Genomic DNA, 288358 nt, shown 5'->3' on the forward strand with positions numbered 1-288358 from the left:
TGGCACGCATGGTGTCCTTCCATGTATCGCATTAATGAAGCCAGCATTCCTTGTGCTTAGTACTGTGCACTTCATTGTCAAAATGATATCATGAAGGTAGATGAAATTTAGAGTCAGAAGGTTGGGTAAATACATTTGCTCAATGTAGAGCTATGTATAACAAGGATGCGTTTCAAAAAGAGCTCTACCTGGGAAATTTCTGCAGAACTCCTGTGGGCTTGGGTTTCCTCCTTGCTCTGCAAGATATGTCCTGCATGACTGTGGGTAAATCACTTGGGCGGTTTCTTTCTAGACAGCGCTGTTCTGAAGATAACCTCATCAGTATTTGTGAGGCACTTCACTTCTGCGCTGATGCTCTCTGTATGGGAGTACTGTACTGCAGAATTTAAAGGATGTAAATAACCAGGGGTGAAATGAGTTGCATGGAATATGAAGAGGGATGAAAACTAGAAAATAGCAAGCTGAAGCTTTTTGGCCTTTTTTTTAAAGATTGGGGAATCTTAAACTCTGGAACATGTAATTTATATTTCATGACTGATTTATAGAAACTGATTTTTAAGAAAAATATCTAGCATATTCTATTCAGGTAACTACCTACACTAGGAATATGTTGTTTTCTTTTTTCGTCAATGTCTGAAAATCTTTGTCACTCAGACAAAGGCTTACAACAAATGATCCCTTTTAACTCTACTTAAAACTTAATCTCTCCATAGCAGAGACATTACTACCATCAAGCCTTCTAATTAGGAAGTACTATGTAAAATGACTGCTCTACCTTATGAGGAAGAGGCGCTGGACATCCTTTGGAAAGAGGGAAGCGAGCATAAGGGATTTAAATATCACACACTGCCTAAATTGTCTGTTTCGACTGGAAGGGAAATTGCCAAGGCATTATTATAACTAAATGTAATTCATCTAAGCTAACTTTAAAGTTTATATGCAAGGGAAGAATGAAACCTGGAATGCAGCTGTGGTGATCAAAGCTGACAGCATGATCATGCTTAATTGTGGGAACTGAAGCAGCTAGAGCAAGTACTGCGGGTGAACAAAAATACTGCAGATGAACAAAAGTGCCACAGCTTCTTCAAGGGGTGATAAATTTTACCTAGGGCAATTAGTTGGTATGGATTTAATGTATGAAGTAGAATGTACTTCTTGCCTAGCACCTTAATTGAGAAGACTAAAATTTAAAATTGCCTTTGGAGGAATGCAGGAAAAAGGTAGCTAATAAAAAAGATTAGTGGTTTTCCTCTTCAAAACCAATTCTTGAACCCTATGAGGATGCTGAGCAGAATCATAGAAGTGATTGCACAATCACTTGTAGGACTGATACATAGTTATAAAGTCTTAACACAAACAAACATATTTGAATCAATTTTGTGGGCAGTTGTGGTGTTTCAAAACCTGAATCAGAGAAGTCCCAAAGAATCTGCCATCAACAGGATTCCTGGACAAATTGTAAGATCAACAAATGCAGTATCAGGCAACAGAGTGTATGGACATCACAGAGATTCAGCATGAAAGGAGGGATGAATCTGTGAAGTTGTGTTCCTCCTTAGAGGAGAGCGTCTGAACGCTGGTCCTGAAAAGTTAGCTTGGGCACTGGAGGATGGTCACCTCTGAGTGGCTAAGGAGGCCTATCCCAGCCAGTACTGCAGCTCCTACCTTCTACTTTAAGATGTTTCATCAGTATTTGGCTACTCTTCAATCTTCATACAACCCTGTGGCTGTTCTTGTTATTAGGGCCTCATTAATACAGAACATTGAAACAGATGAAAAAAGATGGATTCCAGTTTTACATAAAATCCATCTCTAGTTTCTTTAGATACCAGACTTTGTCACAGACTAGGCATCAAGCTCAGGATGAGTAAATAGATACTTCTGAAATTACCTAATTTAATCACGTGTGTTCCCCAAAGATGTGTGAGAAATATGTATTTCCCTCTCAAGACACTGTGGATTGCCAGTTACTGCCTGCTCCGTTCCCTTTGCCCTTTCCATAAGGATATCTCTCTTATCTCAGTAACGTGTTTCTCAGAACTGACCTAGAGAGGATTTGAGAAAGGAGTTTGGGGGCCTTTATAGTCCAATGGCAAGGAATTCATTGTATGTTTTTAAAGATGTCCCCTCTCACTTACACAATTTCGTCAAAAGCTACTTGTTGTTGTCTTGTTTAAGTATCTACTGATGAAAACTGACAGTCAGGTCCTCTTAATCATTTAATGTCACATCAAATATCTGTAATTAAGGGAGAAGAAACCCTTATGAGTGATTCATGTTTGGGGCTGTTTTTCCTTGTGTGACTTTTAATTGGTTACAGTATATGCTGTGTTTTCTGATAGGCAGTTCCCTCGCTGTCTTTAGGAGTGAGCAGTACAATAACAACATAAATTTATAGTGGGAATAAGTTTCTTTTGCATTCTGTTTTTGCCTCTCCCTTATATTTTCCCTTTCTATTTCCAGGCTGAAAATGTCGTAAATTACATTATGTGTTTCTGTATGCTTAATATAGATTTTTCTCTTCTATTTTTCAAAAAAATTAATGCAACTTCATGAATTTTAATGGAGTAACTGCCAATATTTTGAATGTCTGAGGTGACATACTATTATTTGCTTTCATATTGAATTAATGCAGCAAAATATAATGTTTGTATGTGTCTACAATCATTTAAGTGTCTAAAATCGTTTTTTTTTCTTTTTTCTCCACTTCCTAAAAATTGCGGGTGGACTACTCACCTTACTTAACAGTTTATTTTAGAGTATACAGAGGTCTTAACAAGTTAGGCCTCCATCAGTGAAACAGCAGTGTATTCACTATTACAAAAATTAGGGTATAATTTTGCATAAATTGTATGCATAATACAAAACCAAACAGTAATAGGGAATACATAAACATAACTTGCTCCTGTCTTTAATTTGCTTGACAAACTCTGTTTTCTGTTACCTTTATAAATGAGTACTACCTTTCTTTCAGAGATTTGTATATGATTTTTCTTAATCTCCCCAAACCTTTTGGGGACCTATTTTTTTTTCTTTTTTACATTAAATATTAGCTCTTACATGGTCGCCTTCATCATCTGTTATTGCTTTTATTTTCCTTGCCGTAGCAAAGTTCATGAGAAAATTGTTTTTGTGTCTATGGTAGATAAACTTCACCTCACATCTTCTCTAAAAGGTGATGACTCCAAGAAGTTGTTTTAGTGTTAAAAGAAAATAACATTACAGACCAGAGTCAACAACAAAACTCTTCTTATTTCAGATGGCTATTCCAACTTTTTTAGTAGGGCTTCTGGGCTCTCAGATAAGTCAAATCTAGGAGATGTAATCTTAGAATACTAGCAGCCAGTGAAGTATTGGGAGGTGCGGAGAAAAAAGCTTTGTCTGGATAGAAATTAGAAAAAGGATAGAATTTGAGCTGAACAACAACTTCCTCTTATTTCTCTTTTCAGAAAAGGTTATTTAGTGGGAATAAGAATTTTTAAGCAAAATATATGCAAAGAAAGTGTGGAGTCATCACCAAACATAAATTGTTTTACTACATAGATTTTTAGTTTTAGAACTAATGATTTATTTAAAGATTATTTGGAAATGTTAAAGCTGGAAATTGGGTACAGATTTAAATTCCAGTATTAGTAACAGTGGATCTTTTTAGCACAGGAGAAAGTGGGAATATAATTAAGAGTACATGGTAGCATTAGAGGAGGAAAAATCTAGGCTGAGCATTAGGAAATCTTTCTATTGCCAAAATTTGCAGACAGGTAGTAATCTAGTATAGGAAGTGGCTGAAATGCCTTTTGTTTTTCTGTCTGAGGAAAGAGGAAATCCGTGCTAAGGAGAAACCTGAATCAGAACTGAAGTTTGTTCAAGGTAGGACACATCTAACTGATTGTCTCAGAGTTAGGTGCATGCTCTGAGATGGTCTAGCTTTGCTCTGTCATCAGGAACGGGGAGAGCTCAGTAACCCTAGAAAGCCGTTCGGCATCAGCTGGCTGCCTTAGAAGGCCATAACACCCCCTGAAAGAGTTGTGCACTCACAGGGGACTGGTACAGCAGCTACCCTGAGTGCTTAGCACTCACAGACCTTTCTTCTTTTTGATTTTTTCTGAGATCACAAGGCAGCAGGAAATTAACAGAAATATCCGCATTACTTGCAGAAGTAAATTTGCAATACCAACTATGTTGCTGAAAGGAAAAAAAAATACGTAAAACTTACATGACTTCATGACTTCAAAGATTCAAGCTGCTTATATCCACTTTGAGGATCACAGCTCTGACTCATGAGCAGGGACAGTTTTTAAGAAGTTTGATTAAATAACTTTCCTGAGCAACCTGCCCTACTCACGCTGTGTAAACTACTGAGCTTTGTGTTAAGCATCTCCTGCTGCAGTTTACAGCCTAGCATCAATTTTGCTTTGCCTGTAAACATCAGGCTGTTAACTGTGATAGTTTCAGGATATGCTTCATATGGGGTTTGCCCATCCATGCAGTGTAGATGGTAATCTGTTGGGAGAGAAGTAGAGCAAACAGATGAGGATGGCGACTGCTCTCTGCCACCTGAGTTTAGTTCACCTGTCCTTCCGAGGCACCTGGTCCGGTATATTAGAGCACACACGTGGAAGAGATACAAAGCTGAGGACTGCAAATTTGCACAGGCAGATCGAGCGGTTTGGGGCATTGCTGTGTCTCTGAGCATACAGTGTGTGCAGTAGTCTCATGCCCATCATGCTGGAAAGACTTTCAGCTGCGCACAGGCTTTTGACCTACAGTTGAGGCCATCAGTAAAAATCTGTCTTATTCCCGTCAAGTAACACCATAAGTTTAATAGTGGTATTAAAATGTACTATGCTGTAGACTACTTACATAACACTGAGGAGTGAGAAAAGGAGAGAATGAGAAAGGGATGTTACTTTTGATTTTTTTGTCCTGCAGAGTGGGACTATGAGCTTCCTTTCATTGCTGCAAGGTCTCACCTTGACTGATTTTCATTTGGTTTGTACTGTATGTCTTCGTTACAAGTAACTAATGCACAGAAGCTCAATGTGACTTTGTTTCTGTTTAGAAGTGTTCTGAACAAAGAGGAAAAATCTAATTGTCACTAAACCCTGCAGAGAGAATCATCTCAGCCCATTTTCTGCATTTTTAGAATATTTAAGATGAAAGATGTAGAATTACTTTGTAGTCATAACAAAGCAATCTATCTAAAGCCTATTTTCTGTTTCTATGTACCTTGCTTCTAGTTCTTCTGCATAAAAAATGGTCAATTTAAAGTAATTATGTATAAGCTAAGAACTGTGGCAATGGTTTGCAGCTTTTGGTTGTTACTGCTGCAATTTTTGATGCTTGCTTCTTATTTAAAATGCGCTGTAGTTTGTTGGGAAGTCCTTTTGCACTAATGTGTGTTTCTGCACACAATGCAAAAAATAGTCGTATGCAATTCAAACTAAAGAGGCTAAAAAGTTGCAAAGGCAACTGTGCCCAGGCTTCTGACCTACAGCTGAGGCAGGTTTCATAAACATGAACGTTTGTAATCCATTCTGAGTTTTGGCTTTGAAACCTAGAACTTGTGGCCCCCTCCCCTTTCTTTATAGATTTCTCATTTTCCTCCTGCCCTTTTCTGTTCTTCTTCGCCTTGCAGCTGAGCTTAATCCCTTCATAACAAGATAGAGCTTAGATAGTTAAACTTTACTTAATAGTACTCAGATCATTCCCCAGCTATTGCTGTGGCCATTCACCTCTTTAAACACTTTATTTAGCACATGGTGCTGTCAGTAGAGCAGGAAGAGGTTTGCTAGGTGGGTGGATAAAAGTTTGGCTCAGGTATGATTTATGAAGATGTAGCTGTTTTTTCTTTCAGAGGGCCTCCTTGAAGCCTCTTGGTGAGGAAAGGCATGGTCTGTGCTTGAAAGGAAGTGTTCATGCTCCATGAGCAATATGGATAATCTTTGTAAAAACATGAGACTTCTGTTTGAATCACACATATCGGCAAGAATGAGAGACATGAAGTGAGTTATGCTGTTTATTTTCCCAATGAACAGATGGCACCTGCGTCTTTTCATAACAGATTTTGGCCTCTACCTTCTTGGTAAAGCAGTTGTGTTCTGTACAAAGCTTTTCAATTTGTGACTATCCATTGGTCTGAAGTAAAATCATTTTTAGCTATTGCACTATATTCACTCCTTTTTTGCACGTACAGAGGAGAGCAGAATGGAAGAAGCGTGTTACAAAGCACCTTCCTTACAGTAATTAATTCCTGAGCGGCAGCACAGGGGAGAGCAGGAAGTTGTTTGTCCACTTGTTCTTTCCTTTCATGAGCTCCAAGCTTTGAGGAGTCATTTACATCTTAGGAAAGGACAGAAGAGCAACTGTAAGCTAAGCCCAAAATTCAGAAGTTCACAGACCTGTCTTTGAGATAGAAATCAGTAGGAACTGTGGATGCTCATTTACTTTGAAAAGTCTCTCTCAGACTGAGTGAATTCCAACTGGGGAGGGGCAGAGGGAGAATTTCTAACTTTGGTTTTGCCTGGTTTACTGGACAGATTTCACAGGATTGTGGCCCTGCAGAAGAGAATGGATCACTTTAAAATTTAGATGCCATCAGGAAGGTTTGTGTACTTAATCATATGTCACCTCAAGCCACAAACTGTGTTGCACTGAGGAGGAAATGAAGCAATCAGTAACCTAAGGTCATTTGAAATGGGAGCTGGAGGCCTGGTTGGTAACTGATGGTAGAAAAGGTTTATCAGTGGTCATTCAGAAATGCCACAAAGTATTTCTAATTTCTGGGATATTTTTCTATTGGCAATCATTATGAATGTAGGATTAAAATGGATTTGGGGAGTTACTGAGTCAAGTCCTTTACTACTGCAGGCAAACATGTCCCACATAATTCTGTCTTCAAAACTAGGAAGCACCATTTCAGAACTGATTTTGATAATGTAAACAAAGGAGTTGAACACTGGGCATCCAAAGCCATTAGTAAGTCATACGTAACTCATACCTCCTATCTCTATTGAACGTTTGTTAAAGAAAGTAGAAGTATGGCAAATATCACTTGTAAAGCCCTCTACCAGTTAGCCTATCAGCAAATGATTTTATAGTTATCTTTCAGCAGAGGCTTCTGCTGTAATTACGTTGTAGTATATTGTGACTGGTTAATTGTCTAAATATACCTCTCAGTTTTAGGAGTTGTGAACGGGAAGGAATGTGCATATTATTCTTCCTAGAGAAAACCAGGTCAGAATGTTTCTAACCAAGTACAATAGCCCTCTCTCTCTTACCTCTGGCAGTATTCTGTGAAAAACAGAGTTTCTCAGGAAAAATAGTAGGTATTCTTTTTTTTTTTTTTTTTTTTTTTGTCTGAGCATCTTCTCCTTGTTTTTTTTTTTTATTTGAAGTTTAATCTGAGTTGAGATTTTATCAAAAAATGTACTTTGAATAGGAGTTTCAAATGTTGGTTTCTTGGATCCTGTGGCTCTGACTTTCTCAGCTCCTCTAGCAACTGATTTTCCTTGATTGCCTAAGGACACAGAGATGATGACAATCTCTTTAAAAACCTGTCCCAGTAAAACTTTGCAAAAGCATTCCCGAAGCCTAGTGACCTTAAAAGGTGAACCCATGTGGTGCTTATCCTAGCATCACACAGGATCAGATGGCTTTTTTTTTTTTTTTTTTTTTTAACACTGTAGGTCAGGGATTGTTTCAGCAATTTGGTTTTAGTGTGGCCCTGTGCTGTTGTTCTGGTTTATTGAGAAGTTAAAAAATTTCTGTTTAGAAGATAGGGCATTATGCTAAAACTTCAGGCTTATTTTCTGTCACCAACAATTATGCTAGTAAAAAATCTAAGATTTGAGTGGTGGAGAGGTGGATGTGAGTTTCCGGGAAAGTGTGCATACTTTGTTTTTTGCCTACGTTTCTTTGGCTGTCTGAATGACGTGAATCAAGAGTTTTCTTCAAGAAAACACAAACAGCCACCCCTGTTAATGCCTATTAATCTGACTCTTTAGATGTTAGTACTATTCAACAATTCCATGAGACAAAGCAAAGTTAGTGTTATTAAATTAGTGGAAAACAGTGGTGGTCTAAAAGCTGTATCATTTCATATATTTAACAAAGATGCTGTAGTATTTGTTTGGTTTTCTGTATTCAGGCCCACTGTCTACTGCAATACAGATGAACATACCTCTCCCAGTCCATAGATACTAAGTTGCATGTGGGCCTGGAAGAAAAATGACCTCTGTTGTTTGCTACTGCGGAAATAACAAGTTTTTGCCATTTCATCATTTTAGGAAAGTTCCTGCACTTCATTCTTGTGCCTGTTGCAGTGTGCTCATTTAACTGTATGATTTAAAATGGAGAGCATTTGGCTAATTAGCAGGCAGCTGTTCACTTAAGTAAATGACTCATAGAGTGATATTTATGGTGCATAACTATTTTTCAAGCCTGGAGAAACTTAAAAAAAAAAAAAAGAAAAAGACACAAAAGCAGATGTTTATGCTTCTACATCCATGAAAGATGCTGTGATAACTCACTGCTGCTTTCATTTCATGACATTCTTTAAAACTTAGTGATAAACTGGTAACACCAGCTTTTAACTAATACCTTTTAAAATTAATGAGATAGCACTGTAATGTAAATATCTCTTTGAACCTACTTTATTCCACTGTTTGTGTAAGCTGAATATGTAAAATGAATGATCAAACACAGGATGAAGTTGCCTCAAAGTTTATAATATGCATAGGCTCAATTAGCATCTAGAGCACTGGAGTTGCCTATTTGCTTTTTTTGCTTTGTATTACAAAGCAATTAAGTATAAAATGGTTCAACCACAAGTTGGAATATACCAATTTCCTTAAATGTCATACAGATTCTAGTTTAAAATAACACTACTACCATTAAATAGTTACGACCTTTCCTTTAGTCTGCTGTGGATGCTAACAGAGTGTTAGCATCTGGAGCTGAATGCTTATAGGAAGGCTGCCATGCGCCCACGCTTTTCCACGTGAGCTGGTTATCTCCGAACTGAAGACCTCATCTTGCTCTTCTGGGGGTGGCTGGGTTTTTCTTCCCCCTCCTTTACCTTTCCTGGCGTTGCTCAGCTGTGCCACTGGGCAGCTGCATCTCTGCTGCAGTCAAGTACTCTCCATTAGTGCCTCTCGCCCGCCTACATTAGAGCAAGCTCTTTTAGGAGCTGAGCACTGAACCGAAGCTCAAATACTGTATGGAAGCTATTCTGATGGGAAAAAAAGGCAAAATGTAAAATAGAATATGCTTGTGTTCTCCTGCTGTCTTTTAAAACTATGTAATGCCAACTCCACTAGCTAATGAAAGATTTCAGAGACTTTCAGTACACTTTTCCATAGCTTCACTGCAGTGGATTAGATAGCTGAGTAGTTTCATTCCATTCAATTTTGTTGTATGTATTCCTGCATCCTGCCTTCAAATTCTTCTAAGATTATTTTGAAAAAGCTGTTGGTTAAGGTAGTAACCTTAAGCAATTCAAACTCTAAAACAGCAGCTCCTAGTTAGCTTGAAAGGGCTTAGTCGTCTTTCTCATGTAAATGAGGGGGATCTGGTACTCTCATTCTACCACAAACACTGGTTTTATCTTTTTTTCTTCTCTTTGCTGGGGCAAAGAGTAAACAAGGACTTTTCCACTAAATAATCAGATTGCAATTAAAAATGTTAGAAATACTCTTTAAGAAGGAATACAGGAGTAGAGCAGTACATTTGTACAAGATATAGTTACTCTGTTAAATAGTGATCAAAGAGGAAGTTGCAATGAATTTTGTGACTGTGGATTAATGGATAGTAGCATTCATCTGTAGTTAATTTTATTCATTAAGAATGATTTTTAGCTAGATATACTTCAGATTTGATAGTGAGTAGGAACCATCAAGGAATTGTAACCAGTCTGTCCAATCCTATATAAATTGGAACTGCTTTAATGAGCTTTGACATTATATTCTCTGTAGTGAACTGGAAAAACGTATTTCAATAGACTTTTGAAAAAGGCTGTTTACCAAGATGGCATGGAAAAACATGTAAAACCTAGATTATGCAGTAGATTTGGAGGTTTATTAATCTTTTATTATGTATTTTATATATTCATCAATCATGGTTCACTGTGTCACATTTAATTACCTGAGACTGTAAAATAAGTATCCCAATTTCCTAAATAAAAGAAAAAACATTAGCAAAAGGTTTGAGAAGCACATGTAATTCTCAAGTTAAAACCTCAAGCTATACTACTGGTTATCAGAAGCAAAATGACCTCCCTAGCTTGAGAATATTTTAAGATATCACTTTTCAACACTCTTTACCTCTCAGCAGCTTTGGAACAATTCCCCAAGTGAGACTTGACAGCTGTTATAATGGTTATTCTGCAATATATTTGAAATATAAAAATGTATTCTATATAGAGCAAGATTTCAGCAACCTTAAAAGAGAGAAGGAAAAGAGACTTTGGTATAAAACCACTGAAACCTCTTGTAAAATGCAAAATTGAACTTGTCTGGCACTCAGTTGATGTCTTATTCCTCTTGGAGCAATCTTCTAATTAACATTTAAGCAGTACTCAAACTGAAAAAAACAAAATAAATTCTATTAGAAGAGTAGTTAGGTGATTTGCTATAGCTAAACAATTTTTTGGGGAGGGGAGAGGGTCCTTAGCAGATAAAAGAAGGTGGTTACAAAGTATTCCAAGCTTTTGTAAACAAGGAGTCTAGATATCAGTGATTTAAATGGTCAGCAGAAAAGGCTTTGTGGTATTGCTGGAACTGTAATGTAAATAACTAACTCAGTCACTCTTTTAAAGCTCTATCAATGTACCTTAGATGAGGAGTTAACAGCTCATTCCAATTTAGATTATTTTCACAGTACTTAATGTAAATGTTGCAGTGACTTAGCTTAGTCGCTCAGTGTGTTTGTAATAGTGACCAATCTGTCTTAGGAGTCCCAGCAAACTCTTGAAATGTTCAGCAGTAAACTTTGCCATCCTAGCTTGCATATTTTTGGTAACAGAAACATTTAAATCTCTAGAATTCAGCATGGAATGCTACCTCTCCTTTAGAACACAAATATATGATCTTTACTTAATAATTTCTTTTAAAGGGGATTAGTTAATCTTTCCAGTAGAGGGGTAAAAGATGAAGCTTCCAGAAAAAGGGGAATATTATTTTTCCATCTTTTTTGAAATTTACTGTCCTATCCAGTCCAGTCATTCGTTCTGTGAGTTGGCAGTATGCAGAGTGCTTAGGAACAGCTTTCTCAGATGACTTTGCATTTTTAATGAAACTAGACTGAGTTTTGGAAGGAGTGCACTTTCAGCCATTAAGACCTGTTGCATTGTCATCATATACCTAATAATAGCAATGTAAGAGTTTGTTTACCACCAAAAAATTGTATTTTAAAGAGAGAAAAAATCTTCTATTATTTTTTTGTGGCAGCTATAATGTATTGATCAACTTTGCAACTGACGTTATTGCTGCTTTTTTTTACTGGAAAGCAACTTCTTGCTTATCCAAACAAAACAAAAAAGACCCAGACAATAAATAAGGTATGTTTGAGCTGATGAGTTTAAGTTCAAACATCTTATGATATAAATCACTGCACTTTATCAAAATGATTTTGAATTCACAGAGATAGCATGTAAAGGTTGGTATGCAAAAGTAGAAAACTACAAACGTGGTAGACTAGAAGGGGAAAAAAAGAATTTTAGTTAAACTGATCGTGTATTGAATAAGTGAACTGAAAGCATCTGTTCATCAAGTAAACCCTAGAATTTTTTGAAAGTAAATAACTGCTTTGCTTGGATGTCAATATGATTATGTATAGCTCTGCTAACAAAGGACATAGATTCTGGTATTTTAGGCTTACGGAGATGATGAGAATGACAGGAGGAATGAGAGAGAGGGCAAAAAATAGTCCTGATATGTAGGACTCAAATACATCAGAGTTAAACAGATAGAGCCTAAAACCTGAAACAGTTTCTAGGCAAAATGAAGACGGTGGCCAGGTTGAATATATCGAGAGCATATGAAAAGCCTAACACGTTTCTTTTTTCCTGCTGAGGTTTTAATGACTCTGATAAAAGTAAACAAAAGCCCAATTGGAAGCATTTGGAGTGTATTTTTTAACCTGTCATTCCATTATTCTCAGCTTTTATTCCAAAAATCCATATATTTACCTATTGCTAGGGAAGCTTCTTAATTGTAAAGCAATGCAGCGAAAGCTCAGCGGCTTCCTGTCAGACCAAAGAGATCTTTGTTTCAAGAAACGTGTTCTTCCACTAGATTAGATGAATGAGTATCTTTTCTAGGTGTGGTGACATGAAGGGTTTTTTTTTTATTATGTAGTTATTTAATAAGGTTAATTAAATATTAATTAGTTCAGTAGTGGCTGGTATAATAGGTTTGTTAAATGTATTGTTGCTGGTATGCATCAATGTAAACCAGGGAGGTAGAAGGTAATCAAGTAACAAAGGATCAACAATAATTCATGAACCACAGTGCATTGTTTCAGTGCACAAATGTCCTTGAATTTGATTCCCAATATAATGAACTGAACGAAGTTTTTCTTAATGCACATGCATCCAGTGCGCATGGGGCAGCCTCAAAACCAGGAAAAGCCTGCTGGCGGGCAGCGTGCCCCTCGTGTCTCGGTATTCAAAGTAGAGCTACAACACGTCCGATCTGTGGAGGAGGCGTTGCAAGTTTCTGCTCATAAGTGGTAGGATTTCTCATAGGAGAACAGGCTTCTCTGAAAAGCAGTTTGAGCAGTGCTAATTACCAACAGCAATTCCTCCCTCTAGATAGACCATTAGTGCTACATTTAGCTAGATAACTGATACATGGGTTTAAGGGGTTGGCAGCAGAGAGGCTTTACTCTTGTGGTTGTTTGCAATGGAAAACAGCTGCAAATTCACTTCTCTGAAAGAGAGACACTCTGGAGAGACTCATCTTATGCTGCTGAGAAACTGCTATATTGCTAGAAATCATTGGGGCTGGGGCTGCCATTCAGTGTTTCCTTTCAGTACCTTTGCCACATGAGGCAACTTGGAAAGCTTGTGATTACCTAAAATGGCTCTTCCCAGAGGAAAACTTCAAGAGAAATAAGTGGCAATATCGCCTCTTAGTGTTTACTTGGAAAAACTGAGTGAAACACATGAGCAGGGCAGTTTCTGTTGCTTTTCCCTGACTGACCTGCAAAGTAATGCTAAGAAATAAATGGTTTAACACAACTTTTGAGCTATGACCCAAAGTTCCAGCAAAAAACAGTTATAGACTGCATGGTTACTTTAGCCTAAAGGCATGATGATAGTTTTCCTTGTTAAATATCCATAAAAATATTTTTGGTGAGATGTTAAGAATGCTGCAGGGATACATGTGTCTTATCCCCCTTGCTCGAATGGCAACTGAGTGGATTCTTTTTTCCCTTTAGACTCTGCTCCCCATTCCTCAAATAGAAAATTGACTTCCAGGGCTTTCTGTAGCATCCTGCTTTTACCTTTGTGATAGGAAAAGCAGGTGAGTCCTGTGAAACTTAGCTGGTGGTGTTGCTGCAAAGCCTACACCTCGTGTGCTTCTGCATGTCATGACTAACCCATTTTCTTCTTTTTAAAATAGACACACTTCTTGCAGATTCTTGCTGAATAAACCTCAATTTTATGCAGTCTTTAAATACTTTCTCCCTGTTTTCCTTTGGACTCCTAGAGCAACTGAACTGTCAGCCTGAAAAGCTAAATGATTATTCAGACTGTCAGCAATAGGTAATACCTCCCCAGTCATGCATACAGGATTGCACAGGAGAATTGCTTCAACAAGCATTAGACCTGGCAAAGCAAGTAATTCCTTTTTAGTCAAGGGCAGACAGTGGGAAGTGAAGTTTAAAAGAATCGTGTACCCAAGCTTTGAGCATGAGAAATGAGCTGCTCCAAGATCCACAGCTTGCATTCGTGGATGACTTACTTACTGTATTGAGGTCTGCTAAGGGATGGGAGGATTTTGGTTGCAGGCTGACCTTTCTGCTGAACAGGATGAATTCTCACTGAGCCAGGACCTACCAGCCCGAAAGGTCATCAGTATTTGCAGCTAGATAGGAGCCCTTAAGACATGGATACACTTAGATTTCGTTTGTCACGTTCTGCGAGTATATATTATTATATGTTTAACCATTACCAGTACTGCTTCACAAAAACAAAAATATACTTCATGTGGGAAGGAATGAAAGCCTATGGGTAAGTATCTGTGTGTTGTTTAAAATTCAAAGACTGCCTGGAGAAAAGTGTTTCTTTTGATGACTAAACTGCCATTTCACTCTAAAAATAATAAATGGATGCATTTAGGAAATTATGTTACAGCCCAAGTGCTTGATAGGCTATTTTTTCATGGGCACTCTGGTGCTTCAGAATTTTGTGACCACAATCTGTTTTAATGATTCCATGTTTATAGTTGTATGCTTAAGCCCAGATCCCCAGAGTTTACTGATGTGCTTAGTCTCTATTTTAGAATTTAAATTCCCTCAGGAAAAAAGTACTGACATTCAGTTATTTCCCAGGAAGGTGGATAACTAATTATGCTGATGGTTCTGAAACATCCTTCCAAGATATTCTAGGGCATTCGGGATTGCAGCAGTCCCCACACCTTCACCAAAGATGCCATTCTCAGAACATGTGGTTCCCACAGAGGGAGGATTAAATGTGAGATTTGTAGCACGCTCACTAGGAGTCTACATGGAGAACTAACTTGGCATGTATTTTGCATGAGGACCGTGTATATGCATGCACATCTTGGCAATTTTGGCAATGATTGGAGGCATTTCTGAACGTAACACGTGCCATGCATGTTTAACACATTGCTTTTACCGCTTCTAAAGCGCAACTGCTTGTAGCATGCCCTCGTTCTTGTGCAGGATATCTGACAGATGTAAGGAAAAAAAAGATCACATCTCTGAGACTGTGTTCATGTCAAATGAATCTGTTGGTAATTTTCTAACTAACTTTAGAAGTGTTGCCTTCTAGCCTCCAAAAGAGGAATATTCAAGGAGCTAATATAAAATATTTCAAGAACGATCAGAAAATATATTGCTGAATTCAGCTGTTGTTGGGCTAGGCCCTTCCAAACAGAGATACTTTCTCAGATATCTGTTTTTTGTGTAGTGAATATTGTTGGAACAAACTTATAGATTCATTTGGGATTCATCTAACTCCATATGGCATACAGAGAATCCTTAATTTGTTGAAAATTTAGATCTTTGTCAGAAAACAATTTGTGTACTTACTCAATCATCATATTCCATTTTAACTCTAATAAGTTATTTTATCACTGTAGTGATCATTGAGAAGTGTTATAGACACATATTGTAAACCTGCACATATCCCCATATTTTTCTCAGAAATTCTGAATTAATAGGCAAAATACCAGTCAGAAGTTCTGTCTTCCATCAGAGATTTAATGGTGTCAAATTAGCGGCTATTATATCTGAGAGTGTTTTTCTTCCCATCAGTCTCACCAAAGTTATGGGATAAAGTCACATACTTACTGCAGAAGAAATCAGCAGATTCTTTATCACTAAAATCAAAGCTGTAGTTTATTTTCGTTTGTGCTAGCAGGAAGTGAATGGCATGGCACTGGGTTACAAAGGAAAAACGCTGAGAACACATCCTTAAAGCCTACTCTAAATGCAAGTTGTCTAAGGTTATTTGGTGTTGGCTACTTGGCTGAGTGATTTGGGTACCGCTGTTGCCAGTTATTCTTTTGTCAGCATAGGTCAACATTTAATACATGTCAGAAAGGTTAGCTGTTGTTTTTAAAGGGAGAATGCGAGTTTCCCATAGCCAAGATGCACAGTTTTCTAGAGTGTGATAACTGGTAAACCTTTTTTAATAGCCACTTGTTTTCCCACAATAAGATCAGCATTACCTGAGAATTTCAATTTTCCTTTTAAGGAAAGAGTTTTTCATGTGAAGGGATCAAAACTTTTGCTCCATTTTTGTCAGAACCCTCTTAGGAGTGTACACAAGAATAGCCCAAGTGCTCCTGAGTAAAGCCCATCTTACACAACTGGAGCAAAGCACAATTTATATGAATCCATAACGCAAACAGAGTTTAAGAGGTTGTGTTAGGTAACTCCCTGTACTCTTGACTCGGAAGAGTGGCGAGCTGAGTGCAGTTCCTAGTCTAGCACAGTATGATCTCTTTATCTAAACCCAGAAGAGTTTCAACCTCAGAAAGGAAAAAAAAAAAAAAAAAAAAAAAAAAAAAAAAAAACACTTCCCAGCCCAGTCTTGTTCTTGAAAAGCTTACATTTTATACCTAGGAGACCACAGTTGTGATTAAAAAAAAGTCTTTTCTAGCTGCTGAGGCACAGCTGGTGGACTAGGCAACATGCAAGAACTCACTCATGGGTGAAGACTTAAGAAACCTGGATGGAATAAACACAAGCAGTGGTGTCCAAGCTTTCTCATGCCTTCCACTCAGAAGCAAATTCTGAATATTCCCACCAGTTCTGGTGGAAAGGGACAACCATCAGCAAATCTGGTGCTCAATCTCCTCAGTCTGGCCAGGGTGTATTTTGTGTCTTCCTCGTTGCTGCGCTCCTTGTCTCTTCAGCAAGCCAAATTTCTTTCAGTAAGCTGCAAAAATGGCTGGTCTAATGCATGGATAATCATTTGACCTTTTAAAAGGGAGTCTCTGATCAGTTCTGCTGCTTTTTTTTTTTCTCTTGTAGTGCTGCTTTCTGCATGTAAGTGTTTTCATTTACAAAGATGAGATTAACAAACTAACTGGAGTCAAATTCAGATTAGATATTTGTTTCTTCAAAAGACTTTTTTTTGTAATCAGTTCTCTGTGGTTCTTTGAGCCAGAGTGGTTAAGACCAAAGTGACGTCTGTTTTGAAACCATTTTGATTTTTTTTAACAGCAAATATCTCAGTGGATTTTGCAAGAGTATTAGTAATAGCTCTGATGACTCAGTCAGATTCAGTCTGGGTGAACGTATTTTGTCCAGTTAAATTCTTCCAGTGGACATTTTTTCTCTTGTTCAAATAACAGTTACCTATTTTTAGAACTGCTATGTATCAGTGTGTTCAAAAAAACAGAGAAGAAAACCAAGTATTTTGAAGTCTCAGATTTGTGTCTCATATTTTTGTGAATTTTCATGATATTTGTCATTCCTCCCTGCCAGCTCATCCTTTTCTAAGACAGATGTATAGACCTTATCTAGGGTCAGCTCAGGAACCTCATAAAAGATTTGGTTGATTCTTTGTCCCAGTTCCTCATCTGCTTCCTAAAAACTTTGTTAGAAGTATTACTGAGTAGGGCTTATTTTCTATATTTTATTCTAGATGGCTGTTTTAAAGACATTTGATCGGTGACCATTTTTAAGTTACTCCTATTTATATTGAGCATTACTTTTGTGCCACATAGGTTACAGAGGGCAAATATGTGGTTTCAAGCCATAGCTAGCAGTAAGATAAGCTTATAAGTATATAATTATATAAAAATATACATATATATATATGATATAGATGTATAATATATATATATATATATATATATATATATATCCATGAGCTTAATGTCCCAGAATGCCACAGGAAGTGTTACAAAAATGCAATTAGACACAATCTCCTTTTATTCATGTACGAAATGTACAAAAGGGGAAGAAAGACTTTAACTTCCACTTTTGCTGTTCATAATGGACTGGCACAGCCTGGCTACAAGAAGGACTTTAACTCTCTTATCTGTGTCTGGCCTAAATAATAGTTTACCATAAAAAAGTGTCCTTCCCCACTAATGACTAATTTTAATTTTACAATGTTTTTAAACTTCAGATTCCAGTAAACTGTATATCTTGGGGAAAAACAGTAGGCTTTGAATCATTTTGGCTCTGCACAAAACTTCAGATGATATAGTCAGAAGTTCATGCCTAGGAAGGAAAGAGATTTTTTCCAAATAAAATAATATTGATATAAATCTGCCATTTTTCTTAGTGCAAAGAGAGATAAACTGCTTTAGTCCTAGCATCTTGATTTTTCCTGAATGCTTAGCAAAATCCTAAATATGCAAACAGTACATTTCTTTTTGGTTTTTGAATTCAGAGAACAGTGTTAAAAACATTATTCAAACTGTTTTTCTAAGTGGTCACTTGTTATGCAAAGAAATACGAATTTAGATTACAAGATGTTTATCTTCCTGCAGATATTTCTACTTAAATTATTTATGAAATCTCTTCTGCTAGGATAAGAAAATTGCACTTTTGGAATCAACACAGTGTTGCTGTTTTATTCCTTAAGGTGTCTTGCATCTCTTAAGCATTAATGAGTGTCTCTTTCCAGCTCCACTCAGGAATATTTTCAAATCCAGTTTTAGTCACGCAAAATATCATCAAACTAAACACTTGATAGAGTCAGGCCCCATCAAAGTTGCTAGCAAAATGTCCTTGGGTTTTAAAGGACAAAGCAACAGAATAAATCTGACAATTTTTCAAGTATAGCTTCAGTTACATCAGTAAAACAGCGTGGGTCCAAGCTGTCTCTCTCTCTCTTCTATTATGACAATTGGTTCAGCTGGAAGCTTTTCATGCTCACATGGAGCTTACCGTAAGGCCAGATCTTGGTCTTTTGTATGCACCACCAGAAAGGATTAGTTTCAAATGAAAATTGAAACGTCCATCTCTGTTTCAGTCTAAGCAGAATTGTTCTTTTCTGAATACAGTACATACAGAGGTAAAACAAGATCCAGGATCTTTCAAAGTCGTAAGTTGACATACTTGTAAATTTAGGTCTTTCTTACATTCTATAAGTAAATAATTTCTGTAGACTCAAAGGATATGCAATACTGACATTTGTTGGATTCATAACAGCAACTGACTTTTCAGAATACTATGTTTTTCCCCTATCTCATCAAAAGTATAGTCCTTGCAGAAGTATAATGAATAGTTACAAAAAGGAGCAATAAAGAGGAATACTGAGGATTCATACCAGAAGTGTAACATTTTTTGCCTGCATTTATTTCATTTAGATTCAAGTGAATGACCACTTTCCTGTAGAGGTTAAAATAATACTCATCTTTTGAAGACAGATGTCTTTCTTTGAGTCCCTCTGTAGTGGGAACTGAAGGGAACTCCATGGAGAAACCTGTGCAGTGGATAGGGGACCTGGTCTGATCACAACAGGAGCAGAGTGGGTTAGGCCATTTCCACAGTTCTTGCCTTAATGGAAGTAGTGAAACTGCTCCCTTTGGAGCTGTTTGCTCCCTTGTAGCATGAAGACAGTCCGGCTTGTCTTACTTGCACCCACACCGAGTGGACTTCCAAACTCTTCGGCAAGTCATTTCTCACGTTGCTGTTAATGAACTGACACAAGTAACATCGCTCAAGCTTCTTTGCTATACTAGTGCTTTCATTTCTAGCCCTTAATAGACTGCAATGTTTTCCTGTACATACCTTATTAGAGTTCAGAGGTATAAATAACAAAGTCTGATTTGAGAAGTAATTCAACTGCAAGCATTGAGCCGAAAGTGTAATTGTATGTGCTAGACAGTAAATATTTATATACTTGCTTTCAAGCAAAAGCCTTGGCTAGTTATGTCTCTATTTTACAGAGAATGTAACATTTTAGTGGCTTATAGGCAACCAGAAAATGACAGCAAGATTTCTCTCTGCATAAAGAAGTATTTCATCATTGAAATTTGTGTTGGACAGAAACATACCTGGACTATTAAGGTCACAAATGCCCCACACTCTGTGGTAACAGGATTCTTCTGGTTTAGTTGCTCTGACACTTCAAAGATATGTTCTCTCTATCCTGTGCTGTGTTTCAACTTTTAAAACAACACTGTCAGTGTTAGATGGGTTTCCAAGAAGGTCCTAGCAATACAAGGATGAAAGTTAGGTCAGCCTTTGGAAGAAGTGAAAACCTAAATTCTCGATGATTTTTGCCATTATACTCCACAGCATCTTAACTCCACCACTGAACTTTTTGTCATTGTAATGAACAACATAATCTGATCCCAGAGTAGACAATTTTACAACCTATGGCTTTTCACATGCCTGGGGAAGAGGACTATTGAAAATTAAAGAGCTGGTGTGTTTTTAAGAATAGATCTTCTGCTTTAAAAATATCCTTAATAAACACAAAATGAGAAAGATAGGGATTTCAGACTGAAATGGCAATTTTTAATCTTTCCAGCACTGATTATTTTCCTGATTGCACATTAAAATGTATCTGATTCACTAGCATATAGATTTAATTATGATTTAATTCTTTGATGAGGTTAAGAACTTGTCTTACTCTTTTTGGAATATACTTTGTAGTCCATAGTCTTATTATAGCAGTATTTCAGCATGAAGTTATTTGAGGGTTTGGTCAAAATACTTTTTCACCAAAAGGCTTGTATTTTTAGTAGAAAGTTTAGTAGTTTAGTTAGTAATTTGATGCAGCTGAAATTGCCCAAGGGGTAAGTCCAATTTTCTATCCATGTCTTTTCACTCTTTAATTCAGCATCCAGGCACAAGATTGTATTTTTCAGTTTTTTAGAAGTAAAAGTGTAAGTACCTGGCAAACAACAAAGTGGATAAAATCTAAGGTTTACATGTCATTACCATTTTCCTGTCTGCTGTGAATTATAGCTGTACCTTTATTGCTGATTACAGAATGAAAAATGAGTGTCTGTGGCAATAATTTTTGGAAATCCTGTCTATGCATACACATTTAAATATGTAGCTGAACTTAAAATGTTTTCTATTTTCAGATAAACTCATATCTTGAGTTGATTTTACTTCTTTCCAATGGTTCACACATTTTCACTTGTGAAAACAGTAGTGAACATCCAGAGCTCATTTAAATTGATGGTAATGATGTGAAAATGAGCAGTGCCTGTTACTTCCAGTATTTCTTTAAGGTTAAGACAGTATCTTGAAATTCTGTAATCTATTTTCTGCTGTCAGCAAGGAGGCTGGATACACAGAGTTATTTTGTTTTGTGTTATAAGTATGATTCTAGACAGAAAATAAGATGCGAAATAGTTCTTAGGCTCGTGAAAGGCAACCAAAGCAAAATTACTTTGTTACTGCATGTTTTTACGACATCGATGTCTTGGCTGGACTAATGGTGGGATCCACCAACTAGGTATCTTCTGAAGGTCCTGACTTGCTAGATAGACTCAAAGCCTGCTTGGAATATGCTGAGCTAAGATAAAATACAAGAGTTATCCCTGGAGAAGGACATAAAGATGCTTGTTCAGTTTTTGCATAGTAGCCTCATCAGAGTACTCCCTGAGGAGGTACAACACCTGGAGTCTGCAGTGCCCTCGGCTCCACTATGTTAGGTGAGTGCTCCAACTGCAGAGCACTTCCCAGGCCTTTCATTGGTCTTAAAGGATTACTGTGCAATCAAGAACACAAAATTGCAGGAAGAGAGCAGAAAGGAGGAAGCCTGGGACTTTTAGGAAACAGTTAGGATATCTGATGGGAAAGGAAGAGATAGGTTTTGGTTTTTACATCCCTGATTGTTTCTATTTTGCGTAATGTTAACATACAGATTTTAAAACTTCCCAGAGCTGCACCTTATGGGCTCATGCTGAGCTAAGATGCTTGAGAGTTTTTTTATCATCTCAGTGTTGCTATGAATGAATTCTCTTGGAATACTTGGAAATACAGTGTCATTTTGATTATTCAAACCACAGTTATCTGTGGTATACTGTTAGATGCTGAAATAGTTTCCAATGAGAAGCAGAAGATGATAGTTAATTAAGTGTTGAAAGTGAATAAAGCATATGGTAAGAACAGAAATATTGGCCCAGATGAACACTTTTGAGTTAAACTATATGATGTACTCCACAGATACATGGTGTTGCTTCACAGAGAAGTGTGACTGTAATATATCATGGTCACAGTCCAGGTGGACTCTGACAAATTTGAACTGTTAAACCTGTTCAAATCCCCTAAAAGAAAGTACATTCTAGAAGAGACAACAAAGGCCATTTGATAGGAATAGGAGTGGGATTTGAGTATGTGCAGAATAGGTCTCAGGAAATTGTTTGTTATTCCTCTTCTGTCTCACACACATGTCCTGATGGAACATATCAACATAAAGCATGTGTATGAGTGTGTCTGTATGTGTGCAATCATGCAGTTACTCATGGGGATCTAATAAGTCTACACTAATCTGCCCTTTGATGTGTCCCTAAGCTACTTCTATAAGTCAAAATTTGTAAGAGAAATCTCAGACTGAGCTGGAAGTCCCCCTCCAGACCACAGAGGATGCAGTGCGATCCGGACAGATGCACTCCCTGAAGGTGGACCTCAAGCTGCTTGTTTGGAAGCTATCTGAGATGGAATTGGAAAAGATCTGCCCATGACTGTTTCTGGATATTGGTCTGTCAGGGTGGTTCGGATGTGTTTGCACATCTGAAGTCAGTAATAGTAGAGTTCCCTCTCAGCTCAGTTTTATCTTTCCTGGTGACAAGATAGCATCCTCTACTCTCGGAGGGACCTCTAATTTCTGTGAGAAAAAAGGATTTCTTACAAAATGGTCCTTACCCACCTACAGAGTTCTTCTGCAACATGCTGACTTGGGCCTTCTCACAGCAGTGTTATGTGGAAACCAAAACAGCCTTCCAGCTCCTGCTCCAGGAGGAGCTAAGTAATTGGAATTCTTTGTCATTCCTTTCTTGACTAAAGCATATATGTCTTCATTTTTTTTAAAAAAAAAAGTCATAATTCAAAAAACTAAGCTAGAAAGCAATAGAAGAAACAGAAAGGTACTATTTTACTGTTATTCATGAAACGTGTTTTTCAGGGCCTCATTTATGGCCTTGCTAGGCTGGCTATGATACAATTTTCTCCTTCTCACGTTTAGAAAAGAAATCTTTGTCCGGACTCGAGAGAATAGTCATTGCCTTTTCTGACTTTATCTAAAAATGGACCAGAAAATAAAATGTTTTTCTATGTATTGCAGTAAAATCTCATCTGTTAATGTATTAAGTTACCATGTCTCTTACAATTTCAAATGTGCAGAGACTTTCTGCTTATTGTAATGCTAGAGAAAGTGATTAGGTTTTTTATATTAAAGACTTGCTTTCTTTTTCCTCTATTCTCTTTGATGTAGTTTGACTAGCACTTTAAAATGTGTCAAAAGTTACTCTTACTCAGGAGTGGTCACTGACCCAGAAATCCCAGTGATCATTTACAAATTTAAACAGAATAGCACTTTCTTTTCATGTGAAATTCTAGCTCCGTTCAACTTCTTAGCACTGATTTTCTTCATTTTGCTGTGCTTTTAAAGCACTTACTGCCTTTCCATTGGGAAGAGCATCTATTATTTATCTATAGCTTCAAGCAGCTCCTTTGCATGCTTCTTTCAAATGTGGAGCAGCCTGCACTATTTAAGCAGGAGAACAAGTTTTACAGAACATAAGACTTCATTAAAAATTTTTCAGTTGAACTCTATGTCTTTGTACAGACTTACGCCTGATACTTGATTTTCATTTTGCTTTGCGTAAGGAAAACCTCTGTGCATCATTTTAGGAATGTAAATATGCAAGTGTCTTATTCTGCTTTGATTAAATTACCTGTTTCCTTCCCTGTAGTAGTGAAATGGCATATGTACCATTTCATGATTTGAAACACAGGCCATTCCTTCTCACTCATAGGCATTTAACACACAGCATAAAAAATAAAAACACATAGCGGTACTGTACTCTGCTTGTAATAGCATGGGAGAATTGCATTTAACATTTCAGTCTGTTAGTGGGTATTGATCTTCAAAGGAAAAAATAGATTTGTTCCATTGACCTGATCAGACAGGAACTTATTATGCTGCTCAGATAGAAAGGAGGTATTGTCTGGAGAAGAATCTAGGCTGTAGCCAAAGCTGTGCTAATTTAAGCATACTAGAAAAGATAATCTTGGAAAAAGATAAGCTGAAGTGCTGAGTAGGTCAGTTAACTTTGCTCATGATACCGTATTTCCCAAGTGAGGATATTTTAATATAGAAAATGGTATTCTTCATAAAACGCATTAATGTCTGCTGCAACAACATATAAAGGAAACCACTTTATCCTGTGTTGCTACCTTACTACAGCTGTTTATAACTTTCAGAGATTCTGAAAGCATTCAGATTGAGGTTATTCCTCATTTTCAGTTCCTAGAGATATGACTTTGCTTCATTTGTTTTCTACATCCGCTGCAACCTTGATTCCAAATGGTTAATATTCAGTCCTAGTATGACAGAGAGCATCTTTCAGTTTATCAATCTTTGCTGCTACACGGATGACAATTACAGTTTCGGAAGCATTTGCATTACTGCTTGGAAGTACTTGATATGTCACTTTAGATTATGATGGGGTTAGACTGTTTTCTAAATTATATTTTCTGACTTTACCCTCTGTCTCATTTCTGCAATTTATAGCAGAATTCTGCAGTTTGTAATATGGTACAGAGCCTACAAATGAACATAAAGGAATAGTCCAGTAAGGTTGTTCTGAGTTAGAAAACATCATAAATGTATCATTTTTCCCCCCTTTCAATGTAAATATTATGCCAAGCTTGAGTATTTGGTAAATTAATTGGGGGATTTTGTCAACACTTGCTCAGTAAGTAAATTTCTGATACAGAGTAATTAAATCATACCTATCAATTGTATCTTTGTAATCTTTGTATCATTCTCCTACTTTATTTACAATATAGAATCACAGAAAAGCCTCGGTTTGGGAGGAGCCTCTGGAGATCACCTTCTGTTGAAAGCAGGGCCTTAGATTAGGTTATGCAGGGCCCTGTCAAGCAGAGTCTTGAATACTTCTGGCAAGGGAGATTCTACCACTTCTCTGGGCACCTATTCCAGTGTTTAATTGCTCTCACAGTAAAGACTTTTTTTTCCCCCTCCGGTGGAATTTTCTGCTTGTGCCCAATGCCTCTTGTCCTGTTGTGGAGCCCCCTTTTGAAGAGCCTGCCTCCGTCTTCTCCGTAGCTACCCTTTAGCTATTGCAAAAAGACTGCAGTTGGATCACCCTGAGCCTTCTCTTCTCAGGGCTGAACAAACCCAATTCTAGCAGCCTGTGTTGACTTCTCCAACACTCTGATCATTTTGGTGGTCCTCCACAGGACTCCCTCCAGTTTTCCATGTCTCTCGTGAGCTGGGGAGACCAGAACTGGATACAGTGTTCCAGGTTCAGCCTAACAAGAGCTGGGTATATGGGAGTAATCACATCCCTTGGTCTGCTGGCTGTACTCCTGCTGATACAGCCCAGGACACATTTGCCTGCATTGCTGGCTCAATTTAGCTTGCTGTGCACGAGGACTCCGGTTGCCCCATTCAGACCCCAGCCCTTACTGGTGTGTGGGATTGTTCCATCCTAGGTGCAGGACTTCACTTTTGCCTTTGTTAAACCTCGTGCAAATGTTGTTGGGCCGATCTTCCAGCCTGTTGAGGTGGCTTTAATGGCGCTTCCTTCTGGTCTGTCTACCTCTCCTCCCAGTTCTATGTCATCAACAAAGCGAGTGAGGGCATAGTCACTCTTGTCACCTAGATCATTTCTGAAGTTACTGAATATTATCAGACCCAGTATCAACCCCTGGAGAACTCCACTCATGACTGGCTACCCATTCAACTTGAAGCTGTTAACCACCACCGTTTGAGCTCAGTAGGTTAGACAGTTTTCCTTCCACCTTGTGGGCTGTCTGTCAAGTTCATATCTTACCAGCTTGTCAACAATGACATATGCCTGAGGCATCATGCCGGAGGCACTGCATGCACACAGCTACGTATACATAGGCATCCATAAAGAGAGAGTGCAAACCTCTTTAAAATGTTCTGTTTTATCAGTACTCTGTATCAGTACAGTTCTTTGGTACAGGTGGCAGGCTCTTGAATAAACTGTATCAACAAATACTGTCAGTATAGTAAAATTTTGAAGATATTTCAATAATAATATTGCTGCCTTAAAACTGCCTTAAAAACTCTTCATAAATGTATTAAGATAATGCTGTAATTTTGGTCCCTTGATATTTTGAGCATTGTGCTTCCTTCATTTTAGGAGTCTGATGTTATAATTTCCTTTTAAGAAAAAGTTAAATGATAATAATTTTAAGCAGCTAAATCATCTGTCTGGAACGAGTCTGTTTGATTTATTGATGCCTTAATTAAGAGCCATACTGCCAAAAGCATTTCAGTCTTTGTGACAGATTCTAGTAGATTCATTATTCTGGACAAAACTATCCTTTGTTAAAGTGCGTAGTAATGTCAGACCGAAAGTTCTTTTTTTGCAGTTCCATTATAATTGACTTTCCATTTTATGAAATGGCATGCACTCTATTACATTCTTTTGTATGAAGCACTATCAGTCTGCTTTTTAAAGATAGATTGTCAATCCAATCAGTTGTTTTGTGATTAATGACCTCAGATGTCATCCAGTCAAGTGCATAGTATTTTTGTTTGCCAAGATGACTGAAGTGCAAGATAAGGGACCGAGGTGCTGTGGTATCAGAGATTTTCAGCAATAAGACTCTCCTGACAAAGATACTGTTATCAAACAAGAAAATACATATTGGTGTTACCTCAGAGAAGGTAATATTTTCTCATGCAGATGCTAATGAGAGCAGTTCTGTCTGCAGATTTTCTTCAATCTGACAGGAAGAAAAGCTGTAGCTTCAGAACCCTGAAGCTGGAGAGAAATACTGACTACAGCCAGCCTTTGTGGCCAAAACAGAAGGAGCTCTAGCATTGACATACCACATCTCACTGCTCATATAATACACTGAGTCTTATCCTGCCTTGATAGCACAAGGAAATGTTGCAGCTCCAAAGGATTTGTAAGTGATAGATGTTACGGTGAAGTTACCTCATACTAGGAAGTTACTTTCAACTCCCTTGGCTCAGAGATATTAGAGGGTATAGTATTAACTCCAGTGCACTAGATACTGTAAATGAATGCTTCAAAAGAATCTTCAAAATTAACACTCTCCTAGTTAAAACAAAACCTCACAACTGCTCTCAATTAGTTGGTCAATGTTCCCTCCAGTTTTCCGGTAAAAGTTGTGGAGAGATAAAAATTCTGTATTAAATACTTTGTTAAGTTTTCATTCAGAATTGAATAGAGATTATTTGCAAAATTTGTGCTTAATTGATTGAGATTTGGTGCCTGTGAAAGTAAGACAAAATACATTATACCATGTGTCTGCTAGACATTCCGTATATAAATAGGTTATCCTGATGAAACACCCATTTTTATAACCTGTTTTCATTCTTCCAGAAACAAACTGTCAAGGCTATGAATATCTAATAGATCTGATCAGAGCATATATTGACAGTGATATCCAGCAAATCTGCACTCACTAAGGCTTCATTCTAACATGTTTGCACAGTGAATCTGCTGCCAGAGTGGCATAAAGAAGCTTTTGAGTGAATGAAAATTGTGTTCTGTATCATGCATGTCCATTTTTTTAATTAAGAATTGCATATTACTTCTGTTAAGCAGTGGTTTGCAAGCTAATTGTCCTCAGCAGTGAGAATATTTTGGTGATTTATATGATTTCAGTGGCTAGATTCCATCATGTTCTCTGTGTGGTTTCCAGCTTTTTCTTTTTCTTTCATATTCAAAATGATTTTGCATGTTATTATTCTGACCAGCCCCTAGAATAATCAGATTGCCTCAGAATCTATTAACCAAAAACTTGACACGTCTGCAGCTTATTATGATGTTCTTACTCTGCTGATGCGATAAGAAACAAATTTTGCACTCTCTGCAAATTTTACCAGGACAGATCTTGCAAGAGGGAAACTTTATATACATATATATATAAACATATATATATATATATGATAGGAAAACAAATACAAAATTTTCTAATAGACTAGCTAGTCTTCCAGACTAGCTACTTCCACAGGCTGTATTGTCACTGACATGCAGCCAGGATGCCTCTGCAAAACACTGATCTTGCCCAAAGGATGGCGACAGAAAAGCTGGTCTATTCAGAGGCTGTTACACTGTTGGTTTTTTACTAGAAAACTTCCCTGCATGACAGCAGATGTCTGTCCTTGTCTTTATGCTGTTTGTACTCTCTGACTATGGGATAAGGAGAGGTCTCCTCTTCTAGAGGAACAGCAATGCTGTTTGGTGTCTGACCTCCTCTCTAAGCAGAGGTGAGATTCCCGTGGGAGATGTTCCCCTTCTCAGGGGAAATGATCAAGTACGTCCCCAACATTACTTAAATTGTAATTCTTTGAAAAATAATCCTCTTTAGGAGAGGGTTATTTTGAGAGAGTTATTTTGGTAACTAGACCATAAAATTCATAGGCTGTTCACATTCCTTATTTTAACTTCCCAGTTAAGTTGCAGATTTAGATAAATGTGTTTGACTTTGGCCAGATTGATATCGGACTGAGATAACTTGTATGCTTCTGGTCTGCTATCTAGGAGTGTCTTCAGTCAAGTCCCTCTCTTCCTAAGCTCCTGAGTAGAGCAAGACTCTTAATTCATAAGAAATCTTTATGCTTTTTCTGGTTTTATGGGCTTTCCACAAAAATATCTCTCCAAGACAGTGAATTTCTAAAATTATTTTTTATTAAGTAATTCTATGACTAACTCTTGTTTTTACTTTTATTTGTAGATATCCCACTTATGGCCAAGTGAGGATGCCAACATTTCAATTTAAACTGAGGTTGAGACTTAAAGGACAGTGGTGGCTAAAAAATAGAATCCATTATCTCTTCTTAAACAATTATGTGGATGCTTACTCCACATAACCTGCAAAAGTAAAGGAAATTCAATAATTTTCTCCTGATCCATTTTAAACTAGTGTGAATAAATACTATGTAGACACAGGCATTATTTTCACAATCATTTATAATAAAATAATGAAGATGCGTGAAAAGAGTATACATACGAAATAGTTTATAATAACATAAAAGAAAGCCTTATTTCTAACATTCAGGATTAGAATTGCTACTCCAACTAAATTCCAGACTGCATTAAAGACAGCTTTTGGAAAAGAGCACCATTGACAAAGACAGAGGAAATTTTTCCTTCTTCCATTCAGAGCTCAGATCACTTCAAAACCCTCTGCAGTAAAATCTTGTATTGGTTTTTTTCTAGCAGCTGCCATCTGTGTTTTGGATTTTATTAAGTGAATTTGTTTCCCTGAACAAAACCAAACATCATTCAGGCTACAAAAATGAGTAGACAGGTGGTCTTCATAAAAGATATTTTTCCCATTGTGTTCTATACCACCATTTAGTCTAATTATCCCTATCATCTCACCCCTCATATTGTGATTTTTTCCCCCAGAGGAAAGAAAATAAGAGCATTTCTTTTTGAGAACAAAAAATTAACTAGAAAATCATGCAAAAAAGCAGCACTGCCCATTGGTAGCCTTACAAAAATGTATTGGCAACAAAATAAAGGATTTAAAAGGACATTAAAAATTCGGAAAAAAAATAGCTAAATTATTTTCAGGTCCTATGCTTGTCCTTGAGTTTCTCTGCCAGTTCACATTAGGTTTTTATGAGTGTTTGTGTTAGAAGATTGAATGCAAGAGACTCAAATTCAGTTGTGGGGAAAAAACAGTAATGTAGTGTGTAAGCTGAAGGGGAGGGTGGTATGCGTTTGGAAAAGAGAAACAAAAGTTCTTTTTCTAACTTCCAGGAAAAGGAAGATATTATTGTGTTGTAAAATTATACCTTAGCTTTTAATATTTCTTAAATTCCCTCTCCTTTCTTCTCTCCATCCTCCTCGCTGAGATTCCCACAATAATGTGTTTAGTGCTATCAGTGCCTGACCAAATTAGGAGTCATCAGATCCAACGGTGTAATTCTGTTAAACATATCCATTGCCATACATAGCCAAAGAAAATTTTGCAGCCCATTACAGCTCTCTGCCTTGCATGAAATGGTGAGAGTGCCAAGAGCAACCACTGAGACAAGTTGTTATAAAGTGTTTTGTTTGTCTTTTAAGGAAAAGAGAAAAGGAAGCTTGGATCATGTTCTTGGACAGTTGATATCTTTGTCGACTTTCTGTAAAAATAAATTGAGGCTTCAGGTGCATCTGTCTCTGAAACACCAAACAAAATACGCAAGTTTCAGGGCATGTTCCGATATGTTCAACTTCTACAAATGTGCTTCCTTGGAAGTATTCATGCTTAAATTTCTGTAATGACTGTTAGAAGTCACAGAAGAAAATTTCTGTTGATTAAAGTGTGCAAAAAGTGAAAACTCTAAGCATCTAAGCACAATTAGAGTGAACTGAAATAAATATGAGCATAAATGCTGCTGTTGTAAATATCCGTGTCCAGTAGGTCATTTCCACGGCTAGAAAGTAGAGTGCTCTCTCAACTCAGCACATTGGTAGAATGGCTAAGAAATGAGAAGATCAACATTTCTAACAGAGAGTAGTGTGTTGTCACATGGGAAATGATGAGAAACAAGCCAGGATTGAAAAGAGAACAATTGCAATGGGGGTTCAATTCCCTTTTTAATGAATTGATCAGCTTTACAATCTATTTGATTATACAAATGAAGGAAGAGAGCACTGCACAGCTCTTCTGCTCACAGTACAGTCAGCTCTGCTGCAGCAGAGGGCAGGCATTTATTGGCAGTTTTTTTATTAAAACGTCACAATCCTGTTGGAAAGAAGGGGAGGGACAGACTAAAATCCTTCCAGTATTAAGTAATTTCAAGTTCTTGTGATATATGATTTAAAAAATCTACAGGTACATTATGAACCCTCCTCTTCACAGGAAATTACAGTGACTGAATACAGTAAAGCTCTGCTTCCAGCTTAGCCTGAATTACTCCTCAGTTTAGACACCATTGCCAGCACAAGTAAAGGTGAATTTGAAGTTGTAACTTTAATGTAGAAAATGGATCAGAGAATCTGGCTGCAAGGGTCATTGCATTAGGCATTGAGGCACTGGGGAAGCGGATTCTCAACATCTAACATGAAAAATGAGGTGATGTCACAGGATTTGTCTAATTTCATTTAGTCTTCATGACTCAACAAATTGGCAAATGTGAAAGTGTCTATCTGGGTATTTGTGGGAGTGAAAACAGTGTCCTGGTAAGCATATGTAAAATGAAATTAGTGAAGTGTATAGGAGAGCAAACTAGGGAAAAGTCAAGTTTTGCACATGCACTTCAGTTCTTCGGTTCAGCAAATATTCACAGAATAGAAAAAAATATCTGGCAAATTTTTTATCTCTGTTGTAAGGTACAAAGGAGCTAACATATATAATTTTCAAACATCACCACATTTTTTTAATGGGTAAAATGGCATATTTTCCCTAGCTTTGTTTGCAGAAATAGCTGAACCTTTCAGCTGAAATTTTCTAAGAACATTCGGAATTAAAAACACGCAAAAGCAGAAGATGTCAACCCAGCTGCACAAAAGCATGTCAGAGTTATTAGCAACCAAAAGGAAGTGTAAGGTATTTGGCAGTCTTTGTATTAAGTGGTGCCACTAGTCTGGTTTATGAGAAGCACAACTGTGGCGCAAGCACTTTTAGGAGCACTTATTTGACATGATAGCATACTTGATCAAGTCAAGTATATTTCATACTGCATTTTTTTCCACTATTTCCAAATAATTTCTATAGCAGTGTGCAAGCCAGAGCCACTGTTTGCGGTCTTGTCTTTGACTCTCTATTCAAATTTAACTGCCTCAAGTTCAGTAGTTCTCTTAGCTTAATGCCTGCCTGGTCAGACCCAAATAGGACTAGTCCTATAATAACGGGAAAAAAAAATGAGCCCTCTGTTTGCAGGTATCTTTCATTTATCTGCAGGTCTATATGTATTGTGCAAATATTTGCTTATTTATCTCATACCATATTAAATTATTATTTCCCTCATATTACTTTCTCATGGTTGTGGGTCCTGTTAAAAATAACAGGATGTGAAGCGTGGACTTGAATCTGCATCTTTACACCCGTAGATACAGGAGTGTCTCTTGGAAGGCACCTTGGTGCAAATGAGGCAGAGCTGAGAGCACATTGCCTCAAACTCTTCCCACTGCTTAGTCTGCAAGTCAGGGAAAAAATCAGCAACCGGTTGTTATCCTCTGTCACAGTTTGGTTCTCTTTTCCTTTTCGATTTCTTCCTTGGTTGCAGCTGATAATTGTATCTTTTCCTGTAGTATTGCTGGTGCTAATGGCAATCCACCGGTGGTTGTGTGGTCCCTGTGAACCCGGCCTTAATCTACTTAGCTGCTTTTTAAATTCTAATTTGTGCTCTCGTTCATGTTTTAGGGATTTTTAAAAAGAAATTATCATCTTTTTGGAAAGGGAGCTTGTTGATGGCTATGCTTGTAGGAGAAGGTAAAAAAGGAAGTTTGATGCATCCAAAGACCAGACATTAATGTTGCTGATCTGAATATAAAACTCGAAAGGCAGCAGAGGCTTGCAGGAGCTGTTCTCTAGAGCTCACGTTGATTTGGCCAAAATGAACAGAGCTTGGAGCTGCAGTGCGAGATGGAAAAACGGAGATTTGGGGCCTACTGGCCCCTTCAATTTAAATACATGGAATCCGCTGAAGCACTGCAAACCCAGAAGTTTATGTGCCAAGTATCTGGCGCTTGGTGTTGTATAAAACCTGGTTAAAGTCATTACACACTCCTATGTATTTTTCTGTGGGGTAAAAGCATAAGGCAATTTGGGTGCTGCAGTAATTTACATGCTAATACAGTTTTCTACAGATTCTGCCGTATTATAAGATGATGAATAGATTTATTTTTAGTCTAATCACATAATAGTGATACAAATATTTTAGTGACATAAATATTTTGCAGTAAAAATGTTTTGCTGCCTCCCTAGATAGGAAGTATGGTCTTCTTTTCTTTGCATACACAAGGAATTTATTCAATGAACTCCTTCCCAAAACCACATTAAATGTAGTCTCCAGAAGTGGTAAAAGGCTGAAAGCAGTTCTTCTTCCCCTTTTTATTTTATATCTGACATTGTATTGCAAATTTGCTGTTATTGCACATTCTAGCTATTGAAATGCCATAGTAAATTACAGACAATGGCACATTTCACTGAACAACTAGTCATAGTCCAACAAGGTATATCTTTTAGGAATTTTTTTTCCTTACTGTGCAAGGAATGGGGACTTTAAAACAACCTTTGGAAATAGTACTTGCCAGTTGCTCTCAGCCTCCTACTAAAAAGAGCTGTTTCCCTGTGTCGGGGTTTCGTTCACAAAAGGCTCGTGGAATTCCTCAGAGCTGCGTTGCACCACAACAGTAGTTTGGAAGCTGCTATGTCAAGGTTAGGAAGGGGACAGATGGGCAGGGGGGAATGTGAGGAACGGTGTGTGAGAAACTGAGAGTCATCATTTTTGGTCTGCAACCTACCCTTAAATGCCTAGGAATCCCTTTGATATCTGTTAAGCTGGTGAAGGGAGCTGGTACTGTGTAGACAGTTCTGGAATCAAGACAGAAATTAATTAAGGAATAAGTTGTTACTAAAAAAATTTTAAACAAAAAAAATTATTAAAATATTTAATGAACAAAGAATAGCAATAAGAGGATGTTGAGTTAATTCTTTTTATGAGTACGTGGTGGTGGTCTTGAATGAAGGATGAAGTCGCAAGTCGCATCATAATTCTAGTTACTGAGGACTGATTGGAGGGTAGAAGGAAATTTCAGAACATAAAACTCCCCTCAGGACTAGCTAATATTTAAAGACCAGCATTTCCAAACTTGTTGTGTAATGAATACTCATGAAGGCAATGAGTAGGAACATGTGTGTGAGTATGTTTACCTTGTCACAAATACAGCAAGATAATGTAATGCCTAAACCACATGTACCTGCCTCATGGGAATACACTATAGATTCTTAAACTATTAATTGTTAAGGCATTAATGATGCTTAGTAATATTTTCATAGGTCCTAGAAATTGCAAAATCTGTAAAACTTCCTGTATTTTGCAGTTGCTCTTGCAGGATGCAACCCTCACGAAGTTCGCTACAGCTTTCTGAGGTTCATCTGACAAAGAGTGTAAATGAACCTTAAGGAAGCTGGCAGTATAATTTATTTTCATTCCAAAGTCTCGTTGCAGTAGCAAAGTAACATAGACATATCGTTGTTATAAATGAGATTATGATGTAGCTAAGTGTAGCTAAGATCTGTTAGGTAAATGTATGTGTACAAAGTTTTTTAAACTTTGTATACTGAGCTTTTTCAAGTGATTGCTTATCTTCTACCAACAGAGTTTTGGTATGGCCTACTTAAGCACACCAGTTTTTGTGCACCCAGTTTGGATTACTGTTCATTCCAGTGCTTCCTTGTGCAAATAGCAACCATCTTTTCTGTGTAGGAACAAACAAGGGGGACATGAAGACTTGCCAGAACAGTTAGGTTCCTATATTTAATATGCTAAATCCTGAGTGTTTGTTTTCTGATTAGTAGATATTAAAGAGAATGTTTCCTGATTTATATTTTAAAGATATTTTACTTAGAATAATTTGTTATATAAAATTACTTATAGTTGTCAGAGTAGAACATTGATTTTAGCATAGAATGTGATCACTTTTGCTGAACACTGTATATGGCAGTTTTTGCTTATGAGCAAGCCTGTATAATGAGGTGCAGTTTCTTTTTCTACTCTTGCCTGAAGTTATACTTAAGATAAGTAAGCAAGAACAGATAGTTAGAAGTACTCCTTTTTTGAAGTTATACATAGCTAATTGATTATTTAGAGTTTTACAAGACATTTAATACTACCAAACAATAAAAAAATGCGGGTACCTGTGTATCTATACTAATTGAAAAGACAGTCAATTAAAATGTGCTTTTTCGTTTTCGTTTATAAGGTTTTTGTTTATAAGATAGCCCACAACAGCAGTATGCCAGAAATAAACATTGCATATGGATGCATTCACATTGCAGCTAGCAAGATTCTTTCCTCTGAGACACATCTGGCTCACTGTTAATATTTAAAAGGTTCTTGATCAAATCCTTCTTGTATGCTATCAGTGCAAAGGAAAACTCAATTAACATGCCAAGAAATGAAAGGGGGACACTGAAAGAATGATTTCAGCACAGTATTTAACTGTGAAGTTGGCATGAACTTTTTGTTTTCTATTTCACAAATATTTAATATTATATATTTATTTCTGCAAATAGATTCATTTTCATAAGATTATTCAAGTTTGTGAAGTTATTCGTGAATGTGTGCAAAATGATGGATATGTATATTAACTGGTATGTAATTTAGTATTTAACTTTTGTCCTATTTCATATTCTGTGTTTCTTGGAGAATCTGAAATAAGTGTACAGGTACATATCTCCACTGTTATATCCATAACGTATTAGCTGGAGACCTTCCTAAAACTCCAAGTTATAGTATGGGTTATGTACTGAGATATAAATAACCACGTTGTCTTCAAAAGTAGGAACATTGTTACATAACCATGGTTTTAGTTCATTTTAGTTCATTCAGGCCTGATAAAAGTTAGCAACCTCTTCACTTTATGCTGTTTTTTATAGCTTTGCCAATATACCATAAACCTGGACAAAATGTCTGCTGAAATAATATTCCATAAAAAAATATGTGAAAGTGTACTAAAAAGCTTGGTTTTGGTTTTGGCTTTTGTATGGGATTAGGCGTAATTTTTTTGCCTAAAGAAAATGAAATTTTAAATAACCAATTCACTCATAGTTGAAGATTTCTCTTCCAAAAATACATGCTATTTTTTTCACAAAAATGTTCTAAGCAGCCTGTACCATTTACTCTCACATGGAAAGGTTGTGGAAAGCACACTTTGCATAAATTGCCTCCTTATAGCTTGTGTGAACTGTGACAGAATTAAAGTCCTCAGTAGTGTCATCTGTTGGAGAGATTTTGCAGAAGAGTTGGGCGGAGAGAAACCTCATGAAGTTCAACAAAGGCAGGTGCAAGGTCCTGCACCTAGGAAGGAATAACCCCATGCACCACTACAAGCTGGGGTCTGACCTTCTGGAAAGCAGCTCTGCAGAGAAGGACCTGGGAGTGCTGGTGGATGACAAGTTGACTGTGAGCCAGCAAAGTGGCCTTGTGGCCAAGAAGGCCAATGGTATCCTGGGGTGCATTAGGAAGAGTGTTGCCAGCAGGTCGAGGGAGGTGATCCTGCCCGTCTGCTCAGCCCTGGGGAGGCCTCATCTTGAGTACTGTGTCCAGTTCTGGGCTCCCCAGGACAAGAGAGACATGGAGCTACTGGAGAGAGTCCAGCATAGGGCTGCTAGAATGACTAAAGTGCAGGAGCATCTCCCCTATGAAGAAAGACTGGGAGAGCTGGGCCTCTTTAGCCTGGAGAAGAGAAGATTGAGAAGGGATCTTACCAATGTCTACAAATATCTAAAGGATGGTGTCAAGAGAATGGGGCCAGACTCTTTTCAGTGGCGCCATGTGACAGGACAAGAGGCAATGGACACAAACTGAACCACAGGAAGTTCCACTTTAATATAAGGGAAACTTCTTCACTGTGAGAGTGATGGAGCACTGGACCAGGTTGCCCAGAGAGGTTGTGGAGTCTCCTTCTCTGGAGATCTTCAAGGCCCGCCTGGATGCAACCCTGTGCAGTGTGCTGTAGGTGACCCTACTTGAGCAGGGGAGTTGGACTGGATGATCTCCAGAGGTCTTTTCCAATCTTAACCATTCTGTGGTTCTGTGAACTGCCAGTGACAGCCTTTCCACAGAAGGCAAGAGTATTTTGCTTCACACGTCGTTTCATAGCCTCATATGTGCAATCGCAAATCATGTGAGCAGCGGTTTTTCTAGAAAGGCAGTGATAAACTTCATGGATGCCCAACACTGCAGGACACTTTTTAACTTGAGAGCTAGCCCTTCGTACCTAAGTTCAGTGGACTATTAGTAATGGAAGTATTTTCTCCACTCACACAAGTCCAGACCAGATATGCATGAACCATGTACTTCCCTAATCTAGTCTAGTGGCAGAAAGCCTAAACTATCCATATGCTCGTTTGTACTCTGGAATTGCCGAGGCATGCTGACAATTTGGCGGTTGTGACTGTTCCTGTGGGCGTCACTGAGACATTCCTGTTTCACTTCAGCGCTTTAGTATCATATGATGTTCTGGGAAGCCGTGTACATTCTGTTTCTTCATGCTGTACAGAGACCTTCCTTACGTATCCTGAACTCAAAGAAGTTAAGAAATATGTACCAGGAGATGGAATTTATCGAGAGGTGAAAGAGAAAAGGTTTTCTCAGGCTGGTATTTTAATACTGCCAGCCAATTTCTTTGCTTATTGTTGTCTTCTCTACCTCTAAAGTAGCCAAGCTATCTTAGCCATGAGAATGTTTCATATGCCTCTCATTCCTCTTCATGTTTTTTATCATACTTTTTTACTTCTCTTTCAACGAGAACATTACTCTTTAGAATCATAAGATTGCTTCTATGTCCCTGAACATATGTTTCTAAGGACAAATCTCCTTTAAAACAAAAGGAAATTAACTGCGGGCTAAAGTTCTCAACAGAAGTAGAGGGAAGAAAATACCTCATGCATTATAAAGGTAAAAATTACTGTCTTTGGGGTTCAATTAGGACTGAAACTAGTTTTAAAGGAAATCATATACTAAGCATTTAAAAAAATATATTTAGTGGCTGACAAGTAGAAGTTCATATACCAATTATTTAGCTTTGCAGAGGTTTCTAATTGGTCATTACAAGAGTTTGAAACAGATAACCAAGGTTAAATTGGTCCCTGAATGCTCCTACAGTGTTGCTACAGTCCCCATGAATTTAGTCCGTTCCACAGTTTTAGCCATACTATTCAAGAGTTCGTTCTAGCATGAAAATTGACAGCTTAGGGAAATAAATCTAACTTTGGTTGTCAGTGCAATTTTAACAAAACTGCTTTGTGTTAGCACCCACATCTGCCTTTCTGATCACATCAAGTGTTGAGGAAGAACCACTTTTTGCTAGAGACACCAGGCCATGGGAGAAAACTGACCGCTTAGTCTGTAAAACAGCAGAGTGGCTTGTACCACAGAGTAACTGGCTGTGAAGAGGAACAGGTAGAAGCCTGTGGTAATTTAGTCAAACTTTTCCACAGGTTTCCACTCCTATTGAGAGTGAGCACACCCCCACCTAGCTAGCCAGAGTAGGACATCTTCAGGACACCTGCCCTCTTGCCCAGGGCATGGCATGTCCTCAAAGAGGAGGACTGGGGTTGTGCTGTGAAACAGGTGCATCACCCGGGACACAGTCCCAGCCTGAGTCTGATTCCAGCTATATCCTCGGCAGAAGAGTATTGCAACCTTCAGAGCTTGTCATTTTTGCTAAGGTTTAAAAGCCGTGCAAAGAAGATTGATACATTTTGATGTTTCATTTTTCTAGACATGAAGGTTTATTTTAGCTAGCTAAGAGAATATGAGCAAACTGGAATTGAAACCGCAAAGGATTGTAGTATCTTGTTACCTTCTTGACTGTGGGAAAATAGACTTGCTACAATCATTAAGGTTTTTTCATGTAAATAATTGTGTTTCTATGGATATAACTGTGGGTTTGAAGCATCCCTAAAAAAATCTTTACTGCCAAATTCCAATCTAAAAGCCTAGTAAAGCACGTTCCAGTTTCGTAAGCTTCTGTTAATGAAAGAAAGAGCCCTGAAGAGCAAGGGACAGGCTTACTACATTTACAGTTCTCATAATTAAACTCAATTCTTTTTTCTATTTATCATTTTATCTAACTACTTTCATAAGAGTGCGCTATGTGTCCGAGTTAGATTTAGAGAAGCAGAACAATTTCTGATTCATGTCCTTTGGACTGGTAGATACTGGAATCCTTGCATGACATTGTCAATACGTGTCAAAAAAGTTAAGCCACACTTTATTTTGATTAATTTTCCCAATCCAAGCTGTAAGATAGTGTTAAAAATATCTGTGGCACTTATATTTTTTCACAAAGTTTCTTGACCTGTTTGGAAATTGTACTTTTTTTTTTTCTTAACTTGCTACCTCTAGATTTTAAGCCTTTCAAACATATAGAATATGAAAACATTAAAGCTGCTAATACTATTATGTTCATTACCACAACATAAAGCGGGTAGCTTCCTGAATAAAGCATGGGTATCCTAGTTGTGTGTCTCAACTGACTGCATAGTTAATTGAATCATGATTCTGGGTTTTTTTACTCCACATGTATCTTCAATCTCTCCCCATAGAATTGTTTTAGCAACAGCAGTCAGGCTGTTTTCTTCAACTGGAGTAATCAGACATGGGAATAAAAAGTTATGGGAAGTGAATTTTTGACTGTTCAGACCTGATGTGATAGTCTACATTTTATGAGACCTATAAGAGTGTAATCATCTTTACAGCCTCTACTGTTGCCTCAGTCAGACTTGAGTTCAAAAGTTTCTGGGAAAATATAACTGTATATTCAGTCCAAATGGTTGCACAACCCTTCAAAAGTAAGAGGAAAAATGCTCTTTTGTATCATTCCCAAGAATGTGAGAATTAACTGAGGACAAGTAAACCTGCACACGCAGAAGTTGCAGGTACAGTAGCATACTTCCCAAGTATGCTAGAAGAGGAAGCAGTCCAGTGGAGATGCTCAGGCAGATGAGAGGAGAAAAACTGTAGGACAAAAGAAAATGAATTAGCTGGTCCCATGTGAGCCTAAGTGCAATTTTTGCTGCTGACGGGTCTGTGGAGGTTGATTCTGCCAAGCTCGTGGAGGGATCTCTGGGGCTCTTGGGAAATCAGCGCTTTCTGAAGGAAAAAGAAGGGAGAGTTGGGAGGATTCATAATGTCCTTTGTGCCTTCTGCTCTTATTGTTTGATATTCAGATGGTGTCATTTCCCACTCTATAAATCTCAAAAAGGTCTTGTCTCCAGGTAGGTTCACTGGTGCCGTGTATCATCAGAGCCCAGGCCCACAAACAACAAGTTCTTTCATCTCCAGGAAGTTTCAGCCTCCTGTTATCCTTCTTCACACTGTGGAGAAATAAGTGGAATTTGCCTCTCTCTATCCAGCTGGCTGTTCTACAAAACTTTCAGGGAGCTGACAAATCTTGTACTTCAGTCTATGTCAGGGTTAAGCTGAAGTTGGCTGCTGCAGGAGGCAGAGCCATGGACACAAGCACCACAGATACAGAGGACTGTATAAACTTTATTACCACAGGAAACCTGGCAAATAATACTTAACAGATCATTTTTACTGCTGTCCCACATCTCTCTCGTAGACTTCAAAGATGTACTGTAATTGTCCAAGATCACGCTCTTGACTGTTGTATTAAGACTATAAAAGCTTCCCTCTAGATCAGACTGATGGAACTGAACCAACATTAAGAGCCTTAGCAGGCTTGGCATTTTTTTCCTATTTATTTACTGCAGGAGAGATCAGAGACCTCCTCATGTTACCACAACTCTTTCCAACATTTTACTCCAAACTTCCTCTACAGATGTCCTTGACCCAACAGTCTCCTTTAATCTAGGAAAAGAAAAAAATGATTTTTTTTAAAGTATTTAACGCCCTTCTGAACACAGTTTTATAGGAAAAAAAAAAAAGATTAGGATCATCACTTCTTAACATTGTATATATTCATTCTTGTGTGCTCCTATTTGACGCATTTTCACTGAGTGTGTGGAGGATGTGTATTTTTTGTTTTGTTTTGTTTTGTTTTACATTCTATTTCATAGTGCTCTGCAAAAACCTGTTTTGGGGTATGGTGAAATATGATGATGGGCCTTCCTCTCACCTTAACTGGGGTTTTCTTGAACCCAAAATAAAAAGGAAAAAGAGACTGGATAAAGGAAATGTGTATGCCAGTATTGCTGGAGCCCTCCTTCCTTCCTCCATATAGCCATCCTGAGCTAGAAACACAGAAAGTCAATGTGCAAATGGCCAAGTTCTCTGTGACTGTACATCCTGTCGCAGCCCCAGGGCTCTGCCAGTTTACAAGAGAGCTGGGATTCAACTCATGTCTTCATTCACTTGCATTCTGTAGCTCTTTTACCATCACTAATTCAGATAGTAGCTAGGGATTTTGTAATCACTTGCAGAATTAACTCTACCCCAAGTACTCCTTGGCTAGCAGTTCTTTAAATAGATACAGAATACTGATGCAGGAATATTATAATTGGAATTCTTCCTGAGACACAGTTGAGATGAAATGAATGCAAACAATCAAATTACTAATATCCTAAGCAGTGCTACCTTTGCGCTAAAAAGTATTTTACTTACCTGTTTTAAAAAGTCTTTACTTTTAAATGAGTTACGTGATGATATAATTTCAAAATTGATAGTCATGGAAACCAGCACCCCTCATTTATCTTCCAAAAAGAGATACTACAGAAATAATATATTCCTGACAAGAACCACTTCATGTTATCCAGAATTCCTTCATTAGATCTTCTCTGCAGCGTCAGTGTCTTAAATAGTGCAGTCTGAAAACATGCTGGATATTATAGTTGCAGTAGTTCAAGTTTTGCAACAACAGTGCATCCCATTCGTTTCGTAGTGCTGACTTGCACTGCTGTTTCCGCAGTGGTTAGCCTGATGTATTGACTGTCAGTCGATAACGGTTGCTAGATCTGGCTGTACAGTGAACTCCAGAGAAAGATGACAAATGTGAAATTTTTCATCAGCTATGGATTTGGGGGTTTTATGCCTGTTTGCTTTTCTCCATGAAGTGCAGATTTACTGGTAAACAGTAGTGACTGAAATTTTGAATGAAAAATAAGACTAGCTTTCTGGGGCATTGGCTACGATTCTGAGCTGCAGTTGTGAAAAAACAGACCAGTGTGACTAATCCCAGGAGACTACTTTAGATTTGTCTACTTACTGGTAAAATGAGATTCTGGCTTTCTGTGTGAGGCTGAATTCAAGACATGAAAATTGTTGTTTTAAATTAACACTCAGAATCTAAAACAAATAAATATATTTCTTGTTCTGTTAAGTGAACTGAATACAGCTGTGAATAAGTATCTTGTATTTTGTATTGTAGTTTGTTAATGTTCCAATCCAGGATCTTCATGGAGAAAAGTAAGGGAATACCCAAGCAGTCTCTAACCACTGTTCTGGACATTTTCAGTCAAGTTCTTTGTAGCCAGAGGAATTCCTAAGAACATAACTGTATTTACTGATACATCGTAATAACATTTTTGTACATCTGATAACAACTATATTTTATAAAGTAGCCAAAAGCTGGATGGAAGGCAGCTTCAGGCATGAATAACCTACCTTATAACATGATTTAAGAAACCATATCAGTTTGGTTTGTGGAAGAGAAAGGTACGAAATAATTCTGCTTTGTACCAGCATGAGGGAAAATGTCTTATGGCAAGGTCTTCTAAAAAGGTCTTTTCAAAAACTGCAAAGCTATTAGCTGGAAGTGCAAACAAGACTCATTTACATGCAGCTCTGTTTCAGTGGTTAATTACCAGAACAATCTACCTAGAAACGTGGCAGATTCTGTTATTTCATATCTTTAAACCAGGATGAATGCCCTTCTAAAAGGTGTGCTGAATGGCAGCAAGAAGGTGTGGCTCTACTGCAGCAATACTGGATGATTTCTATAACCCATTTTATGCATGAGGGCAAGCAGTCTAACAGTCCTGACCCCTTCTGAGCTTAAATGCTAATGGTGACATTTAATGTACTATGAATTTCATATTTTGAAAGGAAAGATGAGATTTCTCTTGAATAGCTAAGTTGTAATAAAATGAAAATGCTATATATTTTTCATTCAGGTTTAAGGGATTGCAGCTTTTCAGTACACAGTATGAAACAGATTGTACAAATCCACTCTCCCTTCCCCCTGAAATAAAATGAAATGAGGAGGAGGAAGTAATAAAGAATTTTCGTAATGTTCTGTGTGTATCACCAGTTTGAAATATGTAGTAATCTGGTTACTATGTTTCTTTTTAAAGAACTATTTTCCTGAAGCATTTTGAATGCTACAGAAATATTCAATGCACACTTACATATTACTCTGCAGGCAGTTTTTACAGAATAACGGAACTTGATTATGTTAAAAATAAATTAAATGTGCTACTAAAATGGTAATTTAAAATATTCATGACAAAATACTCTGAAGTAGAACTTAGAAATAAAGCATTTCACCTTAAAGAATACATTAGCCCAGTGTATGTGTACTTCATGATTTGTCATTAGTTGCAAATAAATTCATGAGCTCCTCACAATATATTTCTTTTATGGCAGTTCTATGTGATAAAGTGATGAGTTATTAATACCATTCTCTTTTAAAGAGTATTATCAATGGTTTTGAAATTGTACCTATCACATATTATGGAAAATATGTATTCTTTATTATTGCTTTAAGCTGGAACTATTAAAAGTAGAGGGCCTCTGATTAAATTAATTCAATGCACTTTCAATCTCGTGATACTCAGGCTGCTCTCAGTGAGGAGTAATTCCACTGAGATCTGTGAAGATATATGAATTGAGATATTGCTAGGAATAGTTAAAAACAGAATTAAGTTGACACCTTGTTTCCTGCTTTTCATTCAATGCTTTCTTTTCTACTGTTGCCCTCACTTCAATTTTCCAGTTTTCATGAATGCCTCTTAATGCAGAGTTCAAGTGAAGTGGAAACATTCTTGACTATATTTAAATACATATATATACAATTGTTGATATATATATAAAAAATTGTATTCCTATTTTTTTTTACTATGTTTAACGTCTGAGGTTCTATCAAGACTAATTGTCTGTCATAATAAAGTCTGTCAAGACTAATATAACAAACACAGTCTGGTGCTTTGGTATCCCCTCTGCAGCCCAAAAAGTGAGACATATGATCTATAAATGCCTAATGTGTTGATAAAATCCAACATCCTTCAACAATAAGATGTTCATTTATTATTATCCTGTGTATCTCGGCACAAAGATTTGTGATGAGTTTCTGGATAGAGTGCCTACAGCAAATAAGAACTCGCCTTCAGATCTATGCTTATTTCAAACAGGGATGTGAAGTACTTGCACAGGCGTAACTTGAGGGTGCCACCATTTCCTCCCCTGTGTCAAAGTTTCAGCGTGAGTCCTGTGTGACCTCTCTAAATTGATAAAAGATCTGTCCTAAATCATGCAAATAAAGATCAGTCAGTCAGTTAAGTACACATCACAGCCTGATTCCATGACATTACAGAAGTGACCTGTTCAATCCAAGCTATTGGCACGTTTATTCATTGCTCGTTTTCAGCTATACAATCTCCAAGGGATTCTTAGTCATAATGACTAATTTCATCAAATAATTTGGTTGGTTTTGCCTCTTCTTGTTTTACAAGTTATTCTGGAAAGAATTTCTGAAATATTTCAAGGTATGTTCATTGCCAAACTTAGGGCTGGTCTGAGTCCTGTGCATCGCTACTCAAGGCTTACAAAGCCACAACAGTAGTGCTGTCACTGCTGTCACAAAAATAATGCTCCACATCCTCTGCAGTGGTATGCCTGGCATGGACTGTAATGCACAGAACTAAGAAAAGCCAGTCGCCTGGCTTGACAGTGAATATCATGATTTCAAGAGACATGTAGAAAAGCTTTTGAGATGATGAAAACCTGGATCTCCGGCAGTAATTAACTGTGATTCCTGTTGCAAATGTGCCATGCTGCAGAACTGCAGAGCTGTTAAAAAGTTCGTATAACATGGGTTAGTGACAGCGCAGCTGGATCTTGAAATGCTGGTGCAAGTTCTGACTTTGATTAGCAGCTTTCATTGGACTGCTGTAAAATAGCCTGAAGACTACAGTGACCGTTCTTTGCTTGGTCATGATGGAGTCCTTGCCATGAGGATCAAGTGCTTCTTTTAGTACAAGGATGTTTCTTTTTGCTATTTGACCGCATTGCAGAACATGAAAATACCTCACTTTCACAGGGAAAGTGTGGCACACTGCACACGTTGAATGTAGGTCTTATCTGCTGAGCATCCCATTCCAACTAGAAAAGTGATCCTTCAACATTCATCAGTAATCAGTTTGCAGAAAATTATGTTCTTCAAATCTCCGTATCTGTGTTACTCATTTAACATTGTATGTTTTTTGGTACTGTGATAACCCTTTATTTTTATGGGACCACAGTACCGTTGGGATGTCTGGTCTAACCATGATATTTACCTCCTTTTGTAATCCTCAGATAATATATAGTGTCTCAGTTACATGGATTCTCCGTGATTAATAGAAAGTAATGAAGGTACTGCTCATACTTTAAGAAATCTTTTCTGTGGGAAGTGAAAGATCTGTAGAGCTGTATACTTAGGTCTGATGGTAGGATACCCAAAATAGAACAAACCAAATGGAGTATTTTCCCTTTCATCCCCTTTCTCCCTTCACCCACCTGAAACAGCATTCTGGAAACTCCATGTAAATGCTGTTAACAAAATACTGAGGTCATACAGTCCAGCATCCAACAAATGGAGAAGGGAAAAATAAAACATCTAAGCTTGTGTATAAGGCATACTCTTCAGTACTGCTTATAAGCCATTTGTCATTCAGTTTAGTATATTGTCTTGCATGCATGCTATCAAAAATGTCTGCATGCAGACAAAATCTCTTGGTGGCTTTTCTTTTCAATATTATTTAGCAGTTGTGAGCTTGTGATGGAACTCACCAGAGTTTCCAAGCACTTTGCTGTACCTTAGCTGGTCACGGACAGTCTGTATTCTATACCACAGAAAACGCATGAGCAATCTAATTACACAGTATATTATTACTCATTCAGCGAATCGGATATTAAAAACATTAACTATTAATTGTGTGTATAAATGAGGTAAGTGGAAGAGCAAATGGTCACAGTTTACTATTTCTATTTGTAGAGACAAGTTTTTTGCATGCAATCCTGCCTATTGCCAGTTGTACTCCTGACACGGCAGAAGAAAATCGGGCTCTGTATGTCAAAACGCTGCAGACATATTACTGCTGAAGACCTTGTGATGTATTTAGGTATGACTCAGAGATTAATTATGTGTTAGGTTCCTTTAGTGACTATAGTCTTAGTAACACTCTTGACGAACATCTTGATGAAGAATCAACTTACTATTAGCTGCAGAGATGAAGAAAAGAAACTCAAACCTAAACCTTCGAGGCACATATTACCCTGGGATTCACCACCACAGCTGCTCACTGGAAGTGCTCAGATGAAAATAACCCTCAAATGTAAATGTGAAACTTATTCACCACGAGTATATGCAAACTTAAGAATGTTGGGTGCAGACAGGAAAAAAAAAGCGTCTATTTTTATTGTATCATCCTGGGGTATTTTCCTCTCTCATTAGCTTTTATCTGTACATACCATTCTCAAGGCACTCCTCAGAGATCAGCTAACAGTTTAATTACATTTTTTCCCCAGTTACTCCCACTCATTGATCTGCCTGTAATGTTGGAATGAGTTTATGTTGCTGCCCAAAACATTTCTCTTGATGATTCCCGGTCTCCTGTTCAAAGTTGAATTAAGTTTTAAATATTGCTTACCTGCTGTGACTGCTGACAGGGAAGCAAAATCTAGGCATTCTCCTGCGAGTTTTACCCAAGGCTCAATATCTTTCATATTAGATGACAAATTAATAACTGAGGAAATCAATATGAGTCCTCATTTTCTTTTGAACACCTTTACTAAAATATGTGGATGCATTTTAAATTATGTATCTTTTACTAACGTATAGATTTTCATTTGCATAATGTAAAATAGCAGGAGGCCACACAGAATGGCTACAAAATACCAAGACCCCTGGGATAGAATGATGGGCTTTTATGAGGAGCTTGTGGAAGTTTGATTCTCAGCATAAAGTTATCTTTCCATTTGTACACAGGACTTATCCTCCTATTTGTATAGGAAAATCAGGGAAAGGAATTTCCCTGGGAACATCCCATGGTAGGAGTATAAATAAATAAACAAATAGTAGGAATCTTTAGTCTTCAATATGGAAATGAAAACCTCTCTCTGTTTGTCTCAAAATGTTTTATTTGCATTGTGCTCTCCATTTATGCACCGGGGCAAACAGGGAGAGGTTATGCAGAATTACTTTGGAAAGACTGCTGTGATGTGAGTAAAACACATACAAATACGTGTTTTAATTTGCATGAGCTCTTGTTTCCATGCCCTCCTGACTCTGAGCTAGACAGACATGACATTACTGTGTTTACTTGGCCTTCCTACTTTGGTTTTCTGGACCTGGCACAAAGCTGTGAAATCAGAAGCATGGTCTAACTCGCTGAACGATATCTTACCTGAACAAAAGAATCCAATATCTCTCACTCCTTAGTTTCTGAACAGACAAGGATATTAGGCTTAAAGTGCTGTGGTCTCGACGATGCTTGGTTAGGGCATCTCTGTTCGCATGTTGCACATCCTGTTGCCTTCCTCCTGTATATTGCGAACATGCTTTGCAGGAGTCTGTTTGTCTGCTTCCCATGCGTGTATATATCACTTACGCGTTTTTATGCTTAAACTTCACATTTTGGCATAGATATGACTGCCATTCTCACAATTATCCTTGTAAGTTATTGACCCTAAACTTTATACTGTGCATTATATTTTGTACTGCAGTGTTTGCCTTACTCTGAATAATCTGTAACATAATCAGATTATTAACAGGAGAAAAAATTAATCGATGCCAACTTTTCATACTGATCTTATCAAAGAAATTTCTCATTATGGGGTTTTACAAGTCACTAATAGCCATAACGTGCTTTTGATTATATTAGTCATTTTTTAAATTATCCATTACATACTACCTGCTACATTTTCCTGTATTATCTACTTTCTATATAATTATGTATCCATTATTTTAGTGAGAGCCTTTGCTACCTGTTTTGTTTTTTACAGCTTCTTGTAGAAATGTAAGAAAAGTAACTCTGCAGTCTTGTGTGATAAAATAGGAGTGAAATAGGAGTCAGGAAATCTTTTCGTAAAAGAGCAGTTTTCACATATATCTAAAAGAAAGAATACACTTCTTGAAGCTATTTGGTGAATAAGTTTAGAATAAATGATTAGACAATATAATTAAATAAAATATGTAAAAGCTTATATAATTTATTGAGGCAAGTTTTGGTATTTTGCATTCATTTTCACTTTAATTAAATAAGAATTAATTATGCATTGTTATAGCCACTAAGTTATTCCAACAAATTGTTGTGCATTAGAGATAAATGTTTTCAACATTGTTGCATAGAAAAATTCTCATAATGTATACACCATGTTAGCAGCAGGATGAATAGATTTGGATCCTTCTTTTTCACAGCATCCTCAAGAAAACGGAAGCAAATGTAATGTGAATGCTGAAAGAAATAAGCATTCTTCAGCCTTACAACGTTGTATCTATTTAACATCTCATTTATTACCAGGACACCAAGTGTTTATGGTCTGCTGTCCATTGAGTTTCTATTTCCATTGTTTATTAATATGTAATATATTCAGCAATTATCCTGCCTTATTTCATGAGTAATTAAATGTTCCTTGTTTGGCCAAGAAATAACAATACAGTAAAAATCTCAATTTGCTTCCTCTCAGCTATTCATGACAGATACCCCTGTCTCCAGCTGTTAATTGCACTAGATATTCATTGATAATTTCAATGGACACAATTATAGGAAATTATGCATACTTTTTGAAAAATTCTGATGGGATGAGAGGTTGTAGTTTTTACTTGCTACAAGTGTCTTCTGGATGAAGTAAACATATTAAAGCAGGGTTGATGTGTGAAAGTGATTTTCGTTCTGGTTTTGGTTTCGCTGTGCATGAACTGTCCACTAAATATTTAAGAAAAGCACCACTGTTTTCTTCGATATATCATCCTTCTTGTTTAGTTACTGGAAGGTGCACTACTGCACATTCAGGGTTCATCTATTACACTTTCAGTCCTTCAACAGTAATAGTTAAAGTAAAATGAGGCTGCATGCTAGCTAATCTGATGGTCTTCTGTCATGACTGACAGATGATAAAAAAAGATCATAGTTGTGTCTGGATAAACGTTTTCAACATTGTTGCACAGAAAAATTCTCATAATGTATACACAAGTCTAAGAGTGAGGAATAAATGATTTTCTCTGCCTTTCAATTTCTGCCAGGTTTTGAAGCCTTTATCAACATGCCTTTTTGTTACGCAGGTTGGTTGCTCCCTTTTCCTTCAAGTTGGGTTTTTCCATCACTCTAAGGTCTTCACTACTTCTTTTTTTCCTCCACTTTTCAAAGTGCTGTTTCTGCAAACTTTATCTTTTATTCTTTTTATTGTAGCTGTATGATCTTTCACATTCACAAGCATATCTGTGTATTTCTCTCTATCTGATCCCTTTTGGGTAGATCCTCCTACCTATTTTCTGCTTTTTTTTTTCTAGTACTTCCTCAGGGAATATTCACTGACAGCTCAGACTCAAAATGGATATAGAACTGAATGTTATCTTTTCTCTTCAACATTTCCACCATCCTACTTGCCATCCAAGCTCATATGGCTGTGCTTAGCCGAGCTTGTTACATCTTCCTCCACAGTTTATAGAAAGTCTGGCCCTTTCTTGCTCCACAGACAGCTGTCACTTTTCACAGACTTCTTGCCCATCCTCCTTAACATCCATATTGCTATTTCCTCCAGTCCATCCAAGACACAGCTAGTAACATTGTGCTCTTGTCAGTAAAACCACATCCACACTTTTAAGCTCTTCACCTTTATATTCAAGATTCTCCACATGGTTCTGTTCCAGCCTATAAAACAGATCAAGTCTTGTGTTTCCTCATCCCAGCTGCTCTGTGACATCAAAATATTAAGACCATATATTCTTAATTATTCTATGCCACCCCCTGTACCTGTCATCACTTCACCATCTGCAAACTGTCAGTCTCTCTGATTCTTTGTCTATGTATCCTCTTTTTCTGCAGTAAACAAAGGTGAAAAATTCTTAGCCATACGGCTAAGGAAAAACTGAACCTGGCACTGGCACTGGGGATGTCCCACTTAACGCTGCCTTCTCTGTGTCTTTCTCATATCTTTGGGGCAAAGTTTTACTATTTTATGTGGCACACTAGTCTATTGTTAGCCCTAAGGTAACTTGACTAATCATCTTGAGGACTGCTGCATGGCTGTAAATGGATTTAAACAAAAATTAGCTGGTTGAAGCCTTGTTTTCATAAGCCATTAAGTGTAGAAAATATTCATAGATAGCAGAGACTGGAGATAGTTATTTGATCATTATATCCTTTAGTGGAATTACTCTTGACAGGATATTCTTAGTCAAGTCACGTTTTCAATGACTCAAGTAATGGATCTACTACTGCATCCTTTGGGATGCTTCTTTATTGCACAGTCTAATAGATCATATTTAGAAAGCAGCTGATACAGATGAAACACTTATTTAGGACTGCCAGAGACTGTCACTACGATATAGTTGACAAGGCCTGCCCTCTGAATATAATATTTTTGTGTGCTTTTAAAAGTGCTTTAGGCCATACTTCTCCTCAAGTAATGCAGTGAATTCTTCTGATTTGAATATTTCAAGTGCCTTTTGTCTTATTTTTGAAAACTCTTTTTTTCTGGAACTCAGGGTCTCTTAAGAATGAATATTTTCTGCTTTGCAGGGATCCATTGAGGGGGAGTGAAATGCAGGACATCCACAGGAGCTTTGAAACATACTGAAAAAAACTCCTTAGCTCACCAGAGATTCAGAGGAATATATAAAATACGTTCTGATGAAATGCAGAGCAAGTTTTTCCAGACTGGCATCAACTAGATGCTATTTCAGCAGACCATTCATTGTTGCCAATTTGCCAGTAGGTACAGTTGTCTACAACCTGTTAAAACATGAACTTCATCTGAGAGAATATTGGAGGAATATAGTAGAAAACTAGTTGCTGTGAATGTCTATCCATATTCCAAGAAAAATCTCAGAGATGACATTTCAGGAAATGTCTCCTACAGTAGGAGATTAACCATGCTGGGAGCAAGTAAAGTCACTGAGTGACTCCCATTTCAGCTGACTGCAGAACAGGACTCCCTCTGCAGAGCCCACTGCTTCATCACCCTCTGCCCATCACGAGCTGAGATGTCACCATCATAACATTTTGCAACATTTGGAGCCCTGTAATTTATGCATTAGTAGCTCAACGATTACAATAACAATTGTGTCCAACCCTTTGCTAGTGGTGAGAGCTGAAAGGAGGGCATCTAGTATCAAACAGAGTGGTTATTATATCACTTGTGATGAAGGAAAATTTCCATCTCAAATTGTTGTAATCAGTAGCCTATAACATTGTGAGTCACTCCAGAGCCAAATAACTGCAATCAGGTAGTAAGTGTGGAAATGCCTTACACTCTTAAAGCAATGTACAAGTTTTCTCTATACCAATTCTTCAAACAGTAGAGAGAGTAGGAATACTCAAACACTGCTTTGTGCTCTGAAAATTTATGGAAAATAAAACCAAGTCATGCATTATCAATCAGGTTTTTTTATGAGTAGAAGCAAGTAAAAAGTAAATACAACCTCAAATATATGGATTTTTAAACAGTTAGTTTGACTTCATTTTGATAGCATCAGTGAAAGATACTGTTTTATTTTTAAATTGAAAAAGCTTACAAAAAGTAGTGTCTCAGTATTGTCTTGAGATACTTACTAGGCAGACAAAATACAGCTGAAGTAAAACTGCACTTGAATCATGAGCAAATGTGCATTAACGCCAGAGAAAATTTTCCCATTGATTACACCATGCTTTGTGTTTGGCCAAAACTAACCCAGAAAGCACTTCATTAAGGACATGATATTTTTCAACACGTTTATTTGGTCCTGAAAATGTGCAGATGAGCAAATCAGGCCCCCTGGGAGGCCTCTGTCCATGAATGTTTTCAGGACTGAGGTTTTAGAGTTAGGTAGTGATATTTATATTGCTGTGGAGTAGTGAACAGTGCTAAGTTTCGTTTCAAAAAAATTTCTCATATCTGTTTTTCAGCTGTTGGAAGAAGTTCATTTGTCTTGTATCTTGTTTACATGTCCCCAAATATTGCTATGTATGGCCATGGGAAATACTAAGTAATAAAAAGAATCAGGAAAGTTTTATTCTGATTATTTTTATAATAAAAGGCAATGAAAGCTAAAAATGCACATGATGATTCTTCTTGTAGCTCAAATACCTTATGGCTTCTGTTGTATTTCATCCTTTTAGGCCTTTCTCTGAGATCTGCCCGTTGCATAGCCATATGTATTAGATGACTTTGGGACTTGCTTTCCATCGACCATGAAGGGATTATCTAGCAGCCGTAGTCATCATCATGGGGTTGCCTGTGACCCTCCGTGTGACAGTGTGCCACATCACCCAGACAGGAAGCCATATTTGTTAAATCCAGTGGACCCTCACCCGGCAGATCACCCTTACTACACTCAAAGGAACTCTTTTCAGGCAGAATGCATGGTGCCCTACAGCGATCAGATTGCCAGCAGCACTTTTCCTCGGAGACATTACAATTCTCACCATGAACTTAAAGACGAGTGTGCTCTTGTTCCCCATGGAACTGCCAATAAAACTAACCGCATTCCTGCCAACCTTTTGGACCAGTTTGAACGACAGCTGCCTCTGAATCGCGATGGCTACCATACGCTGCAGTACAAGCGGACTGCCATGGAGCACCGCAGTGACAGCCCAGGGAGGATCCGACATTTGGTTCATTCTGTCCAAAAGCTCTTTACCAAGTCCCATTCCCTTGAGGGACCCTCCAAGGGGAGTGTCAACGGGGGCAAAGCGAGCCCAGAGGAGTCACAGACGATGAGGTATGGGAAGCGTAGCAAGAGTAAAGAGAGGCGATCAGAAGGTAAGCCCAAATCCAATGCCTCAGGATGGTGGAGTTCAGATGACAACTTGGACAATGATGTTTGCATTTATCATGGCCCCAGTGGGGTTATGACCATGGGAAGATGCCCTGATCGTTCTTCTTCCCAGTACTTTATGGAAGCCTATAACACTATTAGTGAACATACTGTGAAGTCATCCAGAAGCAATAATGATGTCAAATGCTCTACCTGTGCAAACCTGCCTGTGAATTTGGACTCCCAGTTAATGAAGAAAAGCTCTTGGTCCTCTACACTAACTGTGAGCAGAGCCCGTGAAGTTTACCAGAAAGCATCAGTTAACATGGACCAGACAGTGGTGAAGGCAGAGACGTGTCAACAGGAGCGGTCGTGTCAGTACCTTCAGGTACAGTGTGGAGAACTGATTGCTGTTAACTGTGCTCTGCCTTGTTGCAGGTGTTTGTGGGGGATGGAGGTTTGCTCTGATGTTTCATTTTTCCTGAGAGGTCACTGAGCATACAATAAGGGATAATGCAGCTGAAATTAAAAATAAATCTGCCTTTTTTTTTTTTTTTTTTTTTTTTTGCCAGCATTCAGTATTTCAAACAAACAGTTTGTATTGGAACAGGCTTCATTTTTTCATGTGGGAAAAATAAGACCTCTCTATGTATTTTTTGAATTTATAAGGCATTCACAGTAGGGGTATAGAGAATTTGATGTTGTAGTGTTTGTAGTTAGCATTACAATGTCAATTAACAAGATGTTACCAGGATACAAATTCTTTGATTTCTGTAATTTCAGGATTTGCCTTCATTTATTGCTTATTTTATTATGAAAGCCTTTGAGACCTTTTTGAGAAACTTTGAGGTACCCTGGTACTTTCTGCAGTAGGAAAGCAATCTACTTTCCTTTTTGCCATAGAATATAAATTCTCATAAAATAGTTATTGTAAAGTGTCCAGATTTGTTTATCTGGCTATTTCTCTTTCTCATGGCTTTGATTCAAAAATATAAAATCAAAAGGTTGAAATTATTGCTTGTTCTGATTGTACATTTTAGGAGTACATCACCTACTCCCTCACAAGCTGTTTGCAGTTAATACAGCGTCACTATTTTTCACCAGTATTGTATCTTTAAATGTCAAGAATCAGATGTCTGCTCTTGGAGCTATCATACTGCCAGTGAATGTTTGTGGCAGGAACATGGATCAGAAAATATTAAAACTGTTTCATTCTTAGGAGAGCTGTGGATAGCTTTTATGCACTTTAAACGAAGCTCTTATGGCACATCTAAGTGTATGTGTAAGATGGGACAACGTTGCACAGAGAAGAGAGAAGACCATGAGGAAAAAAGAGGTTTGCTAAGACAATTTGGTTTCATTTTAATATAGTGGGACTCTTGTCTATTCATATAGATATTGTAACAAGTTTTCTCCTGGGGTACTTTAATGAGACATTCAGCTTCCACATTCTGTTGTTTAAGTCAGAATTCAGGGAAAGTATAGGACTGAGGTATCCACATTTAAAATTTGATCTTAAAAGGAATTATTGAATGGCATGCAAAATAATTTTGAGTGCCAGCCTCTGGGATTCTGAGTATTAAATGTAAAAGATGGATGTGTGTATTTTCTAGTAATTGTTAGGAGAATGTGGTAGAGGGGGAAAGGAGACAGTTTGAAAGCTCAGTGTGTGTTTACAGCTGTGCATATGGACTGGGGAGGGACAGAGGCTTCGGAATAGCCTAAGGTTACAACCTTCTGAGATCGGTTGCATTAAGTTGCTTTGATCTGAATTTTGTGAGTCAGAAGAAATTGTAATTTTGGACTTGAGTGTTGTGGTTACTTTGGACCTTGAGATTTCTTCTGTTTATGTTTTTGTTTACTCCTTCAATCTTCCACCCAGGTTTCAGTAAAATAGCTAACAATTCAGTATGAGACCAGATGGCTAGAAAAGAGTGAAAAACTGTGCCAGCATCAGCTTTAAACGAACACCTCCATGGGGACTTTTAGATAATATTTAACTGACGGGAATAGACTCTTGAAGTGGAATTAGAGGACATTATCTGTGTCTTTATGAAAATATGTGCAACAATTGTCAAGGGCAGAATTAGAGTAACTAAATTCAGGCTGTATTTCCCATCCTGTTTGTGTCCTCAGTAGTAGTTTTAGTTTGTTTTCCATTTCATTTCATTTTTTCTAATTCTGTGCCTGTTTGTAAAAGTCGGGAAATAAAACTTCTGGCTTGAAATTGTTAAAATACAGAAGAAATGTTGATCAGGCTTTGATTAACACTGCAAAGACTATTCAGAAACCTAAAAAAAAGGTGTGCAGATTTAAGAGAGCAGAATGGGATTACTCTTCACAGCTTAGAAAGATAACAAATAGATACAGATATTAAAAAGTCACTCTTTATTTTGAATGCATCACACTGGCTTTCCCTTCACTGTACCACTCTTCTTTTTACACTGAAAGCCCTTTGGGGCTGGGACTTTGTTTCCTTTTGTGTTTCTACAATGCCCAGCACAATGGGGACCAGAATGTAATTGAGGCCTTTTGGCCGTCCCGCAGTATAAATATATATTAGCAAGAGCACAGTATCACTCTAGTAGTGGGCTGTAGAAGTAGTCCAAACATCTGCTATTTTTCCGATGACCTTTTGATGATTTTGCCAAAGGGCTGGTGTCCTGTATTCTTAGGAGAAGTAGAAATGCACTAAATGAGATAAAAGCTACTTAGCCACAAATTTATGACAGTACTGGATAACTCTAATAATGACTTTATCAGAGTTAAATTTTCTTCTTTGATGTATTTTTCTCATTAAATGTGGTATAGGTGTTCTTACCAACTCACTTGCACTTTATGGCCCGGGACATAAACCCTGTGATCCTTGAAAGAGTGAGCTATTTTGTTCATGCAAACTGTTCTTGTTATAATATCTGAATATAATGAATTAATGACTTTTTTTCAACTCAGTATACACAAAAATTTTCTTTATCCTGGCAGCTCTGAGTATATCAGAGATCACAGATGAAATTCAGTTCATATTTTCTTCTAACGGCTTTTATCACACAAGTATCTGGATGAATTCTCAGTGTAAAGACATGGAAATAACAAACAATTATCTCACTTGGTGTGATATTTTCCACATAATCATTCTGTGGAAGGAGTTGGCAGCAGTTCATGTTACAGATGGGCTAATTTCTCATAATTTGGAGTTTGGATCATGTGCAGAGTCCTCCTGCATTGTGCAATCTTTTCTTATCCCAGTGGACTCCATTTCCATCCTGTGTACAGAAGTGCAGTGTCCCTCTTTGGAGTTTCAAGAGAAGGCATAGCTAGGAAGACTTGACTAAACTTCATATGTCTTTTGAAGTAGATATAAGCTCCTGGAATAGTTAAAAGATTGTCAGACAAAGCCTTTCCTCTCATCTGCATTTCTGGAACAGAATTGTTTTGCTCTTTTCTCTCTATTTTCTTTCTGTCAAGAACAAGGGGCTGGATAATATTTATCAATAAAGCTTTGTATTGTTTTATATATTTTAGAATGGAGGGAAGGAAGCATTGATGTTAAGAAGTAAAGTAAGGTGCTTTTTTGAACTAATTCTTGCTACAGGATAATACTTTCATTTGATCAAAGTTTATTGTTGGACTAATTTGAAAGAAGATGGGAGGGAACTGTTCCTGTTTTCTCTAAAATTTTCTTTAAAAATAGCTTTCCATTTCTTGAGAGAATGGTCTGTAAAGCAGTGAACAGCCTTCACTTCTCTGGCACCTTCTTCTTCAGAATATTTAAAATTAAGCAAAACAATCAAAGATGAAATGTAAGCAGCAGTATTTTTTCTGAGAACAATATGGTCTAAATACACAGGTAGATACTTTTGCCACCCTTGTTTTCTATGAATTCCTGACTGTTGAAGCTAATAGAGTATCTAAGACACTGCACAGTTCGTCTCTAATTATAGCTTTGGCATTCAATATTCCCTGTAATTACTATTCCCATAGGGCTTGGTCCCTTTGTTAAGAGAGAGAGAAAGATACAGGGATCATATTTTTCATATTATTCCTCTTTTCTTTTAATATGGGTCGGTCGGATGTTTTTTTCTGACCTCGCTGTATGAGACTGAAATCAGTTGTGTCAGATGCTCACGGCTGAGGAAGGAAGTTCACTTCTGGAAAGTGAGGTGCCGTGGGTGAGGAAGCCTGGGCAGCCGCCAGGGTTCTGGGCTAGAGTCAATAGTCCTTTGGTGGGAGACCAAGGGATACACTATGAAAGCTGTGAGCAAAGTTTCTGCATGTGATCAACATTTTCGTGTTTATCACAGCCTGAATCTGCTAGCAGAGGGTTCTGGTTGTGCTCAGTGTCCTATGTGAAGGTTGTCCATAATGTGCAGTAAGTCTTCTAGTGTTAAGAAACTCAAGTTAGTGACTTGCTTCCCAGCCTTAGAACAAGGCATTTCCCTAGTTTCCTAGGAGTCAGCACTTATTCCAAGCCTCTTTCTGTTGCCTATGTCTATGGATGGACAAATAAAAAGCATGACTTCACCCTAAATAATCCCGGTGATCGTAATCGGTCATTTGATTTGTTAACTCCATATATTAAACTGAGTATACCAGGTAAATTGCTTATCCTTATGACACAGTAATTTATCCTAGGTCTGTTGTGCTGGACTTATGTGTGCAGGTCTATCTGCATTTTCAGTTATTTTCTAATTTTTTTCTCATTAGTATTGTTTGCATTTCTGTCAAAATAACCATATTCAAATTATTTTTTCAATATGTCCTCATATATATGTGGAAGTTGTGTTTTAATCACCACTATTATTGAGCTATTTTCAGTTGTAACAATTGCTGTGGGATGGGGAACATGAATAATTAGTAAAGTCATGGGATTATAAATAAAGCAAAAATAGCTAATTTACAAAAAACATATTCATAACAAATAATTCAACTGAGTCTACATCTTGATTATTTAGCCTACCTGCGAACCTATTCAAGCTGCCTTTGTTGTATTAGGAGAAAAAGTAGGAGAACACATAGCATAGCCCTCCCTCTCCCCCTTGGAATCCTTTAATTTACCTAAAAAATATTTTGTTAGAAGAATTATTAATGTTGGTGAGAATGATCTTGCTACCTATCTCACCTTAGCAACTGCTATGCTGTCATTCATTTTATTAAAGCCTTGACCAACCTTTGGTGTTGGAGTAATATAGTAATGGAGACCACCTAAGTACTAAGAGAGCTGGTTTATGGCAATGACAGTACTTTAGATACAGCTGAATTTTATCTGCTCCTGTAGCTTAGCTTGTCATTTTCTATTCTTTGGTTTTACCAGCTTTCTGTAACTTCTTAGTACTGAATGTACCAGCACTAATGTAATTTTTTATAGATTAGCTTGCAGAATTACTTTTGGTTCATCTTGTTAGCATCCCTACATTCTAATAGCACATCCAGTAATGAACATAATTCTGTCAGCTCAATTCCTGTCTTGTGTTGCTAGCATACAGAATATAGGATCTAACAACATACTTGGGTGATTCTATATTACATATGCTGTTGTGTCAGAAATATTTATGCAAATTATGGCTGCACATAATAGCTAGTGTTTGATATTCCAGTTCCTTTTGATACAAACAAGGATAAGATTTGATTCAGTGCTGGATCTGACTCCTTTCTGCAGCTTTAAATATCTGCCATGTTCTAATCTGATTGTTTTCAGTAATTTCACTGTAAAGAAACCCAACTGAAATCTTGAAGACAAATCCAGTCCACCAAAGAGGATTATTTCAAGCTGAATCTGAGTTTGTAATCCTTGATATTTCTCGTGGAGACATGCACAGCAGTTGGGAAATAAACACTGAGTGGTGATATATCTTCTTTATTAGGAGGAAAATAATAAGGAATATTTGCCCTCCTTCCAGTTATACTTTTTATTTGAAGAATGGAATTTGTACAAGGAATTCTGCAGTGCCAGAAAAATAATTTGAGCTGGGGGCAGGTGGCCACAATGTCTGTTCTGCCCTACATATGCTCTTCTGTTGTGCGTGTTGCATTGCTGAGCTTCTCTCACTAATGAATTAAGCAACATAAACATGAATCTGTTGTATTTCTTTTGTCCTTTCATCCTCTTATGTGAAGTCCATCCTCTTACTTGGTTGAGCACAGGGTGAAGAGATTATATGACTTCTGATAGATATACCATTATGCATTTGTCTTACCAAAGGCTAAGAAATGTGCTGTGCAGTTGGATAGGGCATAATGACAGTTGTGATGGGCCAGGGCTTCCAGAGATTATCTTGGAATTGTTCCTAAGAAAGTGTCTTCTGTGCAAATACGTTTCTGTCTAATTTTGCTTTACTGACATAACTCCATTCTGCTACTCAGTTTGTTAGGAAATCTTCTAGATTTCCTGGACTCTAGCCATTCAGTTCCCAGAAGATGAGAGTCGAGACTATAGTCTTAATTTAGTATCCAGTGAGACAGTACTATAGAGCACAGGTGGCATCTTGGGGTTCCTGAGAAAACACACCATGATATTCTGAACTGGGAAAAGTTTCTGTAGAGCTGAATGAAGGCTTCTTACACAGGTATATCTCATTGCTGTAATCCAAAGAAAGCATTGTGCAAGAGTCATTGAAGTCTGGCCACTGTGTGGTAGAAGGTCTCAGAAGCTAATAGCCATTTGGAGTTGGTAGGTAACTGCATTACTTCGAGCTGCTGTTTGTGGGAGTGCAGCATTAGCAAAGCATCAGAGATTATCCAGAGATTATTTGTTTCTCTCAAATACTCTCTTACTGCTCCCACCACATCTCTTTCACTTACAAGGATTCAGATTCGGCTACATGTTCTTCATCCATGTGCCAATTCCTGTCAGCTTGATGCTGGACTTGTGGTCATGTGTAAAAGAAAGGTAAAATGACATCTTATTTAACAGTATTAGCATTTGACTCCAACTGATCACTGTGTGCAGGTACTGAAGTGACTAGGGACAGAACTGATTCACCCTAAAGAAGGTATCTAGTAGTGAAAGGTCATTTTTCCTTTACTATTCACTGAAAGTGCCCTTTCAAGGATTGATGTTCATGTTAATGACAGGCTGTAGGTCTTTGTCATGCTTCTTGAACCAGAAAGCTTTAAAGGCATTGAAAAAGATGCCCGTACCACTGAGAGAATATCATTGACAAGTATCATCAAAATTATTTTAGTTTAAGGTCCTGGCCTTAAGTCACACTCTGTGGCCTTCAATTATGTTTCTTTCAGTTAGTTGAGGTGGTCGTGGCTGTTTGGCTTCTTTTCTGCAGAACATGTGGTCCTCTTCACTCTTGGTTGGATTTTTGTATGTAAACCAGCAGGGGAAAATTCATTTTGGAATCAAATTGAGGCTGTTTTGTGTAGGAGATACACCATTATCATTCCCTATCAGACAGGATGTGAATCAGATTCACGAGTCAGTGGTCAAGGCACCTTTTGATGAATGAAAACACTAAGCTGTGGCAATGCTCAAGGAATTTTGTCTATTGACTCACTCCTTGAGGATTCATACTGTTTTAGAAGGTTTTCTAAACTATTGCTGAGTGAAGGAATATGGTAATCCTTCACTGCTTGTTCAGTTTTGATGGAAGTTGTGGGCATATAGGATTCAAGAAGCAGTTTGCTGTCTTAGGCAAGTCCTTTTTCTTGACTGTTAATATTCTTCATGTAAAAATATATGGAGAAAAGTAATCCAAATAAAGTGGGTTTAAAATAGTATCTGGTTGCAGAAATTGCACAAGCTAAAGCAAGTGTTGCTGCAGATACTGAAAATTCTAAGTTTGTACTAAATGAGAGTAGCCTCCTTATCTGCCTTTATGAAAATTCTTGAAGCCTATTAAACCTATGTTTATTCTCTAAAGGTTAAGACTTTCTTTTTTGCACAATTTAATGACTCTTCACACATGCAAGTTGACACAGTGGAATGCTGCTCATCTTTACTGGTCCGATTAATTCAAAATTCATGAGTGCCAGGAATAGGCTTAGCAAGTGGAAGATGGCAATTGAAACTTCCTTAACAACATGCAAAGGAGGCATAATAACTGCTAAGAAAACCAAATTGCATGGGTTTGAAAATCTGCACTGAGCAGTCATTAAGCATTGTTCTTCAGTTGTGTGATTTCATTTCATTAAGTATTTGCATACTAATAGAAAGCTAAAGTTACAAGTCTACTGCTGTGAGCGATGGCTAGCCACTCCCTTCCAGTCCTTGTGTTTACTTCTGTAGTCATCCACACTGCTTTGGCAAAGCACAGGGAGAAGCTTTAATGCTCTCAGCTGAAATAAACCAAATCAAACTAGAGATCAATAATGAACTTAATTTGCTATAGAGACAGTCTGTTTGGTATTTCATCCAATAAGGTAAGTTAATAACAATTCTGGGCAAAAAGAAGGAAATTTGATATTGTAGTTTTTAATATTTAAAGCCTGAATAAAAATTGTTTTCTGTACTTCTGTCCTTAAATGCTGTTTTTTTCACGTTGGTATGTGAAATAATGTACTCACTATGTGTGAGTTTTTGAAATGGATGGCTGAAAACTAGAGGCCAGTATACCTGTTTGTTTTGGGGACCTAGGCTATCTGTTAGAAAAATCAAGTTCCTTTATATCAAAAGAAGGCTTAAAGGAACTGACCACGCATTTCAGGCTGGCTAATATCAAAGTGTGAACACTTGCAGAGCAACATAAATTCAGATAATGATCTGGACTGGTAGCTCATTCAGTGTCAGTGAATGAAGCTGAATCCAGGTAAGAGGCTGTGGTAATATGTATATGATCTGTTCTGTTTACGGTAAATTTTGTATCTGTCATTCGCTCAGAAGAAAGAAAGTACAGTCAGTGTTAGTTTTCACACTTGTAATAAACATTCTATTTTTAGGTGTATGTTGAAGGATTGAACTTGAAAGTTTCTATAATTTGCCCAGTTCTGAGGCCTTTGCTAAGTATTTTAAATAATTTTTTTCAACTAATGGTGGTTTCTTATTTCACTAGGCTTTTTGTATAATTAAAGTACATACACTTTTGATTATTAGGCTTGTAAAGAAAGAATGATCTTAAAGATCGTTTGCAAAATGAAAGGTTCTCCAGGCTGTCCATCATATCAAGTGTGAATAATAATAGCTCTATTTCAGTAAAAACAATGATGCTCATTGTTAGATCTGAGTTTTCTTTTTAACTACTGAGTTCTCTCGTCTTCTTCATGAGAGTAAAAATAATTATGCAAGTGATGTTTCTGCTTGATATTCTGCTACTGAAAAAAAAGGATATTGCCAAGGTAATTGGATAATATGATTTCCTTGAAAACATTAAACAGCTTTATCACAAGTATGTCAATCTTAATGCTATAAATCCTCCAAGGCAGCAGTTACTGTGCATATGTGCTTGCATGCAGCATAGTAGGTGACCTTGCAAGGTATAGTATCAGCCATTTAAACATAGCAAGAGCCTGTAGGAAAATTTGTACAGACCTCCTGACTAAAAAAAAAATTTAAAGGGCTAGAAATTCACATAGGCACTTTTCCCAGCATTTTTCCAGACCAATAGAAAGCAAGGCATTACAGTATGTTTAGTACCATATGCGTAGAAACACAATTGCAGGAAACAGTGTGATCAATTTTATTTTCCTAATTTGTAGTTTTGAGAGGGCTTGGTGTGTTGTTTCTTTCCCATGATATGAAACCCTTCAATGTGACAGTAAATTGTATTCTCTACTATGAGCTGCTACAGCCATTCCTATTAGGCACCAAACAAAGAAGCTCTGAAAATCAAGTCACTTGTTTTAGTTTGTATTGCTTTAGGCATTTACCTTAGACACAGAAGTATTAAAATGTTGATATTATATTAGCTACCTCTTTTCTCTAAACAGCTAAATAGATATAAAAATAATAATACTGAGTTTGAAGGGTTGTGTATCTTACTCAAGTAATGCACAGATAATGCTCTGAGATCCTTTCATAGGAAGTATCATAATGACTATGCATAAAGAAAACAAACGTCTAATACTTCTAAAGCTTATCTTTACCTTGGAAGTGCTCTCTACCAGTTTCATCATATCTTACTGTTTTCTTTTGTGCTATCTTCTGAAATCAGGATTTCCAACTCTTGTGAAACTGAAGGAAGATAGCAGGGAGTTGTACCCAAATTTCTTTTCCTAATATTCTCTTACATATTGAAACCTTTCTGACAAAAACAGAAATCACTCAAATATCTGCAAGAAAACTAAGCAGACTAACAAAAGAGAAAATACTACCTACCACTCCTTTTTAATCAAAAATCCGTAACATTCTCTTACTGCAGCTTCGTCTATGCAAGTAGGACAGTTTGTGCAACCCTCAGACTTCCTCAATGCCTAAACTGAAGTCAGAAGTATATCTAGGTTGGTATTTTAGGCTGCTCTCCGAATCTGGGTGTTTTTCCTAGCTGCAGCTGTGCTTTTCTCTTTGGCACATAAAGGTTTTACCCTTAAAACCATAACATGGTGGTGGAACTTGGCTTGCATTTCTGTCATTCTCATCGTTTTTGCACATGCAAGTTGCAGTCCCCAAAACAAGAACAGGTCTGCAGCACTCCCTGAGACTGCTCTGTCCCTGGTCTCTACATGAACAGCTCAGCTTTTTTTCCCACAACTATAGTGTATAAAGGCAGAAGAGGTATTAATAAGAGTGTGTTGTGTGTCATAAATTACCCTACCTCACTGAGCAAGCAGAGCTGAAGCGGGGGCTTCCTTGTGATCCCCTCACACAAACTGTGCAGCCAGAGCAGTGCTCTCAAAGCTCATCACGGAGCTTCCATCTGCAGGATTTGCATCTGTAAATAGTAAGTTTTGTGGCACATTCATCACAACCAGCTTTCAAAGTTTGGACTATCATATTTAAATCATTCTGAGAAGCTTTGGGATGAAAGGCATTGTACTTACATATGGTACTATTGACAACACAACTCGAGAATTTCAGATTTATGATGCCCACTGCAGCTGTAGCTCATCTATATTGCAGCTATGGACTACAGCATTAAATTTAATAGTACGTCTATTATTTGATAAAACTATAAGTGTTCAGCATGCCTGAATTATAAGTACTGTTTGAGCATTATAACTTAAAATCCTCTGACTTTTCCTTAGTTAAAGACTCCAACCTGAATATTACCATATTTTATTTAGTGTATTAAAGGATTCATTTTCTTTTTTATTTTAATAAGAAAAACATAGATCCTTAACTAAAGCATGGTCAGTAAAATATTAAACAGATAGAAGAGTATGTCCTCTGAGGTTTCACATATATTTTACATATCTTACTTAGATATTTAATATCTGCCTTAAAAGTGACTGGAAATACACTTTTAATGATTTAAAGTTCTGGCTGAAATCCTAGCATTTCATCAAGTTTGATTTCACTAACCCCGTGTCAACTTCTTTCTTGAACATGAGTGATTTGAAAAATCAAGGTTTGCCAGTATTCCAGACAAAAGGGAGCTGTAGGTTCCTAGGTGTGTATGAGGGATGTTGTGAAAACAGACTGCATTTTCTTTTCTTTTTTCTTTTTTCTTTTTCCCTTTTTTTTCTTTTTTTTTTTTCTTTTTTCTTTTTTCTTTTTTTTTTTTGCTGATCCTGTAGCTGTAGAACTAATCAGGGCTGCAAAAAGTTTTATTCCCTCTCTTTCATAAGCATCCTGGAACAGAAGTTCAAAATGATCCATATTCCTGTATGTCACAAATGAAAATTCAAAACCACTACCAAGTATTACATTCATCTGCACCTTACATACATACACACACTATGAATGGGCCTCAGCAACTTCCCACTCTAATTTCCCGTATTTGGGGTCTAGGCATAAATTTAAAAGCCACAGAATTCAAACATTGCTTATGGGCTTTTTTCTTTTGAGATGGAAACTTATCAGGGCCTTATGTTCAATTCTGTTCCTCCACTGGGATTTCTTGATGTTTAGTACTCTCTGTCTGTACTACTAAAGTCCTGAATTAGAGTCTTCCCCTTTATTAGACTGTATTTAAGTGTATTTATTGAATTACTTCCTATGGGTATGCAATTCTGCATGCCATTGTTCAGTAAGAAAACTGGAGTAGAAATATTTCCCTGCCTTAAGAAACTTACAATCTTGAACCTAGAGGAAATACAAAGTGTGGGGGGGGGGGGGGAGGGAGAAAGAAGGGAAAAAGGAAGAAAAGCAACAAACTTTGCACACTGAAGTGGAGTCAGGATCATTAACCAGGATCATTAACCAAAAAGTATTTGAAAAAACATAGGGTGATGGTTAAAAAAGGCACAAGGAAGGAATTGGATAAAGAAAACAAGGAGCAGCCAGGAAGGAAGTCTGAGTGCTAAGAAGGAAAACAAAATAATTAAAAGAAACGTTGATAGAGCTACAAGCTGTAAGTATACTTCTAAGATTAAATCTTGACTTCACTGAGGAAAATGTCAGCAGTCCCAGTGAGTCTGTCAGGGCCAGCCTTGACCAAGGGAGATTTGAGGGAAGAAAGAGAGCTTAGATTTAGCACAGGAGAAAACAAGTACTTTCTGGAGTCTGGAAGTTCAAAGAAGGCCATAAATCACGATGTCAGCAGCAGGAAATAAAGAGTCAATGAGGAAGAAAGTTGGTGATGTCTTGGGCTTGAAATCAGAATGAAACAAAGCAATGGCTTGGCTTATGAATGCTTTAGTTGATTAATTATAAGCAGCAATAGTTCCATGAATGCTTTGGACCATTAAATACCTTTGTTCCTTTGTTTAGCACAGTGGTTTTTTGATTGCAGTTTGCAGTAACATAGTCTGATTTTATGCCATAAAATTTGACCTACATTGACAGTAACATTTGTGGACTCAGGCTTATGTTTGTAGTGGGAGTCAAGAGCGAGGCTGTTAGCAAACAGTCCAGTATTTCTGTTTTGATTGTCTAAGCAAACTGGCATGTAAGCGCTTCTCGTTGAAGTTTAAAAGCAATAGATACACAAAATACTTTGCAGAAGTTAAATAATGTAATAGAACAAACTCCTCATAGAAAAGTAACTGATTTTCCTGGCAGAAGTGAGCATTCGTAAGCTCTTGGACAAATTTTAGCACCCTAGATTTGATATTGTCTGTTTAATACAGCCTGTAATGGTTTGGGGTTTGGGGCCACTGCCTCTATAGTTTGTTGTATCTAATTGATTCAGTAAGGATAATTAGAAAAATAGGAAACCAAAGAGGAACTACTTTTATTTAAAAACTTGCATACAATATTTTTTAACTAAAAACTACATATGCAGTTTCACCTTTACTATAAAAATGAGGAATCTGCAAAATTCAGTGGAGTTCAAGACAACAACTTCAAGAATTCAGCTCTGCTGCGTATTGTTTCACCTATTACAGGAACAGGTGTTGTTTTATGATAGGTGGAAAAAAAATGATCAGAAGCCCCAAGAACAGGGGAAGGGAGGGAATGGATGGGCAAGAGGACCATCTCTGCTGTGTCCCCAAATCTTGTGAACACGCATTGGCAGTGTTCCCTACTTCAACAGCAAAGATTGGGTGACTTTTACATCAGATTAAGAGAAATAATGAACATGAAGAAGAAGATGAAAGGAAAGAAGACAAGGAAGGGAATAGAAGAGGTCTATGACTCAGACATGCAGACTAGCATAATTCAAAAGAAGGATTCCTACAAGCTAATGGGTGTCCACTAGCACTAAGCATGTTACAGAAGCATTAGTGTTGTAATTTCACAGTTATAAGCCTACTTTTGTGACACTTAGTAAGCAGCTAAACTACTTAGGAATATGTCTTGAACCAAAGTCATTCTGGTAAGTGCAGGCCCATGCATGCACAGTCTGAATACATTTTGATTAGAGATCCATATTTTATCCTTTGTATCTTGTTGAATGTACTGGATATGGTGAGATGAACCAAGAATACCATGATCTGGTTCATAAGTCCTTTTAATGGCAGCAGTAGTCAACAGAAACAGATTTATCTAACCTATATAGACCTAATTGAGGCTCCTGTGTTAGTATCATACTTGTTATACACTTCCTAGGTAACTAGTGGAAAATAAGAGATAACTCCAGAGGTGCTTGTGACTCCACAGGGAGATGAGTGAGCCCACGCTACAAACCGCAACTGCAACTGGGGCTGGGCCCTCGTCCATTTGAATTTCTGTTCTGGCTCTGTTGTGGTTTAGTGCACGCAGATCTCACTGCGCAGCTACGTCAGGGCAAAGCGTGCTAATAAGGGAATTGTATTTACAACTGCAGGTTCCTCAAGATGAATGGACTGGGTACACGCCGCGAGGGAAAGACGATGAGATTCCCTGCCGGCGAATGCGTAGCGGCAGTTACATTAAAGCCATGGGGGACGATGACAGTGGAGACTCAGACACAAGTCCGAAGCCATCCCCAAAGATTGCGGCACGAAGAGAGAGCTATCTCAAGGCCACCCAGCCATCCCTTACAGAGCTCACCACCCTCAAGTGAGTCAGTGTTTTATTGCATCGTTTAGCAGTCATAGATTTTCTATTCCTATTTGTTTCTGTCTTTCTTCATTTCTACATACCAAACAACTGTATTCAATCACACTTATTTTTAGTATGGGGTTTTCTGAATGGTAGATTTGGGCATATGTTTCAATGTTATCCTGAAAAGGGAAGCTTCTACCTGTACTTTGAATTTGCTAGTGTTTCAACCTGTTAATGTTAAGTGAAACTGTACAGGTATATAGAATAGGCCTGTTCTTTAAATAGTTTGCAGAATTGTAGCTTAGGACTGCATAAGCTTTATATAATTGTGTATTTATTTTGAGTGTAAACTCAACATGAATAGTACATGTGAAATTAGCCTAAAGCTAATCTTTGCAACTCATCAGAGAGAATCTGACATTTAATTAAAAAGAACAATGACTCTCTGAAAACAGACAAATCCATGGAATCCATGGAACAGACATCCACTCTTCCATTCACTCCGAATTACACTGGGTTTTTTTGTGGAAAATTATAACCAAAAAAGAAATTTTAAAGATTGTTTATGAGAGCTTTGGTCAACAGGAATGATGAATTTAGGGGATTTTATGACATTTTGTATTTTGTATTACTAAAGGTTTTTAAAAGAGCCTAGATTCCTAAGAAAATTGCAAGAATTGACAACTTTGGAATTAGCATTTTTAAATGATTCTAAAATGGAGAGCTCCCCTAAAACAATAGAATCAATTTTATCCATAAAAGAAAAATGTGGATTTAATTCAACAATTGTTTCTGTGCATCTCCTGCAAAATATCATAGTGAATCATAATTTACTGAACCAAAAATAACCTAATTTTAGTATAACTTGCCTAAGGCTGTAGCTTTAAAATGGAAAAAAATAATCTATATCTCCTCTAGTATCCATGATTAGTGACAAGAGAATCCGTCATTTCTTCATTAATTTCCTCTCCTTCCATGTCCTCCTCTCTTCCATATTTTCCCAGAGACCTTATCTGAGAAATAGATTGTAGAGAAAAGTGTTTGATCCTTGTTAAGAATGTCATGCTCTTGACATCATGATGAATAGCACAGAAGACAATAACATGCTTATCACAACTCCCCATAGCCGCCTGTCTGACTGTCTCAAGAGAGGCCAGGAATTTCTTCTGCTCTGTCCTTTCATAAGTTTCCAAAGGAGAAAGCAGTCTCATTTTCTGGCAGGGAATTTCATAATCTGCTGGAGGTTGCTCAACAGATCCAGTGATTCCTCTCATCAACCCACAGTCTTTACCACATCCTTTCCTGAGCCAAAACTCCTGATCTGAGAATAGTTATGGCAACTTATGCAGAATCATCTGGAAAGGTGAACATGAATGTTATGCACCACCACAGACTCCACAAAGCCATCAGATGTGGAGCTTGTTCTTGTTAAAACTTAAGAAGTATCTGTTTCATAGTTCTATAATATATATGTGAAGCAAAATACTTCACAGTGAGTATATTTGCTTTTGGTCATACCTTCATTTTTGTTCTCTTCTCTATAGACATGAGATTTGAAAAAGAGTATGGAATTATTAAGAATAAAAAGTCCTGTATATCACTGCTCATCCACAGAAGATACTAGATCAGAGGGGCTGGGCAGCAGAAGCTTTGGGGCTTAGCTTTAAAGTTGTCATAATTCAGCAAAGTACTTGTGTGAGTACCTTCATTTTACATATGTTTCTTAAATCCTTTCCTATTCAGGAAAGCTTTTAGGAATATACTTAACTTTAAGCTTCACTTGGTAAAATTTATATAAGCTTAGGAGCTGTACGGAAGTAGGATGTAAAGCATAGAGCTGTAGAAGGAAGGGGAAAATAGTAAAACAAAAGAGAGGGCAAAATATAAAATTGCTTTTCTTTATCACTGTCTTTTCAGCATGAATTGGCATGAATTAAAATTATTTCTTACAGTGTAAGATGATACTTTGAATACTCTTGCTGGGACACCTTTCCTCTTTCAGAGCTGATTTGTATGAAACATAATTATGCATTGCTTTTATTCCTTTCTGCTGAACATGATGATGCTTTTTTGTGAGAAATAGCCAAAGATTGAAGTCCTCTGTTAAGCTTCTGCTAAGTGCAGCTTAGGCCTGTCAAGAGGCTACGCAGACTTCTTCATACCTTCCTAGGAGCATGACTTGACCTTGACCTAGAGAGGATTGCTTATTCCTCCCACAGCCACCCTGATTCCTCCAAGAGCTGTGACTAGAGTTCTCCTGGCATGTTGGCCAGACTAAGGTAGGGCCCCTAACTCACTGAATATAGGTCATCGAGCAATTGTGTAATGTGTGATAACAAGTTATTTCCTTGATTTACTGTTGACTTGAGCTCAGTTTGCACCTGAATAAGGGCTTAATGGAAATGAGCCAAAAGTCATTTTAGTAAGCAGAGAACCTTTTGCTGACACCAGTGGACTTTCTATCTGACCTTCTAGGACATTATTAACACCTTAAAGCTGAGTGATATTCACTTCTTTAATTATGGGGGGTGGGAGGGGGTGTCAGTGAAGCATAAGGTTCCTTGTTCAGTATTTCCAGAAAAAGAAATTGGTGTTTCTGAAGAAACAGCAATGGTTACTGTCAGAGACTTTCTGCATTTCTTTCTGCTACTCTCTTTCTCTGTTTTCTATATGCAACTCCAGTGTGCCAGGTAGAAAGTGGCTTCGCTTTCATCTTTGATAGGAAAACAGCTTAAAATGTGTCTGCTTTTGCTTTCACTGTTGTTTTTGAAGGGGTTTTTCATCTTGTAGGATTTTTCCTCTCTAAATACTTTAAGTCTAATATTGGTCTCACAACCCACATTCTCTCTCCCACCTACCTAACTACATTGCTCATGCACCTACTCTTCTCAGAGAGTTTTTCATTATTACCAATGTTTCTTTTTATATAAGGAATAACTTTTGAGCAGCACAACTGTGTCATATCCCCTTTACGTAATGCAAATTTATTTTCCTGTTTTTGCTGATTTTTTTTCTTGCTATACCTCACAATCTACCTCCTACAGAATTCCTACCATGCCATGGTTTCCATGTGATTGCAGAACATGTTTCAAATGTGGTGGGTACCATTCTGAGTAAAGCACAGCTTGCTGTGATCTTGAAATCCACACCTCCGCTGCTGCACTCTCATTATCCTACCAGGAAGTGAGCAGCTTTCTCTCTCTCTCTCTCTCTGCTGGCAGTGTCCTCTTGGTGTTTAATTTTTCACAGTCTAGATAAACTGATCCAGGTGAAAGAAGTGGTATTTTCTTGCCCGTTCCTAGAAAGTGGCAAAAGTATATGTTGTATTCTTAAGCAGATGGAAACGGGACTGGTTAATTCACTTCTGAAGAAGGTGCAGGCAACACAAAACTGACATTTCTAGTATAGCTGGGATTGACTGAGGATGTCTTCCTTCATCTTCCTTCATTATCTGTACGTACTTTTGGTATGTTTATCCTGATTTTCATAGGAGGTGAAGGTATGCAATTGCATTATCTGTCCACATGCCAGTCTGTCACTTCTACCTCCTAATAACTTTTGAATCTGTTGATCAACTTTAGCCAGTTTTGCCAGCAAGGTTAAGCCTGAAAGATATAAAGTGCCAAGTTTTACAAAGATCTGTAGCTTGATAAGGCAGAAAAAGATCTGAACTAGCCCCTTAGGATTACTTGAAGGATTATATGTATGGTAGCTGACAAGTCAGCACAAGGTATAGCTTGAAACCCCAGATGGCAGCACTTTCCCAGCCTGAAAGATGAGGAATGTGGAAGGGAATGGAAAACTCTGTTGAGGACAAGAGGTCTAAACGAGGTATCCCACTACCATAGCTTCTGTATTTCTCTTCATTCTGCACCTCTCCTCCACTGCACACACACATTCACTTTTTAAAGTATGGGTTCAGATTCTGCTTCCTAGCTTAAAATATTTGCTACATTGGGAACTTTGGGCCACTTCAGTCTTTATGTTTTTAGTTTTGCTTTATTTTAAATTTTCTAAAACAGTAGAGTTACTCAATCTATGGTAATCCATTTGTGGGCATTTTGCATAGATTTTGGATAATGCTGAAGAATTGTTGCTTTGGACTCGTATTTGATCACACGCTTTTTTCTAAGAGAAGTAGACTGTCGGACTACTGATCAGTAGTGTATTGACCATTTCAGTGATCTGAATACATGGAGATACATTCATAGAAGTCATGCAGAGCGTAGAAAGAGAAGACCAAAATGAGTTTTTTCTTAACAAATCTTCATATTGAAGGTATTTTAATAGGCATATCATGTTTTTCTATTCAACTGTGGACTGGAGAAATAGTTTTAAATACTGTAAAAACCACTTCATAGGCATGAAGTTACAGCACTGATGATTAAAAAAGTAATCAGGTATGAGTAAAAAGCATTAGACAGAGTTTCTACATTACAGAATTCATCAATGTAACTTTTGTCATTGCTGTGTCTCTTCCTGCGGCTTATCGCAGATGAATGATACTTACAAATAGAGTAAGACAACCATTTTCCCACTTTAAAGCTAATCAGTCCAAAACCAGTATTTCAAAATGTGTATATGTGTGTGTGTGTGTGTATATATATATATGTATGTATATATATGTGTGTGTATCAGGCTTCTATTTTTGCATATAATAATGCAAAAACTGTAAGCACTTTCTACCTGTATGTGCATAGGATTTAGGGCATAATCTCAAAACAGGATGAAATTGTTTTGAAAACCTCTGCTATTTTTCTTAATGTCCTATAAAATCACTGTAAATGGTCGTGCTAAATTGAGAGGGAGAATCTAGTAGTAAACTTAATGACAGTGACAAAAAGCAAGAAGAAGAGGTAAATCTGTGGTACACATCATGAATTCAAACTTGTCAGCAACTATCTGAGAACTATAGGCTTGTCCTGGAGAACAAGCCTGCAAGCTAGGATCAATCTACATTACTAATCAAACCATGAAAGAGTTGCAGGACCAGTGCTGCTGGGAAGATAAGCAGAAAAACTCCTGCCGCCTTAGTGTTACATTTTTAAAAGATGTTCCACATAGAAAATACCACAATTCTAGTAAAAATTAAAGAAATTAAAATCAAAGAAGTTCTGTAATCTACAAAACTTCCAAATAATTTTGTCTGGTCAGTAACTTGTGGAGGTCAGGAAGGAGGCACTATGCCCACATGGGCATAGTCATTTAGACTGTTTGGTTGGAAGGTAGAGTGCTTCATCTACACTCAAAAATGAATGATGGAACTGCATAAAGTCTGTATTCAATCATGAAAAACATGAGAAAACGCACTGATGCTAAGAATGATGTGAATGAAAGGATGCAAAACGGTCAAAAATCTTTATAAAGACACAGCAAGTGACATGTCTCGCGGCCAGGATGTTGTTAAATGTTATGCACAAGGCTAGAAGTCATTTTAGCTTTGATTTTCCTGCAGTGATGCAACACATACATTTGTACACATAGATGTCTTCACAGCTTCACAAACAGATACAGTTAGCTCCTAGAAAACTGTGGAACAAGGTAAATTCCAGAGGTGGTTCTCCTATGTTGTCAGCTATTCTAAATCAGTATTCTTGGGAAGTATCTACAGTGGGGAGAATGATATGGAAGACAGGGATAAATATAGCCTGGTGCTGTACTTAGGCTAGACTGGGCTGCTTCTGGCATTGGGGCAAATTGAAGCTGGGCCTGAGGTCCTTACATTACACTTCAATGTATAGCATTATATAAATCCTTAGATATGGAAAACATCTTTGTCTTAGGAATTATGTCCCATATGTTTAAATATGCTTCTGTATTACTATGACATGCTCAAAAATATCCCCAGGAAAGGGTGTCGCATAAACAAAAAAAATATTTTTTTTAAATGGAGGTGCTGTCCTCCTTCTGCTAAAATTAATGAAAATGTCCCTGACCCAGATCACACCTGGGGGAGGGGAGAGGCAAAATTTAAGGTGATGCAAATGTCTCTGTCTTCCTTTTCATGAATATTTTTAGACACATGCAGGGAAGCTTGTTAATTTTCTTTCTTGTTGAGTGACTTCCAATTAGGGAACAATAAGTTTCCTAATTAGTACAAGAGGAATAAGTCTGATGAGTCTTTGATTAGTAGTGTTTTACAGTATGTTTCCAGTGCAATGTGCTTCGTTGTTTCATGTTACAGTCTGTTTCATTTTCATCAAATCTCCAACTAATGAAAGAATTGTTCGCTGTTTCCTTGAGGTGTTTTTTGCTTGTTTATTTGAAGGATTTTTTTTCTTCTGGATTTTATGTGAAAGAGACTGGAGCATCTCAGTGAATTTTGGATATGCAGCTGAAGGAATAGTATTCTGGAGATATTGTTGGTTGATACAATAACTTTTCCAGCCTGCAGTCACTAACACATGATCTATTACTTAGCTTTTTATTCTTCTTATTATGATCTCTTCTCTCTGAAAGCTGGAGAGAGACTGTCGGACATGTTTCTCACTTTTCAGGCTCATGTGTCTAGTATGATTAAGGTCAGTGGATAATTTATAAGTCAGAAGAAAATTTGAAGGCAAGGCACTAAAAATATTTCAAAGTAGTGGGTGGGCACAGCTCTGGAGCCAGTGGTTTTCTCATGGCAGCTCTCATCAGTTTTGTATATGAGATATTTAAGGAGCAGAGGATATTGATTTATTACAGGAACTCAGAGCAAGACAGCTTTGGCAATAGGAAACTAACAACTGCAGGTTCCCACTGATGGATCTATAAAGCACATTTGGTCAGTTAATTTGCCGTATCACTGATGGGTATGTGGAGAGCCGCGTGCCCCATGCCTGGGCTTTATGTCCCCTCACACACAGATATATGCCTCTACAGGACAGCAATGAACCCACTTACCTCACTGTAAAATCCTCCCTGAAGGCAGGTCATTCCCCAGTGCACTGCTTAGTGCATAGGGGGGATCAACGCTTCTCCTCCTCTCTGCTTCCCCAGTAATCCTCACCAGTTCATCTTGCAATGAAACTGAAGTGCCCCAGCACCAGTATCTACCTTTATAATATCTACCTTTGTGTCACTCTATTTGCTTGTGTCCCTTGTTAAGTCAGTATTGTCACATTTGTGAAAATATTTTGATTTTTTTTTATTTTTCTAAGATGAGGCATGAGAATTTTGTAGTGGTTTATTAATTGCCCTATAGTTGTTGTCTCACCTTTAGTTTTTACTTATTGAAATTTCAGGTACTAGAACAGTTCCAACTAACTTACGTAAGAATACACATTAAAAAAATAAATTACGTGTGCTAGTTGTCATAAGTTACTCTCTTGAAGGTTAATTCATACAGAGAGTTTGTTAAATCATGTGAACAATTTATCTAATTAAGTAAGCAGCCACAAGCAAAACAGCGCTGGGCGGCCGGGGAGTCTCAGCTCCGCCAACGGCGCGCGCCTCCCTCACACACAGTCCCCCCCCTTATAGTCTGCGTTGTAATCTCCCGGTGCGTCCCGCGCATGTGCGAGTTGCTGGGGGGGGTCGTCTGAAGCTCTCTGGTGGTCGTGGAGAGGAAGGCCGTGGTCGTCTTCTGTCTCTTTACTTTGGTTTGTCTCCTTGTGAGTGATCACAGGGGTTTGCTTATCTGTTGTGTTGACTCCCTTTTTGGGATGCTGTTCTGTGAGAAAGTTACAGGCGCCTGCTTATCTTTTCTTTGTCCTTTTACCTTCAAAACCTCTGAGCAGCTTGTTGCTTACTTCAGCTCTTCATAGTCCTGCAAGATAGCTAGGGCCCCGACACTAGTTCCACAAGGGGTCATATAAGCTTTTGTGCTTACCATAATTTATTTGTCTGACACCATGTCTCAACCCTGATTGTTGTAAAACCTCCTTCTAAACAATGAACAAATAGTTACAATTTATTACACTAGTCATCTTTTAATGTTTGTGAAAGTTATAGGCCAGCGGTGCTGGAATCTGAAGTCATTCGTTCACCTTCAGAGCAGGTAGCTCACAGGCAAAAGTGCTTCCTCATGGCATAAAGTAGGACTTGCAGAGATGCAGCTTTGTAAGTTGCCGTGGCCAATCATTTACACTTACTGAATCTGCCAGATGGGAAGTTGATGATGATGGCATTTCTGAGGTAGAGCAACATCTCCTCTAGACTAAAGAGATGTAAACAGTTTATTTAACTAGTGTCTCAAGGAAGGTATTTCCTGTCTGGAGGCTGATGTAGTGTAGTTTACTGTCATCATCACTCTTAAGGCTGGAGGTAAGAATGCTGTCACATCATTTACATGAATATCAGGTAGACTTTTTTAATGAATAAACTTCATCTTTCTCTTCATAGCTTTGAATTTCCTTTCAGGTAATAGCTGAACAAGCTTCCAGAAAATTTAGATTGCATATTTGTGCATGCATATGAAACATTTTTCTACAACTATTTATGATGTGAGCATTCAGTTACATTAGAGGACATAACCAGCAAGTTATCTGAAAAAATAATGCAAAGCACTTTAGTTCCAATGTTAATATCTAATATTTCAGTTTTCAGCAAAAGCTTTGAGATTAATCCAATGAATTTGAATAATGATTACCTTAAAATAAATCCTAGTAAAAAATTGGATAACCATCCTTATGTCATTCCTTTAGTTGTAGAGAAATGGCACGCACAACTTCTTGGAAGCAATGTTTTCTGTTAAGTATTTCAGTTTAAGTTTGATCATCAGGTAACATTCCTATATGCCTGAAGAGCAGTTGAAATACGACTGCAGTGGTCTCAAATGCTAACTCAAGTCCAGCTTCCCGTTTAAGTTTTGCTGCCTACGTTTCTAAGCTAAGTGCTAGGAGAAAATGTTATGAATATTTCACAATAATAGTAATGAATATGAACTATGTCTCCTGCTTCAGAAGTTCATAATGAGATACTCCTACCAGAGTGGTATCATTGGATTTCCCATTCAGCCTGATTCATGTGAACGATTTGTCAAACTTGAGAGTCCTTCATCTTTTCTTCTTTCTCCTTCTGAATCTAATTCTTGCATTCTTTCTTTAAGAGCTGTTTGATTTATCCCAATCATAAAGTTACAAAATAGTGGTTATTTGGGAAATTATATTAGGAACTTAGAATGAACAGTGGTTGCAGTAAAACTAGTTTAAAACATAAGCAGAGATATTTGATTTAAAAATCCACACAATTTCAAAAATCCTTCTTTAAAGAGTTCAGAAACAGACCTGCTTTTCCTTTTTATAAAGGGAGTTTTGGATTTCAAAATAATTTTTTCAAAAGTTTTATTGATGTTGACAAAAATACTATTAAAAAGACTCACCTATTCCTTCTGAGCAAAAGATGTTATGAAGAAAATCAAAATGCAGTTATACTTTGTAGAATTTCAACGTGGACTTGTTTTTTTGCTGTATGTCTCAATCTCAGTAGGAGAGTAAAGGTGTGAAGTTGAGGGACTTTCAATCTTACAACATCTACCAAATATATGCTGTTGTTTTGTGGTGGTTCTTACATCTACCAAATATATGCTGTTGTTTTGTGATGGTTCTCCCCAGATTCCTCAATTTGTGCAGAATAATCTCCTTATCTGAGATGTTTGTTTTTCTGGTTACTGATATTCTTTGTATGATACTACAAAAATTTTGATCCCTGTTCCAGCCATGTAGAGTGGACCATGGCTCTTTGGGTTCCTAACAATGCTCTTTTCTTTTGGAGACCTTTAAACACCATTGATGATGTGACCTTCTGGGGTCCTTGGCCCAGCTACTACACAAAATTTTCAGTATTCTGTGATGCCTTTCACATTTTCCTTTGGAATTTATCGTCCTTTCAACCCCAGCTCAAAGAGGTTGCCAGAAGTAATTTTACAGAAGTGTATCAGGAAATGTATTCTGTTTCAGTCTCTTCCAAAATTAGAGGAGTTAAAGGTCTTGGTCCTGTAGAGAGTCATATATACGCTTGTATTGTTCTTCCTGGACTTCAGATGTTCAGATGAGTTGAGCATATAAGGAAGCATTGGCAAGGGCGAGGTTTAAGACCGAGTGTCCCCACCTCTTTCAGGGCTCCTATGACTGACACCTGCTCCTTCTGATCATTCACCAGAAAACTTTTCTAGTTGTTGCCAGTCTTTGGAAAATACTTCTTCTTCTCAGACCCCTGCACCGCAGCTGGGAAATAGGCCCAAGGAGTTAAGCAAAGTGGAGTAGTGTTTCGGAAAGCGCTAATTTGTTAAAGAATACCTGTAACCTTGCTTGGATGATCACTTTACTCGCAGAAATGAAAACCCTTGGGTATCCAGTCATCTGACTCAGCTTTACACCAGATTTAGCTTTATGTTGGTCAAGGTTGTAGGTGAAACTGAGGACTTGCAGCTTCAGTTTCTCTCAGTTAAATCCTGTAAACATTTATTCATCTCAGAGCAAATGATAAAAAAAATTGTTCAGCCATATCTTTCAGGTTATAGCTTTTACACACCCAACCTGCATGTATGTGTGCAGAACTGACTAAACTGTTTTTTATTTAGCCCTTCTTGTGCCCACCTACTTTAAAGGCTGAAAGAAAGTTAATGATGTCCAGTGGGGACAAGAAAACAAATGCTGTTTTGGACTGCAAGGTTTGCACAAGCTAGATGTTAGGAAAATTTTTCTAATGATAATGATAGTTAAGCACTGCAGTAGATTGCCAAAAGAAATCACTTCGCTGCATGTTTTCATGAACAGGGTAGAAAATGTGTGTCAGGAATAATTTAAGTATTGCTGATCTTGCTTTAGGGTAGGAGAAGGGACCGCATGACCGCATGAACCCAGCCCTCCAGCCCTATTTTATAGGATTCTCAGTGTTTCTCAGGCTATTGAATATAACCTTATTCTTACTTCCTTTTTAACTTCTTTTAAAAATAAAACTCTCATCAAGACCACATTATTGCTGAAGGCCTGCTGTTGAATTGTAAATATAGGTATGCCACCCACAGCAACCCTGCAAAATTCTTTCCTGTGCTTTAAATGTTATTTCATTGCTAGCATTTTGAAATTCTGCATGCTGGCAGCCATACCATGCTTGAATCTCTCTGTGTGATCTTGTACTATCTGGCTTAGTTTGCTAAAGGGAGCTCAGCTGATATATTAAACCTGCCATGCAGAAAATTCACAGGCATAAAAAGAGATGGGCTCTCACACAAAATTCAGTGTGGAGTCCTTAATGTCCAATATAACAAGACAAGCAAACAAACAACAATAATAAAGTTAATTATTCATTATAATTTTCTGTTCTGATCAGGTACAGTACAATATTTTTGCACTGTGAAATGCTAGAGCCCTTTTACACTAAAATGGAGCAAGCTAGGATAGTGTGTTTTGTTTTTGTTTTAATGTAAAATTCCAAGATAAATAGTGGTATATGTCTTCCACAGACACGCTTCAGGTATCTTCTGTTAACTTGCATCATGTTAGGATGAGAGTGAGAGAGAAGAAAGTGAAAAATTGTTCTGCCCTTTCAAATAAAACAAACTATCTGTGTCTAAGTCATGTTGGTGCCAGTCACTTGTTTCTTGTACTTTATTATGTTTATTTTACTGCTAAGCTGAAGTACCTTTCAAATTATTTTTAGTCATCCTCGCCTAGTTTGGGTGAGGTGTTGGGTGAAGTTTAGAAGCAGGGGGCAACAGCAAAGAAGGTGTGACTGGTGGTAGCCCAGTGCTGAAGCTGGGCAGCATGAACTACCACTCTGCTCCCAGTGAGATGTGTGAATGAACTTTTACCTGATCAGATTTGAGTTTTTAAAATCCCATCTCCTCTTAACTAGTTTATATATCTTTTCTGAGGAAGAGAAATTAAGGAAAGCCTTTAAAGATTTTCTTACATTGTGCTTGCTTTCTCATTCGTTGTGTGCTGCAAAGATACAGCACCATCGTATGATTGCCGCTCGCATTATTATTTTTTCGCCTGTGTGAAAAAAAGGTCTCTATTGAAAACAGCTTCGTAGCAGCTGGTGATTTCCTTCAAGAGCTCTCCATAGCTGTACCTGCAGTGGCGTTGGAGGGCAATCCCGTTCCGTCTCAGGAGAGCTGTGATTGCTGCTGCCCCGCAGCTTGGCCGAGGGCAAGCCCGTGGACTCCTGGCAGCACTAACTGGCTTTGTCATCGCCGAAAGCCGGCGGCCACATCCCAAGCACCCAAATCCCTCCCTGCATTTCGGCGATGCGGGGATGGCAGCCATGCTTGGGTTTCGTCTGCGCGGCTCTGCACAGCGACAGTGATGTGTCGTGCTGAAGGCATGCTCAGGAGCTTTCAGGGCTAGTGCATAAATCTCCCTGGTTTTATAACTGACAACTGCTATTGCAAATCTGCACTAAGCCTTCATTACTGTACACTTGAAAGGAAACCTTGAAAAAAAAATCCCTTGAGAGATACCCTTCATCCCAGAAATGTTCTTGGTACTTACTTGCGATTTCATTGCACCAAAATAGGCATAATGTGGTAAGATAAATAATGAGAAGTTGATTAAAACTCTCTTTAGTCAGTGTCTGTTATTTTCTGTGTAACAAGAACTGAGAAATGTAACAGAATGCGAAATAATGAGGTTCTCACTTCACCTATTACTCTTACTCTTTGTTTTTCAAAACTTAAAACTGCCACTTTTATCAAATTTAGAGAAATAATTTATTTCTAAACTTTGCATAAATCCCCAAATCAATGATGTGCATCTAAAGCACAAAGATTACAACCGTACTGGCTGAAATGCTGTCAGTGACGACATCAACGGAGCCAAGATTTCATCTCATAACATTTATGTTCATAGTGGCGACAAAAAGTATGTGTATACATGGTGGACTCTGATGAAGGGTCAGTTTCTAACTGTGTGAAGATCTGTTCTCTGATTCTAGCAGGAACGGTGCCAACATATCATTCAGCCATCCATATGACGTTGCAGTCAAGGATGTAGAAATACCAGTGGCAGTATCTAGCAAAAAATATCCAATCTGAATGTCTCTGGCTATAGATTTCAGTCTGATGCAGGATCTCTAGGACTCATCTCAATCATGCAGCTCTAAGAGCTGTGAGACAACAGCTCTTTGGCAGAGATTTGTTGTTCTGACCTGTTTGAAATTCTGGTGAGTCCGGCTGTGCCGTTGCAGTTGGCCTGTCATTTACCATTGGGCAGAATGCGATTTGTGGCATGGCAGTAATTCTATCTCTGCTACTTTGGCCCCCCCCCCCCCCCCCCCGGAGGCCATTTGGTTTTGGGCACAAATTAATTGCTGTTTACCTGCAATTAGCAAAGGAGTTTGAACAGAGAAAGACTGGATGGTGCCATATTCAAATCACATGTTACACTAATAGTGCTTAGAATTAATTTTAGCCCTGTATCGCTATTTCTACTTTCCCTTTCCTTTCTGTTTTCTTTTTCCCTCTTTTTATTTTTTATATAATTCCTTACCAAGCCTAAGTAATAATCCTTAGTACTTAGCTAAGCATTCTTTTTCCATTAAAAGAGCCAAGACTGGCATGAGAAATGCCAGTATCTAGCCTCACCATCCCTTTATACAGTGGCAGAACGACCTTCTGACTGTCAACTGCTTCTATATTCAGCCATGCCACTTCCTATTTTCTCTCCTGTTCTAATGAATTTCACACCTTTGCAAATAATGTGCGTAATAGTCTATTCTGTTTTTCAATTATTAGTACCCTGATCCTGATAACTCTCCTGCTGAGACTTTCTTCACCGGTGATTTAATTATTAACCTTTGTCACGACTCCTCTTACTCTTATCATCATTGAGAGTCCTTCACATTTCTTTTATTCCACAGTTTCCAGCCCTGACTAGATTGGGCTGTTCCCAATGCTCCTGCATCCTTCACTTTGCATGCTTTTCTCACCCAAGGGCATGCAATTTGAATTGAGAAGAAGTCTGTGCCTTCCCTTTGGTGCTCCGTTGCTGCTTTGACACACACTCGCAGGAGCAGCTGGTCAGTCGCACTCGGTCGGTCGTGCTTTGAGGTGGCTTTGGAGTGATTTGGGCTCGCTCCCCGCCCGGTTCTCCCTGCGGCAGTTGCTGCAGCGTGGCGCGACGTTGCCCTCGCCGCGGGGCTGCCGCAGCAGTGCCGGGACGGCCAGGCGGTCCTCGTGCGCTGCGCTGTGTCAGAACACGTGCAAAGCCCGGAGTGGCTTCGTCCTATCAACTCTAATTGTCCCTTCTGCGGAGAAGTTAATCAGATTCGTTCCATCTCCGTGATGGCTGTGGTATTCGACCTGGCTGTTTTGCCTCTGGCAGACGATTGGCAAGCCCTAATTTTCTGTTGAAATTACATATTATGACTATATTTCTTTCTCCTGTTCGCCGAATCAGGTATGTCCACATAACAGTAGTTTGTTATTTGACGTGAGTGGTTCACTTTCGGGCAGCAGCTCAAAGCACCACAAAATAAGCAATTTCAAATTCCTACAAACAGTCCATCACCTGAAACAGTCCGTCTCTTTAATAACAGACTGTGGGCTGATGTAGACATTGCAGGGACTGTTTGTCATTTGCATACGTTCTCAGGCTATGTTTTACTCCCTGTACCTCCTTTAAAAAATATGCATAACAGACACTAATTTCATAACAAGTAAATGATATAAATAATGCGCAAAAGAAGACCTCCAGTTTATACAGACATTTTTACTTTTAAGGAGTATTTTAAATGAGTAAGATGAAATAAAACTGACATGTAAAGCAATACTTAACCCGCTGATTTCAGAGCTTCTTGATGCTTATTTGCAAGACAATTTAAACATATTTTCAATTACCAATATAAACAACATTATCGCTTGCTGTAAATAAACTACATAGATTGCAGGAGAAGAAATACAAAACCAGTCTTTTCTGTAACCAAGAACAGAGGAAGATTTGTCTCTGAGTTCAGTGTTACAGTTTTTACTGGACTATCTTAAATTTCCTGATTTACTCCCTCGTTGTTTCTATCCTGGGCAGTACAGAAACCAGAATGGGAAGATAAATTGCCCTCCAGGTCAGATTTGATTTGAATGCAAAACCTCTACCCTGGTCCATAGTCTAGCCCCTGCTCCCAGGCCAGGCCTGAGATGCCTTTTAGGCTGACTTCTTTCTCCATGCACTACACTCAAAATCATCACTGAGCTGCTTCTACAGCACAGGAATTAATAGGAATAAGGCATAAAAAGGGATTGTCAGGCTGTTTCTCTTAAAGTCCTTGGGAGAACTGTGCAGCTGGGAGCTGGGTCTTTGGTCCCCTATTCTGCAATGTGTTGTTTACAAGTCTCAAGTGTAGTTTTAAACTCTGAGCGATAGGTTGTATTTTTCTCCCAACAAAAATGTGAAGTTTTAAATGTCAGCCTCCTACCCAACACGACTGGATGATAACCTCTGCCATGAATGAATAAAGCTGCTTGTTAAAAACATTATCTTGCCACTGTTCTTCCAACTTCTTTTCAATTCAGACAAATTTAACAGCTTCCTCTTCCATAAAATGATACAGCAAGGTTAATTATAGTCCAAAAACACTCTAAGGTATGATTTGGCTGCTCAGTGTTTCTTGGGTCCAAAAAGAGCCAAGTGCACCTGGAACGAGTGCTTGGCTTGTATTGTTAACGCAGGGAAGGGGAAGAACGGCTGAGCGATTAAAGTGAAGAAATGAAACTGCAAAATTCTCAGGTCGGGTCCCCCTCATTCCAGCGGAGGAAAACGGGGGCTGTGGGCGTCCGGCCCCACCACGGGTACGTGCTGTGTCCCCGCGGCAGGCAGGCTTGGGGCAGCAGCAGAACAGGGAGCCGTCGGCTCCCCGGCTACTGCGGTTCTCTGCCTGGCCTGGTACCAAAACCTGCTTTTGATGTGCCTCTGGCTCTCAGTAAAAGGCGCTAATAATACTCACCTACTGCACGTCAGGATGGCACAAGAACTGGTTCATTAAAGTTCGTGCAGCAATTACAGATCCGTCTAAAGAAGAGGCTACAGAAAAGATTAGTATTATTAGTCATTGCCCTATGTATGCTCTTCGCTCCTGCTTTGTACTGCGGCAGTAACGCTTGCAGCAGCGTTTCCCTGTGTTTGCCAGGGTGTGCGGGAAGATATTGCAGGGGCAGATGAGGCACGGCCCAGGGAAGGAGTTACACCCGCCACGTCCTTCCCTGCTAGAGGAAGAGCTGCGGAGGCTGAGGAGCGCTCAGTGAGCGAGCTTTTCTGAGCCCACGGCGGCAGATCCCTGGGGTGAAGGAGCCGGTCCTCGCCGGTCCTTCTGAGCTGCTTCCCACGTGCATCCTGGTGCCTGGCTGCTGGCTCCTGTCTTTCCACCTGCTGCATGTGTTTGCTGTCCCCGCGATGGGTGAAAGCCCGTAGGGGAGCACACCGCTTGCTGGAGCAGCAGGAGCTTATGTCACATTTTGCAGCGGCTGTTGAAATCCCTAAGTATAATCTCCTCGTAACTTGACACGTCTCCCCCTCTCTTACCACCACGCAGCCCCCACCCGTTGCTAACATATGTCCCAGAGGTGGTTCAGATACTTTCGCAGGGGGGCAATGATAGATAGGCATGCTTCCCTTCAGCTAAACCTGCCTCTCCTCTTCCTCCACGCCCCAGCTCCGCACGCTAACGCACTGCTTCCCACTCAGCTCGCTCTAAATTTTCTTTGTATTTGTTAGCCTTCACGCTAGAGCAGAAGGGAATCTTAAAATGTTGTTTCTTTTTTTTTTTTTTCTTCGAGGAAGACCTTCAGAGCTAGGATAAGATATTATAAAATCTCTCAGGGACTGAGCTGCCATGGTGTGTGCTGCACAGAGAGGCAGGCATATCCCCCGCACGGAAAATCGCAGTCTGGCTGAGCAGAGGGCGTTCCCATTGGGTGCTCTGCGCATGCCTGTTCCTGGAAAACCTGTGAATTTTCTGATGAAAGCTGTTCGGAAGGCTTCAAGAAACATTTCTCTCTTATTTCTCCTCTTTGGGGAGGGTAGAAGGCAGCGCTGATGGCCCAGTAACCACCCACTGAGAGGGTGGTGCTGGCAGGAAAAGTAAAACCCCTAAGAGCTTGTGGAGGAGCAGGTTTCTCCTCGCATGCCAAGATCTTCGTGAACTCACAACAGGACTGATTATCCATGGGGTTGCCACAGTCTTCTTATGATGAGTATTGATCTGTTTTCTCCTGGTGAGGTTAAGTTTGTTCTTTCCTGTTTAGGACAGGATTAGATCCATTACTTTTAGCATAGTTTTTATAAGTTGAGGAAAAAATGGGGTTCAGAGTTTTCCATTGATACACCTTCAGTTAACTTCACTGTTTTGATCTGCTGAACATCTAGCAGTTATCCATCTAAATAATTCATGCATATCTTCAGATAAAAACAGCTTTTAAACTTTACTTATTAGTTTCCTGTTACTAAATAGCTTCTGATGAATGGTGAGTAGCTGTACATACAAAGACTTGCCTTCACATATCCAAGTTGCTTCCTCAATACTATAAATGGCTATTTAGCCATTACCTATAGCAAAACAAGTAAGACTGGTAATGCAGGTAGTGTAAGTAACTAACTGTAAGTAAGTAAGTATGTAACTGTAAGTAGTGTAAGGGCTTATCTTCTGCTTTCTATTTTCAAATACCTTTACTCTTATGTAAAAAGCAAGCAACTTTTTAGCAAATTGCCAATTGCAATACAGAAGGAAAATGGCTTTTTCAATGACAGTGATGACCTACCCTTTCTAGTCCCCAAGGAAAATATTTTCCTTCATGAAAAGCCCATAAAAAGGTATAAATCCTAAAAATTTTGTAACAGCATGATGAATGCTACCAAGGAATTTGTCCTACTGATCTTGATTAATTGGAAATCAAGTCTACAATTCATCTGGACTGTAAAAATCAGAATATATTGTAAGATACAGCAGAGGTACAGCACTTTTTTATATGCTTTCTCTTTCTTGAGCGCTTTCTCTTTCTTGAGCCCTTGAACTTTGTTTGTTTTCCTCATCAACTGTAAAAACTAGAGTTTTTTTCTTCTGACTGAAAACTAAGACTTTAAATCTCATGAAAACAGCTTTAAGAAAAACATACTGCATTGCAAAAGGCATAATAATTTACAAGCATTGGCAGCTCTAGATTATTCCCCCCTCTAGTGGCTAGCTGGCTCCAGTGAGAATAAATGGAGCTCTTTATTAGTATTGCATGGAATTATTCCATTAGCTTAGCCACTGGGGACTTATGTTTTTCAGGCTAGCGTCCTCTAGCTCCATGCATGCTTGGTAATTTGTGGTGCCTGTGTGTGCACGGCCATGGCTATGTTATGTGACTAGCCTTTCCATTTTGTAAGGCCACCTACCTACAGTGTTTTCATGCTTTGCCAGTCCCTTCTGTACATTATGTTATGTGACTTTCAGTATCAGTCGTGGAAAAAAAAGTCCCCCCACTTCTATTGCATTTCTAAGGCTCCACAGGGTGCATTATACCAAATCCAGGTCGTTCAACACAGCTGATCTCTGATAGATGTTAAACTGAAAAAATGATGAATCTGAATCAACTGAATTGTCTAGTCATGGTGCAATACTGTGTTTGGACAGCAATTAGTGCTTTCTGCATCTACCTAGCTGCATCAGTGCATGTCTATGTACCACTGGGCAGCTCGAGCCTGTTCGTGTTGTTAAGAGAGATCAAACACATCCCATCATGGATAGGTCAGGAAAATTTTAAAGTTTTGCAGAGACAGAAACTTAATATTGCTTAGTAGCAACCACTATGTAGTTGGTTTGAGGGATAAAATTTGATGGCTTGACACAGGGGCCACAAAGTGGCCCTCGCCTGACATATCACAAGACTTTGAGGCAGGATTCTTGGGGCGCTGGTAGCTCTGAGTCCCACCAGCACACGCAGAAATGCTGGTGTTCAAACATGGTCAGACCAGCTTCTGTGCTGTTGCTCCTGCTGGAAAGAAGTGGATTAATAATATTGCTGTTTTCCTAATTAAGGTGACAAAAATCTGTACAGTAAAAAATAGTTGATGAATGTAGAACAGCCATTTAAGGAAGAGGTCATCTAAGGAAGAGAGTTATTTATTCATGTGGCTCAATTAAATAGTGTAACTGCAGAGCAAAGTTGAAGCCACCCTTGTAAGAACTGTGAGGCATGAAAAAGCAAGGCAGGAGGCTTCGTTATGTTTTGCTTGAAATAGTTTAGGCATTAAAGTTTTCCATAGCTTACTACAATTTTATTAAGTTTTTCATAGAGTGCTGCCTTACCTCACCACATCCATAGTCAAGAATGGTTTTAATCTAAAAATGCATTTCCTCTAAAGCATCTTTTGACCATCACACCAAACATTCTTTACTCTTTATTAGCCAACCGGCTCCCTTTATGAACTACGTCTGCCTCTGAAGTTGAATTTTATTAGTTCAATCATCCTGCCACCTTTGCCTCCAGTAATGTAATAAAAATACTACACTGTTATCCTCTTGCATCCAAGAATCTCAATCATGTTTACTAACTTTAATTCACTATCACAAACCCACCTGAGAGGTGGTAGGGATGGCTGTAGGGAAGTATTAGCATACCTGTTTGCAGAATTTGAAAGGTTATATGACTTCTCCCCCAGGTCACACAACAAATTTCTGTCAACATTGAAATCTGAATCTATGAGTCATAGTCCATTGCCCATGCTTTTAAATAGCGTGTAGCATTTCGTTATTCTGGATGTTTAGAGAATTTTTTTCCTTTTTTTTTTTTTCCCTTTAATGGTGTTTTAAACAGAAGCATAAATATCCTGGAATTGTCATCTTCTACGTAGGACAGAGGGCCATATTCAGCTTTGCCACATACCCTATCATCAACAAGGGGTTGTGTGATTTCTTATTTATACAGGACTGAGTGCACACTGTAAAGAACTAGTTTTATTCTTTTCACTGTGTTAACAGAAGTTTGGATACTTTTCTTCTTTTCTTTTTCATCTGTTTTTGCTGGATTTTGCTTTAATTTTTCATTTAGAAAAGACCAGCATTCCAGTTCAGTAAAGCACATATTTTAATTCTAAGTATGATAATTAAATTCAAATGAGTATTTGGAAATATTTAAGAAAGCCTACTGTTACAAGTCAAAAAGCCATCTGACTTTTTCAGGAGCTAAAGGCTTTCTTCTTTTGAAATGAGGTGTACAACCCCATTTAGAAATCCTCAGGCAGGCCTGAAAGGCATCCACTCTTTGGAAGTATTTTTTAGGTTCTCTTTGTCCCCAGCGGAATTGATACACTTGACCCTAACAGCATGGTAACTAATTCTCCATTCCTTTACTACCAGACCCAAGTAAATGATTTAGGATATTTCTTTTTCATAGGATTAAAAGGTACCTATTTTAAATAATTGCGAAAAAATTCACTGTCAGTCCCCAGGTGGATTTGGCATTCTTATGCAGGCTTGTCAAGACATTTTTTTTCCTTTGTTCATTCATACCCCAAAGTTTCTTCTTCATCATAATTCATTCTGTACATCTTTGACCCACAGTTAGCTTGTAGCATAGATGACATCCGTATTAAAAAAGGGTGAAAAAATCTTGAAAACTTTTGTAAGCATAATTTTTTATCTTTTGAAGAAACTTTTGTTTTTGAGAAAAAATTCAGAACAGTGTGAGGTTCCAGTGTGAGGTTTTTGGTGGTTTGGCCTTGTTTATAAAAGCATCAACAGGCAGAATTACCCACCATGCAATACCTTTCACGCAGATCTGAAATCACAGGTTACCACTTCGTGTGATATCTCGGTACAGCAGACGTTGCTGTAATTGCTACAAAACAAAGCTGGAAAGACCTTGGCACAGGAGGAGAGAATTATAGAACATACACAGACAACTGGGTTTTTTGGAATTATCTAGGTTTCTTTCAAGGATTTTCTTTTGATGTATAAGTAGCTGAAGGGAAAATAGTCAAAGCTCTTTTTTCTGAGGAATGGCTCTGGTAAAATTACATGGAGAGTGAGTCTCCCTGCTCCAGGGGTATTGCTTTTGACTGTGCAAAATCTCTGACAAAAGGCAAAGTCTCCCAGAGCAGGAGAGACTGCATCTTAGAGACTCATCAGGGAATTTGCCAGAAACCCTGCTATACACTATAATTTTAAAATTTACTTGTATTCTGGGTTTTATTTTAAATAAAAATATAGAAGTAAAGTTAGTAGTTCTAGATTTTGAGGTATGGCAGGAGAGGTTGTGAGGTTTTATCTTAATGAAAACTCCTATGTGAACAGTTGCCCCCAAAATCTTTATTTCCAGGGAAGAGGCAGGTACAAGTCCCAGTTGAGCTCCAAGCTGTAGTTACCCAGGCACAGCCCGAGAAACCAGTTGTGAGGCTCTCCAGGAGGTCACTGCTGTGTGTCCACATCAGCCTCCCAACCTGGCTGCTCTCAGGAAGAGCTGGATCCCACTTCAGGTCAATGCCTCACAGTTTTTTGCAGAGAAACAAAGCGTAGTAAATCAAAGCTACTTGCTTACAAAATAAGAGAAAGCAGTCTTCCCTTCGGGCACTTCAAACTGCTTCTTGTTCTTCAGATACGAACCAGCTAAAACAAAGGATACTGAAATAGCCACTTAGTGGTAAGTGCACATACGATCGCTCAGAATGAACCTGTCAGGAGAAAAGAGGAAAATCCACAGTCAGCATCAGCACATGCTTCAGTCCAGTTCAGCGGTTGGCAGGTGCTAACAAGAAATAATGTCTGCTCACAGCCGGGGAGCTCGACTAAGCGTTTGTGGTGGAGCCTGCTTGGCCCTCAGCTGAGTCTTGCTCTCTCCGACATTTGCTTGGAGGTGGTGACATTACTCAGAGGTGGAAGAAGGTGAGCTCAGCTCCTCAGATGACTTTGCATTGTTTTTGTTTTTTCCCCTTCTCCCTTGGAGAGTTATTAACCAATCCTCCTGACTGCATTGAAATACACGTTTGCCAGAATTTCTCTTGTAGTCTGATTGATGGTTTGTGTTGCACATCTGTTCAGCTGGTGCTGAATCTGCTTTTTTTACTAGATACCTGAAACTTTTGAAATGGAGGAAGAGTGAATAGGAAATGAAGAAAAATGTGTATTTAAAATGCTTTTTTGGAAAATGCAGATGGCTGTTTATTTATATAAAGTTTGGGGTAGTGACAGTGACTTGCAAAACTAAGACGCATTCCCAATCTCATCAGCAGATGTTTATGCAGCTCTAGCCTGGATATGTAAAAATTTCTTTCTGGAATAGGTGACTCAGAAGCAGACATGTGGCAGGGCCTGCAGACCTGGTTATGGCCATGCAGTGTGTGGCTCACCATTACCTGATTTCAGGCCCGCACAGGGCTGAGAATGCTGAATAGAAATGTATGTACAGTTAGTCAGAAAATTTGCTTTTAAATAACAACTGCATTGACATTCGACGGCGAATACTGTTTTACTGTTTACCCAGAAAACATTATTTGTGGATAAATACTGACCAATACCATAACTTGGTGTAGCACAGGAGGGCCTTCAGGGACGGGAAGTCTGCCCAGAAGATGCTTTCTAGCTGAGTGGGAGCGCTGTCCTCCCACTCCCAGCAGCAAGCCAGTGTTCTTGCATAAATTGTGGTGCTAAGCGGAGAGGGCTGCTTGTGCAGCTAGCTCAACACCAGGCTTGGGAGACATTCCTGAAAAGTAACAGCTTTCCTGTTGTGGTGTGGCAGAGATCTATAACTCTTGGGGTTTTTTTTCCACTGGCATGATTAATCAAATTTTAATGTGTGAATGAGGGAGACCTGAAAATTAAACTAAGGAGGTGGGATCTGAGCTTGTGGAGGTTGTGATTTTTCTAAAATAGCACAAGGATTGAATTGGGGACTACCATGATCCCAAATACACAGAGATTAAAAAGCTGACTAGACAAAGTTTAATGTTAATCCAAATTAAGGGATTCAATCCCTCCTTTTGCCCCAAATGTGTCAGAAAATGCAAATTTGCATATAGGCAAGGGTATGTCCTGAGTGTGTTACCAGACACATGAGAGGAGGAAAGAAATGATGGTATGATTTGCCTCCCTTACATTAATAGCAATAGTTACAGAAGTAATGGTGAAGTGGTCCATGTCCCATGCTAAAGCTGTGCCTGAGCAGGGCTGGAGGCACCACCTTTCGTATTTCTCAGAGGCTTGCCCTGAAATGCATGCATGTAGGTGGCTGGATAGCAGACCGAAATGCTGAATTACTAAAATGAGTGTACTAAAATGAGTAATTTGAATTACTAAAGTGAACAGATTGCTAACGACTTTTGTGTTCCAGTCGAGGGAACAGGTGGTTACTGAAGTAACCAAGAATATATAGTGATATGGGATTACTTGGGTGAGTTTGAGTCTTGCCGAGGGGAGCTAGAGGAGTGACTTCTGCAGGAAGGAGAGTGTAGTTAATTTGTTTTTCTTTATTTTCTTTTTTCTTTATTGTTGAGGGGTTTTTTTTCCTTCCTTCCTCATTCCTCCTTCCTCCTTCCTCCTTTCTTTTTTTTTTCTTTTGTTTTCTTTTTTTTCTTTCTTTTTTCTTTTTACCAGCAAGGAGAGAGAGTTCATCAAAGCAGGATTAGAGGGTTTGACGGGAGGAGTGGCTAGACTGAAGCAGGAGATTCAGGAGAGCAGCCTGGGTGATGCAGATGAAGCATCCATGCTGCCAGCGAGCGATCTCTCAGAAATCCACAGTAAACCAGACTATCCATTACAGCAGCAAAGGGTTCACCCATACCTCAGCAAGGGCCAAAGTGGTCCAGGCAAGGCTAAAGGAATTATTAATACGCTCAGGCTTTCATGTAGAGTTCATTCTTAGTGTTATTCCCGATACAAGCCAAGAGCTTTTCCGACTTAGGTAACTCTCACTCCACTGGTGAGCAGCGCTTGTTCCTGAGATTGTTCCTGCTAGCCCAAAGGAGACTTCTGCTGATAAAAAGCAAGATATTCAGAGATGTCTTCCTCCAACAAGCAGCTCCAAAACCATATTTGGGCATGTACTTGGTAAAACTGGTAAGAGCAGACATGAAATCCTGGAAGCTCACAGCTTTCCTCAGTGGAGGAGAGGAAAACAGCTATTCTCAAATTGGTCATCCTAGAAGATGTTATATTACCATACAAAGTGTGACAAGAGAGGATGGATTTCTCTTTCAGTCAGTGTAAATAAGAATTGTACATTATTATATACTAACAGCTTTCTTCCTGGCATCACTGGGTAGAGCTGGTGCATCTGAGTTGAACTGTTTCTGTGCTTCAGTGTCTCTTCTCACTCTCCGGGGTGGAATAGAAGAGCACTCTCACAACTGTGCTCCCCACACACACCCCCACATAGGAATCAACACCAGCATGTAGACCAGATTTCTGATTAAAGAGAATTGTATAATGTCTGTCTGCATCATCTTCCATCTGCTTCTCTTTCCAGCTCAATTATGTGTCACTTCCTTGCTCTGCTCTGTTCTTTCACCATAGCTAGAAAGCACTGAGAAGACATGGCACAGCAGTGGCAGGGGAAAGGTTCCTTAAATTCATTAGCCTATTCTTTTGATTGTATGCAGTACCTGAAAGGATTTTGAGATGAAAGAGGAGCTTTGTTTTATTTTAAGCATTAATTTTTATGCAGTAGTCAGCTTTGTTTGCTAATGTTCTGGCACTTAAAAGGGGATAAAGATGTTCCTGAAATATGATCAAGACCTCCATCCTCAAAAAAAAAAAAAAAAAAAAAAAAACAACTTTTGTGACTTTTGAGAGGGAAACAAGTTTGTAGTAAATTGCAAGAGAGTGGCTTCGAGGCTGGTTCTGAAGCTAGCAGGACTATACATGGAGATTTCTAAAGGGTATTGTGCTTTTGGAAGCATTTGCAACCTTAAAGTGTTGATCAAGGTCCTCCTACCCTCTATAAAACAAACAGGAGTTCTCTGGCAGGACACCATGTGCTTAATCAATAAAAAAAAATGAAAAAAAAACCAGCAACTGAGGATAGACATGTTAGAGAGCTGTATGCCATTAAACTGTGCAGAGTTCTGGATTTTTTTTTTTCTTTTTTTAAATGCTTTCTTCTTCAGCCCAACCAGAATCTATAAAATATGGCAAAGAGACAAATACACAGTATCACAGTTTCTGCCTCTTCTCATGCTGTGACTAACATATAAGCCTTCTCAAAGGGCTTCCAAGAGATTATTAATGCAGGCATGTCCCACGTGGTTCTGTGGTGCATTGGCCAGTGCATGCAGCTAGGATGATTTGTAATCTGAGTAATGGAGTCTTTTAAAACACAGAAGGAAGGGGATGCCAAATTTGTGCTGATGACATTGAATTTTTCCTCATCAAATGAGCTTTTCTGGTTATCTTCAAGTTTTAGATTTTTCTTTCTCACATTTGGCTCTTTAGTAACTCACTAAGGACTTGAACAGAGATTTTTCCCTTCAAGGTAGGAATTCCCTGTGAAGAGGTTCACTTGATTCTTAAAAAAAAAAAAAAAAAAAAAAAAAGAGAGAGAGAAATTGAGATCCTGAGTGTGTAGGGGGGAGAGATGCTCAAAACTGTTTGTGTGTTGCCCTTGTCTTTATCATTGGGATGACAGCTTTGTGTTTGCAGCATTGAAAGAAGCAACATGTTGCCAGCATGATCAAATTACCCCAGTTAGATGACCCATATCATGGCTGGAATCGAGAGATGCGCTGAATGACGCTGCTCTGTTCATGTTCTTCACTGATGTCCTTCAGGGTTTGCTTTGTGTCAGATTGTTCCTTCTGCCTTCTAGCAAAGCTAAAATGCAAATAAAATTAAACATAGAAATGTATGCTGAAAGCACCCACTAACCGGGATGCTGATGGGACATTTGACCTGGAATAATTAATCCCCAGGAAGATATGGTCTCCACTGCAGCCAAGAAACATAAATGCTGGGATATTACCTGTGGTAGTTTGGGGTGGTTGTTGGGTTTTGTGTGTGATGTGTGTGATGTGTTTTTGGAGGGTGGGGGTTTAAGATAAGTTTTAACAATCTCCTTTACTGGCTTCTAAAAGTATTCAGAGCATGATTCTGGACTTCCTCTTTTTTTTCTGCTATGTCATTTTCTATTGGCATCGCACTGTACCCATCTGGCACAACACTGTGCTTTGTGGTAGGAATCTGAATGCTGAACTTGCAAAAGACAGCACAGTTTTAGAAATATTTTTCATTGTAACATTTTTGTTTTCTATTTATCTGGCTGTAGGGGGAAAAAAGGCAGGCACTGTCAGTCCAGTTCCTCCCTTTTTTCCATTCTGAAATGGCACATAATAAATAAAAATCCACTTCATAAAGAGCACACATACAGCAGCATGCATTGTGGCTTCCTAAAGAAAGAGGAAAGACAAAAAGACAAAGACAAAATAAAACTTGCCTGTTCCTGTAAGTAGGTATATCCTTCTTGTTTATCATCTCTTTGGCATTTCAGAGCCATTTTGAAGGTGCAAAATTTCTTCCAGGAAACTTTTCAAGGCCATTTCACATTTAATCTGTTAACATGCATTGTAAGCCCTTAAATATATATACATTTTTTTGAATGAACCATGTTATGGCCAGAATACATGAGTGAGACGTGATCAGGTAGTATGTAAATCTAGTTAATAGCTTTTCTTCCTCCCTTCATTTATCCTAGAGGAGCATCTGAGTGATTAGGCTAAGATGCACTCCTGCTTCTGTCTCTGACTTCCCTATACAAATCAGAGAAAATCACATTTTCCTAGGTTCTCCTATACCTGCATTGACTAACTCTTTGTAATGAATTTTAAACAGGAAAATATGTATTCAAATAATGAATTGAGCAAATCAGGAAGCAAAACATGTTTCCATCTGAATTTGGAGGGTGTAAATAAGAACACAATTGTAACCTGAAGTTAAAAATATTTCTTAAAACACATGTTGCAGCAGTGTGGAGGTGATTAGATGTGGGCATTTAAAACCCTTTCATTTCTATATTTGAAAGAAAACAGAGAATCAGCCTCAGTATGCCCAAGACATATATAGCAGAAATGAAACATAGCTTAAAAATCATGATCCTGTTTTAGCTGCTTTGCTAGGATTTACTTTCTGCCTAAATGAATATTACTCTCCTTGTAAGAGCCCCTCATGGTCAGCGTGCTTGAAGCATCCCTGAGGTGAGGTGTTGATCTGAGGCATTTGCCTCTCTTTACCCAGGAGAGCCCTTGTTTCTCTCCAGGGACTCTGCAAACTTCATTTCCACCCATCTCAGCTCAGGGCTGGGACCTTTTCCAGAGATGACCTTTTCTGGACGATCACATTGGGGCAGCAGGGAGCAGCCAGCAGTGCAGCAGAAACCAAAAGCCATCGTCTTCTCCTTACGCCTTGTCCCATAAGTGCCAGGACCCACAGTTCAGGGCGGCCCTTGAGTGCTTGCAGCATGCCACAGAGGCAAGCACTGCAGCACAGAAATGGTGCAGTGCACCTGGAGAGCAGGTTCAAGATGTTTAATAATTCACATCTTCCTTCCCCCAGTCAATCTATCCAATGCAGCGAGTGGACTAGTAGCTAGACCATCTTTTACCAGCACTCAAGCTGTCCCAGAATCTCAGTCCTCTGTGTATGGTATTTAGTTGTTGTGAAAATGAGGGTGTCACAAACAAAATACTAAGGAATGCAGACTAAGCAGATAGAGTTGAGCCCTTAAGGAAGAAAAGATTATTTTCATTTACAGGTTACCAGTAGTAATTCTGAAAAGACAAATTAGACTTTCAGATATTCCCCTCTCATGTATAGCTAGATTTATTCCTGAACAGAATGTTTTTCAGAATTTCTAGTGGCATATCAGCTGTTCTTTGAAGGGTACTGTAGAATACAATGATAATTTATGAAAGTAGTAGTAATCATTATAAATGCAAATCTTCAGATGTTTCCTTGTCTATGCTTTAATTTTTTTTCATCACTACATTTAGTAAAACAGTGATTGTAGCAATCAGTAAGGAAGAGGCAACCTCCTCCAAAGCCTGCCAATACCCGAGTTCGCACATACCTCCCATCCATTGAATAAACCACACTGTAAGTAGTGGCCACCTGTAAATCTGGTTCTAGATGTGTGCCAAACTGGCCTGTCATACAGTCAGGAACAAAATTAGACACAAAAAGAAGGCATCTGTGCCAACCACCTACATCTGAAACAATAGGAAAACGTTTACTCTAATGGATGGATGCCTTTATTTTATGCAGACTTGGGGAAACATTGTTACGCGGTGCTAATGCATATGGAAAATGAATTTGTGTATTTGGGGGTTGATTTCCATGACTTTTGGTGCATCTATTCTGATCTCTGGAAGCTGGCTACAACTACAAAATCTTGCTGTGGTGTGTACGTGCATGTTGGTATAGTGGTCCCAATCTTTAACGGGTACCTGCCCCAGCACTTGCAAATATTTCACTGACAATATCTGTGTGCTGAACTTTGTGATGAGCTGTAGTCTGTGCTGCGGGCTCAGCTAATCAGCAAAGAGCAGCACTGTATAGAGCACCAGGTAACGTATTTGACTAATTGGCACTTGATTAAGTGTGTTTGAATTTTGCTTGTCAAATATTGGCAACAAACTGTTCACAACAAATTCATAAAATAAAATATGTTTTGAATTGATGCATTTCAAGCAGTGCTGATCAGTTTACAGACCTGCAAAGAGCGGTGAAGTAGCTTGCATGAATATGGGTGTGGCTGGTGTGAGTAATGCACTATACACTCAGTGAAAATGGCAAGAAAAAGTTCCATCTTCATCTTGTGACAAAACTGTCTAGTAATTAGTATTACTAATAAGTTTACCTATTTTTATTAGGCAGGTACCAGTAATTAGCAGCCAGGGGATGCAGTATTATGGATACAACCTAGATTTTATTACAGTATTGTAACATTCAGCAATAGACTCAATTGCTGAACTACTTAGGTGTAGGGTAACACAGTGCAATTGTCCTCCTAAAACACATTGACAGTTACTGGAGTTGTGTATGCCACTGGGAAATCGCTCATACTGATTATCATCATTAACTACCTGAACACAAAATATCTGAAGAGGCTTGAGGAATTAGAACGGATTCTGTTGGTTCAGGTCAGTTGTGTATGTATTTCTATATATTAAGGGACCAAGATTAGATCTGTAATTAGGTTACAGATTTTTATGTTTCATATACATGCAAACATCCATGTGAGATTTACATTTCAAAACGAGAATTTAGTCAATGTTGTAATTGGTTGGCTTTTGTAATACTTGGAGAACACTGAAGATATTTCAGTATAAATACTGAAGAAGCACCCTTTGAATACTTATGTATTCATTAATTATTCTGAAAAAACTCCCCCAAACAAATCATGTAGTGAAAGAAGCATGGTGTGAATCACTTTTTCTGACTCAAATGGGTCAGACTGACCTTTCTAGGTCATCCTTTCCAGGATAATTAGTTTGTGGAGACAACACTTTGCCAACACTTTCAGAGGAGAAAACATCTCACAGTAAAGTGGAGGGCTGTATCTAGGTATTGTAGTCTTTGCTAGCTGACTGTAAGCACATTTGGCAAGAGAACAGTCTGTACAAATTATATATTTCTTTGTTTGGTTTTAACTGCTTGCCAGTCTTATCTGCCATTGGTTTGGGAAAGGTCAGGAATGTTATCACTACAGAAACACAACTGGATTTTCAAACTTCTATTTGACATCAAGTTGTGTAATGCTACTTAGCATATTTCTCGCAAATACCAGAAAAGCTCTTTGGCAATGATTGCCTGCATTTTATCAACTTGCAGCTTCTGTCAGTATTCAAATTAAAAAATTAAAGCATATCAAACCTAACCAGGTACTCCAAGCTCTTGGAATGTTTTCCAGGGTTAAGTTGTGCTATGAGTGCATTTTACATGTTATGTATGATCTACCTACCCTTCTTTGCCCATACATCCTTGAAAGCTCTGTAAGAAGCAGCCCAGTTACAGGTGTAGCAGGGTATCAGATTCATTGTACTGCAGTGATCAGCATCATGTTTACTCGGAGGAAAGCACCTCCAGAGGAACAGAGCCCCTGCGACTCTGAGGAATTGTATTGCAAGAAGTGGATGTTCAGTGGATGCATTTAGGGTAACCAAGTCAATCTACTGTCAGGGCTCTCCTTTTTTTATCCCACTCCCTAACTTGTTTTCATGCCTGCTATGTTCAACTCCATGAGGACATAGCGCTTTCTTCAATTGCCCTCACCTCAGTGGCTCCCCTTGGTCTTTTAAAACTCACACGTTTCCGTGTAACACCTTCAAAAACAGCACATAGCACACTGGTTGCTGGTGCTGGAAACTGTCATTGTAAGTACATTGTAAAAATTTGCTATGCTGATGCCACAAATAAATATGATGGAAGCAATTTGCCATTCTGCTTAGGTACAATTTACAGTTAATAAATAAATAAATAAATAAATCCTTCCCTCTAGCCTCTCATCCCACCAAATAAAAAGGTGGAATAATCCAAATAAAAGAACTGGACTGGCCGTATCCTTAATTTATAAATATACAGGGATTGTTTCGTTTCATCATGGGTTCAAGTCTTTTCCCACAGAAAAACATCTGGTTATGCTTAAAAACATCTGGTTATAGCTAAACCATTTGGGTTTGATTAACCTTTTTTTTTTTTTTTTTTTTGTACCCCCAGGATATCCAGTGAACACTCACCAAAGCTTCAGATCCGGAGCCACAGCTACCTGCGGGCAGTGAGTGAAGTCTCCATCAACAGGAGTCTAGACAGTCTGGATCCCACTGGGCTGCTGACATCCCCCAAATTTCGCTCCCGGAATGAGAGCTACATGAGAGCCATGAGCACCATTAGTCAGGTGGGTGACGCATGCACGGCCGGGAGAGCAAGGGCCAAACCAGACCAGATGTATTTGTGACATACAGCAGAAGAAGCTTGTTTTTTGCTTAAAATGGAATTGGGCCATTACATACTACACATTTTCAAAACATTTTAGGAAGCAGAAATGTTTTCATGTAACTTTGTGAAAATATGAGATTTGATAATGCTGTAGCCTGCCCTTTGCAAATGGATGAGTAGCATAACATGCAATGTCTGATGTTTTTCAAAGACAGGTGCTCAGCAATATCTTTTAAAAAGATTCCCTTAAGTTCATAAGCAGAGTGTGATGCTAAGGGAAAGTGAATGAAGTCTGTGGTATTTTGTATTTCACTATTTTATTAGCATTTTATAAGAATTTTTATATATCTCTGTATCCTACTGCATATATTCTTAAGTCTATGCGCTTATGAACTTTTTATCTACATAATGCAAATATTGCAGTATATATATTAAGTGCAAAGATCTATGTTATTTATCAGCACTCTGTAAAACTTCAAGAAAAATAAAGCCCACTTCGACGCATTCAGATTAAGAGTTTTAGCATCATAAAATAAAAAAGCATTAACGAGGGAGAGATTTATTTGGAGATATGGCTATCCTCTGCCACTGCGGGATTGCTCTTTATTGATACATTATCCACTGCTTTTCCATGCTGCTTTGAGCAGTTTCTTCTCTTTTAGATTTTCAGATATGCATCCAAGCACACGGTGTAGTGTTTTCCTTATTGAAATCCAACCTGGAATAGATATTTTAATGTCACCTTCTACCATCGTAACACTGTCTTATCTTTTCCTGGTAAATCAGCCTTTTTCATACCAGAAAAACAACAAAGCTCTCCTACGATAGTTTCTGTATGCACGTTTCCCACAGTAATAATTATTATTCTTTAATGCCAAGCTCAGGGCTCAAGTCAGAGGTCAGAACCGTGGGCATCCATCGCCATATAAGCAGAGGCGAATGGTTTCCATGTTTGTAAGATCTGCAGCAAAGCCAGATGCTTTTGAATGTTCTTTAACCTGGGTGGCTGCAAGTCTTTGTCACCACCTAGTGTCTGCTCATCAAAGGGTCTAAGGATTCCTACATCTCTCAGCCGAAGGAGTTAGCCAGGAGATGTAGTTACACGAGCATTTTCCTCCTGTATTAGATAGAGCTGGTTCAGTTAGGGAACCCTTTCAAATGCGGGTTACCACTTCCACACTTGAGCTTCCCAGCCCCATAGTTTTATCACCATGATTGCCTGTGGGTTGCATTGTGTACCCCGGGGTTAAGGCAAACCCCCCCTCTTTTTTTTTTCTTCTAAAAAAAATACGTGATTTTGTTTTTCAGCATAGTGTACATAGTGGCCTGGGGTTCAACTCCAGGCTGTTGCTTTTGGGTGCTAATACAGGAGAGACTGCTGTACGGGATGTACTGAACCTGCCCGATCTTTGCCTGCAGGTGAGTGAGATGGAGGTGAACGGTCAGTTTGAGTCCGTCTGCGAGTCGGTGTTCAGTGAACTCGAGTCTCAGGCCGTGGAGGCCCTGGATCTGCCGATGCCCGGCTGTTTCCGCATGAGGAGCCACAGCTATGTGAGAGCCATTGAGAAGGGCTGTTCCCAGGACGACGAGTGCATATCGCTCCGGTCCTCGTCTCCCCCACGTACAACCACGACGGTGAGGACTATCCAGAGCAGTACCGGTGAGTAACGAGGGGAGCCCGGGGGGTGCCGGTAAGAGGTTGCCTTTCTGCACAGCTCCGTCAGCTCAGCTGTGAGCTCCTCTATATCACGCACCAGGTCTGTAAGAGAGTCCGTGTCTCTTTAACATATCAGGAGCCAACTTGGTGAGGCTCAGACCTGCTTGGGGATGTGATAGCCAACAGCAGAAAAATATGTTCAGACCCAGGATGTACCTGTATCACTGCTGGAGACCCCTAGGTTGCTTCCAAAGAAGCTGCTCTGTCTACTTAGCAGCAGTGCCACCTTAGGCACTGGGAGAAGGAGGCTAGCTCATTTAGGACCAGGAGCACATGGAAGAGAAGCCAGAGGTCATTTCACCTCTCACTGCCGTTCCCAGAGGAGCAGCCACAGTTTAGCAAGGCTGGAAGTGAAGGCTGTGGCCTGGGAGATCTGCTAACTCTTAGCAGCTGAAGAGGGGCCCTCTGCAGGATTTTCCTCTGTGAACTGCTCCACTCTGTCCTTTTGAAAAGTTGGAAGATGTTGAATGTGCCGATGGATGGCTCAGAGAGATTGCTGCAGCACGCCAGGGTGTATCTCAGAGAGGGGAGGGAAAGAGGGAGAAGGTCTGCAGGTCAAAACATGCGTGTTCATGTCCTGCTGTTGCTCCTCCTGCGATTCAGACTATTCAAGCCTTGCAAGAGAGAGAGGTTTGAGTCTAAATATACAAGACTTACAAACCATCCTTTGAATCTCTTCTTTTAATTTATGAGGTTGCATTAAACAAAAAATACTTTTGGAAATAAACATAATGAATTTTAGATACAGTGACCCAAATTAAGACTTAAGGGGAAGAACATGCAAGTCAGAAACCAAAATCCAAATCTGTTTTTTCATATATTCATTCAGGAAAGCGTATCACATGTGCATAATGTTTTCTGTGGAAATGAGAGAGAGCCTCTTCTTTTGACTTCTCTGCATCCCTTCCACTGCTGTACACAAGCTTCATTTACTGTTCAGGCTATTACAAGTATTACACTATACCTACCATCTCTCTTCCAGATTCTCTAGTTTCTATTTTCTGTGGTCTAAATTTTTGCCTCTAAATACTGTGTGTGTTTGTTATCTCAGAGATGCAGTTGTTTGTACATTGTAAGCTCCCTATGTCTCACTCCAGTCTTTCTGTAAAGCATCTTGTCAATAGGCTTATTTCATCAAAAGACACTTTCAGCCCTTTTATCCAAAAAGTTCTGCTTAATTCATGATTTTTTTCTAAAAGCAACGAGTGTAAATACTGATGGTTGGAAATACGTGGGCAGTTCATCACAAACATCACAGCATCTTTAACAAATGCCATGGTGAAATTCTCATTAAATCACTAACCATTAAGAAACAGTAGTCATGTGACAAAATTTCTACTGTAAAAGCAGCAGTTCTATGCAAACAGGATTTGTAACATACCACAAAGACAGGATTTACATAAAGTGCTTATTAGTTCATCATATGGTATTAGTTTTTGTCAAATATGCTGTAAGGGAAATTCTGAAGAATGTTTTCCAGGGAGTTTTCAGTCTGCGTTTGGCTTTGCTAGATCACCTTGGACATCTGAGTGGGTTTTCAGTTCTTTTAATAATGGTTTTGTTCATACTTTTCCTTCATAAAAATAACTGTAGTCATTAATCCAGAGGAGAATGTCTATTTTTTAATTATCTTTATATAAAAGGATGTTTCTGTCACTTAGAAAAATGGAGCATGTTTGGGGGATGATGGTGTGTAAGTGGAGAAGGGTGACTGTATATATCAGCCCAAAACACTTACAAGTCTGTAAGAAAAAAAATCTTTTATGGCAGATTGCCCCTTGTTCATGCTCCCTTTATTGTAGTACAATAACAAACAGAGTCCTGATCCCTTCTCTGGGTAGCTGGCTTTATTAAAAAATCATATGAACAAGGCCATGTTATTGAAAATGCAATCCAGTGGGTCTACCTCACACTACTGCTTCTGTAGTCAGCCCTTGAAAATCCTGAGAGAGGAATGATTTGCAGTCCTTTTTCTGGACACCTGTAGAAGCATTCAAAGACTCCTGTAGGTATCTATTTTCTCTTCTGTTACAGGAATTTTAATGAGTTACATTTCTCACTTTTTTCTAATTCTTGGATTCCTGAGGGTCTATCCCTTGCATTGGTAGCATTTGAGACAACTTGTCCCTCTTACTACCTGATTTACATAATACTATCTATTTAATGGGCCTTAGAGCTGAATTAATTCCATCCAAAAGCGTCTATATTGACTTCCCTGTGGTTGCCTGTGGCTGGCTTGTGGAAGAGAAGCAATAACACAAAAGGCATCTTTGAGGGTTTCTAGTATAGGCCTCTATAAAATGGGGAATGGGGCAATAACAAGACAGGTATGAAGAAAGCAGAAAGGTACCTCAGACTTATCTCCAATTAAGTGATGTTTCAAATGTTTTGTGGCCGACCTAAGGTGCAGTTATGATCTAAACTGCGTAGGTTAACATCCCCAAACTAGAGCGCTATCCTCCTGTTCCCCCAAACCTTTGCCTGTTAAGCCAAGGAAAATTCCTTTCTTCAATAACATTAGCTCTTTCCTCGGTGACCTGGCTTCTTATTCACTGATACACCAAAGTGTGATCATACATTAGTAGTGGGAATTTCTTTGATTACTGGAAGCCCAGGAAAACGCCTGCTTCATGATGACTGAAAAGCAAAGAAAAGAAAGAGAGAGTTACCTATCCCCTGGATCAAAATTATTTTTCTAGAGCCATGATTCACAGCTTTCCAGGGAGTCTAGCTAAAAATATTAAGCAAGTATGATGGAGAGAATCACACTTACCTCTAGCTATTAGCCTGTGGTTGCAGCTTCAGGTTTTAATTTCTTCTTGCCATGTAGTGTTGGAGGTGTACTTTTAAAATTAGGAATGCATCTCTACCAAAGTAGCTGTTAGTTCCTGAGGATGAACTAAATCTCATTGGGAGTGCAGTACTAATGCGGTAGTTGTAGCACCGAGCTCCACAGGGGTAATGACCCAGCTGATGCCATTGCATCTGGTGGTGGTTTTAGGGCTATTGTGGTGACACTGTGAGGTGCGCTGCACCTGGCTAAAACCAAGCTGGAGTATAAAAATGGCAGTGTAGACACAAACCTGTTGTCATCAAAAAGATTAAATGCTAAACTGCAAGTGAAAAAGAAAATCACTGAAGTGAAGGAGTCTCTGCACATTTTCTGGGAGGAGGATTCTTTGTTCAGGAGATGATTTTGTACAACAAATGATGTTTTATCTATGTTTTTAAACAAATAATTTTAAAGTGAAGAAGAGGTAACATGATGTTACCATTTTAAATGGAAATAGAAGCATTAGGGAAATAAATGCCCCATTGTAACTTTGTCGTGCCTGGAAAGCTAAGAAATATTGTAAAACCAAAAGCCTATCAAACAAACCAGTGTTCCCCTTACACTGTACTTTCTACTTCCCAAATAAATAGTATGTAGCTATGAATAAGAACAGAGCTGGTAGAGGTAAATATTATCATTAGTGATTGAAATTGTGCTTTTTCCAGATAACACTGTATTACACATCACATAAATAGATATAATCGTGATCATCTATAAATTGTTAAACTATGAATTGTGATATGTATAACGGTGGTATAAGTGTTGCAGTTATGTCAATGAAGTTAAGTTAGAATATAATGATATTAGATTAGTAACATTTCCTGTGTGATTGTACTGATATAACTTAATAGATGGATTTGAGGAGAGCAGACATGAGACGCAGAGAACAGGATGTGTCAGAAATAGTTTTGCTGTGCATCAGATATTTTAGACCCAAATCATAGAGGGAAAAATCAAAATCTCAGAAACACTCATGAATTAGTCATCTTTTGGTTGTGTTTAATAGAAATGTTTCACTGATTTTGGAATGTCTTGTTTAGGTGTTTGTCATGTTTTTTCTTTAACTGATTTTAATCGTTTACATAAGTTTTTTTTTAATAGCAAATATAATTTCAAGGAAATAAACTGAACTTTCATTTTGAGATGGTCTGTTTCACTGAACCTTCTCATTCTGCTGTTTTTGTTGTTACTAGTTGATTATTTTCTGGTGAAGAATGAGAATCCACGAAGTCATAAGCTTTTGGAGGAGGCTAAGCCAAGCATAGAATATTTTTATATTTTTAGGATTTTTTTTCACTAAAGTCTTTTCTTTTTTCTAAATAAATCACACTTGAAGTTAAAAAGATGGCAAAAAATCTGCATTTGCTCATGAAGGGAAGAAGCAGCCTGGGTTCCAGTGTGGATCAGAGCCACGGAGGCAGGTGGACGCCCACCCTGCGGGGCCTTTTGCAGCGGCAGTCGAGCAGCCTGCAGCGACTTGTCCGTGGGAGCGAGGGAGGCAGGGAGAGTAGCAAGGCCGGGCGTGCGGCAGCTCTGAAGTGCTGCCATATGCTGCACACCGTTGTGTGCATTAAAAATCACCATCGGTGTCATTCAGCCTCTTCAGAGGAATTTAATGAGGTGCGAGCTCTTACAGTTTGGTCCCAAGTTATTTGCATGTGCAGTCATTGTAACTGAAACTCTTAAGCCAATAGATTCAAATATTCACTAAATAAGTTATCTTTTTAAGGAGTTAAAATCTTTAAATCACTTTACAGTGAAATTCTGAAGTACTATAAACACCATCTTCATCCCCCATTGCTTGTGGCTGACCAGTACAAGTAGGAAAACTTTGCAGGTCACATTGCTAAACCTTCCCTGTGCAGCCTTCCACCTTCCTTTGCAGTAACACAAACAAATTTAACAACATTTAGGGCACAAACGTTACTACATGTGGATGCAAAGATATAGTTGAGATTGCATATGTTTAATTTGAAAATCTTGCCTCTGTAGCTGAGCTCAAGCAGTAAAATCAGCACTTTAAGAAAAACTCTGTACTAGTTTGTAGTAAGTATTTTCTCAAGATATAATTCCTGTGTAGTCACGTAAACAGAAATATCAAAATTGTCTGCAGCAATGCCATCTGGTGATTCTCGGTAATATTACACTTCTGATTAAAAGCAAACCAAAGGAAAAAAACAAGCAAACCATTCTGTGTAGCCAGCAGGTTAGAAAGGACTGGAAGTTATCATAGTATATACTAATTATGGTACTTCAGCTGAGTAAGCTGCTTTTCTTCCGCTCTTTGGAACATCTGACAAAGACGGGTGAGGTGTTTTATGGGAAATCTCTAAGGGGCTGCCTAGCCAGTAAAAAAATTGCAAACGACATTAAAAATAGACTTTTGCCAGGCAGAATTCAAAAATAAAATCAAAGCATGCAAAGAAGGAACCTGGAACTGACTGAATGCCAGCTGTTTCCAAGCTCTCTTGGATCCCTCGGAGCTGTCCTTTCAAAGACCATTGTGTCCATAAAGAAACAAGGATTTAGGATTTGAAGTTAAATTTCCAGTGAAAGCCAGGATTCACTCTTGGAGAGGTTTCTGCATCTGGACTGAAAGTAAAATATTGCTACAAAAGGCCTGGAGAAAGATAACTAAGTTAAGGCTTTCATGCAAATGTTCAATGTTGATGCAGATGTTGAGTCTTAAAATAGATGTGAAGAGTGTAGAAAACTATTTGACAGAGAATTTACATGGTTCATTTCCTCTGTTTCCTTGAGTAATCCTGAAATACATTCTGCTTTTGGACCTACTATCAAACAGCTTAAACTAGCACTTTAAAGTGTTTTTCTTTACTAATGAGAAGCTGACCTTGAAGGAGAACACTGTTTCTAATTTCAGAAGCATTTGACTGTAGCTAGAGCAAGTTTCATCTTCTCCGCCCCAGAAGTCAGTTTTATGAATTTTAAGCTCTGTATCACAAAAAAACACATCTAGCACACTTGTGGAGGTTTTTAATGAGAGAAACAGAACAGAGCTCTTGCTGGGACATTTCTAACTGACTTAAAGCATGATGCAGGCACTCATGGACATTGCTCTGATAGAGTTGCTTGAGATGGAACATAAGTGAGATGTGAGAAGAGTCAGCCAGAATAAGGCCAGTTACACCCAAACCTTTGACAGAGGGCACTGAGTCCGTTTATATGTAGTGCAATTTTATGCCAGTTGAAAATAGGAATTTAAATAAGCCTTTTTTAGGCTTACTTTTAAGGAATTTATCTATCTAACGGCAGCGCAGATGAAGAGGTTGCTGTGATTCTTTACTTATGAAAGTTTTCATATTTTGTTATTTGCTACAGCATTTTATTAGCTTTTTATGAAGGAAAGTAATATGGGCGCCTTTTGTATATGTCTGCATAGAATGTGCTTAAATACATTCTGCCATAAATTCCTTTCCTTTGATTTATTGCATGCACTGAAGTGACCATCATTAAAGGTGACCATATTCACATAATTCTCTCTCGCTGAAAGAATACAGATCATGTTTTGCTTCGGACTAGGCATGTGCATTCTCAGATGCACCAGTGTTTGGAGATTGTTTTTGGCGTGTGCAGAGCCCAGTCAGGCGGAGACTGCCTGTGCTGCATGCTGCGTGAACACAGTGGGGCAACTCTGGTCCCCTAGTCTTGCACGCCACCCATACCAGTGTGTGTGTACTCTGTGTCACTGCTGCAGCCATGAAACCAGCTAGAATACAGGGAAGCGTCTGGATGTTCAAAGCCTGATTGAGACAAAATACCGCTTGATTTACCGTAGCAAACAAACAGAAAGGTATAACAAGCAAAATAGTAATTCAATGTTTGCTATGTTGGCTGAGTACTCTTGCATACCTGAAGTTTCATTATCTGAGAATTACTGTTTTTTAAACTTATAAACAAACATGAAACCTCAGCAATTTTTTCCACAAACCAAGAAGCTGTGGCTAAAGTATCTGTCCTTTCTACTCGTTGCTACAAGGCATATATCTCCTCTATGCTTGCAGCTCAGGCTGGCTGGTAGGTCTACCCCACGTAGCACAGTGATACTAACTCTGGTCTGAGAGCAGCTTAGCCTGTACCCTGACAAATTAGCTTAGGTGCAGGGCCCTGCTGATGTGACTTTGCAGCTTGTGGTTCCAGCAACAGCTCTGACTTTCCTGGCTCATGTATCTGCTTTTATGGGGACAATGTTTTCTGACTTGCCTGACGAAAGCAGAAGTAGGCAACACCTTTGAAATCAGAGTGAAATTGCATCACAAGGATTTCCCACAGTAATGTTGACTTATAATTACACACTAATGTGTACAGTGTGGAGCAGAATATGAAATAAATGGTCCATTTCCACTTACCATGTGAACTGTGGGAGGACAGGATAGCCATTACCCAAGATGTTCTTTTCAGGGGTGGAGGATTGCTCTAAAACAACAGTGTTAGGTATACATTCTCCCTTAGATGGGATACCAATGACAAATGAAGGGCAAATTATTCAGTATTCACTTTACAGAGAAATCCACCTGAATCTTTTCTCTATTCTGTCTTATTTCCAGTGCAATGTTTCAGAGGTGGTGGTGGTGACAGAAATGAACTGAATCTGCAAGCTAAAGATATGCTGAGGCATATCTTTATATAACACGATCACATATTTTCAATAATAATTCCCATCATTTTCCTAAATAGCCTAATGTTGTGGTCACTTTAATTGCTATTGCCTTTTGCAAAGCCAGCCCTAGGCTTCTTTCCTGAGTGGCTATGAGTGGCTTAATTTGGAATCCATGAGTGCATAAAATTAATTCAGGTCTTTCTTTTCTAGTATGTGCTGCTGTTCAGTCTTCAGCATCATGTTGCCACTCAATTGCAGTAAGTTTCACATAATTCTTTTAGGACAAAAGGGCAATATGTCCTTTAGGACATATTTTTGTTGTCCTCGATAATAATTACAGAGCTCTCTTGAGCCATAGTATGTTCTAACTTACATCTTACAGATGAGCTGTTTGGCCATGGTGGGCTTTTTTAAATAAAAGAGTAATTTTGTTTTTTAAGAAAAAATATAAGAATTCTTAATAAGTGGATTTAATGAGTACAACTCTGCAGGGCCCCTCTTGTGTTACAGCAACTCATTTGGAGCCATTATGCTTCATCATGTCAGTAATTCCCATTTCAGAGCTCAGCTATGATGTATTAGGTACGGGATCCAGTGAATAATTACACATTTTATGCTTGCTAAATAAGTGTTTATGCAACACACGAACCATAATTGGCTCTTTGAAGCTACAGTGGACTATGGGGTGCATATATTATTAGCAACCTTTTGAAACACAGACTGCCTTTTTTCTTTAATAGTACCATAGATAAATCCAAAGGAAATGTGGCAGAAAAGAAATCTGTACATTAAAAAAAATTGCAGAAGGTCCAAAGTTTACACAGAAATGTACTTTACTCTTTATTTCTTGTGATTACATAGATCCTATTGCAGTGCTTCTTACAAAGCTCAATAACAAAGCACAATACAACTCAAATACAGGGATCTGGGGGAAAACAACATTATTTTGCAAAGAGGAAAAGTCTAGCTGCTCTTACACTCTAATAGTACCTTTCTATCAAAGGCACACTGGAGACAGATGCTGGTAATCAGTTCTAATGCTGCAACCTTTATCTGGTCTCAGGAGGGAGGAACGGATGTTTTGATCTTTGGAAATTGCTTTCTCTTACTGAAGTTGGCTTTGGTCAGATGGGAGAGTACTAAATTGCATCCCATTTAAAATGCAGTAAGCCATCTAGGCAGGACAATTCCTACTTGCTCTGATCAAGGATTTGAGCTAAGCTATCAGAAGAGAAAAAATAAATAATGTCTCCAAACCTTCTAGTCTTGACAGATCCCTTGTTTGTTCTGTTGCAAAATACATCTACTTTTTATATCAGAATAATCAAGAAAATGGTGGCCTGAGAATGATTCCTTTTGCCATAGCATTTTTTCAAATAAAATCTATGTTTAGCTAAAGTGAAATGTAGATCTCTATCCCTCTGGGAAGGTTTAGATGAAAGTCAGAATGTTATAATAGTATAACAGAAAAAATGCTGGCAGACTTCTTGTTTAAACAAGTCGGGATATTTTTGTTTTGAAATTCCTTGCTCTCTCAATTTCTTTAAAGTCTGTTAGCATAGTGTATTACCCGTAATTCTGAACTTTGGTAAGGGTCAGATAAAATGATGTACATCTAGGGAGAATGAGGGGGAAATCATGGTCATAGTAGATAAAAAAACAAGCTATGTATAATATCAAACTCATCCAGAAATTATCAGCATTAATCTGACTGCCTCAAAAATCTTGAGAAAATCTGCGGCTTTCCACTTTACGTGAAGTGTGATTTTCCACCAAAGTGATAGAGTTAGCTGATTCCTGGTGCAGCAGCCTTACACCGTGTTATCTCACACAGCCCCATGGGCTCTTACGTGATGTTTTACCATTTGTCACTTAAAAAGAAAAGGAGAAGGTATTTACAGAGAGAGGAGGGCTGAAGTGACGGAGGTGTGCGCTTGGTGTGTGAGGGAGGCTGTGGTACCTGTGCGGGAAGCTCTGGTACCGTGGTAGGCAAGTTAGCATATTCTGGTGTGGGTGAAGTCACTGGCTGTCTTGTTATTTACTTCCGTGGGAGCTGGCTTTGATCATGCGAATAGCTCTTTACAGCAACATCCCCCTCTTTGGGATGTTGCTGTGGGGAAGCTAGGTCATGTTAAACATGATGTTAATCCACAGCTAAGGCCGAAACGTTCACTCTCTTTTCAGGAAAAGGGAGGCAAAGAAGGGCAGGAAGATCTTAGTTAAGGGTTCAAATACCAACATTTGCCCTCCCCAGACCTTCCTCTTAGACTTTATCTGCAGCTGATGAGCTGCATCAGGTTAGGACAAAGCGTGGTGATACTCAGTGTAAATGGACGTCAGCTCACATGAGCTACCTGTGGGATTAAGGCAGTTATCGTCTATGCTGACTCTCCAGCGCAGTCTAAATTGACATCTGCTCTAATGCAATGTACTTCCCTGGATTAGACTTGGCATTATAAACCAGAACACCCTCCCGTAATCTGATTTATCTTCTCAGTACTCCCCCTTTCTAGACTTCAAATCCATGCTGCAGTCCTGAGAGCCTTTTCTGATTTTTTCAGAACTTGCAGAGAATGTAAGTATGTATTCCCCTTAGAGAGACTATGTACAGTGTAGGTAGCTGAGAAGGCTCACACTGAGTACAGAGATGGGTCTTACGTCCTGTGAGCTCTGGTTGAGTAATGACTGTAGGATGATGCGGTACTAATCCTGAAAGCACAAGACGGGCGGGGGGTTTTTTGGTTTCATAAAAAATACCAACCCTCCTTACAGATCTCAGGGGCTCGCACCAAGGGAGAAGTCATGTGTCTGGAAGTCAATAGGAGTCAAAGTCATTTTTACTTTTAATTTTCTATTTTTCCTAGATCAACAGGCCTTTCATTGGAGGGTGACAAGTTTGATCATTAAGAAAAGTTGTGTGGGAGGAAGGACAAAAAAGAAACTAATTCTGAGTAGCAACATGGATCTGGACTAGTTCTGTAAAAAAAAAGTGTGCCCTGCACTTCAAAAATTACTCATTTCAATAAAATGTAGAATCAGTAATGCCCTTCCACGTGTGAATAGTTGGTGAAGAGTAGATGCACAAAAGATTTTACTTAACTTTTTCCGAGATGCTTTGTCTTCTTTTTATTCCTTCAACATGAATGATGCAGTGAGGAGACTAGATGGAGACGGTATGCTATCTGGCATGTTTTATTGATGCTGTTTTAATCCACTAGTGTAGCTAGGTTTTAACACTTATTTTAGAACATGTTTGCTGGTTGTGATGAGTCTCCAGTTTCTCTGTGGTTATAGTTTCCCAGTGGATATAGTTTCTCAGAGGAATGTGAGATGGTCATCAAAGTAATGCCTTCCAAAATCCCTTTATTGCTTTCAAAAGGTTGGCATAACTAGTGAATGGAAAGTAATAAAAGTTACAGATAAGAGTAGGTATAGGATAGAAAGCTTTAACGTCTTTTAGAATGTGTGAGACTGAAGCAGCAGTGTTAGAATTTCTGCAAGTTAAGTGAAGAGTGACTTGCTCACTCACTCATTTTCTCTTTCCCTAGTCTGATTTATAAATACATTTTTTAAAATGTTTTAAAAGTACAATATTGCAGATCAGAGCAGTCTGTTAAGCTGCAGAAGTAAGGCAGATTTTTTAAAAAATTTGTTGCAAACTTTGATAATTGAGGGTCTATTTGTAAAAGATGTTGAGTGTCAGCTGCCAGCATTGTAGAATCAGCTCATAATTTCCCTGCACCTCATGTCACAGAACCATCTGACTCCTCTATTTCACTGCAGGTGCTTTTACTACAAGAAGAGTCTGGGTCAGGGGTAGGAATCTGTTAGAATCCAGTTTATGATATCTGTAGAGGATACAAATGTAAGCAATTATAGTCCTTTTTGTGATGAGAACTTTAATCTCAAAACCAGATTCTAGGGAATAATATAAAAATGGCTTGTAAAACATAATTTCTGGACTACCTCTTCAAATGATGGTGCTGTTTGTTATCCATTATGCAGCTAGAAAAGAAGTAATCCTGGGAAATCGCTGTGAGGTTAATATTGACACTTCCTCTAAGCTGTGGGAGCAGAAAATTCTGTGCCACAGGAAAAAGTGATTTTTAACCAATGCCTAGATTTTTTCTTTTTTGTTCGTGAATGGAAGAGACGGGAGGGACAGCTCTACCTTCTCTGTGCGCCCCACCACTAATGAGGAGATCATGTGCAATGGGATGAAATGGAGCAATTGCGGGTGCCTTGTGTCTGTTGCTGTCCGTAACATCATGTTGCCTCTCAGCTCATGCCTCACTGAACTGACCACTGCCAATGTATTTCATATACATGTGCTGATGACACCCAGTTGTAAAACTAACATGGCTTCATTAAAAGGATTATTTCTATTTCTACTCTAGCCATGTGCACTTCCCTCCAGCCACCTATCCTTTCTCTTCCTCCTCCCTTGAAGTCTCGTACGTGTATGTCCTTAGCATCACCTTTGAAAAGCTTTCAAGAAATAACTTTTCTAGCTACTGCTGAAAATAAAAGGAAATATTATTCCAGCTTCAGCCAGCTGCCTCTCTAGCATGCATCAGTGGGAATTAGGTGGCCTTCTGGCCAATGCTTATATGCAGAAGTATGAGAAAGCCTTTTTATCCCAAGCCAGAACCTTTGTAATTGCAAAGTATTGCTAATTACTATCACTAATCTCTAAAAATATACAGTGTGGTTATTGGGCAATATCAGTGTAGTGATTCTGGACATGTGACATAAATTATGAGTGTGAGATTAGACATACTCGCCTGACCTAGACATCCAATTTCAAAACCACTTTTCCTTTTCTTACTTTCAGCATGCTATTTACTTCTTTGGGGCTTGAGGCATTTGTCAGCTTCTGATACTGAAGTGCACTGGCTGCACTGACATCATCTGGCATCATCTTTTACATCTAAATTTTCCACCTGAAAAATCTATTATTGTTATTGAAGCATGACATACTCCTTCTTAGGGGAGAGAAAGTCAAGAGAAATTATTAATTCAAGTTGTCAGCAGCATCTAGCTCATTCATATTGTTATGAAAAACATTTTACTTGTAAAATAAAACTGGTGTATATTTGCTTTTTGATAATGTAGCAGGAAGAAGTGTGTAAGAAAGGTTACATCTTTTTACCAAGGTTGTTTGTAGAGATTTTGAAAGATCCAAATTAGCATACAACTTCCTCAAAGTGCAGAAAATCACAAAGTGATAGTTTTTCACAAGGTGGGGGAAAATGTTGCATTTCTCAAATTTGCTTAAATAGAAAGAGGCTTAATCTTGCAAAAATGGCAATGTCAATTAAATCATTGTGTAGAATGAGGCCAGGAAATGTTTCGTATGCTGCTGGTGCGCCAGTCAACCACCAATCACCTTTCCATTATTGACTTTAGCTGTTTTGCTGGTTCATCTCTGTGTGCTTCAAACATGTCTCTGTAAAGAGCTTTGAATTTCTTTCACTTTGATTCATCTTTACTCTCACTGCAGATTGCTGATTCTCTCTCTGCTGAATCCATATTTTAATGCTTGGCTGATGTTGCTGAAGGCAACTGGCATGTCTTCTCCTGGACTTGTGTTTACACTGTGGTTTCCCTGGCTCACTCCCTGATGACTCCCCACAATAATAAAGCCCGAGCTGTTAGCCACGTTTGCCAGAATGGTTATCTAATGAAGATTTGTTTGAGGACAAGCAGAAGCTAACGGGATAGCTCATTTCCTTAATAAAATCTGCTGTTTACTAAATTATATCTGATGACCTCTATTCGTGTCAGTCACCTCATTTTTCTAGGCCATTTATTCTGCTTTTTACAAGTAATGGCTCTCCAAGCATGCTGTAATACTCTTTTTGAGGAAAATCACTGATATAGCCATGCATATTTTCATCACATAGGTTTTTATATTTCACCTTTTCCTGCCTATGAAAAGTTCAGATGTTTTTTAGTTTGTCAATCAATCAGCAACGTGTCCAGCAAACAGTCTGACAGCAGGCTTTGCCTTGTACTAGCTCTGAGATCGTCATTCTCACAGAAGCTGAGGGACTACCATCCTGTAATGCATAGCTAGAATTTGAGAAAAAAATCTGAAATAAGTGGTGCTAATCTGCCTGCATCTTAACGACGTAAATTAGAATAGAAAAATTAAGTGGCATAAAAGTGTCTGATGCTTCTACGTCTGTGGCATGTACAGAGGGAAGACGGGCTTCTCGAAGGAAGATCTCCCAGACTACGTCCCTGATGTCCTTTGCCCATCACTTATGGTGTACAGATAGAGTTGTCATTGTCTCAGGGCCTTTAACTGAATTTCCCTCTCTCTACAGCTGCCTTCTCTGGAATCATATCTGTTAAATTTAGGTCAGAGTTTATGTCTGCTAAATGCGTTTTTATACAAAGTAACTCATCTTCATCTGTGAACAAATATTTTAATCATTCAAGGCTACAGCTGTCATTGTTTCCTTGAAATTTTGCCTATACGTTAGTTTTCTAGTTTCTTACAGTTGCACCCTTCTGATGAGCGTGGAGGGTAACTCTGTGCATATGCAGTCAGATTTGCCATTGGACAGACTGGGTAACACCAGACAAGTGTCATTTCTAGCTGAAAAAGTGGATGTGTTACTTCCGCGACTGCAGGAAGTGAAAGAGAAAAGGAGAAGACAGTGTTACAGCTCTGCCAACTTGAATATATTCTCTGGGCTGCTAATAATCAATGAGATCTTTTTTTTTTTTTTTCCATTCTTTTCTTTTTTTCTGCTTTAATTAGTGATTATTTTAGAGTTTTGAATTACAGTGAGGCCATCTCGGCATATTAGATATTCTAGGGATGTATAGTATTACAGTGAAGATCAGTCATGAACTGTAAGATCATGTTTGCAACACCTATAATAAAAGAAATGGGGAGATTAGCAGAGCAGACTGCATTTAAGGACAGAACATTGCTAATCTAGAGGCATACTAAATGCAGTGATTTTCTTCTTTTTTTTTTTTAATAATGTATAATTATCTTTCAGACAAGCCATTCCCCTTCATAATTTCTTCTTTCATTTCCCCTTCCTTTGGTTCTATTCCACTTTGCTAATTTGAATAATTATGTAGCAGTTGTTGAACTTTGAAAACAAGTGCCCTCCACTGAGAAGCTCATATGTGCTCTGGGTTCCTCTGTTGCCTAACTCAGCCACTAACCCATGGGCCAGCAGTCTGGACCCATCACTGTTTCATTGGTGCTGAGTGTTTTGCTGCACTTAATAGCACCGAGGGTAATCCCTCCATTCTCCTGAGGCTTCATAGCCTGTTTCTGAGTTGTATTAATGCGTCACTCGTATCTTCTCAGGATTGTTATTTCAGCTTATTTATTGCTGTCTCCAGTTTTGATAAGTAATCTTGACATAGGTAGCACCAAAAAGGCTGTATTCTAAGTCATGGGTTTCTTGCATAAATAGAGACGCACAAGCAGAGATGAACTGTTTTATGATAAAAACTTCAGGAATCTGATCCACAATGATGTGATTGCTATTGCTCATGGGCAGGAGTGCAGGGTTTTGAGTCATGCTAGATGCAAACCATTGCAGAGAATCTGGCTTGCAAATACATTGCTTGAGATTTAGAGGCCTTTGCATTGCACTTGCCAGAGGCAGAATGCACATGTGAAATTCAATAATTTTACTTTTTGAAAATGAGAAGTTCTGTTAAAATGGGTAGTGAGCTTTTGGAGAAATGCTGGCTAGGGGATCCCAGTTCATTCATCTCCTAGGGAGAAAAACTGCAAGGTTTATCCTGCCTGAACGTCCAGATCTACATTTTTCTTAGCATAGGAACTTCATTTTGCATAGATCAGATGAAACAAGCAGATTATGCGAGTGTATTGCCTCTTACTGCTTAAGAAATTTAACAGTGGAAAAATAGCTAATTCTTCATCCTGGATATAAATATGGCAAATTCTGCTGAGGGGATCAATTTTCTCTGGTCTCTGTTTTCTCTTTATCTATTCATATTCAGCAGGAATCTTTGCCAGTAATCTGACTGGCTCAATTCCACGTAATAATTGTTCTTTTACAAAAATCTCTTTTTGAACAAGTTGTTACAAATAGAGTAAAATTACATTATACTGTGTTCTTTCAACTTGCAGATTAAAAGAATGTTAAGAAATTTATTGAGGGAAAGTAAGGCCAGCTTTTCATTCAGATTCATGGACTGTGTGGCATAGGGTCAAGTTTTTTAATAACTGCATATGAATATGCTGATTTATCTCATTTGATTGCCTTCAGGGAGCCCTCATTTCATTAATGGGCCAGGAATATCCATAAGAATCTAATCCAGCACAAATACAAAACTGTTTTAACTAGGTTGAAACTAAAGACAATTACCTTTAAAAAAATATATAAATTGATATTAACAGCAGTAGTATGAATTAAGACTAGTTCTGATGATCTGAAAAGTTACGGGCTAATGCCTTTTTCTCGGTTTATATATTCTGACTGAAATGTTAAAATTTCTTACTGAACACTGAGGGCAGTACTGTTCCAGCAGCGTGAGTGAATTTTGCCCTGAAATAAAGACATGCTAGATTATCGTCTGTAGATATCAGGTGGAACGCTATTATTTCCTATCTTTTGAATTTAAGCAACTGAGGATATCTGTGAAATCACAACAAAATCATCCACATGTATTTAGTGCTCATTCCTTTACAGTCTGAGCGCTTCACAGGCTGTGATGTGTGGTTGTGCGGTCTGTAGCCAGCAGCAACTAAGACACAGCTGCAGCAAGTGTTGAGGATAGATAGTTCCAATGAGTGAAGCTGATCTGAGTGTAAACTGCAAAACAGCATGAAGCTCGTTGCTGTGTCCTTTATCTTTCAATTTCTGGAAGTCACGAAACTGCCGTGATACCATCATGCCCTTCATTTGCAAAAATGAGAATTTTATTTGCAACATTTAGAAAAACAGAAAGACATGCTTGGAAAATAACGGGTAGCATGCACCGTTGAAAACATAATGGAGGTTGTTATCTGCTGCACCTCCTACTTCCAAAAAGACTGACATCTGATCCTGGAAATTATATAAAATGATGAGTTTGTTTTAGAAATACTAAATTTAGATAAAATATTTCAGCAGGTGCTTTACTTTATTTGAAAATTCCCATTCCATTGCAGAGGTTGAAAAGTTGTTACTAAACAACTTGAATCTTGAATGCTGTTGTTGTGCCTCAGATTTGTTAATTTTTGTTTTGTCAGTTTTATTCAATCTTGAAAGATTTTTTCATGGACTTTCCTCTTCACATTACTTGCATCAACTGATGCAGTTGTTTCTCTCCCTAATTTAGGGTACAAATTGGTTCTATGCCGAAAGTTCCAGTCTGAATTCACATTTCCCTAAAATATACATACTTGTGGTTTTGTCAAAGGATTCTGCCAGAGAACTGAGTTTTCCTGTGGCTGCAGGGACATTCTCAGGTCTAAGCTTTCCTCTGTGGTTTCGATATGGATAGTGAATACTCAGGATAAATGAAAGTACCAGAAGAGAGAGCATGGGCCTATGTCTCCTCTTTTCTTAGCACCCAGCTGCTGACAGTGCAGGAGTCAAGAATAAAGGGACCCGGATTCAAATTAATATGACGCAATCCCTGAATACAGCAAGAAAGTAGATGAGTTGAGGAGTAGACAAGTTTGACTGGAATAGGAATATATGAGGTTTGTAATGGGAGGATGGACAAGGAGACAGAACAGCACTGTAGTAAGCCTGGGACTGGACCCTTAGGAGGACAGCGACAGGCAAATCAAAAAAAATAAGGTGGGAAGCCACAGGGGGAGGGGTGTTAAACTGGTGTTTCTTAGAAGATCCACTATAGTCAGAGAGAGATCCTGCTGGGACCTTGAGGCAGAGAACAGGGATATATGACAGGACCTCAAGTCTGTTTTGAGGTAGCAACCTCAACCTTTTCCTTATTGTGAGCTTCTCAAAAAGACCCAGAGAAGTTTTTAAACTCAAAAAGATAATTTTACCAGACTGTAGCCTGAGGTAGTTAATTTTTAAAATGTGGAAAACTCAAAGCAGACAGGCAAAGCAGCATAGAAATAAAGGCTAATGAACATATACCCGTTTGCCCAATGTGTCCTTGCTTCCAGGCTTGGCTTCATTCAGCCCAGTGGTTTTCCGAACTGCATGAAACACTGCTCAATCTCTTCTGCTTCCTAAGACACTTTGCTTGTAGCTACCTTTGGACCTGGCAGTGTCTTCTCCCCACTCTTCTCAGCAGCTTGTATGTGCTGCAGGCTCCACAAGCTCCCATGTCTTGACCTTTCTCTTGCTAACCAGCCTCAGTACTCCTCGTGAAGAAGCATCCAGGTTCTCCGGCGATGTCCACTGTTATAGTCACACTCTGATGAGAGGAACATAGCACACAGACCAGGGACAAGCACGTGAAGTGTGTACTGTGCCTGTCAAGAGAAAAGGTGTGAATGTGGTTAGTTCCAACAGAGTTAGGATATGAGGGGGACAGTGAGGGTGAAAAGGCCTTTGGTAGTCAAGGGGAAGAGTATGCTAAGGAGAGGCAGGGCTGGGTGAGAAGCTGAAGTAGGAACTGGGACTGAGTAAGGACCCTGAAACCAGAAGCAGAGGGTGATGGCTGGGGTTGTGGGAGGGAAGACCGAGGCGTGAATGGCCAGAGAGTGTCAGGTTAGGGGGACGACACCTGAGGAATGACTGTTGGAACAGGAGAGTGTGCCTAGGATTGCCTGGAAGGACTGGAGAAGGATAGAAATGGGAACAAATTGGAAGAAGTGGAAGCAAAAGGTGCATGCTTGGTGAGGAGCAATAGCAAGTATGTTCCCGCATAGCACACTTCCCTTCAGGGCCTGGTACAGGTTCCTGAGGTTTCTCGTTCTTCTTCATCAGTAAATACCCTCAGGAACATATGTTGCTCCTCATGCCACAGCTGCACCCAGAGCATGACAGCATGCTCCTGCTGTTACTGTGTTGCTTCAAACAGCAGAGCGAGGTGAACTTCTGTCTCATTAATGAAATTTGTGATTTCCAACATAAAATTTTACAATGGAAATTTCTCTTTTATTTTGTTTTCCCATATTGCTTTTTTATAAACACAAGAAATAATACACCCAAAATTACTTTAAAAGAGCATGATTAAAGTTCTCAAGTCAAGCATTCATTAAGTAGAAAACACCAGATTTAAAATTACATGCATGGTCTTATTTTGGCTCCACTGTGCACATATTCTATGTCACAGTCCTTAATTATGAGATTTCATACTATATTTTCCAGAGGATGTCTGCCTACCTTATTTAGCGAACAGAGTGAAATGTGCTCAGGAGATAATTGGGGTTGTCTAGGGATAAGAACTAAAGGAAGCTGTTATCTGAGGAACCCAAGACTTATTTGTTGCAGAAGTCAGAAGGTGTATATAGCAAATGTGGCTGCGGAATTGCAGTGATAAAAAGGATGCATGGGATGCTGCCTGAAGATCTGGGTTCTCTCCTTGTTTCCAATACACAGCTAATATGTGTGATGCTTTTTCCCCCCCTCAGATGTCTGCTTAGCTTGCATACCTCATTTTATGGATTTCTGGTCTGAGACTCAGACTTGATTTGTGGAAATACTAAGGTAGAACTGAAGTCAGTGAGAGCTCTCCCTTGAATATAGGAGGTGATGTACTCTGAAAAATTAGATAATATCGCAGATTGGGCACTTAAACTGTAGGTCATCCTAACTTTGACTCTTCTGCATCTCATTTCCACACTTGTGGAATGAGATTAATTAACCTCCCTTTTTCTCAGAGTGGTGTATTTAAAATACAGTTATTTTTCTAAAAGGAAACCACCGAGGAAAACAGTAATTCTGTCTACTGGATGTGGTGTGAACTGTGCTTAGTAAATCTGTGATGGGACTGCATGTTGAACAAGAGGAGAACCCAGTGTACAACAGAGTTGCTAATTGGATGAGCAGTGCTTATTTTCTGTACTGAATTAGTAGGCATTTTGTGGGGGCATTTAGCCATTTAGGCATTTAGCCCCCCTATCAAAGGGGGCTAAATTAAGGTTTATTTACATTTTGAGTACAGAGCATTTATTATTTTTTAAGATCCTCTAGGAAACATATGTATTTTGTACAAATCTATGGCTATATAGACTATATAGAAAAGTTTATAATATACATTTATAGCTAATCTTCTGTTCTCTGATTTCTCTCCTACTCAAATTTAGTTTAAATTGTAGCTTAGGCCACTGTGTGCATTTTTCCCTGGGATTTCTTGTACATCTTTTTTGTAATCAGTCTCATTCATAATGAGAGCTGTTCTTTTCATTCATAGTCATTTTAGCAATTATGTGGAATTCTTTTATAGATATAAAATGCAAATAGAGCTAAGCACTGCTGGGGGTGCTATAGTACCTGATGAGCTTTGAAAGAGTTTTATCCACTATTTGAACACTTGCAGAATTCAATGTCTGTATTTGTAGAACACTTTCGTATGCTATCTGTACAGTACTCAAGAGTCTGCAGATGAATCACAATAATAAAATTACAAACATAAAAACAAACTATTATTAAAAACAAATTGGTGGAGACTGAAAAACGCTGGAGCAAACTAGTTCTCTAAGCTGCTCTCATTTTTGCCTTTGGGTTTTAAGTTATCTCACATGAATGCACTAGAGTACATCGTAAACAGGGCTAAAAATCAAATGCTTTAGAAATGGTAAATGTATTGATCATTAGTGTTTAAAAGCAAGAGTTCTACTGTAATGTTGCCAAACATCTTTGCTCTTTCAAAGCGATTACAGCTTTAGCCTTAATACATCACCGGAATGTTTCCTCCTTAACCTTGCTTTTACCCCTAGAAATATTTCCTCTTCTTGAAACCCAAAACAGCAGTGACAATTCTTCTGCATGTTAAAACGTCATTGCTTAAAATCTGATATCTCATATCCCTGCAGGCTTAGAAACTGGAGCTTTATATCACTGCAGAGAGTTGATCTCCAGCTGCCTAATTTTTCTGAGCAGCTGCTTCTTTCAAATCCTGTAAGGATCTAATGTATCAAAGTTGAAGTTGTCAATTCCTGGCATGAAAAGCTTTTATATATATATATATTTAGATATGTATATATGTTAGTTTTAATGTTCTCAAAGCTTGAGCCATACAGAGCTGAGCATACAGCAAGTATACAAGAAATATGCTTGCATACAAGAAATGATTCTATGAAAGCTGAAACTCTGAAATACTTTTCAGGTGTTCTCATAATATGTCTTCATTCAGGAAAGATGCAGCTACAGAAGACTTGGGCTAGTGAAAACTTACATCCCCCTAACATTCGTTGAGTACTTTTAGTGGTAGAACATAATACAATACAGTGTTAACTACAAAATATGCTGCTTGCACAGTTGCCCTTAGCATTAAATTACTTGATTTCGATAACACTGACAAATAACCCTGTCCAAAATTGCATTTCGTAGCACACTATAAACAATGCAATTTAATCTCAGCAGCATTAAGATGGTCAATTAAACAGAAAGTCAACCAGCCAGTCACCTGTTAAATCCCTTTGCTGTCCCTCTGTAAGTAGGATGCTCTGAGACTTGCCCAAGATGCCTGCTTTTTGCAGGAGATAAAAGCCCAAGACATGCCCCAAGAGGTGCCAGGTGGTGGTCAGCCCTCTGGGAACCTGCTCAAGCCCACCAGCTGCCAGCAACTGAGGCTGTGCTACTGGGCTTAGTATCTACCATGCTTGTCGAGCTTTGACAGATAGTCTCACAACACTAATGATGTGTTTGGTGTTAAAAGCTTGGAATTTGACATACTGATAGCCCTGTATGTCTTAAATGAAGTTTCTGAAGCTACCTGGAAATGGCAAAGGATGACATCTTCGTAGATTTTATGACAGCCAAATGATATCATGCACTCTTTCTTGGTTTTTGTGCAAACTGAATATCTAGACCAATGTCTATCATCAAACCATTTTTCTGCAGATAACTGTCATATTAACTGTGAATGCAATCAATTTTCTACAGAAAAACAAAATGCACTTAGGCTATCACAGTGTTGCAGTTTTTATGTCATCTGGGGTCATTTTAATATTACTCTAGATTTAAATCAGTCAGGACGGTTAAGTGTATCACTATGAAATATCTGATGGTTTTATTGTCACTTTTAAAATTCTGTTGTTTTGGTTACATCCTCCTCCATATTGCACAGTAAATAGATGGTTTCTGGGTTCGGTCATTGTAGGCATCGATGTATCTCCATGGCAAAGAACAGTGTGCAAAATTAGACCTTGGTGTACATCTTTGCCAAAGGTTATCCATGTTGTATCCCTGATTCACTTAATTGTTCTGGAGTTTTTTTATGAAGTAGTATAAGATGAGTTTAAACTTGCCTTTAAAGGAATAACTACATCAGTCCTGCAGCCTAAATAAACATATTTATTTCAAGGTTCACACTAGCACTTAAGCCTTCATATTCATTTAGAAAGGAATAGACATGTCAAGTGGGTTGGAATTCTTGTATTTCTCTTAGTCATAACAGATAGATAATCTCAGTAAATGCTACACTTCGGCTTCAGCTGTCTTTCTGAGAGGCACCTGCTAGTTTCCACTAAGAAACATTGTTTTGAATGATAAGCAGATACCTCATTAACATGAAGTTTTGCTGAGATTAGAAATAATAAAAGTTCAAATTTTCCAAATCATTTCACTTCTTCTTTATAAGTGGAATGAGTCCTGAAAATCCACAGTGGAGAAGAGGTAACCAAATAAGTGATGTCCATGATGTGAAAAAAGGAAACAGGTTGCTAGCTGATGTATAGCACCATAGACTTTTTTAAGGCAATACAGCTAAAACAATTTACAAGCAACTGATAAATTGCTGAAATTTGTAAGGTTTGTCATTCATTTTGTTATAGTGACTCCTTGGGAAAACAATAGCAAGCAGACTGTATGTGTCCTGCGTTGCCCTGAAGTCTGACAGATGACTTCTGCTGGCATTAATTGTAATATTTTCAGATTTTTATTCTTCTGTAATTATTTATGCCATTTATCTTCTCACTGAAGTCTCTAAGCAGGAGGGTTTAGTTTGCTTTTTAATATATAACTAAGTAAATAGGACTTTGTAGTTTCTTTTTATGCATTATTAGGTTTGTGGAAACATGTGTTTAGCTACAACATTTTTATTAGTTCTGTACTCCTGTTCTTTATCTATACAGCCACTCTTCTCTAAAGTGAAAATCTTAGACTCTTCTTGTCCATTCATCCCAAAATAGTTGCACTTGTGTTAGGTAACTCTCAAAAATTGCTCCATAAACCATTTTCAGACTGGACCTCTCCAATGAAAAATACATGAAAAATGCCATATGGCTGTTTCTGAAAGTTTTGTGCTCTTCCCACTGAAGAAAAAGATGTATTTCTTTTCCTTATCAGAACTTTATTATTTCCAGATGAATTCAGTGTTCAATATTTATTGTTTAAAATGCCTTATTTCTTTATATTTGTAATAAATCTCTGTGATTTCCTTCACATTTTTAAAACTAATTACGGTAATAGCCAACATTGACATTGTATTTTTCACACTTGAAACAATTGCATAAATGAGAAAAATAAGGATTATTAGCCCCATATCACTGATGAGAAAGCTGAGATAAAGGGGGAATGAGTGCCTGAATTTTAATGTGGACATTCTGCTTCCAGTCTTTTAAGTGTTGATAACATTAAGCTTCTCATTTCAGTATAAAGTTTTCTTCTTCTTAGAGTAATGACATATATGCAGTGAGTTTACATGAGCTTCTATTTATTTCCTATTCATTTAATTTCATTTCACTTAAGAATTATGGTGAAACAAAAAGTAGCATTAATTACAACTATTCGCTCTTATCTCAAAAAACATTTTTCAATCAACAGACCTTAAAGCAATGATTTACTTATGATTACACTGATACTAAAAGTTGAGAAAATGTGTACAGCATACATCATAATTAAAAGTTTTTTACTTCTTTTTTTTTTAACCAATGCATTGCTAGCAAAGTGTGGCAAACTGATTATTCAGTTAAGTTTTAGCAAACGAGTTCCTGCTCATTACCCAGACCAAGACTAAAGAAAGAGCACGTGTACTTCCCATGGCAGTTCGTGGGCTTCTAAACCTCTTTAGAGAGAAAAGTGCAAGAACTGAGGTTACTTCATTTTTATATGCATTGAGGCATCTGCATGAGAAATTTTGTACAATGTCTTCCTATGAGTCTTGCTTGTAACTTTGGTATTTTACCACCCCTTTTTTCTATTCACTAATTTAAAAGGGGCCTATTTTAACAGGTGTTTGCCTTTGATGTGTAGAATCTAAAACTTCAAAAACTTCAGGGAAACAGCCAAGATACTCCAAATGTTTTATGTTGATCTGGACATTCTGGACTGCCATGTGAGAAGGGAAGATTAGCTCTTACAGTTGATAAATTATCTTTATTTCCTAAAAACAGATGAAATCCTTGACTTTATTTTTGGAACACAAATGTTTGCACTCATGAGAAAATTTGGCTGACTTAATTTTGGCAAATCAAGGAAATAAACAGCTAAAGCAGCTGTGAGGAAGTTAATATTTGGCTAGTGTGCTTGGAGTACAGTGGATTTCTCAGTGAAAGTAGTTTCTGTCTGCTAGAACCATTAATTTTACTGATTTACTGTAAGCATTTGGAATTATATGAGAGAGCCTAATTTCCTGCCTTTCTTTTAGAAGGAGTGCCGCCCTGTCCCCATGTGCAGTGCTCTTCAGCGTGGAGGGTTTATCAGTGCTATTTGTTGTGCATGTTACACCTGGGCTGCCGTCATGGCGCAATGATGCATGTGCTACTGCTGTCCACTGCAAAGAGGGACCTCCAGGTCTTCTGGGGTTCCCTAACTCTAAAACAAAGGTCAGATCTGGCTAGGCTGAGAGACCACCAAGATGCCTCCCCTCAAACTCTCAAATCTGGGAAGTCTACATTCAGATTTGTGGCTCAGGAGACCTAGATTATAATCTGGCCTTCAGATTTTAAGGCAGGCATGCTCTGATTGCAGATGGCAATCCAAATGAAGTCAATGCAAGGAAATTTGGATTTCATATGGAGATGGCAGTTTCACAGAACTTCAAGAGAAGCTATAAGTCTCTCATATTTAAATGATGCATGTGGCAAAACGTGCACATGCATCATTTAAATGGATACAGGAGAGTGGTGCTGTTCACCTCAGGCAGGTTTCTCCATCAGCCTCAGAGCAGTTGCCATGAGTCCAGAGCCAGCTCAGAGCCCGCAGTTGGCTTCCTCGCTCTAGCGGATGGCCCAGGCCAGGCAGGCGAGGGGAAGGTAACGCAGCTGGTGCTGCACAAGGCAGAGCAATGAGAAGGTGTTGCGAATGGGTCATCCCCATCCCCAACCCCAAGGACCATGGGGAGCAGGAGAAGGCCAACTCTCACATCCCAACATGCGCAAAAGGAACAAAAGACCCCTAGAGCACAGCAGGATAAACAATATCCAGCCTTGCTGGTGGTAGATCCTGCCCTCAGCAAAAAAAAACGGCCAACCTAGACAAGTGTCCGTGCTTGGTCTTTCATGAAGCAAGCGACACAAGCTGACTAGGCTTAGACAGTCAGGATTAAATGGTCTAATCAGCAGGCTTTACCGTTATATCATTGGCACCGGTACTCAGCAGTCCATCTAGCTTACTAGAAGTTGCATGTGGCAATATGCACGCTTGCCAGCAAGGAAAATGTTTTATGAACTGTTAGACTAATGTTGTGTCCTGCAGTTAATGCAATTTGTGTTGTTCAGTATCTGGCATTTAACCTGATGAGACCCATGACATAACCATCACCTACTTTCATAATTAGATCATTCAAATAAACGAGCTGATCTCCTGAAGTAGTAGTATTCTAAACCTTTACCTCCAACTTAAGGTGGCAACATCTGAAAATGTTTAATGCTGCAGTAATGAAACTTAGAGTAGCCAGTAAATGTCCAGTTGTCAGTTCTAGGGGGCTTGACTACTGCTGTTCACATGGTACTTTTACTGGCCTGTTTTAGTAGTTCAGGAGGGAAGATCATTTTAAGTCTTTCTAGACAACTAAATCTTTCTTTTCCCAATTTGCTGTTCTACACCTCAAATAGAAACTGTAATTTCATTCGTTTCCTGTTAGCTCTCTCAGAAACATCCTGCCTCTGTCTTGACCAAATGAAAAGGAGTCATGCTACTGTGCTCTGGGGCAACGGGGAATCGTTGACTCGTTTTGTTGACTCAGTTGCAGCCAAGCAGCAGATCGAGGATATAAAGAATTCTGACCATCTGGTCAAAGAAAGGATGAATTTTTCTATAGCATTCAGTTGCTGGCGCCCAGAAAAAGAATATGGATAACTTCCAAACACGAAGCTTTAAAGAACAATATCCATTTTGAGGATTATCATGTGCAAGAGGATTATTATCTCAGACAAAGAGAGTAACAGATTACAGCACATTAAAGGGGAGCTGCTTTACATCAGAGGTGTGGTATGGGTACACTGGCTTTGGCCAGGGAACTGGTCTGCCTTCTTGTTTGTGAGGTAGATCAGTACACCAGACAACCAAGATTTAGTGTGAGCTTTCAAAAGATGGACTGTTTTAACTTTTCTGATTTTCACTCTATACTTCACTGGTTGATATATGCAAAGATGTTTGCATTCAGAAGTGAATTAACAGCAAAATTAATCAGCTTACGGATTCCCATTCTGTGGTATGTTGAAAAAAAAAAATCCAGACATTTAGGTCAAACATTAAAAGCCTGGCTGGAGAGAATATCCAGTTGAAAAAACTACTTGCATGATTTTTTGGAGTGAATATCTATTGGATTGCTCTGCAAAATAGCCTCTTCATTTTGGCAGAGATCGTGTCTCAAACGTTTAATTCCCTTCTTCCTGTCTTACAGATTTGTTTTCATCAATTGATTACTGCAAAAAAATGAAAAAAATATTAGGTGTTTACTTATAAATTATTGTAGAATATTTATATTTATTATGTATTTAACATAAATTTTTCTTGTAAATTTGTCAACCAGCATTACTATAATAACTGGGTAGGTATGGTCTAGCCCTAAAGGCTGTCACAGGAGCTTAATTCTGTTACATCTCATTTTGCTTCCTCTAACTGCAGATATAGCTTGAACCAACTTGTAGGTCAGAGTTGAGCCTTGCAGCTGTGAAAGCATTCCTGGAAATAAATTTGCAGCTGAATGATGGTTCCACACAGTCTGTCCCAAGAGCAGGGCAGAGCAGTTCATTAACTCTCTGAGCTATCCTCCAGCCACTTGACGTATCCCTATATGTATACTGCTCCTCCTGGGACTGTGCTCGTAATTCCACTCGTCATCAAAGACAGGGCATCCAGACATGTGGCAATAAGACTACTGTTGCTGTAATTAAATAAATTTAAGGAGCACATTAATGAGTCTTTGGCAAAGTGAGCTGTTCAGCAGCCGGGAACTTTAGCAGTCTATTTTTAGTTATCAAGTGATGTGCACCTGCAAGTGCGAGCGCCTCCGGGCCTGACGCGTGTGCCTTGGGCGCGCACGCTGTCCGTTCGGCGCCCAGCACCATCGACCAAGGAAGCAGTGTTTTTAGGGCAGACACGGTCTAACAGGGTTTCCCGGTGGAAGAAGCGCTGTGTCCCAGTGCCGTGGCGTGGAAGTAACAAGAGCAGGCAAACACCAGAGGGAGGTGTTGTTCTGCTGGAGAGCTGTCGAAGGAAAGCCTCGGGGTACGAGGCTTTTACATCGTGTGACTGAGTCTTCTAATCAAAGGGGGGGGATTCAAATGACATAACTCTACAAAAATGTAAACGGCGAAACCGTTCAGTCTAGTGATGATTGAAAGCGTCTGCGTGCTTCATCGTTTTTCAGTGTTGATGCTAATGTACCAGTTGATTCTTTGTACCAAAGGGTTGGTACGTAAGACAAACCTATGCTGTGATAACTCTTTAAGATACATTTGCAATACTAAAGTGCTGATACTTAAGTGTTTCGAGCCAGATGAGCAGGACATAAGAAAGAACCCTTTTCGCTTATATATTAAAAGGAGGCTTTTCTCTTGATTTACCCACACATGCCGTGCCTCTGCCACAGTACCTGTCCAAACTGGTGTGGCCCTCAGTGCCCTCCACATCCAGGTCCCAATGTATGCTGGCTGCCTGCATGCTGGAAAGGGATTAAGATGCAACCATTTCCCCAGGTACCCTGGATTTCTTTAGAAGAAAATCTGGGTACACAGATAAGAAAGGAGCCAGGACATTGACTATTCTCTGGAAATTTAAGGAGTTTTGGACTATCACAGTATCATGTATTTATATCCAGAAAATCTTCTATGGGAAAAAGTAGTTGTTGTATGCAACAACAGATCGCAGGTCTAAATGTCATAGATAAATCTCATAGGGCTGAGGAGAATCACGGTTCTGCTTCTGTGACTTCGTTCCCCAAGCGAAAAGGACCCTCCCTTCCACCACATGCGCTTGAGCCAAAAGGTGCAGATCCAGCAAATGCTGTTCTGTGATCCTCTAAGTGACGGTCAAAGTGCCCTGTACTTCAACCCACCACGGCTCTGCCCCTGCCCTTTAGCAGCTCTGCCTGTATTTTGCCTCTGTGCCTGCCGAAAGGCAAGTCCCTCATCTGCCCAGGACATCGCAGCTAGCTGGCGCCTGGAAAGCCGAACCCCCAGGCCCTTCGTGCAGAGCCTCTTGCAATTAATTTGGAGCTTATCAGTAACTGGTGAAAAGTAACTGGGAAAACCCAAGGGTGAATCTCTGCCAGCGTTTTTTGGAAAGACATTTCACTGGAGAAACTGGCTCAGCTCCATTATCGCTCACGCAGTATGGGGGAAGCTGCTGCAGTTTTCAGCTGAACTTCCCGGACCAGAGACTAAAACTGAGACTCACTCTCTGCTTTTTCCCCACGTGTAATTAATGCTTCTGCACTCACTGCTTTTAGTTTCTATTATTTACAAGGTGTTTTACTTTCCACAGCCGTTACACTGAGTTTCACCTGTAGAATATGAAGCAAGAGTGAGCTCATTACGCAATCTGGCTGGTTTTTTTTAAAGGAAAAGACTTCAGCGTTCAGTTCTGGTCTGGAAGGGGCGTTCTGTAAAAAGCACCTTGAGTCAGAAATTAACTTCATTTACAAATAGCAAAACAAATCCAGGCTGAGCTTTAGGTTAAGTTGCATAGCTCTGGCTCTCACAATGCTGCCAGGATTAAGAATTGTGCGGCGAAGCTTAGGTTTTTTAACAATTTATTGCAGGTGTATAAGATTTAATGAAGCCTAGGCTGTTTTCTTTTAGGTGTATCAGTTTACAGAGCCCACAGTGATTAAAAGAGGATCTTGGTGTTGTTATAATAGCTTAGAATACGCTTAATATATTCAGGTTGATGACTTGCACTGTGGAGATTTTTTTAAAAAATTCTGTCTGGGCATTAGTAGAGGTGGGTGTTAAATTGTTGATTCATTAAATCAGAGCTGTACATAAATTATTCAAGTAATGAATCTTTTCCTTCCAATAGGTTAAAAAATGCACATTTATCTTGGCATAATTACAATTCAGTGTAGAGAAGGGGAAATATATTTACGTTTTTAACAGAGTAGATAGCTGCCTGGTAAAATTCACAGAAAGCCCTGCGTAGGCCTTATGTTTAAGCAGTTGTATTTTTGTAAATCTGTCTAAAACTCAGTATGTCTGTGAGTTCAGTTCTGATTCCTTAGTTACAAGGTGATGCGTCACTCCTAATTTTGAAGGTACAAATCAGCATCCAGATTTCAGTCTTTTTAGCGGTGTGGAGAGAAGTAAGGGGTATATATGAAGGCCAGCTTCAGCTCAGGAAAATAAATTTCCCTAGGCTCCTTCTACAGTCAATGGAAAGACAAGTAAAAACTTTAATGCAGATCACGTACCTGACCAGGTTGTCAGCGTCATGCCACTAATGTGTTTTGGTATGGGTAGGGCAGTAGCATGCTGAACTGCAGAAGTGGCAGGATGTGGCTGAGGTATCTGCATTTGGGGCTACCACTGAAGACAGCGAATCCTCAAGCTGTGACCTTAGCATGTACTCTGAATCTATTTCTTGAGCACAATCTATTTCTTCTCTCTCCATGGGAACTGAATTGAGCCTTCGTGAATAATCAATTAATTGGGAGTGTTTTAGATTAAAACATTTCTATGTATGTGACTTGTCCACAACTGAATAGTGCAAAGTGCAATTGCAGCAGTGATGAAGAGAAATCATTTTTTTTTAATTAGCTTTTATGATGAATCCTGCTGGTTAGCCTGGAGTATACTGGCTTGCTGGAGAATGGGGCAAATCTTCACAGGAGCTCCTGGGATCTATCCACTGTTCTGCATTGAGTATAGAAATCCTCAAGGTGTTTCACAGAGCTGAAGCAATCAGTTGCTATCACTCAAAATGTAAAAACACAGTGAATATCTGTTGAGACCAGAGTGCAATAGCAAATACAAGAGCTGGGGCATTGATTTGTTGAGCTATATCTATCAGTGCATGACAGGAATAATAGAAACTCATCAAGGTACATCAGAAAAGCTATATATAGCCTGAAAAGTCTCACGGTATGACACTAAGGGGAAGAAATATAGAGTGACTATTTCTGGTTAAAGTGTGGGCTGGTAGCAGCTTAGATAGGTAGGACAGAAATCTTTTTTCTCCTGCTTTATTGTTTCAGGGTTCAGAGTAGTCAGACAACCTCTATTCTTTGTTAATAAATATTCAAACATGGCTTATTCCATCAAGTAGTCAACATCTATCTAATCCAAAACTGAATAGCATCTCAAGTACGAAGGGAATATCAGCATGATACAACTGAATGAGACAGGCATGAAGGAAGGTCAGATGCTTAGGAATGTTGAATTTATTTACTTATCAGGTAGGCATGCCTGTGGAAAGGACAAGCGCTCTTAACTGTTAGAGATACCGTCTACCACAGTAAGCCAGGGCATTACAAACAGTTAAAATCTGCAATGCCAAGAATGATTTAAATTCAAAACTAAGCACTGTGATGTTACCTTAACGCTCAGAAGGCTTTGCCAGGCAGCATGTACAGACAGCATACAAGGCATTCCTAACGTGAAGAATCGTTTCTCTCTAGGATCCTTCAGGATCTGTGGCTGTGAAAAGAAATCCCACACCTCAGGGATGAGAACAAGGGAAAAGAGGTTGACTTGCCTTTGAGAAAATATGGCTTACAAAGTTCATATAGTTTCTCTTTAATGACACATTTTTAGAGAACCATGCTTCTGAATGCCTACTTTGAACAACAACTACCTTTTAGGGCCCTTTGAAGAGGTTTTATCTCCTATTATAAAATGAATCTCAGTCACAGTAACATGTGCCTGCATATGTGAGGCTGCAAACAGGGAAGAGAAGCACCAGACAACAGGCCCTATGGCCATGCGGACATTGATTTTCAGGGGTGAAACTGAAGGAAAGTTATGAGTGTCACTATAAGCAACTTTTTCATTTCTTTCATTTCTATCTTAAATTTTTACAGCAAGGTATTAGGACACTTCATTTTGTGTTTAGGCTCTTTTGAAATTGTAACCCTTCCAAAAAATGTACCTCATCTACCTGAAATACAGTGTTTCCTACACCACGTTTTCCCTAACTCATCTAGATCCAAACCTATTTACTAATGTAGCATAACATCCTATTCTAAAGCCAGTATATTGTCGTTACATGAGGAATACTGGGAGGATGAATTTACCTATTAATAAAAAACTCAGCAGTCCTTTCCCAAAACCACCACCAGTTTATTTATTTCAGAAAAGGATGCTTGGTTGGAGAGTTTACCTGATGTCTGCCATACTTGATACAATTTCAGCACTGGTAGCCCATCAGAGTTAGTCAGTGAAGTATTGTCCTCAGTTGCATTTATGCAGCAGAATTTGGTGTGGAAAAATTGCCCAGGAATCAGCCCAGGATTTGCCCAAGGCAGACAAGTTCAGAGGCTGTGAGCTGCCTATGTGTCCGGGCTAGTTGGGAGCAGCCCCAGAGGCAGCTCTGGTTTCTCTCCGCTGTCCAGTCTAATCTCGGATCCAGGCAGGGTCATTTTGAGGGCCCAAAATATGTTTAGCCTCTTGCCAGACTGAACAAACCACCGTCTAACTGGTCTGTCTTGAATCCAGTTGTTCTCTGCCTTTCTGGGGTCACTGGGGAGTTTCTTTCGCACCCCCGGCTCTGGTGTGGGCTAGAGGAGAGGAGGCAGGCAAGCAGAACGCACAGCCGCACCTACATTTGCAGGACCTTTTTGCAGTAGCGTAGCAGCCTAATGCAGTAAAGGTCTCAGTTTCATTCAGTCTGTTTCCCTTTATCCCCAAAATGATATACAAAACACCCACGCTCGAGAAAGTAGCATGATTCACATTAAAGCCTGTCCTCAGCCAAGCCTGTGCTTGACGGCTCTTGCGTTTCGCAGCGGATTGTTGCAGGGGGCAGCAGGGGAGAGAACAACCGGCGTCCGAGGCTATTTGTACGCGCAGATGTGTGTTTCTGGGCTGGCGTTCCCCTGCGTGACTTCGGGAAGACGTGATGAAACACAGCACTAGCAGCTGAGCCAGTGAGGCTCTTTGAACTGATAACCGTGGGGTGCTCTGTGTTGTGGTTTGCCTAGAAACCTATTTGTTTCTTCTGAAAATCCAAAATACCAAAATGACATCGGTTGCAGTGTGCACTGAAAAGCCTAGGCTGGGATGGCAGACTGCTTTATTCCTTAAAATGATTGCAGATGTTTGGGTGAAGGTTACAAAACATGAAGCTTTTCAAAGGTTTACATGTTGGGAATGAAACTAGGGACATATATAAACATGAACATATTTATTATATATTACAGCCAGTCAGCTGCTCACATTTCAGATTGGCAATTACTTAAGATGTGCAAAAATAAGCAGAAAATACAATAGCTGCAATACATCTGGTTTAGTGAGTGGGTTTTATTCGTGATTATATAGGTTTACCTCCCTTTGTCCGATGCCAGTTCCATACTAGACATACAGAACTGTCAGCAGTCTGAACAAGAGGCTTAGAAGATACACTGCTGTTTTTTATTACCACCAGATTGCTAAAGCATATATCCTGAGCTGGTTTTCCAACAGACTGGGTGCCTGCTCTACATCCCAGGAGCCTGCTATGCTAAGTAAGAACTGGCTGGTACCGTTTTAAGAACGTCTTTAACTATGTGATGCTCTGTAAGTCATCAAGTTGTTTGCCAGTCATGGGCATAGGGAAAGGACAGGAAGAAGAGCTACTACTTGAAAAGTTAGAGGCATTAAGTCTCCCTCCTGAGCTCCAAATTTGTGCTGCTCTACTTTGAATGCCCAAGTCAAAGTCCGGATAGTTTTGGCTCATCAGGAGTTTCAGTGACCTCTTAGAGGCCGTGGCCACCTGCTTCCTGGCCATAGGAAAGGCCAAGTCACTGTATGTCTTCAGCTTCAGAAAGGCAAAATCTGTCATGGCAAAATTGTTTTTTGTGTCATCTGTCTGGGCCAAATTCCAGCTTATTAATACCTTGTTATTATCTTAGGTCTCACAAGTCCTTCATATGACTTGTCACAACTTAGCCCTCTCTGCCTCTGTGGACGAAGGGTTAAGAGGGGGGGTTACTACTGTATTTTCCCACTTGTTCTGCAGATATGTCTCTTGTTGTGTGAGTGATAAGTTCCTATAAACCTGACTGACATTTCTATAGCTTGTGTTTTTATTACTGACAACAAATTAAAAAAGAAGCTTCAAACATTTATGAAAGAGAAAATCTCATCTTTCACTTATCTTAAAAATTAAGGTGTCAAGTACATTTTCAAAGCTGTCCCTCTTTAACATCCTTTGCATCTTTTGCAATATACACAATTAAAACATGGAAAATCTAATTTCTTTCCTGGTCAGCGCTGTCATTTTCCCATTTGACAAACATTTTATTTTAAAGTGTGTCTGCATCTGCAGGTGTTTCCTTTCTGTTTACGTCTCAGTCTTTGCATCAGTCAGTGAGGTCACCAAAAAGATGAACATTTACAGGCACAAAAAAGCAACTAGGTGATAAGACACATGGTTATTGATCTGAGTGTGCCAAAATAATTAAAACTGAATTGCACATTGGCAGGGAAGAAGATTCACTGTGTTTATGAAACATGCAAAATTATTTAGATGTTTTGATGTTCCTATATGGGTTAAAGAAGCAACTGTACAACCTTGCAAAAGAAAAGTCCAATAAAAACCTTTAAACGTGAAGGATACAAGGGTGGACTCAGTAAATTGTTAAACTGCAAATCACTGGAGGCTGGGAGGGTACTCAGGGTTAGCTTGCCTTGTTGTTGTATTGAACAGTCTGTCGTTAGCCACGCTTAGAGATGGCAATAGTGAGGTGGGGCTTTGGCTGCTCTTGTGGTGTTGCAGCAAGCAAAACGGCTTCTTAAAATGGATAGAAATTATTACTATCAGCATGGATTCACTCCAGCTAAGAGTTCCACCAAAGTGCATTTTCTTATTTTCAAGTAATTGCACACAATTATGACAGTGTCTCAAGTGAAAAAATTCAGAGTATGTAATGTCTACATATGATATATGATACTTAAGATCATCTGGACTAGACTTTTTGAGTCACATTTTGATTTCAGGTGCATTAATTCATAAAGAACTTTGTAAAGCTGATCATGCTAGAAGGCAAAATTTAGCCTATGGTTTCAAAACTATTGTAGCTCTGTTTCTGTGGCTGGTTCTTCTCTCAGTACTTCTACTGTCAACAAGATCTTAAGCTGATTGTATTGTCCTGGTGCAAACAGCAGCTTTGAAGGCATAGAAGAGTTAACTTAATAGAAAATGCTATTTTACACAGGTGAATTTCTGATGGATTTTAGCAGATTTTTCTACAGATTTATATTGGTTTTTGAGCATACTTAGAGCTGCTTACTCTGCCCCAAGTTCCATAGATGACTAATTATTTTGTTTTAAAATGTCTTCTCATGTATAGCAGTATCTGGTAGGTTTAGTAAAGCCTCGCAATGGGAGAAAAAAAAGAGTACAAAATCATTGCACAATCTGTCCATATGAAAAGCAGTAGGCAGCATCACAGGTTGTAAGCAGTGCTTCAGGTGACACTGGGGATAGAGGGTTTCATCCAGAGCACACAGAAGTCAGTGTGATGCTGGCTGAGAACCTAACCCTAATATAAAGACTCCAGCTGAGTTCACTGGAACTGAATATGGTGAAAAGAGCACACCCAGTGGGATGGTTATTGTGTCTTGTTAAGCTACCACCTGGGAAAGAGAAGTAATACAGAGGAGAAGCATGTGTCTTCCAGCGAGCCCCACTTGAGAAAAGTTGCCACTACTGTGCAAGTAATATTAATACCGAACAGCAAGTACCTGATGGCAGGATGGAAGGGTTATCAAGAGAATAACAGTGAAGTGCTTGGTTGAATTAACTTTATAGGATCTTCCAAACTCCAGAGCCAGTACAGAAAAAACATCTTGCAAAGTCACATTCTCCGTGTTGATGGTGAGCATCAAAAGGAGCGGGAGATGACAGTGCAAATGCTGTTATGTGGCAGAGAACATAGAGTGCATTTTTGGTTAGGCAATGGGTTGTGATAAGCAGCACTGGATGGTTGTGCTGCCGTTCAGGGGGACATCGACAAGCTGGAGAAATGGGCAGAGAGGAACCTCATGAAGTTCAATGAAGGGAAGTGCCAGGTCCTGCACTTGGGGAGGAATGACCCCTTGTACCAGTACACACTGGGGATTGACCAGCTGGAGAGCTGTTTTGCAAAGAAAGACCTAGGGTCTTGGTTGACAAGGAGTTGACCATGAGCCAGCAATGCACACTCCTGGCAAAGAAGGCCAACAACATCCTGAGCTGCATTAGCAAAAGTGTTACCAGTAGGTTGAGGAAAGTGATTCTTCTCCTCTACTCAGCTCTAGTGAGGCCACATCTGGAGTGCTGGGTCTGGTGCTGGGCTCCCCAGGACAAAAAAGACATAGACCTACTGGAGCAAGTCCAGCAAAGATGATTAAGGACTGAAGCATCTCCCATATGAGGAGGGGCTGAGAGCTGGAACTGTCTAGCCTGGAAAAGAGAAGACTCAGGGCACCTACTGGGACGAGTAAAGAAGACGGAGCCAGGCTCTTCTCAGTGCTGCCCAGTGACAGGACAAGAGGTAATGGGCACAAAGTGAAATACAAGAAAACACTCCTTCACTATGACGGTAGTTGAACACTGGAACTGGCTGCCCAGAGATGTTGTGGAGTCTCCATCCTTGGAGAAGTTCAAAACCCAGCAGGACACAATCCTGGGCAATCTGCTGTGGTGGACCTTGCTTGGGCAGGGAGCCTAGATCAAATAATCTGCAGAGGTACCTTCCAGTCCTAACTATTCTGTGATTCTATAGTGCAAAAATGTATGATTCGGAATCAGTAGAACATAGAATGTTTCTGTGCTTAAATCAATGACACTTTCAAAGTCCTGGCTGATTCCAGGCTAAGATTAAATCCTCATATGTAAGCCCAGACCATGTTCAAGCAGAATTTACCTGCAGTGATGGTATTAGGCTGCTGAGGACTAAAGACATGCTGGAGATGGAGGAAATTTTGTACACTCCAGTTCTGGCCTGAGAACTGCCAGATAAGCTGCTTTCATAATCGCTTTTCTTGGGCAACGCCACAGATCAAGCAGGCTGGTCTTCGCATCACTCTATACTGAAAAGAGCTGACAAGATTATTTTGAAACATCTTATTCTTTAAGAAATACTATGCTGAAGACATCATTTAGGGATAGGTCTAGAAACCATATTCTTATTCGAATCTCGCAATAAAAACAGATAAGGTCACCTGAAAATTTGGGCAGAGGAGTAGTTGCTTGGCCAAGGTGCTATACAGATATCGTCATGCAGCTGTAGAATCAGTGGGTTGGTTTTATTCACTAATACACTAAAGGGGGTTTTGTGAGGCTTTGCAAGATGTAAGCCAGAGGACTTCATGGTTTTTTTTTTTTTTTTTTTTTTTTTTTGTTCTGTTTTGTTTCGGGGGGTTCTATGCCTTGAACAAGAAGAGTATTTCAGACTGAGGCATTTGTAGCATATGTTTTCTGCAGAGGTGGTGATAATAGAAACATTACAGCGAAGTCCCTCTATGGCTTACGTCACTTGTTTTTTGCCAAGGCAATAGGAGAGGAACTAGTGAGGAAGCCTGCTGTCACTTCTGGAGAAAGGATATAGGTCCTGGCCACAAGCCCAGGCCAGCTCAGTAGATCAAAGGCTCTTCTCTTGGCTCCCAGAACAACCGGAAAAGCAGCTGCCCAGTACCCTTTTAGTATCCTTCGTTCCCTTCCCCTCTGCCAGCAAATAACAACTTTTTTTTGCCCCCCAGCTCAGCAATGCTCTCTTTTTTTCCCCCTCAGTATGCTGCCAAGCAAGGCCCTTTTAGGGAGAGTGTTTGTGTTTACTACCTGCAGATCCCTGGATTAGCCAGTGAAAACATGCTGTAAAGGCTGTGTTTCTTACGTGCTCCTCCCTCCGCTAAGAGATGCTCACAACCGCTGGCTTTAACCTAGGAGAGGAGGCAAAGCCGAAGGGAACAAGCCGGGGTTATAAACCACATTCCGCCTTCTAAACCCACCCAATGGAAGATTTCAATTTGGAAAAGTAGTTTCTGTGCCAAAATAGCATAACAGCCACGCTTTGAAAGTCTTCCCACTCACCTCCCAGAAAAATAAATAGTGTGGCTTCTTCTGTGGCTTCTTCTTGGTGGTTTTTCTTTTTTAAATACACGAATGCCTCGCTCCAGAGATGCTGCTTGTCAGTTCTGCGGGCCAAGTTGCCTCTTACAGCTCCTCTGAACTGATTCCTGCCAGAAGGTTTGTCCTGTGCGGCAAGAGAGTTGAGAGACACATCTGAGAACTGCAGACTCTGCAATAAGAATATTATGGCTGTTATTACAGTGCAGTTTGCTTCTTAAGTTACACATCGGGATGGTTGATGGGAGCTTTTAAAAATATCTTGCACTGTGCTTCAAAGGCACACGCAGCAGTTAGGTACCAAATTAGTGCTAAAAGGGGGCAAACGCTTGACCCTTGCCTGCCCTGCAGGCAGCATCTGTGTCACCCTCAGCTTTCTCCTCCCTGGTTTTGTGAGCTGATCCAACCAGCAGTGGTAGGTGGATAAACAGTCTTTCCTGGGTCTGCTAAGGGTCTTGAAAGTATTCCTGTAATTGCTTTTGTTAGCACTGTGGGATGCTCCAGCTTGGATTCGCAGCTGCAGCTGTGGGTACTGGGTTTTCATTGCTCAATAAGCGGTCCCAGAACATTGGTTTACTGACTAATGATCTGCCATAATGAAAATTACTGTGGGAGCAATGTTTTAAAGATCTTTGTTCCCAATGTGAGCTTCTATGGGCTATTAAAGCTGCAAGCCTTTGGGGATTTCCTTTGAGGAACTGATGCTCTTCTTGTGGTCTTATTTGCGTGGTGCAAATAAGGCCTAATAAGTATGGGTTTATCTACTACAAATTGCAAATAATTAATAATATTCTTTACAGAAGCATCAGATACAATTAAAGCATGTGGCTGGGGGCTTACCCAATGCCTAACTCAGCTGTTGTGTCTGCAGAAATGTTAACTCTGTGCCTCAGTTTCACCTTCTGTAAAATGAGGAGTATATGAGACTTAGCTGATGCATGTAAAATGTGTAATGTCTGTGGATGTGTGGTGGACACTGTGGAGAACACTGAAAATGATAGGTATTGAAGCAGTAGAGGAAGACAAAGCTTATTTTCCGTAGCTTTCTTATAAGTGATGCTGTTATAATAGGATCTAATTTTCTAACTCATCTTTCACATAAATATCTCATATCAGACAGCAGTGGCACAGCAGGGGGAACTAGAATAAGTGGGGTGAGTGAACTGCAGGATCATTATCACCAAGAGTCCCTATCATTGTTTATTAGCATAAAGTACCTCTAACGAGGTGCAATTACGCCTGTGATCTTTTTTTCTCTTTGCTGTTCCTAATTGTTCTTCTCCATATTTAGAACTGCGTGGGTCTCCTGTCAGCATTTCTTTATTTTTGTGTGGTGAAGCTACCTTAGGGGTCTCAAACCAGAACCACAGAATGGCAAGAGAGTCCCCAGAGCACCCATGGTCATTTCTTTCTCTTTGTCTTATCTCCTTTCTCTGCCTGAAACAAATCTTTTTGACAAAATGAGTCTACAAAAGAGAGCAAAACACTCCCTTGTGTTTTGTTTAGTAGAAAAATGTATTGCATTATAAAATGCTGTAATCATAATGACTCTATAAGAAAATTCAGGTAAGGAGCAAACAAATGGAGACCAAAACCAAATGTGTACGTGCGCTGGACTGGATTCAATCTAAGACCATCCAACATCTTTATCCTAGGAGACGCATACAGTAGTTACTAGGCTTGATCTTAAGCAGATTTTAGAATTCTGGAAAATTAATCATTGCAAGAAGTTTTTAAAGGTTTTCAAGGAGTGGGTGAAGAAAGTGATTTGTCTTGAGAAGCCAGTTCAGCCCCTTTTTGATCTTTTTGTTGTCCTGGTAAATCATTTACGGGGGCAACCTGTTAGAAATGCCCACACAAACTCTGCTGGCAAAAGTCATCCCAAAAGTAATACTAGTTTATGTTTATGCTTTCTGGACCTAACCAAGAGGTTGTAATATCAGGGTGATGTGGGCTACTGCTTAATAGTGTGGGTGTTTGAAAACTTCTCTTTTCTGAAAAAATACTTAGTGATTTATTTGGACATGTGAGGCTCTTTATTCCCCCATTTAACTTTGCTTTTATGTGTGTATTTCTGTGACATTTGATACAAATTTCCAAATATTATCACAGTGCAAGTTCATGAAGTGTCACATTTTTCTCTTTTGAATGAGAAAGAAGAAATACGAGACTTCTTGGAAATTGTTCTAGTTGGCTTTGCTGGCTTAGAATAGAGATATGTTTGGAAAGCCTCGGATTCTAAAATATTAACAAAAAGAAAGAGAGAAAAGGAGAGCTTGTTTAAGTTCTCTTCTCCCTGCCCATAAGAAATTCCCAGAAAATCTGAAAATGCCATACCTGACTTCTGGAAGGTTGTATTGTAACTTCTGTTCATCGGTTTTGAGGTTTTCCTTTGACTAAAATATCCCAAACTGTCAAATTTCCTCTGTCAGTTGTATGTAACACCAACTCCACATCCTGCAGCATGGTAAGTGTCTAAAAATAATGTGATTAAAAAATTGAAGGACTTAATTGAAGAACTAGAGCTTTGAGAAAAGTATTTTATCAAAGTATCTTTTGAGAAGATTTCAGGATTCCAAGTACAGTACTGTACTACACATAGGACTACTATGAAACATGGATAATTTCTATTATTGCTTTTTCTGAGGCTATGATCATTTTCCCATCATTTACCTTAGCAAATGGGGAAAGAAAATAGTATAAACTGAAGCAAGGAAGAGGAATAATTCTCTTCTATTTTTCATAGAGAAAAATAAAAACAGGTGCTGAGAAAGGTTTGTGTAAGTGGAAAGTATATGCATAGAGAAACTAGATATACATGCAAGTAGAATATACCTATCTGCACAGAGCATGAACTGATGGATTTTAATACAGCTCCTACATCCCATACATACAATTAGCCACACTTTGCTGTAAGATCCAAACAGCAGCAAATGGGGATATGAAAGCAAATTGCCATGGTAGTCTACAGAGAACTAGAAAATACTGCAATATGTGTTTGCAAATGTTTGTTAAAGTGCAAACTTCATGTGGCAGATGTAGTTCCTCAGTTAACACTGAGTTTTGCAGTAAAAGCAAGACTATATCCTCTCCATGAATGAAAAAGCTCGTGTCCTGACTTCCATAATGAAAGTTACTGCTCAGGTAGGGAATGAATTTCTGACTCTGTACAAGTAAAGACACTTAGGGAGGGTAGGGGCTACAGTTAATTCAAGAACAGGTACTGCCCAAACTGTCAATGTTGGACATTTCCACCATGAACAGTGTTAATGTCAGACTGGTACAGGTGTTTCAGGCTTTCTACTGTTGTGTACTTACAGCAAAACTGGGAATAGGCTACGTCTTTTTTTTAAGAACAACCATGATTTTAGCTTGGTTTCCTAAGGAATGACTCCTGTACTCTCCCACTGCTGCCTTGAAGCCATGCTGCCTTGAATAATTTTTGAACCCATGGATCCATTTCAACCAAATCTAAGAGAAGAAAAGCTTCCAGGAGTGCACAGCATTCCTTGGGGTTTTGTGAAAATCTGTGGCAGGGTAGGAAAGAGCAACTCAAATTTGTGCCCTTGCTGCCAGAAACTGCTCACCCCACCAGGCCTTTGGGAGGGCTGGCAGGGAGACGGGAAGGTCTGGGGAGGTGATGGAGAGGAGAGGTGGGACTGCGGGCCAGGAGCGAGGCCAGCGATACCGCAAAGGGATGAAGCAGAGGGGATTTGATAAATGCATTAACTGGGGTTAATGCAGACAGGAGGGCACAAAAGTGAGAAAGAAATAATCCAGGGAGAACCAGGCTTCATTCGCTCTGTTCCTCGTGGAAATCTTTTTCCCACAACCTCCAGACCTGAAAGTTGTGAGTTTGGCCTCAAAATGAGTCCGTGTTTTTTTCACTCAGACAAGCTCCCCCTACCTGGCCACACTATCTGTGGAGCGCTGGTCGTGTTTTAAGCATTCCCAGACTTAGTTTTAGGGCTCATCTTCTGGCAAATCTAAATGAAATCAAGTGATAATGACCTACATTAAACTCTACCTTATACAGAACTTCACAAGTGTAAAATATTGTATTAAAATATCCCCCTGTATCTATCCATCCTCCAATTCATCAGAAATATGTGGTTGCACTAGTCCTGCGTGGTAGTTACCTACTACATCCATCCACTTCCTGTGCACTTCTTCATCTCTGCTTCTGCTGCCGCCCTCCTCCTCTTTTACCTCCTTGTCTCTTGGGAACGGTGGCAGCTGTTGCCAGTCTTAAAGCAAACGTGGCTTCCCGGGCAGGGCGAGAGCCAGGTTTGCGCCCCGCAGCAGCCTCGCTGGGGGGGTTTCTCCTGAGCGATGAAATGAAGGGGAAGGGAAGGTGAGCGCGATCCTTCTCTGCCGAAGGGAGCGAAAGCTGGGACTGGCCTCAGCGCGAGGTCGGCTGCAGCTGGCACTTCGCGCCTGGGAGTTTTTTCTTTCCAAACCAGACTGACACTGCGCAGAATAGATCGCAACTACTGCTCTCTTTTAAAACATGACTGAGCCAAGTAATCTTCTTCAGAAAGGCAAGTGTCCCGGCTTGCCTTCGTGGGGCTGGAGGGAAGGGCAGGTGGGCTGCAGTCGGTTGAAGGATGGACCACAGCGTGCAGTCCCAGCTCCTCCAAAAGCATTTGCATGCAGCAGCTGTTTTGAACAAGCTGCTGTGAAGGAGTTTCTGCTAAAAGCAAAAAAGGAAAAAAGAATTAACTGGTATCTCAGATTAGAGAGATTATTTTACTCGCTGCGGTGTTCAGCCAAGGAGGAAGGTGAGAAGAGAACAGCACAAAGGTGCTCAGAGGTAACGTGGGCGTAAGAGGAAGAGGGCAGAAGACACTGGCATTTTTTCATAAAGGAGTGAATGCAGCTACTGGAAGCACAAAGAAGAGGAGAAGCTAATGTGCCTTTAAAGTAAGCTTAACGTGGGATTGCTGACGTGTCCTCACAAGCACCAGCATAGAGCTATTACATGGGTCACTGGAGGGACAGGGTTACGGTGCCCTTCTGTGAGCCCACTGGATTTATTTTAAGTTTAACTTTGCCTTTGAAATCTACCTTTTATAATGGTTACTTTAGAAATAACTACTACAAAACTCCATTTTTTTTTCCAATCCGGCAATAGGGATTCTTGGCCTCAACTCCCCTACATAGACTTTTGTCTGAAAAGTAACACCAGGTCTCTTCAGTCTTCTTGACTCTTCCCTGATATTTTTCATGAGAGTTTGAAAGGGCAATTTTAGTTCTCAGATAGTTGGATAGTTGGTTTTGCACACATTTTGAAACTTCCAATCTTTCTGCCCTTATAAAAATTTCTATTAATAAACAAGGAACAGTAACTGTCTGGTGTGATGAAAATGATCAGTCACACACTGCAAACACTGAATATTCCAAGATATAGTTGAAGTGAGCATTTTATAAACAAGTGCTCATACCTGACCTAGATCCATACAATGTGTTTTAGAATGATGTTGAATAACAAAAAATATTGCAGTATCAAAGAACTTCCTCCATGCTTGTAAACAGAAAAAGGGATGACTAAAAATGCTACTTGTTATAAACACTTTTTCCCAGGTTTCCTCTTGGTGTGGTTTCACTGACACAATCGCAGCCTTCCACGTTCCAAAATACAGAGCAATCCTTATTTTTCATTACTCCAAAAATGTATTTGTAAAAGTAAGCAAAGAAAATTTAAAAAACAGCAGCACATCAACCACGTCTGAAAACATGTGGCAAAAAATTACTGCATCTTTAAACTGCAAATTATCGTAGTTGGTTTCTGAGGAGTTTTTGAGACAGAGCAGGAGTCTAAATTGTATATGCTCTGAGCATAGGAATAGAAATTGGTGGGCCCCAGTGGGTCCTGGGAAGCGAGGCTTGTTGAGGGCACTTTGCATCTGTTGTGTCCCCTTTGGTAGTAGTAGGAACAACAAATCTATGCCTGAGCTCTCTGCCTGCTCTTTCTCAGTCCCTCATGCTTGAGGTCACAATATTCAGTGTGGAGGTTGCTGCTGAAAAAACTCTTATCAGTACTACATAAACCCTGTCTGAGTTTCATAAACTGCACTTGTCAAACACAGAGGTGATCCTGAACAGTTCATGTATTTAATAGCTGTGACCTTAATAACTCCTTGCATTGACTCAGAGCTTATATACATCCTTGGAAATGCTTACTTTTTGATTTTGAAATATGCAATAATTAGAGGATATTGCTTACTTCCGATACATACCAAAAGTTATGGACAACATTCAGACAGAATGCATACAGTGGTTTGGGGCAGAAGCCATTACATTTACAGCAGTCCTTGGTGCTGTTCCTCTGGAACAGAAATAGCTTGCTATTTTTCTTTTTTGTTTTGAAAGCGTGAAAGCAGAGATTTATTTGCGAACCTATTTGGACAAAGAGCTCAAATGACAAAAGGTAATTGCCCAATGCTGACCATTGTGGTAGCAAAAAAATATTTAATTTTTAATGGGAAGACTTCATCATTGCCATTTTTGCGGACTGTTATGCCTTGTGGGATAGGGAATGTGCTTCATTAGGGATTTCTCTTAAAAAAGAAAAAACATAAACCACATGCACATACAGCTCAAGGTCTTTACCTCAGAAGTAATTATATCCATAGCTACACGCTGCCTATTAGCTAATGTGATTCAAGGTCTTCCTTGAAATATTAGAAGCATAAGTAATACCAGATTAACAGAGTTCCTGAAGAGTATTTTGAGGGTTATTCTTTAAAGCGAATGGGGTTGTGTGACATAGCTCAGGGCAGAGAGAGAAGACATGGGAAAACTAGAGGGATAAAGCAGTCCCCTCTTCACACTTACCACAGGATTGTCTGCATGTTGCACAGTCACGTGTTGGATCATCCAATGTGCAGGGCAACACTTTCTCGAGGCTTAGCAGTTTGTTGATTATGCGATGTATATTGGATTATCATTTTCCTAGAGCTCTGGCATTCTTTGGGCCGGCTTGCTTGATTGATTGAAAAATCTCTGAGTTATCCTCTGTAAAGCTATGTGTGTTTTCTGGCGTGGGCTGCCACTAACTCACAAAAGTCTCACCACAAAGAGCTGTCATTCCCCAGAGAGCACCTGCGCACGTCACTTGAGCGCAGCAACCCTTGTTTTAGAAGTGAAAATTTTACTTTTCTACAGATGGAAGCTCTTGGACATGCTGAGTTTTATTACAAAAACACTAATGCATTCTCACTGCATGCTATCCTTGCAGATCCACAAAGCCAGATCTGGATTGATTTCTTCTCAATTCATACCCGGGGAGTTCTTTTGTGGCTAAATGCTTGGTGGGTTTATCCAGGTGTGTGTCACACCAGAATCAAAGCCTCTGCTCTTGCAGGGAAATGGGAGGCAGGAGTTGGGCTGGTGCGCTAAACAAAGCACATGATTACCAGGAGAAATGACTTGGCAGAAGTTGAAGCACCAGACACACAGAAATGTTTGCTTTGAAATTCCAGAGACTTGACTGTCCCTTTGGTTTTTTGGAATGCTTTGATTTAGTCATGTGGGGTGGAAGTAGTCTGTAACCTCACAAGGGCACTGGGAATATTACCTCTGGTGCAGTTACAGGATACGTGAAGCGAATTAACTGTCAGCAAGCTTCAGGGAGACAGCAGATGTATACATGGCTGTGAGATGTTTGGCTGTCTTATAAAACGTATTTCCATAGGACCAAAGCAATTGTGTGTATAAAATATGTAACACTTGGGTATGTAATGTGTAACAGGGAGTAGCAATCTAAGTGAGGGAACAGTGAATTCATTGCATGCAAATATCTGAATACTTTCGCTTTTAATGGCTTGAAAGCAGAAGAAAAGTAGGCTCCTGCAGTTTCTTTGAATGCAAATTAGACATGCCCATAAGGAAATCCAGATTTGGTGCATCTAAAATAATCCATGTTATGATTAATTTTTAGAAATAAACACTCAAATCCAATGTTCCTTCCTTTTGGATGCAGCTTTACAGGACAACCTTTGTATCAACAGAATGAACTGTTGGCGCAAATCTGATTGCTGTAGTTGGATATCTGTCTGATTTGCTCATGCAGTCAGCAGCTAGAGGTAGGTTGCTTATATCTTCTGCCTCTAGTTATGCTGAGTGTAATTTGTACCCAGAAAAAAAGTCTCTCAGTTTCTGAAAAATAGCAGTAGGGCTGGATGCAGTTCCCATGTTGTTGGGAGTTTTCTACTCTATTACACATCCAGGAACATGTGGTCCACACTGTACCTTGTTAATGGAGTTTGCAAGAAAGGAGAGGAAAAAAACACGTAGTTGGAATTTCCCAATAAAAGCATGTAATTTAATCCTGTTATATGGCTTTTATATATTGCTAGTAGGTGTTTCCATTTATTTTTCATTGTTATCCTGGCATTTGGTTTCTAGGATGATACAGAAAGAAAATCAGATGAGGGAGAAAATGATTAGAAGCTTTAAAACGGAATATTGTAAAAGGAAGGAAAACTGAATAATGCCATAAAAATGTGCTTGTGTCCCAACTTCATAATAACCTGGCTGTGGAGAAATGTTCTAGATTTTTTAAAACATGTCTCCTTGCTGAGAAATCATCTGATTCTTTCTGATTTGTTAGTGGGTTTCAAAACATCTTAAGCTATATTAAGATAGCTAAGATTACACCTTAAGCCTTAGGACTAGTCACATGGATAAACATCTCAGAAGATCTCAGATGATGAATCAGAGATCACAAGAAACATGCTGAGCAGGGAACTAGCAGAAGCCAGGCTACAGGTTAAAGTTAGATTTTTTTTCAGTGTGGTACCTGTTATCTAAGATTACTCATTTGATGCAATATAGGAGATCTTTACTAAAATAAGGCTTACTGAGTGGAAAAAAGAAAAGATGGACTGTAATCTTTGTTGATTTGTTGATTCTAAGCTTGCTAGTGAGACATCTCCCCATATTTTTGAATCTCACTTGGTTTTTACTTAGCATTGCACTTAACCTTTAAGTACATGTTGAACCCTTGGGATAATATAAAACATGCACTTTTAAAAGATTTTAAAGTGTAATAGGAGGTGGGACAGGAGCTATCATAAGATGTTTGCCTGGAGGATTTCAAGAAATGAGAAAGGATTTTTTTTAAATTGAAAATGAACAGTTTGGTTTTGGTGAGTTGGGTCACCTCAGCAGTGTCTCTGAGAATACTGTGAGCGCTCTGACTACGGATGCTGCAACCAGCCCACTAGGACTTGCCCGTAGTGGACAGGGCAATTGCATTTCGTGCATAATTCACAATGTGCTGCAGTGATTCCGTGAGGTCAATGTCTGTTGTTAACTCAAAGGAAATCAGAAAGGAAATAAAGGCGTGTTTGTTCTTGCTGATCTTAGAAAGAGCTGTCTACAAACTGCTGATTTCAATTCCACAGTACTGTACAAACAGCAAAGTTGAGCCCTTTTGCCCATTTACAAGCCCTGCATCTGAGATGGATAAACTTTGCAGCTAGAATAGTAGCTCTTTGTCTCCAGATTTTCATCTCAATGCTGTGCAAAAAAACGTACAAAAGAAGCAAAACACAAATAGGGACAATTTTGTGCAGGAATGAACTGGAGTCACTTAGCACTGGGATTCCTCTTGCCTAATTGGCCATCCAAAATTAGTCTTCTGAGCCTGCTCTCTAGTCCAGGGAGGGAGACACTGCCAAAAGGAAGTTCATGCCCTCTGAATATAGCTGTCTTAAGAAGGCTGGGCTAAGTTATCTGCTCTGGCTGCCTGTGTTTTCTAGCCATATGTACATTTTTTTCCGGATTTTTTTCCTCCTTTTCTTCTCTGGAAATATTTTTGAAGTGGATTCTGATTTTTTTTTTTTTTTTTTTTTTTTGTTAATCTGCTTCACATTTCCTTTCACAGCAATGAACTGAAATCGGCCAGGTTACTAAGCCCAACCAGCAGGCAGGAATCACCATCGTAACAGGGATTTTCAGAAACATAGTACCACAACAAGGGGTACCCACCATACTGGGAAATCTCAGGTATTTTGTGCATATACTGTGCAGTGAACAGATACTACATGGTGGTTTTATACCTCTGGATGAAGCACGTGAAATTTACTGTGCTTCTATAGGAAGCAAAACAGCCCATGTGCCAGAGGCCTGCAGTATTAGTGCATGGTGCATGGTACTACCCAGCAGAAATATGGCCAGGAAAGAGCAATTCACCTGTAATCATACCAGGTTGTGAGAAGCAGTGGGAATCAGGAGGAGGCATCAGGAAGAAAGCATGGACCATGGTACAGGACTCAGGTGCAAGCAGAAAGTTTGGAGAAGAAAACGTAGTGAATGTTTGCCCTACAGAGAGAAAGACATGGACACTCAGAAGTAAAGGAGTTTTTTTTTTCCTATAGCCAGGTGTTTGTGTTTGCCAACATCCTAATTTGACTGGAAAACTGCTTGGGAACAGTCAGGACAAAGTCAGGAGAAAGGTGTGTGCGTGGCTGAGAGGGGAAGAAGGGAGAAGCGTTTCTGTTAGGAGGGCCCACATGGGTACATGCAGATACTTCGGAGGGTGGCAAATCTTTCTAGATGTAATTAGCAAACGATTATTAATTTAATAGTGCTCTCCTTTTCTCAGATTGGTTCAAACTGTAATGGAGTAAAATCTGTTGAATTATAAATATCCTTGTGTTTCACTGAATATTCTTTTACTATATAGTGGCGCACGTCAAGAAGAAATCTGTGGTTCTCCTTGAACATCTACAAAGTTACTTAGATTTGCGTTTTTAACATACTTTTAATGTAGTAACTACAGAGGAGTATTATTAGGAAGTGTTTCCCAAACTGTGTCGGCTGCCAGGCCCTGTAGCATGTTTGTAGATGGTCTGGAGACCATATTAAAATAAGAAAATCATAAACTGAAGAGATAAACCATGAGTGATAAGGGTGCAGAGTGGGCCGCAAACGTTCGGTAGGGATTTCATTTACAAGCATAAGCCGTAAACCAGAAAGAGTTCTTACAGATGGAAAGACCCGTGAGTTTTTATTGACCTCTCTAGTGGGTCACCCTTTGCATCCGCTGAAAACTTTCTGCAAGATGAAATCCCCTGGGAAGGCAATGTGTGGGGCAGGCTGCTTTATGCCATTAAGTAGGACAAGGATTTGAACGCGTTTGAGCAAAAACAGCTTTCCATCAGCGGTACACAACTGAAATCTGTAAGCCACAGAGGCTGCTTCCAACTTGCATTGCCACATGTGACATATCAGATTCCACATAAAACAGCCAAGCATGTTGCATATGATCTATTATCTATACGTACATTAAATATACAGTAGAGTGGATTCACCTCGGTGCAGCATCTGCTTTGTGTACAGTTCTGGCAGTACAAGAGAGCTGCAAATCTGATATGCACTGCCAGTTAAACTGGGGTTGAGGCTGCTTTGTGTTACTGGAATGAGTGTTACAGGAATACTGGTGATGTGGCTCTTAATATTTCTTAACATTCACCATTAATTCATTTTCACACTATATTAAAAAAAAAAAAAAAAAAAAAAAAAAAAAAGACTAGCATGCGCCTGGTTTGACACTGCAAATAACAAATATCCCCAAATTCTCGTTCGTTTTTCAAATTCAAAACTGCTGTGTTTTTCTGAAATTCAGATTTACTCTGTGCAAATTACATTTTTCACCCGTAAATGCCTAAATTAATATTTATAATCTTTATATTCTTTTCAGTAGCATATCCAAAATGACAAGAATGTACGTTTTTTCCTCTCCAACATCATGCACTACAATGAACACAAAATGGCTACTTTTCTTTACGCTCTGTCCTCCTTAGTGACTAACGCAGTCAGTCGACAACAGAAAACAGGTCTGTATCTGCATTCGGTGAATAACAACCCTCTTTTGAGCAGCCAAACAAAACCCCCAAATCTGCATGTCCTCAACTCCTGGGATATAAGAAGTGGGGCTTTAATTTTATTTTCTAAAGGAAACTAACCTGCAAAGAAATTCTGTTCTTTTACCCTGTGTTAGACACAGATGACTAGCCTGAAAGGTAAAGCAAATTCTCTTCAAGTAAATGAATCTATTCATACTTAGATGAGCCATTCTTCTCCTTTGGCAACCTATGGAAATGGTAATCTAATCATGCCACTGTACTAGTATCCAATATGCTGAAAGCTTGTAATTCACAGCTCAAGGGGGATGTGGGGATAGTTGAGAATGCAGTAATTACAGGGTTGATGCTAGAATGAGCAGTGAAATAATGTGTATTATTTTGTTCATAAGCAGAATTTTTTTAGCCCATAGCAGGCAGGTTATGTGAGCAACCAGGGTGCAGGTTTTTTTTCTCTGAGTCAAAGCCATAGGACATCTGGTGCTATTAACTGTAATTCCCTCCCTGTCTCAGTAACACCTTTAGAAAAATATGTATACATACATGTAGATTTACCTTAAAGCTGAAGAAAACTATCATCATTTCTTCACTGAAAAAAGAGTTCTGAATATCTCTTCACAGGCTGTTCTGTAAAGTAGAGAACTTGCAAGGAGCTAACTTCTCTTTGGATTCAAACTAGCTAATGCAAGGTACAGATCCATTCACTCCAATCTATCATGTAAAATAAACTAGGTTACCTGTAGGAAAGGATCACCTGGGCAGCCTCACTCTCACCATGAAACTAGCTGAGCCCTTGGAAACCTTCTACTCTCTTCTTGTAATATTTCATTTTTGAGGTCTTTTTTTACAAAACGATTTATGTTTTTCATACTCTTGGGGTGTTTTTATGGTTTGTGGCAGAATGATTACTGTCATGAGATACTTTGGAACTTACTGCTATTGCATAGAAGCTATAAAACAGACCAAAAAGTCTTCTCCAGTGTCATATGCCTAGGATGCTGAGAAGGCTTATGCCTTCTCCATGCCCCCACCAAAAAGGACCATACAGTAAGAAGCCCAAGATGCAAGTCAAAGCTGAGGCAAAAGGCATATCTTGAGATTTGTCGCATTGCATAGTATTAGAACAAAAGCAGAACTCAAAGGGAGATTCAAAATACACGTAGATTTGGAGAGAAGCTATATTTTTGTGGCACTGTATGTTCAGACAAGCAGATGCACACAACTATTTATTGTACCTGTGGACTCCTCTTTCTTACTCCACATACACTTCTGGTACCTAGTCTACCTGTCAATCATCTAGTGCATATTATACAGTATGAAGTAAGATTTTCCTAATGCATTTCCAAGAATAATAAAGCCCACATTGTTTTTTATTAGAAAATTATGTGTGCACAGTAACGATTCATCTAGCCTCTGTCTTATCTGGCAAAGTGCAAAAAAGCATTGTGCAGACAGGAACATGTGTTAGTGATGCAACTGATGTTAAAATTGTATTGTAGGATGAGTTTCACACATGGCTGGCTGTGGGAGCCCTCTGGAAGCTCAGTTCTCAGCTAAGATCAGTGAGTGGCATGCAGCAGTCTGAAGAATATGAAATGTAGCTTTCTAAACCCAATTTTGCTTTTGACAGCATCTAATTTATGACTAGGAGAAGTATAGTTGGCTCAGTTCTCCTTAGTGAGACTCATACGATGATCTAGGAGGTCTCACTTACAACTTGTACCAGTGGAAGTGAGGAAAACAAAACTCTTGGATCTGTAGAACACCTAAAAGCAGCTTAGGACACTTTTAAACCTGAAAGCTCTTTGATTGTAATGCTGACTTATAGTTAACAATTCTGTCCATCGTGCTTGAAGACTTGAGTCCATTCTGTTGTGTGAATGTAGTAAGGCTTGAACGGATTGTCTTCTAATTTCTGTCACGACTGATTTTGCACCTTTTGCTTTATTATTATCAGATTGTTCATAAATATAGGCATTTATTTTTTCTTTTAAGAGACAAAATACCCCTGCTGGTGTCTGTAACGGTAGACACTTACAAAGAGGTTCCATACAGTACGCCTTTCCAATGTCACAGCTTCAACTTTTAAATAAGGAAAAATGTTCAAGAAACATTTTCTTCAATGATGTACCATTAAATTCAAATGCTAAAAAAGAAGAAAAAGGAAAAAAAAATCCTCTAGAGCAATGGCTTTTTACTTGGCTCTATGGGTTTAAAAAGAAATTGCTCACAAGAGGATAATAGGGAGGAAAAATAAAAAAAATAGTTTGTCCTGTTGAGATGACACTTTCCTCTTGAAAAACAGGTCAAATCAGCAGGTTCCTAGTCTCAAAGAAAATTGCAGTGGTGGCCTACTTGGCTGCTAACACAGAGCACATTCAAGACATATATAGAAAAGTCAAGTGAACAGGATAACAAGGAAAATATGACTCACCCACAGTCTAAGTGCTAAATTCAGGAAAACATTAGGAAAAATCATTTTTATTTTATGAGTAGATTTCACTCCTGGTGTACATGGATTAAACAGCAATTTTATACACAAAAGAATGACGTTGTGACTGTACAAGCTGCTTTTAAAATTACTAAAATCTAATAGTTTATGCTTTTTTAATCATTCTCTAGGTAGGGAAATCTGTGCTCTGAGAAATTGTAGATAGCTGTGAGCTCATGCACACCTTTCCTTGCTATTTTTTGTCTCAATTTTTTCTGTCAAAGCACCTTGAATTGTTACTCTTTTATAGTTTTTAAAAGCTAAAGAGACTTGCCCAGCACTTCGATAGACTCCGAGGAAAGCAAAGGTCATGGGAGGAGAGCGCTGATGCAGTGCTGCTGTGGGCTCTCTGCAGCAGAAAGTCTTCTCCAAGTCTGGAAACTCTCCAAAAGAACTGCAGCTGTTCCAGAATAAATTCTCATATGGATACCCTTAAATCTGAAGGAAAGTGAGGGTTTGGGGATTCAGTATAAGCCACTCCCCAAATGCATCGTTATTCTAGAAAAATAGCTCTTCTGGAAAATATCCAAGTAGCCTTAAACCATTCCCTCAGCTGGGTGCAGTTTAGCTATGGATGATACTAGCATTATCTACAGCTATGCACTGCCTGTATTATCCTTTTAGATCCCTTATGATAAAAAACAAATTAAATTAATATTACTGGTAGAAGAGCTGACTGATTTACACATTGTGACTGATATTAATCTTGAATTTACAATTTTTCCTGGTTCCCTAGTTGTTTGTGAACAAGCCTTGTTTTTAAATATATATTTATCATTCGTTAATAGTTTATGAAAAACACACACTGGCCTGTGGATTATTCATCATCTGTCCACTTTAATTACTTGCTTTTTGTGGTGGGTGATTGACATTTGACGGTGATACTGCTCTGACTCTGTAATTTGATGAGAATAACAAATAACAAATAAACATATGTCCTCAGCAATGACAGCTGTGCAGATAAAGGTGCTTGTATTAAGACAGCCAGTCTTAAAATATCCATGCAAACAGAAATCGAGGTCATATGAAGGTTTCCAAGTACAGTAATGTGGGTATAGCCAGATAAAACAGCCTGAATACTACCAGGTTGTTGGTTGTTCAGCTGAGCACCCTTGTTTTTGTAGAATATTTACAGCTACTTATATTAGGATGTTAGGGTTTGTTCTTTTTTCTTTGACTGACCAATTTGGATAAGAAGGTTCAGATCTGAAGTAGAGATTCTTTCCCTCTCTTTGGCATCCGGCATGTTTGTGGGGACGCCTTCAGTCACGGGTTTGGGTTATCTTCCGAATCACAGCGAGCCAATGAAGTCTAGAACTGAGATTTTTATTCCAAAAGAAACACAAAAGCTGTAGGAGGAATAAGTGGGTGCAATAAATGGGGCTTATTAAAAGTCTAATTAAAAAAGAAGAAATGTCAGGCTGGGGCAGAAAATGGGAGAAAAAAATGGAAGCTTTCATTAAAAATTTGATTCAGACCCCTTCCTGCACCTCCAGCAGTTTGAGGCGTGGAGGATTTGCTACGTGCATGTGAGACTGCATGGATTTGTAGGAGTCACTTGGCTGGCATTTGCAGAGATTTTACATTGGCCTTGTAATCTTCAGAAAGCACTTCTGTAGTCTAAAGATTCAAAAGGTCTAAATACTTTGAAGCGTCAAAATTCATTTGGGTGTGTTCGCTTTCTCTTTTTACATATTAAATAGAAGGCCTACGTTTACCTTTTAACTGAGACAACATAAAAGGCCTGAGTTTACCTTTTAACTGAGGCAGCACAAAATGTATCTTTAGATTTTTACAATTGCATAAATTTAAGAAATGCTAAAATTATTTTGCAGTTGAAGGGTTAGGGAAAAGGGGTCATTCGCCCCAGGCTGAAACCATGTGCACTAAATCTTAAATCCCTGGCTAAAGGAAACTGCACTTGCAAGGTAAATCCTGTGTGTGCTCGTGAGAGAAGTGTACTCAAATTGGTTCTTTACTGTGGCAATGCAGCTTTGTCAACCTGGAAACTATCTAAGATAAAGCTCCGATTTTTGCCACTGGAAAGATGTGACATGAATTCAGCCATCAGGCTATCAGGACCGTCGTGGCAAGTTTTAAAATCCCTGCTGTTACAATCTCTTATAAACAGTGAAGCTAAATTTCTTCAAGGCCTGCTTTGCATGCATTTCTTTAATAAATGCAGAAATATGTGGAAAGAAATGAGGTTGAATTTCTCTCAGATCCTGTTTAAAAGTAATACAAGACTGGTCTTTCCTCCTGCAGCTGTGCCAGGGCTGCAGACCTTTTCTCTCTAAACGCCTTCTGGGAATAGGTGCTGTCCTCTTGTTCGTTCAGGACTCACAACAAGAAGTGATTTCTGTGCTTTGATTTACTGAAATGCCCTGTGGTGACTGTGAGATATCATTTTTTTTTTTTTTGTGCTGAGGACATTCTATCTTATCCTTAGGAATTTCTCATGCCAAGCCGGTATTTTCAATGAATTGTTGCAGTATTACCTCAGACTTGCAGTGTCCTCAAATCTCTCACTGAGCAAGGATGCAGCTCATTAATTTGGATGCAGAATGGGAAGATAGAAATAGGGTTTGGGTTTAGATTTTGGTGCCTCTCAGTACAGAACAAGTATTTCATAGACATTCTTCATAGGCCTTGTTCACAAAAAATTCTATTTTTCTAGATTTTGAAAAAAAAATAGTGTCCTCAGTCTTGCGCCAGTTTGTCATTTTTCCTGAGATTAGATCAAAGATAAGTGGAGTTTCTTGTGTAAGCCTCTTGCCTACATTTCCTGCTCTTTTGAGAACTGGTTGGAATCCCCACCAGTGCTAGAGGATCTGCCTAGGACGGGAGACTGAGGATAGAAATTATGCGCTTAGCAAGTTATCTGATAATGTTATCAGGACCACAGGGGAGGCAGAACTTTTGAGCTGGGTCATAATTCTCTGTCTCAAGTGACAAGTTACTGTTCAGCCTGGAGCATGCTTTTAGTTGTACTTTTCTCTCTTCCCTTCCTTCTTGCTGTTGCAAGCAGCACTTTAGGTCTTCTTTTCCTTTTTTTTTCTTTTCCTTTTCTTTTTTTTTTTTTTTTTTTTTTTTTTTTTTTAAGAAAATGTGCAAGTATAACTTGCTTGTTTTAGACATTACTTGGAATGGAACACCCCAAAAATGATAAGCATACTTAAAAATATAGTACTGACTATATAAAAACAAGTCAGTACTTCTCTGGTTGAACAGATGTTCTTACTCAATACCCATAAGACACTTTCCTTCTAGAATGTTGATTTTCTGTATTTTATGTTTATTAGTAATCCTCTATGAGTAAAATATATTGTGTTGTTATACTTGCATAGTTCTTTTGAGTTATAGTGGGTTCCAGAGAAACAGGTATTAAAATGGTATAAATCAGTTCTAGTGGTGCTTTGTGTCAATTTATAGTAGCTAAGAAGTTGTTCGTGTTGCTTTTTATCAATCACATTCTACTTATAGTTTGTCTTGGCTTTTATTTTCTTGCCTATGGCATTTGTACAATTTCTTTCCAACATATATCTAATTAAAACATATCTGCCCTTCATCACTGCTGCAATCTGAATAACTTTTAAGTCTTAGACAAACTATTTAATATAATCTCACATATCAAGAAGTATAAAATAAAATTCTCAAATCAAATTGAAAGGTAGACTTCCAAGACAGAGCGAGTGCACTAAAGGCTTGATGCTCTCAGGAACTCATGGAAAAAGCTTAAGTATGTACTTACTTTTAAGATGTGAGATTAAAGAGATGTAAGTCCTTTGCTGGATCAGGAGACAAAGTGCTTTGCACAGTGAGGAACTGAAACCTATGTTCATCAACATCATGAGTTAGTTTGCTTAATAACATTGGTTGCTACTGAAAATAGTAAATTCCATCTTACATAGGTTGTATTAAATACCTTTGAGTAGTCTGTGTCAAAGAAATGACTTTCTTGATTGCTTAAAAGCTACTGAACAGCCTTAGGGTTGAATACCATGCAAAACTGGTGTACCTAGATTTCTATAATTGCTGTGTATACTGATCCCCTAATGGCTCAATGAATATAACTGTCCTGTATGTATAGACTTGTCTCACAGGGCAGAATTGCCCCAGAGTGGGTCAACTTTGAGAAGTTCATTAGCAGCAACACTGCTTACCCCATCTGAAGTCCCAGATATAAAAGTAACCGAGCCGCACGGGCACAAACGCACTCAAATAGAGCAACACAGAGAACTCCTTTCTTTCCAATTTTCTTTCAAAAGATTACTTTGGCTCCATAATCTAAAGAGGGCTTTTAAACTTCACTGGTTAAGTTATACCTGAACAGTTTTCAACGGATCTAAATGGATGTAACTGATAACGATGTACAGCTTGCATACGCACCATGGCGTAAAAGGAAATCAGTTAAAAATCAATGACCTGATACAGTTCACTGGGATAAACTCTGTGAACAAATTACTCTTACTTCTGCCACATTTTCATTTAAGTTTAAAAAAAGAGCACCTAGTCAGTCATATCCACTTCTAAATGTGTCCACATCGGGGGGTGGGTTTGTGCTAATTTAAGCTAATTGAATTCTAAACCAATCTTGATGCATCACTAACCAAATGCCGTGAGAGCAGCTTGATGCCAATGTGTGCAATGATACGGAGTTCTGCTTACCTTACTTTAAGCTTATTCAGTATTCAGAGAACTACTGGGAGTAAAATCCAGTAGAAACCTGTTTCCTTGCTAACATCAGCAGCAAATGAAGAAGGTGTAATTCCACTTTGAGGAGGAGGAGACAACTTTTACAGTCATTTTTTTCCAAAAGGCATCACACTTTGAAATGTTGGTACCCTGGCTGTATATTGTCTTTTGAAAGCTAACAGCAGTGAAGGGTTTAAAAAGCAAATCCTTGCAGTAATGTAGAAAACAGCAATGTCCATGCATGTTAATATCTAGCCATCTTAAATGCTCTGTGATCAGATTACTGGGAGATAATTGGTTTGCTTAAGTCTCCTCGAGATTCACAGGTAAGTTTAGGCGATTCATAGATTTGGAGACCAGAAGGAGAATCCTAATTATTATCTAGTCCGATCTCTTGCATAACAAAAGCTGAACCATTTAGCCCTGCAATTCCTCTGTCAAGTTCTTGACATCTGGCCAAGCAAGCTCCTCCAAAAATGACTGACTGCTAGATTTGCTTTATCGCCATTCAGCATCATTGCTACAGTTTGAGGAGGAGCGACTGACAGCAGAGGATGAGGAAGGACACAGTGCAGTGCTTCTTAATGAACTGCGAAGGAGGGCACGACACGCCGTGCTTGTTTTAGGAGAGCGTACTTGTTTTAGGAGAGCGTACTTGTTTTAGGAGAGCGTTAGCGACGTGGGCTTGGCTCTGACCACGCATGTGCCCTGGTATATCTGCAGGTTTGGTGGGATTAAAGTCTCATACATATTGGCTGCTCAGATATTAAATATTCCACTTGTGAGTGAGGGGAAACTGTGTGTACAAAAATACATGAATAAGTCCGGAAGCAATAGGTACAAATATTACATGACAGTTTTGAGAAATAGCACCTACAGTAATAAGCCCAAGCAGAAAGGCAAGCATGGGCTCTATTTTGGCAGGCTCACTGTGTACTGTGTGTTGAAAGAGCTGCTGGTATATTCTGGAAATTAAGCTGTGTATTCACATTTCAGGCTAGTTTTTCAAAAGCGCAGCTCCAGTTCAGTCATGTAAATATGAGCCAGGTATTCAAGTGTTTAGCACTAAGAACGTGCGCTGTGCACCTGCACCTCAAGTCTTAACATTCAACAGTTTCTCGGTAGTCAAAAAAACGCAAGTGATTAGTATTTCAGAGTATGTTTAAATTTGAAACTTTTAAAATTTACAATCCTAGCTAGGGTGGCTGAGTTGTTGCAGAACGTTCTGTCCTCTGGGTTTCTGAAGATCTAAGCCTTGGTTCTTGCACTCGTTTCACACTGAAATAGCTGCTTACACATGTGTGTCTGTATTTGGTTAGCACAACTCCTTATTAAAAAATATTGCCCATTTTGTTTTATTAACCATATTGCTGGAGGGAAAGAGATGCAAATTCTGAAATGTAAGTGCACTGCAGTAACACATAACAAAATGTTATATCAAAGTGTCAGTGAAGTAGCTTCCTGGAAAATATATGGGAAAAGAATCTGATTTCATCAGGCTGCACACTATTACATTTATTTACTGTTATATATCCTTGTCTAAGTGGAATAAGCTACCATATGCCACAAAGCTCCCTGTTTCCCATAAATGCTTTTTGTAAGATAAATGTATTGATATTGAAAAAGCTTATAAATTTTTTAGCATGATGATTTTATGACAGTTAGCTTCTGAAACATAGAATATTTTTACTATCCTTTTTTAAACTAAAATTCTAATGTTTCTTGTTTTCCATGAGTATCCTGAAAGTGGGAGATACGCAGGAATTGGTGAAGTATTTAAGTGCACAAAGCTTTGGAACAGTTCACTGGACTTAGTTGATGCTACCGATCAAACAGTGTTTCCCTGATTTTCTCAGAAAAAAAATGCAGTGCAGATGAAAAGACATGGTAAATAACTCATATGCTAATGAAAAAAAAGGCTATGCAGCTCTATTGGTTTTTTTCACTCTTTTCCAACATACTTCATTGAATGTAAGGTTGATGTTCTGTATCATATACATCCTACCACTACTGTTTTAAAGCATTTTGAATCTTTGAAGCTCTCTGAGAGCATCTGTCTGGAACAGCATCACAGCATCGTCCATGGGGTCTTGACATCGTTTTTCAAGATGCTTTGCTAGTAGCCAAAGTTTAAAGACAAGGCCAAAATAGTTTTCCTTCTGACTTCCCTCTCAGCCTGAATGAAATTCAGTTTGAGTAGCTACTGATACGTGTCATTCGTGGATATATGACATCATGTCACACGGACCGGTGGCCAGGACTGAATGTCCACAGCACCCGTCTGTGAAGAAGGAGCTCCAGAGGCACAGGGTAGCTTGAGCTCACCAACACCACCGCTACCTATCGAACAGCAGAAGCGAATCTCTGACGTAAAAAGGCAAGGGAGCTCCTGCACGTTAACTGAAATGAAAACTAGAGCTTGCAGCCAATCACATTCTTACCTGTTTTATCCCTGTCTTCCAAAAAAATAAAGCCAAGACCATCGCTTGATGTCAATGAAGACAACAGATTTTAGGATTAGAGTATTCTAAACTGTCCTAGCTAAGATTTACTTTGGGCAACGACTTTCAGTTTATATGAAAAGTTTTCCTGAACTTCAGGTGCTTGTAGAAGTCTCTGCTTTCCAGCCTAATGAGCAGAATTAGGTAAGTTTTGCACTGTTAAATCTACTGGCAGCTTTTATGTAGAGAAAAGTTCAGCTGTGGCTATGCACAGAAAGAGTGAAAGGATCTCATAGGAAGGCTACGTGCACTGAATCTTAACCCTGTCGTGCTATCATGGGCAGTGAAGACAGTTTAGATAATTTGTATAGATTTCTGTGGGGTTTCAGTCATGAATTATGCCAGTTTCCAAATTCTGTGCAGCTTAGGCTTTTGTCAACTAAAATACATCATTATACAGTGGTGAGGATACAGAAAAAGGATGGTATAGGCAGAACACATGATGGCATGGTACAGATTTCGGTAGTTCTCATTTGGGATAATGACTTACATAACTCACCCTGGTTTTATTCCCTTGGGCAATTTAGAATTTCGTATGAAAATCTTTATTTCAATTTGTTTTTAATAGTAAATCTCCCCTTCCTCAGAAGCCATCTGCTATCTGAAAAGTTTTTTTAATTAAGAAAATGCATACTCCATTTTCATACCAAAATTTCTACATGTGAAAAATAACTATACAGGAGCTACAATCCCATTTCCAAGCACTCCCCAAAAACTTCCACAGAGCAAGGAAATAAATGCATGGCAAAGAGAATACCGGCTCGGTGTGAACCAAACTCTCAAACCGAGTGCTGCACTCTGCGTGGGGAGCATGAGGCGATGCAGTCGCGAGACTCAGGCCTGCCAGGATGTGCCTACATCTGCTGGCGCGTCGAACTCGTGCGAGCTGCATGGGCGCTGCTGTAACACACCCGCGTAGCAGGCACGAGTTACACACCCGTTCAGCAGGTATGAGATCAGAAGCCTGATGTCCATCTCTGCAGGGCTGAGATATTCTTACTGCTTACATGTGTACAGATTGTGTCTTTTGCTGCCCCTTGCAAACTGTGGCAATAGTCCTTTTACTCAAGGAAAGACTATTATTTTAATTAACTTTAAACTTGTACCTCCATTTCTTCTTCTGTTTGTTAACCAGTTTTATACGAGCCTACCAAGTTAGAGAGTGGAAGGAACTGCTTACGTATCTCATCACTTGCACTGTTCAAAGTGCCTGAATTTGATCTCTTCACAAATACTAGTCTGCCTTGGGGTTCTCTTGAGCACCTATTCACTGAGCTAAAAATCTATGTTTGCATGCTGATGTTTGTTCCTGAGGGCTCATCTCCCTTGTGAACATGTTTAAACAACCAAAGTGTTCTTACAATGAAACATTCAAATTTGAGCCTTTATTATTATGCAATCTGGGATTTTTTTTTTTTTTTATCATTAGACTTCCTTCTGAACTGGGTGGTTGACACTCCCTGTTCCAAATTCCTGTCCCATGAGCTAGTTGTTTGGAAATACTAGCTAGGAGGACAAACACCATGACTTTTTACTTTTAATCTGGAGAAAGTGCTTTCTCACTAGGTAGTTGGGATTAAACTGTAACCCAGAGGCAGGCCACAGAAATAGGATAAAGATCAAAACGAGCAGGAGAGCTTTACTTAGTGGAGTGATACAGATGGGAGTGATGGGCCTGATGCAAGGCGCGCTGGGAGTCAGAGGATTCTTTCACATGATATAACTAGTTTCTGGATTAAATCTTGCATTTGTCTTAGGAGAGGAATGTATACCTGCTTTAGCAGCCCTTGTGCTCTGAATAACAATATGAAAGTGCATTCTATGTTGTAACAAGCTGAGGTCTTATATACACGGTTGCTATTCAGAAAAAGTTTTTTCTGAGTAACTCCATATCTAAACAAATTTAATCAAAAATCAAAACCAAAATTAAAGACTACTTTGACCTGACTCTGCAGTCAGATTGTCTTCCGTACAGAACTTTGCTCCTTGATCCATGCCCAAGAGTGTATTTATCAGGGAATTTTTTGTCCTTTCAATTTGCTTTTTAATGTGAATTAACCTTCAAGTGCAAAAAGCCTTGGACATTCCCTGGGTGTAAGGAGGGACTTCTCTACCTTTTCTAAGGCATCGCGCAAGCCTGTTGTAATCTTCTCCGCCAGAGTCCACCTTCCTGGCGGCCCGTTTCTGGCGCAGGAGACCTGGACGCAGGGGAGACGTAACTCTTGGCTTGGCCGAGGCAGCAACGCGCTGCGCTTTTCCTGTGCTCCTGGCCTCTCTTCGTGGGACAAGGAGAGCGCCAGGGGCTTTGTCGCTTTTCTTGGGGAGTTCCCGTTCGGTTTTTCACGCCTCCCAGCCTTTAAAACGCTGCAGCAAACTTAAAAGCCAGCAGAGCCTTCAAGTCGCCCTGTTGCAAGTCGCCAGGTTCTCGCAAGCGCCTGGGGAAAACCGATGCACCAAGTCTGCTGCGCCGTTACTCGTCAGCCTTCGGGAGGGCTCGGCCAGCCCCGCCGTGGCGCGAGCAGCTGCCTGCGAGCGGGGCCGGAGCAGCGCTGTGCTGTCGCCTGCGCGAAGGAGTGCCGGAGTTGACATCACTTCCAGTAACGAAGCGCCCGGGGTTCTTTTATGACTCGCGCACGCCGCTGCTCCGGAGCCGTACGGTGTGTGCTGCGTGGCTCCAGGAAACGGAGGATTTGTTTTGACTTGCTAAAACAGCGTTTGCTGGTTCTCCTTACAGTCTCACCACATGACTTGTCAGCTCTCTCCCCCCCCTCCCCCGAAGACTAACTTGAGATTTAATTAGCTGAACACAAACATCCTTCCTTGCCGGATGGCTTAGCCTCCTTGTTGAGTACCTTCGCCCCTGTGAATGAAAGCCGTCTTCAGCAGACCTTTCTGTATTTGCAGTGCGAGGTCCAGAGCGCCCGGGAGCTGTCAGTACATGGTCGCTATTGATTCCCCTTGTATTGATGACCACTGATATGTGAACCGGTCTTGCTATGGCTTGCTTTTTATTTATACCCTATGTCCTCTACGTAAGAGCATTTTTCAAGTATGTTTCATTATCATTTTGCTCGCTGCTAAGTCACAAAAATGATGCTCACCTGCCTTGCTGGGATGTGTTGAAGGTAGCCCCAAGCTCCACAACAATCTTGCCTAGTATGTTTTGAATGGGAGAATTTTTATGTCACTGAACCACAAAGTTCATTGCACACCTCTGCTAGACAAGTTCTTAACAGGCTTCCCCAAGCGCGGCTCAGATTCATGAGTACGTACATGCTTCAGATTCGCCAGTGGCACATTTCAATTTGCATTCCCACCACTCAGAGAACGTGCTCTGGACCACAGAGAGCCTGGCTCCCTCCTGGGATATCGTCACACGAGCAGCAGCCTCCCTAGTTCTCTGCAAGTCTTAGAATAAGCGTCTGTGCTGCAACCGCAGCCCCTGTTTTCCCTGAACGTGCACCGTTGCTGCAAACGCTTTGTCAAAACCAGTGCAGAACTGCACAGAAGTCGCAGTCCTCTTTGTAAAGTTGCCATCCTCTCTGGTAGCTGCAGATACTTTGCTTGTTATAAGCACTTTAAAAAACACCTTTAACCCCTGCAGACTGTTAATTTCCCAGGAATTAAAATCTGACAAGTTCATTTTTACCTGTCTCTTCTCTCAAAGATGCTGTGGTTTCTGTTTGATTCTTCAGAAGTGAATCATACTTTCAAACCCCTCACTACCTTAGTGAAATATTCTTTTTCCATTAGCATTTAACGCGTTTTACCTGGGTTCAGACATGTTATCAGAAACTTAGGCAAGAGTCCTTAAAATAAATACATAAATAAATAAATAAATCCTGTGTGATTTCATGCCCTGGAAATGCCTTTTACACCGTAACGATTCCTACAGCTATTGGGAAATGTAAGGCGTATGGACCTGAGTTAGTCAAATTAATACCATAATGGCTTCTGGCTCAACAAGTGCGTACGGTGCAACAGCGAGCAGAACAGCTGTAGCAGAGTTACCTTTTATGTGGGTGGTACGGACGTCTGCCGGTTAAAATGATCTGATGAATCATTTCTTGCCATATGATTACTGTTAATAAGAACTTATGTTAACATGTTTGTGTCTGAACTTTGTACAAGTTAATGCCTGCATTTATTTTCTTAAAAAATAAAGCATTTCACAATTGCTTTTTGTTCTTAATGGACTTTCCTCATTTGAAAGCATTCCAGGACGTCAGTAATGCAGAGCCTGCAAGTAGCCTTTAAAAGAAGATGTTCTTATCTTCATGTAGTGCTTTCTGCATATAATTCTGTATACACTGGCCAGTAGTTTCTAATCTGAGAACTTCAAGCTCAGTTTCTAAATCCATATAGAAACACTTATAAAGGGAGCGTGTCCTTCAAAGTGCAGAGTGCTGCAAGTTCCCATGAAAAGATGAGTCCTCATAAACTTTCTTGAAAGCCTCTGTTGTTGCAAACATTTAAACTTACGCTTTCTTTTAAGTAGTCCCACTGACGGACAGGCTTCAGCCATTGACTTCACTGGGTGTAAAACTCCCTATGTGTAAAATGAGGCAGATTTTTTTCCCAGGACTGACATGTTATATTTAGAAGGAGAAATATGAGTGGCAAAATGTTGTTCTTTGAAAAATGTCCTTACAGCTTACAACAAATTTCAAAGTGTTTGAGAAGTCTGAGGAGCAAATGAGACATTTTATACTGAGAAAAGCATAAGTTTAAATATCATGAGTGTTAGCAGAGTTTGACCTAGGATGGTCTTGGAATCTCCCTTTGATCAAAGAAATGTAATTTAAAATTTTACTTAAATTTGATAAACACAGTAGAGCAGGATAGAGAGATAGTAAACATGATTTCATTAAAACTGCATGAAATACAGGTTAGTTAGGATATGTGGTTGGACGATGATCCCTGTGAATTCTGCTTACAAACTATGACCAGAATGAACATTTTGTAGGAATAACTTGTCTACACATGGACTTACAAAAGTTAATAATAAATATGCTGGAGAAAACAACTCTAAAAAGACTGAGGAGGAACTTGGCAAATAGCTCTTCCTTCCCTACACTGGCAATTCTGCCAGTCACAGCAGGAGAAACATAGGACCCTGATGAGTGAGGCAGGAACCTAACACTGTCACTGGAGCTGCTGGGGGCTTTTTGGCCAACAGGGCCCTGTCCTTGCTCAGTGATGTTCTGGGATCATTTTTGCCTTCATTTTCTCTGCCAAATCAATAAATCAAGAACTCTCATATGTTTTTTCCAGTGTCATCCTGCATCACCACCTATAAGAAGACACCACCTCCAGTTCCACCAAGAACTACCACCAAGCCATTTATTTCCATCACGGCCCAGAGCAGCACAGAGTCTGCCCAGGATGCATATATGGATGGGCATGGGCAGAGGGGAGATATCATCAGTCAGTCGGGACTTAGCAACTCCACAGAGAGCTTGGACAGTATGAAGGCACTAACAGCTGCTATTGAAGCTGCCAATGCACAGATCCATGGCCCAGCAAGTCAACATGTAGGAAACAATACTGCCACTGTCACCACTACCACCACCATTGCCACAGTTGCTGTAGAAGATAGAAAGAAGGACCACTTCAAGAAAAACAGATGTTTATCTATTGGAATACAGGTACAGTATAAGATTTGGATTGTAATGATGCAATTTGTGTGTTGTAAATCGATCGTAATTTGCCACTGCTTTGGATTTCTACATTTGTTTCACTGCTTAGTTATACAATGTTCCATGTATTTTTCTACTTTTCCTGACAGGTGCCTATGTAGAAGCTGCAGTAGCCTAATCATTCTTCATGGTACTGATGATGTTTTACTAATTTATCATAAATACATCAGAAACAAGGATTTGTTTAAGTCTCCTTGCTTCTTATTATTCAGCTTTGTTAGATTACACACATGAGCACTAATCTATGAATCATAACACAGCAGGGGTCAGGAAAGCATGAATTAAATCATTGAAAGGGAATGTGTAAAACAATGATTTACATTACACTATCACCCGAAAAATATTTTCGTCCGGTCTCACTGAATTAATTGTCACTGCTTATTCATGCATTTCATAATGACTGGTAGCCACTTGAATGAGGCAGCATTGTTCCTCCTCAGCCTCAAGAGCCGAGGGCAGGTTCCTTCTGATTTGCCCTTGTTAGAGAAAATTACATTTTGTTACCTCTAGTGGAGTGAAACAAGAAAACTAACCCAGCCAAGGTTCACTCCTGTTTACAGAGAGAAGAGCAAATAAAGCAGATCAATTTAATCTGTTATCTGACTTAATCTTTCCCATACCCCCTCTAAAAGAATGCGTATAGGAGTGCAGCTGTCTACCTGCAGGATTTGGTTCTGCCACAAAGTACATGAACTTGCGATCAATAGCGAATCAGCACGGGTTTTGATGGGAGATGAATCCCAAGCAAATAGGCTAGCGATCTGCAGTTTATCTGCCTTCACGAAAAGATAGGATTTTTTTCTTGCAGATGGAGGTTGTGTTTACAACCTCCCATGTGCCTGGACAGGCTTATCTGATTAGTAAAGCCTAAGAATTTACTCTGAAATCTCTACATCAGCCTGATGAGAGGTGCTGTGCAGAAGTATGCCATCCCAGGAGGCAGCTCCTGGAGAAATTTTGACTTTAGTAATCTCATACTTTTTTATGGAAGGACAATAATTACTATTGCCTGTGCATGCAGTTTACTGCTTCTGCTGTACCCCCTTTTTCTGCTCCCCCACAAATTGTTTTAAATAAATTCTGGAAAAAAAAGGTGGATATTGAGCATTAAAGATAGAAACAAGACCCAGGTGGGATGAAAATAAAAGAAAGCTCTTTTCTTACTTATTCCCATACCCGGCCAAGGCTGACGTGCCACTTGATTGTTGTGATGCTTCGTTTCACTGAACAAAGTGACAAAGGATCCTTTGCAGACAAAGATCCTGCAAAGTAGTGGGTAGGAAGAAATAACTCCCCGGTCTGTGGCAGCCAGAATGAACAATGGTAATGTGAACCACTGTTCTTAAAAGACCATCTCCCAGGGGTCTCTTCTTAAGGTAGTGCTGCTGCAAGTCAGGACAGCTGCTTTTGGGCATTATAGCATACTTGGCTTCTGAGATCTGAGGAAAACAAAGCCCAAACATAGTTCAAGCCTTTGAAAAACTCCCTCTAAAATTTTGAAATGGGCAAAGGATCAGCATCAGGATCCATACTCCAAACAAGGCATAGTATGCAAAGAGCTTCCTGGATAGGAACTGTACAGACCAGTGGAGGTGTCTAAGGCTGTGGCTGTGGAGGAACCATCATTGGTGCTATGGGCTAGGAGGATTGCTGCCCCACACTGTACCAGCTCTACCTGCAAAACAGATTTTTTAAGCTGGCCAGGCTTCATGAACAAGTAAAACTATTTTCCCGGTATGCTCTGCAGTCCAGTTTGCAGCATGGTTACACAAGCAGCTGTGTTGGAACAGCTAAAGTGCTAGTGTGGGAGCAGAAATACCATGAGCTTGCGCAGGCTGCCAAAAAATGACTTCTCTCAGAAACAGCAGCCCTCACATAGATAGGTAGTTTCTCAGCTCTCAGAGTGGTAGCATGCAGTAAGTCTCCCTCCACTGACTATTACTAGTTGAGGCTTAGACTGAATTCAGAGCAGGTAGGTGCCGTGCTTATAGCTTGGCCTATCTCTGTAGAGCAGTCAGTGCAAGCCATGTTAGCCAGAGGCATATTCTTGGTTTGCATCTTTCTCTAATAAATACACCTAACGTGCACTTGTGATGAACCTCTGCGTGCATCTTCTGACACCTCTGACATTGCTAGGACACTGTAAGCCTTTGCTGTTAAACAAAAAAAATGTTTCCATCAAAAAGATTGCTTCTGTCTGCCAGTTTCGGGATTTCCCCCTAACTGGACTCGAGTAACTGATGGATTTAGGGTACAATTATCTACCAAAATACCTCAGTACTAGGTAAGGGTACTTCACTGATTAGCTCTCTAACTCCCATCCCCTCCCTGTTCTTTGCAGTCACTTTTCCTGCACAGGGTTGTCAAAGTCTCTGCCGACAATAAGCTTATTTACTAAGAGCACACGGCAGTGTTTGCTGTGCTGGGTGCTAGCTACAGCTGGAGCTTGCGTACACCTAGGGAGGTCAGAGTGAATTCACAGGTCACTTTGTAATAATAGTGTGGTCCAAAGATGCTGTGTGCTGGCAATCTGTTTGTTTTTTTTTTTTTTTTTGTTTTGTTTTGTTTTGTTTTGTTTTGTTTGTTTGTTTTTTAAGGATTAGCAATCCCATATCTAGCATTGGGAGTTAACAGCTATGCTGATTGGACCCAGAATGTTGTGGTTTTGCTCAGTCACAGACACATCTGTGACCAAATTTTAACTTCAAGATAATGCCAGCCAAGAGCTGCGTCTGCTTTCTTTAAATCCTGTCTGTATAATGCTCTGATCCAGGAAACTAACATTTAAGCTAAATAAAGATATAATTTTGACTTCACTTCACATAGGCACACACATGCAAACTAACTGGTAAAATCAAACAAATGGTGCAGCACCCTTTGTGGCAGCGTTACGACTTTCCAAAGGCTCTGGCAAATCTGCATCCAGCCTTCATGAAATACTGGATAAACTCTATCTGCATTTTGTAGGCCTAACACTGTCTTAACAAACTGCTTTAAGAATAACAAGAATGATGAATATTCCATAATTAGAATCAGAAACAGGCACATAACAAATAAACTATACAACTGTATCAAGGTAGTTATAGTACAAGCCATACGTGCAGATATTTGGAGTTAACATGCGTAGAAATTCTAAATAATGGGGTGATATTTCTACTGAACTACATGCTAATTAGCTGGTTATTTTTTTAAGGTTGATGGTGCTGAGGAGTCTACCAAATCAGGTGAAAATAAAGCAACCAGTAAGTTCCAGTCCATAGGAGTTCAAGTAGAGGAGGAGAAGTGGTGAGTAAAAGTTAATATTGTTTTTCTGAGGTAAATAATTATGTCGCAACTAATCTTTAAGAGTCCTAGATCCTGCACGCATAACCAAATAACCTACTTCCTGGATGAACTGTCGTTAGGTCACCCAGCTGAAGAGCAGAGTCTTATAAATGCTGTAGCTCTTATTTCTCAGGGCTGCTTTTTCAGGACCCAGTGGGACAAGTGATGGAAAAATGCCCTGTATTTTAAAGGTCAATACACTTGCAATAAGCTCTTTTTCACAGAAAGTCTATCTAAGGTGCAGCAACCGATGCCGCTGGAAGTTTACCTTGCTTTTCGGGAGAATAATTGGAGCCACCTGGAGCAGTGCAGCGGCAGAGCCAAACTGCTTGCTCTTGCTCAGCGAGCTCGCTCAGACGTCTCTGCATCGCAACCGTTCCCTTGCAAGAAGTGCCAAGGTTTAAAAAGCGAGTCTGCACAACTCTGTTCTCTTTCAGATCTGCAGTGTAGCCCTGATTAGAAAACAAATATTCTCCAATAAAAAAGGAAAAAAATAGAAAACAGTTGTTGTCCGCAAGAGTTAGGCTTCTTTCTGAGGACAAATTGCCAGAGGGCAGCTGTTTTGCAGGGCAGCGTAAATGTGTGTGGCGCTCTACAGGCAAATAAACTTGCTGAGGGCTTGACCACATCTGCAAAGCCTAAATCTTGCCCCAAACGGGACTCAGTGAGTGGCTGAGAAAAAGCAGGATTCTCCCCTGCCCTCCAAGCAGGCGGATCTGCCCATGCCTGCTGTGGCTGCAATCACATACTCAAGTCTTTGTGCCTTTCTCCTGAGCCCTTTGGGTGCAATGCAGCTTTTGGAGACATTTTGCTCACTGCTGACTTGTAGAGCAGGGAAAGCCACCGGGCAGTCTTGCTTTTCAGAGAGAGAAGAGTCCCCCCTCGCAACCTCTGCAGTAAAAAAAGGCTGAGCACAGCAAGTCGGGGCTGACAATTATATTAGGGCCCTCTGCCCTCCTCTGGCCCGCCAACAGTAGTATCAAGTAGAGGAGAAATACATTTTTACACCTGTTTTTTACACATCTGCTAAAAATAATGAAAAATAACATGTTATCTACACTACTTTAAATGCAGCAAATTCTCTTTGTAAGCTGGCAGAGTATTTTCTTACGGTTTTAAAAGGTTAAAGGGATTTCAGCAAAAATAAACGTGAGTTGCAATGACCTTGCTGGGCTGTTACAAAGTTCCTCATTAACTTGCTAAAACATCTCTTTCTGGCAGACATTTCTTTATGTGTTAGACCTTAGCCCCAGTTACCCACAACTCTTCCAGCACTAGATAAATGAGCGCATTAGAATAGATGCTGAAGGACCATTTACCTTCTGCCTAAGCACAAAGGAAAGAAATACCCCAAAGCCCAACCCCCATCCTCTCCACCTCCCTCCCCGAAAAGAAAAAAAAAAAAAAAGAAAAAGAAAAAACAGAGAAAGAAAGAAATGGCTGTTGGTAAATACCTTACTTCCAAAGTCCTCTTTCTAGTGCTGCTTTTATTGTTCCATAGAAAAAGGTAAGATTTGCCTGTCAGGGTCTGCCCTGGGAAAGCACATTATTTCTGCATTACCTAATGACAGCTGTGTTTGGGGGATTCCTTGCTGATAAAGTTGAGATTGCTGGTGTTTTGAGCAGACTGGCAAGTAGCAATCTATCATGCACTTTCAGAAGTGAACTGACTGATGAAGGACAGCCCCTAATCCTCAGAAAATGAGTGCACTCAGGACATAAAGGCCTTATCAGCACAATTTGGCACTCATAGTCTTTCTTTTTTTTCTACACAGCGGAGCACAATGTATTGATTATCTGTTACAGAAATAGAATAGTAAATACGATGCATTCTTCCCTCTCCCTACACCATAACATCTGCAGAACCTCAGAAGAGCCCTTTTGAGTTGAATCTTTGACAAATTAATGTTTTAAAAAAAAACTTTTCAACATTCAGAAATACTGAATAAATATAAAATAAGAAGATGAGAATGACACAGCAAAGAGGATAAATACAGTAAATTAATCATTTTTCTGTGCTGGTCTAAGCTACTAAGTGTGCTGTTAAAAATCAGCAAAGCTGTCTGCTTAATGCACCAAAAGCCTTCCATACAAAATTTGCTTCACTCATCTTCTTAGCTTACTGTCCTTTCCTCCCCCTTTCCCTCACCTCATATGACTGTTATCCTCACACTCAGGAGCCTTACCTCCTCATATCCTTTTAAATATTCCTGCTTCTGTGCTTGGACCAAGTAAGCAAAAGATTTTGCCTCTGTGTCTTGATCTAAGTGGCTCAAAACCAGAGCATCCTCGGAGCACAGCGCTATCTCTTCCATCTTCCATCTCGACTCAGACCTTTCATTAGCCCTTCACTCTATAACTTGGGCTTCCTGCCAAGACAAATGAGTCTGAATTCTTCTCCTCCTCCTCTTGCATTGCTCAAGGGAAAATGTGCCTATCGCTACCTGACAGTATTACAGCTGGACCCATCACTGCTACTCTTCTTCTCCCCAGTTCTTTATGCTGCCTGCTCTCAATTCTCCTTTTGTAGCCATTCCCTAAGCACAGCTGTGCATTTTCTAGCATTTATAGGCTTCTTCTGTCCAGTCTTTCTCTTGAGAAAAGAGCAGTTTTATCTATTACTGTCAACAGTAACCTAGTGCTATTACTGTCTTCTCTCTCACCTGATCTTCCGTATGGTGCTAACAAAAACCCAAGTAAAATCTTCCTCACCTTTCCTCACTTGACCCACCCTTCCAGGAGAAATTTTGAAACTGTATTTTTTATGACCCCAATCAGTCAGTCTCAGGGCACTTCCATTTCTCCGTTTGTCATGTCTCTTTACCTGTGACTCCATCTTGACCTCAGGAGACCACCTTTCCTTCCTCACCCACAAAAGATAGTTGAATTGTTGGAAGTCAACCAGTTCTACTGAACCAGAAAAGAACAAGTCTTTTTTTGTGCCAGGCCAATTAGCACACATCCTTACTGATTAAAGGGCAGATCCTTTAAACTCTCACTCCCACAACTCCATGATCACTCTTAGTCTCTGTTCCACTGCACCTTGTGTGCCCCGAGATCTTCTCCCGTTGCATCCCCACCCCAAAATGAACCTTGCCCATTGCTCCGTATTCTAACTGTCAACGGGTAATTATAATTGGTTTGACATTAAGAGGATTTATGGATGCTGAAATGATGGTAGTTTGTGAACTAAGAACGCTGCCATAGACCATGTGGGTGTGCTTACATGCTCCTCCTACCTCTCCTTTGGCTTCTGCTGGGCCAGGGAAGGTGCCCCCACCTCCTGTTGTGGAGCTCCTTTGTCTAACACAGCACATTGGTAGTTAAGGCCCTTTCAGGCTGGGCCCTTTCGCGCTGAGGAATGATACCTGTTTTATTTTTCTATTTTGGTGATTAAAAAGCAAGAACATAGTCAAAAAAGACTATAAAGTGAAATGGTTTGAAGTGGTGGCAGAGGAATATAAAAAATAGAAATCCTCTTCTGTCTCATCAAGAAAAAGGAAGTCCTCTTCTTTGTTTTTTTTTATTTAGGTTTTTTGTTTTGATCACTTTTTTTCTGACAACACTCAGGTTTTAGAGTCTTTCCTGCGTAGCTGGCTAGTTATACACTTTAATTTAAACTTCTTAACTCTCCAGTCTTTCAGGGCAGAGCTTTCAAATCTATGCTAGATAAGCTAAGATATACCCACTGAGCTGGGACTGATATTAACTTGGTTTTTGTCTGCAGCATTTTCTGGCTGTGTATATTCTGCACAGTGGAAGACATTCCACTGCGAAATTCAGCAGGATTTTGGTAACATGAAACAACAATAGAGGATTAGAATTTCCCTGTTAAGACTCTTCAGTGATGAAAAAAGATTGTGTGAATGGGAGAGGGGGAGGGTCAGAGTAAAAAATAAAAGATTCTGTAGCTTGATAGTATGGATAGTCTATACATTTGCTTGGCATAAGTCCTTGAAGATACATGGCTGAAGATCCCACCATTAGAAGACATGCATGTCAGTGATGTTGTATCTGCTAACTCCTTCTGCAATTCGTTTTGTTCTGCTGACAGCTCTGCAGCCGTACCAGACAAACACAAAAAAAGAAATAGTAGAGACTGTAGATATAGGCTGAATTTAATATAAGTGCCACTGAGACTAGCTTAAATTGGTTTGGAACCTATTTCTCTCTCTCTCTCTCTTTCTCTCTCTCATTTTTTTTTTTCTTTTAAGAAAGAAAGGATATCTCTGAGTAGAAATGTAAACCTGTTTTTCAAAAGCATCACATGAAGAAGCAGAGAGTAGAATGCTAACAAGTGACCCTGTTGTTGCTGTTCAAAACACGCATCATACTGCTGTTCTCCATACTGGTTTATCCAGTCTGAGGTTTCATGGCTTTCTGCACCTTAGGCCAGATATCTGCTGTAGTTCTCTGAAGTTGTAATTATTATACCTTGTGCCTTCAGGGCACAACTGAATACAAAAGAGCCAAGCCTGAAAGTAGAGGAAGAGGCAAGTCTCTGTTTTTACCTGTTTACCGTAATAGTCAGCAATTTATGAAAACTTTTTTTTTTTTTTTTTTAGGTAGACGTGAATGTTTTGTGTGTATAGAAATAGTGAAAGCTTTGCCATTAGCTTCAGCAGCTCTCTTGTGATGTGGAGAGCAAACTGAAAGCAAAATAAAAAAGACACGTGTGGGACACAAATGTTATTTTGTAAGAGTGAAACATCCTGGAAGTGGGTGAGGAAGCTGTGTCAGAGACTAACATTACCATCTATTAGGCAGTTTATATAGGTGTGCTGGAGGCAGGCAGAGAGTGGGTGCCTTCCTAGACTTCCATTTCATTCCACATTATATTTCTTTAGGAATATTTTTTTTTTAATTTTAAACTGATGCTATATTCTACTGCCAAGTTGTTTTTCTTCTGAGGACAGATAGGTTACATAGTCCACTGCCAAGAATCTGTCAAACAAGCCTGTAGCATACTATTATACAGATAAAATGAAGGCAAAAAAAAGTAGGTCATTCATTTTATTTGCTGAGCACAGTCTAGTTTTGGTGGTGCTAGCTCATATTGAAACCACCAAGAGTATATTCCTGAAAGTTTTGAAATGCAGTGCCTCTAGCAGTACATCACCTTGGTAAGCAGACGTTGATGTTTTCACATTTGGGATTTAGCGTACACCGAAAAGCCAAGGTGTTAACAGAAATACAAATGGTCATCTAAAACAGACGCCTATCAGCAGCCAGGACACACAAGCGAGCAAAAGAGGAGTGTGATGTGGAGTTAAAGGCATGGAGAAGAACAAGACAGATGGAGGGATTTGCTTTCCTCTGGCACCTTAGAAGGGGCAGAAGAGTACACCGGGTACTGACGCCTTGGCTTTCTGTGACCCGTGGCCAAGGCGTGAAGCGAATCCTCTGTGAGCATGCACCTGTGTGGGCGCACACGTCTGCGTGTGTAGGCACGCACTTCTGCGCAGATAAGGGGTTTGTCGGGTTGGTGGCCAAATTAAAGCAATCTTAAGAAAACTAGCATAGACTGGTCAAAAATATTTTCGTTGTAAGATAAACCTAAAGCTTAGGTCTTTCTAGCCAACAATACCAGTCTAACAGCTTTTCTCTGCCAGGGGCTGGTAGCAGATGCTTAGGAAACATATAGAGGAATAGGGTGTGTATAAAGCGATACTCCTCCCAGTAGACCTTCCCAGTTTAGCAGTCTGTTGTTCAGGGACTTCCGAAGCCAGATATGACATCAGTTTGGTAGCTTTTCCTGGACCCATCTCCTGTGAATATGTGTTCAGGTTCTCTTTGAACCTATTTTTACCTTTGGTTTTCCTGGTATCCTGTGACAATTTAATTACACATTGTGTGGAAAAATACTTCCTTTTGCTAGATTTAAACCTTTAAGCCTTGCAACTGACTGCCTTCCTCCTGCCAGTTCTTCTACTCTAAGAAATGGTGAAAAATCACCTAGTTGGGATTTCATGGGTCTCTCATATCCCTTCTCTGCCATCTGTTTTCTGAACTAAGAACTGTCTTTTCTCCCATGGAAGCCATGCCACATCTCCAGTTATCCTCGTCCTCCCTTCTGAATTTTTTCTGCTGTATAAGTCCATAGCAAAACACTTTGCTCTGCTTGTCAGAGGATAAATACTATCAACTCTAAGAGTTCTGCTTGCTCCCTATTTTTCAGTCTGCTGGTGCATATCGTACAAAACTACAATGGCATAACTGTGACTTTTACATCACTTAACAAACACCTGTTTCAAAAGAACCACAAGTAGCAGCTGTTAAATTAAAATCTTTGTATTCTAGGCCATTATAAAAATATATAAACATACATACTTTATTATTAAAGTTTTATTTGTTTGGCTGAGAAGGTACTGTGAGGTTTATTCTGCAGAGCAATTGGTCTCTGTTTTTTGATTGGAGAACCCTTCCCACGTCCTGTTTTGCTTTGCTCTACTGTTTTCAGAGTCCCATATCAACAGCCGTTAATCTTCTTCCTGCCTCTTTCCCTCAGATTGCTTTGACTGCAGAATTTGGGGTGCTGTTTATTTAAAGAAAAGCCACTCAAACCAAAACCCCAAATCTTCTCTTTCCTGTGCTCATGCCCTCCTTGGCTTTTTTGCATTCTTCTTCTTTCTGTTTGCCTCTCCCAGGGTGACTAAGGGTTTGTTCTCTGCCCTCAGGGGCTCCATCATGTGGAGCCAATGCATAGTGGAAGGAAGGTATCTACAGCCTAGCAGCCAGCATGATGAGGGTAGCATAGACTGATAGACAGTGATAGAAGATGCTAGCTTGTCTGGAAAAGATAGCATAGACAGTAATAGATTAATAATAAAAAGAGTAATAGAGTAATAGTAAAAGAGAAGACCATTGTGAGGCTGAAGGTTGAATCTGAAAATCAAGCCTCTCAAATAGCACTAGGAATGGCTCTAAAGTTGTGAGAGTTGGCAGAGATATTTTCAGAAGTGAACTAGCAGGTACATGAGTATGAAGAGCAATTCTGAAGAAGCAATTTAAAATCTTCAGCTGTGTTAAAACAGTTATCTTCTTTAGAAAATGCACAGAACAGTATAATGTAGACATTGGATTCATTGTTAATGGTTTCTCATCAATCTCTGTTGAGAGGGAGGCAAAGACTGTACATGTTTTTTAAATGTGACTTGTGTTTATGGATGTGCAACTTCAAAGGAGTGTGAGTTTTAAAAGATGGAAGCTCAATCATTTCTTACAGTTGGACCCCTTTAAGTTTTCTTTGATTGGTAACCTAAGATCCTAGGCTACACAATTAGCTGTGCCTTGGACTAGCTTCCAATTTTGTTAAATCACACAACCATCAGGGCACTTGCACCAGTAAAACAGTGGAGTTGCGTGGAAAAGAGAGAGGTATTTATTTGTTGGTCTCCGATGAGAAAAGAACTTTATGCCAATCATTTCAAGAAAAAGGACAGTGTAGCACTGAGAGCAGTGACTGCCAGTCTTAAGTGGCAAAAAAGATCCTCTCTTACTGCATTACTAACTTACCTCAGGTCACCCAGTGAAACCTCTCTAAAGATTTTGTGTCTCTGTTCTCCAAGCTTTCGCAGGTTTACACGATCTAATAGTGTAACAACAGCTGTGCAAGCAGACCTGGATTTCCATGAGAACTTTGAAATAATTGATCCACAAGAGGATAATACGTGTTCTGGACAAATATCAAGACAATATTCCCGAGATGCAAGCACCTCTACTGTTAGCATACAAGGGTCAGGAAATCATTATCATGCATGTGCAGTGGATGATGACTTTGATACAGATTTTGATCCATCCATTTTACCTCCTCCGGACCCCTGGATTGACTCTATTACTGAAGATCCTCTGGAAGCTGTTCAAAGGTCAGTGTGTCCACGGGATGGGCACTGGTTTCTGAAGCTTCTTCAGGCAGAGAGAGATCGTATGGAGGGCTGGTGCCAACAGATGGAGAGAGAAGAGCGGGAAAACAACTTACCAGAGGACAGTAAGTAACCAACTATAGAAATATTGCAATTAGGAGAAAATGTTTAATATAGGTCAAGTTCACTCATTTGATTTCTGTAGCATGCCGTTTATAATTTAGCTAATAAACAAACTAGAGTCATGATTCTCAAAAGGACTGTATGTATGTGTATAATACTCCTTATTGGATGGGAAATTGGATTGCTCAACACTTCTGAAAGTCGAGCAGTGGTAGCTTTCTGGAAATCAGCTCAATGTACAATGGCATAGTTCAGTGAACATTTAGGAGATCGAGCATAGAGCTCTTGTAATTGTAATGTTTCTTAACTCCTCTGTTACTCTTCTCATAACCTTAGAAAATAATTTAACAGATTTTAATGATTTTCACTAAAATCACATTTTAGCTGTCTTTTGGGGATGGTTATGGGCATCAAATTCTTCAGATACTTCTCCCAACTGAAACAACTTTCAGTTTTGCTTTCTTCCCCTCTCCAGTCTCCCCTCATCTCCGTTGCAGTTGTCATTCCCTTGATCCTCCTTGTAAAACAAACTTTATATTCTGTCGTACATATATTATATATCCTTTGTTGTCTTTTCTGCCACCTGTAAAGTAGTGGGAATAACACTTTCCTATCTAGTAAACTGCATAAGAGGGGTTGGGTAGCTCACATATTACTTATGCACACTAGCTAATGAAGAAGAGCTGTACACATAGCTCCCAGTCCAGCACTTGTTCTCCCTGTCCAAAGGAGTGGTACTATGTGAGCCATCAACTTTTGGACATAGAAAAACCTGTGAGTTTAGGAATGTACTCCTTGTCAATGAAGCTTTTGCAGACTCTAGCAGTAAACCTATAGAAAATGCTGATGAGCATATGCATACAGAGATCTCAGTAGTGTACAGTTCAGGCACACCCAACTATATTTTGCTGGATGTAGCTAATAAACACTTTTCCAACCACTTACTTTCCTTAGCTCCTACCAAAGCAGGACTGCTATGTCAGCTTCAGGATTGCTTTTACCAAATTTATAATTCTTCTCAAAAATCGAGGTGCTGAACTCTTTTAAGATGTGAAAGTTTTGATTTATGAATAGAAAGAAATTAACAATGACAAAAATACATATTTTTAATTCTTAGAAATGACTAAACTATTTCTACTGAAACTTTCCATTCAACTCAGTTAAGAAATAACCATAGAAAGGTTTGATCTAAATAGCTAGAAATTATTGTAAGCAGCTGAAAATGGACTTCTATTGGAAAGTATGAGATAACCTTAACTGTCAACATGACCACCTATTTCTTCTTGGAAAAAAGTATTGAAGGATTAACCTTCCAGATTCTGCCAATTTTAACATATTTGAATCTTATTTTTAGTGTGCATCATTAATGCGTTCAAAAATCTCTTTGGACATGTACCAGAATACAAAAGTACTTTTGCCAATATGCAATAAACCCGATAAACTAAGAGACTTTATATTGAAAAAGATGTGTGAGCACATACAAAATAGAAAATCTCAAACGTGTAAGTCCAAGCCACAAAAACTCTTTGCCTTCTCTTTGCCATAATGACGAATACTAATGGGAAACCCTAGGGATATTGCATTTGTCCGTCAAAGTAGTTACTCATCCTAGGGAAAGACCATGAAGGGAATTTTTCAAGGCTGGTAGGTAGGGACGGACTGTATCTGTGTGCAGGATCTCCTCACAGTGCTCTAGTGTCCTTGCTGAGTGCTAAGGGTGTCTCTGTTCTAGCAAGCAGTGGGAAAAGTCAGTTGTGGGGGAGCTAATGGAGCAGCTGAAGTGGCCCTTTGCACTGCCTCCTTCGGCAGCCCGCGGCACGGGTCCCCTTCTTTGTGCTAGTCCGGCACGTCTTGCGCCCGGTGGGAACGGGTGGAGGAAAGGGGTGGCCGGCGCAGCGCCGCCACCGGGGCGGCGTTGGTTTTGGTGCGACGGCAGCGGGTGCAGTGGCACGTGCTGCCGGCTGCTTCCCGCGGCAAAGCTCAGCCCGACCCGGTGCCGGGTCCGCGCCGCAGCCGCTGCGGCGCCCAAGGCAGAAGCACGCCTCTAGCAAACCCCAGAGGTGAACTACGTCTTCTCCGTACCCCTATAAACTTGGAAGAGAAGGAGAAAAGGAGCAAAGAGGTTTGCTCGGTTCGGCGGCCGCTGGTGAAACACGAGCAGCGCGGGGAGCGCGTCCCCTGTTTCCAGCTGACGGCTGCCACGGGGGCTCGGCCGCCTCGCAAACCGGTGCAGGTCTGCGGCGAGCGAGGTTTGCTCCGCGCCCCGACAGCTGACGGGGGGCTCGCTCGCCGGCGCTGCGGGTAAACCGATACGAGCATCGCGCAGACAATGCGGCCCTTGTGCGGAGCAGCTGCCGCGCGGAGACGGCTCGCGGCTGTCTCGCAGGGGCTGGGAGGTGGCAGAGCGGCGTTTGGTGTTGTCTAACCAGGAACGAATCTACCAGACGGGGCTGGACGTGTCGGGCCGGGAACGTGCTCTGCCGCTGTGTACGGAAACAAGCGGTGCTTCGGTGGCTGGCGCTGAGATGCCAACAGAGCGAGGAACAGGGCTCCCCTCCCGTCATGGGTTATTTATTGAGCAGTGTATTCGGGTTTTATCCAAAATCATTTTCTGATAAAGCCGTAGTGTGTGTAACAGGCAGATTAATACCATTCTCACTTTAAGCCAGGATATTTAATGGGATTTCCACGTGTTTGACTGTTGTGGTGATGTTGGCTACAAACTCTAGGTCTCTGAGGAAAGAAAGATGTTAAGGGTCTGAGGCTAAAAGTGTTGCAAGAAATGCTTGAAGCTTTGGATCAGGCCTCAAGTGAAATCAAACGTTTACCTTTTCGGGTTTTGCTCTTTCCCCTCTGCTCTCTCCTCCTAAACCTCCCCCACCCTCCGCAAAATTTCATGTATCAGAGCCTCATCGCTGCTTACGCTGAATTTTGGCTCAGGCCCCTTAAGTAACCAGTGATATGAAGAATTAGCAGCAACAGGTCTGCGTGCCCGCCCGGCGCTGCTAGCCAACAGCACGTGACTCTTATCTTACAGCAGCAGTGGGCACAGAAGCAAAAACGCTGCCACGACCTTGGTCTGCCTTCTGTTGGCTTTTTGTTGTTATTTTTAATTCACGGCTGGAGTTAACCTGAAGAAACATTCCTCTTCTATGCAGTGCCGTGATGTGACTTCGGTGTTGAGATAACCATCGAAAGCAAACAGCGGGCCTGATTCACCACAAGTCAGGTGTAATGTGGGTTTAGTGGCGAGACAAGTCAGGCCCATAAGGTAAAAACTCAAATGGTAAAGCAAGGCTCTGACATGACATGTCATTATAAGGAGATTGCATCCTTTGGGCAAGTCTGTGAACAAAGGTTGACCTCAAATCTGCCATAACCTAGCTATTTAAGACTAGAGTTTCTGCAAACTCAGCCAATTCTAGCTAATCACGCGATGCTTGCCTGCTTCCAGCAGTTTTGTTTTGATTTTTTTTTAAGGAAAATTTAAAGAGTCAAGGCTAGAAAGAAAGAAAAAAATAGGGGAAATACTCTTTTTGTAATTGTGCGTGGCAAAAGAAAATGAGATCTATCGATTCAGTCTAGGGCATGAGCCTGGGCTTCTTCAGGGATTCCCCAAGCTGAAAGAGAGGCTGGTCGTAGCCCCTGCTCTTCTGCAAGGTGCGAGGCCCCTGGCCGCGCTGCGTGCCAACACAGCCTGACAGGGGACCGTCACCCACTTGACGCTTGCCAAAGGCCTACTGGAATCCCCCTGGCTCCATGCCTTTGGCCTTATGCCCAGCTGGTCTTTTCCTTGCTCCAATTTTACTTTCTCCCCAGAAGGGACATCTCCATCCTGGTTCTCCAAGGAAGGCCAGCTCTGGACTCCTTGCCAATATTCAAAGGCTAGCAAAGAAAAAAGAAAAATCCACAAGCAAATTGTCCAGAAAAAATGTAGTTAGGGGAAAAAAACTGTGCTAATAAAAGCAAAGTACGTCAGAGAACACATGGAAACTGATTTACTCCCAGTGAATAGCATTTACTCATGCAGACAGCCCTATTAATTTCAATGAGATCACTCCTATAAGCAAATATGACTCAAAGCAAGGACTGTAGAAATCTGCCTGCTCCATAGCTTGCCCAATTGGCTGTTTTCTCCTTAATAGCTGAGCTTAAGACCTGAGCAGTAGCTTTAACTTTGAATTTCCTGGCTTTTGTCATGCTTGGCATTATTTAAATGTAGCTCCCAGTCAACATGAATAGGCTAAAATGCTGCTCCATCCTGGCTTGGAAATGGATTGTGACAGCTCTATGGCTGGATTGCTTCATATGCACTGTGCACCGCTAACATCTGCAACACAAATGTCAGGCGGTGGCCCTGTAATTTCTGCTATTGTTCCTGCCACTTGTTCCTGGTGCCATGAGCAAGTCCCCCATCCTCTGTTCCCTAGCTCGGCCCCTGCCTAGCAACCAGGTGTCTTCACATTAAGGGCATTTGATAGTCACAGCTCTGAAGTGTTTCCTTTGTGGTTTGTTAGACCCTGGGGCCTGTCAAAGTTGAAATGCAAAGAGATCTGTTGGTGTTTTAAGGCCAAATAATGTCATCGGTCCTCAAAACTCCTATGTTATTCCTCAAAACTCCTTGTATGTGACCACTTTTCACATCAGTTTTGCTTGTTTTCATATACTTTGTTACCTTCATTACATACAGAGTTGCCTTCCAACATACAGCAGATGACAGTGTCACTAATTCTTTGCTCGTGTTTGAAATTCTTCTGTTTGGATTTTTTTTTTCCATTTCTCTTCCCATGAAACATATGTGGGGAGGGTATGGATACATATAGCTAGCAAATCCCACAGTAAGTCCTGTGCAATATTTAGTACTAAGATGAGCGATAACTTATTACTTAAACAGCACATAGTCTAAGTTCGTATTTAAGAATATTTAAAGAAGAAAACAGTTTAAGGTTTAGGGATGCAGGGGAATTTACTAGCATGTCCATCCCAGAGTAATGTTCTGTGACCCCCTAGTCCAGAATAATCGTAGTGAGGAGGCATTGCAGAATGGCTGAATTGTGTCCAAATATGTATAGCAATGTAGTACTTCCAACAGGCATAACTGGCTTTGTATTAAAAGTAGTCATAGGAGAGAACTGGATTCATATGAAAGAGAGGCCAAAGGAAAAAAAAAAGGCAAAAAGAAAAAAAGAAAAGAAATGGGAAAAACTCAAATTGTAAAAACAGAACACCACACTGGACACTCTTCTCCCCCTGGGGAAGGGGTGACAGCAAAGCATATGATGGATGTTAATAACATTGCTTAATGCGTTACTGGAAGGCATTCACATCTTCACATCTGACAATGCTGATTGTGCTGTATAACCCTGCGTAGAATAGAAAGCAGACATGAATAACTTTATACAGGTGTTTAAATCCGTTATGACTGCATCTCCATGGGTGGATATTTTTTTGTTGTTGTTGCTGGGCTTTATATGTTTTGTTTGTATCCTATTAGCTGAAAGCATCAAATTGAATGTTTATATTTTTTTGTCCTGTATTCATCTCTCTTGCTGTTCGAGGCTTCTTCAATTCCTTTCTGTTGTACTTCAAATATTATCTTTGCAATTCCATTTATTTTCTCATTATTTGGCTTCAAACGCCTCAGGATTTTTTCCTAAGAGACATGTGTGACAGTCTATTTTTACTTTTTAATATTTTACTACACCTGAGCCTTTGGCAGTAGAGGTTTTAACTGAGTAAGAGAAGTGGGCAGTCTGCCCTGAAACACTAAAAGCAACGTGCATTTGGAAACAGAACTTGGGCTGTTGATAAGGCTTTGTGCCTTCTGGAGAGATTCCTTTCAGGCTTTCACATGCTTTGTCCCTTTTTTTTTTTTTTTTTCCCTTTTTTTTCCTTCCCCCCCCCCCAACTTCCATGACAGAGTTGTTTGTTGACTGGTTGCACATTAACAGACTGCTTGCTTTTGAGGGGCAAGGAATCAGTGACACTTGACTAGATACAGCCGCGGCGGCAGCAGAAGCGGCAACAATAGGGACCAGCATCAGCATGCATCCCGCCGTCAGCTGGGACCGGGGGGCTTAGGCAAATAGCCAGTCGCTAGGCAGCCAGGGACAAGGACTTCCTTTCCCCTCTGCTCAGACCTCTGAATATTAAGCTCTTCTTCCCTCAAATAAGGGGGCGCGTTCCCACCCGTCGCCAACAAGGTGTGCTTAAACTCACTCGTGCTCGGGAAGTGACCACCCCCTTCGGTCAGGGCAGGTTTCCAGGAAGAGCCTGCCTGGTTTGGGGGTTTGGGTTTTTTTTTGTTGTTGTTGGTGGTGGTGGTGGTGTTTTTTTGTTGTTGTTGTTGTTGTTTTTGTTTTTTTTTTTACCCTGAGAAGTTGAGGGACCGTTTTCCTCCCCTTCGCAAGTCTCGGGAAGCGTCAGAATGGCCCCGCTCCAGATGAGGCAGCTGTTCCCAAATACGCACAGTGGGAAGAGTTTTCACAACAATGGGAACCACATGAAAGCGCCCAGAGTGGCTCCTCCTACTATTGAAGACTCCTTTCAGTTGAGCGGTTTGCATATTGGGTTGCATAAATGACTAGACACACCAAGGGGTCCATTTTCAGCACTGTGCGCGTAGGATTAGACACGCAAGCCTTGCTAACAATAATGAGAGTTGTGTGCAAAACTCCCTGCGCAATATGCTGAAAATATTCTGCTCAGTGAATCTTCCAGCTCACGGCTGTTTCCTGGCAGTGCTGAGCTGAGTTCTGGGAACAGAATGAAGGTCTGGGCTCTGTGTGTGTTCACAGAGCTCTTTCCTATAGTTTTTGAAAGACTTTGAAAAGACTTTCTTTTCCCCTCCTTTTTTTTTTTTTTTTCCTTTTTACGTCAAAGGTCTAAACGTACTCCACATCCCACTTTGCCTTCACCAGCTTTAATAGCCATATTTGCTTTTAAAGAGCACAACACAGACTGCATACTTGTGTGTATCCGGTTTCGGTTTGTAATGACTGTGCCAGTTTGCTTGCTGTGTGAACACCTTGGAAAAGCCTTTCTCTTAGCAAACCTTGCATGATAGCGTTGTGATAGCAAACTTTAAATATGGGCTGTGCTCGGTTACAGACTGTAATCGTAAGGTGTGAGTAGGCCTGGTGTGTGTGTCAGGGAGGAAGGAGGGTGAGCTGGGCATGTGTTGTGGGACTGCCCTAGGCATGTGGGAGGAAGAGCTGCTGTGTTTTTATGAGGCCTGGGACAACGAATAATGCAAATATCTATTAGTAGAAATTAGAGTGAAAACAGTGACACAGTGGTTGATACTCATGCTCTTCCTGAAAACATATATACTATGGGCTAAATCTTCTGGTTTGCTGCAGTTCTTCGTAGTGTTCAGTCCAAAGAGACGGCTCTCTGTACAGAGGAATCACCAGAAAGTGCAGGAGCTGGAGCACGACCAGCTGATACCTCCCTGCAGGTAGCCAGGAGAGAGGCCAAGGTGGTGTCGCTGCCTGAAGTTCGCACGGGCGTCTCCATTCGAAGGCAGAAGCTGCTTCAGCTTGTGCTAATGGCAAAAGCTCAGAGGGTCACGATGAGATTCATCCGTGTGTACTAAAATCACCAGCCCCTCTCTGGGGCTCAGGCCAAGCGACAGGCAGCTAAGCCCTGGCACAAGGCGCCACATCTCTAAGCGCAAAGGCAGTGATGCTGGCAGAGGCAGCGTTTTGCAAGCGGTGTATGCCATGTCACAGGGTTTGGAAGCTGCGTTTCAAAGCTTTAGCCCGTGTCACAGTGTTGATGAGAGCTGTGATTTCTTGTGAGTTTTCTGTACAGGTTGCAAAAGTCTTTGATTAATCCTGTTTGTAGTTCTTTGCTAGTTAGGGCTTGTTTCGCTGGGGGAATGAGAGGAAGCTGTAACAACACAAAATGCTTTTGCCAATGCCAGCTGCCCTGAGAGCACATGCAGCATACTTTTCCCTAGTGCACATGTGGCCTCAAATTTATCAGCTGCTCTCTAATTCATGACTCAGAGATACTATTCCTTCTGAAAGTCAGGGCTGACTCCTGTACGTTTTCCTCTTGGTTTACAGGCTTTTAGCTACCTGTAGAAAAGAAAGCATCATGACTCACATTTCTTTCTCTTTCAGTCCTAGGGAAAATTCGAACTGCAGTGGGCAGTGCCCAGCTCCTGATGGCCCAGAAATTTTACCAGTTCAGAGAACTTTGCGAAGAAAACCTGGTAGGTAACATTTTTTATAGATGCTGTTGTGTACCTTTTACTAAGGAACTGCCCTACAAATACTCACACTTAAACGAGACACAGCTTTTCTGACTAAGCTTTTTTCTGACTAAGTTGAGTCTGAAGTTTTGTCTGGTAAAAATCTTGATATGGGTTTGGGAGTAACTCTATCAAACTTAATGAAGTTAGCATGAATGTCCAAATAGCATGAGACCCTTCAAATAAGGAAAGGAAAAAGGAAAACTTTGGGTGAAATATGACTAAAGTTCTGGTACTGACTTCAGAGGAGCAAGGATTTGGCCCTTGGCCTCTGAATTCAGTTCATATGGACCCAGAGAGATTTGGGTGCTTTCTTGGGATCTTCTAGGGGGGACTGGAAGTATCATGAGTACAGCTTTCCCTTGTAATCCCAATGATGCCTATACACAGTGAGACAGAAATGCCAGTAAATTATTTGTTATTATTATACTGTTAGTAGTAATAGAATCAGAATAATATTCCTAATGATAAATCACATGAATAATATTCCTGAAGATAAATCACACAGAATCACAGAATGGTGGAGGTTGGAAGGTACCCCTAGAGATCATCTAGTCCAACCTCCCTGCTCAAGCAGGGTCACCTAGAGCATGTTAGACAGGATCGCATCCAGGTGGGCCTTGAATATCTCCAGAGAAGGAGACTCCACAACCTCTCTGGGCAACCTGTTCCAGTGCTCTGTCACTCTCACAGGGAAGAAATTCCCCCTCACGTTCAGGCGGAACTTCCTGTGATTCAGTTTGTGCCCATTGCCTCTTGTCCTGTCACTTGGCATAAAAATACATTTTACACCAAGTATGCAAAAAACTGTTATCTAAAATGCCAGCATAGGCAAAAACTTTCAAGCAAAGTTTTTAATTAAGAACCAATTCTTGCAAAGTAGATAGAGTATACTCAATTCTCAGTTTTGGCAAAACTCACAAAGCCCCGAAAACAGAGCACATTATGCTCCATCATCACAGACTGGGGAAGGGAGGGCAAACCCTGTGCAGCTCACCGCAGTGTTATTAACTTGGCTTCTTAACAAGACCAAGGAGGCTGTCATTGGATTAGTGCTACACTAGCACCAATTTAGAATTTCCGTCTTAGAAAAAGACTTTTTCAGTTATACCAAGCTGATGCAATGGGACATTTGCATGACATCAGCTTTCAACCTCTGATCCAGTTCTCAGTAAAAGCTTTAATTATCTCTCCACTCTGTTGAGTGGAATCTGGGTAAGGGCTAGGACATAACTGTGGCTGTGAAAGCCCAACACTTTAATGAGTTGGAGGCCTCATTTTTGGAAACTGGATGCTCAGTCCTGCCCCAGTGGGATGACTATCTTCTACTCAGTTAATTCATTTCTGAAAATCAAGCCCTAAACTAAGATCTGCTTGAATGGGCAAATGCAGCAGAAATCAGCTCTATCTGAATGAGCCCTTCCACTTTTTAATATAAAAACTGAAAAAGCATTCTGTTTGCAGATGTTTTGTAAACAAAATCTTATAACTGGGAACCTGCTAGCCTCAAGTGCTAGAGATCGAGGGATCTCAGATATACTCTCTGTTCTCCTTATGAATTTAAAAATACGTGTTTTACTGTTTTCTGCGGTTGTGGCTCTGGTGGTCAAATCATCAAAATCACTTCTCAGTATTCTGTGAAAAGCACATATAGAAATTTCTTAAAGCAAAGAACCAGCTCTTTTGAGGTTTATTGTTTCTAGTGAGGGAAGAATCTTATATATAGTGTAAAATGGAGTGGGGGGGTTCATCATAATTTATTTATTCTTTATTAATAACAATATATCAGGGTAGTCCTGTCAGGCCAAAGTACCTGTGAAACCCTGCTGACTTGGACTGGCATTGTGGATGCTCAGCATTTACAAAAAAAACAGGCTCTAAATGAATGTATGCAACATCTCATTTTATTTGAATAGTTTCAGTGGGCAACCAGGTTAAAAATACACATCCTGCAGAAAGCTTTCTCTCGTACAGACTTTGCCAGAGGAGCATTTCTTAGGTGTCCGTTGCATACATAAAGTTTCAGAGCTTGACTGATGTGGAGGAACATGGGATTGAGCAGGACCTCTCCGGTCACCAGCCGCTGGCCCATGTTGTATTAAAGACACTAATGGCCTCTGTGCTCTTCTGAGCCGGTGCTGGGAGGGTGAGGAGCTGGCCTGAGTTTGTGCGCACTGGGCAGCACTGCCCCACATGCGTCCTAGTGTCATTGCATTCAGCTCCACGCGCTGTCACGCTGCGCACGCAGGGCAAGCCTGCAGGAGATGAGCCGCACACACGCAACACATCTGCGTGGCACGTCCAACGTAGTGCAGCGGAGACGTGCAGTGTAGGGACGAAGGCGCCCTGTCTGGGGTACCTCGGTCAGGATGGAGCTCAGGCACTGTGCTCAGCGTACCTCTCTTCCCAACAACATGCCTGTAAAAGTGGAATTACCATGTTTCTGCGTGTCCTTCTCAGAGCTTTTCACTCTGCAAAGGTTATTCTTGCCAACAAATATGAAGAAATTGGCCTGCAGTGTGTAACAGACATTTTTACTTGAAATACTGTATTAGCCCTTAGAGTTCCAGTGTGTGGAAAAAAAATGTTCATGCATTAGTATGTCACTGTTTGCAGTAAATGTACATTTGCACAAGCTCCAGTCTTTCTACACACATGAATATAGCAGGGAATCCTGCCTCCTTAAAGCTAGGAGGAGGCCAGCAATTCATTTCAGTGCAGTCAGGATCTCGCCCGTGAACCCGCTGGCTGTGCCGGGAATAGGCTTAGGCAGATCCTGTTACAGGGGACCTGCGAACGCCCTTTCCCCGAGGTCTTCCACGGGTGGCTGCTGCCGTCGGGGAGCTTGGGCTTGCGGGGGCACAGCTGCTCGAAACAGAGCCAGGCTCCGTGCTAAAACCCGGCGAGTAAGTAGTGCTCGCCTTTGTTTCTCTGCATTTCCTCTCTGAATCTCCCTGATCGTTCGGATCTGCTGAAACTGCTTTGCTAGCAAGATTCGTAACCGTTTGCACAAATGCTTTACATTAAGGGGTACTAAAGCCAAACTGTTTTTTTTTTTTTTCCTTCTGTTGTACAGAATCCTAATGCACATCCACGGCCGACCTCCCAGGATTTAGCAGGGTTTTGGGATATGCTGCAGTTGTCCATAGAAAATATTAGTATGAAATTTGATGAACTTCATCAGTTAAAGGCCAATAATTGGAAACAGATGGATCCTCATGACAAGAAGGTAGAACATTGTAGATTTTGTATGCTTCATTTAAAACCCTGCACAAATACTGGACAAATTAAATAGGCCTCTGTGTTACAGCGCTGACGTTAAAAATGTGAAATGAAGCTCATATCAAATTAATTTCATTGTAATAACAATGTTTACATAATAATCATCTGGGATATTATCTGTAATATGTTTCAGGCATATTTTTAAACCAAATCTGTCTTTGTGAATCGGATACTGGGAATGTGGTTCTTTGTTAAGCTTTACATTTAATCATATTAGATGATCAATCGCTGGAAGGAACTGCCTTATATATTGATTCTTAAAATTAAATAAATCACATTTACGGTTCATATTATTGCATATAGCAAGAGTTCTAGGTTGTGTTACTGAAAAAACTAGGGAAGTACTGGAATCATCGCTGACTTTGGTAACCAGATTATCAACAGAGCAATATCAAAAATATGCCTTCCAAAATGTTACATGAGACAATTTCTACATCTTTTTCTGTTTGTTCGTTTGTTTTTTGTTTATTTGGGTTTTTTTTATGGGTGATTTCATAAACAGGTTTACTTTGCTGGTAGAGTTGTTTACCCAAGATAGCAGAAAAATCATCTGGAGCTTTGGTCTTTTTTTTTTTAATGTAGTCTTCTCCTGTCACCATTAGAAACTACCACATCACCAAGTGTGAGCCACATTTCACTTTTCATTCTCATTTGGTACCATAGCCTTATTTTCCTCCTTCCTCACTATCCACAGCAAGACAAACAGCACCTGCGTGAGCCAAAGTACAGAAACGTTTCAGAGAATACTTAGAAGACAGACCCACTCCTTGAGAAACCAAAGGTCTAATGCCTTGCCACACTCTTACAAGCATTTAGTTTGGTGGCTGAGTTTCTGTCAGTCTCCCTGTGACGCGCCTGATACCAATGAATATAGCAGCAAATGAGTAGGGACACCAGAAGGTGGGGAAATATGATTTACCGACACTGTGGCTCAGACAGGATTCTGGGCTGCCCAAACTTCTGGTCAGCTGGGATTCAGCTCGTAGCTGATGACCAAAGTGGTGTTTTCCTTTGGACAAATGACAATAATAATATCAAACTCCGTTAATCTTGCAGCAGGAAGTTTGCAAAGGCAATGCTGGTAGCACTCTTTCTCCTCCGATCAAGACTAAATGCTCATTCCCGTGTTAGGAATGCTGTGTTCACACCATTTGTGCACACCTAGTGTTGGATAGGGGAGTGAATGGGAATGTGTTTTCCTAGCAAAAGATACTGAAGGCAAGTCATTTTCTTCTCTTCTGTTTTTTTTTCAGTATCTGTCAGAAAAGGAAGTTAAAAACTTCAAACATGCATGCACAGAAATGCTGGTATTTGATCTTTCATTAGCTTATAAAGTAAAATGGGCAGGCCGAGTGTTTTTAACTCTAGCACCAAGAAATCAGAGCTTTCCTAAAAAAATGTGCCTTTTGTTTGCTTCTGAAAAACATTTCAAAGAGTTTCCAACAAAAAGAAGACTATAATGGGTTAAAGGAAGTTAAGTAGTACTGAAGAAAGGGTTATACACAGCCTACAGTAGGAAGGTAAAGATCATTTTTAAAAATTACATTGACTTTGTTCCTCATTCAATGAACATTTGTCTGTGATTTTAAATGGAGCGGATCTTCTCCTTTCTTAAAAGCAAAAGAAAAAAGAAAAACTTTCTGTGGAATTGATATTTGCAGTTGTCTTTGACGTTTCCCATTGGGTCCCTTTTTAAACAGCATAGCTTAATCCTTGGATGGCGAGAAAAAGCAAAGTATGAATAAGTGTAACTAAGCACCTTTATATTTCAAGCAGTGGAAGCTGCGGTGACCAGCATGAGAGCAAACGAGAGGGTAGAATGGGACCTTTGTAATGTGATAAAATCCCTTCACTCAGAAACCATGTTCACAGTTGGAAGGGGATGTAACTTAAAAGACAGTCTAATTTACTTGACAAAGTCTTTGTGGCTGCCTGAAATTCAGACCTGAATACACTTTTCTTTTCGGGAGAAGTCCTCTCTGGTTTGTTTTTTTTTGTTTGTTTGTTTGTTTTTTTTTAATGTGCGTACACCAGGATATATCCTTGTTGGTCATGTGTCTGGAGCTGCCAACGTGATGATTAATGCATGTCCTCAGAACGATTTTTAAATTTTTCCTACCAGGTTTTCAATTTCTAGCCGATTGTAGTTTGCCAAGCCTATTTGCCACAAGGCTAGAGTTTATGAGCTTACGCAGGGAGATCCCAAAGCGTGCAACCTTTGAGCCAGCCACTACAAAAATACACAAATGTATGTATTTTTTTCCACCTGGTGCAGCAATTCCAGGCAACTAATTTACACGTGCACTTTGGACTGTGAACTCCATGATACCTCAGTGTCCTAAGACCACCCAGTGTTGTGTATATGTTGTTTTTCAGGGACGAGGCAATGGGTGTATTTCAGTTCTTGTCACAGCAGGTCACAGCTACAGTAAGCTGAGCGTGTTCACGAGACTTAAGGGGCGTCTAGGAGCCGGGGCTTTTCAGGCTGGCCACGGCAAGAGCGGGATTGGGACCGTAGAGGCACGCAAGCACAGGTTGCCTCTAAGATGCTCTCCTTGCTAGTCGCTGGCGCCAGGAGGAGACGCCCGGACTCCCCAAAGGGAACGGCACTAAGTGGTTAGCTGCGGGAGCTTCGGCCCCGCCAGCGCCAGGCGTTTCATACGCACCGTCCCCGCGGAGAACTGGCGCGCCTATCGATGCTGCCCTTTGCTTTAAGCTTACACTGTTTTTATGAACCCTTGAATACAAAAGCCAGTTCCCCGAAGACAGAAAGGCAGATAAGAGCTAACAAACCGTAGGTAAAATGTGTGTTCTAACTACTGACGTATCCTAGTTTTTCCCGCCTTTCCCTGAGAAGCTGTATAATGTCATTAACCTTCTGCTTTGATCAGGAGAGAAGGGTCCCTCCTCCAGTGCCAAAGAAGCCATCGAAAGGTCAGGTGCCACTCATACGAGAACGCTCTCTGGAGAGCTCACAGCGTCAAGAGGCCCGGAAACGGCTGATGGCTGCCAAACGAGCTGCATCCGTCCGGCAGAACTCGGCTACCGAGAGCGCCGAAAGCATTGAGATATACATCCCCGAAGCCCAGACCAGGCTATGAAGGGATTCACCCAGGAGGACTCTCTCTGGCAAGACAAGTCTCATGTATAATCTGCCCCTCTAGGTTCCTGCTCAAGGTCACCATTAAGTATTTGTACTTCCCCCCTCTCTCGCGCTCCCTCTCCCTCTCTCCCCCCCCTTCCCACTCCCTGTACATGGTCCCGATGACCCCATGAATTCCACTTCTGTGGTGTAGTTGTCGACCCTCCAAGAGATGTCCTCTACTAACCCTTGCTTCCTAAAGGTTTGCCCATGTCATCATGATGCTTTGTCACATGTACTGATGCTGCCACTTTGCCTCATGTAAAAGAGTACGATCCTTTTTCTGTTTGAAACAAATAAACACGGCTCTCTGACTTCCATGCACACACACACACACACACACACACCTGTACAGTAGCTGCTCCATTTAACTTATTCATGGTCTTTAGTTGATCTAAAGCTAGTCTGTTACCCAGTGTACAGCAATATCAAACCGTAGGGGATTTGGGAAATTTCAGTCATGCAGGGCGATCCTTCTGGACTCTGCCGTCTTCCTCATAAAAGATGAAAGGAGCTATGACTCGGATTCCCTTCTTTTTACTACTTTTTTTTTTTTTTTTAAGCAGATGGCGCACTTTATTCTAAACCTCTGAATCACACCTTCTCACCTGAATTTAAGGAGTCACAGAGGGAGGGGTTGGGGTGGGATCGGGGCGGGAGGGTAGAAACACAGATCTTGTGGGGGAAAAGAGAAAGCATATCCCGCAGGTGAGATGGCGAGGGATAGAAAAGATCCTGTGGAAAGATACCTGCACCCTCACAGCTGCACAAACTGCCTCATTTTTATTTCATCAATCACTACTTAAACATTTCAATCAGCAGAAGATTGTAAATTCGATCTTCCAGGGAAATAATCTATTTTGAAAGGCAATAAAAGAGCAAAAAGGAAGGAGAAAAGAAGCAATGACAGTTGAAGATGATGTAAAAGAAGGATTTTCTTGTCCAAGTATTAAGAATTTTTAAAATTGTACTGTATTGTCAATTCCTCTTGTATTGTATTGTATGGATTATATTGGTTAAAAAAAAAGGAAAAAGAAAAAAAAAAAAAGCTTGGTTTTGTGGATGTCTTAATCTTGGTGGGACGACGCGACTCCACGCGGACGCCTGTAACCCACGCGCCGGGGGGCCGGGCCGGGCCCGGGCCGCTCGTGGCGGCGAGCCTCGCGTCGCCCTGCACGCGGCTGCCGGCGCGCCGCGGCCCGGAGCGCTTCCCCCCACCGGGCCGCGGCGCGTCCTTGTAACGCAAAACGCCCGTCCGGACGGGCACGAGCCTCTGTTTTTCACGCGTTATGGGGTCGATACAAACTTAAGCTTTTTTTATTTTATTTTCCCCCACACACACAACAAGCCTTCCTCCCCTGGCCTCTGCCGCTGCTCTGCGGTCACCAGAAATACCGGTCCCAAGGCGCTCGTTGGTCCTGGGGGTAGATCACAGCCGACGGGGCTGGAAAGGGCTTGCGAGGGGGCACCCGCCGGCGCCGCGGGCACCCGGGCTGAGGCAGGCGCTCGTGCCTGAGCCCCTCCGAGGGGGAGCGGTGCGCACCCACGTCAGGACCGCGTCCGCCCAGCCCCGGCGGGCTCCTCCGCCGGCCCCTGCGGTCGCGCGGGGTCGCCGGGCGCCCCGGCCGCTGCGGAGTTGTCATCGAAAAGGTGCGCTCTGGCTACAGCCGCTCGTCAGGATCCCACCAGACAGCTTCTTTTACTGCAACGTCATAGCCAGGTGCTAATTTGATTTTACTCGAGAAAACAGGAGAGGTAATAGGTTCTGGCACCCAGTATTTCCATACTAAAACCACTAGAGAATTTGCTACCTCTCAAAGCCGTCGATATCATCTGAGCTATGTCTTTATAAACAGGGCACAAATATTTACTGCTGTGGTTTACAAGATAAGGGCTAATAATTTAATATATAAATGACTTCTTTTAACTAGAGTAATCAGAAATCCAGTGTAACCCTAGCGTGCTTTGTGTTACACGGGCTTTGAAAGGTTTGACCCTCTTAAGCATTTGAATACCAGTGTGTTTGCTAGTTCTCCAAAAAAACTTCATTTAACTTTTAGCAGCAATGAAAGCTCACACTGTTTGCAGTACCTAATAGTGCCAACTGCCACTTTGGAGCATATTGTCATGTTAAGTATTAATTCTTTGGAATTCTTTGTACCGAAATCCGCAAAGCAGTATCCAGGCGAGAATCCACACTCACAACCCTCGCCGCCTGTTTAGCCAAGATGAGTTAAGACTGTGGTTGACAAGTGGCTACAGAAATTTGTATCTCACAAGTTCCAAATTAAAAAAAAAAAAAAAAAAAAAAGAAAAAAAAAGCAAGGACTATTTTGTCTTGTACGTAATGAATTACTGTATTTGTATATCATAGGATATTTTTTGTATGTATTGTAAATGAATCTATTCTTAGCTGAATGCCTGTTAGTTCATTTGGCTCTGGAGAGGGTGTTACGATGTCTGCTTAGCTTTTGAGCAAAATCTAAAAGGTATACTACGGAGCAGTGACTTTAAAATAAAATACTGTATTCTGCCCCTAGAATGCCACTAGTTAACCACTTGACTCATTTACCAACACTAATACTAGTATATTTGCTCGCTCATTTGTTTTGGTATGAACTGTAACAATCTGTTTTCAGTCTGATCTGCCCAGTGTAAATTAAAAATGCCTATATTCCATTTTACTGTGCTACAAAAGCATTGCTTTTTTTTCCGGGGGGGAAATTTTAGAAAAGGTTGTTTTTGTCTCCTGCTTCAAAAGTTAAAAAAAAACAGTATTTATTCTATTTTTTGCAGATGTTTCCATAAAATTCTCATAATCTTTTTGTAAAGAAAGATGAAGAAATGGATTAAAGATTTTTAATATTTGAAAAGGTAAATAATTTATTTGTAATATATTTCAATTTATTTATTGATATTCCCTTAATGTTTTGATGTGCACTATCACTTCAATTTAAACTGTATTTTTGTGTTTTCATCATTTCTTTTTTTAAAGAAAATGGTCAAATGCATATTTTAAGTAACTGGAGTGTAAATCACTGGCCAACATGCATTCCCAAAAGTGATTTTAAAACTGTTTTTTCTTATTTGAAAGAAAAGACACGAATTTGAAAGCCTTTAGACAGCGGAGAGTGTTTTTATGGCTTAATGATTTGGGTTTTCATAGGATTATCTATATCTAGTTTGTGTGCGGACAGGAAAATGTAAATAGATGAATGTTTCCCATACTGTAAAAAGAGCAAATTAATAAAATGATTAATGCACTGCTTGTAAGAGCTGCGGGTTTTCAATGCAAATTCATTCTCCCAGAACTATAAAAAAGTCTTGTTTTGATGTGGTCCAGGATGAAAGCACGGCACGCAGGGTGTTTCTCTTAAGCTTGATCCTGCGGCGGCTCAGACGAAGAGCCCCGCTGCGCGCGCTGCCGGGCTCATCCGCACAGAAGTGCCCTCAGGTGCAAACCTTCCTGCGCCCGAGGCCTCGATCCTTGGAAAAATCTTCCAAGGCAGCGCTACGTGGCGCCCGGCCGAACCCTGCCGCAGGTGACAGAAGTTACGCTAGTGACTTCCAAAGAAGGAGAAAAGAGAAACCCTAAGTCTGTTTATTTTTCACCACACTAGTTCCCTTAATGTTGTGCTTATCTCCGACGATGGTTGAAATGTGATGGGCTAAACAGCCCCCTGGCAGAGACAGCTGACTTTCCCTTCGCTGCAGTGCTGGATTTTTCCCAGTGTGTGTAATAAAGAAGTCTCTTAATCCTGCAGTAATAGTTCCCTGCTGATCTTGTTCATAGCTACACCTGCAAATGCTAGTATTTTGCCATATTTCAATCTATTGAGCCTAATATGTTAATAACACGCCAGTGCTGCACAAGGTACCATTTGCCAGCTCTTAGACCCTCAGCACAGGATGGCTGCGGAGATTTGTGCTAGTGATCTACAGTCAGGGGAATGTCTGGTTGAAAAGATCCAGCTGTGGTGTGGGATTGCCCTTCACCTGCTGGTTCTTGACAAACTGATAAACAGGGATGAGGAAAGTATTCTTTTATTTATAAATCCTTCTGAGGTGGCTGGGATCTTTTTGCACTGAGAATGGATCAGGTGATGTAAAACAGCAGATATGTTTCTGGCTGGTTGCCTGATGGAGAGAAAAAAAGACATCCAAACTGTGGCCTTTCCTACTTACTGAAAGTAAACTTTATCCTTCTTTATGCTCACTGTTCCCTTCCAGATGAAGTTATGAGCTTTTCCCATTAGCACAGCTTGTTGTCAGTTTGTTTGCCAAAGCTGTTCTCTGCTGCTCTGGGTATTCGTTCCAGCCCCACTAATAAACAAATAATCAATTGTCACCGTCATCTTGCAGCATGCTAACTTCTCAGAGCTGCTGAGAGTTGGTGTTGACGCAGAGCTAATATTTTTTATAGTGATTCTTGATAAAAATCTTGGCGGTTCATCTGCCATTGGCGTTTATAGTTGGAGTCTTTCAGCGGAGGGGTGAGAAAGCTCCCCCAAACGAGGGCATTGTGCTCAATTCTTCCACGTTTCATGAATGATTTAGTACTTTGGCTTCCTGTGGGTAGGTTGGGCGAAAACTGGCACCTCTCGCTTCCTCGTCTGTTGAAACCAGCCTGGTGGTGTCCAAGCCGGCGTTCCTTCCTCGCCCCTTGAGCCCTCCGAAGGGAGACCGACTCGGTGCCGACGCCGGCCGAGCAGCGGAGCCCGCGGTCCTTCTCCTGGCCGCGAGTTAGCACTCTGGTCGTGAGCAGGCAGGGCCGCCCCGAGCGAGCCTAGGACCCGCAGCCGCCATCAAACCTCTTTGTCCCCCTGCCCTACAGCAGCGCAGTGCCTACAGGAATTGCTGTCCCCCCACCCCAAACCCACTCCCAGCCATTCCCCTTGCTTTTGTGCACCTGAGGCAGGGCTTCACACCCCTCCTCCGTGCTCCCGCTCCACCGCTATCATAGGGAGACGAGGTAGCTGCTCGCATTCGATTCATCGGGACCCGTTTGGATGCCCGCTGCAAACATGACGTGACTGGCTTTTACAGCCAACGGTCTGGCTTTCCCACGCTTGGCCCCCGTCAGCGGGCAGCACCCTTTTCGGCAGTACAAACGAATCCAGCAGGTCTTCTTGTTTCCCCGCAAGTCACATGCCCGGTCTGCACCAAGACAAAGCGACGCGGAAAGGAGCAGGGCTTCCTGGTAATTGTGTTTTTCATGGTTCTCTTCACTGATCCAGTAAGAACATAATCACAGAAATTAGAGACAGGAAAGCTCCACTGGCGCATTGTGTTAGTGCTGTCAGTTCAAGATTGCTATCTGCTGAGCTGTGGCAGGTAAGTCATCACCTCCATGCCTGTGCCCCAGCCAGGGAAAAATAAAATAAAACTGCATGAAGGGAGAAAGGAGAGGAGAGGAGAGGAGAGGAGAGGAGAGGAGAGGAGAGGAGAGGAGAGGAGAGGAGAGGAGAGGAGAAGGGAAAGGGAAAAGGGAAAAGGGAAAAGGGAAAAGGGAAAAGAAAGGGAAAGGGAAAGGGAAAGGAAGAGAGAAGAGACAACCTGAGCTGTGACACTGCCATCACCTACTGTGAGTATTATGAGTGACTCCTCTTCACAGCCTCTGTTTTGCATAGAGCAGTCCCTGTGGTTGGGCACCTGGCTTTTTTCTTTTTTTGGCCAAGCAGAATGGAAGAAGTCATAGATTTTGCCAGCTCTATTCAGAGAAATACTGGAGTGTTTCAGAGCCTCTGGAGAGTACAAACATTGCACAACCTCAGAGCGTCTTACGGAAGCTGCCATTCTGCTACACTTTAAAACTGCCAAAGGTTCAGGGAAAGAGGTGGGCCTGGCATGGAGCTAAATAAATAAATAAATAAATAAATAAGCAACAGGACAGAATGTGAAGGATATTTTATGGGTATCAGATATCTCACCAATGTAAGTCACTTGGGTAAACAACCTTGTGCTGAGGCAAACATCCTAGTTCAGAGCCCGTAGCTAGGAACTTATACATAGTGTAACATACTTACATAGTAAGAGTAACCCCTATATACTTAGCCTATTTCACGGGAGGAATGCCAAGCTGATCAGTCTTCCCTGGCATTTAACTTCAGAGAAAGAATGAACAAAAATATGTCCTTGAAATAGCATGGCTTATTTTTACTATTGTACTGGCTATCGGTGCTCAGAATTGCGACCTGAAACTACTTTGTAAGTGCCTGTTCAGTGCTGGGCTGCTGCAGCCCAGGAACCTCTACTGTGATCTTTCCTTCCTCGGTTGCATAGGTTCTAGAAAGTATGTGGTGCTAAGATGTCAATGTATTGCATGATTTGAGTTATGGTATTTGTCATCTCATAACATCTTCATTTTTCTTTTCACTTTTTTTTTTTTTTTTTTTGGAATAAGCATTAGTAATAATAGCTCACTGTGCTCCATTTTTTTTTTTTTTTTTTTTTTTTTTTTTGCCACTCTTAGGAAGAGAAGTTTCTGAGAAAAACAATCTCAAGCTTTCTTTAACTTGTAAGTATGGCTGATTTGCCAAAACTAAGAGGAAATAGAGCTAACCAATGCACCGCAGTGTGTGCTGCTCCTCATCCCTCCTGCAAAAGGGAAAAATTGCAGTCAGTCAACTCAAACTGTACCAAAGGGTATACCAAAACTGCTATGGCATCCTGCCGTACTGTGAAAGGGAGAGTACTTGCTGGCCTTAGGGAAGGAGAAAAGCAAGGGGAAGTGCAGGACCTGGCTGGAAGAGCACGGATACCACCACCAAAGCAGCAACCCATGCACAAGGTGTTGCTGTCACCACACGTAGCTACAGCTGAGATGAAAATTCCTTCCCCTCTCAGAGCTATAAAACCTATTTCCTAAGAATCTGTTTCATTAAATAGTTTCTAAATATCCTGTATCCCTTACTGGTGCATCAGTGCCACCATAACAACCACTGATGCCTCAGCTTGCAAGCCTCAAGCACACGGCAGCAGCATCGAGGTCTCCAGCAGGCCCTGGGCCCCTGGCTGAGGGCAGGGAGCTGCAAGTCCTTGGGCAATGCCAGGGCTTGCACTGGGCAGCACTCGGTCATGCGCTACTGAAACAACATTAGCTCCAGATCCTGGCACATATTTAGCTCAAATAATGTTACTCAACAATTTCAGGTCAGTTCATGGATGTTACTACCATGAAGCAAGCCTTCATGGTGGCAAAGAAGAGCATGAAAGGGTGGGTCTTGCTTTTGTCTTGCTAGCAACTGTTCTAATCCAGTGTAAACAGACGTGTTTGATTTTTTAGTGAGCTTATGCAGTTGCATTCACACTATTAGGAAAGGAAAGAAACTTCACTGGAGTGTAGTTCACTAATTGCCAGTTCTGGAACTTTGCCAACATGTAAAGACCAATCTTCAGTTACTTCAGTGGAAAATGTCCATTTGTCGACCTCCAAGCAAGCCTGAAGAACTACACCTGAAACCTTTTCATTTTATGTCATGATCATATGCAAGAGCAAGGTCACTGCCCTGACTCACAAGATAGCAAATATGGTTGTGATTAAATAAAAAGTAAAAACAGGTGATCTATGTCATTGAAGCTGTACAAAAATATACAGCAGATACCATTGCTGATAAAAAGGTAGTATTTGTCAATCTGCAAGACTCTGTGAAGTACTATTTTGTATTATTACTGTAATACTTCAGCCGACAAAAGTGTTTCCTTTTGTTTACATCTTTCCTGGCAATAGCGTCAGGACAACTGCTGTCTGTCGGCAAGAACGTACATGGAACTGGGAACCCAGCCACACATTAGCAAATCGCAGTATACTTCACTCATTTCTTGTCCTTTGCTTAATAGTCTTGTACTTGCCTCCAAAAGGGAAAAACACAATGTGCATGCAGCACCACATTTTATCACAAGGATTTGTATCAATTCTCTTCTCCCAGGGAATGCTGAGATTTCAGGTAGGAAGCAGCCCATGCTCCAGACTTGTCCTCTTGGAGCTAAAATATTTCTTTGTAGTAGAAGGCTGAAAATAAAAATAGGAAACCAAGCCAAAACAAAGAAAACCTGCTAAAGCATCCAGAGTTGGTCACTGAACAGTGTAATCCAAGCAGATTTTGTTTGTCAACAGTTGCGTGAGTCAGTATCAAGCTGTAATGATTTTTAACTGGAAATGTTTCTATGTCAAAGAGCATGTGTGAACTTAATGCTAACGGTCCAAGGTTTTCCAATGTGTCAAGCGCGTGTGACAGGAGTGTTGGCACAAGTCCTGTTGCCCAGGCCACGGTCGTAGCCACTGTCCGTCAGCTGAGTAACAGCAAAGATGCTGCTGTCTGGGAATGTCCTCTCGCAGCACTTTCCTGAGTCACACAGTACGAAGATACTACATGATAGGAACCGCATGTTTCTACCTAACTTTGCGCTGACGCCAACTCAGAAGTCCCATCAGAGCAGGGTGAACGAATCAGCTTAAATACCAGTAATTACCCCCACCTGGGACCAGAAGTTTAGCAACCAAATCATCCAGCTTTTATTTGCCTCTTTTCACACCTTGGCTGTCTCTCAGTAGCGTGTTTGACAGACAATGCGAAATTCTGCTCTCGCATCTCAGGAACAGGTACTGTTACATTTGCTCTGGCCTTGCAGCACTAGAACTGGGAGCAGAAGTTGGATCTGCTTTTTCTTCCTCTCACAAAATGTCAGAGAAACATGAAACTGCAAAAGCCTAGCTCTGCTCTTGTGTCACACTTGTGTCAACCCAGAGGGCAACACAGCAATGGTATTTTTAATGTTTTTTTTTTTCCTCGCCTTTTCAATGCAAAGTCCTTTGTGCATCTGGTGACAGCTCACACAGTGATGCACTTACTCTCTCACCACTCCTTCTGGTGATGAGAAGTCTCTTCTCCACAAGTCCCTTCTGGTGAATATTCACAGCGCCTAAAAGGATCCCAGCCACCGTGATACAACCGTGATAAGCAAAATGCAGGCTGACCAAGGGGCTGTATCACAACGCGCGACCGACCTTCAGTCCCTTTACTCCCAGTGCTACACAGCAAAATCCACTGCGCTGGGTACATGCGGTTATTGCTAAATTGTAAATGTTGTGCAAAGGTATTCTGTGTGATTTAATATTTCTATTACCATGTCTCCAAAGCTCTGACTCGAGAAGCAGGGTTGTGCTGGGCTGAATATTGTATAAATATTGATGGTTTCCGTCTTGCACTGTTTACAATCCAAAAAGGAGCCCTGTACCCCAGCTAGCTGCTGTGAATTTGTTATTTGTCTTTGGAAACGGATTGTATGATTTAAAGTCCCGTAAATGAGTGTGTCCTTTCTGTGGCCACTGCTGGGAGAACAGTTGCTTTACAAGGAGCGATGGAGGCAAAGTCCTTCACCGGAGGACGTTATCACCTCGACTGAGAATTAACCTGCTGATAGAAAATGCAATCCAACGCTTTCGCCGCGGCTGTACTACACGCTGCAAGGAAAACACGCTCTCCCAGGCTCGGCCCACACCTCGGCAGCCCTCTGCCAGGTAACGATGCCCGAGCACTGTGCAGGCGGCACGTGCGCCCGCGCACCTTCCAGTTTGTCGCCTTGCTGGGCCTCGGGACAGCTCGCCAGCACAAGGGAAACAGCAAAAAAGAGAAGGGCCCGAAGGGTGCCCGAAAGCATCCCTGGATTTCCCCTGGCACCCGTCGTCACGGCCTCCAAGCTTTTTCCTTGGCAGTATTAGCTGCTCCCATAGGCTGCTGCTCTGGGCTGCCGACGGGAGCCCGACCCTGCAGGGCAACGTGACACACGTGGGCTCGTCCCCGCTGCTCGGTGGCTGCTCTCCCCTCCGAGGAGGCTGCCGCGACAGATCTCCTCCACCCGCCTGAGCGAGCGCGGCTCAGTGCAGCCTCAGCTCCCGCTGCCTCGGCGTCCTCCGGCACGCGAGCCAAGGCCGAGGTCCCACTGGAAACCCCGGGAGCAGCGGGCAGTGCAAAGTCCTTTGCAGTGAGAAGGTTCAGGGCCAGACTTCAGCTTCGCGTTTGTGATTATCACAGTGAATCACGAGGGGCAGGAAAGTAGGCAGGATGGAGCTTGCCCGTCGGTCAAGAACGAGCACCGAGGTAGGGAAAAAAAATAAATAAAAAAGCCACCAAAACAAACTCGTGCTCGGTTTTGGGAGTGCTGCCCCACACGTTAGCACCTGCAGTTTCCTACCTGTGTGACACCTGCAGGGTATGAAAAATGGGAGGCCATGCCCCAGGCACAGCACTGCGAGGAGACGGGCGCCCCTCCTGCTCCTTCGACTGTGTGGTCTGAGTCTCTCATGTGGGAGTTAAAGGAGACTGGGTGATGTCCCAAAGTCCAGGGTCACCTCTCTGGGTTCGCGCACCAAAAAACAACCCCAACCTACGGCAGGAGGCCTCTGCTTTTAGCACTGCCCTGAGCCAACCTCAAGCTGCAAAGTGACAACTTGCCCTACACTCAACCTGCCTCTCGCCGGGGTTTGCAAATTCTTTCACCAGTCTGGGAAAGAGGAAAATGCACATTAACACAAAGTGGGAGCCCTGCCTGACCGCCCCCAGCTGCAGGCTGCGCCCCCGCCGCGTTGCGGCTGCGTCCTGCCTCGGCCGGGCTCCAGCGCGGCCGTGGCTCCCCTCAAGGTTCCCAAAGACGCTGTTTTGTCTCCTACTGTCGGATTCATACGCCCACGTGCAAACATCCCTGAACCGGCAAGAGTCACGGGGATTTAGAGGCAAAGCACGGGCACCGCAATCTCCGTGACTGTTCAGAGAAAAATGCAGCCGAAGGACCCAGCTTGCAGGCTCTCCGCTTGTCAATGCCACAGGCGCTCATGGAAGGAGCTCTGGGAAAACCTCGCCGCTCCAGGCCTGCACAATTTGGGCCCGGAGCAGTTTGGGGCCGCGCTGGCAGCAGGGGCAGACACCGCGGGAACACGCAGGATGGGGACACAGGAGATAATCCGCACCGCTGAACAACTCGGCCGCGAGCCGTAAGCTCAAGGTTGCAGCGGGAGCCGCCTTCCCCTCGTGCCCTGGGCCGGAAGAGCAAGCCCGGGAAAACAGTGCCTCTTGGAGGAATTTGCATAAGTGCACACACGTTTCCGGCAGTCCCTGGGCAACAGGCAGAGCTGTGGTTCAACTGTTTAAGGGATCAAAGGCAGTTTACAATGCTATCGCCGAACAGTTACGTTTTTACAGATATGTTTACGTTTCGCAGATATCGTTCCTTAAAGATCAAACTCCGCTGGGTCCCAAGGAAGTGAATTCAGACAAACTTACACAGCTGAGAGTGGGAATTTTTTTTTTTTTTTTTTTTTTTTTTTTTGTCTTTATGCCTAATTGAACAGTTTGGTTTGGGGGGGGGGTTAGGCTTGCTAGAAACCCCTAGGTCTCATCCTGACCAAACCAGCACTCACCGACTGCATCCGCGAGGTCGGTGTCGCAGGCTGCCTTGCAGCCGGGGTTTTGCTAGGGCAGGAAGAGTATCCCGCCAGGAGGGAGGCAGCGACGGCCAGCTCTGCCCTCGCCATCGCCCAAGCCGCGTGGCGCCGCACGGACCCACCGGCAGCTCTGGCCCCGGCTCACGTGCAAGTCCCTGCAGCCGTGCGTTCGACAGGAAACTTCTCACTGCCAGTCCCGCGGGAATACCTGTTGCACAGAGGTGTAAATGGGAGGGAAAATAACACCCCAGCACCCTACGCTGCTTATTTAAAGCAGAGGTGCCCATGCTGGCCTCCCCGGGGAGGGAGCAGGGCAGAGCACCGGCTCCCCGCAGAGACACCCCCATGCCCGTGTGCCCACCACCTCCTCCGGGGGCCCAAAACCGGCACCACGGGGGCACCCCTCGCCCTTCGCAGAGATGTCCGGGACCCCCGCCGCCCGCGAGGGTCGAGCACGGAGTGGGCGGGAGGCAAGCCCACGCCTCCGAGAGAGCCGCAGCAGGCGCGTGCCTCGGCCGAGCGCGTGGCGCCCGCCGCAGCTCCGGAGACGCGGCGCAGCCGCCCGGGCAGCGACCGCCTGGAGCAGGGCGGCAGGGCACCCGCGCTGCTGGAGCCAAGGTGGGTCGCAGGACACCTGCCGTGCGCTTTGCAGGTGCAAAGCTCTCAACTAAAAGGGGACGCTTACAAGCAAGGAGTGTTTGTTGGTTTTTTGTTTTCCCCTGTATGCCCAGCTAAGGAGGAAGAAATTTTGAGGGAGCCCTTGCAGAAAGTTGGCAGTGCATCACTGAAAATACCTTGGCTGAAAGCAAGGTATTCCTGAATTTAACAGGAAGAATGAATTACAGCAGCAACTGCCTAAGCAGTATTTAATACGATAACCTGAACTAACCTTTCAGTGCTGGCCGCCCAGGAATGGCTGTTTCGTGCCTGACCCGGGGCAGCCTACCTGGAGGAGCGCCGCAGCGGCCCAGTCCGAAGCGCCTGGTGAAATTAGAAACGCCATCCACCAAAGCTACATTTCAGTTTTTAAAAACGCTGGGCTGATTCATTGCTAACTTTTTTCTCTTTTATATTTATCTCTGTCACAGCACAGAAAGCAGAAGTTAGAGAAAGGCCCAGCCAGCTACATAGGCGAGATGTGCTTTCTCGCGCAAACACAAGTTGATTTGTTTGCATCAGAGCAAGAATCGCTGCTGCGGTTAATTTTGTGGGGGGAGTACGGATCAGATGACTTTCAAAACAGTACCAAATTAGTCAAAATAATATCTAACCGAGGGAAAAGGACCACGCATAATATTACATAAGCACTCGCAAGTAAAACAGGGAGAGAGATGATAGAAGGAAAGTTCAAGCAAGGAATGATACTAGAAGTGAAAAGGAAAACAAAGGCAGACATTCAGCGCAAGGTCAGGCAATCCGAACAGTGGAGGCCAGAAAAGGAAGTGAAATTACAGGCTCTGGCAAAACAGCTTGAATGCTTATTCAGTAAAATTACAAAACCATTGCGATCCTCACCAGCAGTGGTGTGTCCAGCATCCAGATCAACTTTCAAGACAAGCTACACAGAGTCGTAAAAGCAAGCTGGAGGACATCATGTTCTTCCCCCAATTGGTCAAGCGATTTCTGTTTAAAAAAATAATCCTGGTCAAATCTATAAACTGGTGACAAATTATGATCTCTAAAGGACAGGTCAAAAGGCTGAAAACCCCTAGCCAAGCACTAAAATCTATTCACTAATCGACGGAAAACAATTTTGCTCCTGCAAAAGACCTAAGACACTAGAGGTAAAGTTGAAATAGGAAAGACGATTCGGTTTTATGCTGAATACTAAGTAGGACACATCAGTTAAAGTAATGGAACGGCTTGTCCCTAACATAAGTCACTCTAGCTCTAAATGTTTATTTGTAGGGGAATAGCAGGAGCACATTTGAAGTGTACAACATGTGATTTCCCAAAGAGATACTAGACTGTAAAACCTCTAGAGGTAGTACTATTTGTTTCCTGCATATTTATTAAATAGTATTCTGGCAGTATTAGGGGCATCACAATTGGGAATTGTTTCATTATTACTACTAATAAAGATAAAAAAAAAAAAAAAAAAAGCCAAATTCTGTCCTCCTGTGAAACGTCCCTGATGGAGGAGCTCCAGGAACACCTGCAGCATCATATTCCTTAGCTGCATGACAGCGAAGGAGTCAGGGAAGCCATACAGCCATGTACCTATTGCAAAGCCCACAGCACTATGATCAAACCACTCTTTCTATGGTCAGGTTCATCCTCTTCACCATCAGCTGAAAACCTCACACTGAAAACCACATGCAAGATTTTTAAATGCACGGAAAAGGAGTCCTTGACCCCAAGAGTGTCACTTTGTTACGCATCTATAGACAGGGCTCTTTGCCCAGGGCAGCACTGAGTAGGCTGCAATTAGAGAAAGCAGCCACAGCCTTGGTCTGTGGTCCAAGAGCAAACAGAGTTAGATAGTTTCATTTGGCCCATCCTCATAAGCAGCCGCTTGGCCCTCCTGGTTACGTCACCAACTGAAATGCTACCTGAATGCATCTTTGTAGGTTTATTATGCATGGGTGTAAGTGACTGAGAGCTCAACACGTCTATTTTTGTCTGTCAGTGGAAACACAAAATGTGGCGAAACCCTGGCAACCAGTGGGACAGGGATTAGCTGGGAGGCAGATGGGACTTACACGTGTCTGCAACAGCTTCAGTAGCCACGATCCATGCTATGCAGCACAGCAGCACCACAGCACTACAACGGGTTGTGCATGTTGTATGTGCTGTAGGAAGCTATGCTGGTTGCCTGTGTAGCCTGTGAGACTTGACAGCTTTAGTCCCATACCCACTGCCTCAGAGCTGAGCCTCGTTCTTTTTTGCTTTAGGACAGGGGAATTTTAAGGCAAATAAAGCCACTGTCTCAACGGGAAAAGTGAGCAAAATGGCTAAATGCCATGGCTTTGAGCTGTCAGCAGGAATTCCTGCAAAGCTTAGATGAAGAAGGTAGTCTGAGTTTTGAGTCTGTAGCCTAGCTAGGATCATTTTATGTGATTTTTGTGGTCAACAGTTTGCAGAACTCCAGGCACTCATTGTTACGATAGAGAGCAGAGCAGACACGGAACTGCACACAGCACATGTGAATTCAATTATTATTATGTCTCGAGTAGTGACAGCTTTAAGTGACGTTTTGCTAGAGAGAGAAGCTAATCTAATCTCTTTGCCTTTACTCTGAGCACTTGAGCTTATGGAAGACAAGCCCGCTAAACCAGTGAAACAGGATGAACACACAAGAACTCAGGCAGTCGGCGAGCAAGAGGCTTGAAACAGTAACGTCCTGAAGAGTGAACACGCACTGTATTTATGCCAACGACCCCTACCTGGTAAAAGGCACGAGGAAGTTGACAACTGCAATATGCAAAGAAGAAGAAAAAAAGGAGGGGAGGCTTTAAAAAGATATAGGAAGTACTACAGGAATAGGTTTTTAAGAGTTAACAAAACAAAACAAAACAAAAAAAAACAGCATGAAGTGCTGCAAGATACACAAATGATGAAAACAAACTTTGACAGGTAGCATACAGTTAACTGCAAATGACCCAGATACAGGTATGAGAGTAACACTTAACAGGGGCATAGTGCACCTAGACTTCAAGCTGCACTACACCTCTTTTTGGCTGGGTTTCCCAGTGCTTTCCTCCTCTCCAAGAGGACAACTGTGATCACCACCCACCTTCCCTTCCCATAACCCAGGCCACACACACACACCATTTCAGCAAGGCATTTCCTCCTTCCCCCCTCCAAGTTTTGCTTACTTTTTCTTGCAACCTTTTTTCCGGGAAGGCTGGTTCCCGTGCCCCCCTGACGGCCTGCAGCCGGCGCAGAGGCTGCAGCCCTTGCAGCAGCCGAGCCAGGATCGCCCAGGAGCGGCACTCCCGAAGCCAGTTATCGCGTGCGCTCCTTGGCTCCATGCGCTCCTCCACACCCCCTCCCTCCCCCCGAACACGGGAGGCCAGCTGCTACGCTTTCAGCAGGTTTATAGATGTGTACATTGACCTCATGGCAAAAGCTAGGAAGTGTGTGCAAATATCACGAGTCCCCAAACATCCAGCGAGAAACTCCCCCCAGCACATGGAGTCGCTGGGCGCAAGATTCCCTCCCTGTTGTAAAAATTTCTGCTAGCACAGGCAAAGATTTATCACATGCAGCTGCCCGAAGTTGTTTACAAGACACAAAAGCCATGAAACAGGCTTGACTAAGTCTGTGTGTGAGCTGTTTTCACTGGCATAGATTTGTCATCCTGCTTAGGTCACTTACGCTCTGCTGATCAACCACATGGTCCCTCGCAAAGCACAGCAGTGCTTTCTTTTGAGTCATTCTAAGTTTGTGTTTTTAGGTAGAGGTCCATTTTTGACATAGCTGCTTTGCAATTTGGTTGATCACTGCAGCAAGAACAGCAAAACTGCTCTTGTTTTCTCATTGTTTCTTTTTACTGTTTTTTTTCCCCCTATTCCATAGCCAAACACATTTCCAGAAATAAACTTTCCTTTTGCTCGCACAGGGATGAGTGGCTGGCACATGAAGCCTTTGATTCACTAGTAATTAGAACTCCTGCTCGGTTTTGGATCCTGGCTCCACCTGATGTCCCAAATCTAACCTCGATAGTTTTATCAGGAGTTACTTTCTGCTCTGAAAGAATAGATTCAGGCAAACTTCAATAGCCTGAACCAAATCTATCAGCGCTAGATTACAGGAAAGCAGAAACTCCCTTTTGATATTATTTTAGTGGTACTTCAAAATGAGTCACTTTCTTCCTCCAAGTTAAATAACACCTGAGGGTAGGGAAAAGCTTTTTCTCTGTGTGCCAGGTGCTACTCAGCTGAAGAGGTTTGGCTTATAACTATAGCTGAACTTCTAGGTGTAACCTTAACAAGAAATAATTAGCCTCCAGCAATACTAGCCACAATGAAGTCCCCAGGATAAGTCAGTCAGAAGAAAGGAAATCACCACAGGTGCAGAGTTTGGCTCTCAGTTACACTAACGCCACTTAGTGTGGCATAAAGATAAATGAAAATTGCACCGAAACCACATCTCCTTACTTTCAATGAAAACTGTTTTAATCTGAATGGCAAGTTTTCTTCCTCATCCTATTTTCATTACTATACCTGTTTTAGTGGACTTGCAGAACTATTCAGCTCAGCAAGCAAAGCTCAATTTTTTTTTCCTAAACTTGCTGGCATATTTTTTAATGGCAGAGTAATGAAGAGTAAGGATCTCTGAGAACACTTTTTACTGATCTCATTCCCCTACTTTTCCTCTACCCCTCAACCCACTAATAACCTGCTGTGAAAAATGAAGGAAGAAGTCAAACAACTCAGATCAAACAACTCAAATATTTACTTTAGGTTGTTTTTTTCTTGTCCAGTGCTTGATGCATGGGCATAAGGAGAATAAAAATCTTTGTCTTGCATTTGGACAAGAAAGCAGCTTACAGGCTTTTAGCAAAGAAGGCACCAAAGCAGTCTCCCTAGGAGCCTTTGAGAGCAAGAATCCATGCCACAAAAGGCCCAGCTTTTCCTTCAGCGGACCTCACAGTTACACACGGGTGTACTTCCACTTTTTTTACGAGTGGCCAAAAAAGCGTGCAGAGGCCCTTTCCCTTGGGATACCTAAAAGTATAGTGTCCAGGCATGGAGAAAAATGACAAGACTCTTTCTGAGCTTCTATGCTATTCCTTGAAGATGAAGTATATAGCTATCTCTAGCTAGTCTCATTTTCTAGCTATTCTCATTTTTTTTCTGTGTTCAATACAACATACTTTTCTTTGTACATAATACTATACACATACAGTATATGAGGATGGCCCTAGAGAGCCTTACCCACACTGCTTACTATTTGTTCTTTAAAACATACAGCCATTGATTTTAAACTTCAAGGTTTAACAAGAGAAGAAGTTGGGTAGAAACTTCCCAGAGTACTCCAGAAGACAAAGGGGAAGGGGAGTATTTGTCACTTTACAACAGAGAGAGAAAAAAACAAAACAACACATACACATAAATACTGCTATCTTCTATTCCTAAGAATAGCATTTAGTTTGCCAGCTCTCCTGCTCAACCCTCCTCCTGAACAGACAACAGGTTTGTTTTTAAGGATTAACCAGAACCAATTTTTTCCCCTAGAGCTCTGCTGTTTCACTGTTGTTAGAAGGATAAGAGTGGGTGACTGACATTCAAATAAACTGGATTATGAGCTACAAGCCTCCCCATTTTTTGGGACGTGGTGTGTCATTTGATAGCCAAGTCTTACTCTGAAAAGTAACTCAAGATTTCTTTGGCTACAGTACACCCAAATACAACAGGGATCTCTCTTGAAACTTAAGTCAACTGTTCAGTGTTTAAGTATCTCGAAGATCTGGTTCCCTAAATTCAAATTCCAGCCTAATGTATTGTCTATTCTGTGCCAGTCCCCTAGAATGAGAGAATCCAAATCTCATTATTGATAGTCCAAGAAAAGAAGGATTGGGAACCCCCTGCAAGCTTGTAAGCAGTAATGCCCAGAAGTTGTATCTCAAAGACCTGCGAAGAACGTTAACCCCAATCCTTTGTCTGGCATTGTTTCATCTTCCAGAGAAGCTACCGGAGGCTGTTGCATCTCCTAGTCCTAAGGTATTTTTAGTAGCCAAAAGCTTAAATTCTTAGAGGGGCCCAACACATCCCCTCTGAAATTTAATGCAAGTTGACTACATAGTTCCCTTTGGCCTCTTTAAAAATTTCAGCATAGCAGAACACAGTCAGGTACTTCTGGCCCACTTCTCAGCATTCCTTTAAACATCTGGTTAACAACAACTGCTAGTGTAGCTCTCTAAACCAAACAAAGTCAGTATGAGCTCAAAAAAAGTATTTCTTACTTCAGTTTATTTCAAGGGTAAAGCTCGGTTTTCTGCAAAGCTCGTATTAAACAAAATACTCTGTGTGCATCCATTTTTAAAGAAAATATTTTATTACATTATGAGAAAAAAGCATAATCATCCAAGTTCATATTGTTAAAAAAATTGAAAATTCATTTTTAGACAGCGTGTCGGTATATTCTGTTCCACATGGGAATGATAAGAAGACTCTATATCATTACTAGATATTGCACAGTCTGAAAGAAACAAAAACAAATCACATGATCTTGGGAACCATCTCACATTATGAAAAACCTACAAAGAAAACATTAAAAAAAAAACACACACAATCCTTTCTTTCTACAGTAGCTTTAAGTTTATAATTCTTGGAATGACCATATTCCACTGAAGACCATCTCAGTGACAGGAAGCTTCATTTCAGCAATCCCTTGTGCAAATAAGATTAATAAAAAAAAATAATAATAATGCAGATAAGTCTTTTGATATTGTGTGGGTGGCAATAACCACACAGCTGTTAGATCCCTGCCTGGAAAAACAAAACGAGGAAGGAGAAGGAAGTGGATTTAGGCCATAAGTTTTGCCTGCAACTCCATCTCTGCCGCCCTTTTGAGTGCAACATCCACCAGTAGCTGAAATCCACTAAAATCCTGGTTAAGGTCTGGTGGGGTTGGAGGAGGAGTGTTAAAGAGCCCACTTTGTGCATTTGCACCAGGTCCCAGTTTAGATGCATCCTCATGGTAGGAGAGAGAGTTGTCTGTGAAGCCGTTAGCTGGGGGCTGCTGCAGGTCCGTGGTCTGGCCTACATCTGCTGGCTGGCAAAAATGGAAAGGGGCATCTTTCAACGCAGTCACGGTTGTGTGGCAAATCACTGATGGTCGAGCCAGGACTGATCCTGGGGAAGCAGGTTTAGAAGAGGACACAGTCTTGTTGAGTGCTGTGGTAGCAGGAAGGAAGGAGTTCTCCTCCAGCAGTGGAATGTAGTTCTTTGTGCTCATGGAAGACTCCACCAGACCGCCCTCGGAAAGCTTGGTCCCTCTTCGCGAGATAGTGAATTGATTTGGGTCTTTGCCATCCTTCCTCAGCATGTCAGGTAAAAGCCTGCGGCGTGCATTGATAAACCAGTTGCAGACCTGGGAATATAATGACATCTTAATTTCTACCTTCATCCATTTCCAACTATGTGCCACTAGAGTCATTCGGTTAGATTAATGAATCCCTCCAAGCAGTTTCCTTAACTGCAGAACAAAAGAGAGACCTACTGACAAGTTCTGACATGCTTTGCAAAGGCCTTTCCCTTGTCCCTGTTCTACCCCCAGCTCCCCACTCCTTTTACAAAAAGCCCCAGGAAATCTAAAGACTGCTAGCCTGAACTGAAAGGTTTAGCTTTTAACTCTGTGCACACACATTAACCTATTAGCTATTGTTCCCTACACTTAGGTTAATTAACAACAGGAAAACCTTTTCTCTCTGAAGAGAGCCACTCCTCCCACAAATAGTTACTGATTTTCCTTGTTCAACTGACTGTGTCGACAGACATAACATGAATTACCTCATTTAAGTTTGTCCTTGTTTAAATATCAAACCAGTTTCCTGGGTGATACAGGACAGTTTATAGTTTAACGTCTTTGTGTTTACTACATAATGAAGATTTTCTTTATGATGTTACATTAAGGAAATTTTATTTAACAGTCAATTATGGAATTTGTACTAGAGAATTAATCTGAAAAAATAAAGCTCAGTAGTTAACAGGAGCACTCTGTATCTACCATCTCTCAAATGCAGGGTTTAAAGAAGATTTTATGCAGCCACTTTCCCTAGAAAGCGGTTGTTTTTTCTAGCTATTCTACAGAAGAAAGTAAAGACAAAAATGATGTGCCACAGCTGTCAGTGGCACAGCCCCTGGATGAGAATCCAGAACTCTCAACCACCTAAAAGCCTGATTACACCCACACTAATGCACTTGAGCAGCTTTATCCACACAGGTTGTTCCACTGATCTTAATGGAAGTAATCATATACATAATTATATATGTGCACGTTCTACAGAATGAGCCTCAAGTTACAGTTTTGAAAGTGAAGAGTTATACTGTTAAGCTGTGTACCTAACACCATAAAAGCTCTGCTGACAAAATGAATAAATACTTTTTCTACATACCAAATTACCCTATAGAGACTTTTCTGTCTTTTGGGCCCTGGTCCTGCAAAAATTAACATGTGTGTTCAAATTCATGACTGTCTGCTCTCCCCTAAAAGGCAGTTTATTCCCAATTAGCAAACATCATCATGACTTAGTACACTGGTAGCTAAAACAGTATTTCTCCTCACAAGTGACATCAGAAGAGGACTGAGTAACAGTAAGAGGAAATGCCACATGCAGTATAAACATTTTGTATCAGAGACTAGACTTTAGGTAAATTAGGAAAAGAGAGCACTTAAAAAGCAAGGGCTGTTTTTTTGAATACCTGTAGTGTGGAAAGGTGTGTTTGTCGGGATAACAGCGCCTTTTCTTGCTCTGAAGGATAAGCATTGTATCGGTGCTCATATAGCCAGTCCCGAAGAATCTGCACTGATTCCTTGGGCAGGTTGCCACGTCTTCTCCGTTTGCCAGAGCCAGCAGAAGAGGAAAGATCTAGTGGGACATCCATAGTGTCATCATCCTCTGTTTCGCTGCCTGATATTGCAACTACACCTACAATTATAAAAAAGCAAGAATAATTAGCCTCCTAACTCAGTAAACTACTTGGCTTCAGTATTTTCTGGTTCAGACACTTTTTATTATATTAACCATCTTTACTGTGAATCAGGCTACAGCCTCCTTTAAAGGGGATTTGTCCTGTAGCGTTAAACTTGTCAAGCTGTGGCTTCCCTGTCAGCGGAACAAAAAGTAGCGCCAATGATCTGTTCCAAGGGGAATTCTTTTCCATAAACCCTCATTTTCTTGTTCCCCTAGCAACCTTTTATCCACTGCATGTTATCAGATAGCTTCTATCTAATGCCAATATCATACAAATGTGCTTGCTATGGTATGCATGCAACACTTTTCTTCAAGAATAACTATCCAGTGACTAGGCAAGAAGCCAAAAGGCAAAAACTTAAAACCCATACACCCAATTCAAGCAATGGGTTATTTAATTACTCCTTAACATGCTGATGCCTCCCTTTTGGGAGAGATAGCTTGTAGGTTTTATATCTATTAATAAAAACTAAATCGAAAAGAGGAAAAGAAAGGGAAAATTGCATCTGCCCCACCCCACATTGATTTTCACCTACTTTAAGAAAAAGGAAAGAACATAGTGCTTAACTCATATCAAGTCCACCACTCAATGTGCATGTATTAGGAGGTGCACTATTGTTAGTTAATTGTACTTCTGTATCAAAGAACTGCAATCATTTAACGTTTTTTAAGATGTTCCACTTTGAATGTGGCCTGATTATTTTTCAACTTCAAGGTTTTCCTATCACAGTTCAATCTGTGGAAGTGTGTGCTTTGTGCTACACTTACTGTAAAGACTCCAAATTTACAAGTTAACTGCTTATCTTTCTTTTTCCTTCATTACAAATAAAGGAACCAATTTTAAAATTTCATTTGTCCTTTATATATATACCATACTACTACTTATCTGAAGCTATAGTACGTAAATAAAATAAAATAAAAATCAAGTATTTTATAGTCCATAGCTAGCAAGACTACAATTCTGCTCCTTTGACAGATACACAAATTAATGAATAAATTAATATAAATAAAACAATGCTTTAGTTTTAAGTATTTTAATCTTACCCATAATTTTAAGCATCTTGCAAAAATAGAAGTTAGTGATAGCTCTTATTTAGATTTATATCAGTACTATCCAATATTTATTTTGGCTCAAAATATATTAGTTTTCTGAAGCATTTTCTAGAAATTGTAGAAGGAAAGCAAGTCCTTGGATCATATTTTTTGTTGTTGTCCTGAACCTGCATTTCATTTAGGGGAGGGGGAAAAAAAAAGGAACTTGCTCATGCACAACAGCTAACAAAGTCAAACATCAAAAGTAAAAATTCTGTGAGCAACTGCCCGTATTTCAAAAAATCTGCTTTATCTAAGAAAATAAAGTCAGCCTCAAAACATGGAAAGTGTGCCTGTGAAATATAAAACTACATAAAGCAATATTTATGCACACAAGTAAACAAATAGAAGAAATTAATGTAATTTTTAAAAGAGGGATGGATGCAAGTTTTGTTCAATACTGAACGGGGAAGGGGAGTAGGACCCATCCCCATGCTTTCAAACTGTAGTCAAAGCTGATGTTATGAATTTTTCTTCCTTCTCCCTAATTTAAGACTAGACCCAATATCCTTAGTTTAAGTTATTCAGATTTCAATGCACGTTTTTGGCATGGAAGCATTCCCTGTAGCATGATCAATCTGCAATTTGTCTGGTGTAGTTACTTTAGTAACTTGCATAGTATTGTTTTCATACTCTCAATTGCTGATTTATGTAACTAACAAACAGCAAACTGCGAACATTGCAGCTGAATATACATTTTTCCTAGATGATTAGCTACATGAATTATCCAGTCATAGAACAGGAACAATAGGATACTACTTAAATAGCCAACACAAGATAAACGCCAAATTATGCAAACAGATCCTTAATTGGTATAGAAAGTATGTCAAGTTTACTTTAATAAGATTCTGAGCAAAACCTATTTTACTTGTAACAGCTTTGAGGTAAGTGCTGTCATGCTTGCCATTTAACCTGAAACCATGCCTTGCACAACGGGTTCCCGAGCCTGGAGTAGCACTGCTTGGAACAAAGATCATGCACAGACAACATGATGGCTCTGCAAAGCAGCTCATTCCTTTTAAGTCAAACTTTAAAACTAGCTAAAACTAGCTTGCAAACACTGTCTGAATAACCTAAGTGCGCTGCTCTTGTTTGTCAGAAACTGGAAGTGTTGCAGCACTTCAGTGGGTTGGGGTTTTTTTGTTTTGTTTGTTTGTTTTTAAATATAATAGGCAGCAAAGCAAGACCTTGGGAAACAGGGAGAGGCTAACAGTAAATGTTGGAAATAAGAGGGAAGAGAAGCCAAAGAAACTACTCCTCTGAGGAAAATTCGATGTCTAAGAGTTTGTAAGCTGCATTTACACAGCGTAACATGAAATACTCCAAACACGCCACATTTGGAAAAAACCTCTCTGAGATCTCATACACAGCTCAAAAACTCCACTGAAGCCTTTCTGAATTCAAGAACGCTGAGTTGACAGCAAAACTTGTTTTAGAACTTCTTTCCACCTTAAAAAAAAAAATCTACTTGACAGAATAGTGTCTAAAAGCCAACCACATGAAATCTTTGTTTCGCAAATAGGATCTCCTGACACTGCTCTTCTAAGGTAAAAGTTGCCTCTGACTAACTGCAGCCTACCTAGTCACAGTGAATCAACACTGGAGCCTGCCCTCTGCCCCCTTACTTGGCGAGTCATATTAATTGACAGAGCGAGCTAGTGAAACAAAACAAGTTTTGGTTGAGCAGGAAAACCAGTGTGTTACAACTTCTCCTCATTTAAATAGAGGATGAGCCCTCTGAACCTTCAGCGGACATCTCCACTGCGGTGCAGACAGAGCAGCAACAGGAAGTCATGGCTAGAAATCTCTCACTACCTCAGCTGATATTTTTTACTAGAGCAGGAGCCACGTTGTTGCTGTCAAGGCTCTGTTTTCATTAAAGCATTCCTGCCGATTACAGCCCAGCTTTGTTTTTCCTTCTTGTTAGTAATCAGGCTATTCGCTGCTGGTTTCCTGTTTTAACAGGGCCCAACTGAAAAGGTTCCTGGCGAGGCTCCATGACTGGACCATTGGCCTACTGTTATTGACACTCAGAATAAAGGTCCAGCTAACCCAGTAATTTATTTCATCTTAAAAGCAGGCTAGTGTCAGGTTACTTTATGTTTTCTCCTGAACACAGATAATCTAAATGGAAATACTGCTTTTACATGACTAAAGCAGCACAAGTTCATCTGCAGAGAGGTCTAAAAAACAATACAAAACCCTAGTCCTCAAATCCTGCCATCTTCCCTTAGATGAGCAGTCCCTATTCACTCCAAGCTGTTCATGACCTGAGAACTGTATGATCAGCATCCTGTCTTTATAAATGACTTTACCTTCCTGGCTTCCTAGCTGAAGTCATAGACATGATTGAATGCACCACTGCATTGTATCACAGCCCAAAGACTTTACAGGTCCTCCTGTAATCAGCTCAGGAAAGATTACACCTAGAATCTCATACACAATGCTAGGCTCAACACCCAGCAGTTAACAGCTTGAAACAACTTGAGAAAAAAAAAGTACAGTGATGACTAAAGTTGATTTCAAAATAAACTGCAGCTACTTAACGAGGCATGCTGAATACTTAAACAGGAAAAGAAGGACAAGTATTTAGAGAGAGACTGAGATGGAAGTTAAGCAAATGAGAGATTTAGGCTGAATATCAGGAAAGCCATCCTATTGTGTTGAGGAAGAGCTTCACAGAGGAAGTGGCAGAAGCCAACTGTTGTTTAAAACAGGACAAAGTATGCCCCAAGAAGCAATCTCTGCCCTCCAGAGAGGGAATGGGCAAAAATCACCTTAAGAAAAACCTCCCTCCCACACATTCTCTGGAGTCTGTGAATTTCTTAAGCTGGATGTTTGCGAGCACAGATAAACACAACTAGCTCCCATCCAAGGCCCCAATCCTGTTGTGACCGACTTCAGTTGGATTCCTCACATGTATGAACTTGAACACATGCCTGTGTCTTTGCATGATCATATTCTAAATCAGTTAATTAACAAGCTCAGTGTTCAGTGTGATTGCTATCAGACTGCTATTATTCATAAATAAATCTATCCACAGAAAAATTCTCAGGGTTTTAACCCACAGCCTCTTTAAAAAGACACCCTAACTAAAATTTAATGCAGATTTAAAAAACATAAACAAAAATAAATTAGCCTAAAATTATTCATAAGTAACCAAGAACTATAAAGATGCATATGGGAATTTCCACAGTAACAACTTTTCCTCTGAATATGCTTCATAATTGAGGAACTAGCTTGTTTGTTTTCCTCTGCATTTCACAGCTTGAGCTCCATTGGTTCCAAAGCAGCCAGACTTGGCTGTGCTATACAGTTTTTTTAAAAACAGGATTCTTCTAGGACCGCAAGAAAGAAATCTGAAACAAAGTCATTTCTTGAAACTTCTTGAATACGCCTCAAATGCCAGGCTACGAGTAATTACAAGCCTAACCTTTAATAACACAGAGGCTCCCTAGCCTTAACATCTTTCTAAAGTTTCCATCTTTGTCTCTTCGCCCTACAATTTCTGCCAGAGCCCAGGCCGATAGCCCCTCTCAAAAGTTCTCCCTCCAACATGTCACCTTTCATTGTTTCCATTGTTTCAAGCCAGAACTTCCAACCCTCAAAGCACATCTCCCTCTTGCTCACACACAAAGATCTACACATGCATACCTAGAAACTACGTCAGCATTTTTCACACACATTTATTTCGGGGGTGGCAAGAACAACAGTTGAAAGTGCAGGGAGTTTGGTATTTCAACAACCAGCAGCTGCCCTCGGGGAGAGAAGTCTGAACAATGGAAGTAACAGCAGACAGGAAACCAGCTCACCACTGCTGTGCAAATAGGGAGCATAGGAATGTCCTAAAAATAACTGCGCTAAATTAATTCAGTGAAACTATAAGAAAAAAAAAAAACTTGTAATAAGGTTAAGAATCTGAAAGTACCTAAGACAACTGAAACATTTAAAGTCAAAGCTGTCACTGTCTCTAGGTATAGAGGGCTGGGTTTGGTATGCAACATATGTTGTAATCAAAAAAATCAATCAAGTTAGTTAACAGACTAAAATCCATGGTGAGGCCGTAAATACAAAGTTCTGGCCAGAACTCTGAATTCTCTGCTTTTAAACAGCACCTTGCCTGCTTTTTAAACTTTGTGGCTTTAATTCCCTTTGTGTGCGCTGCTCTTAAATGACTGCCAAGTCCAAAGCTTCTTATGAAGCCTGTAAACCATATTAGTACAACACGTTTCCAGCAGTGCAATGATTTCACTAACTACATATGCATTAATTGCTCCAGGGATATTAACAACGAGCGACACTGCTCTACTATAGAGCCGCAGGAATGCATACTAGAGGGAAAACAGCACAACTCTGGAGTACTGAACATGCGCACTACTCCCTTCTATCCCTCGACTTTGGCTGATTTAATGGTCTTTAAATGCAAAACGCTCTTCATCCACAGCGCAGGTTGGTAAATCGCAACTGAAAAGACACCCGTTTCCTGTAAATTGCTTTCCAACCTTCCTCCCACCCTGGCAGATGTGTAAAATGGGAATGCATTAAATCCGAGAGCACGCTGCACGTCTTTGTGGTCAAGCTCTCATTTAAAGACACATAAAGCCCTACAAAAGAAAGGGGTAACAATCCTTTAACTGTATATAAAGTTTGTCAGTGTGGAAATTAACACAATAAAACTTCTTTGTGTGTGGGGGGGGGTCTCCCCCTCCCTCAACCCCAACTGTGTGGAAACTTTTTTGTATTATTTACTGTTTTCTAAGGGATAAAGGAGGGAAGGAAAAAGCATAAGCGCTACCAAACAGCGGGGCAGACAGAGGCGCAGATGGGTTTTAAAACTCCGTCCGCGCTGCCTCCTCAGCAGCACTGACTCACACGCGCGTGCCCGGCGCCCGAACAAAGAGTGCCGAGCGCGGCCGCCCCTCTCCTCCTTCCCTCCGGTAACGGAAAAAGTTGCGAAAACGACTCGCACGCTCGCCCGAGGTTACCAGGCTGGCGAAGTTTGGTGCAGAAAGGAGACCAAAAAAGCAAAACAAAACAAGAAAAAGAAAGGGGGGGGGGCGGAACAGGCTCCGCGGAGGGAGCGAAAACAAAACTTCTCCGCGCACAAAGCAGGCGCTGGGGCATGTTGTTGACAGCGAGCCAGCAGCATGGAGACGCGGCCGCGTCCAAACAACAGCCCCGCATGTTTTGTCTGGGAGCGGAACATCCACTGCCATCTTCGACGGCAGCTCGGCCCCGGCGGGGGAGGGAAAGGGAGAAAACGGGCGAGAGGAGAAGGGAAAGAGGCTCCGTTTCACTTGGCACTCAAGTCGTTCCCATAGGGAGGAGGCAAACGCCGGGCTCCCCGCTCTGGCCGCGGCGGCGGGACGGGGGTCGGGCGGCCCCTCGCACTCACTCACTCGCTCACACGCAAACTCACAACTACCTTTTTTACTTTTCATCTTGATCGCGAGGACCGAGCCGCTGCTCCCGCTGGACACCCCGCACACCAGGAGCGAGGGGCAGCCGCTCGCCGACCCAAGTTTCTCTCCCCGCGAGCGGGCACCGTCGCCCTTTAAACTCGGCTGGCAGCGGGAGGAGGAGGAAGAGAAGGACGTGGAGGAGGAATCGCCGCGGCCGGCAGGCGAGGAGCCCGGTGCGAGGCGCCCGGTGCCGCGCCGCTGTCAGCGGGAGCCGGCGGGGCTCTGCCGGTCCGGGGTTTTCTGGCGGCGGCCGTAGCCGCGGTGGGCTTCCCTCCCCCCTTCCCTTTGTTCCTTGCTGCCGATGATTGGCCCCAGCTTGTTAAAGTGAGAAAAGGCTCGAGAGGAAAAGGTACGCGCGGCCCGCCCTCCCCCACCTTCCAGCAGTGAGTAAGGGAGAGTAACCGAGAGCTACGCTAGCACTTGCTGCGGCTGTTGCTGCCTCCTCCTCCTGCTCGTCTCTCCTCCCCTCCCGGGCTGCTTCGGCTCTGTCAGATAGCAGGGGAGGGCCGGCGGAGGGGGGGGGGGGTACACCCTGGCTCGCTCACTCATGCACACACAACGGAGAGTGGCGGGGCCCGGAGTGCAGGGGGAGCCCTCCGTGCCTTCTGCTCCCTCGCCTTTCTTCCAGGCAGGCGTTTGATCATTAAACTGGAAGGAGGAAGGGGGCGAGGGGAGAGATTTTGACAGCTGCCCTTGACTAGCCTCCTCCTGTTGCTGCCTGGATGAACCACCCACTCCTACGGCTGAATAGAGAGGAGAAGAAAGGAGAGCGTGTACGGCAGGAGAGGGAGCCCTGCGAGGACCTGCGTGCCGTTAAAGCAGCGCGGCTCCTTCCCCGGCGCCGCGGGCTGGGGGCGGCCGTTGCCGCGCCGCTCTCGGAACGCCCGGCTCGTAGCCCCGGCAGAGCACGGCTCTGCCTCGGCGGCTCCTTCTCCTCCGACACCCTTCTTGTAACGTCTCGGCAGCAAACGCTCCCTGGTTGCTCTTTGCCAGCTCCTCTCTCGAGGAGGGCGAGTCCTGTTTCTGGGGTTATTTTTACATCAGTTTGTAAAGGTTGTTTTTCTCCTCTTTCTCCCCCCCCACCCCCCCGGTGGATTTTGCTGTGACACATGCTCATGGCTTTAAAGAGAAAAAAGTCTCACAGCTTGACTCATCCCTTTTAGGCAAACACGTGGTGCAGCAACAGTTTATTTTCCTCTGAGATGAGAAGTACGGGACTTAGGAGCTGCTTGTTCGTTTAGGGCTCGGTCCAACTTCCCACCGAGCTCTTTCCATCGACTCGAGGGGAAACTGGCGAGAGCCTTCCAATAACAAAGGCTGCTTTAGCGGCGTTTCTTTGTGCTCTCCCGCACCCCCTTTCAAAGTGAGGTTTCTCTCAGACTCGGGCAAATAAAAATACCGACCATAAAACTCCAGGTGGAAATTTTATGCGCGAAGGGTTCAGCGTGGAAAGTAAAATAAGCCACCTTACCCTCAAAAAAAAAAAAAATACACGCAGATGCAGCATGTTTTTGTTCACAGGAGAGTGTATTTATACGCTCACTTTTGCACAGCCACGTGCTTAATTGTTTTTGAACGAAGAGGAACTGTAGCAGGCACTTCAGTTTTGGACACGAAATGTTTTAAACGATGATAGCTCTTAAAAAAAAATAGATTCCTATGGCAAAACAGGGCTCACTTCTTCCTCCACTCTCCTGTTTGGCCGCGTATCCACACAAACACACATTCACATCAGAAGAGGAAGCGACCGCGTTTTATAAGCAAATCCTCCCAAGTACCTTGTAACTATTTTATATTGTGTAACTACAGCGACCTTGCTGGAGATAAAACAGCTGTTACATCCTGAATGAGGGACATATGTGGCGGGCGGGGGGGGGGGGAGGGCGGCTGTTGAGTAATTTAAGCTAACAAGGGCCCAGTGTTGGACGCTGCAGAGTTAGCGCCCCCTTCCTTTTTTATTCTTAGAAAAAAAAAGGAAAAAAAAAAAAGGAAAGAAACACATGGAGTTGTTTGGGGAGCGGGTTGGTCGGTTATATCCGGTGCGTCTGTCTGGAGGGATCACTAGGTTAGTGAGACAGGGCCGGCTGGCCGGACACACTGACTCACAGCGGAGCGGCGGGGCGAGCCGAGCCGTTACCCCGGCGCGCGGGCTGGCGCGCGGGCCGGCCGTTACCCCGGCGGCCAACCGTCCTCCGTCAGCGCGGCGGGGGAGGGGAGAAGAGAGGAGGGGAGGGGGCTGCCGGGCCGCCTTCCCGCCGTGCGGTGCCAGCCCGGGTCGCGCCGGGTGCCGCCTCCCCCGAGTCACGGGGTGCGGATCAGGGAGCTCTGTCAGGCAGCTCGGTGCCGCCTCCCTGTACAGTAAAGAGCTCGAAGGGAAAAAGACTCCGCCAGACGCGGGTATTTTTAACACGGCAAGCAGCGAGCTGCCTGTCTGAGGGGCGGCGATGACTCAGGGGCGCCGTGTGTGTGTGTGTGTTGTGTGCGCGGCTGGGATTTTTGTTTTGTTTTGTAAATCCTGCTTCCCAGCTGCGAGAGCTGACTGTTCAAGCTGGTGTTTTTAGTGTCCACGCTCGGCAACGCCAAAAAAGTAATTAAGGGAACTTTAACAAAAGCCGTGTCAAGTATATGAAGAGATTTCCCTTTCTGCGTACTGCCCAAGCCAGCTTGCGCTTGCTTATCGTGCTGAGATTGCTGAAAACTTCTTTTATTTCCTTTTCCTTTTTTCTTCCTTTTCTTGCCAACCTCATTTTTTTTTTGGGGGGGGGGGAAGGGGGGCGTAAGGTTTTACTATTGCACTGAGCCTAAATCTTGCTTTTTGTAAGCGTTAGGAACATTCTTTCAACTCTGCTGGAACGTCATTTCCTAGGAATTTTCTGGAAGGATGCTGGGAGAAAGGTGATTTACACTTACTGTGGCAACTTTAAAAGTTGGCAGAAAGGCTGCAGAAAGTCCAGCTTTTCAGCAAAGGTGACTTAGACTGCATGCAGTATTCCAAACAAGGTTATACTTCTGATCACAATATGTATATGTTTGATCTTACTCCCTGACCTATTTCTTATACAATCCTGCATGTTAGGTTTTATTTGTGGTCACTACCACACACTAAGCACAGGGCTTTGTCAGCCTTGGAGGGTGTTCAGCTTGTTTAAAATTTCTACTGCACATGGTTTTGTGTTCATCTCAGTACTGAATTTCTTTTGCCATTGTATCATTCATTCATGTAACTGAAGTCACTGAAGTTGCTCACAGATCTCCCGTTTCCCAAGTATATTTTTGTTTGCTGCAGACTCTGGTACCTCAGCCTTTACTTGTACCTGGACTGAGTACAGGATACCGAAGCATCCTGCAGTTAATCTTTTGTCATTAAAATAATAATAATAAAAAAATCCTCCATTTAATCTTGCACTTGTTTTTTTTGCTCCAACCAGTTTTTGATTCATGACAAGAATTTGCTTGCTTCTCTAATAGCTTCTTCAGTAGTTCGTTGCATAGACCCTTGTCAAAGACCTTTTGGAAATTAAGTAAGTTACATCAATCAGCTGTGCTCCCATAATTATAGCTCAATTTGCCACCTTTATACAAGGGGAAAGAGGGCAACTCAGAGTTGTGAAGACAGTTCTGATATTTCAGAACTCTTGCATATTAGACTCAGCAACTTGAACATGAGCATTCATGTGACTGTCAAACAGGAATAAAAGCCCTCAAGAATCCTTTATGTAGGATTGCACTGACTCCTGCCCAGAATCGTGTCAGGTTTGCAGCATTTTGGTACACAGCACAGACTTAAGTATGGTTTCTGATACCAGGCAGTAGTTGTCATTCTTGATGTGGACCAACCACTGGAGCGATGTGCAGTTGTCATTGGGATTTTCAGATGTTTAGTGACAAAGATGACCAATGCCTTCTCTAGTAGGTTCTCATGCTGCTTCATAATCTATGGCCTTCTTCAACTTGCGTGTTAGTCCTTGCTCCCTCATCTCCCTGTGGTCCGCCCCCATGTCTATGCCTTGGTCTTTAAGCATACGGAAATAGAATATTATCATGATTTCCACTGGGAAAACTTAAGTACATGCAGTAGTGTTAGTTATGCTTGTAAGATAATGCAGAGACTTCATAAGTGGCATAATCACTTACACTCTGAGACTAAAAGCTGTACAGATACCCTGAGGAGTGGTTTATGAAACTTGCATTAATGTAAAAGCAATTTCTTCTATACAGTCTGAAGTTGGACCATTGTGTAAAATTATAATTTTCTTAAAAAAATGAACTATAGGTTTAATCTTACTTGGAGTAATAGTGTTAATTTTCAGGGTTTAATTTAAAATAAAAGTAAACACTTGACAAGGAACAGACCTCAGGCTTGTATTCCCTCTGGTTATGCGGAAATGATAATTTTGTCCACTACAGGCAGATCTTTAAGTTACTTTGCCTTCTTTGTCTAAAAGGGGCTCTCTGACTCTGCTTTGTTTGGTAGCACACAAGTGTGCATATCAAAATCAGCATGACAAATGGCACGATTGTTGGCAGTCTCAGCTCAGCTCAAGAACTTCGGGCATGCAAGGAAACAGATCCCTGCTTTTCCTGAAATTCAGAACTGTGGGTGTAGTTTAGCAAACACTTGGACACTCAGTTTTTGCTTATCTGTGATACTGTAAGTAAGTTAAGTATGTATAGCTGATCAAGAAAACGTGTTTTGAGAGTTTATTGTTGTGAGGCAGCTAACATGCTTTTTCCACAGGCTTGTTAGTGCATATTGAAAACAAGGCATTAGATTTACTGCAAAGCACTTAAGCAAGGATGACTTTCTTGGTTTGACCTTTTCTAAGCATTGGAAGTTTTTATCTCCAATTAAGATTTTGCATCAACAAACTGTATCTCATTTTTTTGCTACAAAAATCACCCTATAAAGCAACGAAGGCAAAGCATAAGAGATGTCTATACTTAAAAGCTGCTGGGTTTTTACAGACAATATTAATATATAATAAAAATGACTATTTCTGAGTAACTCTGTCTCTGGGCACTTTCATTCTTTTCAGTGTAGTCTACTCTAAACAAAATAACTTAATGGGTAAGCCAAATGTTTGCTTGGTTAGCATCTACACTAGAACTTGTTTTGCTTTTAAAGAAATTCTATTTTAGGAACATTCTTTCTAGAATTAGTTTTGTCTTGACAAGGTTAATTTTGACATCAAAGGACAGAATTCGATAATAATGAAATACATTTCAAAATATTTTACATTACTTTTTTCATGAGGAAAAACCTAACTTGGAATACCTGTTATGGCCTATGAACTGAGGAACTGATGATACCGCAAGCCAATAAAAGCAAAGAGGAGTATGAAAGAAGAGGTTCAGAAGGCAGATGTTTTGAATGTCTATTTAATATTTAGGGAAAAGAGTTCTCTAAAGACTCACAATCACAGTTTCATGTCTTAATGGAGGAAGACTTAAGTAGAAAAGAATCTCCCAAACTCAGCACATCTCCAGGTGTTTTTAACAGAATCTAAATGTGGCTATTCCTTACGTTTATTAAATACAATACTATTGGAAAACTTTTTTATGTTACATTGTGCTGAACAAAGAGGTTGAAAAGGATGCAAACTAGATGAAAATAATGAGATTTTATGACAGACCACAATTAAGCTCTGTTTACTAAATTTAGAGAAGCTTTCACTGCTGTCAGTGCTGTACCTGTTCTGAACAAATGCTGAGAGTTTTAAAGTTGTCAGCTTTATAGGATTATATTCACATTAAAAATAATCACAGCAGCAAAAAATAATAAACTTTGCTTTACACAATTTCAGATGAACCCTTGCATTATAAATTGGCTACATCTTTTGTATATTTCAGTGCAAACAATATTCTTGCAGTGTTATAACTGTAGTACAGTGAGAATAAGGTTTATTGAATGACCAAATTTAACAGATTGTGGCATAGCTTCATTAGTTGAACATACAACCAAACTACTAATGTTTTTTTTACTGAGCATTTATGTACTTATGATTGAAGTGGATCAAAAAAAAAAAAAAAAAAAAAAAAAAAAAAAGCCCAACCTTAAGAAACAAACTTGCAGAATTAGAGACTACTGCTTCTGTCTTGCAGATGATACTGGCAGAGTTGAGCTTTTCAGCTGGGTGGAGGCATGAAGATGATGTCTGTTGATGAATAAAGAAAAGGGGTACATTTTCACTGCTGAGAAAAGGCATATATGTTTTTTTTAAAAGTGATAGGCAATGGGTGTTGGTTACCATTCTGTAAAAACCTAGACATAGCCTGAGGCCCTAGTGTTCTGCAGGCACATGGGCATTGTGATTATTTGGGACTATGCCTGTCTGCAGTTATGAGTTACAGAGCCAAGGAAGATCATTAAACCTGGATGTGGCCCATTCAAGTGTGAATGCAAGGAGATAATGAGAGGGCTACAGCCTAAGAAAACAAGTTTGATCAAGGTTGTGGTGTTTTGGGAGGATCAGGGCGATGGGTGGTTGTTCCGGCTCTCTCAGCCTCAGAGCTTTTGTACAGGGGAAAGCAAATTAGGTGTCAGTGCTGGATTTTAAAACTAAATCCTGAAGGGCTGCAGGATTGAGTAGGGAGGAGAAACAGAAATGCACGCTGGCCGCATGCGGCAAGGCTGATGTCTGTGAGTCCATGTGGCGCTGCAAGCAGTGCGCTTATTCTACACACACTCACAGGTCCACCACTTTTCATAAGATAACGTCTTCCTTTACGTGTACTAGGTCCAGCCTGATTTAGGGAAAGGGCTACAGCTCACTTAAAGGTGTGGCTCATTTAGCCAAAAAAAGAAAAACAAAAAAACATGCTGGGCAGTACTGCTGCAGACTGCAGCTGCACTCTTCTGCTCAGGAGAAAGGAGAAGAATCAGATGAACAGCTTTTCAGACAAAGATATTTGCCTGGGTTAGGATTTTTTTTGTGAATGCTGAAGTAAAATGACCCTCTGTTTAGAAAGCCATACAGAATAGTAAATATCAGGGGGGAGAGGTGTTATTTGTTGGGTTATTTTTAACTACAAAGTGATGGTGAAGGGTAGAGTATAACTCAGGAACATCCAGAGGTTTGGATTTTTGGAACATAGTGCTTATAAATATTGAGTACCTGGGTATGTCTGTAAGTGTTCGGTTTTGTAAGGTTTAGGCCTGCTGATATTTTCAGAGAGTAGATGCTCAAGCCCTTCTTCACAGAAATGTTTTTGTGGTATTTTTTGTGATTCTGATATTCTTTCTAGAATAGTCATCTATATTTCTTCTTTAGTCTTCAGGCAAAGTCGTATCAAACAGAAGAAGTCCCACTGGGGCATTTTCAGTACTTCATGGTGGCTCTGTGGCCTGTGTAATTAGCTGGGTATTAAGAGTTGTAGCCAACTATTTTTTGTCTTGCAGTAAGCAGAGCCACTCCAGTCTTCCAGGGAACTGCGGGATAACTGCCCTGGGAACTCAGGGAAATTGTGCTAATGCATTAGAAGCCACCAACTATGTGAATAGTTGAGTTGGATCCTCAGTGTGAAGTAAGTACATTAGCAGCCTGACTGAAAACAACCTTGGATCAAAAACTAGATTTAATTACAATGTGGAGATTTCAGGCCTTGATAATAAGGAGATTCAGGATGCCTAAGAAAGAGGCAGAGCTAGATAAACAAAGAGTGTGTATCCTTGTGGAGTATACATAACAATTAACAGCTGTATAAAAACTTAATAGATTGACATATGATTAAAAATTAGCTCTTCTCTCCTACCTGTCTCTTTTCCTTGCAGTTAAACAACACAGTAAAAGCTACATGTCTTCAAACCAGCCTTCTCAGGATCTCTCATAGCCACCCTGTATCTATACCTTTTATTAGGTATAGCAACACCTGACAGGTCTGAACAGGGTCATTAGACCCCTGAAGAACTGGAATTGAATCACTTGGGTGCTTAACAGTCTGATTTAGGATCCTCAGTGACTGAGGATCTGACTTCAGCTGTTCAGAGACAAACCTCAGGTGTGGAGCTGTTGGATTAACTGGTTAGTCCTGAAAATCCAGGCTTCATCAAGTTTGAATTACTTTCAGGCTTTGTGTTGAATTGTTTACAACTTTTCAGGATGCTAACTGTATTTTGTACTTGTGTTTAGTTTATGCAAATAGTTGATGTCTAATTTTCAGTCTCTTGCAAGTGTGCCTGAAGTCACAAAACCTAAAAAAGCTGTGTATAGTTAGGTCCTGGCTAAAATTTCTGTTCTAAAATCGTGTTAGTTGAAGTATCTTAATTGAGTGGATATTTTCCCCTTTTAAGATGAACTATTTACTCTTAAATATAGAACCAAAATACTGAAAGTTATGGAACTCCAGTATTTATTTCTGACTTGTTAACTCTGAAAGTTGATTCGTACTGAACAAATACATGTGTCAGTAGTGTGTTCTCACTTGTTTCTCTAGAAAAAAAATGCTGCCAAAACTCTTTTAAGGCAGGTAAATCACATATACTTGCAGTAAAAATCCTAGTAGATACAAAGTGTTAAACTCTTTACTGTGAAATTGTTATCTATACCTATTCATGGTTAGCATAACATGTCTCCATTATGGTACAATATACTGCAGCCCAGCAATGTGTGGTTATGTCATGTGATTAGGAGAAGTCATGTTGCCATGAGCAGAGCTAGTCAGGAGGGCAGTAGAGCCTTGGTGAGTTCTGGTGAATCTCACTTCTCATTCTAGAATAAAGACTCTTTTAGTCAATACCGATAACAGGACAGATAACCACGTTGTGTACAACACTGAAACTGGCATTAAATCCAGAGTTCCTGTGTTCCACTTACAGAAGCCTGAAATTGCTGAAATAAGTTAAGACCCTTTTTAGTTTCCCTCCTTTAAACTGAAGGTTTTTTTTCTGTTTATTTAACCTAGATCACAGAACCACATGTTTGAGAGAGACCGAGATAAGGATTGCATAAAAAGCAATAATCATTGCTTGATAATGAATCTGTTATTAAATGCCACTTTCTGAAATATGTTTTTCCAAAATATTTGTTATTTAGAAGGGGACTAGCTTTACATTCATGCAAAGATTAAAACTCTGACAACTACTGTTCATGCCAAATAAGTGTGTTAAAGGACATTGCATTTTACAAGGTACTGTGTAATATAGAGTTTGTCTCCATTGCATAGGAAAAAAGTTTAAGACACTGAAGTTTTTTTTTTTTTTTTTTTTTTTTTTTTGGTAAGAGCACGGTACTATTTCTTGTTTTGCAATACAGTACATTTATCTGTAGTCTTGACATGAAAGCATGCAGCATTGCTAATAAAAAGAAATTTGATTTGTTGAATAGACCTTACTAAGCTAAGAGAAAAATAATTAATACACAGAGTGCATGCATGTAATTTTTCTTGCAGCGTGATGTTAATAAGCACAGCAGTTAGACTACTGATCTGTTTTGTACCTATGAATGTGTCCTGGGTTTGTGTTCCAGAAGAATTTCTCCTTTGAGAATATTTTGAGAGATCAGCATGTCATCAGGTAAAATGTCGTTTGGAAATATATTTTTCAGCTAGTTTGCTGAGTATACAACGTATGTGTAAATCATTGTGCCTTGGTGATATTAGGGAAATAGATGATGATTTAGGATTATTCATGTGAACTAGTTGATGACATTGATTATATAGGATTACAGGAAAGCAAATTGCTTTTCTAACCCTGGTGGTTAGAAAGAAAAGGCTCCGTTTCTATGTTGAAAATATTTTAGTTGGTTATATTGTAAATGTATGCTTGTGTACACATTTACAAACATGTATATTAATGTACTAACCTGTGCTGATCTTCAGTGTTGGTCTAAGTACTAGAAGTAGACACAAAGTAGAAGACCTCAGGATTTCTTCTGAGGTTCTGCGTGCAAACCTGTTTGCATGTGTTTGTGTATCTGTGTAAATATGCATGCATAATGCTATTAGTTGTATAAATCTGATCCTTGGGAACGGTATTTTAGCACTGCTCCCTGTTGTCTTACTACTCTAGTAATGCATATGTAGACAGAAGATAATATTTTGCAAATTTGGTAACAAAGCTATTTTTGGAAGGTTTATTGAATGGAATGCCTGGCAGAAATGATCGTTTTGGTGTGCATGTTGTGCTGGCATCTGCTGGAAAATGAGACGCCTCTGTAAATGTTCTCTGTAGATTGGCCTGAATTGAAGTCCTGTCCAAATGACACGTCATGCTAAATTAATTTAAGCACTAGCAGCAGTATGGTCTTGTCACTGTGGCATTCCTGCTTTGCTAATTAGCTGAGGTGCATGGTAGCTTAGCTTTGGTGAAACACCATGCTTGTGTAGCCATGCTACTTCCCACTCTCTAAGCTGACTTCAGTCCTAGCCTGGATATGTCCACGTAGCACAGCATTATGTGTGACAACTGCTAAGAAAAAGTCATGCAGATGATTACTTTCAGTAATGTGCTTCCCGTGATGTGGCCAAAGAATTTAACCACTGTCCCTATTTTAAAGTATAGCAGACATTTCTAAGTGTGAAAAACAGTATAAATAGGATAAGGCTTGTTGGTGGGCTAAGGCAGCAGAAAGGCAAGTGGATGTTGAGGGAGACATAAATAAAGGACAATCTGAGAATGCAGACAGAATGGGCAAGTAAGCTGCTTTGAGAGTAGAAGCTCAGTATTACTCAAGCAGCCAGTGTTGCCCGAGTCCGCATTTCAGGTGGTAGATCTGGTCTTAGAGTTCAGGACTGAGACTTTGGCCTGATTCATATTTATGGGAAAACTCCCATGGACTTCAGTGAGGCAAGATGCCTTGACTTTTAGTTTTGCAAGTATTCAAATGCAGTTCTTATTAATTTAATTTCAGCAATACAAATGGACCTGATCAGTAAATTACTAAACTGTAACTTGTTTTGATAGAGCTAGAGAGAAATATGAAAGAGATACACATTAGACAGGATAATCTGAGACATGCAGCAGAAGAACGAATGAGGCTGTCCATGAATGCTTGATGATGGCACATTGTGCTTTACTGTCAGTCTTTTGACTTGTACGCTTTATAAGAGCTTTCAGTGGAGCCAGTTATATGAGTCACTGCCTGATGCACTGTAAACCATGCTTTTTTTTTCCCTTGGAGGGGCCTTGAGTGTGCCTTATGTTGTTTTTGAAACATTGTTTAATATAGTTGGAAATCAGAATTACAATAGAAGTGGGGCAGAGAGTTGGGGGAAAACTTGCCCTTGCAGGCAGGATCAGTCAGAACTGCTTCTGATTTGGCCAGTAATTTGTTCTTTGTATTGCTCCGATACAAAGCTGATTAAGTAGCAGTAATCATGAGCTTCTCAGAGGTTATGCTGAATGGAGGTGAAACCAAAAAGGTAGGGTGCTCTGTCTCCGTGAAAGTGGTGGTTCAATATGAAGTGTAGTGTGCAATCTTTCTCTGGGAAGCTCTGCCTGTAAGACTTGATTAGGAAACAGTATGGAGGATTTAGATGGTGATGGCAGGGACCAGTACTGCTAGGTGCTCCTTTGGTGTGGAGTTTCCTCTTAGGCACAAACTGGTGCTTCTCTAGGCACCCTCTGGCCACACAAATTAAACCTTGAAATGTTACGGTCATGTCTCTATAGAAGAATCATGTCAGAAATTTTAGCCTGGTTTCCTTAGGAAATGAGGTTTATGTGATCATGTTGCCTACGTGCCTGTGCTGATTTGACAGATTCCCTTAGTAAGTTTTAAAGGTGTAGACCAATTTCAGCCAAAATTTACAGAATGCAGTACTCTCAAAAATACTTTGTTCTTAGTGAAAGTGATTGAGTGAGTGAAGACATGACTTTCCAGACAGAAGGAAGACTTCGATGGGCGTTCAGCTATGTTCTTGGACAGTGGCAAGCATGCATGGAAGGGGAAAATTTTGAATGCCCCAAGCACAGGAGAAATCATGATCAGATTTTGCGTCTTCAGCTGAAATGGGATAATACAAACATGAGACATAAAGCTGCAGGTAACCATGAAAAGCTCCCTGTGGAGTTATTTGAGCTCTTCAAAGATTTGATGCATCATTTGTGTAAAGCCAAAGTCTGTGCTGCTTACAGGTACAAGTACACAAGCATAACTACAGTGATTGCACAGATCGCGGACTGACTTGTTAACACTGTATCTGATATCTACTTGATTTCTCCCCCCCCCCCCCCCCCCCCCCCCCCCCCCGAAAAAAAAAAGCAAACCAAACTTTTGGTGGTGAAGTTAGATTTGTACAAAGATATTAAACAGATAATTGTGTCTTGTCTGGATTGTGCCCTAGTCAGAATATGATCTCTAGGATTGAGCACAAAGAAGTCAGTAATACCTTTAGTTGTCTTCTTTTTAATAGCAGTAGACCAGTGGTGGAATTTAAATTATGAGTAATTGATGACAGGGATTTTATTTCAATTGCTGATAATTTAATGATGCATTCAACTATATTGTCAGAAGTATTTGCCTATTAGCTTTGAATAAGAAGTAATGAAAATCAGTTATCTCTTAAACTAGTTGAAGCAATGGCTGTTCCTGTAAATTCAAAGCACAGAACTATCTGTGGAAAGACTTGCAGATCAAAGAGGATATGTTATGAAACACATTGAAACAAACTGTAATAACCAAGTCAGAAATTATTTATGAACTGCTGATGGCAATTCAGGAGCTCCTAGAGCTCTGTAATTTTACCTCTTGATTTAGTGCTGAGAATGGAAGAAATCCCCCTTCTCTTGAGAGTGCATCATTTTGGCACCTCTTAAAATGAACGGAAGTGAATATTTGCAAGGTAATTAGGATGTTCAGCTTGTTGTGTTATTTCACAAAACCCAAAAGGGCTATTTGAGATGTTCTCACTTAATTCAGTGATGCCATGATTTCCACATATTTACTTTTGAGGACAGAACAGATTCCAGTCTCTAATTCCCACTCTGCTAATTCATGCTATTCCCATTATGTGGCCATCCAAGTGTGTAGATCTGGCGCCAATGTTTTGTAGCACTGACTGCAGCAATGTTAACTTAAATAGCATCCAGCTATGAAGACACAATATAACCACTTATACCTGGACCTCAGATATTAAGCTGGTTCTAGGCTTTACCTGGTATTTGCAGTGTCAACTTGCAACACAGAACACCTGTAATACATTTCAGATATGTGGATAACAGTCATTAGAATGGGTGGGAGGGGGATTGAGAGTCAAGGGACTTGAGATTCAATCTGATACCAAAGGACCTGAGCAAGGGAGCCAGTGCTAGTCTGTCTATATCTGTAAAATCACAGCACCTCTTACTTCTGGGCAAACACTGGAAGGAAGGTTTTTCCCATTAATATGATTCCATTTGCATTGCCACAAATATGTCCAAGCTCACAGGATTACTTTGTGCCACTTTGGTATGCTTGCTTTGCCTTCTTGTAAAACTATTCTATGTGCTTAATATTTTCTGGGCATTGCAATCTAGAGGGATTGTCCAGTTAAGCTCTGAAGTTATATTGTGGAGGTGAAAGGCCGCTCAGTATGTTCCCTCCGATGTTACAGTAGCTATATAGGGTCACGCACAGAATGCTTCATCAGGCAGATAGAGCATGGATTAACTGTGACACCTCTGCTTACCTCTTGGACATGCCCATAAGGAAAATGATGGGTTAAAGGGCTGAAAAAGAAACTGTGAAGCACCAGCCAGCCTCTTTGTAGAGGAGATGGGGTGTAGAAGGTCTTTAAGACAAAAACAAGTGGTAATGAGAGTTCTGGTGTTCAGCTGTGTGGTTTGCAGGCCGGCTATAGGGAGACAAAAATATATGTGGAAGCTACAAAGCTTGTGGATGCAGGTTGCACTTGCCCTGGGAAATGAATGTGGGGGGTTTTAATAAGGATTGTTAGACAATGTGGGCATGTATGTGATTTTAATTTCATCATGTAGTGTCATTCTTAAAAGTCAGTGAGCTCTCTGCTGTATTACCTTCACTGCTGTGGCTAAATTACAGTTTGCTGAAATGGCTTTGCAGGTGGTAATGAATACAAAAGCTGCAGGCAAGATTGAGATTTTATTTAATCATTATGCTATCTAGCCCTGCCCTCAGTCAGGTAATAGTGTCCTAGCCAAAAAAAAAAAAAAAAAGGGGGGGGGGGGCTGGGGGGGGAGAGAAAAAAAACGGCCTATCCTTATCTGAGCTATAACTTCCCTGATTAATGTATTGGGAGAGCTGCTGAACTAGTAATGAATTACACTTCTGAAATCTAGCATGGCAGGTGCTGTCTGCTGGACGTATGCACTGTGTCAATAGTGAGGATGAATGATGTAATGCTGCCTTACAGCCAGAACTATCTTGAGATCATGAGCTCATTTCATACAAAATAATGATCAGTAGAAATACTTCTTTGACATTGCTAACCTGCCAAAAGTTTTAAAAGTTAATCTGAATATGGCAAGGAGTCTGGGGCAACTCTCACTGGGTACAGCCTGTGTTGGGGCAGAACCCCTGAATCAGGTGCTTTGACCATGCTGCTGCCAGTGTCTGACCTAAAAGTCATTTTTAACATAGTAGGTAATGTGGAATGATCTTCTAAAGCACAGAGCAGATGTAAAGATGTGCCACTCACCTGCATGTCTGTTTTCCATAACATGCTGCCTAGCAGCAGAAGAAAGGAGTGGGAGGAGATAAGCCAAAAGGAGGGGAATTTTGGCAAGGATTCCCATGTGCTACTTTTATCTTTGGCTGTATTTTCCAAGCTCTTCTGGTTGTTACAGTAAGTGACAGGCTTGGGGGACTGCAGGATTCTTGAGCGTTTCTTGAAGAACTCAGAAAATTCTCCTTTTAGAAAATATTACATTATTTTGCAGTAATAAAACTATGCATAGGCAAGTGTGGGTGGGTATACAAGTAGATAAAGTGATAAATGTAGTGACTTTTATAGAAAGTGGCTTATTCGGGAAAGAAATAGTTATTTCTTTTCCTGTGTTTATATAGCTCACTAGGTCTCTAGGTTAGTAGTAGAGCAGAAGAAAAAATGAACTTTTTCATCCCTTAGTGCTATTTATTCAAAGAACATCTATGTTATTAGAAACACAGGAGTGTTGTTGCTTTTTGTATGGGGGCATGAAAAAGAATGAATTAATGTGTAAAGCAATATATTTCATGCCTTTTTTTTTTTTTTTTTTTTTTTTTTTTTAATAACAGCTTGTTTATCACAGACAGAGGCTTCTTCCAATGTAAGTACATTCTATTTCTCTGCTACTGGAATTTCAGTGCTAAGTAATTGCTGAAATCTTTTTCATTTTTCTTTTTATCTTCGCCTGGCCTTCACTGACTTTGAAGTTGGGTTCAGGTCATATTGTACATTCATCTTTTAAAGCACTTGAAGTGATAACCTCAGTTTTTCTTCTAGATCCTGAATGCTTACATTTCTGTTTAACCTTAATTCAGCTCTTGACAATCTCTACCAAGATTATTAGAGGCATTGAGTGATTTATTTTTAACGAAAAAAAAAGTGGTGTGCATCAGGCATTGTACAGACTTCACTAGAATGTATCTTGGATAGAAAAAACCTCTTGACTCTTGCTGCAACTATCACCGCTCAGTTTGTTTTCTACCAAAATTCAATTTCTGGAATTGAAGACTAGAACACTTGAAAGCCGCCTATCCAGTGAGAAGATAAAATCTTATGCTCTGGAATTTCCTTTTTGCCACCAGAGAGTCTAATCTGTAAGATAAGAGTGTTTCTCCCCATAAGGTTGTATACATTGAGGTGAAAAACTGTCATAGATGCTTTATAAAAACATGTATAAAGATAATTTTAAAGACTTACATTTTGACATCAATGTCAAACTTTAACAGATTTTTTTTATCACCATTATTCTTGAGAATTTTGCACACTACCAAATGGAGATTGCATTAGGGCATACATTTTGAATTATGAGCTGTCCTCCCAAGAAAAAAAAAATGTTTGACATCATGGAGAACAGCCATTAAAGGACAATTTTGGATTAAATCTCTAAACTTCTGGCCTAAGCCCATGGGGCAAAGGGCTTTAACTTCTTTTTTTTTTTTCTTTTTCTTTTTCTTTTTTTTACTTTTTTTCTTTTTTTGCTTTGTTTTTACACAAGGGAACCAGCATGGCTGATAGACCTTCTGCTTCTCAGCAGGAGCATGTAACGAAAGGACGGAGAGCCTGCCTGGCAGAATAGAAGCGTAGGAGGTAGGCTGTGCTTCTGTAAACAGGAGTGCTTGGGGAGGCAGAAAGCAGGAAGACTTCGACTAGCCTGAAACATTGACAAAACAGATTGTGGAGGGGAGGCCAGGTTCACAGAGTAAACTTCCAATAAAGCTATTGGTTGAGATATTCCTTTACTGAGCCCAAGTTCAATGTTTTTGGTGTGTGGTGTTGCCCCTGCCTAGATAGTGCCTGGACATGTTAAACCAGAGTTACAGCATTGAGGAGGAGTTGTGAGAAAAATGTTAAGTAGATGACTAAAAGGGAAAGGAGAGTCTGGGATATGTAAGGCTATGGTTCAAAACTCTGGTAGCTGGGTCGTGAAGCATCATGCTTCTGAGGATTTGCACAAGGGATTTGGGTGTTGGTGTTAGCTAGAAACAATAACCAGGTCAGTTTAAAGATAGCTAACCCTGGATTCAGCTGACTCTTCTGGAAGGTTGTTTCATAGCTGTTATCCCAGGCCTGAGTTTGAGCCTTTCATTTTCAGTGAAGAGTTGTAGAATCTTTCATCCTTCAGCTCTTAATCCCCTGAATAATCTTCATTTCTAGAAGAGCAAAAGTTGCCGAAATGGCTACTGTTGTCTTCCACAATAGCTTCTGGGCGCTTCTGCTCTGGCTGCACTCACAGAAAGGATGCTGCCTTTCTCCCCCTGTCCTCGTTTGCCCTGTTGTCATGGGCAAGTCAGGACCCCCCCCTTTAAGATGGAGACACTAATGAGTCAAATCAGTATTTTAAAGTTACAGTGCTTATGTTCAGATATTGTATGTTACTTAGTGCCTTACTAAGAGATGACATGTGTCTTCTGTTACAAGTTGAACTTTGCTGATATTGGGGTTGAAGTTATTTCTAATTTACATTCTTTCAAGCAGCAGAATTTGGTTCCTGTAGGTTCTCTCTTACTGTGGGGAGACCTTGGCATTGACTGTAGTCTCCCCCTTGCTCTGTGAAGCTTCATCTCTCAGTGGCAGCACTGAGATACTTTAGGACTTTGATTATAATGCAGTTTTTCCAGTACCTCCTTCTAAGATAGTGAATAAACTGCCAAAGTCCAAGTTTTTTAAGACTGACTCCCTTTTCTCTAGTTAAGATTGTCTTCACAGACACATGCAGACATATAAATTCAGTGCTAACACATTATGATAAGGGTATAATCAGGCATCAGTTTGCAACAGGTGGGTATTTTGTCCATGAACTTTTGTTTCACCACTTAAGTAAAAGGGGTGGAAGGGAGGGAAAAATAGAGAATTTTTTACTGAAAATAATTACATTAGCATTTCTGAGAAGTGTCTGTGTGAGATGGGGATTTTGGAGATCTGAAAGTCAAGTAAAAGCTCAGACACATATTCAGATTTCTTTGCTCAGGATTACTTCTTGTCAGCCTTGTTGTGGTAACTGCCACTGTGTATGTGCTGCTAGGTTATAAGAAACCTAAGGTAAAATGCATTAGCATGAATCTTGAGGAAGCAGGTTGAAGATAAATCATTCTGTCTCCTCCTACTGATAAGCTAGAAGTAGCCACATACTCTCTTACTGCAGCAACCTGTTAAGTGTCATAATTTAGCCATAGATGCAGATTTCGAGATGCAGCTGTGCTGCTAAAGTGATTAAAATCTGTATCTGCGATGTTTCTTGTTTGGTGCCAGCATCGTTTGTTTTCAGAACTGTGGATTAAATGGGAAAGATTTAAACTGGCAATCAGCCCCTGGCATAATCCCTAACACTTTGGCTCTGACCAAGGAAGATATGGCTGAATTTTGTTCAAGGAGTGAGTGCATGGTATACTCATGAGGCAATGCGTTGTATTCCCTCATTCACGCATAGTGAGAACTTGGACAAAGTGACTGTTGGCTCCTGTCTGGCCCATGTACATGCTGTCCTGCCACACTGAAGCAAAGGTGTAGGAAATACATACTTATATTGCATTGCTCCCTGATACAACACACTATGGGCCATGGGCATGTCCTCAGCAGCTCTGAAGAGTTCCTAGCTCCATCAGTGTAAGTATAGCAGGAGAAGATACTACTGACATGAAAAGTCTTTCTCAATCTTTAAAATAAATGATCACCAAAAAAAAAAAAAAATAAAGGAACCATCTTGCGCAGTGTCGCAACAATAGTCAACCCCTTTACAAACAAATAAAAATATGGCTTAGCTGGTTTTGTTTCCCACCACGTTTGTTTGTTTCTGCATGAGTTTGTGCTTGTTTACAGAAAACTGTTTACACTGTACTGAGTGCCATTTTATGATGTTTTGCAACCAACTCTTATCCACAGATAATTTCATAAAAATCAGTGGTGCAGATGTCTGAGTTACCCTTACCTTTGTGCAGCAAAGACCTCATTGGTCTGAGACCTAGTAATCATATTAAAAAGGCGATGATTTAGAAGAACAAAATTTAAGAGAAATTAATTTTGACACTCTCCAGAGAAATAATTTAATTTTACATGAGTCCAACATGACAAAAGAGAGGCAAGGAAAAATAAGGTGGTTTTTAGAAACTTTCTTCTGTATTTTCAGACCATTTTACTGAATCAGACAAGGAAACACATTTTGAGCACCTTTGAATTTCCTGTTTTCCTGCAGTTGATTTAATCAATGTGAGAGTCTAGGGAATTTCATTTTTGAAGCATTTTTTCTCCTGTTATTTAGCCCCTTGTCAATAATTCAGCTTCAAAATTTCATGTTGGAGACCACTGAGATGCGTTTCTTGTCTTAAGTTTATTGTATGTTTTTTTCAGTTTCATTTCAGACCATCAGGTCACTGACGTGTGAGTAGGTAGCTAGTTTTGTTGTGTTGTTCTTCCATTTATAACATCTTTTGGAAGGAATGTTATTCTTCTGAATTACTACATTACAAAAGCTGGCAGCACAGACAGGAGAATGGATCAGAACAGCTGTGATTTCCAGTATCCACAAGGACTGTTCAAATCCTCTTTAAGACTCAGGTTATAGTCTTTCCTCTCTGTTGTTATTCTCTCCTGGGCCGTTTTTCTTGCCATACTCTAGATTTTTTTATGGGGAGGGGGGAGTTAAAAATCATGATCTTTTAAATCAGGCCAGTCATGCCAATGCAATGCCAGTCATCAGCTAGAACAAGCATATGCTGCTTAGTCATGAAGTGACACATACCACAAAGGAATGTTCCAGGTCCCAGATTCCTGGGTGTTCTGTAAGGGTTCTCTTCCAGTCTCTCATAACTAAATATTTATTGAGTCAAAGAGGGAGAATTACTTCCTCTCCCTCAGGTGCATTATCACTGTTCAGGTCTTTGCTCTAATGGATGTGGAGTTATTTATACAAAGTTGTATGAAGTTACCTAAACAGCTTCCCTAATAGAGACTTAGCAAGAACAGTCTGGCCTCATGGCCTAGACACAGTTACAGATCCCTGAGTATGGGTTAGGGATATGAAACAAGATCTTCTGTATTAGCTGTAAATACTCTAAGCACTAGGCTAATGAGAGGGTAAGTGCTAACCATTCGGCAAAGAAGTCTTGCCTTTTGTGAGCACTGCATTCAGCTTAGGGACGTTCAGAGCTGACCTACAGGGCCAACTTGCTGTGGTGAAATTGCCAGAGGAAGAGCTGGGCTGAAGAACCCGGCTCTGACATGTCAGGGGTGTGATTCAGTCCGCAGCCTACCTGCCGGTGGGTTGTAAGGAGACTGGGAATGCCCAATCAAGAAAATGTAGGGGTAAGGAAGTATCTTTTATACACATCAATAGTGTCTATAAGTTGCCATAGCCATTTAGGGAGCTTTTCTTCTGTCTGTGTGTTAATTAGGTTGCAGGTAATGGTGTAGGAAGGGATTAAATATATATGTACTGTTACTGACATTTAAGAAAAAAAAAGCAAAATGGTCCTTGAAACATTCATAAAGGTATTTTATTTTCGTAATGAATAAATAGATCTATATAACTATAGATTTTAGGTATTTGTTCCTAAGAAAGAAGCACTTAACTTTGATTCTAGATGCTTCTTGACCCATTTAAAAATGTGACCCCCCCCAAAAAAAAAGATTGAGTGACTGCATTTGAGTTAAAGACATAATACATAATAAGCTTGGGGGAACACCATGTGCACCCCTCCCCCCAAAAGAAAGCATTTAAGAGTTTGTTCTCGGGAGCATTTTCATAGACTGTGGAAGTCAAGAAAAATACATGCAGTGTGGACAGAAGATCAGTAAAGCAATTGCTTTTTCAGTCTTGCTTGGGAGTGGGATGTTGAGCAGCCTTCTTGGAGAAAACCACCAGATTCACAGCATAGAGTAGTAGAACCTGATAGATCCAAGGGCTAGCCAGAGCTCTCTAGGGCAAAATCAACTGCTTAAATTCAATCTGCTATTAAATAAGTAGCCTCTGCAGATCCAAAGCACAAACCCGTGATGTTCTGTGAAAACTATGTTCTTATAACTATGGAACTGCCAAACTCTGCAATAGATTCAGTGTCTGAATGTTTAAAATATAATGTGACAAGAAGGAGAAGAACAGTTTTCTGGATTATAGATTCGTCAAAGCTAGTAAACCTAACTATTAATTTTACATTAAGTTTAATTTCATTGCAAGTCTGTGTTTGTTCAGTTACCTGGGGTAAATGCAAAGTGGTTTATGGGCATTGTTTCAGATTTATGGTGAATTAAATAAGGATGTGAAATCAGGATGTGGCTTAAGCCATAGCAAGTACAACATATTTTTCCACAGTTCTCTTTTCAGTACTTATTTCAGTTTATGCTGACAAATACTGCTTTTTTCTTTTTTTTTTCTATGTCTTCTTTTTTGCACAGTTGTTTTGAAAATAACTGTGGTTGACATTTAGGCCTGACTTGGTGATTTGGGTTTTTTTATTTTTGTTTTTTTTTTGGTCTCAGCAATAGCAGAATAGAATAAGGGCAGGATAAGGACAAATAGCTGCATGTTATTACAAATTAGTTCAGTCACTGTTCTGGAGAGTCACTGCATGCAGTTTGTTGACATGTTTATGTCTATTAATCATAATTTCTAACATGAAGGCTCACAAGCAGTCCACATGTTCACACCTTCTGACCGCACTCTTTAGCAGTGGGACCACGTAGCTGAGCTGTCCTAGTATATCAGTCTTCTCAGTTGCTAGGCAAAGCCAACACAGCTTCCAGTTACATGTTCAAAGGGCCCCAAGCACTTCGACTTGCCCTGTGTGCAGGCAGTGGTCATGTCAGCAGCTATGGTCTTTGAGAAGGGTCCTAGTACCACTGCCTCTCAGCAGGGACAGTTTGTTTTCTGAGTAAGCGGAGGGGTTGAGTGTTGTTGGGAAAGTTTTTTGAAGTACAGAGCTCAAGCTGTCACAGACCAATATGATGCCTTTTGCATGCAAGGGAAAGCCTACAAGCAGTGTATCACCACTGCTCTCGAGGAGCAAGGAGGGTCCGTGGCTTGGCTCCAGCCAGGGCTGTTTGGACATCTGCAAGGGAAGTTCCATCGGCAGTCTGGGTGGAGGCTCTGCATCCACTGATGAAGGAAGCAGGTCTGGGAGAAACCTGCTTCGTCAGGGCATCACTGCACACTGAGCTCTGCTCAGTGAGAAGTAGTGGACTGGTCAGTGGTTCCCTTTCTGTGGGAAGAGCAAAGCACAGTGGCATCTCAACAGGGAAAATTTTCCTCACCTCTGAGAAGGAAGAGAATAACGGGGGCCTGAACTGCGGACATCGTGAGCAAGAGAGGGCCTATGGGTCTCGGTGCTATACTAGCTCTATTGCACTATGATCAGTTTTACACCTGGTTGGTGTGGAAGGTGTTATCCTCCCTTTGGGATGGTTTGGATGCAGTGGTAATGTAGGGGCTCTACCTGAGTAGCCAAAGCAGCAAATCCAGCAGCAGTCCACTTAGGACATTTGTCACCTTTGCTCAGCAGAGCCAGCTTCCCCTAGTGAAAGCAGTTTTGCCAGTAACACAGTTTCTGTAAGATGGGTCCGTATTGTGGCACTGGAGCACAGAGAACTCCCTTGAGTTCCTTGTTCTGTACTTGTTTTTTTCCCGCAATAGTTTCCAAGCAGTAACCTCTAAGAGTGTAAGATTAGGGTTTGTGGTCACTGTGCCTCACCTTACTATGGAGAGGAGGGTGGTTTTGGCAATGCGAGGGCTAGGCCAATGCACCAAGGGGGAACTCAGGCTCCTTACAGAGGAGGCCTTTCTCTGACTCAGTATGTCCTGATATAAGAGGTTTATTGAGTTTTCAGATCAGAAAATAGCACTCATGAAATGCAGGTTCCTGTTTTATCAGATGCGATCACCATGTACTAGATATGATGTGGCTGTGTTAGTTTCCAGTTCTATATGAAAAACTTTGTATTAAAGAACCCTAATCTGTTTAAAAAGATAATTAGCTGACCACCACCAACAGGGTTTTGATGGAAAACTTTGAAATAAGATTTGTGGAAGAAGCATTTGTCTAGGTTAAGAAAGTTTATTCGAATAGCAGTGTAATGCATGTAAATGAAGCTTTGCCTGGGAATATTTAATGCATTATAGACTACCTTGGTAATCTAAGGGTTTAAACTGGATCTGTGTGAAAAGAGAAGCAAGTTCTGCGTTCTGTTCCTTGGCCTTTGCTGAACAACACATGCAGCAACATTAATATTTACATTTTACATTATTTTCGCTGGTTTGGAAATAAAAATAAATACTCATAGCTATAAGGTCACATTAATAGTTTTATCAGGAGATCCAGTTAGCCACATCTTGTAACTGCATGTTAGCATGGTCATACCTTACAATCAAAGTGGAGATCTTGGCTGTGTCATGAAACAGGGCTTGAGTGAGATTGGTCAGATATGTAATAGAGGAAACTTTGAACTGAAGAGTCAGTGAGTCAGAGTGATTTGGTAAGTGCCATGTTTTTCATGGTGCCTTTATAAAAGAATGACTGAGAAACTGAAACCTCTCTGTGACTAGGCAAATAAAATGAGAAAACTCTGCTCATATCCTGATCAAATGGTCCAGGTCCAGAATGTGGATGCTGTTTTTTGCCAGCACTTCTTCTAATGCTCAGTGACCAAAATAAATAGTGGTCTAAAGTTCTGTTTTCTCCTGTCATTCACAAAGTCCATAGATTAAAGAACAGAAAGAACACCGAAAACAAAATACCTCCAGTCTGAGAAAGAAATAATTTTTAAACAAAAAGGGAGGAAGTATTTTGCCTTTGTACTCAGACCACAAAGGGGCTGTCTCAAGTACATGAAGTTAGAGTTTAAAATGGAGATTAGTAAATAATTTCAACTATATGACTTTTGCTGCATGCATTTTAACACGGAGTGCTTGCTGTAGCAATAGCATTGTGTAATAAATACTTGTAAAAATAGCTTCTCTTTCCGATCACATTCATCAGTCATCATTAAAGGGCTTCTGTAACATTAAACACAGGTCTGCTGTTAAAGTGATGGTTGTAATGAGGAAAGAAAAAGATACTGGCTATACAGTCTGAATAAACAGGAGGAGATGACCCATGGGTGATTGATGATGACGATTTTCACCCATCATTGTTTTAATTTGCAGGTCAAAAGTTTTCTTAGTAAAGAGAAAGAAGCTTTGGGAAATGACTAAACTAATACTGGACAGTCATTTTAATATTTGGCAAAGCAGAAAAGCCTTATTTTAAGTTTGGAAGAGGGTAGGTTAAATAGCAAGGCTATTTTGCTGTTACTGCTCCATTCAGGCAAACTTTGAAAGTATAATCAAAACCATATTCATCACATAACATGTCTTTTTCCTGTTCTTGCCAATAATATGTCTATGTAAATCAAATATTTTCTAATCAGAAAGAAGTTTCTATGACCTCCAAAGAGCACAAAGCCAGAAGCTCTTCAGTTCTTATTTCAGCTTCTATGTGGCTTTTCAGCTTGCTTCCCTTATCTTGCAATAAGAGAAACAACAGCTGTCTATGTAGCTTTCCATTGCTCAGGATTAGCCCTTGTTCTTGTTGGGAATGTGGAAGGGAGCAGAGCCCATCAGGTGAAGTGTTTGGTCAGCCAGGTATGAGAAGTTGTTCTGCTGAAGCCCCAGGTCTCCCAGGTCCTCTGCAGATGAATGCTGACCAGCAGTACCTGATTCAGTTCCCAGTACCACCACAGTAATAATATTTGCTGAACTTTGTTACATGTATTATGAATACAGGTGAGGAATTCTTCCCAAGAGGGTCTGCAGGGACTACTTGTCATCTAGGCTCTCAGTCACCTTTACAATTTTCTGCCCTGGTAGTGGTATGCCCTCTCCTGACCTCTGTTAGTTCACTCAGTAGCTACATACAGCTGCCTGTAGGACCTTACTGGAGGCATAGGTCTTACTGCCCCTGAAAGGCAGTGACAGCAAAATAGGCCTAACCTGCCCAAAGTCCTAGTTGTAGTCAGGCTGTGATGTAGCAACAGAGTATCTGACAAGAAAACTATCAACAAGGAACTGTTTTGTGTAGCAAATATCTATCCTGTGTACTGCTTTTAGGTCAGAATCTTATCCTTAAGTGTTACGTGTGACACATTCCTGCCTTTCCAATTATCTGGATTCAAATCTGCAGAGTCAATTCCAGAGTAGGAATGAATCTGCATGAGTAAGGATGACAAAATACAACTCTAGAAGATTCAGGAGGCGAAGTGAGAGAAGACGGCAGTGCATCTCCGTCAGGTAAGTCTGTCACTTTCTCACGCCAGTTGCTGGAGGTTGCAGCTGGATCTTGACCCATGTGTGCCAGCCACAGCCATGCTGTGCCCCCTGGCTGCTTCCTCTCCAGGAGTTGTGCCCTTCTACAACCGCTGCTCCTTGTGGCTGTTGTCTCTTCTGGAGCTCCACAGGTTGCCCTTCACTTCCTCCCTTCCTCCCTTTCTTTCCTCATATGCTGCACACCTCCCTCCCTCCCCCTTTTCCTTCCACCCGCAAACCTTAACCTTCAGTTTTCCCATCCTCCAGCCCCACTCCTCGTGTCAGGCAGCACACAAAGGACAGCCTACAGCCTACTGCTGATTAGAGAGAAGACTCTATACATCTATTTTGCTAGGTAGAAAAAACTAGGGAATGAGAACCTGAAACCTTATTGGAATTTTATCTCAATAATGGTGCTAATTTTACATTTTACATTATTTTCTGGGCTTGTCCGTTATGGAAGTGTTTGAATGGATTGTGCCAGCTCTGTAGATAACAAAATTTTTGATTTCTAGGCAGTTTTCTACATTTGCTTTAAGAAGGCTGCCAAAGTTCTGGTGCTACATGTTTGAAGCTGACCAGAAGAAGTGGAATAAATGCAAACTCTTGATTTTCATATTAAGTATCTAGTAAACTTCTCAGTGAAGCAAATCGGCAGAACTGACACATGGTTGGATCTGACTTTTCCTTCTTGGTTTCTTTTGTCTCAGACTGAACTCTGTTCTGTTATTTCGCTGGGTACAAGTCCGCTCCTGGGCTCACTTATCCCATGCTCCTTTGGGTGCTTTTCCAATCACCTTACCACACAAAACATCAGTTCAGCCAGATTTCACTCCCTTGTTCCATCCCTTGCTAACCTTCTCGTCTAGCTATTACGAATGCCAACAGTTACATCTAGCCTGTTGGCATCTCCTTTCAAGGCCAGAAACCTCTCCACACCTCAAGGTATCATAGCATACAAAGCAATTTGGGATTCTTAAGTAGAAAAGATAAAAATAGTAGCTTTTCTCATCTGTCAGATATACTGATGCCACACTGTTCTACTACAGTGCTCTCAGCAGCACACTAATTTCTGCTACTCATTGCTATCAGAAGTCACTAATAATCCTGGTTCCCTTCCGATACCACTAGCTTTCACCTCTCTACTCAGCTTGTCTTCCCCATATGGCCTTTTTTCTGAGCCACATGCAAAGAGTTTTGATCCTTTTATTAATCTCAATTTTATCCTCCCTTCAGAAACCCCCCACCAACTTCTGCTACTACTCGTTTGCCTCCTGACTCAGATCACTAGGTTCTTATGGCTTCCAATCGCTTAAGAATTCCCCCTGTAACATTTGTTCTGGGCTCTGTCATTACTTTTTTTGCCTATCATAGAGACTTCCCGAGCTGGCTCTTTAACAGGAGCCCCTCTGCACTCTTCCCTGATCAATCGTTCCTTTCATGTTGACATTCTAACTGCTTCCTGTTGAATCTCAAAAGCTCCCTTTTCAGCAACGGGATCATGAAAGCACCTTTGTTTCATCTTTCTAGCTTTTTTTAACAAATACATTTGAAACTAATTTAAACCTTTACTAATCTTTCCCAAAAGGTAACTATAACAGTATCATTAATGTCTTCCTTCATAGTGATAGCTTTTATGTATTGTTGAACATCTGTGCTAATTATTGCCTATATACTAATTATGCAGGCATCTGTTTTTCTTTCTTATTAGGGTCTGTATCTACTTCCCTTAATGTGTAGTGGTTTGCTTTTTGTACCAAAACATCTCTTTCATGGCAGCCCAGAAATTTTGTATCAGACTATGTTAGTTGCTTCTAATTCTTTCTTCTCTATAATCATATGTCAACTTGCACCAGAAAGTATCTCAGTTGTGTATAGTATGACTGCTTACTTTGGCATCACAAGCACTACTGAGGACTTGATTGGGAACTGTGAATAGATTATCTTGTGCTATTCTGTGGACTTGCATAACTAAGAAACTGGGAATAGAAAGGCTTGGAATGTGGCACAGACTGACATCACTGAAATTGGCTTAGAAAGCTGAGAAGCAGCAGGCTTGGAGTGTGGCACAGAAATATGCCTGGAGAATGGGAATGTGCTTACTGCAAAGCACCAAAGCCAAGAGTGGGATGTCTGTAAATTTGCATGACTGAGGCACAGCAGATATACAAAGGGCTGACTCTGGGTTAGACAGGTGAAAATGGATGTATATCTGGGGTATGGAGTAGGTTCAGAGTACTGATTCCAGACAAAATTTAAAAGGAGAGTTGCAAACAAGGTTTATTGAATAGCACAGACACACATCAGAGAATAAAACTCCGGATCAGTGCCTTGCCACCAATGGAACCACAAATCTGGAGCCAGAATTAGTTTACTTTAATGACTTGCCATACCCATGCTACTTCTGCCAGGATCTAGGGTAAGGACAGATGAATTCTCCCACAGTATGCTGTAAAAACACTGACAGATCTACACAGCTGACTGCAATGTTACAAACCCTAAGCACTGCATCTGAGAAAACAGGACAGCATGAATGCATGACTTCACTCATATGCACACCCCCCCCCTTCTACTCAGTACTTGACTGTTATTTTGTAATTCTCCTTTATGGCAGGCTAGTATAACAGGACTGTATTGAAGGTCTCTCCTGTAACAGAGAAGTACTCTGGTTGGGAGATGAAGGCAGGGAAAATCCATGCATGGAAAAACACTATGGTTTAAAGGTGTGGAGACCCATGTATTGGTGTGTTTGGACTACAGCATAACAACTCTGCTGAGAGGGAGCTAAAAATTGCCAAGAATGGTGTCTGAGGGCAGGGTTGGGTATGAATCTGAGCAGAAGGAGGGTTAACATATAGCACAGATTTGGTATATCCCTGTGTAACTCCACCACCACCAGCCTTTAAGCTCTTCAGGCTTGACAAAGGCTAGTCCTCTAAAGTGTGCTTAAAGATTGGAACATTGCTTCAGGCACTTTAGCCCTGAGGAAAATTCTAGGAGTCTGAGGAGGCTTTCCACAATTTTCCACATGTTGTAGGCCTACATTGTAGCTGCTGTACAGGGCCCCAGCCATCCACCTGCTGTGTATTTAAGGGTTGCTTGAGGAGGGGTCAGGTCAAAAGAGAAAGCTGAAGGCCTGTACATTTCAATTGTTCTACCAGAAATGGAAGGTCCAGATTTGTCCTGTGACCCTTCCCAAGCCAAGGAAATTTTTGATGCGCAGTTGCTTCCTGAATTACCCAGTGATAGAGTTCATCCCTTGCCTGCACACATCTCAGCCTCATCAATGCCACAGGTAAAGCTGCGATAGCGATTACACTTAGGCTCCGTTGGATGTATAGTGAACTTCTATCTAGTAGATTTGTTCTAGCCATATGTGGCCTGATGGTCTTTTTAACTAGTGTTTATGCAATAAATGAAACAAAGGTCACAGAAAGAAAGGACAGCCCAGCTGTGACAGCAGTTGTTTGTGATCCTATGGAATGGAGTCCTCTCCTAAGTGCACTCATAGAGTTCAGCAGGACTTCTGCTCTGCTTAAGGTAGGCTCTGCATCCCTCCTGTCATGCTTCTGCAGGGAATAATCAACAATGTCAATATACGTCACCATTAGACATGCAAGTTACCAGTCCACTGAGATGAATGTAGTGGACTCTACCGTAAACAGCCCTCCACGACTGCTACACAGATCTGGCATCAGTTACACTTGGACCAGTTGATTTATTTTTTTTTCCATCTTGGCTAGAGATGGAAATCTTAATTAAAAAGACAAGAAATGCTGGAGAACAAGATTGTCAAAAGAAACCAGGCTGCAAGTGGGTGACTTGTCCACACAGAGGCTGAAGAGACAGTAGATGAGGATCAGCAAAGAGTTCTTTTCAGTCAGCCCCCACTTGCCTGGGTGTTCTCAAAACCCAGAGAAATTCACCAACTCTAGACCTGAGTGGAAGGGCAGAGTGCAGAGAATCCTCCTTCTGCACCCTGTGTCCTTGCAGAACACAGTATCCATACTTAATAAGGAAAAAGATCAGGAAACCACCACCTTATCTCTGCTTATTAACTCCAGATAGAACAGTTGCCCTACATTAAAAAAAAAAAAAAAAAAAAAAAAAAAAAAAAGTAGTTCTCTACATCATAGTTCTTTCATAGGCAAGCTTCAACAGGAAGAGTAGAAAAAGTCTCATTCTAGAACAACCTCTAGCAAAAGAGTTTTGAGCCTTCTCAGGCTCAAAATCAAACTGCACCCAGGTCTCCACTTGCTGTATGTAAGCTCTAGATACTAGACTATAATGAAAAAAAGTCACGAATTTTATCTAATGATGATTTTGCATGAGATGCCACTGTGCTGGTGCTTTACTCAATGCTATCCATGCTTCCTAAACACATTGAGAGTATGACTATGGGATTCAGCCACCAGAAGAGCAGGATGCAGGAGTTAGGCACAAAGACATCGCCACATTGTAGACTAGACATGGCTCTCAGATAGAAATAGGTACTATGATGTTCACTCTAGAAGAACATTAGATATGTGTTGAATCTTCCAGGGAGAGAGAGAGAAAAAAAAAAAAAAAGGCCCCTCCAGGCAATTATAATAAGCAGTTCAGACCGGGAAAGCACAAATCTGTTAAGGATTCAAAGCCTAAATTCAGTATGGAATGAAACTTAGAAGTTTCAAGTTCCTGTGCAAAACCTGGGCATCCATGCTTATGGGGCATTACTAGGTTATGAAGTCATTTGTTACCTTAGTTATCTTCCCATGTTCTCAAAAAACACAAGTCCCTTTCAAGTGCTATAGGGTGAAAACAGGTCTTCCCTTGTTAAAAACAGAGGTGCAGGCATTGAGCCAAAATTTGCCTGGCAAACTTGTAGGAGTACTAGAGTTACTTGTAAGGAGGCAGACTAGCATTTGGCCAGTGCAATTTGTTCCAATCCCAGGAGTTTAAAGTGTCAAACATATGCTGTACTGTGGCTAGTGGTAAGTGCCAGGTTTGAGGACGTCTTTGCAGTAAGGTCAGTAAAATGTAGCTGGATTCAATTCCTAGGCATCTGAAACCAGGCTTACTGAAGCTTCAGTGCTGCTTTCACCTATGATTCATGCTTACAGAGCCACATGCAGCTGTAATTACCTCAGTTAAGAGTGAGGCTTTCTGAGAACCTCTCTGACAGCTCTTACAGTTCACTAATTTGAGCTAGAAGCTGGTTAAGACCTTGTTTCTCCTTTCGCTGTGTGGAAGGTATTATCCAGCTGACACATTTAACTGAGTCACTTCCAGCTGTATGCTTGTCTCAGTTCTTTCCACTCAAGAGCAATGCAAGACTCCAGCATAAGGTGGACTTCTCTTACAACTGCTGTACGAGGACATGGTAAAAGCTGCATGAGATGAGATCAGATGAGCTCACTTAAGGCACAATTTCTGACATCTGAATATAACGTGAGGTCTATGAGGGGGCATCACAGCTGCAGGCATACCAAAGCACAGGCTTGCAGGACAACATTAAACAGCTAGATTACTTTTTCATGCTTGACTGAAATGGTCAGCAGAAACTTCAGCACTTCCACAAGGGGGAAGCCTTGAGAGGCTGGCCCTGATTCTCTTGGTTCCCCAGCATCCACATGTGGAAGCCCAGCTGCTATTCAAATAACCACCTTCTGAGACTGGAAGCTAGCTCTCCCACCTGGCTGCTGGAGGGCCTGCAGCTCAGCTATGGTCATAAGGACATAGACTGTAGGGTGCCAGCATGATATGTAACAGCTTTTACCTAGTGTCTTGCAGGTCTGATGTTCCACTGGGTGGCAAAAAGAAGGTATACCCTCTAAACAACATTTATCAGCAGGTACCAACAAATGTTTGGGTTTTTGTGATGCCTTGCGCATGTAAGGTAGGCAGGAGTTGCATGTAAAGGCTGGGCAGACAGCATCACAGAATGGTGATTAGCAGCCTAATAACACTGCAAGTCAAAATGCAAGATGAAGCACAGTACATAGCTGGCAAACAAGGTACAATTGCCTCCTATTGTCATTAAGCTGTGAGATAATAACGGATCAGGCAGCCTTGGAATATTTTGGTTACTGCTTGTTATCTAGAATACAGCAAACAGGATGTCATTAAATCAGCCTAGCCAGAGCCAGAACTGGAAATGATGTTCTGGTGGAGTAGAGGGGGCCTAGTAGAAAGTGTTCAAACATAGGTCTTTCACCTCTCCTGAAAGCATTTATACTTGTATATAAATAACATAAGACATTACATTTGTGCACCCCCCATCCTTCCCTGTGTATGCTAGACACTGTACTAGAAATGTTCAAACATAGGTCTTTCACCTCTCCTGAAAGCATTTATACTTGTATATAAATAAGACATTACATTTGTGCACCCCCCCATCCTTCCCTGTGTATGCTAGACACTGTACTGAGAGACTTGGTCAGCAACAGAGGAGCTCACAGACTGCAGCTCTGACAATGTTGCAATCATTGGTATGGAAGTTGCTATTAAGCTAGCTTTTTTCAAGGCAGTGAGAGCAGCTACGCTCTCTAAGATACCTTCTACGGTAAACTCAGGAGTCTTTGTCTCCTCCCATTAAAGATGTACCTTATTTCAGGAGTATGAACTATTCTGACTGTGGAATCCAGACAGTGTGACTTTGCCTAAAATTTCTGTTTTAACTGTGTTCTTATTTGTCATTTGGATACTATAACTGGACATTATATAAGTTTATATAAAACAAGATTGAACTGTGCAAAGGGCCTCAATGTATTTAATAAATATGTCTCATACTGTCTGGATGATTACATACAAAATGCCAGGGGCAAAAAGCAATAAAAGCAACAAGACACTAGAAGTATTGTTCGGCTAGCTGTGTAATAATCTTAAGCAATTTAATTTTCTGTGTTGAAAGTTAATTACTTACTTTAGGAGAAGACCAATTTAATGTCTCAGTCAACTAAGTGGTTAAGATTCATTAAAAGGAATCCATATTGCAAATACCTTCATGCCACATTGCTTTTATTTCCAGGGATAAAACTTCTTCCCCCCCCCCCCCCAAAAAAAAAAAAAATCACTTCTGTCTTTCTGTCCTAAGCAGATATTTTACTATCTTTTTCTCCATAGTGGCTGGGGACAAAAATTTAAAATAAACCTCTATGAATTGTATGACAGCATGTCCAATATCACAGGTCTCACATAAGTGGTATAAAGCAGATAAATACAAGGACACTTGCCAATTAAAACTTCCAACTGCCACAGAGATATAATGAGGTAAACTGCATGGGAAAGTCATTAATGTACTATTGATTAGAGGCTGAAATTCAAGCTATATTTTTTTAAAATAAATATTGTAAAAAATGCCTAAAAACATCAGAGAAAAGGAAGTGAGCCATAGTTTTGTATTAGTATGTAAAGATAAATACTGAAAACTCTCATAATGTTGCTGAACTGGCCTTTTAAAGTGAGCCTCATTGAATTCAGTAGAGTTTTCCCTGTAAAAGCACACAGAGATTAGGCTGTGAATAGGGTTAAGGGAGATGTAGAGGGATTTGAAGGAGAAGAAATAATTAAAATAAACACACCCTAACCTGTAGCCTTCATAGTAACAGCATCTCCCAAATGCTTTCCTTGCTTTTACAGTCACTTTTGAAACCACCAGCAGGTAACAAAAACATTCCTGCAAAGGGTGTGTGAGAGCACTAAATCCATCATAGGTAAGAATAATGCAGAATCAGTCACACAGGTAGAAAGTACCCTTCTATTCTAGAAAATGGTTGTGAAAATAAGCAGCCAACACGCCCCTGTTTCGTATTTGTTCTCTCAGCTATACTCGAGATCAGTGCTGGAAAAGGCACAATTGACCAGCCCTGAGAATTTGGCATAGGATGACATCTTCTAGGCATCACAAGTAAGTACATCAGCCAAAATAGTCTCCTATTTTCCCAGCACACTTCCCCACTGCTCTCTTTGTTGCTTCCAAATCCAGAGATGTTCGCAAGAGTCCAAGTGGATCTTTCAGCCAAGTGCCTTAAATGTCTGAGGTGCTGAATTACTGTTTAGATACTAGCAGTATTTTCAGAACTGCCAATGAATTTAGGCACCCTGGAGGTGCCTAAATTTTTACTCATCAAAATTTGCAAAGCCTGCCCTGTGGCTTATGAGCTACTTTGAATCTTATCTCAAGGTGAGGCTCAAGGTGTGGTACATAAAGCAGGGAAGGGAAAATGTCTTTCTTCAGGGCTTCAACCCTTAGGGATGTGCAAAACTTGTAACACAAAGGAAAGATGGAGGCCTCTGACATGTGGATGGTAGTTAAGTGCTTGCATAAGGAACAGAAGGGGAGGAGAGAGAATAAAACACTGAAAATGAAACAGAACCATGAAAGAGCTGGTTTGGGTTGCCATCGTACAGACTAAACAGTGGATGAGACACTGGTATGTGAAATCTGGAGATGCCTGGCTATGTGGTCTTGACTGCAGAGCTGCTTTGACCAGCTGCATCAGGAAAACACTTGAGTGCCTCAGCCTTTATCTTCTCTCTTATTCTCTTCCTTGTATTTTAATATTCATTAGTTTTTATGGCTACTCAGTTACCCAAAATCCATGTCAAAAGTGTGGGGCAGAAAATTTCAGGGGTAGCAGACTGCATATACATTGCAACAGAAATAAGAGGAATATCCAAGTACTTCCAACAAGCCTCATCACTGTCTCCTCCTTACTGCCTCATCCGTACTGTAGCCTGCCTCCAAATTCTGGTCTAGCTGCCACTAGACAAGGTTTTGTTTCTGCTCATCACTCAGTTATAACTAGCACTTCATGATAATGGTTAGTCTTCCTCTTTTGGGGTACAAGTTGACTATAATTACCCTCCATTAGGTGAATCAGAGTTCTGCATTTTGGCAAAATGTTGCTTGCCATCTTCCCATAGGAGTTTGATGACTCCTCCTTCCTCTCAGGTCTGCTTGCAGCAGGACATCCCCAATTACAGTTGTAACAGTGCTGCTGTTCTCATCTGCCTCACCTAGACAAAGAGGCCATGGAATAGCTGGATATGCTAAAGAACTCCAATACAAACATAAGCAAGACCAATGCAGTTTGCATAACTACACTTGTAACAGCACAGAAACTAGCTATTGCTAGTTAAATTCTAAGATTATACTCAAGTAATTACAAAAAAGGCCAGACAAAGTCCAAAAGAAATGTTGATTTCTGGCAATTAAAAATAACATTACTACCTTTTTATTTTTCTTTTAATTAGCACAGGAGGGGGCAGGGCAGAATAGAACAGTTCAGATTAATGGCTAAGTTCCCCTTTCTGCCAACAAGATAGCAATAGCACTGTCAATAGTAGTATCTTGAGTTTTGTATAACATGCTCCAGGTTCTAATGAATATACAGCACCTTATCTCCCACATTGGTGGAAAAATTGGGCAAGCGTTAACTACAAGTAATTGTTACATTTAATTCTCTTCCAAAAATATTTCACAAAGATTCATACACTTATCTTGCTAACATGAAACTTCTCAATTCCCCTTTTAACTGAACCCAGTCCTATAGCTTTGAAGCTTGCTAGGGGTATGGGGCATTAAAACCATGCTGATTCTCAAGCAAATACTGCGGAGTGTGGGGGGGTGGCTAGTGTGCTGTGATTGTGGTCTCACTGTAGCTTTTTGCAACCATTTCAAATGTCACAGTGACCTACAGCTATTTGAAAAGGAACTTCCCAGCTGTAAATGTCTTTAATTTGCAACTCTCATCTCCTCACTGGAAGAAGCCTGCTGGGACTAGTATGCATCACTATTAAAGTCCTGCAAACATTTCTTAATATGTTTTTAATACTCAATTTGCATGATATTTCTGATTTTGTAATGATTACATAAGAATTCTAGTTAGGTTTGCCTTTCATGGCAAAGGAGTGCTACTAAAACAGTTTTTATGCTTAAGCAATTAAATGCATATAGTGGAACTAGAGATGAGTCAGCAGTTAACAGAAGTTATTTGAATAGCAATAGAAACCATGACTTCCACCAGGAAATAGTCCACAAAGGTACTATCAAGTGCCTAGCATTTAGACTCTATCAGGGTCATTATATAAATTGTGTTAAAACTCTCACTTTTTAGACTAAGCATCATACTATTTGACATTTGGATGTCTCGTATTGAATACCCAGTATTTGGTAAGGCAGGGAAGAATGCTTGTCATATCCTCTGCTCTTCACAGTGAAGCACACTGCCAGATTGATACCTACTTCCCTCTTCCCATCTAGGGGAGTCAGGCACTAAAAATAGGAATTATTAAAACAAGCATATGAAGTAAGGATCTTTTGATTCTCATCAAAAAGAAGTACTGAAAGGAAGGAAAGGAGTCATCATTCCTCTCTCTGCAGGAGTTAGGGCTCAAATTCGCAAGTAGGGACAGCTTACAAAGTTACTGTCCCCAGTACACAGATAGCTGAGTCACTCAAGGATCATCAAGTGCAGAGCCACAGTAAGCTTACGGTGCACATCTTTAAGGCAGAGTGAGGTCAGTGACAACCCTCACAAGTTAACCACATTAAAGGGGGTGAGGGGTGTTAGGCCAGGTACAGGATGTGTGAGACTGTTCCCTGGTGAGGCACTGCTTCTCACCAACAGTCCTGGAGAGGAAAAGGGTTGTTAAGTTAAAATTCATTTAGTGTTCAGCTGTGTTGCCTCCACAACCACAGGTAACAGGCATGCCAGCCCCCACTCTTGGGAGCTTTACCTCAGACAGCCAGAAAGAATAGTTCTTCAGGCAGAACTGCTCTCCCTAATCCTTTCTGCTGGGCTCACTGCCTCAGTCCCTCCATCACAAGAAAAGGAAAAAAAAGCGTAATAAGAAGTACAGCTGCTTGTGATGGTTCCACCCTCCCTTACTCAATTGTTCGGTTGTTTAATATTCGGTCTGAATGTTTTAGACCTACTTTTAGTTCTATTAGCTGAAAGGATTCAAGGCTGCATCACTCTAGCCCCTACCTAAACGACCCAACTATGAAGTAACTGAACTAGTTTGTGGCTGTTATCCACACTGATTTGTTAGGACTCAAAACTACAGTTACTCCATAAAACCTGAGTTAGTGGCTCCAGACAACCAGGAACTTTAAAGCACTTTCTGGATCAGTGGTGAGTGGGGGGGGGGGGGGGGGAAGGCAAGGTTGTTAAGATTTCTTTGGGAGAGAAATTCCACACCTCTGAATTAGCCACCAAAAGTCAATTTTATCAGTTTCTCTAGCATGCTTTATCAGAGCAGTTAAATGCCTTAAAACCTGAGAGGGTAAATCAAAATTTCTCCTAAATGCAAGGCTAAAAACAATAGTGTTAGCAAATTACAGTTCATCATCACAAGGCTAAATGGAATATAGGAATTGCTATATAGTAACATAACCCTAACCTATGAGCAAAAACTAGCGTTTCTCAATTGGTATTTATTGCTAATGAAGAGAGAAATACCATCCTAAGTCTCAATAGTTTAGTTTAAATCCCAATAGTTTTAGGTCTTTCATATGTAAACAATGTTATTCAAACAAACAAGTCTGAATTTGGGGTAGATTTTTCAAGACTCATTGTAGAAAAGAGCAAGAGCACTTGCTGAGATACTAAGAAGTGCATAGGCAGCGTATCTGTTTTTAGAGTTACAAAGAAGGCATAAGTACTTTTGAAATCTGATCTCTTACAAACATATGCCACATGTACATTATACATACATGACTGTAACAACTGCTCGCCAATATCTCTTTTCACTCTTTCCTGTAATGAATAAATTTGATGAAAGAGCCAAAATTCAGTGCATACCAAAACTGCAATTTGAAAAATCCCAACAGCATTAGTCTTTGTCGCAGTAGAAGCAGAGCTTCTGTGGGAACAGACCGTGTTTTCCTCTGTATGTTGCATCAAATGAGCTCTTTGGGCCTTAAAAAAACAACAAATTAACATGGCGAGCTATTTGCCCCTTAGCTAAAGTAGTGCTAAGAGTTGTAATGCCACCTACTGATGGCTCCGAGTATCGGCCTCGAGCCCCGAGCCCGTTCCCTTCGAAGGAAAGCAAGGAAGATACTGCAGACATTCCTGCGGTGCAGACAGAATGAGAGAGGCTGTCTTCAGTCGGGTGGCTGGTAAAGACCTGGCTGACTTTGCCTCCACAATAAACGGCAAAATTTGTTTCACTGATAATCTACAAATGTTATTTTTCCAGTTTGATGTCTCTGCCTCCTCTAAATGCAGTTTTAATATTTTCAGGGAGGGGGAAAAAAAGCAGCTGCTGATATAAAATTTATTGTTGAAGCAGCTCGGTTTCTTCTTAGTAAACCTCTTCTCTGAAACTGTTTTGAACACTGGTTCGCGCTTTTCTTTTCGTCCTACTGTTAGTACTCTGTGGCCCCTTATGTGTCCAAATAGTCCCAATTCTTTCATAAAGCTAATTGGGATGAAGGTAGAGGAGATGAAGCAGAACTTTTACCTACAGGTATGAAGACCCATTTTAAAGAATAACTGGGAAAATGAGCATGCCTCTATCATACTCTCAGAGGATGGTAATTCCCAGAGTTCTTATCTCCATACAAATCACATTCAATATGAAAAAAATCAGGGTCTCCCCATAAAAAAAACCACAACCAGTATACTTCCTAATGCAGTAAGACACTAAACACCAAATTATTTCCAGACCATAGTTCAAACAACAGGATTAAAAGAAAATGAAAGTATCAGAAGGATAGCAGTACAGCCAGTGATTTAGATATAAATAAATCAACCACTGAAAAATTTCACAGAAATCAGTTTCCTAAAACCTACATTAAAGTCCTGTATCATTGTATTTTAGATACTCGTATATATCCAGCCCTAAGCCAAGGACAAATAATTTCACCAAGACACTTAGTTTTTAAACTGTATATGGAAAAGAAGTTTTAAGCACTGTGCTGAGGTTTTTACACTGGTCCCCTTGCATTAGGGATCTACGGGTACCACCAATCAGCGTGAACAAGAGCATCAGTAAAGAGCTATCGTTTTAACAAACGTACCATCTGAACCCACTTAGAACTGATCAAATGAACAAGTATTACAACAACAGCCTGTGTGTACGAGTGGTTATATCACTGACAGAACTCTTGGAGCTACACAGTTTCCAAAGCTCCTGGGGAAAGTAGATGGGGAAAAGTGTGCTACAAAGTTTGGGCCACAAGGCACCTTCTTTGGGGGTGTATGCTTCTTTGTGCAAACCCAGCTGCACTTTCTACAGGTTTGAAAGTTTTGACTTTTGACAAAAAGTGTTTCCTACAGGAACATGCATACAGATACACTCTTTCTTATTGGCTTTATAATGCAAAAAAAGATTTCCTAACAGCACTCACTGTGCATGGAGTTGGGATAGTAAATATTCTTAATAAACCAGAATGTATCAAATATGTTATGAGAATAGCATTTCCATCACATATTTTGCATGCACAATTTCAGCAGAATAAGCTAAAAAGTAAACTCATTTTTATAGCATTGCCCTTCTCAGAAGGAGATCGTTCTAGTAGGCTATCCATGAAAGAACAGTGCATCTCTAACACAAATAAAATCACTGTCTTCTCATGGAATTTTTTAAAGAATCTATTATTCATAATATCAGCCTCCCAGGAAACAGCAAAACACTCTCAACCAAATGACATTTTCTGTTTGGTAGCGTAAATTCTTAAAGGACAACAATGCAATTCCTAAAAGTGACAGAAGTAATATTGATGACCATTTCTCTCAAGACCAAAACAAAAGAACCACAGTACTCAAATTATGGAGTTGCTTCAGAGTATTCTATCAAATCTGCTATGCATTCCACACCACAAGAACTACAGGACATAATTATGAGAAACAGAACTAAAAACGAATGCCTCCTCCTCACACACACAAAACACTATTGTGGGGAGAAGCTCTTAAAAATAAATTGTGTATTGTTTCATTTGGAAAGCAAGAATACAAATAAAGCAACACACCTTCCTTCTTCCTCAAGCCCCATTCTCACTTCATTTTGAGAAAAAATAGGAAGAGGAAAGAAAAAATGTCTGCAAATAAATTGAATGAATTCTATATTGTCAAGGCTGCAGATCTGGAAAAAAGTATCACTCACACTCTACTCATACACAATTTCTTTTTTTAAGGAAATACTTGGATTTTTCATATAAGTTTTTAAAAAGCAGTATCAATATGGTACTCAGTGTCAAGAAATGGTAAGTAAAGATGGTAAAATACCACCTGAATTACATCTATAGGATTTTTAAAATTTAAATGTGCAAGTCTAGGACAAAAACCATTAACTTACAATGTACTAAAATTTGAATCATTGAGATTTTTCATTATTTTATAGCCTATCACAATAGTAAGTGAAGTACACAATTACTGCAATACAGTATGCTTAAATAACTTACACTTCATTTTCTAATGCAAAAATAGATAACATCATGATCGTATCCACTTGCAAAAGTGTGTACAGATATGATTATATAAACAGTCCACTTCTAGTAAGAAAAGGTTTAATGATATACTTAATATAAGCTTTTTATTTGAAAAAATACCACAAAATGTAAAAATCTAGCTAACACTAACATTTTTACTTGAGTCTTTACATTCATTGATATTTGTCCCTAAACCTCTATCACTGTAAGCCATCCCATCTCCCTGTCCATTTCCAGTCTTAACACAGAGGTGCAGGTATGCCTGAGCAGCTTCAGAGTCCATAGAAGAGCTGAAATGCTAAAAATGCATGCAAAATGCTCTAACAGGAATAAAGAAAAAACAAACCCTGAGAAACAAAGTAAATGGAAAATAAAAAGCTGTCTGCCAGCATCCAGAGATTTGCTCAATAATCCTTATCTTTTGCTCCATATTTAAGGATACATGTGAACTCAATGTAGTTGAAATACCCCTTTTTGTCAATTGGCACCTCTCTCTCTCTGAGAGGTAGCTCATCTACCTCTTCATCTGTAAACCTGTCTCCCATAGTTGTCAGCAGCTCTCTCAGGTAGTCTTCTTGAATAAACCCTAGAATGCAATTTAGGGAGAAAATCATAAAAGGGAAGAAATCGTTTCTTAGACAGTCCTCAAAAGCAACTGGATGAATAGTGAGACAGCAACAACAGACATAAAGTTAACTAATACAGCATGTAATATATGCGGAGTATTTGCACCAAGAGCCTGAAATAATTCCTCAGTTGAACTCTAAAGAAATTCCTTTAATTTAAAGGAGAGGAGGAAAGTTTGATTTATTTTATACAGTTTCTTGATCTGCTGTGACCTAGCAATACTATATATTGATCTTAAACAACTCCAAGTAGAAAAACAAATTCCTGAGGTAGAAATAAAGTCACTGCTAATCTTCATTATACAAGATGTTCTCTTAATTGAATTATATTTTCATGACTTAATTAGATATATTTGTGCATCCTCTATAAACTAGTTTCCACTAGGGACTAAATAACTAGTGCTTGGCTTTTCACTGCTGCACAATACTGTTGCTGGAGGCAGTTTACATGGATACAGTGAATTGCTGGCAAGTGTCCAGGGGAAGAGTTTATAACAGAAAAGACTTTCAGATAGGATTTAGCAAGTTAACTCAGAAGGGAAGAATCAGGTCAAATTTTCCAGTTGTTTCTTTGTGGGTCAAGAAAGGAAAAGCACAGCTAAATAGATTAGGTTCTCCCCTTCTGCAGTGCTATAGAGATCAAACAGTGATGAGAGATGACATAAGGATTAGTATTCAAAGAATGCAAGGCTTTTGGTGCTGCAAATTTAGCCTCAAGGATTTAATTGCTTTAGTCTGAATAGATAGGTATATAACCTCTGAACTAGGCTGCCAGACTAGGAATACAGTAAAAGTTTTATCAGCACAGAATTATTAACCAAATACTACTCCCATCCTTCCTCAAATTAACTCACACACAACTTTAATATAGACAGGGAGTAACTAACTAATGAAGCAAAATTTAAGATTTAGTCTCTGGCAGACAGCACAGAGCAGATGACGGGGCGGGGGGAGGGGAGTCAAAGAGCATAGACAAAAGAGATACCAAATGCTGGTGGATATAAGCTTTTATACTAATTTCATAGTGCACTGATTTATGTGACAGTAATGCTGAAGTAACACACCCCACTAGACTGGCAATATAGGGAATGGAAACCAACAAGTACAATTGCTTTATGCTTACAAAGAGGATCTGATTTGCATTATTCCTCTTCAAAAGAACTACACTGATGCAGAGCTACAACTCAAGCCCATAATGCGCGCACACACGAGGATTATTAAGTGGGCAAAAAAAGAGATTTGACATAGCTAGAAATGCTTTTGTTCATTTTGAAATGGAACAAACTGACCAAAAGTCAAGTCTGAGAATAAAATGAATAAATGGGTTCCACAAATACATTACACATTGTTATGAAGAATGCATTTTAGTTATGAACCAGAATCAACAAAACTTAACATAAATATCTAACTTGTTTCCCAATTAATATTAGAGGATGGCATAAGACACAGAAGAGGCCATGGAACCATTATGCTAAAATCATAGGAGGACTAGACTAAAACATTTATCACAGAGAGTTTAAAAATAATCAAATCAAGCTCATTAATGTGGGGTCGGAGGGGGGTGGGGAGAGGCTGAACCAGTAACTTACTTAAATACACACATAGGGCTACTGTTCAAAATAACTGGTAGCACAGTCATTTTCTTTATATTCTAAATCACAAGCTCTTGTTCTGGGGCACACAAAAAAAAACCCTGTAGCACAGTGAGTCAGACTACCTGTGGAGAGAAAATAATTAACCTGCTAACAAAACTTCCTTCACTAGGAGATGGTAAAGAGCTTTCTCTGAAGAGGGAGGAAGTCAATTAACATTTGAAAAGGCCTTACCAACAGAAAGCCTGTTTACCTACACCCCAGCAGGAAGGGGACACTCTTTGAAAAGTCGAAAGGTGCTAAAAATACAGAAACTGAAAATAGCTGTTTGAAATAGAATAATATCTTTTGAAAGGTTCAGAGCATTTATCCACAGATTAGACTGAAATGCTGTAGTAGACAGCAGTGAGAAAAGATTATAGGTGCAATGACATCTGTAATACAAAGGCTATATAATTTCTGCATGTGCTAATATTGCCTGGATCCTTGATAACTGGATGCCTTGACATGTTCACAACATGGCAAAGACTTGATATTCTGTAATTCCACAGAATGCCCTACGGAATTCATTCCATGTTCCTAAACAGCTCTCCAGAATCTTAGCCTTCACTAATAATATAAATAAAATCATAAACTCTAACGTCACGATTGCAGATGCAAACTTTAAAATCTGATAAAATAAAAACAAGCTCTGCATTTTCGCTTCTTTCCTCACTGTGCTTATCAGTTTAATTAGTCATTTCTCTCTTTTAGACCCACCCTGTTTATATCCTTAGATCATTAAGACTATAGCCCTTCCTGCAACCTGAAAATAAACCAAATTGTGGGTGAGAGCACAGCACAAGGCATTTGTCATCAAAGCCAAAACATAAGCCAGTCAAGAAGAGGGTTTAGGAAAAAAAAAAAAAAAAAAAAGAGTTTACACAGTCTAGCCAGTCTGTCTTGAAATACTAAATACCTCAAAGAATTCAGATACACATCAAATCCACTGCAGAAGAAAGGGGAAAGGGGGACAAACTCAGTTGCAGCTTGCACATCTGATACCTTTTAAAGGCCATAGAAAGTCATATATTACCACTTTGAATTTCTCATTTTCTTAGAGCAAATGTACCTTATTTTGACTTTGGGGAACAAGCGCATGGCATGCATGTAACCACTCCTCTTCAAGCCCACAGAAGAACATTAATACCAGCACTCAGTACCCACACTGAACAGCCAGACTGTTTCCACTCTCATTAGTCAGATCAGATTCTGATTACTTGGTGGAACATGCCATCTAGAAGGATTACTGCATAATACTTCATTATAAAGGTGAAAATATAAGCATATTATTTAAAATCCAAATAAACAACATAATTTCACCACATACCTGTTGCTTCCTCATCAAAACAAGCAAAAGCATTTCTGTTTACATCTTCTGGGTCTGTGCCATTTAACGTCTCTCCAAATATCGTGAGGAACATGGTGAAGTTAATGGGGTCTAGAGCCTCATTCATCATGGCACCTAGGTATTCATCTGTTGGATTCTTCCCTACAAATAAAATGATTCATATCTGTTCTTTAAAACTAAAGAAAAAGTCACCTGAATAAGATATTCATAGCAAACTGAGACATCTCTCATAACAGCACTAACTTGTTTGACAACAGTAAACAGAAAAGGGACATTACTAAGGGAGGTGAACATATCGTGCAAGTCATCTTTGTCAATGAAGCCATCCCTGTTCTATCAATCATGTTGAAGGCTTCTGTGAATTCTCAAACCTCTGACTGATCAAACATTGCAAATACATTGGAAGTGGCATGGTAAGGGCGCTTCTTGGTGGTCTTAGTCTTTGCTCTTTTGCTAGACACGTTGATTTTTGAATACTAGGAGAGAGGTAAATACAGTAAAAACAATAAAATCTGAGTTAAGACTTAAAACGTTCTAAGATTTACCACTGAAGTTCACAGAAGGAAAACACTTCTAATGCTCTTCCTTTTCCTCTCATCAGAATCTTTTACCCTAATCAAGAAGAAAGGGAAAACAAAAGCAGAAAATACGAACACAGGACAGCCAGACTACTGACGAAGAACAGCTAGTAGAAGATGTATGCTAAATACAACTTTCAGCTTTAGAAGGTACAGTTTTGCCTAGGAATCCCTTTTCTTGATACATACATCTGCAAAAAGGGAGCTCTGACTGGTCTTGAGTCTAAAGGAGCAGAGTGAGGTTTTGAAAGCTATTGCTAAGCCTGTGAAAGAACTCTGTACAGATATGAATATATGGATATACTACAACTTCTTACTGCATTTTTTTTATAATGATGGGTTTCTGTCTTTTCCTTGCTATTAGTTTTTTAAAATAGAATTGTGCAAGCTGTATTTCTGCTGCTGCCTATAATTGCTCTCTTATTTCAATTTACATTTATTCATTTATCCATTTAATTTTACCAGAAATGCACAGGTCTGCCATACTTGAAAGCTGATTTTTGCTGCCTACTCATTTAAAGTAAAAGGCAAAGCAACCTTCTCACAGTGCTTTTGTCTCCCTAGAACAGGTGCTCAAAATAGGTATCTTCACCTGTAGCACTCAGGCAGCCAGAGCTCAGGGGTCTGAACAGCAAACTGTAATGTCCCTCTTCACCCCCACTATCACTTAATTCACCCGCTAGTAAAGCTGCGGAGGTTCCCACTACAGTGCTGTGGAGCAAGCTGAGAACCTTTAAGATTTTACGAAGTGAACTGGTAGAGCATCCATGCATCCTTTAGATTATCTGGGAGGGATGGAGGAAGACTGCGGGAAGGCATTAAACACAGAGCTTCAGCACAAGGTTTTACCACAAAAAGCTGTCAGCTTAAGAGAAACCAACAGCCATGCGCTTATGCCTCATAAAAGCGACAACAGCTTGATAGCTATGCTTCTACCTGGGTCTATACATATGGGGAGAATAAAGCTTGAAGATAACATTCAACTGTCCAGCGAGCTCAAGACCATGAAATCGCACTGAGGGCGACTTTTTTTCCCCCTTCAGAGGAAGACAGACTACATACTTGGTATGTTTAAAAGCCGCTTCCCTCTCGAGCGAACGCCACCTGCCCTAGACGGCCAGGGCCATCTCCATCCCCGCGCTGGGAGCCCAGAAGCTCCGGGCGCCCTCCCGCGCTGCTCGGACACGCACAGCCCCTGCCTGCGGGGTGCCAAGGCGAAACCACGCCAGTCGCCCCGCCTTCGCCGCCGCCTGAGGCTCAGACTCAAGCAGCCGCGTCAGTGGCGGCATCGCCTCCACCTTTTCTTCCCCCCTCCCTGAGGCCTTTTTTTTTGCGGCCTCACCCGGCAGAAAGGCCGGGGCCATCGCCTCACGCTGGCGGCAGCAGCAGCCGCCGCCGCCGCCAACAGTCACGGCCAACGGTTCGAACGCCTCTCCCAACGGTCGCCCCGCGCGCTGCCCACACCGCCCGCGGCCGGGCCCCTCCGCAGCCCGCCACCTCCTCCGCCCCCGCCGGCCGAGCCTGCGCAGCGAACGGCTCCCGCGGCTGCGCCCCACTCCGCCGGCCCGGCCTCACCCCGCGGCCGCCGCAGGCCCCCGCTGCGGCCCAGGCGCGGAGCGGCGGACGCGGCAGCCGCAGCGCTTCCCAGAGAAACCATCGCCCTCGCCGCCGTGGAGGGTAGCGGGCAGCGGCGAGGAGAGGAGAGGGGCAGGGCGCAGTGTGGGTGGCGGGCAGGGCCGGCCCGGGCCGAGCCGAGCCGAGCCGAGCCGAGCTGCGCATGGCCGGGCCGGGCCGGGCTGCACCGCCCCCCCGGCCGCCGCTGCCGCTGGAGCGCCGCGGGGAGGCGGCGGGGGCGGTGCTGTGCCTGCACGCTTTGATTTCGGCAGGCAGAAAAGGTAGTTCTGGAGGGTTTCTTCGCTTCAGCTAGTTCTTCTGCTGCGTCTTCACTTATTCCTTTTTTTTTTTTTTTTTTTTTTTTTTTTTTTTTTTTGGTGTGTGTGTGTTGAAGATGGACCCTTTGGTCGGCGTGCCCTGAAGCCTCTGTCAGTGCCCGCGAAGTTAACAAGGCTTGTAATGTCGTAGGAGTGAGGTAAACGAAGCTAAATCATTTGGCATTATACGGCCTGAATTAAAAAATGTAAGTTTTTTTTTTTAATTATTTTTTTTTCCTCCTTACGTTCAGCCTTCCTCACGTTTCACTTCAGGGCTCAGTGAAGCTCTGGTTTGTGTCTTCAGCTCTCCTGAATGAGTGCTCCAGCATCAACAGGTGTTAACGCTTGCGATAGCGTATGCGACCCCTTGAAGGCTTTCATTTTGCTTGTATTTCCTTCATAAGTGCAATGAAAAGGACTTTAATTTCTCTCTTTTTGTGTGTGTGTTTTTTTTTTTTTTTTTTTTTTTTTTTTTTTTTTTTGCTCTCTTTACTAATGTAGGCGCTCAGAAAAGCGGAACACTAGTTCTTTTTACTGCTGCCCCGAGGATGGGGACTGAAATGACTTCATAAGAAATTGCTTGTTAGCCTGTGACCCAAATGCTTCTACATTATTTGATTTTTTTCTAAATGTAATGGTCATTCATAATTTATTTACGTTCCATAAAGCAATTGAGCTTCCGGAAGCTGCTCTTTAGTACCCAAAAGATTCTGAAATGCTGTCGGATGGAAAAGCTGCGCTGTTAGTTCATCATTCTCTTAAATCCATTCCTGCATTTTATCAGTGTTATTGGTATACGATTAGTATACATTGGTATCTTGGTACACAATAACTAAGAGAAAAGGAAAAAAAAGATGAATAGACTTGCTGAAATAGCTGCTTATAGTTACAGAAGTAAATGCATTAAGTTGATGAACTCAGCATAATGAAGATAATGTATACACTAAAAGCTGCTGTCCCAAATCAGAAGGTAGACACTTTAATTGCTAAAAGGGGCAAATTGCCCTCCCTCCCCCCCCCCCGAAGAGTTATTTCAGACAGGCTGAGAATTTGGCCTAATTAATTCTAAGAATACTTGTTGAAGAATCTTACCATCTCTTTAATTTGCCTCAAAATGTGATGGAGAAATGTTATTAAAGTTTGATGAATCAAGAGCATGGTCATGGAAAATGTGTTGGGGAAAAATACTCTGTACTTACTAGGTATAGCATGTAATTTCAGGATAATTATATGCAAAGTGTGAATGGCAGAAAAGCAGTGGAATTGACAAGATAGTAATAGAGGTACTCAGATACTCAGTGATAATGTTGAACAACTGAATTATATGTTTGTGAAAATAGTTATTTAATTTTTTAAATTAACAGCTTTTCATCCATTACTTTATATTGAACCAGTGCTGCAAATACAGTATTGCATTACAGTGTGTGGTTTTCAGTCCATTAAAAGATGTTACATGAAACATATCAACATGTTTGTTGTTCCCAGTGTGTAACTTCTGGGGATGTAAGAATAGGTACAGTAATACTACTTGCACCATATGATATCAGCTTCTAGTGATAAAATAGCCTGTCCGTCTGTCTCTCTCACTCTCAAGGCTTTTTTTTTTCCTCTGATGTGTCATATCATAATGAAAGGAGAAGCAGTTGTTAAATATTCCATGTGTGATGTATATGTGTGTAACGTGTTAAGGGCTTTTAAAAATGGTTTAGTTTTACTTGATTTCAGTATTTGTGATGCAATTTAAGAAAGTTAAGGAACAAAATCAGATACGTTTTGCCTTAAAATATTTGGAGAATATTTTTTACTCGAATGACTTTTTTTTTTCTTTCTTTCTTTCCCAACAAACATGAGTTTTTATAAGCTATATTAGCTTGTGCTTCAGTCCTGAATTAAGAAGATCTGTTGTGGTGATCTCTCAGATGAATAGGGCACTGTTTGTAGTATTTAAACCTTGAGGACTTGAGGACAGCCTTTGGGCCTCTTAAGGAGAGTGTTCTAGGAAGCACAGGGTTGAAATAGGTAGCTCTGATGCTAAGTGGTTTATCCAGCCTTTTGCCACCATAAGGTGCAAAGGGGCCCAGAGTCTTCTCATCCTGACCCAGGGAGCAGGAGTGAAGCATTTCAGCAACTCCTCTACAGAGTGAGTTTGTCATTGCCCACTTCCTTTGGGCAGACCAGGCTCTGGGAAGGGCTTTTGGGTCTAGTGAGTTCTCAGGATGTCAGTTGAAAGGGTACTACTTTAGCTGTTAGTACTATACCAAGAATTAGTGCCATCTAGTGAGGAGCTTTGTTTTTATACAGAATTTGTTTTGTGGGCTGGGGAAAAAAGGATCACACTACCATATTGAGGAATATATGCCAAAGGGTTTTTTATTTCTCAGCACTGTACAGTTTTGTGTGTAAGACATAGAGAACAGCAATTAATTTAACCATTCTGAAAACATGATCAGATTTTTTTTTAATGCTAAGCTCTTACTTAACTCCTTCAATTTTCTTCTTTCTGCTTTCTTTTTCTTGCATTACTCCTACCTTCTTTCTCATATATGCCAGTCCTATTTAAGGAGTCATTCTTCTTAAGCAATATGTATACAATTTTCCCATCCTGTCCCTCTAAAATATTCAGTTGCTTTAGTGCTGTTGAAATACTTTCCTAGATGTTTTTCTTGGATGGTCCAGAAGCCTTCAAAATTATCCATTTAATATTTAAACTATACAGCTACTATTGACACTAAGCAATTTACAGTAAATATTTTTACTGCTTTCATTTAATTCTCTCAGTTTCTTTTTCTCCAACTCTACTGAATTATATAAGCTTGGTTGCCTAATGAAGCATGAACAGTCTTGTGTTATTTGATGCTTCTTTGTAAACCTAAGTGAACATTACAAGAACAGCTGTACTAGTTCACACTAAAAGTCTGTCTTGCCCAGTCTCGCCTAGCTGTAAAGGTGCTGCCTGGTCTGAATGTGGAAAGTGGGAGGCAAAGACTTGCTCATCCTTTGATGAGCTGCTGTTCCTATGGACTGTGTGCGCACTGTCTGCTCTGTAAAAGTAATCGTGCTCAGCTGTGGGAGCTGAGGAATGGGTTTGCTTGTTCGCAGTGATGGTGTATTTCTTGCTCACAGGATCATTCCTGGCAACTGCATTTGGCCATATACAACTACGAGGAGCACAGCAAGCTAGTCATGATTGCTCAGGGTGGAGTTTTGTTCACCGTTGAGATCACTGGATCTTCCTAAGAAGGGGAGAATCATTTACCATGACATTAAATGAGATTGTTCAAGATCCAGCCTGATTTTTCTGTAAGTCAGAAGTGGTCGTTAAAGTGGTGATGGGAGGTCCCAGCAACTGTGTTTTCTTACTCCTTCTTGCATCTCAACCACTGGCGTGTGCTGCTGACTCCTCTGGTGTCTGATGCCTTCAAGAAACAAATAGATGCTGTCCAGTCTCCCCTACCAGTTCCCTGCAGGGTCTTTTGTTTGAGTTTCGGTGGTTTTCTTGTTTTACCTTCCACCCTTTCCCCTATGCCTTTTTTTTTTCCCTGAAACTTGGAATCATTTCTCTATGCTTCCTTTCTTTTTTTGAAGAAGAGGGAGCACTTGGTGTTTTCAGCCTGGCTATCAGCCCATGGCTAAGGGGAGCACAACAGCAGTGGCCATATGCAGGTACTTGGGAAAGAACAAGAATTGTGGAAGCATATGATATCCTCCCTGAATCCTCTGCCAACCTCTTCTATAACTCACAGCAGGGCAGGGCAAAGCCATCCTGAACCTCATGTGGTATTCAATAACCCTGAAGAAATTCTTTCACAAGCTGGCCTAGTGTGTAATCCTTGAACTGATGTAAATTTAGCATCTGCAATATGCTTTGCAAAGGTGCTATTTACCTTCCTGCTGCCTAAGAACCTTCCTTTATCTTATTTTAAACCTACCTATTGCTAGTTTTATTTGATGCCCTAGCCATCGTATTGGAGGAACTGATAAGGCTAGATTGTGTGCCCACCCCACCTGTGTTACATTTGGTTCTAGACAGTTCTTGCTCTCTATCCTGTCAGCTCTAGCAGACTGAGTCCTGCTTATGTAATTATTCTTGTACCTTTGGCCATCATAGATTTAAGACCAAGGGTATGTATGCATAGGAAACAAACAAAAAAAGACTCAAAAGCAAGAACTAGAAGAGAAAGCACATTTTAAATTTTCACATGGAAATAAAAACTTAAAAAGTGTGAAACCTCAATAGCATGGAAGGTTTTACCAGTTAAGAGATTTTTCTGAGTGTATTATCACTGCTCAACAAAAATAGCAAATGCTAATTGAAGTGGTTTAGTATTGAGAGCACAATGCAAATTAAATATATGCACATTTCAATCAAAATATTAAGACAATAAGTAGTCCCAACAGTCATGTAAAAAAAGCATTTTGACAGTTATTCTCATCACCTAGTTTTGGGGATCAACCCTCTGCCTTTTCATCCCCTCCCTGATTTCTGGCTGGCATCTTTTGTCTGTGTCAAGCTATTGTATCAGAAATGTTCTGGAGTTTCTCCAATAATTCCAGTGCTGTGATCCAAAAGGAAAATGTTTGAAAAGCTGCAGGTGAAAGTAGGGATTCTGAATGCATATCTTCTCCTGGTTCTTTCAGAGGGCCTGCGAGCAAGACTTCTGTCCAGCTTCTGGATATCCCATGTTTTCATTAAAAGAGCTCGTGAATAAAAATGGCTACTTACTGCCTTCCCAGCTGACCCCTGCCCCAGTGCTAATGCAGAGACATGAAAAATAAAGGGTCTTGGAGAATGTGCTGGAGTCTATAAATAAAAGGAAATATTTTGTCTCCATATTATAAATGAGAAGTAGCACTGGTCTGGACGTTCTGGTAGTTCCCAGTGTGCACGACAGAGGGAAAAATGAGAACGTAAGCTCTTTAGAGCATCGTATGACAATGATACATGCCAGTGCCAGAGCAATGGACAGAGCCTGAAGAAATGTAATGGAACATAAATAAAATAAAGGAAGCCAGTTTCTGTGAAGTGCTATAAAACAAGAGGAAAATGAAAAACCCCAATGTAATTATTTTAATCATCTGTAGGGTGATCATTTTATGAATGGGGACTGAAATGTAGTTGATGGAGTATTGAGGGACTGGACTTGGCAGACAAGGTGCTCTTTTCCAGTAGTGCATTCCTGAGTCCAGAATCATTTATTTATAAGCTATAATATAAACACAAATGCTTTTAAAAAAAATGAGCTGTACTTCTTGGGTTGTTGATTTCTGCTAAGTGTTTTTTTTTGTCCCTATTTACCTATTGTCTGTGTTAAAGAACTCACTGTATTGCATGCCTGTCTGTTTTCTGTCCCAGCTTTTTCCCTTTTTTTTTTTTTTTGGCACTAGTTTATACAGAAGTACAGCCAACACTATGATTCCACAATGCTTATACATAAAGTGCAAAAATAAACAAGTGTTGATAAGGTATTCCTTGTAAGAAGAAACTTAAGCCTCCAATTTTGCAAACACAAACATAATTAATTCTACTAAACTTGAGCAGACTACAAGTTTAATTAGAGTTTGTGTATGTTCAATGTGTATGTGTAAATAAAGAAGAAAACAATGTGCTCAGTGCCTAACTGGAGGCCTGGAATGGTATTTTAAAACATACCCAGAAAACAAGAAAGAGTATATTCAGTCAGGTGTTTTGCATAAAAAGTATGCTACTGCCAGTTTTCTTATTAGCTGATACCTATGAAAGTTTTGTTAGCTAATAGAATAATTTCAAGATCAGTGTGCCTCTTGTGGGGTAAGCATGCTAACAGTATGAAACCCATTGCTTTGGAGATTAATTAGTTCACAACTTAGGCAGAAAGGGATTCTGGCCATAATAAAGGACATGATATAGGGAAAAATAGCGCCTGTTAGATATTAAGTCAAGGCTTGAGTTACTCATCTCTGATGTCAGTTCCTGTCTGTGCTAATTAAACCAACTGTATTTTAATAAATATTAAGAAAGGGCTCACAGTCCTCATACCAGCTCATTTGAATATGTTGAGGGCCACTGTTTCACACTGATTGGTAGCCTTTTACAAAGAGAGAGTATCTGTAATGTTCATAAGCAAAAAAAAAAAAAAAAAAACAAAACAAAAACGCATGTAGTTGTAGTATTTGTAACTGACTTTCAGGCTTCATCAGAAACATGAATCACCATTGCTTGGTGAAGGAGTCTGCCAGTATTAAGTTGTCAGCATTTTACATGAGGCATTTGATACCTATTCTCTTAATTATATGCTTTCAAGTATACATAAAAACATCTTTACCTAGATTTACTACATTCATGTAAACTACATGACCCCTTGAACCCTTTGATGTAAAGCCTACTATGTTCAGAAAATATTTCTGGGCAAATTTATTTCTGTATTGTTGAAGGTTGCAATACAGGTATTTTTTTAAAGGTCTATTGCAGGGATCCCCAAAGGCTGTGCTGCCACAGCAGCCTAGGTGCTCTGTCTACCCTTAGCAACTGAGCTCTCTCCTACCAGAAATAAGTGGTCCCAGGGAACAAAGAATGACATGTACAAGCCCACAGATGACAAGGAAAAATTGTGAAGATCTGCCATGTACTCCCTAACTTAATTGTAGGACGCATTTTTTTTAAATGTATCTAAAGTTTAGAAAACAGGGATCCAGAGTTGCTGCTCAGAGCATAACAAATATACACAGTGTGGATTTTTTTCCAGTATTACTTTTCAGCACTTCATAACAACTTAATTGGAAGTTGCATTTGAGGGAACTTTTACTGATTTCTCTTTTCTTCTACATTATTCCTGGCTTCTGTAATACTCTTCTTGTGCTCATACTGATTCTCACCATCATCCTGAATCACTTTTTTTGAAGGAGGACATCTAAAAATGACAGCAGAGTTTGAACAAATCAAAATAGGAGCATGGGTGCATATGCAATACCAACTGCAGATCAGCTGCTGCTATCTAAAATGTTCCTGACTATTTGGGTTGTCACTCACCTGTTACTTGGGTTTTACATTGTCTGAATGCCTTCAATAGGGTAAAAGAGCTATTCATTGCCATTTGAAACGCCACAGGAACATATCAAATAATACATTAGTAATATTCCTGACTTAAGGCCATAGAGATGAGAAACATGTTTTGACAAGATTTCAAATACCTGCCAGCTTTGAAGACAAATATACTGGGCAGAATACAGGAGCATACTGTTACTGATGTCCTGTTGCAGGATGGGGCCTATGTTACACTTTATTTCCTAACATAGGATATTGAGCCTAGAAACAAGAATGCAAACTAAACATAGTTCCTAGATCAGTAATGAAACAGATCCTTATTTAGATGTGTGTATTGACCACCTCTATGACATCAGTAAGTTGCTAAGCTAATAATATTACGCTGACTTAATATTGTGAAATGCTTTAATTATTCATCACTGTATGATGTTTTATTTGCTTAAATGTAAAGTCCAGAAACAGGTGTATCCTGAGTAGTCAAAATGCTGCATATAAACAAGTATATCCAGCAACAGTTGGGGGAAGGGAGAACAGAAGAAAACACTAGGCAAGCATATGCTGGCAGCACTTCATACAAACAGAATCCTCTGTAGATTTTCCTCATGAAGCTGCAGTACCTCTTTGGCTTCAATGTGACCTTCACAGATGTAGCCTCAGATCAGGGTAAATAGGTCATGTAAAATAAATTGCTGTTTTTCAGCAGGGCTACACAGGACACCATATATCACTGTAAATTTAAGACTATTAAACACATGCATCAGCCTATGAAACTTTTTCATTACAAGCTTAGTTTACCATAGAGTTTAGAGACCATTGTATACAAACCGCAAGGGAGAGAAGATTAGGTTCCAATATTTTGACTGCAGAATGCTAAGTCTAAGTCATCAAAATCTCAAACTGTTTCAATGACCACAGTTATTTTTATTTTTGGAAGTGGATTATTGATGACGCATACCTACCGCTCTAGGCACATGGCCTCAGCTGTTGGCACATTTCTAGCTGCCTAGCTACAAAATGCATCTGATGCTCTTATTTGGTCCCTTGGCTGTGTTGGCTCATAGTCTTGCAGCAGTTAAGGATTTTGTGTTCACTTTTGCCAGTTGACTGGTCTCCTGCATTGCAGTATGGCTACTAAGGAAACCTGAGCTTGAAAGGTGTTAGTTGTACTTGAACAACCTTGGAAATTCTTACTCAGCAAGATGTCTCTTCTTGAGAAGGTATCTTCACAACTAACATAATTCCCTATCCCCAGCTTTCATCAGAAAAAGCAGTCAGAGTAACATCTGCACAATGTGACAACAAACAAAGCAGCAGTGTTCCACATTGCAGCTGGCTATTGAAATGTGCAGCAACAAGGAAAATTTTCAAGTGGACAGTATCTATCTCAAGGATAACATATTCTAAGTAACTCAAGTAATCATCATACATATCATCTAAAAATCACTGCTCTTCAGCAGTAGTTTTCAGAAAGAAAAATCCAGGTTGTTCTTGTCTGCCTCTGATTGCTCAGTGTAATTACTAGCACCTAAAATTGACTGATAAGATCACGAAAAGGAATGCTTGCAACAGAACTGAAAACTTGCTGAATCTTACACCATTTAGACATTAAAAAAAACACCATCCATCCTTAACAGAGGCTGCTTACATATATATAGACATACTGAATTGCACAGATGTGACAAGAGTAGCCCACAGTAGTCACAGGGTAACTGTTCTTCAATTTAACATTACATAGCAACATTTAGGCAGTATGGTTTTTTTCCCCTAGATCTCAACATTGTTTTCTTTGTGACAAGGGCATTGTAGGTGAAAGCTTTACTGTATTAGTAATCTGGCTTGGGGGGCAGGAGGGGGAAGGAACCACCTTCTGCTAGAATCTTGCAGACATTCCAAGGCAGTATACCACTGCAATGGTATGAGCACAGAGATTGTTTAAAAACAATCCTTTGGGAAAAAAAAAAGGCAGATGTAGTAGTCTGAAGTATTAGTTAATATAAGTAGTCCAGGTGGGAGGGAAAAAAAAGAAAAGTGTTAGTGACACATAGTTGGAAAAAAGTATGGAAGAAAACTTATTTTAACTAAGCATAGAAGTGGAAGAAACCACCCAGGAAAAGCAGGGAAGAGGGGAAAAAAAACAAACCAACCAACCCATACACACACCTGACACTCAAACTAAGCCTACTGAATATATTTTGTAAAATAATTACTTTGCAAAGGTAAAGTGAGATCACCTTCAAGAATGGCCATGCTGTAAACACAAGATTAAGAAATAAAAGTCTTCAATGATATTAGATAGCAAATGAGACAACCACTACTGCCTATATTAGCATCCAGGGACATTTCATGCTGCCCCAGTCTTTATAAATCCTTCAGTGAAATTCCTATTCCTTTTGGCCTTTAAGTCATGGGAAGTAGGGGTTCCTGCTTAAGACATAATTGCTTAAATATGTAAGCAATTAAATTCTCCTTATGTTTTTAGCCTGTAGTAGCTAGAAAATTAGACATATGCAAAGACAAGGTCATTTGGAGAACTGAGAGAATTAACTTTGTCTTTTTAGTTTTCAGGACAATGGTATCTTTAACAACTGTTTTTGTAGGAATTAATCTTCTCTGCTTAATAGCCCTTTTATTAACAACATGTAGCTGAGGAAAATGCAGATTCATTTAAGAAATGAGAGGGACTTTATCTCATACATGGTTTTGCCAAGTTAATTCTCAGAACTACTTTGCCCCCATTCTCACAAATGCATTAGCTGCAGAACAATAAAGTTTTATGTGGGTTTGCTGATCAAGTATTGCTTTAATTAGTGCCAGCACAGACACTTTACTCAAGAGAAAAATTCCTTTACACAAGCTTTCTTCAACTGCGGGGAGGGGGGCAATTCCCACATAGTATCAGCTTAAAAACTTAACAAACAGGAATATAAACTTGGACATGAAAATATCTCTGAACACTAGCAATCTTAGAAGAAAAAGATAAACAGGAAGTCTGAAGCTATCTTACACGTTTAATAATCATAAATGCATTTTGCTGACCACTATGCAATTGTAGAGATCTTCCTCAGCCATTTCTATGGCTAACTACATATGCTAATCAGATTCCACTTCAAAAACTGAGAGCAAACTTCTATACCTGTGTTTTTAAAGATATTATCATTTATGGCTAGGAGCATTTTATAACTCTAACATTGAGCAAATCAGATAGTGAAAATGAGTTTTCTAGCTTGTCTTGCAACTGCAAATCAAATATGATTAACATACCTTCATAAATGCATAATAGATGTTTATCTACCCACAAAATAGTCTGAGGTAGTCACAAAATTTGAGGTATTTTATCTATATAGCAATCTTTATTTCAAAATGGCATTCATTACAAAAGTGTAAAAATCCAGCTAAACCAGAAACATTGAGATTATTTTCCTGGGCTTTCACATTCACATATCTTTGTCCCCATATCCTTTTCCTCACAATATTTTCCCCATTTCCAGTCTGATTATACAGGTGCAAGTGTGCCTAGATGGCCTGGAATAGATAAATACATTAAGAAAGGCAAAAGCTGTAAAGCTAAATGCATGCAACAAGTTCTACCAGGAAAAAAAGCCCTCAAAAATAAACATAAGTGAAAGGTAGAGATATCTGCAGTTATCAGGAATTTTGCTCAGTCATCCTTATCTTTTGCTCCATGTTTAAGGATACGTGTGAACTCAATGTAGTTGAAATTCCCCTTTTTGTCAATTGGTGCCTCTCTGTAGAGCTCATCTACCTCTTCATCTGTAAACCTGTCTCCCATAGTTGTCAGCAGCTCTCGCAGGTAGTCTTCTTGAATAAACCCTAGAATGCAATGTAGAGAGGAAATAAGAAATAACTTTATTTATAGGATGTAACAGGAGGATTTTTTTTGTTTTAAATTGTCTCAAACAAAACCTACTGGCTTTGTTGCAGCATGAAAACAAAGTCATTAAATCCTGTTTAAGTAAATACTTATTCAACAGAGAAAGCGCACAAGTCTGTCAAAGTATACATTCACAAAAGCAGTGATAATGTTCAGCTGTACTTAGTAAGAATGGACTATAACCATAATTGCCAGATAATTACAAGCATCCAATTAAGTCTCATAACAATTTGCATGGTTTCATTTCTTCAAATGAACGTGATTTTATGACCTGAATGTGTTGTTTCAAATATACAAATTGTCAGAATATACAGCTAGGACATTCCTCCCAATAGGAGGCCTATATTCCCAAATATTACTGATAGCCTTTTAGCAAGTGTGTATTCTACACACAGGCAACTCATTTGCTTTAATCCTTCCTAATGAAGGGCACCTAATAAAAATGGATCAAACTTGACAGTATTTGACATTGTGCACAAAATGAAGTATGAAGTATTTCAAAGATTCAGAACTTATCTTCAGATCAGTGACAAAACTTGGATTTATCAGACTGGCTGCAAAGAATACATTTGGGTATTATTATTTAAATAAGCAGTCTTCTATAACCCATGATTCCTTTCTTCCATCATGAACCTAATTACCTCCTTTTTTTGTATTAGTTTTCTTTTCAAGGCAGCTTAATATAGACACAGGCTGTTAACAGAATTTCTCCATAAAGGCCCCACAGCCTTGAAGACAATGGATAGTTCCCGTAGAAAAGTCATCATAAGAGCAACTTTTAAGTTAAGAAAAATTTAAGTGATGGTTCCTGATCAACCCATTTTTTTTCCTACTGCAAAAAAAATAGAATGGAAGTGCAAGAAGTCTTGGATTAGTGTTTAAAAAGGTAATTTCAGTTACTGAAAAAATATGGCAATTTTTAGCTTGCAAAAATTAGAATTTTCAGAGTTAAATTCTAACTGTATCTTCTATGAATACAAGTATTTATTGTTACATATAAAGCAAAGCATGTTCACTGTTATTTTATCTACTTACCTGTTGCTTCTTCATCAAAGCAAGCAAAAGCATTTCTGATTACATCTTCTGGGTCTGTGCCATTTAACTTCTCTCCAAACATTGTGAGGAACATGGTGAAGTTTATGGGGCCTGGAGCCTCATTCATCATGGCATCTAGGTATTCATCTGTTGGATTCTTTCCTACAATGAATATATACAAAGCTTAAAAAAAATTCAAGATAAGACCAAATGGATGAAATGTTTTAATTTATATCAGTAGCATATTTCATAGATTTTTGTCTAGTTTTTTTTTTTTTAACAGCTGATTTAGAGTTGTGGTAACAGCTCCCCCCAAAAAACCAATGCAGTAAGCTAGCAAATGCTTTGATGGACAGAAGAGACCTGCTAGTTTGATAGATAAGTAGCAGAACCCCAGCTCACCCCCCCCCCAAAGATATTACCAAGGGAGGCAAGCATATCGTGCAAGTCTTCTTTGTCAATAAAGCCATCCCTGTTCTGATCAATCATGTTGAAGGCCTCTTTGAATTCTTGAATCTGTGACTGATCAAACATTGCAAATACATTGGAAGTGGCACGCTGAGGGCGCTTCTTGGTGGTCTTCGTCTTTGCCCTTTTGCTAGACATGTTGGCTGTTGGTTCTAGAGACACAGAAACACGTCTAAGATTTAGCCTTATTAAATGAGATTACAATTCTTCAGGAAAGAAACGGATGAAACTATGTAAGTTCCAAATTATAAACGGATACTCCAAAATACACACTTATTTTAAATCTTCTCTTGTATTTTCTTTATAGTCTTTTAGAATTCAGAAAAATACCATGTTAGACCAATACCCCATGCTTCTATTTCTGGTTCAGTAAGCTATCTGCATCTCACACAAATTAAGAAGAGGATATATATGGCAGGTTAGGAGGCACTGCTGACCTACCATGTAGAAGCTCCTGCTCACCTGGCATAGTAATAAATGATTAAGTAAATCAAACTAATACTTGGAGGGAGAGGTGTTCTTAACACTGAATTACATTTTGTTAGAATAGCTGCTGTTAAAGGAACAGGATGTCTCAGGACACAGAATGACCCTGAAGAGAGCCTAATGTTTTTGTGAAGGTTTCTGAGCAAGGAGGAAAAGGGCGGGGGGGGGGGGGGAAGAGGGGCTAGGAAAAGGACACTAACTTAGTTCAAAACCAGAACACTGCATTGTTTTTCTGTTACACACTTAAGACAGAAATAAAACAGTATATTTGCATACGTATTTTTTTGATGAATTGTTGTAACTTAAAAACAAATTGCTTGAAGATTCTAAAGTCTTTAGACTTTAGAACTTTTTTCATCTGTTTTACAGTACTTTAAAAAGCTTTCTGTATTAGAAATACTCATTTCATTGTTTCCACTTGAGCTGTCAAATGAAGTGAACAATTTCTAGTTTGATGTTATAGCATTAATATAACAATCTGAACAAAAGTGAGGCTTACAAGTTAACAGTTTATATTTAGATAATCGGGGAAGATTATCTATTATTGATAGTACAAATACAAAAATCTGACTCACTGAAATGCAAATGTGAAGACTTCAATATTGCTACTGGACAGAATAAGGTAGCCCTTGTTTACCAATGATTCTAAAAGCCTTCTTGTATACATCTAGGCCTTTTTATTTTATCTGATGTAAAAGTAGTCCACACTACTGTAATCTTTTCTTTCATTTGCCCAAACCAAGCATTACCCAAACCAGACTCTCCTCACCCTTGATTTTAGGGTAAGCGCTTATGACATTAATTCTTCATGTTCCAAGATACTCAGGTTTTACTTGTAGTTCCAAGATTACAGTATATTACCAGTCGTCAATCCATATAGCTTTTTCTGTTTGTAGAAATTATCTGGTCATAAATGCAATTCTAAATAGAGTCACAGAACAATTGTAATAATTTCTCAGTTCGCTCGCAGCTCGCAGCTTTTCAGGAGTCCAACTTAAAAGAAAGACCAAAATCACTAACTTTATTTTCATTCTTTTTAAAGAATGAATCAAAGCAGAATAACTACCTTAAGCTATCAATCAATCCAATACACATGCAAGATTTTTTTTAAGCCATTTTTACCTTGCTTTGCATCAGATACAGAAGGCACTGTACCAAGCATCTGGATCATAAATGGATATTCCATAGTTGCGTCCTTCTCAGTATGTCTGCGAACACTGTTACTGTTTTCCTCTTCTAATTCTGCACTTAAATCTTATGTTCACATACAACGTTCTTCTGACGTATAAAACAATTATGCCCTGAACTAAAAATAGTCTGTGAAATGCAACTGTGCATCATTTAACAGCACTGAAGTTCTCTTCATTACATTCACTAACCACAAGCTCTTTGCAATGTTTGGACTCCAACAACATTTCAGCAAATACATATGAACTTAACAACTAAATACACTGAGATAGCTCATAATAAATACGAACTCCTGACATCTAGATGTGCCTGAAGACAGTTGACAACAGAGGTAGTTTTAGCTTTCGAGCTGTAGTCAAAAGTTGTACATAACTTCAGTCGTTTTCTTACCTCAGTACAGGCTCACAACTTGCTGTTAAATTCTGAATCACTGATTAAAAATTCCACTACCTAAAATAGTCAGTTATCTGATAACAGCTGTTCCCTGAAGTAATCCACAATTTTCAGGATAATGACTACTCAAAGTAAATTGAAAAAAGGTTATTTTGTATGCATTGTAAAGCAGTATTCCCAGCAAGCCCAGACAGCTACGACCTGCTATTTTCTCCTGAACAACTAAGCAAGAGGAGATAACAAAAGCTGGGTGCTCTTGCTTATAGCTATGCATTGTGGAAAAGAAAACCTTTTTTAAAAAGAAATTCTGTTCAGAAATTGCCATATCAGATTCTTATACTAAAAAAAGTGAAAAACACATATTCAGCAGTAGCAATATTTTCCCAGTTTCTCAAAAACAAGACTTTGGAGACAGCCAAACAGAACATAGGCTTCTGAGTGCAACAGTCATGCCTTCTATGAGTCTCAGCCTGCTTATAGAAAAATATGATTTCACAAGATTATAGCATGTTTCAGCACAATCTTGGTGCAACTATGCCTGAAATACTACATTACACCACACAGCATTGGGAACCTATTTCTAAGAGGGGGTTGACAAACAAGAATAAGTTCCCCCCCCCCCAAAAAAAAAAAAAAAAAACCCACCACCACACACAAGGAAGCCAGTCCAATCCAGTGAGCCAAAGAGAATGATTTATTATATTAAAGTTCAAGGATTTTTAGTGTGTGTTATGTCTGTAGGTGTAACAGAGAAACATACAGTGAGTGAGAACTAACCTCATCTGAGTCAAACACAAGACTCACTAGTTTTGACAAGAATATTATTTGATCTGATAAACATACAATTTTTTTTTTTTTTAACTACTTTTGGAACAGGAATAGGGTAACTTTAGGTTGAAAACAGGAAGAGTTCAGTTGATAAAAATGGAAGTATTTCACACTGGATAGTACAAATAATGACAGGCAGATTTAGTGTCTGCCTAATACTAAGACGCACTGAATGGTCTGAGCCTTGTTTTGGAAGCTGTTCAAGAAACTTCCTGTGTAAAAATCTTTGCTTAAGAGATCACTTGGTTTTTTTTTTTTTTTTTTTTTTTTTTTCCCCCACATTAAGAAAATTAGTAAATTGCAGGCACTGGACTAAGGGGTATTAACATCACTATGCTGCTTGTCTTATTATTTGCTTAGTCAAGTACTAGCAATGAACATCAAACTGCAGAAGCTCAGGAAGTCATCTTATGCTCCTCACCTCTGGGAAAAAGGTAAATCCCAGTAAGAGAAGAAATTAGCCATCAGTGAGTCTGAGCCAAACAAAAGATGTGAAACATTACATCCTGTTAACAGTGGTGAACGTTGGCTGTTGTGTGATCAGAAGTTATGCTTTTAGAAGACAGTCTAGCTTTTGAACACAATTTTTTTTAGTAATGTGAATGCCTATCACTCAAAAGATAAAAAAGAAAATAGTACTGAATATTTTAACACTACTAATCATTTGGGAAACTTACTAATTTTTGAAGAGTGAAGGGAATTGCTATATCTAATTCACAAGTCAAGCTCAGAGCTAAAACCAGAGTTCTATTAATTACATTAGATATAACCAACCACTCATCACTGTTTAGATGATATCAAAAAGAGCCGAGAAGACCCGGGCCCTCTCTAGCAGTCTGTTAACGCTTATTACATAGAGCAGATAACACTATGTAGCCTCGAAAGCCATCTTAACACATTCTTCAATAACAAGCTTTTCTTAAAACTCTTAAATAAATATCATCAAACCCGCTTTAAAATTCAGTTCTTCTAACCCGAGAAAGCCTGTGTTTACGATTTAGAAAATGAAACTCGCTATGAATTAGCGGTAATAGTCTGGCAGCTAGGATTATTTCAGACATAAATACACTCTTTCTTGCCTGCAGTCTCTTCTGCTAAGCCATCTTTTCCGACTGCACAAGCTCTCAGACTTGTTCTTCCCTGCCTCTAACAGCGGCTGACAAAGGGCTGAGAAGGGTTTAGCGTGGCTACGACCTTGTACCACCTGCGTACAGCTCCGCGGCTAACAGGAGCCCGGCGACCCGCACCAGCCGCCTCCGCCAAAGGCCCCGCATCCTGCGGCCTGCCCCGGGGGCGGCCAGCCGCCAGCGCGACCCGCCCTCCCGAGGGCGAGGCCGCCGCCGGCCGGCCCTGCGCCCGCCGCAGCGCCGCGGAGCCCCTTCCCGCCGCCCGGGGGCGGGGCGCGGCGCGGCGGGCGGGGGGCTGCCGTCCCTCCCCCCACCCAGCCCCCGCCGCTGCGCCACACCGCCCGCCCGCCCCGCCGCAACGGCGGCCCCAGCCGCGCCGCGGCCTAGGCCCCGCGGGCGGCTCCTCCCGGCGCGCTCCCGCCCCCCGGGCTCCGCACGGCGCCGGCCTCGCCAGCGGCCCCGGCGCGGGGTCCCGCCTCACCCGGCGGCCGCAGGAGCCGGTCACGGTCCGAGCGCGGGGCAGGCGGCGGCTGCAGCTGCGCTTCCGCAGAGCGAGAGACCGGCAGCGGCCGCCGCCCAACCAGCGCGCAGGAAGGAAGGCGTGGGCCAAACCATCCGCGCCGAAACGCGGGGGGGGGGGGGGAGGGGAAGGAGAACCGCCGAGGCTCCACGGCAACGCGGCACAAGCCGTGCCGAGGAGAGCGCAGTAATTCCCTGCGAACCGCTTCTGCTCTCTGTCCCCCTCCCCGCCGTGAGTCAGAGCGCCGGCCTCGACTTCTGCCCACCATCCGCCCGCAGCCCCCCCCCGGCTGAGCAGCGCCTTGGTGCAGCGCGGTGCCGTCACCGCATTCCAGCGCCGCGCGTTGCCCTTGTAAGGCAACGGCGGGAGTTTCCTGTCCGTCGCGGCGGCGGGGCGGGGCGGCCCCAGGCGCCTACGGGCGGCGCGGCGCCGCCGCCCGGCCTCGCGCCTGCCCGGCCCCGTGAGGGGGCGCTCGCTGCTCGCGCCAGCCGCCGCCGGGGGGCTCCCGCCGACTCTGGAGATCCTCAGCCATCGTCCGCCCCGCCCCGCGCCGTTGTTAGGAACCGCCAGCGGCCTCTCCAGTGGTCGGAGGACCTTCCCGAACCGCCCGCTCAACGGCCGCAGGACCTGCCCCCCTCCGCCAGCCCCGCGGCCGCTTCCCGCCGAGGCGCTTAACGGCCGCCGCGCGCGGCCCAGCGCCGCGCGGCCCCCGGCGGTTGTTCCCGACCGGCCACGGCAGGTTTCCCCGATGCACAGGGGACTGCTAAGGCAGAAGGACTGCCTCGAAGGGCTCGCAAGAGCGCAGAGCGCTATTCCTGCTTTATGCAGCTTTAAGGAAAGTAAACGCTTGATCAAGGTTACGCAAAAGTGTGGCAACGTGTATATTTTACCTAGAAAATAATACATATTCAGGAAGCTGAAGCGCAATTCACAGCTGCTTCACATGCAAATTATGACAGATGCCTGTTTTACATTTTTATCTAATCACGGTAGACTGGCCACACCTGCCTTTCCAAACTTCCCACCAGGTCTCCTATGACCTATGGCATGGCAGATCTTTCTTTTCCATCTTACATTACATCATTAGTCACACCATTATCTTTCCTAACAAATAGTATCTCATTTCCAGGTAATTTTTAAGACTTGCGGTTGTCTCATGAACATTGTAACTCTCAGCCGTTTCCATTTTCTGACAGAAAGGCAAGTATTTTCTCAGTTGCCTCTGAACATTCGGAATGGCTTTTTATTATAGTGTGGATGACCAATTTATCTTACAGTTAGTGGTAAAAAAATTACGTATTTTTATTTAAGTACTGTCCTGCATTCTTGGGAAGTGCTACTTTGTAATGATTCATGGAGCTGCTCCAAGTGTTGCCAATAAATATTTATAACAAAGCAATCTTTGGAACATTGGCTTCAACGTTTGTTAGTTACTCGTATACCTTGGGTTCAGAGACCATAAATAAGGCTGCATATTTAGCCTCATTGCCTGAGGAAAAGAGTTTGTGCCATTTTGTTATCTGTATGTAAATCCATCTTCCAATAGTTTAGGGTGTGAGAACACACATCCAAAGAAAACTTACCATTGCTTTGGCTGTGGCATTCTGTCGTAGAACAGCTCACTGCTTTATAAAAATTCAGAAAACGCCTTTTAAACACAGCTTGCCGTATCACGAGTGCTATGGGCAGTGTGTGCTGTCTATAGTAAAGTGTGGTAGCTTCTGTCACACTTTGTGTGTTTCTTTCGGATAGCGGCGAGGTTTTGCAGGCCTTCCTCATGAGGTTCACTTGGTGGGATTCCTCTGTGTTTGAAGAGACAGCACCTAACATCCAAGCACATGCTTTTGTGTTTCAGTGCAAATGGGGCCATTTCCCCTGATTTTAAAATCTCTTCCATTTTATCTTTTGAAATTGAGAAATTCTTCTTGTGATACTGAAACATGTTATTCCTCATGCTATATATAAAACTTGTGCTGGTTTTGAATGACTGTTTTCATCCTTTTTGTTTCTTGAGTCCAACATTTCTACTATTGGAGTTGGTGACAAAATTAACATGAAATTTAGTAGGTTTAGCCTTGATTAAAGCAGAAGCAGGAGTGAGAATCTTTATATTAGAGATTTTATTTTTATCCAGCAATGAAATAATAAATAACAATACTTGATAACAGTGATTCCTTATTTTTGCCTTCAAAAATTGGATACAATATTCAATTATATATGAGTATATTTATTTTTATGACTTGTTCTAAAAATATTTTTCAGCTTACCTAAAATTGGGATTATGAAAAATATATAAATAAAAAAATTCAAAGGATAAATGAGAATAATGAATATGTGGAAAGACCTATCAGAATAAGTCTGCATGCCTGTAATCCTTGTCTAAAGTGCCTGAATATGAGTAGCTGCTAAGTTTAATATTTAACATAATGAGTAACATTTACTAGACTAACCATGGAGGACTTTAGCCTCCACTCTGATTTACCGTAGATAAGTTTGCCTCATTGGCCATTAACCTTTCACAAGACTTTTTTCCTGATCCATTGCTTCATGGGAAAATGTGTGCCATCTTCTATTCTGCGAATTATAAGGAAATTTGAAGACTCACCTGATCCCAAGAATCTTTAACATATATAGAAGACAGTAATAGAGATTCGTGAAGACCAAGCCTATCTCCACAAAACAATACACGATTCATTTGTAGAATTCTTCTCAATAGCTCTCACTGAACTTTCTTAGACAGTATAAAGATGTCAGGAGTTCTGTTTTACAGCTGTGCAACTGAAGTACAGATGGGCTAGACAGACAATGATCTGTAAGAGCCTAAAGATACAGGCAGGCATGTAAAATGATTTTCAAAAAAATAAGCAGTTTAAGAGTCTATCTTCAATGGGATTTAGAAGCTTGAACAGTTCTGAAAGTCCTATTAGATTCCAATTTTTAGACATGCAAATAACTTAAAAAAATTATCTTAATGCGACTTGCCTACTATTTCCTCAGAGACCAAAGGTCTCCAAGGGATGAAGTTTTCCAAGGCTGCTTGTAAACTCATTCTTGTAAATATACTAGACTTAGGCTAATCCTTCTGAGTAGGTTTAACTTTTTTTGTATGTGAATAATCTCACTACAGTAAATGTAGTATTGCTGGAACAATGAGCTTCCTCTCTTGGATAGTAGATAATCTGTATGGGAATTCCTTGCATAGTGATTTGTTTCGGGAAGCGTCTGGCTTCCTAGATGCGCTTGGTCAATGGCATCATTATGTATTACATCTTCCATGTCTTTTCATGCTCCACTGTAATAAGGATCTCCATTGTTGCTGTCTATATACTTTTGGTCACTTCTCACACTGATACACTCTGATTAAGTCAATATATTCCACAGAGATACAATACAGTTCCACTCCATGGAGATGCTGATATTGCAGTCCAGGCTGGCAATGACATCTTAAAATTATATAAATTTACAAGGAAGAATCTGCAGCTGGCAAAATCCTGGCCATATGGAAGTTAAAATGCTGGAAAGTCACATCTCTTTATCAGTGTTCCTCCTTTGTAGGGATGCATTTTACTGGAAGAATTATACTTTAATGAAGCTCATGGATCATTAAAAAATACAGTGGCAACTAGGACAGTAGAAGAAACAAAAGCTTAGCACTTGCCTCAAGTAGATGATTTACCCGTTGTGACTGTAGGTCAAATTTAGTAGTTTATCTAATGCTTGTCTAATGTTTTCTTCTTTTTGTTTGTCCAGAAAGAAAATTAATTACTAATTAGAAAACTAAAACTAAACTAACTACCAATTAGTTAATTTTTAAAATAATAATACTAGTTTAACGTATTTGCAGCAAAAGTTGGGATAGTTTGTTGGTTTATGGTATTCAGCTACATAAACAATAGGTATAATTAGACTATTTCTGTATGTGAAGAAATGCAATAAATCAGAATAGCTACACTATCATTACATTGTAGAAATCACCAGTACTTACAGTCAGGAAAGAAGGAATATGCTCTGACTTGCTACAGTTTCTAACAATCAACACAGGTCTTACATATTATAGTGAATAATATATATATTTTTAATCACTTCAGTAGTGCAACTTTGACCCGTAACAGTAAGCGTAATGCAGGTGCCACAGCGTGGAGGTAGCTTTGCCATTCCTAGGCATGTAAGCGTATCAGTGTTCCACCTCACAGATTTTTGAAGCTGTGCCTGTAGAGAAGTCACCAATGCTACTGTTTACCTATTGCTGGCTGAGTTGCTTTATCCTTATTATCTGCTTACTTTTTGCATGAATTTGTAGATGTCCTATTTACAATTGAAATAAAGAAATATTTTGAAAAGGCAAAGTAATATCAATACAGCTGAAAACAAAACAAAAGCACTCTCTCTTCAAAGCAGCATTTTCTTCACACACCATAATGCCATGAACAGACACATGAAAGAAGAAGAAATAACCCAAGTGTTTTAAATGTTAAAAAGGAGCACTTTTGTGGACCATCCATACTGAACAGCTGGGTGTATGTAGTAGATCTGTCCTCTGAAATTGCTGAACAGCAAATAACTGCAAAACAGTAGTTAAAAATATTGAAACAATGATTTAAAATATTGTTTCCTTTGATTATGGTATATTGCCTAACTTCAGATCTTATCTTTCTTTATCTTTCTAGAAACTTACATGTGCACATGATCCCATAGACTACATTATCTTTTTTTCTTAACTATGGAGTAACTATGTGCTACAAGAGCTAGAAGGTATGTTTTTAATTTGAACAGTTCTGTAACGTTCTCTTCTTTTAAATCTTGCAAATGTATCTCTTTCTTTTTGTGTTGTTACATTTCATGTAAATTAAGTTAGCCCTTCCATTTGGGGTCAAAGCCTGATCAAATGTTGAACTCAGAGAATCAAGCCATATACTGTGCGTTGCAAGTACTGTAAATGAAAGGAATCCCAGCCATCCACCTCCTATGCCCATTACTCTCTATGACAGCTTCTGTCGTCTCTTAGTTATCTGTGGGTCAATTATGCAGTTTGTGCATTAACTGTGAGCCTGCAGACCCATTGCTGATCTTGTATGAGCAGGTCAGGTTTGGGAGCCACACAGTCACATTCCTGCAGAGCTGGCTGTGTGGACTCACAAGCCGCCGTTGTTGCCAGCTCAGAGATCCCTGCACTCTAGTCAATAGTAACATTCCTTCATTTATTAAACTCCTGCTGTAATTCTTGTACAATAATTAATGTATGGCTTGTACTATAAAAATTCCTGTTTTATCCAGCTTTTTTTTCATTCTCTTATTACTTTGAGTGTTGACTATATTATATTTCTTAAGACAGAATAGCTCTTATGATTTGCTCCAGGAGAAAGAAGTCTGTTCTACTTTAAGCGGTAATTTGCTACTTACTGCAATAGTCTTCTACTTTTCTGTCCCACCCTTACGTAGCCTAGAACAAAAAGACTCCACATCAAACAAAGCACCATAGTGCACTGGATATTTGGACTCAGACTACATAGTCCTGGTGGTTTGTTTTTACTCCCAGTGCCAGAAACCCACGCTGGAGTTCTGCTGTTGCCTGGTTTCAGGTATTAGAAAGGCTGAAGCTGACTTACTCATCTTGATTTATAATTCAGACCTTGCGTTGTGGCTCAGGTTCATTATCAGACACGTCTGCCCACTCTCGTACACGTCTCCGGGAACAGAGGCCCAGCTTGCAGAAGCATTGCAGCCATGAGCTAAAAGCAGGTAATTCCACCCTGCTGCCTTTGTCTGGGTTGCAAATACTTTGCAGTTGGATGTGACTGATTCCAGTTTTAACCAGCAAGGGGAGCTCTTAATTTGGTTAGAAATGCAAGAGACAGACTATATCTGGTCTATCTACACCAGGAAAGGACATTGTAAGATGAAATTAAATTGACATTGAGCTAACTTCTGTTGTGGCCTGGAAGCAAAAGGGGGAAGGCATACTACCTGTACAGTAGGCTTCAGAGGATGAGACTTAGGATGCTCTTGAATTCTTCAAGTCTTTATCTACAGAAATTGCTGGACACTTCAAAGTGGGAATTCAGCTTTACTACAGCAGCAACTCTTTGCTATGGTTCAGTGCTGTTAATTGCTTCTTCCCAATCACAAAAGATTAAAGATGTATGTCCATGCTCTAATTGTTCCTGAAGTTCTTCTGATAACTCTGTTTTCCTAGTTATTAAAAGCAGGGGAAATGTGACATCACAAACCTGAAAGTTTGAGAAGTTTCCCTGCTTTTAGTACAGGCTTGGAATTGGCATGTGTTCATTTTGTGAAAAGCTCGTATATCTTTTGTGATGTGATGCCATTTTATGGTGTTATAATCAACGTTCCAAATATAATAACAACAGCAACAATATCATTATGATCCACAACACATTAAATATATTTTCTGCTTGTTTAACGTAATTAGTCTCACTGTTTTCAGCAGAAGTATTTGTGTGAGTGTCATGAGCCAGAGATGACCTCTAAAACTCAGCTGTGGTTTGCAAATTTTCTTGTGAATCTGGACTGAATTTAAAACAGGCTAGAAGGAAATTTTGAATAAACTTATGTTGAATAAAATATCCAAATGCTTGGAAAATATATGGAAAAAAGATCTAAAATAGGCTAAGAAATGGAAAAAATGAGATTTGAGGTGAGTTTCATTCAAACGTGAAAGCTACAGGGAAACTCACAGCTTATGAACCCTGTTCAGTAAGGGCTGAAAAAATGAACACATGAACTGCAATGAACAAATGAACAAACTGTAATGAAAAAAAATCAACAAGTAAACACCATAAATTTAACCTAGCTTCAAAAAGCTCTAGTTTTCATCTTCTTTCTCAAGCTATACTTCGTAGTCTACCCAAATATCCCACATGAATATATTGATATTAGGATTAGGAACATATGCTTTTCTCCCATGTGTAGTAGAGGAAAAGTAAATGGGACTGTTCGCACAGGAGTCAAAATAGTTTCCCTTTGTCAATCGACATTTCTCTTGTATCCACAGCCATCCTGATTGCACTGGCACTGTGCTAAAAAAATCCTTGGTCAGAGAAAACAGACTTCCAGTGCTATTTGTTGTCAGTGAGCAACTCTTCTGTCGATTTTGTATCTAGTTTAGATAAGAGGTATTCCTGAAAGAGTGTGTATTAAAACTATGCTTTAGTGAAAAATTAAATGCTTTTAAAATCAAATATGTAAATTTTTTCCTATTTGTAAACCTATCTCACTGAACATTATCTGAATGTTCTGCTTGCATCCGCTCCACTTGCTTCCTGTTGCCAACTATTGAAGGAAATAGGATTTTTCTGTTGATGAGCTGGAAAGACATCTCAAAAGCCCTTGTTCAAAGAGTCAGCTTTTGTGCCTTTTAAAAAGAAATCTCACTTTGTTTTTTAAAGTATTAAGTCTCTGGCCATTTAATGCTTGAAAATAGCCTTGACACCAGAAACCAGATAAGTTGAAATGGCATGTGTAACTTGACCCAACTTCTGCAGCTAAAAGTGGTGATAAGGGAAGGTATAATCATTTTCCAAACACTCCACCCAAAACTGTAATCTGACCCTGTCTATCGTGGCTCTAGAGTGATAATGGTGACCAGAAGTTAACTACAAATGGTAAGGGGAACCAAAAAAACTGTTTTGCAGTCCCTCTAGAAATCCAAGGGCTAAGACTAGTCCTTCTTTTGAGTGTCATATTGCAGAATAGTTGCTGACAGGCTGTGCTTCCCCCACAAGCTGTACCCCCAAGAAGGCTTTCTTGGGTAGCTGACAGATGTAATGAAGTCCTGTTTTCCCCTTTCCTTCCCTTCTAATCATTTTGAGGGAGTTGAAAAGATAAGCTACTGGTTTTCTGATGAGGGAGTTTTGCAGCCCTTGTCTGGCTCTTCTACCAGAATCTGCTTGCCTAACCCTTGCTGCGCTCTGTGAAACAGCTGCAGTGGGGATCCTGGGACTCTCACTTGCTTGTCAAGAGACACCAGCGATTCATTTTCCCACACTGTGCACCCATACTGTACAACTCCACGACTGTACAGCTGAGCTTGATGTCCTTGCTAGGCAGTGGGTTCGCAGGATCAGATGCTGCTCACCTCGCCTTGCCAGGAGCCAGACTTGTTCGCCTCTCGATTAGCCACTCTATAGCAAGAAATCAAATTGCACCCCCAAGAATTTCTAGAGCT

General features: G+C 40.3%; 4 protein-coding genes and 2 long non-coding RNA genes across 10 annotated transcripts; 2 read left to right on the forward strand and 4 right to left on the reverse strand.

Annotated features, from left to right (window-relative positions):
• The first annotated feature begins 52152 nt into the window (after positions 1-52152).
• DLGAP1 (DLG associated protein 1) lies at positions 52153-190292 on the forward strand. Of its 2 annotated transcripts, none has more exons than XM_062570185.1 (10): positions 52153-53106; positions 66968-67182; positions 97765-97942; positions 99403-99643; positions 163754-164127; positions 167372-167463; positions 175071-175489; positions 183617-183708; positions 186824-186976; positions 189921-190292. In XM_062570185.1, the coding sequence occupies exons 1-10, from the start codon at positions 52153-52155 to the stop codon at positions 190128-190130; spliced, it is 2928 nt and encodes a 975-aa protein (XP_062426169.1). In that variant the 3' UTR covers positions 190131-190292. The 2 variants fall into 2 exon arrangements, with proteins under 2 accessions (XP_062426169.1, XP_062426170.1); XM_062570186.1 differs by lacking the exon at positions 52153-53106 and adding an exon at positions 61035-61085.
• LOC134137337 (uncharacterized) lies at positions 185654-205474 on the reverse strand. The gene is made up of 3 exons (XR_009957667.1): positions 205430-205474; positions 203127-203234; positions 185654-186165 (listed from the first exon to the last, which is right to left on the reverse strand). It is a non-coding gene; the product is annotated as an uncharacterized LOC134137337 (long non-coding RNA).
• A 3126-nt stretch (positions 205475-208600) lies between these two features.
• Positions 208601-218251, reverse strand: TGIF1 (TGFB induced factor homeobox 1). The gene is made up of 3 exons (XM_062568117.1): positions 217772-218251; positions 210983-211209; positions 208601-209651 (listed from the first exon to the last, which is right to left on the reverse strand). Exons 1-3 carry the CDS (start codon positions 217785-217787, stop codon positions 209085-209087), a joined length of 810 nt encoding a protein of 269 aa, XP_062424101.1. The 5' UTR covers positions 217788-218251; the 3' UTR covers positions 208601-209084.
• Positions 218252-256570: 38319 nt separating this feature from the next.
• LOC134137331 (myosin regulatory light chain 2, smooth muscle minor isoform-like) lies at positions 256571-263097 on the reverse strand. Of its 4 annotated transcripts, XM_062570176.1 has the most exons (4): positions 262860-262940; positions 261252-261318; positions 260686-260847; positions 256571-257684 (listed from the first exon to the last, which is right to left on the reverse strand). In XM_062570176.1, exons 3-4 carry the CDS (start codon positions 260813-260815, stop codon positions 257503-257505), a joined length of 312 nt encoding a protein of 103 aa, XP_062426160.1. In that variant the 5' UTR covers positions 260816-260847; positions 261252-261318; positions 262860-262940; the 3' UTR covers positions 256571-257502. The 4 variants fall into 4 exon arrangements, with proteins under 4 accessions (XP_062426160.1, XP_062426157.1, XP_062426159.1 ...); XM_062570173.1 differs by lacking the exon at positions 261252-261318 and having other exon boundaries at positions 262860-263097; XM_062570175.1 differs by lacking the exons at positions 261252-261318; positions 262860-262940 and adding an exon at positions 262627-262830.
• On the forward strand, positions 263084-263645 carry LOC134137332 (uncharacterized). Its single transcript, XR_009957666.1, has 3 exons — positions 263084-263179; positions 263293-263373; positions 263467-263645. It is a non-coding gene; the product is annotated as an uncharacterized LOC134137332 (long non-coding RNA).
• Positions 263646-273557: 9912 nt separating this feature from the next.
• LOC134137333 (myosin regulatory light chain 2, smooth muscle minor isoform) lies at positions 273558-280247 on the reverse strand. The gene is made up of 4 exons (XM_062570178.1): positions 280135-280247; positions 275586-275783; positions 275164-275325; positions 273558-274067 (listed from the first exon to the last, which is right to left on the reverse strand). Exons 2-4 carry the CDS (start codon positions 275767-275769, stop codon positions 273895-273897), a joined length of 519 nt encoding a protein of 172 aa, XP_062426162.1. The 5' UTR covers positions 275770-275783; positions 280135-280247; the 3' UTR covers positions 273558-273894.
• Positions 280248-288358: the final 8111 nt, after the last annotated feature.

This window comes from Rhea pennata, chromosome 2, assembly GCF_028389875.1.
Source record: "Rhea pennata isolate bPtePen1 chromosome 2, bPtePen1.pri, whole genome shotgun sequence".
Classification (NCBI taxonomy): domain Eukaryota; kingdom Metazoa; phylum Chordata; class Aves; order Rheiformes; family Rheidae; genus Rhea; species Rhea pennata.

Bases quoted from the DNA above. Each gene is read 5' to 3' on its own strand.
- DLGAP1 (XM_062570185.1), top strand. From the start codon at position 52,153: ATGAAGGGATTATCTAGCAGCCGTAGTCATCATCATGGGGTTGCCTGT. The intron at 97,943-99,402 runs GTGGGTGACGCA...CTTTGCCTGCAG, and splicing joins CCATGAGCACCATTAGTCAG to GTGAGTGAGATGGAGGTGAA. The intron at 186,977-189,920 runs GTAGAACATTGT...TGCTTTGATCAG, and splicing joins TGGATCCTCATGACAAGAAG to GAGAGAAGGGTCCCTCCTCC.
- TGIF1 (XM_062568117.1), bottom strand. The intron at 209,652-210,982 runs GTATTCAAAAAA...TTATATTCCCAG, and splicing joins CACACCTTTCCACACTACAG to GTCTGCAACTGGTTTATCAA.
- LOC134137331 (XM_062570173.1), bottom strand. From the start codon at position 262,941: ATGGTTTCTCTGGGAAGCGCTGCGGCTGCCGCGTCCGCCGCTCCGCGC. The intron at 260,848-262,859 runs GTGAGGCCGGGC...TTTTATTTGTAG, and splicing joins GGGCCTGCGGCGGCCGCGGG to GGAAGAATCCAACAGATGAA. The intron at 257,685-260,685 runs GTATGTGGTGAA...ATTGCATTCTAG, and splicing joins TTTTGATGAGGAAGCAACAG to GGTTTATTCAAGAAGACTAC.
- LOC134137333 (XM_062570178.1), bottom strand. From the start codon at position 275,769: ATGTCTAGCAAAAGGGCAAAGACGAAGACCACCAAGAAGCGCCCTCAG. The intron at 275,326-275,585 runs GTAATATCTTTG...TATTCATTGTAG, and splicing joins CGATATGCTTGCCTCCCTTG to GAAAGAATCCAACAGATGAA. The intron at 274,068-275,163 runs GTAAGTAGATAA...ATTGCATTCTAG, and splicing joins CTTTGATGAAGAAGCAACAG to GGTTTATTCAAGAAGACTAC.